Source organism: Barbatula barbatula (assembly GCF_947034865.1).
Source record: "Barbatula barbatula genome assembly, chromosome: 18".
NCBI lineage: Eukaryota > Metazoa > Chordata > Actinopteri > Cypriniformes > Nemacheilidae > Barbatula > Barbatula barbatula.
The window spans coordinates 2,549,022-2,837,379 of NC_136781.1; the positions used below are offsets into that span (position 1 = coordinate 2,549,022).

Here is a 288,358-nt window from a genome sequence, read left to right on the forward strand (position 1 = left end):
GTCAATTATGGGGACTTGGTTACAAATGTGCCTTCAAATATCTCCAGAAGAAACTCATACAGGTTTGACATGAGGATGAGTAAATAACGGAAGAATTTTCTTGTTTTGGTGAACTATGTCTTTAATACAAGGTACCCGAGACATGACCTGATAGAGTGGCTCCACCTGGTTGTTTTAGGTGGAACTGCAGTAGGCTGATCTCTTGACTTCCTGTTTGGTATTAAAGGAAGTAGAGCAAATTATCTCCCACATCCTGTGTTAAAACACTGGGAAGAGATGCAAACATTTTACTCCTCCAACCACTGAACTGCTGAGGGTCAAAAAACAAACTTGACAAAACAGAACAGGAGCTGACCACTTTCAAATACAATTTATTAAAAATACCAACATTTATCATTCAGCCAAACACACCGTGACTCTAGAAAATATATGTAAAGGGCATATTTGAATGGAAGACAGCTAATACCACAAACGACACAATCACTGAAATTTTCAATAAAACATTGTGCGTTGGAGCTCTGACCATGTCCAAAGTTTTAAAGCACATTTCAAGGAATATGCGTTACGTTAAGAGGCAAAAAGGCGTAAAACCTCACCATGGTTGTACAGCATCTGTCATTACAGTATGCTTGTTTATGCACTTCCCCGGTCTGAAATAGACGAATTAACATCAGGTAGGTAAGAGAATTACAGCAACTTTGGCAAGAACCGGAGCGTGTGCGCTCTCACTCTGGGATTTTTTGGCCTGCTGCACTTCTCTTCTTAATGATCAGTGGTCCGACATTATCACCAGTTTCCTCATTATGTTTGCTGTGTGCGCCATCACAGTAGGGAAACTGCCCAGTAAAAAAATAAGTAGATATAAATCACAAGTAGATTCGTATACATCTATAAGCAGCATTTGAATTGGCAATAACATTGCAAAGACGAAAAACCTGGTTTGAAGTTAACAATGCTAAATGCATGCTTGGTACTTTGGAAACTCAAGCGTGTCTATACATATTCACTTTCATTAATTGTTAATAAACTATTTAAAAAGAAATAAATCCATGTTTTCCATATTAGAAAGGAAGTTACATGGATTTAGAGACATAAACTCTGCACTTCTATTTATTGTAAATTTAAAAGCAGACTTTTTAGACATCAGCCGTGCACACTGACCACTCATAAATATTCAACATGTAATATCAAATTCCCACAATGCAATGCTTTCACTCACCTTCTTGGACCTCCAGCATCTGCAGTAGACGACCTTGTTTCCGATGTCTTCGACGTCGAAGCTGTGCACTATTTTGGGGCTGTCTTTGTTGATGGTCTGGTTGATTCTGCTCTTGGGATCGCTCTGCCCGCTGAAGTTGCGTGTCAGCATGTACATACTCACAACCGCGGCCACTGTAACAGGAACGATGGTGATCAGCTGATCTGCAAACGCACATACCAGGAGGCGCTTGTGTTTGAGTGGACGCGTCGCATGCTATAACTATCCCTTTCATGATTAAAAAAACCACATGCACTTTGAAAATTGCGTTCTCTACATGTTTGTACATATTCATTTTCTAGGTGTCAACTAAACTCTGTGTGTGACAATCAATGCACACTTTTACACAAATTGCTATTTTCAAGAAAGTCGAGTGTGTGAAAAAGTTAACAAGGCCACTCAGGCGGGTACACTCAGATGAAAACATTCATTCATGCGTAAATATGAATATCTTGTTTCAACAACTCCAGCCATCTTCATTTGTTGATGGTGTGATGCTCAGTAGGTAGGGCAGTCTGGTGGAATTGTGCATATTGTCTGCCTCCTCTAACATGGCGGGACGGTTCCGAATTATTCACATGCGAGTACTTAGTTCCCTTGTTTGTTGAAATACCAATCGTAATAAATAGACTGCTAAAATGTATTTATATTTTATTAGCTATTTTTAAACTATTCACATTTCAAGAAATAACACGTGCATTTTTATGGTCTGAAAACTATGCCATTACTGTATCTCAGCATTACTGAACATGGTTTTTAATTCAGACTCAAATCTTTTAAAGATGAAAAAGACATCTGATCAATGATCATATTGCTAATGTTTATTTTAAATCTGTGCAACTGTTGACAGAATTTTAATGTCACCCATTTTACATGCTAAAATAAATACAAACAAATCGAAGCCATGCTGCTGATAACAGAAACAACATGTATGCGCATATTACAATTACAACAACTTTTAAAACATAGACTTTTAGAACAAATCAACTTTAGTTAAGGTAACTTGTAACATGTAAATTGATATCTGTAAACCAACAAGCCCAGGACATTCAAACAAATGATATGCACTGATATATATATATATCAATTTAATTTGAAACAAATACACATCCAGTATTACTTCATCGTCTTCTTTATGTCTCTAATCTCATGTATCATCCATGACAACAACCCTATAGTTGAGGATAGCTCGTTCTGAGAGAAAGCACGGATTGTTTTAACACCGGGCTAAACATATTGTGACATATGTCCACACTAAAACTTTGCTTACAGTACACTTGTGTCAGCCACGTGTTTCCTGTGTTATGAAAAGAATCAATCGTTTCGTTATTTGACGCCTAAAACTTATAACAACGTTTAAGCAGATGATAAAACAGCACACCTACTAACGTGTAACTTAAAGGCATTATTAAAACGCCAATCTTGAATACAATGCACTGCTCGACTAACTTATAGTGTTACTCGCATCGAGCACAGACACGTACTGATTATTTACGGTGTTACCACAAAAGCAGCCATACATCGGCATCGGAAAAATACAAAATATGATTTACCTTTTGAAACCCTTAAACCCGGAATGAATCCCGGTTTAGTGGACGCAGTAAAAAGAGCTGTAAACAGGGATGACATGATCGCAGAACTTCAAGTTGTTTTGAATAAGGACACTACAAGGTCTGAATGGGCGCTGAACGGACGCTCAGAGCGACGTCATTACACTGCGGAACTCATGTGCGCGGTGGCGTCACTGAGGAGCTGACCAATGGCTGGAGAGCGTAGTGCTCGGTCGCGTGTTAAATCGCTTCCTACACCCTCGTTCCCTACATTATTCGAAAAGAAAACGAGTGGACAATCTGTCATTACTGTGGATTGTACACTCGTTACGGTAGTGCATCATGGGATTGAATGAGTGCACTAAATATTATCCACTTTTATTTCGGGATTTTACACATGGAATTACATTTATTATATAGTGTACTACTGTTATACAAGGGTATGGTATGTTTCGCACAGGGCCCAAGATCGGATACTGGATCCATAACTGGATTGTCAAATTCGGTTGGTTTGGTTATGTAGTCCTGTTTTTTGCGTATTACGTCAGTCGTTATGTATGCAAAAATATTGCAATATAATTTATTAATAGCATAAATATCAGATTGACAAAACAACACTGAAATTTCCAGAAAATTCTAAGCATTTGCTAAATTATTAGCTTGAGGCGGTCACAATAAATCTGAATTTATATGGCTACTTTAATAAATTCGTGCTAAACTGTTGAAGGATAAAATAGTTGCTATTGCAATTATTTACTATGCCTCTATAAAACATGCCCTGTTTGAAAATGACCTGTGCATTTAGCAATTCTGAATGTCATGACTTGATACTTGTAACTGTTAAGAGTAAGAGTTCTGCACAGTGACAGAGTAGCTGTTTTGTTGCACAGATTTATCCTTGTGTGAATGAAAAGCCTGCATATTTCAGACCATTTTATATTAAAGAGCTAATAAAGTCACTAAGTCTAAAAGCATGAGACAAAGTTCTTCACGTTCGGTGAGCCATCAACAGTTTAGACAAAGCAACGTAGACACAAAGTTCAGACTTTAGTCATCATTTTATTACACAGTTTTAATCAACACACGAAGCTCAACGAGCCTGTCAGGAAATTAAATATACAGAAGTTTGTCTGTGAGGAGTTTGTGTCCTCTCACCCATGGACCCAATTGAGTCTGGCTGAACCATGTTAGCATCTAATTTAACAAGAGCAGGAAAATGAAAAAAAACCCAACTCAATTTAGGGGTTACAAGGGTGGGTTGGGGTAGAGAGAGAAAAAAAAAACATGTATTTGAGACTGCTTTAAATAACTGGTCCAAAACCCTCCATAATGGTGAATGTTTGTGAAGTTGGTCATGACCAAGGAAAGGGGCAGAGACATTCTTTGTAATGGCAAATGGAAACAAAATATATATATATATATTCATAGTTTTCGAGTCCTTTGGAATAATCCAGAAGAGAGGACAGGAGGTCCGTTTTCCTTTAATTACCTGCTATGATTTTAAAAGAATTCCTTACAGATTTTATACAAAAAGATAGCCAGCATACCCCTCCCTTCTCTGCAAAAAAATAAAAATCCTGATCCAATGTACAGTTGGAAGCACAGGAAACAAAAATAAAGTAATCTGTAAAGTAAACATCCCTCTATTTCCAGATTATGACAAATGCAGGGAGGAAAAAAATAAAGCCCTCCCATCCCAGTTTTTAAAAACAAGGAATGCTTTTAGAGCGATAAACATTTTCAACAGCAAAATTGATACAAACTGATCCCAAGCAGCGGACACGTCGCTATAGCAACGGAGAAAGTAAAGCAGGAGATGTGAAGAATTGAATTTGGGAAAGGAGGGGCTACAGTTGAAGTTTTCAGTATGTACACCATGGATGCCAGGGGAAATAAGAGTAGGGGGAGGTGCTCTGGTGAGGGGAGGCGTGGCTTAAAGAAAGCACTCCAATGGAAACCAACAAGATTTGTTTTTCTTCAGCTTTTTTCTTTTAAACTTTCAAATCTCCCCTAACCTTACGATGGAGAGGTGTATTTCTCCCACCATGATTCTAACTCCAAAACTACATTGCATACTTTTGTGTCCATTCCCGAGCTATTCTGTTGTACCTGTAAAGAGAAGAAAAATACGGTCACAAGATTACAGGACTAATACCTACACACACCGTCTGGCCAAAAGCTACAAAAAAACTGTCATTATCGCACACAACTTTGCTTGGATAAAGGAAAACACTGGAGGCTCTTTTGGAGCTGCTAAACTGATATTTACATTACAAGCAAAAATCATTTTCACTTTTTTTTGAAAAATTAAATCCAATGTTTTGGACTGATGGCCACTCGTTTAGCTATGGGATGAAATATGATCTGATTCAGTCCGTGTGGTCCATATCTGGTATATCTACATCTGTTGCTATAGTAACAATGCAAATGTCAAAACACCATTATGTTACTTATACAACAAAGCAGTAGTTATGAGATATCATGATGCCATCTACCTGAACAAAGCCTAGAATACTCTAAAGTTTAGCTGCAGTTGAAGTAAACAAAATCACAAAATAGGGCTATAAGAGCATTAGTGCATAAATAACACATCCCGAGGGCAGAGGCATTGTAAGGGACGTCGGAAAGGGTAAACAAACAATGTAAGCAATTTTATGCATATTAATAAGTGAAAAGCCTACAGGGACAAAATGCTTGAACAAACACCTCGCCCTTATAAACACAGTGTGCTGTACTATTCTAGTGCACTAGAGGACACTCACTTTTCCCTGTCAGTCTTGTAAATGCGGGCAATCTCAGGTACTAAGGGGTCGTCCGGATTGGGGTCACACAGCAGGGAGCAGATGGACAGGAGAACTGCAGGGCAACAGACAAAAAGTTAGAAACCAAAATGAAAAGAGAGGTACTTTGTAACTCACTCTTTAACACAGTCATCTGGAGTTTATAAGGTTAACTGTGTAATTTCAGCTGCACCAAAAAGAACGCTGGCTCTGCCAATGGAGAGAAGGTCTGAAACTATATATGGAGATACAGAGTGAACAAACTTCCCCTAAAAGCCTAAACCTTCAACACAAGAAGCTTAATTGAACATGAAAAGCATTTCATTAATAACGTAGCTTATACGTGAAAACATATTATTACGCGAGTAGAATACGCGGGACAGAATTTGCCTTCATCTGCATGCATTTGCATAGACGCACATTAACATGCAGTAAATTCTTAAATCTTCCATTTATGCTTAAAATAACATTTTCAGTTTTCTCTAGTCACTCTTGTGCTAATCTGGGGAATATTACAATATGATTTACAGGTGGTTTCAAACGTTTATTCTATTTGTAACTAAAGCAGTTTACTAGAAACAGTTTGACACAATGAATAAAAACAGCAGCTCTAGACATGCTGCTCAGGTGTTAAAGCTCATTTTAATATCAATAACCAACATAATTCCAAGAGTATCACTGCAGTTTCAAGCTACTAGAAAGCTTTGTATTTAAATGCAAGACTCTACTTAAAATACAGTAGTTCGGTCTTAAACATTCCTATAGAACAATATGCAGGCATAGATTTTTCCTTAATTTGCTGGATGAAGAAACCATGCTGAGATGCTTACCTTTGGAGATGGTAAGTGCGGGTGACCATTGTGACCTCAGAATATCAAGACAGATGCTGCCATTGCTGTTGATATTTGGGTGATAGATTCTTGTGGTAAATGCAACCTTAGAAAGACACAACAACAAACAAGTTAGACCGGAAACCAGCGATCTGATAAAATGACAATAGTATTCAAAATGATGCTCCGATTTCTGAAACATCTAATCTAACAAAACAATCTGAATGCATGCTAGAAGTAAAACCATTTCCTTGTGTCATGCGCAAAGGTGAAAGGAAAGTATTCAAACTGACAAATAATTAACTAACACCTGAGCATAACTAAAAAACACCTTAGAACCTGAGCTTTTGTCAAACAGGCGTGGACATTACTGACCTTTGGGGGTTTGAAGGGGTAATCTGTGGGAAAGTGTATGGTCAAGAAAAACACTCCACCCTGGTAAGGACTATCATTCTGTAAAACAAACGTTTCATAAATTATGTCCATGCAAACAAATATTTAAAGCAAAATATGGCCCATTTAAATAGTCATAGATATTTCAACACTATGGTTCAAAACAAAACCTGAAGTAATATAAATTTACAGATACTAATTTAGAAGGACAGGTAAAGAAATGAATAATCCTGAACACACGCTGACCAACTAATTCAACTAACATTGCTCCAATGGGGGAATAAAATACTTACGGGTCCCATTATTGTTGCCTGCCAGTGAAACACTGAAAAACAAGGTACAAATAGAAACACCATTGTTAGAGAGCCAATGTCAGTAACATCAGGTGTCATTCATAAAGGTCACATCAAAACCCACATATATTTCAATAAATGTATTCAAATTTGCCTGATTATTCGCCTACTCTTTACGTGATATTATCTGTACACCAGCAGATTAAATTAGCAAATCTTAAAAAAGCCTATTGTGCAAATTCAGAATCATTCAAGTGTGCAATGGGGATTACAGTATAAAATATGATGAAGCAAATTCTAGTACAATTATGTTTTCATACTCCAGTCAAGTCCCTGAGGCTCTAAGTGGGTCAAATAGTCTTTTACATATGATTCAGGATTTAATAAAGTGGCCGTCCTTTGAGGGAAGCTATATGCACTTCTATTTGTTCAAATCGGCTCAAACAACAGTCTTTCTGTGACTAAACCTCCCAGTAAATATTTATGAGCACCAAAGACCACATCATGTGGTTAACAATGAAAACAATCAGGAAGGAAAACAACACTCATGACAATTTGTGATTGAGGATAGGATTCAAGTCCCACCAAAAGAGCCTAAATGTGAATGTTGTATTCTATTGAGAATAACCTACATTTAGGTAGGACCTACATTCTACACGATCATGTGTTAAATGATAATCACAATTATTTTGCCCATATTCACGATTAAAAAACATTTATTTTGTCAGTTCAGAACTTTTTGTATACTAGTCCAATACTTTAGAGGCAATGAATATGTTATAATCTGCTGCCATTGAACTTCTTTAACACCATATTTCAAAGCATGCGACAAATCATCTAAACACTCCACCACCAAAAAAAATAAATTTTAAGCCCTTGGGAATGAAGCCTCGCTTCATTTTTTACTTGTTTGTTTTATAAATCATTACTTTTGGTCACACTTCATGTTTGTCTGTGAGTTTTGCAAAAAAGTAGAAATGCAGTGAATGATTTTTGTGTTTTTTAATTTTCTGTTAAGTGGCAGTTTAAAAGATACAAGCTTTGCAATGATTTTCTGACCTTATCGGGAGTTTTGTGCTTGCTTTTAAAACATTAATATCACAACGATTATGCTTAATTAATTGAGGGAAGCATAAATAGATATCACTATTAAAGTACAGCCCCTAACATTTAATATACAGTAGATGATTGTGGTACACTATGTGATGGTTTCCCGTACAGGGTTTAGGCTAGTCCTAGGCCAAAATAAATGTTAGTGCTGTCTAAACTAAAACAAACTTGCACAGCTCACATCTAAAAATAATCTAGTGCCTTTGTTTTGTCTCAGAATGCAGATCAGTAATGCTTTTTGTAAGGCATGATTTGTACAAACTGCTTTAATGTCCTAATTTAACTAAGGTCCTAATCTTTATTTAACCTAATCCTAGTCCGAGAAACCACCCCTCAATGTTTCAGCCCACCAAAACATGCATCGTCAGAGAAAAGTCCAATGGTCAGTCTTTTACAAGGCTATAGAATTATGCCAATATAATTTTGGAGATCTCAACTAAATTAGCATTTTTCCTATTCCGTGTTCCCTTAATAGGTAGAAAGGGTGTTATAATGCAACCCTTACACAAAATGACAGAACCAACAAAAGAAACTAGAAACAAAGTGCATTATTTGGGTCAAATGAGTCGCTTACTGTCATCCCCTACTGGGCCCGCTGAACACTGAGCAGGTGGGTCACGGCCCAAATCATGTAGCTCCTGTAAAACACAGAGAACCTGTTTGTCAAATGTCAAAAAAGCTAACACGTAAATCTTTGCATCACCTGCCTGACATACCTTCACACCTGCGCTTGTCTGAACGAGCCGCCGTGCGCACGGTGAAGACACGAAATGAAACTGACACTGAAAACTAAACCTAATATCTGCCATTTGACCAATTAACAGTAAAATATATCAAACTACCGAAATGTGTGAGTAACTTAAAAATAAACGGAGATTAATATCAAAACAGAAACATTATCGTATACTTACAGCTGATGTAATGACCCGAGAGGTTATCACAGCTTATGTAACTGCGTTTTTCAGGTTACTCTGTCTGTTCTACTAAACCATGTGGATCGTAAACCTTTCTTATATCAAGGTGAACACAAAAACACTTTAATGTGCTTATGATATGTACGCTTTGGACCACGTTTTAATACAGCCAATTTGCTAGCGCCATGAGCACAACTCGTACATAAATAAGCACAGAATGTGCGAGTTCGGGTTTTAAAACATGACATGTGGATTTACAGGTCGTGTAGTTACACACTGGTAAAAACAAGCTGGTTAAAATGATAAACACGCTAAAACAGATGCTGATATAACATGAAACTGGAGAAAACGCATCATTGCAGCGGCAACCCGATGGGCCAGATGCCTCTCCCCGAGCGGCTAGCAGCCCGTTATTTGAACCCAAACCCCAAATGACATAAAATATTAAGTAATAACAACCGGCCCCAAAACATTCTACTACAAAACGATTAGTCTGTGGGATTGTGAATGGTAGACACCATCGTTATCTGCGGTTCCCAAACGGGCCTCTAGCATCAGCGGTTACCAGGAGTTAGCATGCTAACACGTTATCACGAGCTGACGATAATCAACCAATGGTCACGTTTAAACGCATCTCCATTTGGAAATACGTATTTAATTTGATTCGAGACAAAATCGTTGAAATATAAAGAGGATAACGATAACGAATGTGCTTCAATATCAACCACACACAGCTCGACGATGGGGCGCTAGCTTCCGTGCTAACCGCTTACCCGGGCCGAACCATCGAACCGGAGCGCTTTCAAACACTTGTCATCGTACCAACGGCACAGTTTACGCGTTTTACTTGTCGATAACATCCCGTGTATTAACTTTTAGGCGTAAATGAGGGAGGATGGTACGGTTACAGTGCGGAATTAGGCCCTGGCAGCCGTCACTTCCTTCTCCTTACCTTGTGGATTCTTTTGAGAGCCATTGTTGTGCTGTTAGTGCTGTCAAAAACACACAAAACCCGTTTTATATTCGATTAAAACGGCGTTTCTTCAATTTAAACTCGACAAACCCCTCGGGAGTCGTAATATGGACGCCTTGGGGTGATAGTTCAATCGGTGTTGCGTGTGTGACGGAGCCGGTTGGTGTAATTTGAAGGCGAAACTGAAAGGTGGTGCTGGAAGCGGTTCGGTCCTTCCTCCTGCAGCAGCAGCGGCGGCAGCGAGCAGCTACCGCATCACGCACACTGCGCTGTTCTAATCAGATCCTTCCGCCAATGGACGCAGTCGCCGAGGACAGATTCCGCGCCGACGCCAGTTGCTCGACTGCGCTACAGAGAATAGCGAAACTGATGCAACGGCAAAGCCAAAATGGCGACTCCGCCGGAAACACTTTAACGCTTTTGAGCCCAAATGAATCCTGTGGTTAAACGCTTCCATTTCGAGCAGAAAACGATCAGTTTATGTATAGGACGGAGAGAATTAAACACTGTAGAGTTGGTTGAGACTTGTTTATTTTAAGTGGTGCTCATACGACCCCTGTCCACGTTTATAGGATGAGTACAGTACGACTTTTAACATTTTTTCATGACTGTAAATACTGTAACGTTAGGTCAGAGGAAGTTTTGCCAATGCGGATGGATATTTTACAAACAAATGTTTGTATCGCGGTACGACACGAGAGTATCGTCCATATAGACGATGTTAAATTAATTTGTGTGTATAAATTAATTTCATCTATATGTGTTAGGCTATTAACCGTAAAAAGTATTTATTACGGTCTATAAATTCCCTATAGTTAATAATACAACCGAATACTGCAGTGATTGATACTTCAATTTACTGGTAAAAACTAAAGTATTTTTGTTTGGGGAGTTTCTGAATTCACCTTGACTATCAAATCATTTAATTCAGTTGAAATATATGTGATGCATTTTCATTATTTTTATATCACTTGAAATCGGTCGCATTTATAATATCCGATTGTAGAAACAATTAATACAATATATTTATAGGAATGCTTTTGTCTGATCCTCACATAATCCCGATTACACAAATCCAAAAGGATCAAACTATCTGCCTATATTACCAAAATATTATGATACTTTTATCTGGCAAACAGGTCTGTGCCTCCATTCAGACAATCACACAATTGTTCAAAAAGACAGGGGATTTATTCGGTTGCTGAATGATCATACTATTCATTCATAAAATCACAGATTATGAATATGACATGACAATAAGGGATTTAGTGCAACAATACAGGTTTAGAACAAATGCAATGTCAATAATATCCACCAGACAGTGTATTTTAAAACACAATTAAGGCATGTAGCAAGCACACAGAATAGCAAGAACTGATTTGTTTAAGCACCCAAAACAGAACTTCTAACACGTACATTTACATTTACATAGGAATTGAAATTCTTCGCCGTGCAGCGTTAAAAAGACTGACATCAAGAAAGCAGCAACAGGGCCAGGGTGCGCGCTGGCTTTCTAATCTCGCACGCAGGGAAACCCCGAAACAGCCTCCGCGTGATGGCGGTATGAGGCAGTCCCTGCATGCCTGAGCGTGGGAGTTCCTGCCTTCGCCATATCGGGGTGGTGCTGCAACGCACCGAGGATACCCTGAACCGTGCAGAAGTCTCCCAGCCCCCTCCTGTCTCTCCATCAATCCATCTCTCTATCCATCCGCCCCCTCACGGCAACAGGCAGAGTCCAGCATCCCCTTCACAGTTTCTCCGGATCTGCTGCGCCACATCTTACCCCCTGATCGACGGTGGACGAAGGAGAGACGCACCAAGTGATGCTGCTTCTGCAGCTCGCGAATCCCGCACCACCGAAGACCGTACACACACCCGTTAGGAGTAGGCGCACTTTCCTCGTTATCTGCAACAGCCCATGAAGATGTCCAACGCAGACATCATGGGTTTAAACCCCGCCGACCGCTTAATCAAATGTAAGTGTATTGGGTTTATCGTGCGAGCGTAATGATGCTTATCTGTGCATGTTATCTCATCACTTCTACGGTTTTATGTGATTCGTGACAATTCGGTTTCTATTATGGTCGCTTGCCTTATATTGTTTGGGTGATAAGCTATAATAAAGAGGATGTTTTTTTGTGTGTCGTTAGATTTTTATTTGAGCTAACGTCATGCACTATTGATTGATCAAAGATCACCGCATATGTTTGCATCCCCTCCCCCCCAAAAACCCTCTTTCGCTTATTACATTTGCAACCTAGTAAGGCTTCCTATATTGTCAGTGATGCTGATGCAGGCGAGGCGCATCTCTAGAGCGTTTCGGAGGCGGCGCGCGCCTGCTGGTGGATGCATGAACTGTTATACAGTGCCAGGTTGCCCGAGAGAGGGACAGGGGAGGAGAACAAGAGAGAGAGAGAGAGAGACTTACATCTCGTTCCAATGAAATATTTTTGGCAGTTTAAGGATGACAGCGAAAGGACGACTTAAAGGTAGCGTGACTTTTGCATCTGTGCGTTATTGCATGCATTTAGGCGTACATCGAACTATACGCATCTTTCCAATGTCAGTGCGCGCGCCTGTTTTGTAGCTACCGGCGCTCGGATAACGAGATGATCTCGCGAGTTACCGTATCGATTTTGCGTCTAATGATGTGAAATGTGCAATGCCGTAAGACCTAACACGAGTGCGCATTTGTCAAGGGGGCAAATTGCGCCGGGATGCTCGTTTAATGTACGAACACGGACATCTTTGCTTAGATGGCCTATGAGGGTATTTTAGCATGTCATTCTAAAGCAGTTGATCGATTCTGTTGCACACAAGGATACATACTGTGGCTAAATACTGTTCCCAAAAACAGGTCGAATTAAGTGCATTGCAGCTCTATATACAAAACCTATTTCATGGGAATGATGATGCATAAATATGATGATGCAAACATATTCTATACCCATCACAACTACCCCTGTGCATGTTTTCAAGTACCATTTTATGCAAGATGAGCTACATATAATCAAGACCGGCTTCTGATGGTGCTGATGTTGCTGCCATATCCTTGGGCAGGCCATACAGTAAGGATGGGGTTTATTTGATGTGTATGTGGATGCATAGTGTGGGCGTTTAATTAGAGTTCTGTGCGGATGTAGACAGAGAAGCTGTCTGTGATCATGTGAGGAACGGTGGAATTGTGTTTGGATTATGAAAGACAATAGAATTGGGGGTATTTTGGTTTACTGTAGTGTATAGAGTGAGAGTGCTTTTTTTTAATTCTGTCATTATTTACTCGCCCCCAGATCGTTCCAAACCTGTATGAATCTCTTTGCTCTGCTAAACACAAAGAAAGATATTTTGAAGAATGTCAATAATCAAACGGATCTCATCCCCCATTTACTGCCATAGTAGGGAAAATAAATACTATAGGAGTCCATGGGGGGTGAGATCTGTTTGGTGTCAAGCATTCTTCCAAATATATTTCTCTGTGTTCAGCAGAACAAACATTTATATGTTTGATGTGAGTAAATGATGACAGAATAAATTTTTTGGGTGAACTATTCCTCTTACGAGGAATCTCTTTTCTGGTGTGCAAGGAACGATCCCCCGAAACTGTTGCTGCCTGTAATTATTTAGCAACATATGCCATTTTGCATTAAATAATCATTATGGCATATGTGATTTTAACTGTAAGGTAGCCTGGGTAACAAGCTTTAGGCATGGTCTGTTCATGTGAGAATGCAACCAGATATAACCAAGTCGGTGTTCAAGGAAAGCAGCAAGTGTACAGGTGATACAGGTTGATCCAGTGTAAATACCCAACTCTTGAAATACTATGGTAATATCATGTTTTGGTAATCAGATGGTATATACATGGTTTGATGGTACTGAAAGGTGCTTCTTTAACATTGTAGAATTACCATGGTACCTGCTAAAAACATGGTTCATGATAGCAATATTCATAAATGCTGTAGTATTTATTTACACAAAACTTCAAGTTACTTCATAAATACATTGTAGTATTTCAACGGTACAAATTGCCAAAATATAGCAATACCACGGTAGTTTTAAGTAGAAGTGATTAAATCCCTATGGAAAAATAACCATGGTTTTATTATAGTAAGGTGTGTTAACCATGTTTAACTATGTGGTGAGGCCTAAGTATGTAATTTGTGGTTACTATGGTTTTACTACAATTAAACCAAAAACCTGGTTACAATAGATAAACCAGGGTTAATTTCATAAGTGATGTATTGTTTTAAAAATGATTATAATTTCCCCCTGCAATTTACTTTAAAGAATACCATGGTACCATGTACAAAAAGACATGTTAATACTACGGTACTTTCTGCTCTCTTGTTGTTTGTAAAGAAAGGTAGTGTTTAGAGAAAGTCATTGTAAGATAATTAAACTCAAGCATAGATTGACTAACTAGCTGTATTTCTTGAGATGCTTTTGATCACTAACACTGGATATTATGTGCTGCATTCACTATTAGACCGAATGCAACTCATCGCCATCTGTCTCCCCGAGGAACGTAGTAATGCGACGGTAATGACCAGGTTCTTCTAATTGCATCACAGTGTATTTTTTATGATTGTAACTAATGTTTCCCCGGCCCCAAAGAATGGAGCAGTTTTAATACAAGAATATGCTGTTCGCACGCACAGGCAATCATGCATTCAAACGCACTCAGAGAGAGGCAAAGCACAGAAGAAACGACTTCACAGATCGACATTTTCTCCAGATTATGTGTCTGTGTTAATTCATGCATGCCTCCTGCCGAGCGCCAACACACTACATGAACGGGATGTTAAGGCCCGAAGGAGACTGGGAGTGTTGACATGATCCTGCCAATAAATGAAACGAGGGGAGGTGAAAAAAAAAAGAGGGGGAATGTGTGAAGGGTGTGGAGGATGAGAAGTGGGAGAGATGGGGAATCAGGCACTTGACAGCAGATAGATGGATGGATGTGCATGCGGATGTTTCCAGCATCCTCTATCACATCCGGTAATGCTTACTGGATACTGTGCAGTGTGGACTAAATATTGCCTATAATATTTTTATATAGTATGAATAGTATGTGAAACAGGTTGCTCGAAAATGGAAATCTATATTATTTACCGGTACTCACCCCCATGTCATTATAAAACCTGTATGTCTTTATTCTGCAGAACAAAAAATATGTTTTGAAGTTGGTATGAATAAACATGAATAAATAATATTTCCGTGTGAGCTATAATTTTAAGCAACGATACATTTTGGAAATAGTGTTATACTGCATTATGGTCACATGACCTCATGTTTGCTTTCAAAATTGCTCTTGCGGTACTTTGATGTCATCTGCCTGTCGGATCTTGCAGCCGCCGCATCAAGTCGAACAAGCCTTATATGTGTCACATGGTGTCACATGACCTCATTACGTGTGTCACATGTTGTCACACGACCTCATTACATGTGTCTGTTATGCTGTAATCAAGTCCTTCTGGGACGTTCTTACGAATGAGAATGTCATATGTTACACATATGTTCGTAATTAAATTTGGTTGGAATATTGGGTTATTTCATATTTCTATTTAAATAGCTTTGTCACTATTCTTCATCAATGCTACGACTTAGTCAACATTCACAATTATAACTTATGGTTATAAACCAACTTCAAATTTCTTTATTAGGATTTTTCATCTGACACACTAAAGTCGTAGTTTAAAGGTGCAATGTTTCGGAGGATCTACTATGGCTTCAAAGGTTTATAAAACCTTACATAACGATGCGTTATGTTTTTATTATCTCAGAATGATCTACTGTATTTCTATCTACTTACACCACGTGTCCCCTTACATGGACTTGGCTATGTTGTTTCTACAGTAGCCCTAACTGGACAAACTGCTCTACAGAGCTCGTTTTGTAAATACGTTATCCGCTTCGGCAAAGAAACGAAAACGCGACATAATCTCCACATTGCTCCAAAAATATGCAGAAATAATGAATGGTTGAAGTACTTTTGTGAACAGAACCAGGAGTACCGCTGTCCCAATAAACAGATACTGAGATAATCAACTATATTGCCCACCCAACTTATGCAATGGAGAGAGAGGCTATGTCACATCACAAAGTGACTGTAGGAATATGTAAAAACTGTTTCCTCCCACACAGAGGCACAAACACACAGCATGTTACAGGTCACCGGACACGTTGACTTAGGCACACATTCACCAATACATGCATATGTATGTAACTGAGAACACTAACAGGCTTGGCCACATTCACACCCCACAGTTTGGGTTTCTCTCTCATACACACACATATACAGATGCTGTAGGATGCAAACCACAGTCATCTTAGCTCTGAGCACGACCTGAGGCTAAAATCAATTGTAAGTCCTTCGCAGGTTGATTTTCCTGTAATATTGTAAACACAGGGGCTCTAGGACGCTATCCTTGTTTGTTTGAGCATGCCAACCAACATTACAACATTGCATCAACCGAGGGCATGAGTTTGGGGTGGTACTGTGTGCCTGCCTGACAACCTTTTAAACTTTATTAAAACGTGTTTCTTGGTAAGCAATTACTCCGTGAATGAATCACCATTCTCGTTTTTAGACATTTGTGTCCATGTTGTATTATTTGTGAGATTTTTATGCGTAGTGGCATTTAATGTCTCGCCAAAGGATGAAGTGCTTTTAGCAACTTGTAAGCACCGCAGTTTTTTATATAGGATAAAGCTTTAAAGAATCAAGAGTGGGTTATAACTGGTGTTGTTTAATGTCATTGAATAAAACGTGAAAACATTTAGAGGGCTTGTTACTGACCATGTATTACCATGTATTTAAATTTATTATGAACGATTGAATTTTTTCTTATAAATGATATTTATTAATGTGCAATTTCATAGGGATGTAACAATATCAAAATCTCACTGTACGATAATACCTCCATATAAATTCATGGTACGATATTTGTCGCACTATTAAAAATATCAAATTATGTCTTGGAAATGTGTCATAAGCATCCTTGTTTCTTTATCCTCTAATCATTAATGTTGTTTAGAGGTATGAGATGAGTTATAGTATGAGGTGTGTCAAATGACCTAAACATTTTTATTAAATAAAATAATTGCACCAGATTGCCAAAGTTAATATCTATAATTTTTTTTACCAACCTCAATGTTTGGCCTGGAAGACCTATCGTTTCATACATTCATGTGACCGTGATAATATTGACACAATTTTGCTATTGCGATATATAACACGATATCAATAATATTGTTACATCCCTAACATAAGATTAAAGGAACCCCCCTTGAAACTTGCATTGAGCTCTTGATCCACTCTGGGATGAAACATACTTTTAATAATCCGGTTCATTCTTGATGGTTCTTGACCATTTTGTCTTCGATTTCATTGACTGTTAACTCAATTTAGGACCTGGATGAATATTTCACGCTGTGTCATAGCATCATGCAAAGTACAGAAAGTGTAATGGTGTAAAAAGTACCGTGCTGCCACATGCAGATACCTGTCCACAGATCTGGTTCAAAACTGTGTAAAGGTGAAAGTGAGAAAGAAGTGTGGATGAGCAAGATTGAAAGAGAGGGAGAGACTAAATTTAGCCTCTTTAACATAAATACTCGGGTGTGAGTTTGGAGCGCAGAGGACACGGTAAAATGGTGCAGAGCGACGACCTAATGAGGACGCGGAAAACCAGGAACATTTATGTGATCTAGAAATCTAGTAGATGGTACCGCTGACATCTCTGATGTGGGGTTTTATCGCTCACTTCTGACCTGTCAATCATCCCGACTGACTCTGCTGATTGGTTCGTTTGTCAGCGTGAAGGCTCGCCTCCTCTCTGCATACGTGTGTGCAGATGTCGCCTTCTTGCGTGAAGTGTGCATTAATTGCACAACTTCAAACGGCGCTTGTTTAAATCCCTCTGTCAAAAGCGGGTGATGCCTGGTTACCTTTTGCTAATCTGGGTCACACGCTCTCACTTTTGTTTTCCCCTATTTAGTTCAATCCCGTTCTTTATTTTTACTTAATTTGAGGAATTCTGGGATTGCTTGTAAAAGGGGCGACTATAATTTGACACTTGCCACATAGCACCATGCAGAAAAATGTATTTTATCGCTTTTGTGGCCCCAGGGTGCTTAAACTGGTCTTTCTTTCTTATAGTCGTGTGATCACTGGATGGTGTTTTGTCAACAGTTTAATTACAGGATGTTGCATGTTGCATTGGAGAACAGCATCGTGGGTGTTCGACTGACTTTGGTTTCATTTGTTGTTCGACACCAATCACACCATACGTTAAAAAAATGGTAATAAGCTCATTATATATGTTGTATGGTACAGTGAGTTCACTAATAGATCAGATTGTACGTCGAAACTCAGGAATGTAATCCTCTATAGATCAGACTTCAGTTACTTTTGAATCACAGGTCAAGAAGTCCAAGATGCTATTTCAGGAAAGCTAGGATAAACGTAAATGTAAGCTATTTAGATTTTATGATTTCATAATTTTGGTTTGTACTGATTTTATAGCGGAAAGTGTTAGTATGAAACAATTCGTAGAAGTTGACAGCAGATTGCAATAGCGCCCCCTGTATGGGAATGCAACGCATGCTTCTGTTAAAGGGACAGTTGACCAAAAAATGTAAATTCTGTCTATAATTTCTGACCCTTATGTTGTTCCATGTCTCTTTCTTGTGTGGAACACAAAAGGAGATATTTTGAGAAATGTCTCGGTGGTTTTGTGTCCATATAATGGAAGTCAATGTTGTACTTTCAGTCATACGGCTCCGAGTGAGCAGTTCTTGGTCACTTTAAGGTGTAAAAAGCCTCTGAGCTATCCGGCTATGGAGACCGTTGCATGAGGGTCTCTGTAATGTGCGAGTCGAGGTGAGGGCAGAAGTAATTGATCAGGGAGGAAAGGGTAAGATGGAAAAGAGGGATTGACTGAGAGCTTTACCACAGCTGTGACCTGAATGAATCCCTCCCCTCGTACCTCTTGGGTCCGGGAACAAGTGCGAGCCTGTGAGCGCCCTACTTTCCCAAAGTATGATTCTAGGCCATTATCTGTGTTACCAGTGGTGGGGCTTCGGCAGGCTCAACGGATCCGCAGAACAATCCTTTTCATCGCCTGTAAATGTGTGAAGGGAGGGTGGGCCGGGCGTTTTGTAAGTGTTACTCTGAGAGGGGAGTATCACACAGTTAAATTAAGGTGTGAAGGAGAGAAAGCGAAAAGAGACAGAAACGCTAAGATAAACCGTTGCACATGTGAGTGTGGTTGAAACCAAAAGCAAATATCCTATTCTTGCTTAGGTAGTCAATGACAATTGGACATAATGCTTCCCATATACAAGAAACTCAAACAGGCAAAATGTCAAATCTTATGATATAGTCCGTCATGGAGAGGTTTGGATGTAAACCAAGCCAATATTTTTAAAGTGCTTTTCAATTGAATGTTATGTTGCAAAAAATGAAATAGATTTTACATTTGTGACTCTGGACATTTGTGACCCTGTTTTATAGGTCAATTTTTCAAAATTGAGATTTTTACATAATCTGAAAGCTTTCTATTGATGTGTGGTTTGTTCCTTGTCTACTAGAGAAGACCGTAGAAATATTTAGCTATTGCTTTGTATTCAATGAGCGTGTCAATACCAGACAGCGCTAAATTTTTTATGAAGGCAAAATAATAGATTTTTTCAGAAACAATAAAGCCATGTGATACATTGCGTTACAGAGTCGTTTTCCCTGCTTTATTTCAATATGCTCATCAATTTGTGAATATTTTTATGTCCTCACATGAATATCTCATTCAAACTCTAAAATATAGAAAGTACTTTTTCAAAATATAAAATATAGACCACTTAGCAAGATGTAAACACTGGTCCAGAATCACTTCCAGTTTCAGTTATTTATTTACATAATTCAATCTTAAACATATCTGTTTAACATTTTAAATCGCTTATACATGTTCTGTTGGATGTATTTTGTTCAAACGTTTGTGTAGTGTTAGAGCCTTTGTGAATAATTTATTAAAAAAGGTTATTAAAGGGTATGATGCATTATAATTGTTCACAATGGTTGTTGTAAGACATTAAATGTTGTTTCAAAGAATTAAAACCAAATGAAAATGCAAAGCGTAACAATGAATTGACAAGTGTTGTAATGTATTAACTCTAGTTACAATTATTCATAAGACATTACAGTGTATTATAAGGTGCAAGACAAGGCATAATTCATATATATAATATTAAAACTACTTTTATTATGCATTATACTTAAATATGCTTTAAGTAAAGCATTACCGTAAGTTTTTCTGGACCAGTGCTGAATTAGCATTGTTCACCATATCCTGAGAGGTCTATATAATTATGACAATATAAAGTTCATAATGCTCAGTTTAAACAGATTTTAAATTTATGGGAAGTTATCTCATATTGTATATATCCTTGTAAATTGTGTGAATGTTCATATGTATGTGCATTTGTATTTATGTGTGTGCATGTAACTGAGAAAGGCAAAGTGTGTGTGTTAGTCATGTGTTGATTTGGAAAGTGTCTTGGCATCTGTCTCAGCAGCTGGAGGGTATAACACACACACACACACACACACACACACACATTCACACACAGCTCGGTTATCATGACCTTACACTGACGCTGTCTGTCCTGTCCTGACCCTCTTCATCACAAACACTCAAACGTTGGTCAGTTAGCTTGACCTTACACTGTCCCGACCCATCACACAAACACAGACATCCAGTCTGTAAAACAACAATGAGAAATTTAAATCGGAATATAAAGAAAAGATGCAAACAGTATTTTATAGATGGTTTCAGCGATAACAACGTAAACAAAGGTAATGTGGGGCAGACTGAACTTCCGTTAGACCTCCACAAGGAATCAATAGCTTTTGCCTAGATTTTGAGTAATTTAATACAATTGTACAACACCATACAAAGTACTGTTGACGAGAGAGGACCGAGCCCGGACATATGTTAAGTTTGTGTTTATGTTTTGTGGTCGGCAGTCTACCGTGAGGTGGCTGCCGGTCCTTTACTTCTGTGTTATTGTTTATTTGATTTGATTAAAGTTTGTTAAATGTTTGCCGGTTCCCGCCTCCTTCCTTCCCTTTTATGGATCTTCATTACAATCTTCATTTGTGTTCTGCAGAAGAAAGTCATACAGGTTTAAAATGACATGAATGCGAAAAAAATCATTTAGCATTTTGATATCCCTTTAAATGTGCTCCAAGCCAGCGTTTTCCAAATGCACCGAGATAGCACAATCCATCTGGCTTACGTCTATTTGACGTCTGCAAGACATCTGCAGTACATAGTTTGCTCATCTGCAATACGTCTCTGAGACGTCTGAACCTCTGTAATACGTCTGCTAAAGATCTGGAAAACATCTGCTAAACATCTGAGAAAGAGCTGTTGTTCATCCATTCTAAATCATAAACATCTTACAGACATCTTCTGGATGTCTATATGACGTCTGACAGCAGACATATCCGAGACGTATTGCAGATGAGCAAACTATATGTTGTAGATGTCTTGCAGATGTAAATGCAGACGTCAAATAGACGTAAGCCAGATGTATGTGTGATATCTGGGCATTCATGAAAATAAACGTTGAATGTTTCTACCTTTGAGAAAATGATGACTGATCAAAAACAGCAACCAGTCACAGAACTTAAAACACAAGTTGTGTAAACTGCTCGTGTGTGTGTTTGTTGTTTAAGTGTGTAAAGTGTGTGGGGTGGTCGAGTTTCCCATCTTGTAACAGCAGTGTTATATTTAGCTCACATTGTGTTGTGCGGCAGCATTCTTATCAATGATTCATGGAGTTTCTTTGCATTGTTGTGGTTTATTATCCGACACGTGTCAAGTTTTTATCCTGCGTGTTTCTTTGCACAAAATCCTTTGCGAAAAGATGAGTGTGTGTGTTTATTGACATGGGAAGGCGTGTGTAGCCCGTCGCTGTATGACTGTGTCCAAGACAACAGTAATTATGCTCATGTTTACAATGAGTCCTGCGTGCATTATGCTTATTCAGAAGAAATGTATGTCTGTACTGTATGTGTGTGCTGCTATTAGGTGCCCAGAGGAAATGTTTACATGTATACCTTCATCCAAAGGGACATTTAAAGGGATAGTTCACCCAAAAATGAAAATTCTGTTATCGATTACTCACCCTCGAGTTACATTTCTTTGTTCTGTCAAACGCTTGGAAAGACATTTGGAAGAATGTCAGTAACAGATCTCATCTTCCATTCACTACACTAGCAGGAAAAATAAATACTATGGGAGTGAATGGGAGATGAGATCTGTTTGGTTACTGACATTCATACTGACATATGGTATCTTCCTTTATGGTTTGTAGAACAAATACATTTATACACATTTGTAAAAACTCGAGCGTAAGTAAACGATGACAGAATTTTGAAACTATCCCTTTAAAAACATATATTTTTCTGTTATTTACTGTATGCATTGCGTGCAAATGGCATGGTATTATTAAAGGAACAGTTCGCCCCAAAATAAAATTCTGTCATAATTTACTCACCCTCGAGTTGTTTCAAATCTGTACACATTTAGTCTTTTTTTGGGGTAAACTTTCTTTAAGGATGTGTACTGTGCATTGGTCGGTTTACTGTATGCGTTGCCTGAGAATCAAAACCCATGACCTTGGTATTATTAACACCATGCACAACCAATGGATCTACTTTTATTTACGAATGTTTTTTCTCACTATTTACCCTTTAACTTAATTCTGTGAAATGTTACGCCCTTAAGTTTCTTTAGAGAAAAAAAAAAATAAGGCAAATGGTTGACATGAAGTTGTAGTTTAGAGCTGTTATGGCGGATAACAGGGCTCAGATCATTTAGTATTGCAACAATGTGATGAGAAATGTGTTTGTATCTATAACCATTAAGACTTTGACATGTTAATCACATTGATGTGTAGGAGAAGCGAGTAAGAACATTATGAGATGCATAGAAAGAGAGCGGTTGTGTTGGTACAGGTTTAGAAAAAACGTCTCAGTATATTATTTGTTATTGCATTTATGTCTTTATGTAGCAGTATGGGTGTATTATTGAAATGCGGTTTGCAGCAAAGATCTCTTACATAACACTTTTTCCTCAGGCAAATACACAGCACTGACACACACGCAGCTGACTTCACAAGCATGCAGGCACGTGAGCAACATTTACTTATGCTCATAAAAAGAAATATGTACAACTCAGTAGAAAAGCTTAACCTTCATAACATTTTTTGCAAAAAATGCAATAATTTTAAGCACGTATTACCAATTTTGGGTTGTCACACTTACCAAAATGTACAAAAAATTTTAATGGAATAATTTTGTTTTTTCATCATAGTTTACTCATCCTCACGTCATCCTCATGACTTTCTTCTGCAAAACACAAAAAAATATATTCTGTAGACCGTAGGTAACCGAACCCCATTGACTTTCATTGTATAGACAAAAAAAAACACTAAGACATTTCTCAAATATCTTCGTTGTGTTCCACAGACCAAAGAAAGAAAGAGCTCAGTTAACTCTCGTGAGCAATGTAAGAGCCATTACAGTCGTGCGAGTGTGAAATGTGGAAGTGATGAAAAGTGGAGATGTTTTTTGTCTGAAGGGTCTTCAGCATGTCTGTGTAGCTCAAATGCTTCAAAAAAATATATATTTTGAAAACGCATCTTTGGATGTAGAAATGGGTTAGCATGTGGGCTGCTATGACTCAGTGTGTGTGTGTGTGATGCGCTTCACTGGTGGAATGCCAACCTTTGGCTGCTGTTGCCCGGTAACACTTTGCCACAATTTCTGTCTCATTTCACCTTTTTGAGACTTTTTTCAGCGTTCTGTTCTCTAATTTTTTACTCTTCCTCTCACTCTGTCGCTCTCTCTTTAATCAATATAACCAATATCAGCATTGTTTTATTGAGTTTGCTTGCATGTATGAAACTCAAAATAAAAATAAATTCTGTATACTCGTTTGAATAGACCATATCAACATCTGGCACAAAAGGATTTGTAAGATCCTCAGCCATTTATTTTCCAGCGAGTGTTTTTATTTGAATTAATGTAGAGTGTCACACTTTTGAGGTGGATTGTGGGATTGATGCAGAGAAAGCGACATGCATGCCCATGAGCGACATTAGGCGTATTTCTTTTGCTGCAATCCAAACATACACTTATTGATTTTTTTGTGTAAGCTCACAATGCGGACAAGGTGTGATGGCATTTGTGTTTCGAATTAGCGCTTTACACCTTTTACAACCTGTGTATCTCTCTGCATTCTGCACTGCACAGTAATGATCATTGTTTTATTTGCTCTCTCTCTCTGCAGCGGTGCCATTTCCGCTGAGCCACAGGTTAAACATGCGGGAGGTGTTCGACTGCGAGGGGAAGCCTCGCGTGGACCTGCTGAAGGCTCACCTCACTAAAGAGGGCCGTGTGGAGGAACCCGTCGCCCTGCGCATCATTAATGAGGGCGCCGCCATACTGCGCCAGGAGAAAACAATGCTGGACATAGAGGCTCCGGTCACAGGTTACTGTCGGATACTTATGTTTTTATAGCATTGAATTGTTTTTGTTTTCCTAATCTTAAAGCTTGCAACTCATCAAAAATGTATTTAATATAAGGAGCTGAGATGAAAGGGCTCTGTTCAAAAACCTATTTAGCTGGCTATCTAGACAACAGTGTCTGTTGAAACAGCGATGTAAAAGACTGACAGCATGACAAGACATATGAAAACTGTGATAAAAATCCAGGTTATTACATAACTGGTTAATAAGATTATAAAGTATTTTTAACTTTTCCTAAATACGTGTACAAATATTACTGTTGTACTGCTTAAAAGTGAATATGTACTTGTTTTCTTTGCAGTTTTTGAGGTCTAAAAATACAGAACATCTTTTCTGTTATTTCCACCTGATTTTTATTTTCTGCAAATATATGCAAATAGAAACAATATTTGTATTTGAAATGTGCCAGAAATATTGGTAGTAGTTCACAGAATGAAACGTAAATAATAATTTGACCTAAACAAAATTTACAAAAACTGATTTTATAATAGTCTTTCTAAAGGCTGTTGATTTTATAGTCTACAAAACTACTAGCTGTCTTCCATAATGTGTGCCTTCCTTCTCTGCCATGATAGCGACGATGGCTCCCACCGTCTCCATTTATAATTTTACCTATAGACGTATCTTCAATTTAGTTTTTTTCACGGCTGTTTATGCAGTAAACATTAATGTAGACATAGATATGTCTGCATACTAATGTATATGATATCAGGCAAAGGTTAAAAGAAAAAACGAAATGTTGAAGTATTCCTCTTTAACCCTGTGGGCTGAGGAGAGAATTAATGACATCATTAGCAGAGGCCATTAGTAAAGACCACCCGAACCCACCCTATATCTTTAATTTCCCATGAGTCAATGTGTCAAGCAGCTTGATGTTACCTATAAGAAAGATACTGCTCCTCAGCCATAAAAATGCCATAATTGAACAGACAGAGAACCCGTCCATGGGTACCTTTCCCCGCTCTCGGCGCCCTCACACCTGAGACCGAACCTCTGCTCCACCCCATCCTTCCCAGCATGCATTTCTGAAGCCTCATCAGCTGGTGGCCTTGTGACTTTCACACACAGAAGTCATTAAACATTAATGGCTCTCTGGTTAACCGATTTAATTCCCTGGAAGCCATTATCGAGAAATAGCTTTGTGGGACCTCGTGACCTTTAACCTTTTGACCTCCCATCAGGCGCACACGCTCAGATGAGAAGGGCTTCCATTAGAAATCGTCATTCGATATTCATCATCATTCACTTCATCATCAGCGCCACGTCCATTTCTTTTGCTCTTTTTGTCTGGATTGTTGGAAACAAGCTGTATATAAGTGCATGTAGACAGATCTTTAATGTTAATATAGAAGTTTAATTTGTTTAATTTATTATTTAAGAAATCGGTTTACATTGTTTTTTTTTCATAAAGTAAGCATGTGGACTGATGCTTAAGTCTTTTCTTTCATTACAGTGTGTGGGGACATCCACGGGCAGTTCTTTGACCTGATGAAGTTATTTGAGGTTGGCGGATCTCCTGCGACAACTAGATATCTGTTCCTAGGGGACTACGTGGACCGAGGGTACTTCAGTATTGAGGTTAGTGCTCACTTTCTAGGGTTCTTTCATTGAATAAGTCAAAAGCCTTTCTGCTTTACTATCAGTTTCTAGACTGTTATTCCCTTCTTGATCTGTGACGGCATCTCTGTCTCTCTTACTACAGTGTGTCCTGTACCTCTGGTCATTGAAAACCCTCTACCCAAAGACTCTGTTTCTACTGCGGGGAAACCATGAATGTAGACATTTGACTGAATACTTCACTTTTAAACAAGAATGTGAGTTCTGTCCTCATCCTCTCAAACTCCTCTCTTCATCACTATACATCTATACATACAACAGGGTTGCAGATATATATTACAAATAGATTTCTTATAAACACAACTTAAAACTTCTCTCGTGTCTTCTCATCTCCTGCTCTTTTCTCCTCTCATGCAGGTCTTTTTCTAGAGCAGTCTCCTGTCAAACAGAGAGAGAGAGAGAGAGATGCATAAAAAGATCAAGAAAGAGAGATAGAGCGTATGATTAGCAGAAAATTAATTTGCCTGTTAATGTCGGGCCCAGAGAGCCCGCGTGTGTGATTTCCCCAATGAGAGGAGTGAGCAGGAGTGGGTGCCCTGCTTAACCATCTGCTGACAGACTTATACACAAAACTTTACCACGGCATAGTGTAAAACATACACTTTTGTTTAAAATGAACCTAAACCTATACTATGTCATTCGAATGTCATCGAATTGTATACCCAGATGTGCATGAGAAATTGTGAAGACTTTTCATGCAGTTCTTTTCCTACGAACCAGTTTTTAAAGGGATTACGTCTAACTCTAAATAGTCAAACAAACGCCAAAAGTACCAAAGCAAGTAGTGCACAATACAAACACAAACAAACGTGATTGATTCTTTAATGCCTGATTATTGATAGCCAAAGGTCAGGTTAATCTACTGTCATTAATGTGCGTGTAAAATAGACAAGAGAGAGAGAGAGAGAGCAGGATGATGTCGTGATATGACTGAACAGATTGGTAGATTTGGAGCAGTTAGATTGTGACAGCTTAATGTACAAATTACAATCATACCGAGGAAGAAAGCCTTCTAAAAAAGCTCACTTCATTTTCAAAGTGTGTTAAAACAAGGGAGGGATCGCATCTGTTCTAGAAAGAGTACACAGCCATCATCTCCACTTCTCACTGTTCATCCCAGTCAGTTTTTATCTTTGTCATACTTTTCAGCGAAAATATAAATGTAATCGTAACGAGACAAGGTAACAGAAAAGCGGAATCGCATTAAATATTAAGGCTTGTAAAGTTTGTTCTTCTTAAGGTTAATGCTTGGGAAAAGTAAAAACAATCTGGCAACATTTGAAGTCAAATCAACGATTTATTTGATTTATGGATTCATATTTTCTGAAATAGAGATGCACAAAATCTTTATTAAATAACGTTATTATTCATGTATGTTGCTTAAAGGATGTTCAAATATTTTTAATACATCTTTTTGCGGTGCGCTCTCTCGCAGATCAAATAAAATGCTCCGAGCAGGTGCGTGATATCCGTGTCTTTGTCTTTCAGGTAAAATCAAATACTCGGAGCAGGTGTACGACGCCTGCATGGATGCGTTTGACTGTCTGCCTCTGGCTGCACTGATGAATCAGCAGTTTTTGTGTGTTCACGGCGGCTTGTCTCCAGAGATCCACACGTTAGACGACATCAAGAGGGTGAGAGATATTATTACTTTTTGTAGATTTCTGTACATATCGAAACTGTCCTTCTGAAACCTTGGACGTCCAGATTCGCTGTATTTTAGGAAAAACACTCTACTTTTGAAATGATTAAATACTGTGTTGTCAAAGTTGACAAGCACTTTTTAATACTTTTTATTGGTTAGACATTTGCACCCAGTGACAAACATAAATGCTGACTAATAATAATGATTTATGCAAAAATCACAAAATATGGAGAAATGAGGTTTCAGAAGGAAAGCAGCAATATGGATCATTTTGTGTAACTCGTTGTGTTGTATTCTGTCTTTTCAATAGTCTACCAAGTACTTGCACAGTGCTTATGAAAATAAATGACTTTGACTATAAAAAAGTCAAAGCTGGATTATTGTGGAATTAGTGTTTTAAATCTCATAAAACATACTTTTTTTAAGGTAGCTTTAGTACAAATGTGTTTGTTTTGTTTTACTTCTGTATTCTGTGTTTTAATGTATTTTTTTATTCTTGTAAAGCGGCTTGAGATGCAATATTAAATCGGCACTTATAGAATATAGAAATTTAGTTTTTTTAATTAATATTGTTATTATAAGCCCTTTTAAACTGGGTCAATGTTATCTCGGGTTAGTTTACCCCTTCCTAATAATATTAGCAAAATACAGTATTCACGCTGTATACAGTATAAAGTCGGTTTTAACCTTATTTTCAGAAGTGTGCATTGTAACAAATGTTGCATATTTATAACTCTCTGTGAGTGCACCTTCGAACGTGGTTGTAAAAAAAAACCCGGGTGTGAAAAGGCCAAATGTCTTTTCAGTGCGTATAAAGGTCCAAGGTGTAATGATTTAAAGGCATATATATAATCTGCTTCATAAAAGAATGCTTTTAATGGATTTGATATGTTTTGTATAATAGCGTGTGGTTCTTGTTCCTCTGGCCTTCCTACTGTGCTAGGCTTTAATGAACTAGTTTGATGCGCTTATGTATTTTGTTGCCTATGTTGTTATATTTGCTTCCAATGTTTCCTCATCTGTAAGTCGCTTTGGATAAAAGCGTCTGCTAAATGACTAAATGTAAATGTAGATGGCCTTACTGAGCAATCGTTGGATATTTCACGTTTTAGCTTTAAGACTGGGCTCTGTCAACAGACGCTTGACTGATCCTCTATAAATCCCCCCTTATGCTTCTCATTTATTTTCTACAACAGTCCTCCGGCAAAGCACAAACACAGACAAGTCTTTTAAATTATTATTTACTTTCTGTCTGTCTGTCAGTTGGACAGGTTTAAAGAACCCCCAGCATTTGGCCCCATGTGCGATCTGTTGTGGTCCGATCCGTTGGAGGACTTTGGGAATGAAAAGAGCCAAGACTACTTTACCCACAACTCTGTCCGTGGATGCTCTTACTTCTACAGGTAAACAACACCTTAATGTTAACCTTTAGATTCGAGAAGACAGATTTCAAGGATGCTAAATGAAAAACGGAGCTGTATATTTATACAAAGGTAACCTTGTGGTCATTCTGGGATGGTGAGATGCGCAGGACGCGGAGGATTTTAAATAACATTGGCAAAACCCAAAGATTAGAAAGATTTTAAATCGGATGACTTACAGTATACATCTTCATTGTCTCTCATAGAAATATGTGCGATTACATTGAGACTCTCCCGCATCGCAGATGTTTCTCCTAAAAATGTTTGAGAGACTCGATACGTAAACCCCACACAACCGAGACATCTGCAGGAATCTTCAGATGAAACTCCGGCAGCGTACGGATCGAGAAAGCGCAGTGAGAATTTAATTGGAATTGTAAAGCAGTCCAAAGTGACCAGCTTCAACACAACACAAAATCCCCACAGCCTCATGGGAATCTGCACTCTGCCGTTTCCATGACAACTGGCTACTACTGCCAGATCCGCTGAGATATGAAGATACGGAGACAAACCTGAGAAACGGGAAAGAGAAATGATGAAGCAAGAAAAAGGAGACACAATAGAGAGTGCATGGAGGAAAAGGAGCGAAAGTTGTAGAGTTTGGAGAAGGAATAGAAGCTCATTTGTGATCGAACTGGAACAAACGTTGAGGAGGCTGTGAATGAGAGCATGAGGTGTGAATATTTCCCACAATGCTCTCTGGTTTTCACATCTTATGAAGGCGTCTAAAATCAATGAAACCTTGTGTTTGTGCACGATGCTTTAAGCCTCTCATAGGCTCATCCTTTTCAATATCCCAGTGTAAAAATAATGTCTTGCCGTATTTACATCACCTGTTTTGTTCAACACCAAGCGAGAAAATCAACCTACTCAGTTTTTCTTGTTAACACTTAATATATTTCAGCTATAGGTTCAACCTGTATCTTTCACCTATCTGTATTCACTTGCCCATTTTGCAGGTGATGTATGGTGGTTTGATTAAAACAAATCTCAAATCAACAGGAAAACTTTATCGTGGACAGACGTATAATGCTAACAATTGAACACAATGTGTGCTATGTCATATTGCATATTGTTTAGCTATATTTATGATTAATGCTTTTTGTATCAATAACTGCCATAATTGAGAAGTATTAGGAACAAATTTATAATGTTTTATGTGCTAAGAAATAAATATTTTAAAACATGTAAAAATACATCCAGGATGCATACATTGATCCTTAAAATGATAGTCATTTATAAATTCACACATCGTCAAGTCATCATTCATTCGCCCTCTTTTCATTTCTAACCTGCATGACTTTCTTCCTTCCGCAGAAGACAAAAGAAGATATTTTTGAGAAATTTGGTCAACCGGCATCCATTCACTTGCATTGGTCTTGCGCACATACAAAAGAAGTGAATGGGTGCCGGCGCTGTTTGGATACCAGCTTTGTTTAGAAAAGCTTTTGTGTTCTCAAATGAAGTCATACAGGTTCGAAAAGACAAGAGAGCAAGTAAACAATGACAGAATTTTAATTTTTGGGTGAACTATCACATTTAAAAAGACGTTTCCCATAATAATAAATAAGACTCCAAATACAGCTTGTACACAACACAGTACAGGAACAGAATTGTTGAGCTCTCATTTACTGTATCCGATGTTATCCTCAGCAAAATATATTTTTTTATTGTGGCCCTTCACATTTACACCACTGCTGCCCCCTGGTGGCTCGTAGTTGAAAGGCAATAATACATACAGTACACTTCTAGTGCACTAAATTCTGTGTTTACAATCTTAACACCAATTTTCTCTACAGTACAGAATAATCTGCATAAATCATGTTAAATGTAGTTTTAAACGTATAATAAGCGAAAAAGCTTTATGAGCGTTTCATCACATTGTTTGTTAATTGTTTACAGCTATCCAGCTGTGTGCGAGTTTCTACAGACCAACAACTTACTGTCGGTCATCAGGGCACATGAAGCTCAGGATGCTGGGTAAGGACAGTACACAAATCATCACATGTGATCGTACGCACACAGACAGACAGACAGACAGACAGTGTGTATTCACAGATTGACTAGTGAAGGTTTATATTGATGCTGTTCAGATGCAGAGAGATCTGAAGATGAATTCTCCATAGTTTATAGACAGTATACTTTAATCTTTGATCTTACTGTACATTCCCCCCCACATACGTTCACCTCAGCCAGTGTCCTTCTATCTGTTTTATTATCTCATGCACATGTAAACACAGACATGTACAAATACACATACATTATCTCCAACATTACAAATGATGGTTAAACGGAGTTGTGAATGTGTGGCAAACAAATCTATATTTACGTCATAGTAGTCAATGCACTTCAATAAACCACGATATTAATGCTATAGTCCTTAACAGTCAACAGTACTCCACAACTATGAACAATACTACTACATTTCCAAAAATAACTTGTTGTGCGAGGCAAATTGACATTCGTCACAATAAATAATGAATTTATTATGAATTGTCTGAAGTTGGTCAGGATTATAAGTGCATATGTTTGAGAAATGACAATAATTAAAAATAATAATAATATAAACTACCGGCTTCAACCAGACTATCACTTACCAGACAGTCTTTAGTTTGTCAGATTGGCCACACGCATTTATTTCCCAGCATGCACTGACACGATTTAAGTCATCTTTTGTAACTTTGATAGTCTTTCTCTATTTTCCTCCTCTCTCTCTCAGTTACCGTATGTACAGAAAGAGTCAGAGCACAGGATTTCCCTCTCTCATCACCATCTTTTCTGCTCCAAATTACCTGGACGTTTACAACAATAAAGGTCTGAATTCAGTTTTACTCTCTGTGAACACACTACACAAAGTACAGCACACGCAACTTAGATATAGAATACAGAATCATACAAATCTTTTCCTATTTTACATCACGATGCTTCATTTATAAGAAAGAATCCAATAAAGTCAATACAAGGCTTATTTTAATGTATGCAAATCAATATTTATTATGTTGTCATGAAATATAAACCTGATATGTTCTGGACAGGCTTGTGAAAACAGCCGGGCGAATCCAGCGTCATGGATGTGACATAAAAACGCTCAGGGAATGTATTTTTTACCAATAAACTGAACCCTTGTTGATAAGTTTAAACATCATAGATGTCTATGCACATGTTTTCTATTTAAAAAAGGGAAATAAACATGGATGTGACAAAAAATGAACAAGGTTTTTGGGAGATGACAAACTTTGTAGGATTTCTGAATTATAATGCACAAAAATATAGAAGAGATGCCTCAAAATTGTTTATTTTATTTTCCATCTGCCCACATTGGAATATTTACCGTAATGGATGTGACAATCCTAAAAACGGTACTTCACTGACTATCAAAAACCAAGCACTTAAAATTAAACAAACGATTTAAAAACTTGAAGAGAGACCTGGGTCATATAGCGTGCATGTGTGGAGAGCGAACGATACACACTTGATGCTTATGTAAATGTGTTTGTTTGCCTGTCCACAGCGGCTGTGCTTAAATATGAAAACAACGTGATGAACATACGACAGTTCAACTGCTCCCCACACCCGTACTGGCTGCCCAACTTCATGGACGTCTTCACCTGGTCTCTTCCTTTTGTTGGAGAGAAAGGTGGGATCCAAGAATGTGTTCTCGACATTGATGTATGGGAGACATTTTTTGTGTTCACACAAATTCCTTACACTCCATTCGAAATATTCTGGGTGTGTACAAAAAACATACCATTGTCTTAAAGTGCTTACAACATGATGTAATGGAACAGCATTTCATCTTCAGTGCCTCAACAGGTAAAACCAGAACGAGGTCAAAAAGAAATAGCAAATGGTTGATCACTAGAAGTACTTTCATAGAGATTAAAAGATTAAATTCAGCAGATATTAAAATCACATTTATTTTTGCTGTTGTTGTGAAAGTAATTGTTACAAATGTAAATGTTAAGATCTTTTTTAAACCTTTCACCCCTTCACAGTGACAGAGATGCTGGTGAATGTTCTCAGCATCTGCTCAGACGATGAGCTCATGAATGACGGAGAAGAGATCTTTGATGGTGAGGACCACCATTGCTTATGCTTTTAAAAACATTCCCATTTCAGGTCAAAACTGAAATTATTATTATAGATTTTCTTACGGTTTGTGCACACTATGCCCAAGTTACTCGAAAGTATATAAAGAATGGTACAGTAGAAACTATTCACAGTGAGTACGATACTGAATATTCTCTAAATAAACCTTTGATAGGTGAAGTCTGTTCTAAATGTGTTTTTCTCAGCTAACGCAGCAGCCGCCCGTAAGGAAGTTATCAGGAACAAGATTCGTGCCATCGGCAAAATGGCTAAAATGTTCTCAGTCTTGCGGTGAGTCTATAAGGGATTGAACAAAAACACAATACAAGCAAATCAAAAAATTGTGTGCTGCTTTTAATCAGGAATCACAATTATTTTAACATTTTTTAATAGCAGCGAAGCAGCTTTGCGTCATCGGACACATGCACTGGAAAATGACTTCCGATCTGTTTTTGGTTATAATATAACAATTTATGTTTTATTTATTTTATAAATTCATATTTATATTTTTTGTAAATTAATAGTATTAAATTTAATGAAAACTACTCAACAGTTATTGATTCTTCGCGGAGGTGTATCAGAAGTTAAGTTTGGGCCGTAACATTTTTAGTTTTTACGTTGTTGCTGCAGATACAGTCTATAGAATAACTGATATCAATGCCATTTTTTCGTACATTTCAATTTAAGATTTGAAGAGTCTTGGCAGTTCTAACTGTGAAAATAACTGTTTGTGGATTTGTATTATATTGTAAATTATATTGTCCTGTTAAGCCTGTGTGTATCAGGTTTTCACTACATGTATATGAGCGATTCAAAGCGTGAAAATGATTCAGTCCGTAATCATAATCAGTTTCTAAATAAGAATGCCTTTCTAACAATTTAGACGTTTTCATCCTGAGTTATTTATGAGAGGACAATGTACTAAAAAACCCACTAACGCTTTCGGTCCACGGGTAGTGGTCTAGCTTTTGTAAATCTAGTAACTTGTTTGTTTTATTGCTCCTGTATGACATATCTGTCACGAAACAGGTAAGGGAAGAACCCAAGCGCAGGCAGCAATACGGGGTAATACAGATTTTAATAATAAAACAGAAAACAAAAACCCACGAGGGGGTAAAATACATGGGATAATAAAGACAGTAAAAACCAGGACCAAAAAACTCAAGGCGGGTAACCAGCCGTAACAAAAAGGATGCTAACGCTGGGACACAACGTAGGGACAAATCCTCAATCAAGCAGGTACCACGATGTACGAGAGGTACGAGAACAAACGAGCACAGGACAGAGAATACAAGGGCATGAAATAGGGAGACGAACAAAGGATATTTAACAATAGGCAGGTGTGGGTAATAAAACACTGAAGGGAAGATAACAAGGAACGAGAGGGCAGGGCCATAGACGAGACATGAGAAAGCACATGACAGCTCACCTTCTCACACAACACCCTAGGCTATGCCATTACTCCACTGCAAGAACAAGAATAAACATGACATGATGGTGGAATCATGACAATATCGCTTATTGCTCCCTGAGCTCTCTGTAAGTCGCTTTGCGTCTGCTAAATGTACTTATATTATACATATTTTGCTAAAACTGAGCTATTTAATCAATAGATGACATGTTGTAAACAAGACATGCCATTTAGCTTACATGCATATGGCCCCTTAAATTGGAATATACGATATTAACAATTCCAAAACCACAATTTTGACCAAAATACCATAGAAAGCATGAAGGTTTACTCTAATTGTTTCAACAGAGAGGAAAGTGAGAATGTGTTAACCCTGAAAGGACTGACCCCAACCGGCATGCTGCCCAGCGGTGTCCTGTCTGGAGGAAAGCAGACCTTACAGAGCGGTGAGTTACAAAAGCAAACATCTATCAATTATAAAATGAACCATGGTTTTACTATAGTAAAAGTGGAGTACACTGTCATCAATCTACATACAAATTTAATGAAGCTTTTTAACTTATGTTTTTGAGTTAAAACAAATGAGCTTTAAGATTGTATTCAACTGACTTCTAGTTGTATTTTTACAGTTGTACCACAAATCTTTACCACAGTTTTACCACAAATAGCCTACTAGTTAACCTATGGTTATTGTAGTGAGATTGGTTGGTTACTAAAGTAAAACCATGGTCAATTTTCCAAAGGGTGTCGCTTTCCCATCTCATTCTCGTTTTCTTTCTTGTCACTTTGACTTTCAGACTGAATCTCAGATACAGTTTTGTTGACCTCTCTTTTTAGTCTGTTACTCTGTTTAGTCTTCATTATTATCGCTAATAAACCATCTGAAACGTGAAGGTGAACACTAACCTGCCCCAGGTGCCGCTAACGCTAACCACTAACGGCCCGCGGCGGCTACTCTGCAGCTAATGCTCCGTGTATGACGGTCACAATAAACCCCCCATCCATCCTTCCTCTCTCTCTGTCTGTCTGTCCCCGACTCTTCAGCTACCATTGAAGCCATTGAAGCCATTGAGCCGGATGAGGACACAGAAGGTAAACACTGACCGGCCTCTCAGTCTACGCTACGCAGAGGTTTCATAGCGACCGCCGTAACACGCTAGCTAGCATTACAGTGCAGACTAGCTAACTGAGCGTGTGGACGCTATGACTGGTCAGGGATTGTGTATTGCACACACACGGTCACACACGTAAAGAAACACACGTGTTTGTCTAGATATCAGACTAGCATGTTTGCTACAAAATATTCCCCAAATTTTTGTCACGATCAATTGAGAAATAGGTGATGGAAATCACACGATACAACACACACATTACATTTACATTTAGTCATTTAGCATACGCTTTTATCCAAAGCGACTTACAAAGGGTTCAGGGAGAATTATGCGATATGTCATAATAGAGTAATAGTACATTAGGTGCTAATACAAAGTTACTAGTTTCATCAATAGCTAGACCACTACCTGTTGAGAGAACAGGTTTATTTCCACACATAGACGTGTAGACACAAGTTTGCACAGACACACACACGCTTGTGTCTTCATGCTTATGCAAATGCTGGACTCTGCCCTGCTGTTTCCTCCCGTTTACGAGCGGGACGCATTCTTACGTACCCAATCAGCAAGGTTACAGAATGACTCAGCAGACGGCATGAATCTGGGCCGTGGGTGGTCGGGAGGGGGCACGCGTCCCCCCCACCCGTCTCTCCCAGTTGACCCGGTATTCTTACAGCACCACGCCCAAACACTGATCACCCCAGCTATCACTCTGGGTTTGGTCTTTCACGACCACGTGATCTGCGGGATCATGTGACCTCTGAAAAACGGGTTTGTTCAATGATGCTCAAAGTTTACGGTTTAAAAAAGTTGAATTGAACTTAATGGAAAAAACTGAGTTGAAGAGTTTCTGTAACTTCCAAGGGGTAAATGTTTGAAGCAAAAACGATTGTATGTGGTCGGAGAACAAACCCAACAGAGGATCTCACATCATCTCTGACTGTGATATGAAGCACGATGTTTCCATCAGAATGAGTCGGAGGTTATTCAAATCTTTTATATCTACATTAGCAGTCGTGCAGGTAACAGGTTGGATGAGTTTGTTTTCTAATGGAAACATTGACTGTGCCGTTGGTCCATGTGAGATTTGTGATGTGTGTGTGTTGTGGATTTGTGAAGTGTTGTGTGTAAATAGGGAAATCGTTTTGGCCATGTCACATTTTAACAAAATCACACGAAAAAGAAACTCCGTCGTTTTCCTTTTTTGATGTTAGATCATTTTATATTTGAGATATATTTTTATACATGTGGCCTACTTTTATAGTCACACTTATTGTTTTTGCTACTGTTATTGTGGATTTTGTTGTTGTTATTATAATTTATACTTTATTCCTTAAAGTCTAAGAAAAATAGCATTTTGAATTGTGCAGCTTCAATTTGTTTTAAGTTTCAAAATGTTGGGATTGTGGTAAAATATGACATGGACACGTCCTGGACAGCTTTTGTGAAATTTCCGACACGTGTGTATGTGTCCTATGAAGTGACATGGCAAAACATTTAGAAATAGAAACTAACAATGAACATAAATCTCTTTTATGCTCCTTTAAATGACAAATATGAATAGTATAAAATGATATATTGTTCCTAGATTTTTTCCTGTCACACCATAGAACACACGGAAGGGTTTTGGATTCTGATATCTCTCTCGTTTTTCTCTCAGCCATCCGTGGCTTTTCTCCGCAGCACAAGATCACCAGTTTCGCGGAGGCGAAGGGTCTGGACCGCATAAACGAGCGCATGCCCCCCCGCAGAGATGTGGTGAACAGCGTGGGCCTCTCCATGGGCAAGATGAACATGGCCGAATCCAATGGCACGGATGACAACAGCAATATCCAGTGATTCATCTTCTCCCCCACATCTCTCCCTCGCTCGTCCCTACCCCTTCTCCCATAATGCAATTCTCTTCTCTATAATTTTTACTGCTGCCGTCTGTGTAGCAGATGGATTATGTGATATATTTAGACAGAACTCCCTGCTTGACGCTCAGTGGCCTCAACAACAGACGAGACGGACGGAACGGCCGCATCGCTTTTCGTGAAGAGGATTGTCGAGAGTTGCATGATGGGACGTGTAGTTTTATGGATATGGGGCTATGAACACTGGAAAAGTTTGTCTGAAGAAACGTTGATTTATGCGTGTTTGCATTTTTGTGTGTGTGGGTGCGTCGGAGATGTGTGTTATATAATCATATGATATGTAGGTTTTCACAAATACTTGTTTTTTTCTGGTCTAAAACACGAGGCTATTGCTCTGTTTATTGTAAATCAGAGGAGCGTATGTTTCCATTCTTGAGTGTATGTGAGGAGCTTATAATAATTTAATTTACAATTTTCCTGCCGTTCTGTTTTGCAACTAGTAGTCGATATATAGCATACGGGGAACGTAATATTCAACAAAATCACTTCACACAGGTTATTACTACGAACAATCCGCAAATAACTGAAATTTTCTCGTAACGCCCATCGTGCGTTTCAGTTTCGTGCTCGCTGCGTCGTGTAAATGCGCTGTTGTCACGTCGTGCTGCGGTTGCTATGGCAGTACTATACTCCTCGTGTCCCCGGAGTCTGACACCTCCTCGCCTCCTCAACACTCCCGATCAGAGCCGGGGGAGATTTCAGTCTGCCGCGTGTGAGAAACCTGAGGGGTTACGTTAGGCCATCGTGGATGCAACAGGTGGTTTCAAACAGGTCCACCAGACTGAACAGGTTTCCAGCTACGAATAACCCATGGGAGTTTATTTTGTATATAAATGGCGTATATTTTTAAGGATCGTTTTGTTATCACTTATGTTCATTTTTATTCATTTAAGTATTTATGGTTTGTTTGTTTTCTGTTCGTTTCCATCGCTGTACAGTTAATTCGGCTCAGATGAGGTGTTATACCTTGTGTTTGTACGTTTCTTTATCGATGTACAGAACTTATCTGGTAGTATGAAGGAACGTATAATTCTGTGAAAAGACATCCGGGCTGCTAGAGCATGACTGCATGGTTATTTCAAAATGTAAATCCAATAAGGACACACCTAAACGTGTCTCGCGTTTTTAAGGAGAAGTATATTCCGTTCATTATTCTATACAATATTCTGGTTAACGTTAATTATGATTATGATTAAGAGTTCTGCTGGTTTAATCCACTTCGCTTCATCCTCTTTTGGGTTTCTCGTTGTGCTTTTCTTTATAACTAATGACAATGTTTATGGGTTATTTGTGCTTCTATATCTTGTATTTTTCTCTGAAGCTTCATTTTGATCATCATGATTTTCTGGTCTACAGTACGGACAGTGTGAGCATGCCCTATGGGACAAATCTCTTTTTTTACTCTTGAATAAAATATGCATGAACCTTTCGGAAGTTCCAGTTTTATTGAACTTGCATTTCCCAAAACACAGTTTCCTATTCGGGGGACATCATCGATTAGTAGGAAAAACTCAAAAACAACCAGCAGGTGCAAACGCCGCGTCCTGCTTACTGATCACGAACCAACACCCACTTTGCAGGCTACATGTTAATCTCACGCCCGGAAAAATGTCACATCCACCAATCCATTATTATCTCTACAGATCATGTTTGCTTTCAAGTGTTAATATTGTCTACAGAAATACATCTCAAAGGTGTTTGATCTTGTATCAGGGTGATTTTTATCTTTTTAAAAGTGGATTGAATGCTTTGGGTATGGAGCCAGATTGTAATGACTTTGAAGGGCTCACAAAAAGATTTCGTCAACTGACGCATTGTATTGTAGGAAAACACTTAAATCAAATGTCTTTAAAAGTGAAACTCATAACGTCTTCAAACACTAGGTGTGGGAACCGAGTCTCCACCTCCTTCCTGGACAAACCCAAAATCTTTCTCTATTGCCACGCCCATAATACCACAAAGACTGTACTTTTGTGTAAAACTACTAACTTTACAACAGGGATGCTCAATTGAATATCAGCATTACAGTTGCATTAACCGGCTCTTATTAAAAAGCAATTAAAACATCTATAACATGCATTTCTAAAATAAGGTTTTCTCACTTTCCAATGTAGCTAATTTGGTAAGCAAATGTATAGTGGCGGCCAAACGTCTGATATATATTATATTATATCTCATCTTTCAGTTTGATTTGAGTATTAACTTATTTTTAATAATAGTTTACATTTATAGGCGTTTAGGGGCTCAGGATTGGGATCCATTGTTTCTGTATATGTATACATACTGCATATGTATGATATATCATGTGTATGCTCTAGTCTGTCACCTCCTCTTTGCTCTACAAATTAAGTTTCGATATGTACAACTGAAGCGTGGATCAAAGCTACACAACATGTAGATTTTAAAGAAACTTTTTTATCTGGAAATGTGATTCAAGTAATGAAAGTGGAACTGAATTGTGTTAAACCAAGAAAGAAAGTATAGGTGGGGAGAGATGAGTGACGAGAGAGAGAGAGAGAGAGAGAGAGAGAGAGAGAGAGAGAGAGAGAGAGACAGAAGACTTTGTGTTACTATCATTCGTCACCAAAGCTGATTTAAGGTAAGACAACATCTCTCACCGTCTCATCATTTGATTTTTTTACTTCCAGCAGTTGACTGAACTCTATTCAAACCAATACAGTAAATGTTTTTTTAGTTATTCTAACTCTATGACTGAATATACAGTGGCTTGTGAAAGGAGAGGATAGAACACAGCTGTTGTGTGCTGCCATATATTATCTTTGTGATGTTTTGCATACGTATTTAAGTTTGTACTTTCTATGGCCACATTTGGATAAACACTGTAAAGTGGTGTGAAGCTAATGCGCTTACACACACACACCTGAAGTAGTTTTTTATCCTGTTGTGGTTTGTATTGTTAAAATGTGTTTTCACAGCTGGATTTCCAGTTAAAACGTTTGCCACAGTGAAAGACATTCAATACTGTCAAAGCTGCATTTTGGTAAACCATAGGATGTGACGTCATCCGGTAACATTGAAAACATGCTCTGGCGCAGACAAACTGGAATTACTACAAAACTGAAACCCACTTTATGAAAACCTTTATGAATGCATAAAGAAAAATACAGTAAATTGTATTTATATCTATATATCTAACTCCTTCCAACCACATCTCTCAACCTTCAAAAAACGAGTTAAAACCCATCTCTTCTGTGAATACTTGACAAACAAATAAAAAAAAGACACTAACCCTCCCTCTTTTCTCAAGAGGTTGTGGTCAAGCTTTTGTTGAAACTAGTAGCTTTGTATTAGCACCTATTGTACCATTGCTCTTGTATGACATATCGCTTATTGCTCCCTGAACTCTTTGTAAATCACTTTGGATAAAAGCGGAATATATCCTGAGCCATAAATATTGATCCCACAAGAAACCTTAGGTGTGCTGTAAGTGAATACAACTATTTAGAGTCAAATGTGCATATACATGTCATATTTATTGATGAATGGAGGACATCATCCACGGTATTACTGTAGTTATACAGCTAGTTGCCAGTAACTTACTGTAGATTTATATTTATCTAATTTGTTGGCAACTGTTTGTTCAACGAAGTCTGTATCTTTACAGACAAAATCAATGAAATAACAGCATCTAGGAGATCATTTATCTTTAAACAAACTGTTGCCAGTAAAATATAATGTAAACCTACAGTAAGTTGCTGGCATACTGCTGCCAGTAATACTGTAAGAATATTTTTACCGTGCATGTTATCATCTGAATCTTTCCTCTCTACACAATGAATATAATGTGTTCAGATGGCGACAGTGATGAGAGAGGACGATCTCGTCCCCAGAAAGAGGAGCAGACTGCCTGTGGTGTGTGCGTTCGTTCTGGGGGTTATAGCGCTGGGATTTTCTTTTCTGCTGGACTGTGATCGATTTACTGAGAGAGTAGGACTGATAGCTTTCTGTATCATGCTGGAAAAATCTCTTTTTAGCATGTGCTTGTTTGCAGAGGAGTGGATCTTCCATTTAAAGCAACGGTTAGAAACCAGTTCTGTATGTCTCTACCTTATACGTTTGTACTTTTGTACTGTATGTCCTACAGTATGTGTGTAAATAACACTTTACAATAAGGTTCAATGCATGAACAGTGATGTTACAATGAGACCAATGAGATTTGTTAAATGTTACCAAATGTAACCTTATTGTAAAGTGTTATTGTTAAATATTCTTTACATAATTGACATATTTTTCATATTGAATTATTTTTGTCCTTATGAAAATGTAAAAGATCTCCAATCCTTTTCTGTTCTTATGCAGGTATCGTGGTCAAATAATGCGGACCGTTGAGGCATGCTTTAATCGGCATCTCTTAATATTAATGTTTTTCATTCCCGTACTGTTAATGCGGGGTGACGTTTCATTATCTAGTGAGCAACTGAGCACCATAAGCCTTACATGTGCCGTTTACATGTTCTCTAAAAGCCTGTTGGACCTGGTAAGATTTATCTTGATCAAGGAATGACCATACACACTGAATTGTCTAAAGAAATGATCCAAACAGCCTACACGTCTCCTTTAAAATAGTGTCATTCTTACAAACGGTGATGAACACACAGAGAACTAGTCACAGATCAAATTCACATGCTCCTCTAAATGAATGTGTGTAATCTCAATAATGTTATTTACTATATGGGGTTATTTTTGGTTTAGTTCCAATCGATTTGCAAAATGTCTTTTATACAGAAAACTAAGTTTGTCCCAGTGCAAGAACTTTTTTTGTGCCTAAAATCGCTTTCCAAGTATCGATTCGGATCAAATAAACCGAACAATGTACATTACTGATAAGTCCTAGTTAAGTCCCTTCCTAGTTCTCTTTATCTATATTAGTTTTTTTCTGGCAGGGTCCTGCTCCTGTGGAGATCTCAGAAATCTGTGAAGTAAGGAAAATGAATGTGGCACATGGCTTGGCCTGGTCATTCTACACTGGCTACCTCAGATTTGTGCTTCCAGGTACGTCCACTTGCATTCAACAAGAGCCATTACTTATAACCACTAGGGGTCAGTGCAGACACTACTTTAAACTCAAATTCATCAAACTATTATCTATTATTATTATAACCGGATGGAAGAGTAAAGCCGGAGAACACAGGAAATTAATTAAACAGCATATCAAATTATTCTTATTTGAAAATATAAAAAAGCCCTAAAACGTTATGTGTTAAGGTGTATTGTTAGGTGTAGGGGCTAGATAATAACACTAGGTCAGTGTTAAAAAACAATATAAGTCTGTGGCAATTAGTCCCCATAAAGACATCAAATGAAACCTTTGTGTGGGGGTGACAAACTATACAGTTTGTACAAGTCACTATGTATAAAACTACAAAACATGGACACAACATGTATGAACTGTAACTTTAAATTATAAGTGACTTGCAGTTTGGCAAATCACAGCTTCTGTGTAGTTTTGCCGGGATGTTGTTGCAGAGATAATCCTCTCCTTCCATTTTATTCTCACTTCTGCGTTCTATCATCTGCAGATCTAGGAGGGAAAGTGCGCACCTCCACAATGATGAACCTAAGCTCTCATCGCCTCCATATTCTTCTGCCCCTCAATGCTGCAGCCCCAAATAAACCAGAAGATGAAGACGACCACGTGGTCTTTCATGAGAACCTTCCAGAACTAAAGCTAAACAGAGCAGGGGTGCGACAACGCAGCTACAAGAACAGCGTCTACAAAATCACGGGCCAGAATAATGAGGTTTGTGTGACAGATAAGAAATGTTATCTTAACACACACACAATGATAGCAACAAAGCATAAAGATACAATTTCCAATAGAAAGCTTATTTTCTTCCACTAAGATCTCAAAAAGTATTATATAGATGCATACTTCCACTAGATTAAGTAGTTCACTAAGTAGTACACAGCAGGCACCACTGGCATAACAACCTACTTATTATTATTTGGGACATCATGTTTAGTTTTACATGCAGGTCAATGGGCAGCCGAAACCAAATCATTAAACTTTAGAAACATGCACTGCCTCTGAAATACTAAATACTAGATGGCTTACCTTCCTTTCTGCTTCGATTCCTAGACATATTATTGTGTTTTGGAATATGCCACACCACTACAGACACTGTATCAGATGTCTCAGGACAGAAATGCAGGATTCGGAGAAAGGGAACGAAAAGATCAAGTCTTGCTCTTCTACAGAACCCTCAGCCAAATTCTGGAAAATGACACCGAGTGCCGAAATCATTTCCGTCTTGTATTGATCAACGGTGAGCTTGATCACCAAAGGGATTCACATGAGAGGATTTAAAATCTCAATAAACACAAATTTCCTGTAACAGGAAGTTATATGGGACATACCAAACTATATAAATAACATATAATGAATATTACACACCTAGTTCATATTTTTAGTTGCACTCAGCTTTTCAGCTACCATACATATTGTGTTGTACCAATTTGTACCAACATGTTTTTTCACTGTTAATCTCAAGTAGTTTTTGGTTAAATATATCTGGTTAATATTCAGTATTTATGATATTGGTAGTATGGTATATGATTTTTCAAACCCGTTTCGCAGATGAGCACACTGGTGAGTCCCATTACCTCTCCAGAGAGATCATTCAGCACCTGAATCAACAGCAAGGAGAGATCAACATGAATCCAGTCCAAGAGAATCTGGCTCATTCTCTTCCAGAAGAGTTTCCAGATTTTCATGGTGCAGCTGCAGAAGATCAGATGAGCAGCGTTCCGACCCTCATGTTCAGTGTCCCCGGACCATTGAGATCAGAGCCGGTAGAAACTACTGACGATTACGGCCAATAAAGTGCTAGGAAAGAGACTCCTGTGGAGTCACGATTTAGGATTTATGAAAAATAAAAGTTATTTTTTTATAACTTTTGTGTTATAAAACACGCGTGTGTCTACTGGTTTCTTAATTTGTTGGGTTCAGTTTTGATTTATTTAACAAACTTTAAAAATGTATATTAGTTTGAATAGTTTGTCCTGTTTTGTTCACCTGCACTTTCTAATTTTTATAAATGATTGACAAATAGGAAACTTCAGCAGAAATGTTCTTAAGTCCTAATTCTAAGTTTCACAGGTCAGTTATGTCCAATCACGGCCTGTGGGGACAAACACATGAGATCAGTGGATATACTGCTACCTTGCTTTTTTTGCATATGCATTTAACAGACACAGGGGAAGGAAGGAAGCAGTAGATCAAAGAGTCTTGAGAACTAAGACAACAAAAAGCAAAGCACTGAGACATTTTGGCCTTTACATTCATGCCCTGCTTCTTCTATTGCAATGGAAAGAGCTTGTTTTTGTCTCGAAAAAGCTTGAGTGTGAGTCAACACTTACGATACTTATGAATACATTTGACATTGAATTTACCGAATTGAGACTTCAAAATTGAGACCTATTAAACTGGTGGTCAGACATGAATTTGTTGGTCAGGATTCGAACTCTGCTTGACCCACATCAGCCCAAGCCTGTGTGAAATATAATAAAGTTGAAATATGGAAAGAGGTCGCAGAGAGAAAGTTCCTAAATATCTGATGATATTGACTTAAAACGACTTAAAGGTCCAGTGTATGAAATTTAGCGGCATCTAGCGGTGAGGTTGCGATCCGCAATCAACTGCTCCCTTTCGTCCATCAAAGGTGTCTGTACCTTTTCATTTCTTTGCCGAAGGAGATAAAGTATAAACGAAACCTGCTGTATACAGATCGTCCATTTAGGGGCTACTGTTGAACAAACATCATCATTCTACGGTAATAAAAACAAGACACTTCATAGAGTGACTTATTACACCTCTAAAGACACAGTGATGTATATAAACTGCATTTCCGCCAATGGATCCTCCAAAAAATAACACACTGACAGCACCTTTAAAAAGTTGTTAAAAGTACAAAAAACTCTTCAGTCAGGAGATGGAAGAATCTTAGTATATTCTTTTTTATTATAATTTACTTTTTTATATAATAGGCCTATTTTCCAGCCCTGTGGCAGAACAATTACATTGAGAATGAGAGAAACAGGTTAAAACAAGTTATGATGACCGACACACAAGTGATTTATAAAACTGAGGAACAAGATTCGACATGAATCACGACAAACAACTGCATTACAAACACATAAAGTTAAAAGAGTTTCTAGCTATTTGTCAGTATTTGTATATGATAGTTAATGCCAAAGGTTCCTAAAGTTTATTTTCAGAAACAAACCGGTCCAGCGGGTTTCTCGATCTGATGCAATGGTTAGTAATACATTCAAATATATTTAAAAAGAGCTAACAATATATTTAAAAGAGAAAAAAAGTGTCAATAAGTGTTTTTAAAAATGCTTTAAAAAATGAATACAGTTCCACAGTAGCATGCCATGAATCGGATATAAAGCTGACCGAGATGAGTTAATATTACACTTATCCCTGTGCTTAGTACATAACTCTGTTTATTAAAAGAAAAAACTACAAATCTTTTTTATATTTCTACAAATAAAATAGTTTTTTTAAACCTGCATACAAAATCACACCTTAAAAACCATGAACGATATAATAGCTAATCACATTATTGAAGCAGGCAAAAATGAATAATATCAATGATACTTATTACAAGACATATTCAGAGTTTCTCTGTGTTATTCACGCACAATGCTCGACTTCCTCATGTGGTCATTCATCAATATATACAAGCTTTGTGGTGAATTTACTTCCTTTTCCTTTCCAATCTCCTAATTTTCATCAGAACTCTAAACCAGTTCCTTATTTCAGTATTGTGAGATAATTCTACACTTCTGGGTACTGCAGGAGTGCCCTTTGACATCACGGCTGTGCCCTGAGTTTGCTAATAACAGAGAACAAAAGTGAGATCACAGCGAAAAGTCCCACAACATGACTCAGAGCCGGACAGACACAGCGCAGAGAAGTTGATGATTTATTATGCTTTGAGGGAACGTGTGTTAAGTCACGTCCTGTAGACACAGCCAGCGTATTCGAAATCAGACGGAATAGACTCTTAAAATATTTCTCAGGTACTGTCACAAAACAACTAAATGAAACCCATCCCATTTGAAATCATCAAATAGTGACCTTGAAGCTCTTTGTTCACACATTCGGCTCTTACGGAGATGTTTCATTGGGTGTTAAACAGGATTTGTTTACTCTTTCTGGTCATGTGAGTCTCACCTGTAAATAGTCATATCTCATCATCACATCTCACAATGTCTCAGTCACCTTCTAGAAGCGACTACGTGTACAGTACATTGTTCTGTTCTCTTCCTAATGTCAGGAAAACAAATGTCACTTTGTATCAAGTATAAACACGGGATGAATCTTAATATTTATTCGTCTCTGTTTTGTAGCATAATGTTTAATTTTGAATGACATACTGCTTATTTCTATCTTAATTCTTTGCTAAATGACTAAATGTAAGTGTAATGTTAATTATAAGAGACAGTAAACGTTTATATCCATTTTATGTTAAACAAAAGTGAAAAACAAGACTTTATAACCTCATATCGATTCACTCAACTTAATGGAAGGTATAACAACTGTATTAAACGTGACAAAGAAATGCTTTCTAGTGCATTAGCAGAAAAATGTTGTTAACGCAAACCTTAGGTACATTGCATATACTCGGATCGAACCGGTCTGATCTCACATCCGATGGGTTTGCGTCATACGGCCCTTGCCCGAGAGCCCCGCCCACAAACTTCAGCTGATGCAACCCAGACATATAAATACAGACCGGGATGAGAGACGACACACTTCATTCTCTCGCATTCATGGAAGGATCAACGAAACTCTTTGTGGAAGAGGTGGGCGAGCTCTCGGGGGAAACGGTGAAATGGTCTACACGCAAGCTCTGGTGTTCGGTAACGGGATGGCCGGCAGGTCCGAGCAGGAACACTTAGTGCACAGTTTGAGATTTCTTCGGGACATGGGGTCAGATAAAGAGAAATTAAGCCACTGCGGCGGACTCATGAAAGCACAAAGCTCATCTAGTAAGTATATTTTGGGATGATCTATTTATACTGCGGAACCAACGGGAGGCAGATTTGAGATCTGGGGTCGGGTTATCTTTTAAATGTTGTCATTTGAAATGTTTTTAACTTTAAGATAATTCAAATATGTGTTCCTCCCAGATTGGTCAATAAACGGCAGGTTCCCGTTGTGACAACTTGCCCCGTCTTATGTTATTCCAACATCGTGACGATAATTGTTGAATGCATAGAGTCTCCATTACAAATATCAGCTTTTAAGCAGTAAAACCATTACGAGAAAGATGAATTTCATTGGGATTTAATGTTGTTTTAGTGGTTCCTTTCACCAGACCTATAATTGGAGTTTCTACATTAAGATCAAAACCAGTATCACATACATATACAAGTCCCACAACCATTCGATTAATATTCCTGTTGCAGTTTCTATTTTTAGCAGGGCATGTCAAATTCAGATCAGGTGATGACACGTGACTATATGATAATAGAATAAGCCTAGACGCATCAAAACTGCTGATGCTCATGTCAAGTCCGCCTCTGATCAGCTGACCGTGACGCATTCTTCGCTTTTACTTACTCAGGTCTTGGATCCCAGTGCAGTTTGGAAGAGGAAACAGCCGAGGACGGGTCTCTGCCTCAGCTCGAAATCTCCAAGCGCATTGAAAAGTGCCTGTTTGATGCTAAGAAGGCGAGTTTGCGGTGCCAGGAGCTGCGTCTGCCCAGGCGCATGACCGAGCGCGTCGCTGGAGACATCCTGCGCGCATCGGTGGATGAGCCATGCGGGATCCGCGGCGCTTTAATACACCTGTGTATCGAAAACAAGGGCGCACTACAGAAGCTGGGCACCGTGACGCCCGATGAGAGTCTGACGCCCACATTCGAGCTGACGGTCATCATGCGGCCCGATGTGGATGGATGGCCGCCCCTCAAGATCCTGTTCGGCGGAGGGAAAGTTCTCAGCCTGAGACGCGGATACCGGCTGGTGAAACGGAAGCTTTACTCGTCCGCCACTCCTGTTGTACTTGAATTTGATTAAGTCTATCCAACCTTTCCACAAATCGTGTTCAGTGTTCAAACTTTAAGTTATTGGAAAGTGGTTTTGCATGTGCACATCGTTTCTTATCAACCGAATTCAATTTTATGGCACATTTCGAAACAACCGAGTTGGTGGTTCACAGTAGAAATGATACAAAAGACTACACATACTGACACTATTGTTACAAACTGCACACAAAATGTTTACACTATTTTATTTCAGAATGCACTAAATGCCTTTAAAAGTTGTCTTGTGTATCTTATAGCTTTCATGAAACTTTATTGCGTAATGCACGTTTAACATATCATTGGCTGAATTTACACAATTCGCTGGTTATGTGAAACTTATGCGAAATGTTAATGACCTCAAAAAGTTACTAAAACATGTCAAACACTTCAATCTGTGAAAGACACTACTGTCACCCGTTCAACTGATGCTCCTTAACTTTAAAGGTTGTGTTAGTACTTAAGTTTGGATTTTGCAGTGTTGTTTGCACAGATGTTCAGAGACACAGGGCGGTTCATGTATGAATCACTCTGATGCTGTACATTGATGTCATTGTGAATTGTTATTAGTGTTTTCGTGAAAATGAAAGGGACAAGCTGGTATTGTCTTCCAAGAACACAACTGAAACTACTTGTACGTTTTTAAAGTACCGCACGAGTTTAATAAAGAATACTTAAAGAACTCATACAATGTTTATTTGCATACTTATGTTTTAATAAATCAATTCACAACACATTATACAAAAACACTGTACACCGACCCTCTTCAAAACTATATGTTCTTTCTAAACGCACAGGTGTCTTAATTTTCACTTGAAGCTTTGCAGACGATAAAAACCCAGTCTAATATGAAAGGATCAATATACGTTTTTCTCCAGACAGAAAACAAAAGAAATAGAGCCCAAAATAACAGCTTTCATTTCTATTGCTCGTTTCTGTTGCTCAGTGTTTATTTGCTACCAACACAGCACAAAGGGTTTCGATAAGGCGACGGATATCTTTGTCTTAAAATGGCTTGTAGAGGAGTGACATTCCAACCATCCACCGGTCATGATGCGAATACATTCCACATAAACATTAAGAGGCCAGTAAGTTAACAACAGTTAAACTAATGAACTCCTCCAAGCTTAAATGAAAGTGCCGGAGAAGTCAGTCCGACCCGTCCTGTGGGTCTTCTACCAGACCTGGTTTTCAGGTGGACTGAAGATTACTACAAATGTCTAAGAACAGGGTTTTCTGTGACCGTTGAAGTTTGACTGTTGTCAAGCCCTTAAAGTCTCTCATCGTGGAGGTAAAATGTCCCTTGTGTCTAGTGTCTGTTTATCTGCATCTTTAAAGACAGCTGATTCGCTAAATCAAACCTCAAGTAACTAAACGTAACCAGAACATCTTGAAGAAATGGGGAATTTAAACCCGGTTCACTTTCTCTCATAGCTGCAGTGAAATTCTTAGTTCACTTTTTCATCTTCATATCTGCCTCTATGGCGCTGCGGCGCCCTCTGGTGCCTCCATCCTGAAAGAGTAGAAGAGCAATGAGCCAATCAAAACACATCTTGTCATCTACTGCCCTAACACACCAGACCATCAGTTCTGAAAACTATAACCTGATGTATGTGTTTGCTATTAAGCAGGAGGTTATCACAATATCTGATTTTCATTACATGATTATCATGACATGGCCAAAAGATTTCACTATAGAGGGTATGCATTGACGTTCCCCACGTGAACACGCCGGAACACCCCTCCTTACTTTACAGACAAATAAGGAAAAATTATGTATGTAAACTAACCCTCTTTCTTTCTCTCAACAGGTAGTGGTCAAGCTTGTTGAAACTAGTAACCTTGTATTAGCACCTATTGTACTTTTGCTCTTGTATGACATATAGCTTGTTGCTCCCTGAACTCTTTGTAAGTCGCTTTGGATAAAAGCATCTGCTAAACGACTAAAAGTAAATGTAAAGGAATCAGGTGTTCCTGGACACCGAAATGTTGCACGGAATTGCGTTTTCTTGATATTGTAAGCAGTCATTCGGCTTAGTGTTTTTGGCGTTCAGGTGGTAAAGTGACGTCACGTCCATCCCCTCTATAACAATAATAGCATGAAATCTATTGAAAGTTTTTACAGATGAACTTGACTGATCATTTAATTTATTTTGGATTTGATCTTTTTTTGGCCATGAAGTATGGGCATATCGTGTCTCTTAATGCAAAATTTTAAATGGATGTTATACCACCACCAACTATGTTGAAGTGACAACCAGATACTGGGTCTAAATGATATACAATGTCATAAATGTACAAGTAAAACAATATCAATAATCACAGTTATTCATATCTCTTATCAATTGTTGTTAAAGGAATAGTTCAGCCAAAAATGAAAAGTTAGGAACTAAGCTGTTATGGGTCACCATTGACTCTTATAGTGGGATAAGAGTCTGCTATGGGAGTCAAAGTGACTCAAAATGGCTTAGTTACAAACTTTCATTAAAATATCTTCATTTGTGTTCACCACAACGACAAAAAATATACAGGTAGTATACAGGTTTGTTACAACTGGAGGGTGAGCAAATATTGACAAAACGTTCATTTTGGGGTGAACTATTCCTTTATTACTGGTATTTCCTGACACCCTTACTTGACAAGCGCAGCCATAAGAAGTTATCAAAAGTGCTCAAAAAGATTATGAGCTAGAAAAGAACAGGTAAAGCACAACAACAGTGAAAGAGCACAAGATTTCGTTATTGTTAATAAGATCAAGTGTGGTAATAGTAAACCGAAGTCAACAAAACTGGCATTATTTAGCATATTTGATTATATTGGAGATCATTAAAAACACAAGACGTTAAGTAAAGCAAAACATTCAATAGAACGATCGGGAAGTAAACAGCCAAACAACTTACGATAACCGTTGTAAATTCATAATGGAGTTTAACCTTTTGCTGGAGCCAATCAGTGTTTGTGTATCGTTGTGTTTGTGTTTGTGTTTGGTAAGAGGGGACAGGAAACATCTTCAGCCTGGATACTTACAAAAAGAGAGAGAAGAAAAGCAGGAGATGCCATGGAGAGGCTGTCCTGTAGGACAAACAGCAAAGTGAGGAAAAGAGAAACCTAAACATACGTTTAGCATTTAACATCTAACCTATGAAAACCCACAGGCTGAGCGAAAGCAAAGCAGACAGGAACAGTTAACTAACCAAAAGACACGCCGGGGTTGGGCGGTGTGATTCTTACATCCCAGTCAGTTGATATGACAAAGTTATTTGTGTTAAAAAATACAAATATTATATATAATTAATATATAATATAATTATAATATACCAACCCTACATCAGAGATACATCGTCATACGACACAAAAAGACAGAAGTCTTCTCTACAAACAGATGAGAAAGAGGGTTTTAAACATAGGGAAGCAAGGAAAACAGTGAAGGAATGAAAGAGGATTGTGGGATGGACCGAGTTGTGTGTGTTAACCGGATGAAGAAATGATACGTTCATCCGTTTCCATGACGACTGCAGCACTCCAGCATAAACTCAAAGTATGGTGATGACAAAATTACTGTCCATTCATTTGAATGATCTGAGACACGTTTCGTTCGGTTCGGTGTGAAAAAAATCACAACTCACCTCTTAACAAAACCATGCAAACATAAAACAACAATGAGACTACAAGACTATGACTTAACTTTGGTCTGGTGTGCGATTTACAATCATACAGCTACAGATACACACAGAGAAACAGGCTGTTCATCCCAACACGTACACACATCACACAGCCAGCAGGTTTGCACGTTTATGACCTGTTTCCCAATAAGATTTATAGCGAGAATGCTTCACGCACCACGTGAAATCCCGTAACAGTGCGTGTTAATATCATTAATATAATTGTGTTTGTACGTACATCTCACCTGTAACACCCCGGATTCTCACCTCTACGTGCGTGTTTGTGTGTGTACATCACTGACCTTCTCATTTGTGTCTTGTTTGGAGTTGCTCCTTTTGCTTCTCGCTGATGGTTCTGGCTCTAAATGTGGGTCTTTGTGTGCAGGACTCAGGGTCTACATACGAGACTGTGTGTTAGTGCACATTACGCTAGCCCTATGGTCAGGGATTTCAGCAGAATACGTGAGTGTGTGTAGGGGACAAAAATCGTTTTGGAGTTTCAGTGTACAATAGGTGTATGTAAACAAGCTGTGTATTCATCTGACGAAACCTGTCAAGAACACGTCTGTGCCATACTTCACCCCGAAATCAAAAGAAAACTAGCGAAGTCTTTGCATGACAATTAAGCACGACTAAGCGTTACTTAAAACAGAAAATGTTTTCAAACTTCACTTTTTCCTCTATATGTTTCTGTTTGGAAAATAAAACTGCAGGTATCCTCACATAGTTCATCTTTACATGGGTTAAAGTCAAACTAAGTTAGAAATCCTTATCACTCGACAAATCATCAACTAGCTTCAATTATTAAACGGATAGTTCACCCAAAAACCTCATCATTTATTCAACCTCAGGATGTTTCAAACCTGTTTCAATGACTTTGTTCTGTTGAACACAAAATTAGATATTTTGACGTTCTAGGGCAACAGTTAATGATGTTCCAGAACTGAAAATGACTAACATCCTTCAAAATATCTGTCTCTGTGTTCATCAGAACAAAGTCATTTATAAAGGTTTGAAACATCCGGAGGTTGACAGAATCTTTTATTTTTGGGTTAACTGTTAATGTGAATGAGATTATTGTCCCATTACAGTAATGAAAATAAGTGGGAAATCTCTTGATTTTCTTATATGAGGGTGAAATACAACCCAGACTTTTCTCAGTCAGAGTCACCCGACAGAAGCAGCGAGCGAATCAGTTCTGAACTAGCATTTCTGACTTCCTAACCGCCACAAGATTTGGATGTTGAAACTTTTTCCTGCACTGCTGCAGTTTTGGATTTTAAATAAAACTTTGCCCAAGGGCTCTTGTGCTGAACCGACAACTTCAGCCCTGTCCTCCCATTACGAAGCAGAAAAATCAATTCGTGAACATAACCTTTGTGCATCACAACAACGACATACGCGGAGGTCTATAGCCAAAAGACATTAGAAGTCCTCGATTATTTTTGCTGATGCCCCATCCAGGCCATTTTCTGCTTGTGACTGCTTATATTAAGTTGTCTCTTCGATCTCATTTGGACTTCGAGCTGTAGATGCTGGCTGGACGGTATCACCAGAAAATATATGAGGCTTGCAGATTCATCCAAGGGGGCGTTTTTGTACTATCCAAATCTGACTTTGGGCTCTCTTGTCATGAGATGTTTCACTGTCCACTACACTTCACTTCAGATGTCCACGGACTTACTGTCCTAAGAGAGTGTTATATGGTTCTTCATGTCTACATATGGTCTTCACTTTACCTACAAATCTTTCTGCTTTGCTGTTTCTAAACTTTCCTTTTAGAGATTTTAACGATGTGTGTGATATTGTGTTGTACCTCCAGCCTTGGTACCAGGGTTTTGGGTCCACTCGATAGCGCTGGGTTTGTGTGTAAGCGTGTGTGTGATTGTACATGTGCATCTCTAACCTTCTCGTTCGGGTCTTGTTTGCGATTTGCCTCCCTCCCGCGAAGACTCTTGGTGCCGATGCCCGATTCAGACGTCTGCATGATCAGCTGCGTGGCCAAGAACTGCTGGATCTGCTCGAGAACGTCTCTCTGCATTTCCAGGGCCATGTGGTACACGTCGTGATCCGAGCTGTTGTACATCACAGCGTTCTGGAACATCAGCATGATGTCACGCTGGAACTCCGCAGTCGTACGGATCTGGCCTGACTCAATGTTTTTCTTGATAGCGGACAGATCCATGGGTCTGAAGGAGAAGGAATAACAGATATATTATGAGCCAAATCCACAAACACAGAATTATATGTGTCATATCTGTGGCAGTCTCAGTTGGGTACCTATGTACAATGCTGTGATAACCGGGGGCGATGTCATCGGAGACCGGCTGCAGAAATACACTTGCATACCTGGTTAAAACAATGTAAAGATTAAAATACACACACAAACCCTTTCTGGAGGACCATGGTTATCATACAACATCAACTGAGGTATATAAATACCAATAGATTCAAACGGTTACCTGTGATTGGCTGCTGCCCGCCACACCAGCATGATGGCCTTCTTCCAGATCTTCTGGGCTTGCAGTGCTTCTTGATCTTCACTGCACATGGAACTGAGAGAGAATTCAAGACCCCTTTAACTGGCTTGAAAAGACTTAAAATGATAAGTAACCCAGAAGTGAAAATTCTTCCATCATTTACTGACCCTCATGTCAAACCTGTATGACTTTCTTTAGCAAAACACAAACGAAGATATTTTGAAAAACGTTGGTAACCAAACAACATTGACTTCCAATGTTGGACCCAAAACCACGGAGACATTTCTCAATATATCTACTTTTGGGCTCCACAGAAAACAGTCATATACAGGTTTTACATGACATGAGGGTCAATAAATGATGACACATTTTAACACAGACTCACAATTGCGAAGATGCAGGACTGCTGGCTGTGGAGTCCGCTGTAGTGTAGCGCTGAGAGTGACTGCCGTATCCATCTTCACTCTCACTGGCAGGAGGATCCACCTCTGAGAGATACGGCCCCTCTCCATCTCCGTCTGCACATTCCTTCATCTCCATCCCTTCATCCACATCTACTTCGCTGCCTCCATCCTCTTCCTTCACCTCCTACGGCACATCCGAGAGAACAAGACATCAATCACAAAGAAACTCAAACAGATGAGTTCACAGTGCCAAGAGAAAGATTAGCCAATGAGTTTAAGGCAAGATGACGCAGCAGAACTAGATGCAGATGTGTGATACAGAAGACTTCTGAACTATTTAAGCTGGGTATTGGATAGCTGCTGTGTTAATACTCATACCTTTGAATCTTTCACTGATGCCGAACTGTCCTCTGAATCCAAACAGGGTGTGGTGGTCTCTGGCTGAACCCAATCCTCCCCCTCGCACTTCACAGCTGGACTCGGGGTTCTGTTCTCCTCCGGTGCCTCCTCTATCCCACCTTCCCCTTCTGCGTCCGTCTCCTCCTCCATCTTTACCTCAAGGTCCTGGCTCTGCTCTTCATCAGGGGCGGCGGTCACAACGGAGTCCTCAGTCACCCCATTGGCCACCTCTGTTTTTTCTGTTTCTTCAACCAGAACCTCCATTTCTCCTTGCACACCCACAGGGTCTGGAACAGTCTCCGGGATCACAGGAGCGGCGCTCTCCTGGATGTTTGGCTCTGTTTCAGCTGCCTTAAAAGTCTGGGACTCCCAGGGGCTGGTAAGCGAGTGGCCTCCGACCGCTGGGTCTTCGCAGAGAGAGAGAGCAGCTTCTACCGCAGCGGCGTCCAGAGCTTCTACAGGGTCATCCACCTGAGACATATACATTTGTTTATATTAGTAATATTATTATTATAAAAGATTTGCCAACAGAATGGAGGAGCTTTTAAATTATAAAAAGGTGATGTCTTTAAACATATTATCTTGATATATAAATGCATTTATGATCTTTCTGAAAAAAAATTCATTAACCGTTAATGTCTATGCTGTTACCAGCTGTCTTAAATCGTCTCTGTATACCTTCTCTTCTATTATAGCGATGATGTCTCCCACCGTCTCCAGGTCGAGTTCATGAGCCATGTATGACACAGACACCACTGTGTCCTCATCTGCCAGCTCGGCCTCTTTCTCCTCAACCTCCACCGCCGTGGACGAGCTTGCCATCACGGCCTCCGCTCCAGAACCTTCAGCCACAGCTGTTGTCCCTACAAATACATATTCAACTTTCACTAAAACTAATTTATTTCTTTAAAGTCCTCTAAAGATGAAGTGCTGAGTTCTTTTAAAAAGAGAAACGCTAAGGTCGGCTTTAACTGGAGAAAAGAACCAAACCCTTGACACATCTTGTCACACAAACATGAAACATATAAGGCTACACCGTCCTACAGAATGAATTCTGAGGAGAGTAAATCATAGATAGAGACCTGCGTTGGGCACAGAGAGGTGCTCTGGAGCTGGGGGGACAACCGTAGGGGGCTTAGGGGGGTCAGCGCTGACAGGCTGCGGTGCTGAGGTGGAGCTCTCCAACAGACGAGATAACGTAGGAACATCTGACACAAAGACACACACACATGTATAGCGATACAAACGCGCACACACACTGAAGCACAGAGCTACGTACACTTCGCTGTAACTACACAGTCATAACTACAAACAGCATGCATGTCTAATAGTCAGAAACAGGACGCAAAACAAAAGAGAGCTTAAGCAAATCGAAAACTAAAAATGTTTCAAGTAAAAAAAAAACATGTGTTTACCGGCTGCGATGTCCTGATTGGTCGGCACTGTAGCAACTGCAGTCGCAACCGTGTGAAGGTCAACTCCATGAGATCCATTACTCAAACCCGTGGTGACCTCTCCTTCAACAACCTGACCAAAAGATCAACACGCACACATTCTTCAATTGAAAGAAGCTTTGTATAAAAACATCTGCTAAATGAATAAATGTGTATAAATATGTATGACATATATATCTTTGGCTTACCAGTCTTGAGCTGGGTGCAATGAGATTGCCCTTTTTCAGCAGTTCGGACAGCAGCGGGGAAGGAGGTGGGGTAGCTTTTGGGTTCAGGTGCTTCTTCTGTGGGGAGTCATCGACTAGAGCGCCCAGAGCTGACTCTTTCGGTCCCGGGGCTGTGACCTCTGACACAGGCATGAAGGCAGGCACCCCCTGAGTCTGAACCAAACACAGCAAACACTTAAGATAAAGTGAGGGGTATGTTTAAAGGTTCGTGAAGAGTGGGGTGGTGAACTGACCATGGGATTGACACAAGGCTCATCTGTCATTGGTTGCGGTGTGTCCGCCTGCGGGATGTCCATGCTTGGGGAACTAGCACCGAGAGGAGAGCGTACCGTTACGCTGGGAAGTCTCTTTGGTGTGTTTTTAGCTGCCTGGCGAACTGAAAAAGGAGAAATAAAATATTAGATATTGATCACGCCAATTAAACCAGAGATAAGCCCGTAATAATAAAATACATTAAAGTATTTACAAAATAACTGCAGTAATATAGCAATAATAAAGAAATGTTTATATCATATTTCGATATTTGTATAACATATAAATAACATGTTACATAGAGAATATTCATTTGAAATAACTATTTGTTTTGTTGAGCTTTTTGTTCTGATGGGAAAGTGAATCCCTCACCCTGATAGGCTGCTTCAGTCGCCCGCTTCTTTTGCTCCGCCTCCTCCTCTTCCTGCTTCTTCTTTCTGACAAGCATGAAAACACACGATAACAAATGACAAACACATTGCGATATTTACAAACCGGAGCCCAATAACTCTCTGTCAGCCGTTTGAATCTGTTTTTAATAACTAGCTTGAATTTTGTTTAATATTAACCAGTAAAGTTTTTAATAATTATTATTATAAGGGATGCACAAATACCGGTATCGGGCCCGATACCAAGATCATGTACTCGTAAAAATGCTCCGATACCAAAGACAGATACATCATGTGACATAATTGACAGAAATTTGTGTTTGAGGTGGAGTTATTTGTAATTATGGAGCTATTCTATTTGTATCAGTCTCACTGTGTTGTGAAAAGTTACAGCCATCGGTATCGTTGAGTACCAGAAAAAAAACATCGGGACTTTTAAAATTGGTATTGGTGCATCCTTAATAATTATACAACAGTTTGGTCTGATTCTCAAATTAGATTAGCTGAAAAGAGCGGTGATATACAGTCTAACAACATTGCAACTAGAGACAATTTTGAGAAGAAACATCTCACAGCTCCATCTCCGTCCACAGCTCCTCCAGTTTAGAGTCCATATGACCTGTCTGGATCAAATCCACCTCTTTCTTTAATTTTCTGCAGAGACCAAAGACATTTAACACAAAATGTATTACATGTTTAATTAACTATTATATGAAAATAACATTAAAATGTATGTACAATACATATAATTATTAACTGGTTTCTAAACTCAATTTGAAATGATTGTTTTCAAGGCTGCAATCCTTAACTTTTTTGGTTAAAAATAAAAAGAAATGAATGATTTAGTCAATACATAGACAGATCAGTGTTCAAAACGATTGTCTTATCTCATCCCGATTCACAACGGTAAGGGTATAATAATTGTTTATAATTTCCTCGTTGCGTCATTACATCACGTCCGTAAACATAAAGGGTTTTATCACGTGTGTGCAGTGCAGCAGCGCTGATGTGGGTGAGTGTTGTTCATTCAGTCGTTTAGAGTCGTGTGTTTAAACTATAATCTGGGGTATATCAAATATCAAAAGAAATGTATACGTGTTACGAACAACTTGAGGGTGAGTAATTCATGACAGAATTGAAATTTTTAGTGTTCCTTCTGCAATCTTGACATGCCGCACACTCTCAATGAATTAACTCATTTGAGAAGATGAGAGAAAGATCGTTGAAATACTTCTCCATGATTGCCATCATAACACTTTTAACATTTATAATCTGATCTCTAGAGATCCATTTGTCAGCTGTTGACTCTGATTGCATGTTTATATCATATAGTGTATTACACAGCCAATTGTCATTTTTAAAATAGGCCTATTGCATGCGTACTAGCCTAGAAAATAAATAATAACTGTCTAATAATCTGTTGATATCTTCAGTGTATTGTAGGTAACTTCAGGTAACAATTCTCTAAACCGTTCATATTATAATAATAAAACTATGATGAGCATTTACATTACGAAACTTTTAAATCCGATCTATGATCCGAACCGTGAGTTTTGTGATCCGTTGCACCACTATATATTAGTGATGTTTTTCATCGATTCACGTTGTTTCTGTGAGAGGTCAATGAGCACAGAGGTCGGATTCATCCAAAACACAACCCAAATAATGAAAATAACTCTGCATATAACTGCCATTTTATGTTTCTTCAAGCTGAGATGTCAACAAAGGAGGCCAAACTTCCTGACTGCCACTTGACGTATAACTATACTATGCATTAATCCCAATGAATATGATATCATTGAAACTGCATGCACAATTACACAATTTAAGAATGCAATTTAAAGTGGTTTTAGATGTATTCAAGCATGTGTGCGTTTAAACTAAATAACCATCTCACACCTGTAAGCTTACAATTACAGATGTGGCACAGAAATACCGATGGAGTTGTACCTGTATTTCTCCTGTGTGTCTTTGATCAGTCTCTTGAGTTCTTCGATTCTCTCGGCTGTCAGACGACGGACGATCACGTCCTCAATGGTCTCGACCACCTCACCTTTCTCGCCACGTTTACGTCTACAGGTAACACCAACATTCACAAATATGCTGCTGCTACTACTGTATGTTAAACATTACTGATGGTGATTTATGAAAGCGAGAGATGGAAAGACTTACTTTGGGGCTTCTGTGGTTTCAAGCAGCTCAGAATACTGCGAGGCACAATGCTGTAGAGATCACAGAGAGGTCGGAATGGCATCACTCGGCAAATCACTGACACTAATGTGAATTATCTTCACAGAAGAGAACTCTGACACTTACATGAATCACCTCCATAACACATCACTCAGACTAATGACTACTGATGGTAATTATGTATTACCTTCTGGGAGAACCAGTCTGGGGGTCGTCTGGACTCTGAGAAGGGTTTGATGGCTCGGCTAACAGAAACCCTGATAAACAGACATCAAAAACTGTATTCAATAGGGCTGGGGAAAAGTATTGATTCTTCGATTTAAATCAATCTTCAATTTGAAGGGTAACTCAGACGAAAAATGAAATTTCTGCCATTGATGAATACCCTCAAGTAGTTTAACATCTGTAGGACTGTTTGGAGGAGCCAGATAGCTTCCGAACTACCTTATTGTCGTTTTTGGGGAAAATGGAGGTCATACAGATGTTAAACTACTTGAGGGTGAGTAATTCATGGCGGAGATACCCTTTAATGCAAGTGCTTCAGAGAATACTATCTGAATTTCGCTTCTTGTCCCGAGGGAGGCGCCATTATTCAATGTTATATGTCTTAAACCTGTTTCAAGTTGTTCATGAATTCACTGTTGCACACATTTACAATGTTTTAATTTTTACAACATTTACAATGTTTATGTTTGGTTACACAAAGTAAAAGTTAATCAAAACAATTGTGTGGGCTGTACTATTAACGTGAATGTGTATTTCATTAATTTATCTGAGTAGGGGGGTTTAGTTACCAGCCTATATTAGATTAGATTTAACTTTATTGTCATTACAAATGTGGTTTAGGTCTAACCAGAAGTGAAATAAGTAAGTGCAGGATATACAGTTAGAATAAATACAGAATACAACATTGAGAAAAATATTAAACAGTGGGCATTGACTATAAAAATATTTTACAGTAGGTATATACTATGAACAATATATACTGATGACTATATACTATGAGCATTAACACTATGAACATAAATGTACATAGTTTATATATATTTAAATATGGATTCCATGTCTGCGAAAGTAATATTTTGAATGAATAGCTAATCGGAATTGAATCGAAACCATATAAATACGAATCTAATGCCATATTCAATAGTAACTTACAGGGTTTTCATAGAATTAGTAAACAATGACTGTATATAATACAAAACCTCTCTTTACAATGATAAATTAACAAACACACATTGCTTAAATCATTCGATCACGTGCAATAACAGTTGTTATATTTGTTTCAATTACATGACCCACATGAAAGAATTCTGCAGTATACATGAATAATATAGGTTTTGTTTTTGAACCTTACAATAATAAATATTATTATTTCATCTGTTCACTATTTATTTTAACAAAAAACATTGCATTGCACGTGTCATTTTAATAACATATTACACTATACTACAATAATAATTTTCATGTATTCGACAAAAAATAGAAATGATTATATATTAAACATTATGATTAAACGGTCAAATAAGCAGGTTGATTAAAATATTAAATTGTGCTTGTAACAATAAAGGAAATTATAAATATAGAAATGATACACCACAATATGTTTATTTTCAATGATATTACATATATGAAACCGATATTCTTCGGTTACTAACAATGAGTGTTAAATCCGTGTACAGAGCGCGCCCCCGTGTGTCCACGTCGGGGGATTAGCTCAGATGGTAGAGCGCTCGCTTAGCATGCGAGAGGTAGCGGGATCGATGCCCGCATCCTCCAACTATTACATTTTTTTTCCAAATCTTTAACACACCGCAGTTTATTATTCAACTAAATATAGGTCAACCTCATATAAGACGTAAAACAGCTAAACGTATATACATGAATCCGTGGGGTTAAATAATTCCCTATAGCATATTCGGAGTATTACTGAAAAGAGGCTATCTTTCCATACATTGATTATGTCAAATGTTGTAAACTAACTGTTCTAGGACTATTAACGTTTACATATATATATATATATATATATATATTTATAACGTTTTATTTTATGTGTATTTACCAGTTTTGATCTCCACTTCTCATCACAGAAGAGGCGAGACAGAGTTTCTCCCGAATGGACCAGGGTTCCGTCGGGCCCAAAGAAAGCATCTTGTGTTCTGCAGGGACGGTTGAATATTGTTATAATACACATAATCTGTGCACCACATCTGTTATTTTACACGTTTAACGTGTGCGGTGGAAATGTTGCAAACAGAAATCGCTCATCGTGCGTCTCTCCGGGGACGTAACGTTATTTAAAACAAAATGAACCATCAAAGTCTTTATATTTTACCTACGCCCCTAAAAAGGACATTTTCTACAAGACTAGAGGAAAATGTGTCTTGACAACGTAAACACTCATTGTTATCATGTTAGCGGACTAACGTTAGCATAAAGCAAACCACTCACCCCGGCGTTATCAAAAGCGACAGCTTGTCAATTCGCGTACGGAAAAAATGCTTCAGAGTAAGATATTATAATTGTTTCTATTCTGGGCTGTGTGGTTAATCTGGTAAAGAAATAAAATAATACTTACTTCCCACACCAGTCGACATTTTCGCCGCTGTAGAATGAGGCCGCGAGACTTGTTCTCTTCACTTCCGCCGGTATCATAATGATGAGACACCTGCGTAAGCGCCAATTAAAACTCTTTCTGATGCAGGTCAGACGTATTGGGGGATTAGCTCAGATGGTAGAGCGCTCGCTTAGCATGCGAGAGGTAGCGGGATCGATGCCCGCATCCTCCAACTGTTTTTGTTATTTCAACCCTCTTAAATTGAAGTTATTACGGAACAGATTGTATATTTTCTCTCATGTAAGCCGTTTTCTCAAATTTCTCAAATGTGTTTTTTTAAATTGTATTATGTAATACAATACCTAAAAAAATGCATCAGTTCGTAAGAGAATAGAAGAAAATATTTAAAGTGAGTGAAATATAAAAAATACTAACTGGTTCAAATTCTCAGAACATCACAAACTATTACAGCAAGAATTGCATTTACCTTGTGTGCGACTGGCGTAATTAGTCAATTTAACAGTGTGGTTTACGATTAGACCAGTAGGGGGAGACAACACAACGTAAAATGCTAAAAGCAAGCCTCACTGAAACATTTTATTATGCTTTCCTGTAATAACACTTTTAAAGAAAGTAGCTATAATACTTTGCTAACGTTTCGTTCACCATTCTTTGGTTGCCAAACATCAAAACAGTTGAACTTTATATGATTGATTCCAGATCACAACTAAGTAGAGATCATCCTTAATAAAAAAATGTAAATATGTAAAATAAGTATGATACCTGTCATGCGTATTAAGCAATACCCGGCAGCAAGTTTTTACATTTTAATCTGCATTGTAATTAAAAAATCATTGCGTTGTAAAATGTGACCCCGGGATACCAGCGAGCAGCCATGCTGGGGATTTTTGGTCAGGATATGCTATAATATTACAACATGAGCAACATAGTCAGCAGAAATGCCCAGAATTGCGCAAACTTCAAAATGTGTTTAAAAACTCAACAAGAGATGTAGTCATATAGAAAATATCCATATTCTTAACTCAAGACACAGAATAGCAAATACTGCAAAAATCTAACCATAAAAATCATATTTTCATAATCATATAGTGAAATCTCACTATTCATATTTGATTACATATGTTAATACAACTGCCTATTGAAAAGATATAGGCAGCTGAAGGCCACGGACGTGCTTTTATAAAATACATTGACTTCCTTATTTTACGAACGCCTGTTGTGACGTAGATAGCTCAAGGTTTTGAGTGTTACGTTTTCAAGCCCATGGCGCAGCACGTCCTGGAATATGAATGCACCCGACAAAGATTGCAATGGCGATTAACGCCAGTAATGTCTAATAAATATGATCCCCGTACACATCCGAGCTGTGTGATGTTATTCGTCAGCAGTATCGGACCATGCTGCATTTCTAAGCACTCCACCGACGAAATCGCACCAATCCGTGTTCTACAGCAAATATTAATGAACGCATCGGCATAATACGGTGTCCTCGGGCGTCTCCACGGTTATAATACCATTCACTTGAATCAATATCTCTGTTGCATTTAATTTATGAGCTCATCTTATTCTGCGAACGGCTGACAAACGCCCGAGGCGCAGGGGATGTGAGGTGAATATGAGAGGGTAAGTGCTTGATTTTGTTGGGGGGTACCTCACTGATGTAAATGCTGTAATCTCACAGTGATGTCGGCCAGACGGGAATGCACACCGGGCCGCTCAGCCTTGTGGTGTGGGCTGAACCTCGTGATCACATCTCCTGCCCGTGGGGGGTTCGGGAAAGAGCTACATAACAGCAGCTGTTGCTGAGAGAGAGAGAGGTCAACGCGAGACGAGTGACAGATAAAGAAATGGGATGTTGGAGACCAACAGCTCAGAGGCCTATAAACTGAGGACCTGTTTTCAAGCTAATAAAACTACGGTTGAATATTGACCCGTTTTCCCCTTTCCGCGGACTAAGAGCAATGAATTCTACTTTCAAGCTGTCTCTCTCATGCACCTACTGCTAAGATAAAGCGACCTGATTATAAAATGAAAACGTTTATAGTTGACCGTTCTAGTTCAACAGTCAATATTGAAATGTCTAAAGTTATTATCTATTTAATACAAATGGGGATAGGAAGGGAAAACGCAGATAATTAACTGTTACCTTAGCAGCCACACACCCATCAATCTCGAACTTTCAAGGTCAAAAATCCAGAAGAAAGGTTGCATCTGATTGGATAAAGGGAAGATCCTTAAATATCACAACATTTGCTAATTCAGATTCAACGATCTTTTTCGAAATTTGTGTTATGTACATGTTTATTTAGTTTTGAATCTGCAAACGTAATTTGTAAATAAACATATGTTTACAACCGTGTGAATGGCCATTACGGACCGTTTCATCGGTCGCACGTGCCTGGCCGGAAGTTAACTTCCGGGTCTAGGTTTGATTATAATACATAACAATTTATTTAATATTAATATGAATAATGTAATAGTTTTAATGTCATTTAATACAATTCATATATAGGTCTACCGGGAGTTAGGTTTGGGCCACATACCGTTTGTTATGTGTCATTGTCCTGTGTGGATGTTAAAATAATACAATTACATTAAATCAATGTAGGACTATTAACATGCTATGAAATGGAACTAAATTAAATAACAATAATGTCCTCGTAAATAATTATTGCATGGATCTAATGCAGTATACCAAAGAGAAGATCATAACTGGGACTATGTAAATGCGGTCTGTAATTGTCTTCTATTCAACGAGTTTCTCTCTTGTAAGATAAAGATGAAATGGAAATTATACACAGAGTAATGATAAAATGTTTAAACTGGCATATGAAATATTGAACACGTTGCAGGCGCACAGTTAAAACCGAGAGATTTCTGAAGAAGGACTGTAAGGGAGTGGTCAGCTAAGAGAGTGGTTAGTTTGAGATGAGACGTGGTGATTTAGTTTAGTCCTGCTGTGTTATTAATACGAGCATCAGGCCATTAATGCGTTATGCTTTATAACTCTCTCTCTCCCTCTCTCGCTCGGATCATCTAGGCCGTCTTTCTTGCTCAGCGAGTCCATTAAGCACAGAAAGCTGAAACGCTGTATGGGTTGATGATAGCTTCTCTCTCAGCCTCTGGCCCTCTTCACTCCATCAACTTCTTTTTCTTTCCCTCTCTCTCTTTCATGTTTCTACATTTTCTGTCTTTGCTGTCATAAACCCGACCCCTTTTTGTGAAGAGAGGGAGTGTGTGTGTTCTTCGTGTGTCCTCTGGGCCGAATTCTGTTGGTATTCCTGGCTGAAATCAGGGCATGCATTATGACGGCCTCGGTTGGCTCATTAGGGCAGAATCCACCTGAGCCCCAGAATGACTCCCTCTCACACAAAACACAAACAGTGTTAAAGCCGGATTGCTCTTCATTGGTAGTAATTGGTAAAGCAGGCTTCACTATAAGAATTGCTTTATTATCAGAGTTAGACATAAGGATTAAAACTTTAGCGTGTATATTATCATTTGTGCTGCCATTCGCAGCTTCTCTAGAAACTGTACTCACAAATCTACTTACATTCTCCTGTAGTCTCTTTAAAGTTTTCCAGGTGTACCACTGTTGGCTCTTCTATCCTCTCATCTTCCTCTGTACAGTCCCTTGCAGCTCGTCCTCCTCTTTTTATCTTCTATTTTTTTAGATCTAAAATTCCAAAAGCATTCGTACGGATGGATCAATAGCATGCAGTTATAATGTCAAAATAGAGTACCGCAAAGATGACATCATTTTATATGCAAAACCCAGAAGCAAGTTCAGGTTCAAAACGGCGATTGCTAACAAGTTGCTGAAAGTCATCTACATTCTTTGGCATCATCCCGTTTGACGTCATCGTGCATATAAATCTCACAAATAATGTAACATGGACACAAATCTCTAAAAACACGGATGGGGATTCATTCATGGAGTAATTGCTTATCATGGAACACAATTTTAATCAAGTTTGTAAAAGTTGTCGGAGGCTTGGTGGGGGTGACGTTGATATCGAGCGATCGTTGTGTAGTCTGTTCATAGCCTTCCTCCGCCGATTGTATTTAGCCTTCAAAAGTAGCAAATGGTGTGTAGCTTGATAGACAAAACGTGTAAACATCATAAACCTTTGTTAATCGCAGAGCTTATTTTTTGCAATCTTTCAAAAGTCTATGGGAAAAATGCATAGGTTTTCTGTCAAAGGAACCAGTTCAGCGCTAACTTTGGGGTTAGCCTATAAAAATACGTCATCCCGCAGGTTTTTTATTGTACTTTATTTATTACACTGGTAATAGATAAGTCAGAGATAGATAGTATATTTGGAATTACATTACCATACTACTCATATGTATACTGTGTACTTTTTATATGTAGGCTATTGAATACACAGAAGATGATCTACTGTTGACAATTTACACAACATACAGCCTTTTATAACGTCTCCCACAATGCAAAATAATGTGACCACAATGTAAGAAATCATTGACGTATATATCACAAACAACAAGGAACGAGTTACGCACAAAAATACAAAGACATAGTCATAGCAATGCTTGCCTAAAAAAAGAAGCCAGTATATAGTGCGGTATATACGCTTACAGCCACAGAGACATTCTTTCCAACCAGGTGGCGAATCTCTGTCCTCACCTTCCCCTCCTGCCTCCTCTCGAGGGGATTCTATGATGTCATGTCTGTGTGTCACCCCTCTGCCCAGCCCCCCTCCCTAGGGACATTAGCCAATTTGCCAAAGTGCCTGAATGACACCCACCCCGACACCCTCTCCCTCACACTCGACCTTTGACCTTGCCATTATCTGTGCAGTGTCACAGCACAGCGTGACACCCCACTGAGGCAATGGGCCCACACGCGCTTGTAACTGCTACAAATCACCATCGCACCCTTTCAATGTGTGTGTGTGTGTGTGTGAGGTGTGTAAAAAATAGGGGGAGTTATGTAGTTTTGTGTGCGTGCGTTCAATTCTGATATATGGAACACGGGTGCTCAGGCATTGTGTGTGAGCGTCTGACTAATGTTGTGCACATATGTGTGTGGGGTGTAAAAGAGATTTAACCTCAGTCAGCAGGGAGTTCGCCATCTGAGAATTGTTCTCTGCGATGATAAGCCATTTTGCGCACACATACATACACCCTAACACACACACACACAAACTGCCCATTGTAACTCACTGTACAGATGGACGTAACAGAGTTTAAGAGTGACACACACACACATATAGTGACGCCATCCAGAGCCTTCAGCTGGTGATAAATCATGTTACTGTTCCACACTCCATCACACGAGAGAGAGCGAGAGACAAGCTGGAGCTAGAAAAAAGGGGAGATGTCACTGTGTAGTCCATCACCTTTTTGCAAAAGGGACCAAAAGATAGAAAAATTGAGTGAAACATTCAGGAAGGGAGACAGAAAGAAGAAACACCTTCCACCGGTTCTTGGTAAAGACAGTTGTGCAATCTTGTGAATGTCATAATTGAAAGCCGTTTAAAAAAAACAGATCGAAATTCTCGTTCATTCTTTTGCACCTGAGTGTTTCCTGAAAATACTCACGTTGCACTGCTCCGCAGGAACACCGTATCATTTGACAAATCCTTAAGATAAATAAAGGGTTTGGAGAGAGGACGTGGCTGGAGAACAGAGGAAAAAACACAAAAAAACTAAAGAAAACTATGACCGTGATGTTTTTAGTCGGTGGCTTTTGGTTGTTTATATTAAGAGTAACACTAATGGCCAGGACGGAGGCGAGTTTATTACAGAATTACAATACAGTTAGTATTTAACGGGTGGTTCACCCAAAAATGAAATTTCTGTCATCATTTACGCACCTTTAGATTGTTCTAAACCTGTATACATTTCTTTGTTCTGTTGAACACTCAGAAGATATTTGGAAGAATGTCACTGACCAAAAAGATCTCATCCCCATTAACTGCCATAGTAGGGGAAATGAGTACTATGGGAGTCAATAGGGGATGAGATATGTTTGGTTACCGACATTCTTCCAAGTATCTTCCTTTTAGGAATTTAGACGGGTTTGAACAATCTGAGAATGAGTAAATGATGACGGAAACATTTTCTGGGGGTGGAGAAACCCCTTTAAACAGCTTCTGGTAGCTGTAGTTTATTGGCTTTGAACTTGTAGCAGGTACAGAGACCCTAAAGAATTGAACTTTGTAAAAATTTGCACAGTGGATTTAAATATGTTAAACGTGTTGAAATGTATTTCAGCTACATTCTATCAAAACTACATTATACATTTGGAAATTTTTGAAAATGAGATGGCTATCAAAAAGTGTAAGAATTTCGCAATTTTTTAACCTTGTTACATCAATAACACACCTATAAATAAAACATTTTTTGTAATATAAAGGGATAGTTGATCAAAAATGAAAATTCTTTCATCATTTACATACCCTCGTGTCATTCCTAACCCGGTAGCTATGGCTTTCTTCTGCAGAACACAAACGAAGATATTTTGAGAAAGACTGGAGAAAACGTTCCTTTCACTTTCATTCCAAGAACACCAACCACTACTCAAAATTTCTCAAAATATCTTTGTGTTTCACAGAAAAAAGAGAAATATACATGAATGACAAGAGAGTGAATAAACGATGAAAGCATTACTATTTTTTGATGACATTAAAAAAGCATTGCAGTTTATCTCTGCGGAAGTGAAAATGATCATAAAGCTGTCATACACTTTGAGAAGACTTGGCATATGGCACAAGTCATACTGACCTACTATTTTTCTGCAGCTGGTGGTTATTATGACTCTGATTGCATAATTATTCAGAAATATTTTTTAACATTGTGTTGAATGGGGAAAACAACATACATGCATGTTTGTGACAGCGTAAGGATAATAATGACACAATTGAACTACATTACAAACGAACACTCAGGGGCCAGGGTTTACACAAATCTGTGAATGACGATGCCATTCTAATTCTGAGGTAATGTGGGGATACATTTGTGGAATTCAAAGACCAATGCATAAAACAAGACCTTGAGGTTTGACCCTGGAATGCCACCGAGTGAGTGGCATGACCTTTGACCCTGTGCCAAATAGATCCCTTTCCTGATTGGATGGTGGTGGGGAGAGAGTGTCTAGAGGTCACTGGGTTTTTGTGGCTAAGTGCTTACGAGGGAAAAAGGGAGAAGAAGATAAATGGTGTTTTGTTCTACAATAAAAAATAGAGGGAAAGTCTAAAGCGGCGTTGAAGCGCTGCGGTTGTTTTCTCTCATAATTCTTTAATGACATCATAATGTGCGCAATGATATCGTAATGAACAAAGCCGCCCAGTTTAGAATGTTGCTATTCGGGGTGTCACTCATTCTTCTTCATCGCTGACTCTTTCACATCCTCCCTGCTGTTTCTTTCTCTTCACTTTCCATGTCCTGAGTCAGGCTCAGGAGACAGTAAAGAAAAATGTGTGTGTGTGTGTGTTTGTAGGTCGGCTGACGGCTGATTGGATTAGAGAGGGATGCGTTTGTAATCGGGGGTATTATCTCCGTCCGTCTTGTGCATTAGGGAGCATTAGTTCTCCTGGGATGGGGGGTTGGGAGGTACCGCCGGGGGGGTTCTGTAAATCGTACCTGCCCTCCCGCTATCTGTCTCCCTCCGTCCGCCCCCGGGGGACCTGCAGATAGCGCCCATTACTGTCAGCCTCGCCTGCCTCTAATTGGTTCAGATAGGAGCCCGTTGCAGCTGAGGGAGGGGTTTTAGATTCGATTAAGAGTTTTGATATGCCGTTTCTAAATTTTTAATGACCTGTAACTGAAAAACAATGCAGCGCATTAAATGCAGCAGATGACTGAGTGGAAACGTTACCCAGCAGATAAGTGAGTCGGGGAGGACTGGACGCGCAGCGCGGTTATGGCCCCCTGGTGAAAATTATGAGCATTTTAAGAGAAATTTTATGATTGTATTGGGAATTTGCTGAACTCGTAGGCTGTGTTTAGAATCCAGTGAGCTGCCTTGATGTCTAGTGCAACTCTGCACGCTCCACAAATATCACATCTTATTCTAAAGTACACATCAACACAACAGTTAATCTAACACTGTGTCTACACCGGACACGACAGGTGCGACGAACAAACTTCAACAGATTTATAACATGTTGTTGAGGAAAGAATGTTATTTTTCTAATAAAGACAACAATACATAACAACCCAGTAAAGAGTAAAATAGTCACTTTTTTAACTTCATTAATTATTATAAATGAATGTTAGATTAATCATTATATTAGTTATTATTAGTATTATTAAATAAGAAAAGTATTAAATAATTATAATTAACATTTTATTGAAGATCTTAAACACTCATCGAATTTACCCAAATCCAGATTATTTTACATAATTTTGCATCCCCATGCTATTGTTGATATTGTAAACTAAAGTGAAACCTTATTAAAACACCATCATATTTTTGAGCTATGAAAGAGCAACAAAATCGTCCTCTGGGTAGCATTAGAAGCATAAGTGCATCCAAAGCTGTAGACTTGAAGTCTATGACTCACAGACTGGAATATAAAGTCTGTTTCTCTGTAATTCTACCTTTAAACCTAGAAGCTCACTGTACTTCAACACTCAATGACTAATACCGCTGTTTACTCTGAGCTTAGAGCGTCAGCTACAGCCAGTCATGAGAAGGAACCTACAGCACAGAAAAGAGAGAGAGAAAACAAGATGAGTTAACAAGAACACAGAGTCTTTATAAAAGCCGTTTATAGAGCGATATTTGTTCCAGTTTAAAAAATGAAATAATATTCAGTCGATGTCGTGTGAAGCGTCTCGCAGTGTTTCTCTTTTCCCAGCAGACCCGGATTTTATTTATTTAACAAAGTGCTGTCTGTGTATCACAAAGCCAATACGCTAACAATGCGCAAAAGCATCTTTTCAATAATTCACTTCTTCCGAACCATCTTAAACTACTGTTTTTCCATCTCACGCTCTCTCACTCTTGGGTAAACACGTTCGCTTGTGTTTATGTGTTTTGGCAGGGACTTTTAGCCAGGGTTTGTGTTTGGATGCATCTCACTGTATGTGTGTAAATGATGAGTGTGTCTGCGTTTATGTAGGGTGACATGTCATAATACAGTTGATACTCAGGCTATTAACTTGTTGACACTTTGGGGTCAGTTTGACAGAGGCCTAATGCTCAGTGTGACAAAGTGGAACCTCTTCATTATCCTCAATGTAATGGTCTCATCGCTGAGGGCTTTCTTCTGCTCTCTCCCTCTCTTGCTTTCCCCTTATTCTTAATTTGCAGCCTGGTTCAATTCAGCAGCATTCAACTTATTTCCCACACCTATATCCTTCCTCTCTCTCATCCCTCATTCATGTCTGGTTGTCTTGCTCAGCATCCTCTGGTGCTCCTCTAGCCTTCATTATTCACTCTTTCTCCTCCTGCTCATCACTTTATCTCTCTCTTTCACCCTCATGTTCTCTGTCGCTCTTGCACATTTATTCTATTCCATTCGAGATCTCTCCCCACACACTATTTCTCGCCCAAATCAAGGAACTAAGGATTATATTTTTCATGAAGACAATGAGGCCTATTTAAAGGAGTTGCATTATGACAGTTAAGCACAGCAGAGTTGTTACTATGACAAGAATGTAATTGTCATTACTGTTATGCAGAAATCACTTATTTTTAGTTTATGCTAATTTAAATGTACAAAAGCTTTGCTTTAAAACAATTACCCATGCAAGGGATTGTTTGTTTGCTGTGGGAAACTTTTTCAAAACCTTTTTAAATGATTTTAGTCATATAAAACATACAAATATGCTTTTTTAACATTACGGAAGTAGGAATTGTTGTCATTTCACCTCACAGAAATTCTTAGGGGTTCCATTTTTTTAGGCAAGATATCATTTTTTACTTTGATTTTGGGCTGAAACGTGATCTAAACATGTTCATGAGACTCATCAATCTCTCTCTCTCTGTCTCTGCCTGTGTCAGATTTTGACCCGCCCCCGTTTCCACCTTCTTTTCCTTTTCAATTTGTATTCCTCCTCTCCACCTCCCTTCTCTCCCCTAATTCTGTCTTCCTCCCCTCCCTCTCCTTTTACACTTTATTACTTTCTTCGATTATCCTCTCGTCTCTTCCCCACTCAATACTTTCATTTCATGCTCCTCTCCTCTAATCTTTCACCCAATTGCTCCATCGTTTGCTCTTGTCTTCCTGTTTTCTCTGTTTTAAGAGGGTGTCCTTTGCCTCTCTCTCTCCCCCGCTGTGTCTCAGGTTTTCTCACCTCATTCTTGTTTTCTCTCTCCGTCTTCAGTCAGCTGAAGAGTTTCATTGTGTTCACCTTGACAGACCTTTCAGGTTAATTTCACAAATAATAGAAATTACATATTTGCATAAAGACAATGCAAGATGAGGTGTGCAAGACTTTTTGCATTGTCACAGTAATGGATTGTAACGCCATACAGAACTCGTTTCATTTCTGTTTTATAAGGTCGTTTTCAAACATTGGTCAGCAAACACGTAGTCCCACCTCAATCACATTGGTTGAGCTTTATAGGGAACCGTAGAGATGTACGTATTTTTGTATGCTAACCTCGCAACCGAGTTAGCATTTTATGTGTTTTTGGTAAATCGCCTTAAATAAGGTCTGTGTAAACAAAACCTCAAAATATTTTCATGTTTTATTCTATGACGTAGAACACACCAATTATAACCCACTTGTGATTTTTTAAGCCTTATTGTGTCTTTACAACGGTGGCTGCTAACAAGTTGTTAAAAGCGACTACTTCCTTTGGCGTCATTGCGCATTTAAAGCTCACAAATAATGCAACATTGGCACAAATCTCTAGAAACGTAGATGTGGATTCCTTCACGGAGTAGTTACTAACCAGGGAACACATTTTTATTCAAGTTTGAAAGAGTTTTCGGAGGCTTGGTTGTGGTGACGTTGATTTCGTGCAACCATAGTAGTGTAGTCTGTTTACAGCATCATGTTAGCTTTTTACTTCTGTCGGTATTTCAGCTTCAAAAGTAACAAATGTTGTGTTCATTTGTAAAGATAATCTTGATAGACAAAACTTGTAAACATCATAAACCTTTGTTAATCCTATTTTTTGTGATTCTCTCAAATAGCACATACTAAGAAACAAATGTATAGTATAAAGCAATGTAAGTCTCTTTGGATAAAAGCGTCTGCCAAAGGCATAAATGTAAATGTAAACAATGTCTTGATAGCCACGTGTCTCTGCTTATTATGCTGTGACAGAAGAAAGTCTTTAAACATGAAAATGATGTATACACTTTATAAATTACATTTCATACAACAAATGTATACTAGAGATAGAGTTTTAATCGTTTTTATCACCAGGTTTTTGAATCTCTACAAATTTAAGATAGCAACAGTGTCAACATCACAATTAAAATGATAAGATACAGAGGAAAAATATAATTGCGATCACATTGAGAGCCATTTATGAACGATAAAATGCTGACAGCCAATCAAAATCCATTAGAATGCAAATGGCTCGTACATTGAAAATATGAAACTGCAGCTTGAAAGTTTAGAATAAACAATGCTATTGTGATGGACGAAAATATTTTTCTTTCATAATTATTCGACTTGGTGTGAACTGGCCTTTACAGTATAGTGACGATATTTTAATGCAACAATGCAAAATCCCATTTTTCTTTGCTTTTGTATCAAAATATCACCCTGACGTTTCCTAGTCTTTGTTTTATTCTTCCGATCAGCCTCCAATGTTTCTGTTTCACCACAGTCAACTCTGTTCCCCAGTGGAATAACTGCGCTCATTCTACTGAACTGACCGGGAAAAGCTTTTAACTTAGGAAACCTTTTCACATGTCACCACATGCGCCATAAAGAAAAAAACGATGGCAGAAACAATTGAAAACATGCTGTCTTAGCAGAACTAATACACTCTCTCGTGAACACACACACACAAACACACACACACTCACTTGATCTCTTTTCATCTACGCTCCATCATTCTGTCATAGCATCCCTCCATCTCTGCAGGAGTGTATTTGCTGATGCCTGCAGACGTAATTTACTACGCCTCGTTCCCACACGCCGACTGACTCACAACTTACTCACTGTGAACTTACCTTCCTAAACGCCTCTCCCTCTGTGTGTGCGTAAAGGGAATTACATGTTTCATTCTTGCATTTGTCTACATGCTTGTGGAAGAGATGTTCAGGGGTTGCTCTTTGTAATAGAGATCTCATTTATGTTTAAATTCATCGAAATGTGAGTTTTGTGGCTTGTTAGTCTGTGTGATAGGTTTCAGACTTAATACTTTAATGGTTTACTTCAACAGAGCAGATAGAAAATGCACTACTTTTGCACTGTAAGAAAAGTCACAGATGAGATCTCAGTTATTTCTCCTTGACATCTTTGAGTGCAAATGAAGAGCGAATAGAAGTCTCCTGCGTCTCAGATATTTGTCCTCAGATGAGATCTCAACGGCGCCTCAAACTGATATCAGATTTGTCAATTCTGCGATCAAAAGTCGATCTTATTGTAGCTCTACATATGAACGCAAATATTTCTCCTCAAACGTACCCAAATCCAGATGCTTTCACCCCTACAATCCACATTTATTTTACTTTGTGTATTTCTATTTTGGTTTCTCCTGATCACCTTTAGGAGAATCATCTCTAAGTTGATACTTAAATGAAACAAAATTAAGAACTCCATCAAATCTCCTGAGATATGAAAGAGCAACATCTGAGCAATCACATTTTCCTCTGGGTTGATTTTCTCCAATACGATTCTCTCCAGAATGGGAAGGTAACAATCCTTATTCGACATTGTTTACCTTGACGTGATAACTAACAAAGAAAACAAGCCTCAGCTGACACCAGAACACCAGTTTCATACTGTCGATCATCTTGCAGGTCAGATGTAAGTCATTACCAATCAATGTCCTACAGTACCAACATGACAAAATCCCTGACACGACAGATGCCGCGAGTCGTTTCTTTTCTCTTAATTAGTCCCTCATTAGCTAATGGACAATTAAAACACTCCGTGCAACTGACAGCGTTTCAATCTGAACACACGAACGGCTCTATCTGTGCTCTGATAATTAATGCTATTGTTTCTGTCATGTTTACAGCAGCGGACAACAGCAGTAATTGGGCGGCGCGTGCGGGATGCAGAACAAGCGCACGCTAGCTGAAAATCCCATCCCAGAATGCTGCATTGGCAAGATGGGCTGAAGCAGTGCCAAAGTCATAATGAGATCTGTCACAGCCATACAAATGAACAGGTGACAGAAAAAGACACGAGTATGAGATATGGCAGCGGTATAGGCTTCGGAAATCTCTCTCGCTCTTTCCCGCTCTCTCTTGTGCACACATTTTAACACACTTCCAATCTGCGAGTGTCCCTTTCGACAGATGTGACCACAGAATGGTGACATATGGTTGGCGCTATACGGCGGCCATAACCGCAGATAGGCGGAGTATCAAATCTCCATCTCTTCTTGTTTTATCTTGTTGGTATTTGCGTGGTGAAGGATCTGATCTGTGTCTGATCCTGACGGTGTAACTTTTTCTCTCAATCGGGGATTCGCAACTGGTGGCCGCATTTCATAGCAAGACAAAACAATGATCATATAGTTGCGTGTAGTCAAAGGAAACTTCTAAAAAGGAAACCTATTTGGTGAAACAAGGTATCAAATGCTAAATTAAATGCCGCCCAGGTATTTTTACTTATTTGTTTGTTTGACAAACACAATATGTTTTGTGTGGTGAATTATTGGCTAAACGCATAAAACTATTTCATTTCGCCTGACATTTATGCATTTGGCAGACAATTTTATCCAAAGTGTATGCAAAGTACATTTATATCAGCGTTCGTGGTCAACTTTATCAATTGAACTACACAAACACATTTAGAAATCAAACAAGCAATCTATTGATACATCTATTGATACATAACTTTTTATCTAGAAAGAACCTTTGAAAATACACAATTTTGGCTGTGTTGGGTGACCATTCGAGCAAATGTAAATTTTGTATCCTGAAGCTCTAATTAGAACGTCACGGGGCGAAAGCCACCGGCAGTCGAATGATGTTTCCTGTTGTGCTCTTGATTGATGGCTACTGGCTGATGTTCTCTTTGGGGTACACATCCATCACTGCCGTGAGTTTTTTTACCGCAGGGCCATGAGACTGTCACCCGTCCTGATCTATACATTTACGACTCGTGCAGGCAGGACGACCAGACAGACCGTCACATGATGTATTAGCACCGCTGAGTCCCGGGAGGTGACGTGACTTCGGCTACACAGCCGTCGGAGCTGCTAGGGGGTAGGAGGGGTTCGGGATGAGAGAGCGGGTAGGTAATTGGTTAATGATGGTGTCACTCAACCCACTGGCATGGTACGGCGAAGTCACGTGATTATATATTCCTGATGGATGAGGCCATCTGGGCCTCTGTACCTGTTGTTTGAGCATATGTGTGTGATATACCCAGGGACTGGCGAAAGAGCACATACTCCTGTGTGAAAGAAAAATAATCTTGTTAAAGGAATAGTTTACACAAAAATCATGACAATTTAGATGTAATGTACGTGATTTCCTTTCTTCAGTCGACCACAAATGAAGATTTACTTATAAAGATATATGTCACTATATAAATAGGTCCCAAAAGGTTGAAGCTCTAAAAAAGCGCATACATCCATCATAAAAGTCATCCAAACAAATCCAGTAGATTATTAAATGTCTTCTGAAGCAAAATGATAGATGTGTTTAAGAAATCAATTAATATTTTGAGCTTTGGGTGAATTATCACTTTAATATCTTGATCTCACCATAAAAGTGGCAATGTATAGTTTACAAAACTAAAACGGTTTAAACATTTCTGTTAATTGAGATCAAATAAAACATCAGCCTAAAGGCTAAATATTATTTGCAAACCTTGAAAACCATTTAAAAACTAAAAATGAAAATACGTTTTAGTTGAGGCACTAAAATTATTATGAGAAATAAATAAAAATAGAAAAATATGAAATTAAAATAAATGAAAACTAAACTAAAACTTAAATGGACATAAATTGAACATATAGAGCAATAGTAAGTAATAATAAATAAATGATTTAAGAAATAAATGTCAAAAGCACAATTGCATAAGAATAATACGGGGAAAAACATGAAATACACAAAAAAAAGGAAATAACGCAAGAACTAAGAAAAAAAACCTATAACTCTGAAAAGTAGTGTTGTTGCTGTTTAGTATTTTTGTTGTTCAGTATATAAAAGAGGCCCGATTGCTAAAACAATCTTTAATGAAACCATTAAGAAACTGGAACCGCTCGTTGGAAAAAAATCCAAACCAGAATCCTATCTTAATGTTAATGCTGGTTTGCAGAACACATGATGTGCGTTTTGGGAAGTGTCATGAAGTGATGCGCCTGGTAATGCGTGTAAAGGTAATGGCCGTAAGCGCAGCGTTCTGCGTTCTGAAGAGCACATTTGGTAATGTCAGGCAGATAATGTATGAAGTGTCAGAGAGGATGATTTGCTCCCATCTCATCCCTCCATACAGCATACGGCCATTATTGATTTAGATTAAACCCTCATCCTTTCTGCTTATTAAAATATTGATTATGGAACAAAGAGCAGAGTGCAGGCAATGGGGGAAGTCCAAAGTGAAACTGCGTTAGCGAGAGCGAGAGATTTTGTATGTGTGTATAACCTCTTTGTCAGCTCTATTTTTGTTGTTGAACAATGAAATGACAAAACGACGCTTATTAAAACGCTGTTATTAATTATACTGCGAGAGCTAAACAGACGGAGTTGACAATGATAAACCATGTAGCCTTTCAGTGTGTGTTTGAGTCTAGAAGAGAGACGGAGACACGTTTAAGTGAGGTGGTGTGAAAATATGTGTGACAGTGTAATTGTGTGTTTATGGAGTTCATTTTTACACACATTTACATTTAGTCATTTAGCAGATGCTTTTATCCAAAGTGACTTACAAAGAGTTCGGGGAGCAATAAGCGATATGTCATAAAAGAGCAATAGGACAGTAGGTGCTAATACAAAATTACTAGTTTCAACAAAAGCCAGACCACTACCTGTTGAGAGAAGATTGTTAGTGTACTTTTATTTGTCTGTCAAGTATTCGTCGAAGAGGTGTGTTTTAAGTCGTTTTTTGAAGGTTGTGAGAGATGTGGTTGACCGGACATGCATGGGGAAGAATGTTCCACCAGGAAGGAGTTGTGAAGGAGAATGAGCTGGAAAGTGATTTAATGCCCTTCAGAGAAGGCATTACAAGACGCCGCTGGTTTGCTGAACGCAGGGTTCTTGATGGGGTGTAGGAGTGTAGTAGGGTGTGAAAGTATGCCGGCTCAGATCCAGTGATAGTCCTGTATGCAAACATCAGTGACTTGAATCTGATCCGGGCTTCAACCAGTAGCCAGTGGAGAGAGACGAAAAAGGGTGTCACATGAGCCCTCTTGGGCTGTTGGAAGACGAGGCGTGATGCTGCGTTTTGAACCAGCTGAAGGGGTTTGATAGCCTTTGCAGGAAGACCAGCAAGGAGAGCATTGCAGTAGTCCAACCTTGAGGTCACTACGGCCTGGTAAAGGAGATTTGGCTTAGGGGTAGGGTCAAGTTTAGGGAATAGAATGTACAGTTTATACAGTATAAAAGTAATTATGTATATGAACAAAATGTATAAAAACAAAAATGGTGTGTGTGTGTGTTCAGCCAGGAACAGAAGAATCTATTGTGCTATAACCTCTGAGACCTCTGTTGTCGCGGTATAGTCCTCCAGAGACCACACTGCTCCCTGTTTACCCCTGTGGTCTCTCTTTATCACTCTCTCTCTCACACACACACACACACACACACAATCTCACACTAGTTTTATCTTACAAAAACCTTTCACAGCATGATGCCGGTCAGAATATGTCTCTGCAGAACAAAACCACGCACAAACTATTCTTCTATCTTTTATTCTGTCCATTCAGCCTTATCAAGCGCGCAACATCTCTCTCTCTCTCTCTCTCTCTCTCAATCTCTCGCTTTCATTTCATGTCTCCAGACGTTCCCAGAATGCATCAGCTCCTCTCTGCTGGGTGACAGCAGAATGCAGCCATTGAAGGGATTTCAGAGGGCGAAACACTGAAAATGTGGTGTATTTATCTCTGTCTCTCACGCGTAAGCTTTCTTTTGGACTTGTGTACCTTCTGGTGATGTCATCAGCGATGGGTACACTCGGTCTTGTAACTCCCGTTGGGAGGTGTGTGAGTGGGGTAATGAGGTTTGGGTTTGCGCATATATGTGGGTGTGTGTGTGTGTGTGTTTGTGTGTGAGAGAGAGAGAGAGAGAGAGAGAAAGAGAGAGAGAAATGTTGATATGAATGAGTTTTTTTTGCCAGTGTATAAGAAAGGGTTTGTGAAAGTGTGTGTGTGTGTGTGTGTGCAAAGTTTGACTATATTTGTGAGGCCCAAATGTTTAACATGTCCCCATAAATAGAAATAGTAAGACGTTTAATGTTTTCACTTTTTGAAATGTTGTTGAAACGTAAAATGTTGGTTACGTGTTAGGTAAGCTGTGTGTGTGTGTGTGTGTGTGTGTGTACTAGGATGTGTTTGTGGTTAGACAGGTGTGTAATAGCTGGATGAAAGCATCATGTCACACACCTTTACACACACAGCTGACCTCTCAGACAGAGAAAGAGAGAGCGGGCAGTCGGGCGAGAGACACAGACAGTTGTAAACGCATCAGATGGAGTTGTAAGAGGGTGGAGCAGATGCGCAGATAGAGAGATGCTCTTAGTAGAATTGTTATTTTAGATTGATGTGGTAAATAAATAAAGTGTTTCATCGCTCTCTCTCCCTCTCCATCCAACCGATGAGGGGAATCAATCTCCCCCCTAGTGTAATGAAATAACCTCTCCCATCATCGCACACATGCACACGCACGCACACATCCAGCTCTTTTGGTTCAAGTTCAATCTGATTATGGTCTGTCTAAATATTTTGCTCCTCAGAGATATGATATGATATGAAGATGTCTGTCCTGAGGGACGAGAGAGGGAGAGAGATAATGAAGTAGGGAGGAATAATGACGCTCGGCGAGTGATAAAAACAGACTCAACACTTCCCCTGGGGAGCACACATACATACATACTGGCTTTTTATCTCAAACACAAACATTATTGTCACAGCCCTCACAGCGATGATTGTTTAAATTCTCACTTGGACACACACACACACACACACTTTTACTTTGGGGTAAAGGCCTTGTTGTTGTGGAGATGATGAGACTAGTTAATGAGCTAAAGAGAGTTTGGATGGGGGCTAAGCAATCATTGGTCAACACACACAAACACACAAAACTCCTCAAAGACTTCACAACTTTTATGTCTGTGGCAAATGTTAAAAAGGGTTCATTATCACTAAATCACCAAATAAATCACAAACATTTTTTTACGTATACTAATGAGTACAATTACAGATTTTTATAATAAAGATAATCATTTTACATTTATTATCAAACCGGAACCATTTAAAATGGTACAGGTAGTGACTAAAATATTTAAAGTACAAGACACATAGTGAGCCGTTATAACAACCAAACATTCACTTTACATATACAGTTGACATTGGAGAAATTAAAAAAAATTATATATAATTTTCTGTGGCTGAAATATGAATCTCTGATACAGTATCCTTAAGTGAATGGTATTTTTAACACATTAATATCAGTTTTATGTTTGTTAATTTAAGAAGACAAAATTATAGTAAAAATATGAGATGAGTATGAGATCAAAACTTATAATAACACATAATTTGTTTCTAAACACTTCAAATACTAAAGAAAAGTTAGCCACTGTCGCACATTTTTAGTCCGTTGCCAATTCATAGATTAAAAACACTAAAATATCTTAATTTAACATTTTAATCACATTCTTAATGTTTAAATGACTGAAATATGTATTAAATTTTGCATGTTGAAAATCTCTACACCCATATACAAAAATGCTTGAATAACAAAGACCTTGCGGGAAATTAAGCAAAAGTTTGTATCATTTCATGTTATTGGCATATGTTGATCCTCTTGTGTTTTGGCCAGGATTGAACATTCCTATTAATTTTAACAATTTTGTTTTTCAATGGCCTATAAACACGTTGTGAATGAACTAGAAACAACTTTGGGAGAAGCAATATCATTCAGTTCTTTCAATCTTATCACAAGCACAAATAAGCAGCTGCTTACCTATAACACCTGTCACGTCATCCTCCACACCAACATCATGTGTCGGTGGCTCATAAAAGGTCGCTTGCATACTGTGGTTTGTCAGATTTTACAGTTGGTCTGGGCAGATTTTCAGAAATCTCAGCCCTACAGGAAAACCAAACGCACACACACACACATCATTAATTTCTCTCATTAAGCCTCATTGTATTAAATGAGAGCTTTAGTGTCAATCCTCCTGCTGTGTTTGAATGGCCCTTTACAGACACTCAAAACATCACAATAAAACTCTCATTCATAATCATAGAAGCATAAACTTCACATAGAAACTGACTCAGACCTTCAATGTACAAATTCAGAGAGACATGAAACTGACGTCAGTTGTGCAGTACCTGCCACCTGCCTGGCTCTCGCATCGTAATGCACTCATTCATCTCTGCCCGTCCCTCTTCTGTGTCCGTATTTAAGGAGGCCGCTAATGACCAGCACCTGTCTGGCAGTCTCTCCCTCAGTCCTGACCTGAGATCAGTCAACAAAACCAGAGCCAACAACCAAGAGCCGTTATAAACGGATCTCGGATCACTCTGTGCTATTTTTCAGGTTTGGTGGCAGGCGGCATATGGGCACGGGTTTATTTTCCAGCTGATTAAGTCTCTTTCAGAGGTGCGGGAATGTGATTGAATGGAAATGGTTTGGAATAAAAGGCGGTGTTTTGTTGAGGACGGTTGTACTCGGGTTTGGCGTGGAGTTCACAGCGCTGACAGCGGCCGAGGGGAGGCTTTCTTTTCAGAGGATAAAGGGATAGCCGCTGTTGTGCTAGATGAGAGACCAGCAGCAAGACAAGCTGAAGCTGGGCTGTGTGAACAAGTTTAGTGCTGATGTGTATTTCACTGTGGGAGAGTGTGTTAGGTTTTGGAAAGCTTTGTGTCACATGTTCAGAATGAATACAACATATTGTGCTGTAGGTGTGCCCAGAACCTACGTTCTTCAAAATATCTTCTTTTGTGTTCAACAGAACAAAGACATTTTTCCTATTATATAGGGACATAACAATATTATCCATATCGTGTTTTTGCAATCGCAAAATTGTCTCAATATTATCATGTTCACACATGACTCTATGAATCAACAGGTCTTCCGGGCCTAACATATTGAATGTTCGAAAAAAAAAAATATGTAACCTTTGGCAAAGTCCATCTGGTGCAATTTATTTATTTTATAATGATGTTTAGGTCATTTGACACATCTCATACTGTAACTCATCTCATACCTCTAAGCAACAGGTATGATTAGAGGATAAAGAAAAGAGGATGCTTATGGCACGTTTCCAAGTCGTCATGCGTCATTTTAGATAATGCAATATCGCACCCTGGGCGTTACACTGTGGTATTATCGCACAGTGAGATTTTGATATTGTTTCATCACTAGTAGTCAACGGTGGCCAAGTTTGGTTACAATCATTCTTCCAAACATCAGTCTCTGTGTTCATTTACTCCCAAGTTGTTCCAAACTATTTCGTTGATGACAGAATTTTCATTTTGGGTGTACTGTTCCTTTAAATAGGTTTCGATCATTTATTTATCCATAAAACCTTAATGGGAGATTTATTCACTATTTGCTGATGCAGTTCATATTCAGTGATATTTTATTTTAAGGGGACCTGATATTAAGTTTGGTTGACGTGCCATTTCCAAGATTCAAATCCCGCTCCTGGGCGAAGACCTGTTACTCTAACACATTCAGACGGAACACACCTGTGGATGCGCCACACACACAAACACTCAAGACCGCAAGCATGCGACAACCATTTTGTGCTGCTACATCTTGTTCCTCTCCTCTATCTTCTGCTGCGGTGTATACTTGCCGTCGCCTCGCAGACAAAATGTCCTATAAAACGGAGCAATTTGTGTGCGTTAGATGCGTTTAATGTTTATTTTATTGTCCTGAGGGAAAAATTACATTTGAAGAGTAAAAAAAGAACAAAACCAAGTGATGTGTGCTAGAAATTTAATTAGGCTGAATCTGTGTGCATTGTGGGACAGTGTGTGTGTGTGTGTGTGTGAGAGAGAGACGCTTGTATAATGGTTAGATCAGAGACAGAGACAGCGATTCAATTACTGAGGCCTGTTCTCACTCACACCCCCTGGCGATACACCAGCTCTCATTTAAACACACACACACATACACACACATTACTCATTACACATTACTCACAGCTCTGTAATATCGCAGGAAAGTAATATATAGCTCGCTGTACGACAGCATAAGAAAATAAAACAAACAGAGAAAGCGCACAAATAATCTTAAGAGATCAATCGTCAGAGCCCGGCGGAACCGAGCGGATGATCGGTGTATTGGAAAGCAATCTGTGGGCTTTTTGTAATTATGATTATTTATATAAGCCTTTAGCTCCGGTATTGTGCCTGACACCAGATGAATATGACAATCGATCGCGTGGATTCGGGGCACACATTTCTCCCAGCCTACGTTTCTACTCTTCTTCTTTCTCGGGCGCTTGCTTTTTCTTTAAAGAAAACACAACCGAACACATCACGGCTAATCACAACAAATAAAGACAATTATTCAAATACACGAAGAGCATGGAGGTGAAAAACGAAAGAGGATTGTAGAGGTCAAATAATCTTTGGGTAAAAATGATGAGCTCATGTTGAGACCTCAAATAATATTGACTTTTGATTCCAGACTTGACAAATCTGAGTTCGGTTTGAGATCTCTTCTGAAACTCATTCTTTTGATATTTTTGACTCTTACATATCTGAGACACAGAAGACTTTGATCTCCATTTAATCTCATCCATGTCTAGGAGAAATAATTGAGATATTCACCCAGGCTGCAGTTAGAAAGCTCAAATGCTTTCGTGTTCGTTTTGATCATTCACGTCACACCTGAACCTGTCAAACTCACTCATCTTGATCTCCTCGCTCTCTCTTTCTCTTTTCTAACTCTCGCTCTGTTACATATTTTATCCACCGGTACCGCACGAAATCTCAGCCGCAGGGATGTTCCAAAGCAACGTGTAGGCAAACCCCGTCAAATCTCTAAAAATCCATACAGAATCTCTCGCTCTGTCCAAGGACATCACACGTGCGCACACACGCCATCAGGTGCTGTTTATCAATCTGTAGGTCTGACAGCAACTACACCTCCATCTCCGGCTGTCAGCTCCAAACTCCTCATCCACTGATGGAGGGAGAAACAGAGGAAACAACTGAGGAAGAAAAAGAAAAGAAGACGATGAAGTCAGACAGTAGCTAAAGGTCATCGGCGCTTGGTGTTGGTCAACGTCACAGGTGTCCGGACTCTCACCAGCCATTTAAGAGTTTTTTTTAATTGCTCTTTCCTTTCTCTGGAGAATTAAAGGAGGTGTTGTTTTCTATCAACTGTATCTCACGTCTTCAAATTGTTCTACATTTAATCTCACTGCTGAGAGAAACAAAGTGATTTTTCTTTCCTAAGAAACATTTAATGAGTTGTAGGACCCGTAAGAACGAGAAGTCACAGATAACATCTCTTTGACATCATTTATTTCTCCTAGAAATGAATGAGAGTAAATAGAGCAAATGAAAATTTGAGCTCAAGTGTCCCGAGGAAAAGAGGCATCAATCTTACAAATGTCTCCATTAGAGATTCAGAAGAGATCTCAACAATGTCTCGAACTGAGCTCAGATTTGTCAAGTCTGCAATCAAAGGTCAATGTTATTGAAGATCTTGAAGATATTGAAAAAAAAACTAACCTCTTTCTCTCAACAGGTAGTGGTCTGGCTTTTGTTGAAACTAGTAACTTTGCATCAGCACCTATCGTACTATTGCTCATTTATGACTTATTGCTCCCTGAACTATTCTTAAGTCGCTTTGGATAAAAGCGTCTGCTAAATGACTAAATGTAAATCTCAGGTAAACTCAAACAAACAAATTTACCCAAATACAATTGTACCTCTACAATCTACATTCATTTAAAACCGTAACATGGATTTTAACAATAGTTTCATTTGTTTGCTGCTTTATTTCTCCGAAGCAATGTTAAGAGAAACATCTAAGACTAAGTTGATCCTTAAATGCAACAACTCGATAAAACCTCCTGAGTTTAACAAGAGCAACATCTGAGCAAAAACATTTTTCTCTGAGGAAAGACAGAATTGATTTAAAGAGAGAACAAGAAACACAAGAAGATGAGAAATGGACAGTTTTTCTGTTCAGATGAGAGAAGAAGTTGGAAGTGTAGATAAGAGAGAATGATGAGGTGGAAGCAAGACCTTGAGAAAGAGAGAACAGCGAGAGAGAGAGAGAGAGACAGAGAGAGACAGAGAGATGCATATATTATTTACCTGTGTAAAAACACACTGAGAGATTTGCTGTACGTTAGCTACTCTTAGTATCGACCTCTAACCCCTGCGGTCTACATCAGGATGACTTACTGGAACAGCCACGCACTCGGTGGGGTGTGAAAGCGTGTGTGGGGGGGTGAAAGTGTGTGATGTGGCAGCGTGTCAAGGGTGCGAGCCATAAGAAAAACAGCTGATGTTTGTTAGTGCGTGTGGGAGAGAGTTTGCTATAGCAACTATATGAATGTTGGCTCTTAAGCCTAAATGTTAAGTGCTGCCTTTTCTATGTTGCTTTGGATAAAAATGCCTGCTACATGAATAAATATAAAGAATTGTGAATCTGGTGAAATGTACCTAGCTCACATTTGAGTGACTTTCTTTCTTTTGCAGAACACAAAAGAAGATATTTCAAAGAATGTCGGTAACTGAAACCCATCGGTCCCCATTGACTTGCATTGGTTTTGTGTTCATATAATTTTTTTTTTTTGGTCACCGACATTTTCCAAAATATCTTTTGTGTTCTGCAAAAGAAAGAAAGTCAAACAGTTTTGAAATGACGAGAGAGTAAATGATGAAAGAATTTAAAATTTTTTCGGTGAAGCGTCCCTATAAGATAATTCGACAGTATCAAACAAAAAATATTTTATTAGTGTTCGAGGTTAATAAATGTTAATAATCATGACGATGACAAAATCATGTTTTTTTGCTATATATATTTTCAAAATGTAATTTTGTGGTACAGACATGTCTGTGAGAGTCAACCAGGTTCTCCTCTGACAGAGGGTTTGAGAATCTCGCGTGATGTGTGTGCCCACAATTTCACGGATAAAATATCAGTCCGGGTTTCATCTCTCTCATGATCAAGGTTATATGGACAAAAGTGACAACAGGAGACAGATAGGGAGAGAATTTGATGGAGAATCCCAAAACATGAGATGAGAAGGATAATGTGTTTTATTCAGACCCTCCTGATTGACACTCCATTTACCTCTATGGGTACTTCAGAACAGCGAGCGTCCGCTTCCTGATTGTTTTTCACAGGGGTCGGTATCTAAGGAAAGCCTTGTTCTGATATTTTTCTCCCGCTTCTATCTTCTATCTATCACTGAAACTTTGGCAGAGCCCTGGAGATTGACTCCTGTTGTGTCAGAGTGAAAAGCGTGTTCTTGACAAAGCTCATCATTCCGGCCTGGAATTATATGAGTCTAGAACACAGTTTCATTCCGCCATTCACTCTTTTAAAAGATTACGTTGAAAATGGTTTTCTATTTGAAAGATTTCAAACTGTCCAGCATTGTGAAAGTGGCAAGAAAAATAAGTGGGAATCAAGCTTAGCAACTTTCAAAAGGCAATTCTCTGAACAACAAAGAATCTAACAGATCATTTTACACAACCTCTCTTAAAGGAACAGTTCACTTCATTTAATCCTCCTATAAGTTGTTCCATATCTGTAGGCCTATACATTCTTTTGTTCTGATGAACACTTGAATACTTGTTGCCAACTGTTCTTGGCCACCATTGACTAACAAAGTAGGAAAAATTGCTTTAGAAATGTCTTCGTTCTGCTGAATATCAGGAACAACTGGAGAGTATTACAGAATTTTTATTTTTGAGTGAACTGTTCCTTTAAGGGAAGTCAAATCCATGCCCAAAACTCTAAAATTCTCAAACAAACAAACAAACAAAAGTTTCTCCAAGCAAATAGAGATCTTTGGTTCAATCTCCTGCTTCTCATAGAGAAAATGACACAGTAACCTCCATTTGTCTCCTTGTTTCAGATCTATCAGACTTTGCTAGGATTTAAAAGAGGTCAACGTCTTAATTCTTAAATCAGAGATTACTAATGAAATTCTCCTGAGAATGAATGATCCATTTCAGAAGAAACATCTTTAAAAAACTTGATTTCTAAACCACGGGAACCCCAGACAGTCGTCCGAGCCATGGAGGAGCAACATCTGAGCAATACCGAACCCTATTATTGAATCTATCCTAAATGTCTTAGTCGCTCTATCAGCTGCAGTGATGATGCCACTGCAACCAAAAATGTACTAACAAGACTTTAAAGAGAAAGGCCCACATTTAATGATACAATCAAATGCCCACAGGAAAATATAACAAGGAAAGAAAAAATGTGACTAAAGTCGTGTCAGAAGTCTGTGAGAACTTGAACAAAGAGGTTTTGAAGCCCCCCTCTCTCTCTCTCTCTCTCTCTCTCGCTTTCCCCATGAGAAAAAGCCTCCTTCCATCCTCCTGTCAACCTTCCAGATTGTTCTCTTTTCTCTGCAGAGATCTTTCCCTCAATCCTGCACAAACCAGTGTTGAGTTGCACTCAGCACCTGTTGGGGGTTGAAAGCATGTGGGATTAGAATGTTCGCAGCTAACAAGTTCAAGGACTATATTACTGTGACCAGAGAACGAGCAGGACGCCGTCGCAGTCACAATACCAGGTGTAGATGTGTGATAGAGACGGAGAAGGAAAGCGGCTGGTTTTTTATACACCAAGTGTTTACTACATGCCTACACTATGCAGTTGATATCTGGATCACTTTAAGGAACAGTGCACCCCAAATCATAATATTTATTTATAATTACCCTTATCAAACTTATGAAATGATTCATTTAACTTGCATGACCCGAATCGTTAAATGCAGATTTTAAATACTTAAAGGAATAGTTGACCTTTAAAAAGAAAATTTTGTTGTTTTGCTCTTGTCACTTCAAACCTGTTTGACTTTCTTTCGTCTGCAGAAAAATGCCAATTGCCTATGGTATGGACACAAAACCAATGAAGGTCAATGGGGACCAACGGTTTTATGTTACCAACATTATGTTCTTTAGTGTTCTGCAGACGAACAAGTTTAGCATAGTGTAGTATATAGTAGAGATGAACCCTTATTAAATTTTCGGATAGCTGTATATTCAGAGGGATATCTACCGATGCCGATTCTAAAGATTAAATGAATATTTCTCAACTTTCTGAATGATATTAATTCACATAATTAATATTGAACATCAAACTGTTGATGTTTCTTACCATTTTCTACACACAGAGTATAAATTCATTGCGTTTTCTGAACATTGGTTGTTGGTTGCTATTGGCCAATAGCTGAAAGTATGTAAAATTGCTTTTATCGACCGATACCAATTAATGGCCGATATATTTGTGCATCTATAGCATAAACTTATACTATAAGTTATACTTTAAGTTTATGATGTCATAATTGAAATCCAACAGGCTATTTAAGAGTTTTATGTCTCCGTTTAACATTTTTAGAGTATAAGTTGTATACTCAAAAAATAGTTGGTTGTTTTAAACCAACTGTAAATGTTTTTTGCCAGTAACTTACTGTAGATTTGTACCTTACAGTAGATTTATATTTATCTAATTTATGGGCAACAGTTTGTTCAAAGATAAATGAATATCAAATATTGACAAGTCTGAATCTTTTCCGGAAAAAAATAACAGCCGCATGCAGAGCATTCTGGGTAACAGAAAAATCCACATAAACCTTTTTCATTTTTTTTCTAAATTTGGTTCCCAGAATGCTTTGCATGAGGCTGTCATTTTATAGTTTTTTCCTGTAAGTATAAAGACTTGTTAATGTTTAATGATCATTTGTCTTTGAACAAACTGTTGCCAGTAAATTACATAATGCAATTTACAATAAGTTACTGGCCAACTGCTGCCAGTTATATTGTATTTTCTAAAGAATCTTTTACAGTGCATGGTTGGGTCAAATATGGATAAATCAAACTGTTGGTTTAAACTACCCCAAAGCATTCTAGGAACCAAACCAACATTTTATGAGTATTTTGAAATAAAAATGAATTACTATAATACATGTGCATCAAATGCATCAAATAACACATCGTTGTGTTTACATTTGATATACATGTTTTACATTTAAACAAATGTAAATTGTGCCAGTGTAACAGAAAAATGAGAAAATGACTGACAGCTTTAAATTCCTTTCTCTTGCATTAAAAAAAATATAAATGTCAATGCCAGATAGCCATGTACTGTAGATTTGGGTGCTCAAACATTGACAACGAGTTTAGGCTTTTAACCATTAAGATCTCCCGAAGTCCACTTCCCAGGGTCACTGTCGAGCAATTGGATCTATACCTAACTGGAGAGACAAAGGTGACCTCTCTGACGGGAAACAAACACAGAGGATGAAAGTAAAAGCCATAGATCCGATGTCATCTTGAATTAATGACAAGGAAAGAGTGCGAAAAATGAGTGGAAACGGAGTGATGGATGGAGACACAGCGAGATAGAAAGCGCAGATACGCGCCGGGTCCTACAGATGGACGAGGAGATGGGAAGAAATAAGCAGGAAGAGAAAAAAAGGGGAGAAAATTAAAGAGGGAGAGAAAACAGCAAGACAGGATTTAGCACCCGAGGTGATGAGAGAGAGAGACGCGCTCTGGAAAAAGAGAGACAGAGAGAGTGTCCAGACGAGCGTGACGGTGGAGCAGGTGTATTAAACATGCTGATGCTTTTAAAACAGACAACAGACTATAAATTACTGCAGTGCCCGTTATTGGTGCAGCACGCGAGCAGTGAAGTATAGAAAAGACTTCAGTTACCACCCCACACCCATACTAATGCTGCGAGAGAGAGAACAAGAGTAATTAAACTACAGAAAGAAGGAGTGGAGAAAAGTGCCGTTCAGGTGGTGATGATGATGAGAGAGAGAAAGAGAGAGAGAGAGAGAGAGAGAGAGAGAGGTGGTGGGGGGTATGTGGTGGGGTGATAAAGAAGTAATGAAGGGGACCGAATGTGAGTGTGCAAACGGAAGGAGCTTAGTGCTCATTAAAAACACAGGCCCCATTAGAGAGCAAACTACCCATTTGAAGACACACACATACACACCAACTCAGGAAAAAGTGAGAGGCTGAGAGAAAAAGAGACTGACTGGATAACAGGACATTGTCACGTAGTTTGTTACAATGTTTTTACATTCACAAGCTCTCTGTATAAATCACAGATTCGTCTGTTCTGCGTTTGTCTTACATTGTCCTCCGGAATCACATCATTTCATCCCATGACGTGTTGCATCTGGTCATCGCCTGTTGAGGTCGTCTACAATGGGAAGATCTGGGGTTTTAGATCTCGAAGTTTACCTGAAAATAAATAGAAATCGAGTATTGAGGAATGTTTTAATAGATGAGATTCTAGAAAATGTCCCGTCACCAAAACCCCCTGTCTCAGCAAGTAGCATATCTGGGTTCACTGTTAACAAACCTAATTAAAAAAAAAGATTTTTGCAAATCGCTCTGAGAGTAACTTTTGACCAATGAGAATTTTACAGGGACGTGTCCAGTTTCGGAAACATTTTCATTTTTGCTGCTGGATTTCGAATGCTCTGCAAAAAAACACATCCGATTTTCCTTAAAACGTTCCATCAGAAATTGTTCTTTTGTTGGCACCATAGGGAATCTTTGCTAACGGTGTAACAAAGTAAGATATAGGCTATTTTTATTGCTTTAACAATCCTGTTGGAAATCCTCATCGAAATTCAGTATCCAGCGCTTTAACGAATAAGAAAGAGAGACAGAGAGAGAGAGAGTATTGTTGTTCTGTTATCTCTTAATCAGATGTAGAAAGAACAGCAGAAACAGACGGAGCCACATAGAGACACAGACCGACTGCTGAGCTACTGCAGTAATGAAATAAAGATGTTCTGGAATGATGCCTGGCGCTCCGGACTCCGACGGAGATCTTCACAGAACAAGCCACTCGCACTCTGGAACCAAAGTTCTTTTTACAGCAACACCGTCCACTCGGTTTCCATCTTGGTCATTCTGCCAGGCAGCTGTTGTCTGGTCGTGCAAGCGCCGGAGAGACGGGAGTTAGTTGGCACATTGTTTTGCTTCATTTCTGGTGGAACAAACATGAAGACAAGCAAATGAAAGCTCAAGATGTTGGGTATAAAACAGGCACAATCGCTTTTTTTTAATCATGACAAAAATTCTTGGCGCAGGTTGTGTGTGGATGGTTGGCACAGAGTTAAAAGGCAAAAGACAGATTAAATTGTTCATTTTTTATGGACTTTGCCTCTCTATCGCCATCTCTGTCCGAAACAGCATTGCAGGTTATTTTATGTACTTATCTTTATATCATTGAAATAAAATGATATATATTTTCTTATATATATATTATAAATCATTACCGCTTGTGAATAAGGGTAAGGTAATGTGACAGTTTTTAACATTGTTTTTCACTTAATGACACGTTACCTATTTTTATTTACAATGAACTCAATTCCAACTTGAAATCTGTATGCCAAGCATATTTTTAATCAAATGTCAAATCACGATAGAGGACACAAATATAAGGACACAAATATACACATATGATCTCTCCAGCTGAACAGGGTTATACAAAAAACTAAGATAAAATACCACGCTGAGCCATTTACCCTCAACAGGAGAATCAAATGGATTCTGTCTGTGTCTACAGGCTTTTAATCGAAGAAAGACTCCAGCTTTCATCTCATTGTGCTCGGTGAAACGGTTCATTTTGACCCCTGTCAAGAGAAAAACTCTGCATCATTTCCATTGTGTGTGACTCAATTAGGGGTTTTAATACAGAAAGTACCATAAAAAAGTACATTATGACACGCTTCAGTACACAGTATTGATAACACAACTCTCTGGCTCTCTCGGCAGCGCAGCGCTCTGTGTTTTCCGTGACAACCTATCAGTGTACTCAAATCTATGAGCCATGGAAATGCACGGCCGCCTCCAGCCCCGCTCGCAAAAACCATGACTCAACAATCCTGAGATTTCAACCCACCCATAAACATCTGCCCAAGAGATGGCCACCACTCCAGAACGAGGTAAAGCCTTGCTCACAGGCTCCGGCTAATGCCACGCTGTGCAAAAACTGATATGTGGATGCTAATTTCATGGGGCAGGAAAAACGAAAATGGATTTCCACTGTAAGCAATTAGCCAGGTAAACATCTGAGATACTCACCTGAGGCAGGTGATTGAATGACTCCCAGCATGAGTTTTAGGAGACTGGCTGACCTTTTGAACCTGAAGTATTTTCATGGATGTGGAACTAATCTGAGTCGATTTCTTACATAAGCTTGTGCCAATTTGTCAGCAAGTCATTTCTTTAACCGCCACAATGTTCCGGTTTCAGCATTTTCTAAATGCATCCACGTGTTGAGAGAATGAAGCCACATCTCCTGGAAAAAATGAAGAAAATCCCACATCCAAGCAAAATAATGAGAACTGGGTTCTTTTTGTACAGATGGAGTTTTTCCAGAATGGCAAAAACGTTTGTTTGAAACCAAGAGCAAATGTCAATTCTAATTAAAACCTGTTGACTTGGATGAGAAAATAGTATGACATGTTTTTCTATATAATGAAAATGAATGAACATCTAGGTACTTGCACAGAATTAGCATGAAAACACCAACATTCAGATGTATCAGTAGGCCTACTTATACTGTAATTTATAGTAAATACAAATATTTTATTTCTTGCATACAATAGTGGCCAAAAGTGATGTCCAACTTTGAAAATGTACATATTTGCTCTTTATTCAAATGTATTAATGAAGAATATTAAAGATTTGTAATGTACTGTAAACTAAAGTTTAGCTTTGTTTACCAAGCCTTTTAGTAATAAGGAGAAGAGTCACCCAAAAACAACACTTCTGTCATCCTTTACTCGCCATCTAGTCATTTTAAACCGGTATGACTTTTTTTCTTCTCCACAAAAGAAGAAATGTTGAAGAATGTTGGTATAACCAAAAACCATTGGTCCCAAATCAAAGCAATGGGGACTAACTGTTTTTGTTTACCAACATTCTTTAAAATATCTTCTTTATGTTCCGCAGAAGCAGCTTTGAAAGGACAAGAGGGTGAGTAAATGACGACGGAATATTAGTTTTTTGACTCCTTACTACGAAGAGGCTTTGTAAACGTTTACACACAACAAATGACAAAGCAAGGTTGTGGGTTCGACCCCTGGTGATTGCAGATACCTATGTAACATGTATAGGATAATGCTATGTAAGTCGCTTTGGATAAAAGCGTCTGCCAAATGCCTAAATGTAAATGAGCAAATCTTATTGAATCAAACCCAGGTGAATGATTACTGTAAGATATTAATAACTGATGAAATTATAGTCAATTTGGTCAATATGCTTTATTTCTCTATCCACATATTACAATAAAACCCATATTCCTGGTTGTTTGCCTTTTTTAATCAAATAAATAACTAACAGTCAAATTTTCTCCATTTTATTTACATTTACATTTACGCATTTGGCAGACGCTTTCATCCAAAGCGACTTACTTTGCATTGTATTATACATTTGATTGTGACCTCTTATTCTGATCATTTAACCTCTAGGGTCATGAAAAGCATACATTGCATTTCCTCTTGGGTTACTGTTTTAATTGGGAGTGCGCATGTGAGCAGTGATTGGTCAATTAATTGTATAAGTGGGCAATGATTGGCCAGATTACTGTAGAGGTAGCCGGTTACTGTGCTAAAGGCAGATATTTCATAGTAACTGTTTAAATGCATGCGGGGGTCCTGGTGTCCCCCCGGACCCTGTACTGTGTCTCTAAAAGTGAATCAGCCTGCAGTCTGAAGTCAGAATTGATAACATAATGTCAAATTTTGCCCTATTGTCTCCCGCAACATTAGCAACATAAATGTTTAATACAAACCCAAACAATGTCTGTGCTTAAGCCCTTAAATGAATCAGTGCGTCCCCTCCATTAACAGATTAAAAGCTTTACATTGTTTCCCTCTGGTCTCCATATCCACCTCTATCTCTCCTCCATTCTCTCTTTCTAACTGCACAGAGTGGAGCAGAATAAAGGTTCCCAAGGGACCACGGCTGGTTAGATAGAGGATCTCAGTAAGGGAGACAGGGAAAGCTTCTATTATATTCTGTTTTAAAGCATGGTACCGTGTGTCTTAAACCTTTAAATAAGCTCTGTATTTATCTGCTTCAATTACAAGAGATTAGAAATTCAGAACTTTCAGTCTATAATCTGTACATTAGTGTGGATTATAAAGCGAGCTCTTCTTACTTTAGATATATATACATAGATGCCTCATTAGTTTCTATGGGCTTCCATATGCAAGCCCAACATTCTGTAACGGTTAAACCCAGTCCGTGAACAATCGAGAGCAAGCTGTCCGTCGGCAATCTTATACGCATGTATGGATATCAAATGTTACGTGCTGTTGTGTAGACACAACATTGTAATTGCTAAGCTAACACAATATTAAAGTTGCCACAGTTTAAATCCTGTAATATTGAGTAAATGCATAAAATACACAAACCAACTATATCAACCAAAAATGTATAAATTGTTATATTATAACCATAGACAGACCGGAAGTTAACTTTGGGCCAGTATGTTTTGTGGTTGCATTTATTTGCAGAAAATAGGATGCAAAAGATGCAATGTCCTGAAAAGATGAAAACACGATAATGTTTTTACATGCATCTTAGCCTGATTTCTTTTTCAACTTTTATGCATTTTTGCATTCTTTCAGTCTGTCACATTGCTGTCATTCCTCAGGTTTGTGTTGTTGAAATTCAACCAACATGGGCTGAAATTGCCACAACACAGAAATGCTTATTAAAACTGAACTGGAAAACTGGAGGGATCTCTTCATGTTTCAATATGAAACTGGTAATAGAAGAAATACAGTACAAACAATGGTTAATAACAATACTGTGCGTGTGCCTTCTAACCTGCACGGTGGCTATTTTTGAAAAACAAAATGATGTAATGAAACAGAAGGACTTGTCTATGTTACAACACTTTCCAAGTTCCTCTTGAGTATTGAAGTGATCCAATAGGGTTGAGAGAGAAAGAGAGAAAGAAACTTTTGTGTGACTGCTGATTTAGGCGAATGCCTTATTAAATGATAAAACTATCAAACCTGCCTTCTGGCTAAAGACAGAGACACCACACAATTATAGAGAGAACGTCTGAGGAGGATCTCACAAACCCCTGGACAGAGACAAATCTTTAGCAACACAAAACCCAAACATTGATGTCGATGTCGCAGTCACTTCGGAGAATTATGATTTCGTAGAGCTCTGCGGAGGGCAAGAGTGCGTTAACAGGGCTTGTGTGTTTCTTCCAGCCAGCAGAAATGCATTCTGGGAGGAGAACGCTAGAGATCGCAGACTGTGTGATTGAACTCGGTGGGACAGAGAGAAATCTGATTAATAAATAAACGCTTTCTCAATGGCTGCCATATGCCGGAAAGACTTCTCCAACACCCCGGCTGTCTTTATCAGACGCGACGATGCCCTGATTAACCCAGATGCAATTAGAACAATGACACACCCCAGGGGGGGTCAACAACTACTCACACACCCAAACTGAAAACACCCAAACAAACACACATTGCATTCAGTCTTGACTTTAATTATGAGAGAGTACTGTATGCTTATAAATCAGAGCTCGTACAGTATATGCAAAATATTTAAAAGACCCAGAGGAAAGTTTTAATTATTACTTTTTGATCTGTCATAATTCTAAGTAAATTAAAGATGTAATGCATTTACAGTTTCACATTTCAACTTTGTCGCAGATGTTTCTCGGATGCATATCTCTCATCTTCAACGACATCAATGAGATTAAATGGAAACTTAACGGAAACGGGTCTTAAGTCTCTCTGTTATTTCTCCAAAACAGGACTCTCACAAATGTCTCCATTAGAGTTTCAAAAGAGATCTCATCACAGAAGAGATCTCACCAATGTCTCAAACTCAGCTCAGATTTGTCTGCAAAAAAATTATTGAAGATCTTAATATGAACGCAAACATTTCCACTCAATTTACCCAAACCTAGATTATTTTACCTCCACAATCTACATGTACTTTACACGTCCTTTCTCCAGTCGTTTCATTTTTATTTGTTCCAAACTATTTTAGAAGAAACGCACGGTATGAGACGAAGTTAAAACACAACAAAGAACTCCATAAAATCTCCTGAGTTATGAAAGAGCAACATCTGAGCAATAAAAAGTTCCTCTGGGAAGTCAAACTAGCCTTCTGCAAGTCTCCAAGATATTGTAGAAAAGGCTCAGGTCTTTCCTCAAATATAAGTTTAAGTGATTTTATTTACGCACTTTATCATCCTCCACCATCACACGGTTTCATATTTAGAATTTGTAATGTAGCAATACTAATAGCAAAGTTTGCATTGGCCAGATAAGAAAAGTTTTTCTCAATTCCATCAACCGGACCGGAGTCAACAAGACTTGATTTGATTTCAATTTAATCTCGTTGAAGTCTTTGAGAAACATTACAGATATACAATTTTATATTTTTCACACACACTCGTTCTCCAGAGACAGAAAAGATTGAATCCAGACGGGCACAGTTGTTTTCAGTTTAGTTTATTTCAGATGGTACATTATCATGGGTCACAAAAACGGTGAATTCTCACTTTTATACAGATGAGCAGAGGGGAAGAAACCGGTGGAGGACCGGAATAGTACAACAGGTCTGAAAAGCGACCCCGTGGGCAGTAATTGAGGAAGAATTTTTGAGGTGTGTTCGTACGGACGGGGCGTCAAAGGCAAATCCAACATTGCAATGAGAGACATGCTCGTATCACATCAAACCCAGCAGAACCACTCAACCGAAAAAAAAATTGTTGGCAAGTAATTTCATACATGATATAAAACCCCCCGCTTTTGTGTTCTTTTGTACTATTTTCCCACTTGATGGCCCTTGATGTACATCACACGATAACTTTAACGATGACTCTGCATTTGGAGCAGCAAGTGAAATCCGTTAAGCTGCGTTCAGACCGCTATGAGGTCGTTGATAGGCATTCCTTGCTTTGGTGGTCCTAGAAACATTTACAAAAAAATGCTGAAGTGCACTTTACAGTAAACTGTAGTGAGCAGTAAACTATTTTACTACGTTTTGTAATTGTATACTGTAGTAGCCTGTAGTTTTTACTATAGTAAATAGGTGTATATATACTCTTATATTCTAGTACATTTTGTACTAGTTTATTATAGTAAATCTGAATTATACTGCAGTATTTTTACTTTTAACTTATGTTGAAATTCTAGTGTAGACGTCCCTTCAAACAGCCGAAAGCATGAGTTAGTGAAATTGTTTAATAAATGAACATAAGGAGCAAGATTTCTAATTCTGTGTATATCTGTAAAGTTCCACGAGTGGGCCTGCAAACGCTCAGATAGACTATGGGCAGAGTGTTCAATGTAGATAGTTTCATTCAAATTAACTCTGGAAACAGACAACGCAAATCCGTCAAGTCATTAATAAAAGTAAAAATACAGCGTTATCCAAAAAAAGATAAGTGCCCTCCATAAAAGAGGATTAAATACAGATACTATTTTGGGCATCTTCATTAGAAAAACATTAGCGGCGGTGATTATTTTCATGCAATTGATGGTGCATTGTGGGGTGAAACGGTGGCACAGTCCACTGGCCTCATAATGCAGAGCCAGAGGAGAGAGAGAGAGAATCAACATCAGTACCACTAAAATGAGTTTCAGAACGGGCGCCTGCAGCCTCCAAATAAATCAGTGTCCGCATACTATAATAATAAAGCTATGAGCCTACAGGGTAAACTCTCTCTCTCTCTCTCTGGTTTTACCCTCTTTCAGCTCTCTCTCCAGCTCTCACCGGGGTGCTTTTTCTCTAACCCACTCTCTCCTCCTCTCTTCTATCCGTTTATCCCTTATTGTGTGTTTATCTCTTTTCCGTTCCCCTGCTCCCTGCGATGCAGCGCTCGACGCGGAGGATCCGCCACGATGGGTTTCTCCTGTGTACACAGGCACAGATGGGCGAGGAGGAAATGTTAGACTCACAAGAAATCTGCGTACGGGCCAAAACGTGGTTGTAATGCAGCACACGCGAATAAAGTCAAACAACACAAACTGCTACGGCTAATTTGGTGTGGGCCGCGTCTCTAACGCTCCGTTCCAAAGCCGTGTGTGCCTACACGGGCAGCTGCTTACTTGGAGAGCAGACAAAAATAAATCCGGTTGGAGAATCCGGTTTAAACTGGCATGGCCGTGAAAATGAATTATTAAAATATAGTATTTTGTTTTCACAATCATGGTATTATTGAACAGTTTCTATCTTCTCAGGGTTGCACCCAAGAAGAGGCATCTTAAAAGGCAGCGTACCCGCGTCTGAAGTGATGCCTTAAAATTCAGTCTAGGAAGGCAGCTCATTAGGTTTTCGAACAGAACTTTCTCTCTCGAACTTTGCCGCAACTTGCATTTATTTAACGCATGGCTTGTTTATTTCTTTCTCTAATGTGAAATACTGACACCCCTGCCGCCTTCCCCTACTCTGATGTCACTCATCCGACGCCTCCCTCTGTTACGGCTGGGCGGACGACACTGGCCCCAGATAACAATTAAAAAATAACAACAGCCATCATAAAGGCCGCCCGCGATCTCGACAGGCGCATCAATCCCGACGCGCCTGCGTTTCTTCTCTTAATTAACCCTACTGATTGAGCGGGCGCGCTGTGGGCCTCGCTGACCTTGCGCTGGAGGAGATGATGTCGAAAAGCACAACGTCTGTTCAATCAGGCCGTTCCTCCGCATAATAGATCCGTTCGGAATCTGATTATTAAATCGTGTTGGTGTAATCTAAGGTGCTCCGCGTGAATGCCGGATGAGATATGAGCACTTTAGCTGAGTTTTAATTTCTTCCGGAGAGGAAGAGGGGGGTGGCGGACATCTTGAGTACAGTCCTCACGCTGTAAGGCTTGGCTTGATTGCTCGGTCCGAACCCTCCTTCTCCGGCCCCCGCAGGCTGTACTTTTGGCTCAGAATCACGGTAGATTTGCGTTATCAACACGAGGGCCGCTGAGAGTTTTAATGGCAGCTGTTTACCACTGTAGCAAGACAACAACTCGGGGGAAAAGATGGCAGTTTTGCCATGTTTTTAAAATATTTGTCCCTTCGGATTTACATAGAAGCTTCATTCGCATCACATTCTTAAGTCTGGCATGAATATATATGGAGAATGTGTGCTGCCGTCCAAAAGCAATTTATTCAGAGACAAGCAGCTATTAGAAATACATAATTTTGTCATAAGTGTGATCGGGAACATGCAAAAACCTCAGTGATTCACTTTTTCAATGAGATGGATTGCGTTACACCGGAATCACATTAACGGTCACCGTTAACCGGTTTGCTGGCGTGCACGCATGTTTTAAATAAATCTTTCACACAAACCAGATGAAACCAATTCTGATGTCAAGTAAACTCACATCTACCCTAAACTCTCTATTGTGAAAGTTCTTTACATGATTTTGGGGTAAACTATAATCCTTTAGTCATGTTATTTGAAATATTGAAAACCGCAAACAGCACAGTTCATATAACTTCTCATTTTGTGCCTCACAACAAATAAAAATTCATGAGGGTCAATTACACAAATGAGATTTTTGGGTGAACTACCCCTCAAAGAAAACTCTTAAAGAGACAGATGTGGTAAAGACTAGAAGGGATACAGCTACCTCCACTGGGCATGCGCCAGTATCTTCAACATCGCATAATTTATCACTGAACAAAAGTTACTTACTGTTTCTTTATTGTAATGTTAGGTTTAGGATTGGGGTAGGTGTAGGCATTAGCTAATGTAATTTATTGTAATTTTATGGCGAGAGTTTGCATCACTTCCGGCCGTAGTTGTATCCCTTCTGGCCACAACGCAGAGATGCTCTCTCGCTTCCTTAAACATACATAAGAAAAAAATCAAGAGACAGAGCGAGAGAGCAAAAGAAACAAGATTGGAAAAAGCCTCAGTGTCAGCAAAAGATTTATAAGGTACAGAAAAAGCATGTGAATCCAGACTGTATGGGTTTTTTTTGCTTGAGGGTTTGACGCTCCGTGTTCTCTTCTCTTGATCTCTTTTCCTATTTCTTTCCCATCACAAATAATTCTTCGGCGTGAACACGCAACAAGATAAACAGTGTGTTGTAAGCCATTATCTCTGTGAAAGTAAAACAACAGACTCGGAGAGAGGTAGCAGGCGACATGAAAATGACTGCCTGTTCATCCCCCCGGGATCTAACACCAGACCGGACTCCGACACCTGCTGTGCGGCGATAAATTTATTTATTTCGTTTGTTTATTTCCCCCTTTATTACTCATGTTGTTTTTTTCTGTCGAAGGACGTGTTTTTTTATTTACGCCCCTGGTTAGAGTGCACAGTCTGTGCCGAGTCCAAAAAATGAATGCACATCGCAGACAGAGCAATAAATGAAAAGCGCTTGCATCCTGGGCAGGCACGGCGTGTGTGTGGGTGATTAGGTGTGTGACCGGACTTGAGAGACATGGGGGGGTGAAATGCGATAGATTTAGGAATCGTGCTCGACACGGTTAGTCGACAGGCGAATCAAACTTGCACGTCCACATACACACATACATTTCGTCTCAGCAACAATAAACACAGCGGGTTTCTGAATGCAACTGAACGCAGGTAATGCGATGCTGCAGCACACGCACATTTAGAGAAAGCCAAGTAGCAAGTATCGAACAGCCGGAGTTTTCCGTCCATATCTGTAGCATTATATGATACATCGCGTGATCAAATCGGTCATCATCTGCTACAGTCAGTCTGATGAGTCGTAATTCGAATGACTCAGGGAATCCGATTTAAAAAAGCGATTCCCTATTGAACAAGCAGCTACAACTATAGCGGAGCCTCTTCCCCAGGAGAAAAATAATGAATGACAGACAGAAAGAAGGACAGAAGGAGTTTTCCCCTCGCTTCGCTCTCTCCAGCGCTCTGATGTGACGTTCCACTCGTCTCTCGATAACAGGTCTTAGAGTCTGATGTGAAAGTTTGTGTCGGCGTGCGTGTGAGAAGGTGTGCGAGCGTTGGTTTCTACCCCCAGCTGAGGGCAATCAGCAGCAGAACCGCGAACAGGAAGTGAGGCTCGGAGAGGGTGGCGGCTCGGCTGTGGACCCTCCCCGCTTCGGAGCCCAAATTAGTGACTGTCACCTTCTCCGAGAAGGGAGGGATGATGTTGAAGCCTCCTGCTCCGGTTTCGTTCTCATCTTCCTCTTCTTCCTCTTCTTCCTCTTCGCTTTCCACCACCTCCTGGAAAATGAGAGGGAGAGAGCGTTAGAGAAAAACATGGACCCGAAACGTCACAAATCGAGAGGTGTTAAAAGGGGATGAGTGTCATTGCTGTGCAATCGGTGTCAGGAGAGGGAATTGAGAAAATGATGTTTATTTGCAAGGGATAGTTCACTCAAAAATGAAAAATCTGTGATTTATTTTTGCCCTTAATCCTGTATATGACTCAGTGGAACACAAAAGTAGATATTTTGAGGAATGTCTCTGGTTTTGTGTTCATTCAATGGAAGTCACTGGGGGCCAGTGTTGTTTGGTTCTTTAAAATATCTTCTTTTGTGTTCTGCAGATGAAAGAAAGTCAAGTGGAGTGAATAAATTATCAACGAATTTTCCTTTTTAGGTGAACTATGCCTTTAAGTCACTAAACGCTGCCCCCAAAGTACCCAGAAAACTCATCAAGAGGAACGGAGAGATTGTAAAGGATTATAAACGAATGATAAAAAGGCAAAAGAAAAAGTACAGAGAGACAGACAGACGGGTTGGAATATATTAATATTAATGAAGTTTGACTGACGCGACGCTGCATGCAAACACCTTTCGCTAATCCGTTCAGAGAGAGACACACATCAACAGAGACAGATGAGGAAAGACGTGGACTTTTGGAGAAGAGAGATTTGGTGTAGGAACGAAATAAATGACAACAGAAAACTGAATTGAATCCTTTTTGTCTGCAGGCCTAGATTATCTCTAAGCCGAATGCTGTGGTCTGTGTGTTCTGAGAACAGAGGATGTGAACGTCGTCCAAAGCGAGGACGCACAAACGCACGACACAGATCAGAGCCGTGTTTTTTGATAGAGTCGGTATGTGCGCGGATGCTGGGGGATTATTTGGTTCGCTTTTATGTGGGCAGCAAACAGACCATCCATTTTACAATAGATAGTCAAGTAAAGGTTGCTATCACGTACGGTGCCAGTCTCTGAATCCTTTAAAGCTTATTGGTTATAGAAATAAAGAAATTGACTCAAAGAAGAAGAAATGACTAGAGAGATATTGTGCAGTTTCACCGAGGTCAAACTTTGCTGTTAAACCCCTCCTGGTAGACGCCATAACTGCACCATTACAAAAAAGTTTCTTGCTGGCTATTCAGTTATAAAGCCTAGTCCAACTAAATAAAAAGGCTTGCAAGTGATATATTAGTCAAAAAATAATCATTAGAATCAATTATTAGATTAAACATAGATAAACATTTGAATAATCATTCTATGTTAAACTATATTATAGGCTTCTAAATGCACAACCTACTAAAACTCTTTATATTTATAATAGGTTATTTATAAAATAATTACTCATTCATTTAGTATTTATTTGCTTAGAAAATATTATGTTAATAAATAAATATTATATATATATATACACTGTATCATATTAAATTATATGTTGTTGTTTTTTCAATGGACCACATTTTTGAAGGGACTGTAATAGCGTGAAATTTGAAATATATTTCAAAATATAATAACAAAATAAAATATTTAAATAATGTTTCTAAGGTCCGATCAGGGAATTCCTGAGGCTTCCATAGTGTTCAGTCACGTGACGTATATGGCTCAGGTAATTGGCTCAAATCTAAACAGAGTACACGAAAAAGTGTCCATGAACTAAATATGTCTGCACGTACGTCACGTTCATCTGGGCTTGAATGCACCAGCTGGCCGACCATTGAAATGAGAATGCTGACGGACAGTCTTCTGCAGGTGTCGCTGGATAATACAGTACAGGAGAACCTGCGAGTCACTCTTTGCCAAGCGTATGGTAACGCCTTCAAAGCACAGAAACCACGGAAACCACAGGATTGACAGGAAATTAAAGATGTCATTATGTAACGCTGCCTCCTAAGGCTCATGGAGTCAGTTAAAGTTTGGCAGTCGGCCATAATGAAAGACAAATAAGGCTGACACCCTCATTCCAAAGCACAATATAATCTGACTAAAGGAAGAGCAAATCGATATAGATCTAATTCCCTCCCATGATTGTGGTCTTGAAGGCCTGTGGGTTCTGTGATTATTTCTGATTGAATTGAAGGTGGCAGTTGAGGCGGCTTGATTCCGACCGTACAGTCCGTTTGCTGTTTGTTTACCGTCATGGTGTGGTCTGAAAAACACGTCTATGACTTAAAGTCAAAAAGCTGTAATGTCAAAGACTTAAATAAGGTCATGTTCATTGGGGACAAATGGTCACGGCCTTAAAAATCCATTGATTGAATGAAAACTAGTTCGTCACCTTCAGGATGAGATGCTGTGACAAATAACCCGTCTACCGTTCCGAAAATTGCAACGCAGTTAAATCTTAACAAATGAATTAAGTTTTATGAGCATCCCACACGCTTAAAGCCTCTGTACTCTGTACAAACGTTCAGCCACGCATCAAGTCATTCTGTTCAGGTCCCGAAACGCATCAGTATGCTTAAAGCGGCAGGACTGCGGGTCTGTTCGGTCCGTCAACTCTGGGTGCACACGGACGAGCCGCCTGAACCCCATTTTTACAAGATGAAGAAATTAGCCACAAGGCCAAACTCGTGGGATGTTCGTTCGTGAAATTAAGGCTACGACCGCGACCAGAATCAGAATTAGATTTGTTGGAGGCGGAGTTTAACATCTACACATTCTCATATACACTTTAGAAACAAAGAAATGAAAAAGTAGAGTAAATGGGTCTTTCCGTTCAAAGCATTGTATTGGAGAGATACAGTTGGGTGGTTTTTGTGATGGGGAATGCGTTTAGTACTCACGATTTCAGGTTCAGGCAGCAGGTTGATGTTCAGATCGTCACGCTTGACCTGGGGGGAGGGGCGAGCTGGAGGAAGGGGTGTGCCCTCCACTGGACGGGGGGTGGAGCTTCCCATGCTATCTATTGCATTACCTGTCAGCAAAGAGGCGGGGTTTAATTCGTTTAATTAATTAGTTTTTACAAGCATGTCATTTTGCAGCTTTTATAGTCCTTTTCGGCTGTTGCCTGCTGATGTATTTCTATCTTGACCAAATTGTTAAATACACAATAAAATGTCTTATTTTGGGTAATGTACAAATTTCTAGAGCATTTAGAGGAATGATGGCCAAAGAAATAGTTACGGATTCAGTTATTTTTACATGCAAATATAAGTTGAATTATGGGCAGACATATTTTACCGGCATCTATAGTTTATGCTTTTTATCATTACTATTGAGTCACTTGTCACACGTGTTTGAAAATATTCGTGCAATGCGAAGAATTAAAAAGTGGTTGTCAAACACATAAAAAATGTTTTGTGTTTTTTATTTCCTAAAAGGAGCAGTTTTGGAGATAATTTTTTTTAATTAAAAATAACAATAAAATAAAATAGCTTCACCCATTTCAGCCTGGGTTTTTAATGCCCAAGATACTTCCCCCCCTTCTAAAATATGTTTTTAAAGGTATGTGTATTTAATAAACAATGAGCATCTCGACATATGTTGACCACGTAAGCAACCCATTTTACTTCCATATTCTGACATAATCCTATTTCATGACAAAAATAAATAAATAAAGCAAGACTTTGATGTAGCCCTTAGGAAACACTTTGGTGTCTTCATGTATTAACAAAGTAAATTTGGTGTGATCTGTAAATGACATTCTGTCTTCAGTACTCACGCAAGCAGATGTTACTGTTGAACATATGCAGGATACGCAGACAGTCCTGCCACTGGTTTCCACTGCCTTCACAATTACACCACTGCGACACCTCTGTACTGCTGTTACTCACGTAGTTTGGAGTCATGATGGTGCCTGCAGAGGAAAGAATGAAAAAAAACAGGAGATGAGAGAGAGAGAGAAGAATCGAAAGAGTCAGAGAAAGAGACACTGTGCCAATTAGCCTAAACCCCATCTGTGAGAAACTCCATCCAGTGTAGTCGGTCCCCCCCACCCCGTTTTAATTACACAGCCCCAGGTCTGTTCTGTTACCTCAATGTAAGTGCCACACTTGCTTAAAGGAACAGCTTTACATTAAAGCGGTATCCTTTTGTGTTCCAGTTAAAAGCCAACACCCCATAGAGGTTTGGAGTAAATAACGACAGAATGTTCGCATTTGGATGAACTAATGCTTTTAAGTAAAACCCGCAACATGAACTGGATCCCCAAACGCCGACCGGCTGCCCCTTGTACCATTTGCCGTTTGCGCACTCAGTCTTTCAATAAGAGATGGCCGCATTAAAAATGCAATATTATTTAAGTACGGATCATGCAGTGACATATCGATTTGTCCGTTCTGAACTCTTCATTAAGTCCGTGTCCATTTCTTAAGGTCGTCTGAGGTGCAGTCTCACCGATGAGTCCAGCGTAGGCCTTGAGACACACGGCTCCACTCTCCCGGAGACAGCCGGAGGGCGAAAGAGAGGACGGTTGACAGTTTTGCTGGAAATCAGCCAATCTCGACCTGACAAATTTAAATACGGACACGTGAGGATTAGAACAGGTGTACGTCATATTCTGACTGATGAAATAAACACATGAGTGTTCGATCTTGATTTAAATGAATTTTCTCTTGTATTTTGAGTTTGACCAATGGGTGTTCTTCTACCTGCAGTGTAACTATTTTTGTTAAGTGTCTTTGTTATTGGTCTATTGATGCAAATACAATCATTTGGAGACACACAGCCGCAGAAAAAAATTCATTGTTAATTATCATTATTGTTTCATTCTGTAAACTACTAACAATATTTCTCCCAAATTTCAAATAAATATCTTGTATCTATTTGCATTTATTTGCAGAAAATACAAATTGGAGAAACAGGTCAAAATACCAGGATGATGCTATGTATGTTTTCAGACCTCAAAAGTAAATATGAACATGTTTTCTTTGCAGTATTTAAGCAATACAGCGGTAATATTTGTACATGCATTTAGGAAAAGTTCAAAATTATGTTTTTTATGTGATCACCTCAAGTTTTATCACAGTCATCCTACAGCAAGGTGAAAGACTGACTATCACTCCTGAGGTTTGATTTTGTTGAAATTCAAGAGACACTTAACTTAAAATGAGCACGATACATCTAGATATTTCTTAAGCTTTACATCTGTTAAAAAAGCATTAGGACTGCATTCGAAAAACAAAGTGTCAAAGTTTATAGTAACACAAAGGTCGGTGTTCTCAAAACCTTTTTCTTTAAATTCAGAGTAGATGACATCTAATCATATTAAATATGACCTGTTGTGCTTTTTGACATCCTACTCAGCATGTTGTATTGCTCTTAATGATGCTTAGATAAGCAAAACTGCCAGTAACATCTGTTTCTCAAAAGAGATTAAAGGGAAGTGCTTCAAAGAGGAGAGCGGAAAATACAGTTTGATGGTATGCTGTTAGATCGTGAGGCGTATCAAAGGGTTGTGTCAGGATGAAGATGTGGAAGACCTAGGACTGTCAATTAACAGTCTTAATTCAGTGCAATTCTTTACATTAAAAAGATGACCCCTGACCTGACAAAGGGTCTCGAGACAACATGTTCAAAGTTTAAACCTGTTTATAACTTGAAACCATGAGCCATGTGTTTAAATGGGCGTGTCAAGACATCCGTCTGCATGTGCAGGTGGAACACCGCAACCTTTTCTTCCGAAAAAATACTTTGTAATTACTTTCAGACTAGCATCTGCTTAATACCGCGCAAGCAAACGCATGTCTTACCTGCAGAGGTTGTCTTTGAGGCAGTAGCTCTCCAGATGGAGGCAGTTGGGCTGTCCATCTCTCTCCTCGTAGGAGCAGGATGGGACGATGGTTTTTCTCCTCCTCTCGCCGCACAGAGTGTCCGAGCAGGGGCAAAATAGGACGCCGAAGCTGTACTCCTCCGGCACGCGCTCCAGGAAGCGCCGCAGAGCTCGATGGCACTTGTGCCTGTTACAGTGATTTGATCCCGGAATGATTTTAGTGCATGCTAGCGCATACTCGGAGCGAAGGGAACCACACTTCTCAAACAAGCCACAGTCCTGAGCGGCTTTCAGGCACTGGTTCTGATCGGCCAGAGGAAGAGAGGACACTAAAGAAGAGAGAGAATGAGAACGTCAGGTCAAGGGTCTCAAATAAAGGTCCAATTTGTTATAATTAATAAAGAATTATGATAAAGCTTGTCGAGGCACAAATCATTCAGTCGGGTATATGATATGACACGCCTGAGAAACCCAACTACATTTCCCATCATTCTCTGTAGAAGTGACAATACATCAGACATGTATGTAGTGGGGTGACCAGCTGTCCCGGTTTGTTTTGTCCCGCACGTCACATATTGTCCCACATTTTCATCAGTCTCTTGGTTTTAAGTCACATTAAGAAACACGTTATTTAACCTGAAACGCACATGAGATGCTTGTTTGCACCATTGTTTATTTAAAATGCAGTAAAAAACGCAAAAGCAGCAACCCGGCGCAGTCTAGTGTGTCCAGGGAGCTCATACAAACGCAACTATGTTTTAAAGCCTGACTTTTATCCAATGCATGAGAAGAAGGCAGTGATTTCAGTCATCAAGAGGCTGTGATGTCTGTCAGTAGATCTTGTGGCGATCCTCCCATGTCAACTTGACGAATAAAACTCACTAAAACTTAGTAAACTGTGTTGCTTTGAAACTGTGTTTAGCCTATAGGTTGTGGTTAGCGTATTAAAATAAAATAAAAATTTAAAATCATAAATGTATTATTTAACGATTATACATTTAAAAAGAGAAACTCTTTTTCATTATTTGTTTGTTCTTTATTCCTTTAGTTTTCTCTTTGGAGAAGATCTTCAGTGTTTACAATTCCACGTCCGATCTTTGCAAGTGAACCTTAAATTGAAATCGCCATTAAAATAGTTTTGTTTTATAACATTTTATCCATGCCTTAATTATGTTGTAGTTGGAATGGACTTAATAAGTTGTTTTATGAGTTAAAGAATGATATATAAATGCTTTTATTCCCTTGTGGTCACCCTAGTGTATAGACCACTTTGCAAGATGTAAACACTGGTCCAGAGGCACATCGGGTTTCATTTCAAATGTTTGTTTTATTTTGAAATCCTACATACATAAGTAGATCTTAAAAATATTTGTTTAACATTTGGATTTGGTTCTGTTGGTTGGATTTTGCTCAAACGTGTAAACAGGAAGTTGTGTACTTCATCCGAAGTGGTCTATATTACAAACCTCATGTGCATTAGACGCTCATCGTTTTGCATTGATGCTATAGAAAGATAAATTATGCACTAAACAATTTCATATTTCTTTATCAAATTCACTTGAATTGTATCATAACAACAACTCGTAAATGATTTTTTTAATTTAAGAAAAAAAACTCACATTGCATTGAGGGGGAAAATAATACTCTAAACTATTTAAACAAAATAGTCACAATCCTCATTGTACTTTAATGAAAAATAATGTGGAAATTATAATGTGGTCTGAAATTTTGCAGTATTGCAAACAATTTTAAACATTCCAAAAAGTTGAATGTTCATAACCAGAGTTACTGTATACCCTCCATCTCTGACTGCATGTTTATACATTTTCTTCATGCACATTGTCTATCTTTAATATCCTTATATTCTTCAAATGAAAATTCCGTCATCATTTACTCACCCTCTTGTCATTTCAAACCTTTATGGCTTTCTTCTGCAAAAAACAAAAGAAGATATTTTGAAGAAAGTTGTAATCGAACAGCACTGCACCCCATTCACTTCTTTTGTATGGACACATAACCAGTGCAAGTCAATGGACATAACCACTGCAAGTCAATGGGGTCCAGTTACCAACATTTTTCTAAATATCTTCTTTGGTGTTCTTCAGAAGAAAGAAAGTCATCCAGGTTTGAAATGACAAAAGCGTGACAGAAATGTAATTTTTGAGTGAACTGTCCCTTTATATTTCAAAATAAATGACATACTTTAAAATATATAACCTATACAAATAATTATACATATTATTATAAATCATCAGCATATGGTGTATTGAGACTTTAAATAACACGACACATATACAAACCTACACCGAATTAAAAAGCTCTATCTGAGACAAACAAAATTTCCCCACTTTTTTCATTTTTCATCCCCCGTCGAAGTTAATAAATTACCTCCATCTTCATGGGAAATCTGCCCTAATTTTCAAAACCAGCTTTAAAAAACACAGCACTTGGACCACAATAATAAAGTTAAATAAATCAACAGAAGGTAGTATTTGGACACCTTCCTGTTGTGAACTATTAGTGTAATGCATTCATAGTTATTGATGAACTATATGTTGAAGGAAACTGACCTCACACAGTCCATTAAAAATGACCTTGAGGCCTTGTGGTTAAAAGCAATTGTAAAAAATGGCTCAGAAAAGTCGAGTCACTTGTAAGAAAAGCTCCGGCAGCATTTGTTTGCACTGCCTCTTGGTTTGATATTTCGTTCTTCGATGCCCTTGTACGTTCATGCATTTTTTAGTGGCCAAATACTTTTAAAGGCCGTTGTACAAGCCAGCGTGTTGTGCCGCTCTCTTATTTCACACAGATACAACAAAGTCAAACGCGCCAGCATACAGCGATGCATTCATCACGGTGCAGTCAGCTGTGACGGATCTTATTCGGTCATATCACTGATCTGAGTGCAGTACCTGAAACTATCGCAGCCAGTTTTGATGTTTCCGTGTTTCTCACAAGTTCCAGTTCAATGTCTTCATACGGGGACGTCTCAATGTCATCAAAACCTGTGACACACACACACACACACACACGAGCGTATACAGTATATACAGTTAGATGCCGAATTGTTCCAGACTAATGAAGCTCACCAAACTGCACCATTACCTTTTCATTACGGCTAATTGACGGCACTGCAGATAATCACATTACAGGGATTATATGATATTACGTGATATTTTATGATAATGATTCATCCGTAGCAATGCCACACAGTTCAGACTGTAATAAGAGCACAGTGTTTGTACATTGGCTAATGTGTCAGTTCACAGTTTTAGGGGTCTGGATCAAAGAGAAGTGTTAAAATAGATAGTCTATTTGTAAGATACTACCCTGGGGACCCTGTGTGCCTAGAGTCTTCAAACACACACACACAAATACGCTTTAATGTATTGTCGCTGCCCTTCTGAAACCTCTGATGTGCAAATTCTATGTTTTTCGGAAAATGGAAAAAAACACTGTACGTTGGGACATTAACGGATTCACTGCATTGTAAATCACTTTGGATAAGAGCCAAATGCAAAAATGTAGGCGAGGTGGGCATGAAGAAATTGGGGGGGAAATACATTTGTATGGATTAATGTAATTCTTCTGATAAGTGACTTATCCGTGCACCTAGTTATTTTTTTAAATACACGCACCCTCATAATCTTTCATCAAAAACGTTAACCTCCTCTCCCCCAAAAACAACCTCTTTTCACTTCCGGTCACGAGGAATGGCTCCATGAGGGCGCGGCTCCAATGACTGACTGGCCGTTTCTCAATTCCAAGAACGCAAAGAGCGGTCTTGCGATGCAGCCTCGGAAGAACGAACTTGGATGGACTTCAAGCCCGCGAGGCTGAATTCGATGCATCCTTGAGATCGGGAACACATCCGTTTACTTCCATGTGTTCTCTGTTGTTGCGTTCTTGAGTATTGGAACCGGAGACTGATGGATGTTGAGGTTGTAGAGCGAGAACATGAGTACACGAAACCGCATAATGTGAAACGGCCCCTGATTGCAAAAGGTATCATTATCAGTTTCTCAGATGAATTCTTGAAAGAAAAGCCTACGTTTTCAACCAAGTTCCAAAGAGCACCAGGAGATATGAAAGTTACACCCCAATAGCGATCTTTGCATACTTGCTTTTTCATAAAAATGACGTTTTCTAGGACATTGTACACATACACAAAAATGCAGAATTCTTCTCATCTGGTTTACACATGCGTCACATTTTAGTCTACAGAGGCACGCATCAAGTGCACCACACTCACAATTAACCGCCTGATATTCTGCATGAGACATTTTGCATTTGCGCCGAACACTTGACATTTCAATTGCGAGCGTTTCAAAAGCATTTATTTCTGAGCCTGTGGATCAGGCCGGCCCCGCGGGCCTCTCGGGGCTCTCCGGCCCCTGCGCCGCACTCAGACGCATGATGAGTTCTGTGCTCAGAGATGGCCGGGATTACTCAGCGTTTACAACAGCTCTTGATTAGCTGCTGCGGGAAAGCGGTTTCATAACATTTCATATTAATAAACCATTTGGATGGGAATATAGACGCAGAAACGATTAATTATGCAGCCGTGTCTTGATGATCCCTGTGACGTCACGCAAACTGACGCGCAACCAGAAGCGCTCCGAGCAAACCGCGGTTCCTGCGTGCATTTATCGCTCTTGCCGAGCGTAGTGAACAGATGAAGGAACGGCCAAGATTAATCAAGATAGGGCTGTCAGCGAGCCAGTCGTTTGTTTAGAATCTGACTGGGTTTGTGCCGGCCTGCCAGTTTGTACACATTACTGAGCAGTCATTAAACGCCATACTGAGTAAATCTAAATCCACTGGTAGCTCACTCAACACTCTCATTAAGACATTTTGGCATGTCCTGAAAGAACATAACAAACGGCATCCGCTGAGATTCACGAGTTCAGTATTTATGAATTACGCCGGAACAAAGGCAGTCATTTCCGAAATGATTTAACTGAATTCTTTATCCACGAGTCTCTTGAGCTACGCTTCAGTTTTTCGGCTTTGCTTTTCTTTTTACCTGTCTGCTCTTTTATCTTGATATTAAACAGTTTGAGAAGCGCTGGACATTTAACCGGTTTTGTCATCGAGTTGGGAATCTTAAAGAAACATGAAATGACATTCACAATTCTTTTAAGTTTCATAATGTGATGTATTTTCGAGGATAACCGATAACACGCTGGGAAATAAAGTCTGGTATTTGATTTATCTGTTGAGATTTAATTGGCGGTTCTTTTATGTTTTTCTTAACAAGATTTAAAAAAATCTTTTTGTAAGTTTAATAAAGATTTTTGAAAAATAAAGTGCACAGATGAACCGTCTTGAAAGAAAAATGTCATTTTATGTTGAACCACACTTTCTCATATAATCTAAACTATTTCTAAGTGAAACTGGCTATTCATTCACCTACGGTATTTTTGTTCATTATCTGTTTGTTGCACAATGTGTTTTCTGTACAGCTGCTTTGAAACAATGAAAAACAATTTGCAATTGCAAACAAATTGGCATTTTCCGCAATAATAAAAACTTAACATGAAGGACAGGATTGAGATGATTCTGAGTACATTTGAGTGCATCGTAAAAAGTGTGTGTGTTGCCTCTTATTAGCAGTCACCCAAAAAGGAAAGTAATTTCAGAGGTGGAGAAACACTGCACAAAATTATAAAAAACCTCCACTTTATGAAGGACATTTATTATGGAAGCAAAAAGGATCATTTCTCTGTCACATCGTCTTTAAATACACACACACCCTGATGTCCCAAATAAGGAAAAACACAGGACCTTCCCAGCAGTTCACTCTATTCATCAAAGACAAATTAAACTGGGACAGTACATGACGCAGTAAACAAGTGAGTTTTATAAAGCATTAGCGCAAGGTAAACACTTACCCTGTGGAAAACGGATGGTCCAGTAAACGCTCAGGCACTGCTGCTCCATGCGTGACCCCCGCTGGCACTTGCATTCTTGCAGGGGCTGATAGTGCATGAGGCTGTTCTGTGCATCAACGCAGGACTGCCGCGTATCCAGGGTCAAGGGGGCCACCGCCTCCTCATCCACGCAGTATTCCAAGTGACGAAACGGCCTTTTACACTCTGGGTTCTGCATACATTTCTGCACAGCAGCTATGCAGTCCAAAGTCTCCGGGAACACCGGCACCACAAAGAGAAATGAACCTGGGGAATAAAAATTTAAATGATAAATATTCGTTTGTTAATGATGCACCTGCTTTAAAGAAAAGACAGTCTGGATAGTTCACCCAAAAATGAAGATTCTGTCATCATTAACGCAGCCTCGGGTTGTTCCAAACCTGTAGAAATATCTTTGTTCGACTAAACACAAAGTAAAATATTAAGAAATATTCCAGTAATAAAAACAGATCTCATCCCCCATTTACTGCCATAGTAGAAAAAGAAATACTATGAGAGTCAAGGGTGATGAGATCTGTTTGGTACTGATATTCTTCCAAATATCTTCTTTTGGGTTTAGCATGATGAAACGTATACGTATTGGAACAACCTGAGGGTGAGTAAATGATGACAGAATTTTGGGATAAACTAACCTTTCAAGTTTTGGGATCGTTTTAACAATCTGCAGGATAATTTTAAACAACACTACACGGTTATGGGTAGCGGAGCAGTCACATATTTACTGAAATATATATATATAAATATATATATATATATATTAACATAATATATAATTCAATACATTTATAAATTAATAAACACGAACTGGACAGGCCAGTTGCATGCAACACCGTGCCTTCCAATTCAGCCAAAATCTGCAGAGCTTTCCCCAGGCGAAGGCCTGGTTATGAGCGACAAGTTACAATTTGAATATTTCATCTGTTTGACAGTAACACATTAGAGTTATAATATCCATAGACAACACACACAGACAAACCATTCAGACTCTGAGAGCAGAAAAAACGAACATCAAAGTCCCTCGACTTACACTCAAGGGCAAAATTAATAATGTGTAAAATAATGCGTGAGAGACCTTTCCTCTGAAGGGTATTTCTTGGCCAGCTATCGCAGGACGACAGATAGCTCAAGCGAGCGCAAAATCTGATTCACAAAGTTCATACATCAAGGCGAAGTTTCAACCCTGGTTTCTCGACACCGGGTACTTTGTGCGCCGTCACCGCTCTTGAGCCCAATCCTGACAGACGTCACCAGCTCCAGAGACCCCCGATGGCAGCCGCAGCGACCTGAGGGGGAACTGTGACAGGACTGTGTAATTTCAAAAGCTGCGATTTCTCGGTTTTTCATTAGGCAGCAACAGAAAAGCCCCTGCAACCCTGTAAGAGCATGATACATGTGTTTTTCTTTCTTGAGTTTCACTTCTCTGACCCCCATCCCCCCGGTATCTCTCTCTCAACAGAGGTGGGCAGAATAATTGCACAAGGCCTCATTTTAAAGCTTGTGTTGATTGAGAACTCATGGCTGTGGCAGCCCGACTAAATGCTGTCCTTTGCTTTGCCATACAACAAAATGGCACCTCCATTCAAAGCTTGTGAAAAGATGATCCATGCATGAAAGTCTTCCACAGCAGCTAAAGTTAAACCGACACTTAACCCTCTGATCAAGCGCGCTGTTGACAAACGCTAGATGGTTTGGTCTTTAACAATGATACAGTGTGTCAAATGGATGCACACTGCATTTTCTATTTGTTTTAATTATCGTGGCTGTCCTTCTAAAATTCGTATGTTCAAATTTGCTGTTTTCCAGGAAATGGAAAAACTTTTTCAATGATTGAAAAGTTGACAAGCACTTTTAAATACTTTTTTTGGTTATATATTTGCAAAACCCAGTGACAAATTATAATGATTTACATACATCACGAAATATGGAGATACAAGGTTTCAAAAGGACAGCAGCGTTATGGAATCATATTAATAATAAGTAATGTCTTACTGTTACTTTTACTATTAATAAATAAAACTGTTACATTTATTACATTTCTTGATGCTTTTATGGAAAATGTGTTTATTTAGAGTCCATCAAAATAAGAATTTTCTTCTTACAAATTAAACTGAATTACTAAACTTAAAATCAATAATAGCTGAATTCAGAGATTTAAGCAAAAAGTGGAAGGAAGGTGAAAGAGGTAAAGAGAAAGAGAGAAAGAGAGAAAGAAAGACAGACAGACAGACAGAGAGAGAGAACGACATAATGACAGACAGCAGACACCTCACACAATAGGAAACAGTCGCAGTATGGAAGCTGATGGCAATCAAACACATGCTGGCCGGGTATTACGATCTATGTGTGTGCGCACTAAAATCACATTTAGCAAGTGAAAGTGACACACACACACACACCTACACGCACCTTAAGGCTTTAAGTCTCATGCATTCACTGAGAGGAAGACCGAGGCTTCAGGAGAGTGACAAAAACAAAGACGTGTGGTAAAGAGAGACAGACAGGGAAAGTGCGTGTGGACGATCATGTACTGTAAATCTAACCATCCTTGAGCGACTGTATTTATGGGCTGCGACAGTAAACTGGCTCCGGCTGTCGATATGTGTGGATCTAACATGATTAACTAATCAATGTGTACAGCGGTCTGAGCCTCTGTGGTAACCCAAGCACCACTATATCAAAAAAAGACCACACAGCCCCGACCACAACAAATCTGCACAATCCATTAGATAGATGACAGCATCAGGGCCCAAACAAAGCATTCTGACAAAAGTGAAAACAATCAGCCCCTCGAAGTCCATTAAAACTGTTGTGTTTTGCCAGCACTGATGGCTGATGAATGACTGTGTAAAATGTGAATGAAAACAAATAGACGTCTGACAATAAACACGATGTTGTTTGCAGCCTTTCAGCACACACTGTTATTTTCTGCAATGAGGGTTTTGTCAAATGTGGGTCACGGCGCCTTATCTATTCACTGCGGTGACACGTCACATCAAAGCATGGCGGCGGTATTAAAAGAACCGGGTCGGATGGGCCTGAATGATTGACAGTGAGGAGAAACGGAAGACAATCCGAGAGCCCCGGAGGAGAGATAGTTCACCGCAGGGACGTGATGCTGAGACGGCCCTCCTGACTAAATCACTGCACTCAGCGCCTTTAATGAAAATTGGCTACAACATCATCATAAAAGCCATGTGTGAAAGGAGCTCGGTTTAGACACACACACACACTCGGGCCATCACTGATTCTGTCGCTTGGCTTGAATCTTTCAGTTGAGGCGAGAGAGTCCAACACCATCTGCCTCACCGTGTTTGCCTTTCCAAATCCTGGTTATCAACAAAACGCACACATACCCAGAAGCCTAAAGATCAACTCGTATCGTCATATAAGAAGAAAACATGACCGTGGGGGGCGGAGTGCATTTGTGAGTTGTTAACTGGAGCGGTTTACTAAACTTGTGCCATTTCTCGTCGATTTGCTAAAAATGGCCGTGTAATTAGGCTGTCCCTGGGTATGTCCTTGGCAAGCTTTGACAGGAATGCATCCGAGTCCATTACAGTATTTTTTTAAAGCAGAATCATGCAATTAGTAGATATGCTGACAAAGCCCTTGTCTGTGTTTCACCTGTGTGTGTATAAATGCATTGACTCATTGTGCGTTTTTTGGGGGGGGGGAGAAACTCATTTGGGTAAAAGCAAAATAAGGAAAACGCATTAGCCACGTTTTACAAGGACCCGCGCATCTGTCAATGGGGAAATGAGTCGAAGCTGCCCAAATCGAGAGTTGCGCATGCGTACCTGCGCGTGTCGACTTTTGTCAAACACACCTGGGCGCGCGCACACCTGCCTAAGGCCAATGTGATCCGTCAGTCTGAGTGCTCGTGTATTTGTAAACATCATCTAACAGTCGGTAACGCTTCTATCTCAGGTTCCCTTTTAAAATCTTTATGCAAATGCGTTGAATGTGAAACTACAAAATTAAATCTTTTTCCACTTGATCGCCGTCAGGGGGTTTCAAGCGGCTGATATACGACGCGACCCCCGGGGATACGCACAGCACGAGCGAGCGCATCAAATCTGCAATCATTAACACAGCTAATAAATAAACCTGTCGATCAGCGCGCGCATTACAGCGTGTTCTCGTGGCACCGGGGTGCGAGAAACAGCACTCACGATGATGAATGCCGCGCGTGCCATACGCCACAAAAACACTCGCACAAAGACTTGCGATATTGCATCGTGTCGTCCCAGGTGTGAAAAGAAAGTAAAAGCCCTCACATGTTAGTTGCCGTGCAACGAAAGCACAGCAGATCTGCCCTTTACGAACTCGCGAGTCTAATCTGTCTGAGTGCGTGTGAATGAAAGAGCGCGCGTGCGTTTGTGTGTGATCTTGGCGTCACATAATTAGGAAAATATTGACTGTGACAGATGTCTCATAACATGCTGTGATTTGCCGACGGAATTATATTTTTAGACCTGGCTCCTGTGATGTCTGGGATCTTAAAACTATTATTCATTTGTGATTCGCGCGTAAAATGTAATATAACCAGCTGTTGTAATCAAATATGCCTATAGGTATAGTTGTCATAAAAGTAGGCTATCACATATCAATGAATTTGAATCAAATCGTGTTAAAAGATACATTTCATCATAAGAAAATAACAGAAGCGACGAATGAAGTATAGCTACTATTCTAAAAAAGCCTGTTAAGAAAGCTTACATTTATTTTAATTCTAACATGATAAATAATTTCTGCTATTTTAAGGCCCAATTTAAGTTGGCTGAAATAACAACTGTTTTCATGTAAAATCGGTTAAATGTTCACTTTTGATTTCGAAGCATTAGAAAGTGATTTAACTGAACATAAATGATGAACCCATGACTATTAAGTTTCATTGTTTCAACCACATGGCACATCGGTTCCCCTAAAACCGGTGATGGGCAACACGCCTAAATATCATCGAGCTCATGTTGCGCATAAATTGGAAACGTGGAAATACAATTTATTTAAACACTTTTGTACTAACGAGGTGTATTTACCTACAATGTGCGTGTTTTTCATTACTGTTAATCAGTACTTACTAAATAGACTGTAAGACGAACACTGTAATGTAAAGTGTGACCCTAATGTGTCAATGTAAGTCATGCAGACGGTTTCTCAGACGTACCCTTAATGAAGAACAGATTTAGAAATAGTCCCAGAAGAATCATCTCGGCTGCTGCTGAAGGCGCTCGATTGAGCGATGATGCGGCTCTGTTATCTCGGGGAAGCGCGTGTGGATCCCCGGAATCGGTCCGTCTCGACCCCTCAGTCCGTCACTCCGCCGCCCACTACATCCATACACGGGGACCACCGTCCGACAGAGTCTCACGGAGAGAAATCTCCAAAATTGTGCGTCCGATAATCAGATTCCAACTAAAAGCTGGCGCAAGACGGTTTCTATTGCGTAAAAAGTGTCCGAAGAGCGGATCCTTGGTTAATAAAACAAGCAACAATACCATTTAATACTGTCATACGCACAAGCACCAGATGTCCTATATACTCACGATCTGTCTTTCTTAAACGATAATCCGTAATCAGACAACTACGAGCATGACAGACGCGTAAAGAAGGTGCGCACTGGATGTGCCAATGCGCGCATTTAATCGCGTAAATGTAAAGTATGAGAGCGCTAGATCGAGCACAGACGCGTGATTGCGAGCTGTCCCACAGCACTATGTGTTCAATCCTGTCCTCAAACTCAGCGGCCAATTTTACATGCATCTGCCCGCCTGTGATTGGCTCCGGCATTCTCTTGCGCATCCATGCAAAATCCCTGACCAGCCTGACCAACACGCACATAAACATAAAGGTTCCAGTTAAAAGCAAAACGGAGAGATGCCATATAGGAGAACATTTTTAATCTCCACACGGACTGTTCTGTAGCAATAAAAGAGCATAGTAATTTTATATCAAATTAAAATGGGGAAAATGGGGATTTAACAACTATAACAACTTTGATTTCTAGGGGTTCTTTCTAACTGAACCAGTCATAATAAATAGTATATTAAACATTAATAACAACAGTTAATCAAGATGCCACATAAGGGTAGTGCAACAGGCAAATGGTAATATCCAAGATTTCATCATGAGGGTTCACAGGGTATTTAGTTTCGGTGTGTTTACAAAACCCCATATTGAGAAATCCCAAATGAACGGCTAGTCATCCAAACATTGGATAGTGTGAACAGAAGACTGTTCGAACTTTAGACTCTGAAGTTTTGTTGGCAGGACAACACAGGGATGACAAAGCTGTACGCTTGTTCCAATTTCAGATATGCAATTGAAACTTTAATGAGAATTTGATTTGTCCAAGGGGCCCTACGTGGTCCAACAACTGGTGCTATAATCATGAAGCTTATGTAGATACACATTCTGCTGATTACTGCAGTGGTCATCCGCATGCATGTGCGTGTACGCTGGTGGTTTGCTGGACAGACAATCGTACCCGTTTAACTAATCAGAGTAAATGTCATACAGAGCCGTTGGCCTGATGATGTCACAGTTGTGGAGTCGTTACATTGAGTGCTTCCATCTGGCGGGGCTTTGTAGGGGCCGGACAGCCACACTTTGCTTTTTCGGTGCACACTCTCGTTTTCAGCCATTCTGGCAACTCTTTGTGCCCTCTTCGAATGCAAGATGCAATTTCATCACCTTTTTTCAAACAGGCAGAGGTCAAGGTTATTTAAAATAAGCCGAAAGCATAAAATTAAGATAAAACATCAAGACATTTCAGTATTTGGTTATTTGTAAAAAAAAATCTAGGGAGGGGCCTTTAAATATTTCTGTGGACAATGGGGGGCCTTCAAAATCAAACTAAAGTGATGCCTCCCCATGCCCCCTTTCAAGTTTGTAGTTGCCAAGGTGATATTATGTGGTTGCTAAGGTGTGCCGAGAAGTTTATAGTATGCATCTATGGGGTTGCTGGTATGGTACTTGCCACAAAAAAATGTTCTTCTATATTCTGGTCCCTCGACATAGCTCTGTCATGTCCCTCATTTGAACCTCGTTTAATCAAAAATGGCCCCACGCAATTCCACTCAGTTTTACGCGTTTCTTGTATACGATTGCAATCTTTCCTCGTGCATCCCAAATGCATTTTCCATTCGTCTCTCTCTCTCTCTCTCTCTCTCTCTCTCTCTCTCTTGATTTCTCCACTCCGTTCATCGCTCGCTCACCTCTTCATTGCTTTACGATGACTGTGACCTTTTCCTGTGGCACTCCACTATCAGACTCTTATCTCACTGCTGGTGCAACCAAGCGGTCATCCATGAGGTCACTTCACAGAAGTGGACATTAGCGATAATGTACTTCCAGTGACTCAGGTGTCACATAAGCAAAGGCGCGCGCGCGCACACACGCACTTCGCCCGGCACACAATGATCCGCTCTGTGCGCGCTTGACGGAGACGTGGACGTTGGAACAAATTAAAATGTCCGTAGGTGGAAGGAATATTTGCTTGATGAGAGAGAGGGGAAAAAGAGACAATATCTTTTCTTCAGAGTATTACAAACGCGCGCGCGCACACACAATTTCTCAATCCCATTCGGTTTGTACGCTTGTTAGTTCCACTTGAAATGGCAAATGACAAACAATCAGAGGCAGTGAGGCGATGGCTTACCAGCTCACAGAACCAGCCAAAACAAAACAAACAAGGCAATTACTGCAATTCACACTACACCAGTTCTCCATGTTAAACACACGCACACACATATAAATAGAAAGGCCTTTGCAATCATAAACATTATTCCCATCCTTCGCCCTCTATTTTTGACGCAAACGCATATGAATACGCGCGCGCGCGCAGCGATGGGGATATACGGTGGAGACTAAATCCACTGAATAAAATATTTGCTCTTCTCCAAGGTTACTCCGATTTCTCCTGACAAGTTATGAAGAGAAGACCAAGTTGTAGAAAATCTCCGAACTGATTTTTTATACATCACTGGCTCTGTAAGGCTTTGATGACCTAAGGCCAAAAGAGGAAGTTGGCAGATGTGTTTAGTTTACATCTCCCTATCACACACAGAACAACTTTATGCAGCTGTGCCACTCAAATATGCACACACCACATACACAACACGTGAACTACGTTTCTGGAATATCATAGAGATGGGGGATAAGTAACTACACAGCAACCACTCAGAGAACCCTAACAACCAGAAAGGCACTTACAACATGAGCATCAGGTAAATGAGTTAAAATGGGCAATTACTACGTTGATATACATATATATATAGAGATATATATACACACACACACTCAAAGAAATTATTAAAATGTCCATATTTTACACAACTTTTTATCTAACAAACATTATATCAGCCCAAGCTTAACTTCTGGTAGACCTCCGTAATCAATCAATAGCCGTCGAGTAGTTTTAATCTAATGAAATGCAATAAATATACAATAACATATTTATATAAAATAAATTGTATATAGCCTACCAAACACAGACTGCAAGATACGAAAACTTCAGGTCAGGCGCATGTGTCCAGACTGACAGACAGATATTGTCTAAATGCATTTAGTAATTTATGACATTTTACTTTCTAAGTCTCTTTCTGAATCAATGGTTTAATTTAAGCCTTTGGATGAGCAGAAAATTATACAAATGAATAAAACAACACTGAACAAACTTATATAACAAATGAATTAACTGTAGAGTGTGAACAGAGATTCACGTTCAAAGAATTTTTGTTATAGTCATGTTTGTTGTCTGCACATATGATACGGTGGCTGTGAAATGTTTTTTGTTTGTTTACATCCAGAGTGTGCAAGAGACAAGAACATCAGAAGCGAACAATATGCTGCACATTGGGCACAAATAAAAACACTGTATGTCTTGGAGAAAGTGGCACGACTTGACCTCCGTTTACATTTATCTGACCACAGCGGTGTGGCTAAAATCCTTTGTGAGTTTCTAGCCCAAATCTTGCATTCTCTATAGATGTATAGACCCGTTTTGAGATTGGTTGTTAAGGCGTTGCTATTCAGTTGCCAAGGTGTTCCGAGCGGTTGTTTGCACATTGCTATGCAATTGTTAAAAGGTTGCTGAAGTGTTTTGGTTTGATGCCAGGTGGTTACTTACAAGCCAAAGTCAAAAGGGTTGGATTTTTCTGCCTGGCAAAAATAACAAGTCACATAGAAAAATAATAGCATACCTCGCCTCAGATTTAAATATCATGCCCAAAGAACGCCCACTGTTAATTCAGTTGAAGAACATGGCACTTTGATGCGAGGAGATTTCTCCACTTGAACTTCTTGTTCTCGGTCCAAGTTCTCCACTTCCTTTGGAAAGGCCTTCACACCATTGTCTGGTATCACACCTATCATAGCAGAGCGAGAGAGAGAGAGAGAGAGAGAGAGAGAGAGAGAGAGAGAGAGAGAGAGAGAGAGAGGAGGGGTGAGGTGGAGGAAGAACAAACATGTCCTTTTCAGATAGACTCTAGTACTAATATTGACCCGCACGCTTCAGAAAACACAGACGCACAGCACTGCAACAGTAATGAAAGCACGACAAAAGGGCCATCGACACGTTTTATCAGCAACCTGAATTAGCAACGTCTGTTCACCTTGATTGTTAGTGTTCATATCTCTCTCTCTCACACACACACACACACACACACGGTCACACACAATCAGCCAGCAAATACGAGCATGTGCTATAAAAACAGACTCATACGCACAGCAGGTAGAAATACACCTACCAATACAAACAGATACACAAATGATTCTGATACACCCTAAACATAACATACTGTAATGAGGAAAGACATACCCGATCATATGAGATGTAACAGATGTGCTCCTTTCGTTTGTTTTAATATTCAGTTGAGAAATCTCTATAGTAAACCATGAATGTCAACATGTTTCATTTTTAAAAACGGATGCTGCGCAGTAACTAAAGTTTCGGCGCGAGGTATCATTTCAGTCCTGTGTATCAAGTTTAACACCCTGAACCTTGACTAAAAGCAATAATAACAGTGATGCTTGCTTTAGCTTTCTTTCTGTTGAGAGAGTTTTAGCAGGACTGCACTCACAGACACGAGACAGACGTTTTATTTTTAGGGTTAAAACATCAGGGAGCCTCTGAGCTACGAGCAAGCTGTTCCACCCTGTAAAGCGCTGCTGTCGACTGTTTATTGTGCTGCTGATAGGCTTTTAAGAAATGATAGCTGTTGTCTTCCTGCACTTAAGATGGAAGTTGTTTTATTAGCTCAAGAATGAATGAAGAATAAATAGCAACAGATAAAAGAAAACGAATTGAGTACAGAAATCTGTTGAGCTACAGTCTGATATTCAAATGTACTACTGTTTGAGAGATATGGTGCTAAAAATATTTAAGCTAGGCCAGTTATTCAAATCTAAAGTTTAAACACAACTTATATTATATTTTCACGATGCAGAATAATTGTGAAGTAAACTATCAAAAATACTGTAGCTTCTTAAAAGTGGCCACACTTTGCTAAGATTTCAGCTTTGCACACTTTGGTTTTAAATTGGCAACACAAAAATGTAAGAAAGCAATTTCAAGCATTTAAGTGTACACCTGAAGGTCTATAGTTTTTTTAGGGACCGAAATATATATATATATATATATTCATTCAACAAATACATAACGTAAATTCAGCAAAATCTAAACACTTGTAGTGCGTCACATCATCCACCGTGCAAACTGTTGATGTTCAAACCATCAACTACCGTAAAACCATATATTGCTTGACCCATACTCTTAAATCCCAAAGGAAGATCAAAGTTCATTGAAACGCCCTTAAAGTTAGCGTGTGTGAGTGTTTACAGCGAAGTGACAGAACTGAGGATATGAGATTTGACATTGGACAGATTGTGTATCCTCCGGTGAGCCCCTTGGGATACAGAGTGGCTGGGATGAGCCCCTTTCCGAGGTGGGATGGGTGGGGTATGAGTGCGTGTTTCAGGGCAAACTCACAGATGTGTGTGACAACCCCACGGCAACGGAACTGCTGTCGCTATGCACCAAACATCAGCACCTGGGAAACATCAGCGGGATTGGAGATATTTTTATATTAAGATGTAAAAGGTTAGAAACTAATTAGACAGGAGGCTCAATAAACGAGAAACACAACTTAATTATGCTCATGATCGACAAATTAAATCACACAGGTACATGTGCACCACCTTCAATCCCAACGTTGGATAAAACCATCATTACATAAAACCATCAATACACACGATTCACAAAACCAATTTATGAATATAATATGCATCCGCACATACAGTAGCTGACCATCTAAATCAAACTGAGTGTAAAACATATTTATCATCATGACTGTAGCGTATGTGACAATGTGACGTGACCTTCTTTTCATTAGGAGGCGTTGATGTGTGTGCACTTCCTTGCAAACAAATGGTAATTACACTACAGCAAAAGATACGTCGCACATCTCACAGCCCGGAAATTGAACGATGCAAAATATGAAAGGTGCAAAGAGAAAAGATGCCAATTGATAATTCAAACTGATAATTAAAAACCGTTGGTGGAGGCAACTGAAGGCAGACGAGATCTAGTCCAGCAAAAACGTCAGAGCTGTTGAAAACTAAGCTTTTCATCTAGCACAGCATCATACACTCACAAACTAAGTACCTGCACTCTGAAAAGGTGTTAATTTAAAGTCTGATCATTTTTACGACATTCTGCAGATTTACATTTTAAAGGGATATTAACGTCAAGAAAAAATGTCCCCTGTTTTACTCGCCCTCAAGGAATCCTGACTGAATATGACTTTCCTCTTGAAGAATAATACAGTCGGAGTCATAATACCACGTATAGTTTTTCTTCTAAGCGGTAGAATGGGTGTGGCTGGGGGGCAATTTTTTGAAGCTCCAAAAAGCGCATCCATCGTTTAAAGAACTGCTCAACACGGTTCTGTGGTCTTAAAGGTCTTCTGAAGTGAATCGATGTGTTATTTTAAGAGAAATGTTCATATTGACAACCTTTTTAATGCTCTCGTGGCTGACAGGGACCAAAGCCTTCTTTTTGAACCAGAGGCACGGTTGGAGCTCCAAAGAATTGCCCCACCATTCACTCCCATTCTACAGCTTGGAAGTAAAAGGATACATGGTATTATAACTCCAAATTCATTATCATTCAAGAAGAAAACCATATTCAGTCGGGATGCCTTGAGTAAAGCATGGGGAAAATTTTTTCTTGGCTGAAGTATCCCTTTAACATCCTAAACCAGAGCTGCATGACGTGTGGTCTCTGAACACTTTCAACATCGATCAAAATGAGATAATAATCCATATTAAAGACAATGTTTCACACTCACAAAGACATTTGTTTTGAACAAAATATCACGGATATGCTCTGTTTTAGAGCATTTATTTTAAAATACACGTTTTAACAAGAACAGCCTTTAAAGTGTAGTCATCGGTGAAGTAGACAGAATATCTTGATATGATTATTTATTCGCACTTAACAAAAACAACAAAACATAAATCTCAAACAGCTTCACTCAGTAGAAAGCTTAATAGGAAAAAAGGTCACGACCTCTTTCAACTTTACCCAAGCAGTACGCCTCACATTTAATGTATTGCTACAAAATTATGCAACAATAAATACTTTTAAAAGCTGCTCACAAACTTCTAAAGAAGAAAATTTAACTTTTAAACGACACGAAACAAGCTTTAAAACCATCAGCATTTTGTAAAGTCAGATCTAGGTCGTTGATCAAGTAATCAAAAGCAAGACTGCCATCTGTTGGCGAAGAGCAGAACCTCACTAGTTATCAAGCTAAACTTTTTAAGAAACACAAACTTCCGAAAAGAGGAGTAAGATTGATGATTCCGTTTTCATACTTTGTAATATACAATGTGTTATTACAAAAAGACAATTATAACTTAAAATCCAAGTTCAGTTTTTGAAGGCCTGCTATGATGGTTTAGCATCACTTCTGTTTGTTCGTCCCAATCATGGTCCTGAAATGTGAGATCTTTCCTCCGAATCCGCCCACTCCTCTCAAAAGTGTCCAATAGTCCTCTCTACAGGAATCATCTGTTACATCTTAATGACCTTTACGTGACTCCTTCCCTAAATGTACAGGTGCGCCGTTTTATCATCATACGCAGGCAACACGATGGAAGGAGAACAGCTACAGGTGAACGATATGCGCCAAATGTATTTGACAAACGACATTTATAAACCCAGATTATTTATAAACACACTAGTCGCAAAACATCAAAGCGTGTTTGTCAAAACTTTCCGCTTTGAAGTGTTCGTTCGAGCCTGGAAGACTTTCCTCGCGTGTTTGATGTTATTGAGTTTAATGTATGCGTCTGCGTTAACAGGCTTTGCACGCATTACATCACTCGACTGCGTGTTTATTGTTTGCAGGTTTTGAACCCGTGGAGACTGAAGTCTTTGGAGGAATGGATGCAAAAGACCTCCGTCACCTTAACACAGGTCAATGGTCAGAGGAAATATGGTGGTCCCCCTCTGGGTGGGTACTTTGGTTTTCTGTCATCGTGTTTCTGATAATAAAACGCAAACGTTCAAGCTCATCACGCGGGACTAAAGTAAAATCACACGGAATCACTTATAATATCGTATTTCCTCCTGTGGCATCGATTGAAGTTTAAGCAGGTGATGTGTGTTTGAGACCAGTAAGCATGAATCGTCCTGTTGCCAAAAGAGTAACTTGGCACATGTGAGTGACAAACAACCATCTATGAACTCGACTGGTGCAGCCACGCGCTTGATGTGATTTATTATAGGCCACGCATCATCATTGGTGCAAGTTTTGGTTATCGGGTCGATTGATTTAACCTTCTTTGCAAAGGAGTCAAATTCAACTAATTGATGCAAATGGTTTTCCAATGATGGCAGATTGGCAGCAGGTGATTGTGTTTGGTACTTTCGCTAACTGCTCGTCTTCCTTCAGAGAATGTTTTCAGGGATAGATTGGTATCTAAACGCCGCCAAATCGAGAACAAACACGTACCTCTGGAGTGGATGGAGATGCTCCATTCCGTCCTGGCGCGCCCCCACCTGTTATCAGACACATTACAATCGGATCATGCAGACTCGGATCTAATGAGCTAATTGGGGGTTCAAACCTGTCCTGGAGCACCCATGGTTCCGCCTGACGCACCTGATCCAACTCAATAGCTTATTAGTGGAGACTTCAAAAAACGTGTCAGATAAGATATCTATATATATATATTTGTAGGACTACTGACTGCTTAGGAAATTATGAACCAAATTCTAATACAGAAAATAAAATTGCTAAAGAGGAGGAACAAGAAACAATAGAAAAACATTGTTTGTGCCAACAGAAGTTGCAATTAATCAAATACATGCGATCAAATTTGGTAGAATTGTTGAATGCGAGCCAATTTATTTTATTAGATATTTATTACATTTTTGGTTTATATGAAGTGATGTAAAAGTATAAAATGCCAAAATCAAGTTGATTTGGTTATCTAGAGAACACATGTTTTATGTTTTTGATCCAGTACCTTGTGCTTCATTCATATGGAGCTGTCTAGATTATTTCTCATTTATAGGAACACCAAAAAAAGAAAATTCTGTCTTCATTTATCCTCAAGCTGCTCCTGATCTGTTCAAATATATTTGTATAGATATTTGGAAGAATGCTTGTAACCAAACAGTTCTTGGCCACCATTGATCACCTTATTTTTCCTACTTTGGTAGTCATTGGTGGCCAAGAACTGTTTGATTACAGGCATTCTTCTAAATATATTTCTCTGTATTTATCACAACAATGTAATGTTTACAGATTTGAAACAACTTCAGGGGCATGAAAGCCATTTTGGGTGAGCTGTCGCTTTAACTCTTCTCTTCCATCAGGCTGGTCTGGTCCTGCTCCAGGTCCGGGCTGCGAGGTCTTCATCAGTCAGATACCACGTGACGTCTACGAAGACCGCCTGATCCCGCTCTTCCAAAGCATCGGCACTCTGTATGAGTTCCGTCTCATGATGAACTTCAGCGGCCAGAACCGTGGCTTCGCCTACGCCAAGTACGGCGACCAGGTGACTGCCTTAAGTGCCGTTATGACCCTCAACCAATACCGCCTAGCGGAAGGGGCTCGACTGACCGTGCGCAGGAGCACGGAGAAGAGACAGCTGCGCCTCGGGGACCTGCCGGCTAACGTGAGCGAGCCAGAACTGCTCATGGTGCTTCGGATGTTCTCAGAGGGCGTGGATGATGTCATGCTGAAAGTGGGCGGGCCTAAAGGGAGAGAGGTGGTGGCTATAGTCCAATACTCCTCCCACTATGCTGCATCCATGGCTAAGAAAATATTGGTGCAAGGTATGCTGGGATATATCATGTGGGAGACTTTATACATTTATTTTTTACTAAATTAAAGTTATTTTCTCTTAAAAAAAAGCAGAGTGCATTTCACAAAACAATTTTTAATTTGAAGACATTTTCATTGATTTTTTGTTTTCCCCAAAATAAGAAATGCTGTATTTTATAAAAATTGTTTCATATTCATAGTTATTTTATCTCTTGTCAGCATTCAAGAAGCAGTACGCCATTTGCATCACTGTAAGATGGTTGTCTCACTCCACAAAATCCAAGCATGTCGAGGAAGCCAAACCAGACAAAGGCACTCTTACCCCACCTGGTCTAAAACCCCTCCCCAAACCCTTTATCACCTCACCCCACCTGAAACCCCCACCGTCCCTTCATAACGTCCCGACCCACATCGCCCCCCAGCCCTTCATTCGGGCGGTAGGCCGTCCTACCACCCAACCTGGAGATGGGCTGGTACCTCAAGACGCCGTGTCTCAGCTGCAGTGGCTCTGCGAGATGAACAAACTCGGAGCTCCGCGGTACGAAACACGTTTTCATCACACCGGGCCCGACGGCTTCCTCTACTTCGCCTATAAAGTCTTGATCCCAGCGCTTCCCATTCCCCTGTACGGTTGTGTCCAGATCCTGCCGGGCACCAGCGCTCATGCCATGAAGGGGGAAATTCACCGGGCCACCGCCGAGCATGTGCTGAAAACCATATGCAAGGCATCAAACCGGCGAGGTTTCTAATGTTCAGGCTGCGTTATCAGTTTCGTGTTCAGTATTACAGTTTTGAAGGCATGTAATGTTGAGGTTCCAGTTAAAAAAAAATGAGTGGAATTTTGTAAAGAGGAATTTTAGTTAACTGCGTAAGCAGGCGGTGAATTCATGTTTTTCAGAACAGAATTTAGTGGTATGAAAGAAGTTTGAAGTTTTTTTTCTCTTTGCTATGTTTTATAATATTTTAACTAAGTAATATTAATAATTTGTATGTTGTTTTCCAGTCCACCCTATCACATTTGGATGACTTTGCATGTTTTCACAGTTTATTATTATGAAAGTTTTTGAGTTTACTTGTTTGTTTTGCACTGGTTTTGACTTTGCATGGTGTGCTATGTGTTTCCTTGTTTGATGGGCTGTACTGGCTAGAAATGACTTTTGTACAGTAAATAAGTTCCAAGAAATTATACTTGTCCTTGCTCTTTCTTTGCCTATACTGTTTTCATTCAAGTTTCACAAGTTGTTTTTTTTAGACACACACATATATTTATATTAGTACAATATAATAATGCAGTATAATAGACAGTATTTCATATCCATAAGACTATGTACTGTTACTGTTGCATCAAGTACTAAACTTCAAAATGTATGTGACCCTGGACAACAAAATATCGATTTTTACATAAAGCTGTGAAAAAAGCTTTCTATTGATGTATAAATTGTATTTTGGCCAAATACTGCCAAACAAACATTTAAAACTCTGTGTGCAAAAAATCTAAATGATGACAAAATCGCCTTTTAAGTTGTCCAAATGAAGTCCTTAGCATAGCATAATACTCACAAAAATTTAGTTTTTATATATTTACGGTAGGAAATTTACTAAATATCTTGATGGAACATGATCTTTTCTTAATATCCTAATGATTATTGGCATAAAAGAAAAAAATCGATAAGTCTGACCAATACATTTTGTTGTTGGCTTTTGCCTACTAAGGTATTACCTTTCCAAGTGATAAGAGGCATGAACTTCATCTCGCAGGCAATAAAGCAAACAAAAATGACCATAAACCTACATTAGTGGAAGGACCCAAGCAATATTTAGATGAGAATATCTAATATTTGGCCTAGTTTGGAATCGCATACCAAGCAACTTCACTTTGATGCACTAACGCTACAATAGTGATTCTTTCACTAGCAAGTACTCACAGTCAAGCATTACTGACATCATTTAAAGGCTTAATGAATGACACAAGACGGCATTGAAAGGTTTTTGTGTTACTCATTTATTGAGATCTGATTTAATCCAAGATGGTTTTAAAAGAACAAGCAACGAGTTAAACCCGACTCCTCCATGTACATGTTTAACTGACAGATGGGTGGTAAACAGGTCCGCCCTCCATCTTCACGGTGACCGTTTCGAAGACTACGAGGTCCGTGTTTTGATCTCATCAAGCAGATTGACTCTGGGCACGTCCACCTGCAGGAGACCAGAGAAAACCATCACTTAATTCTTCAGTTTTACAAAGAGATTTGACTAGTTATGACATACTATACAAAAACTGTCAGAGGAATGACAAGGGACGTTTGAACATATGTATATACTGTTTGTGCATGTGTTATTTACTGTATGTCCTATTGAAATGTAATGGACACAGTCATAGACGCGAGTCCAAACCCACCTCTTCTCGGGTGGCGACGTTGCGCAGTTTGACGACTCCGTCTTTGAGTTCCTGCTCTCCTAAAATAGCCACAAGTGGAATTCCAGTTTCCTCACAGTGTTGCAGCTGACTCAACAGCTTTGGGTTTTTCTTGTATAAAACTTCAGCCTGTAACACAAACACACAGCACTGAATCAAACTGTACCACAAAAACTGGCCAAAGATTTTAATTTTATTGTGCTCGCATTGATCTCACGCACCTTTATTCCTGCATTCCAAAGCTCGGCGGTCAGCTTGAGTCGTTCTTCCAGAAGATTCTTCTGCGCCGAGGCAACCAGCACTTGTGTTTCAGTGGTTCTGACTTTCTCTGAAGACACCTGGAAGAGACAGACCACAACATGATATGTTTGTATATCCAAATGCTTCTACTGTAGTGCATGAATGGTTTTGAACGAAAACATACAATTCTGTTTGCACGCTTTATCATCAAGCATAAAAAACAACAACTGCATTTGCATCTCTCACCTCGGCCTTCTGCTCCATGATAGAGAAGATCCTCTCGATTCCAATGCTGACACCCACACATGGCACTTTTCTGCCCTTGGGGTCAAACATGCCCACCAGACCGTCGTATCGTCCTCCGCCAGCTACGCTGCCCACGCTTACGCCTGCCTCATCGCCCGCCACCGCACCATTCTGCTCCGCCGCCGTGGATGCTGATGCCGCGAAGGTCTGTGACAGAGTCGCCTCATAAATTACACCAGTGTAATAGTCCAGACCTCGAGCCAAGCTGAGATCGAACACAACCTAGAGAGAGAGAGATTTAAAAATTAATGGCGTCAAACGGAAAGAACAAGTTGTGCTTCGTTAAAGACGTCACAGATGCGAAACAGTGAATGGCAGTAATAACAAAGATGAAATTATAATCTCTATTTAGTGAAATGGAAAAACACTGTCGTAAATTTTATAGTGTGTGCATTTCTTCTTTAACGGGTCATAAAAAAAGTATTAAACGTTCAAAGTTAATACGAATTTTTGTTTTAGCAAGCTTCCCTGCTGGATATTCGGCTTCTGTCCCGCCTTTAAATGAACAGAGGAAAAAGGTGTTGGATGAGTCACTAAATACTCAGATCTTCACTGACGTTTCTGTGTCATATAAGATAATGTAAACTGGTCTCCTCTTTGTCACAGTACAATAAAATGATGCTTTCCTCAGGAAATGCTGTGTTCTGATCGGCTGCATTTTTAAACGTTCTTGTGAAACATACTTGAGCTCTGCCTTTGACCTCACCTTGTCTGTGACCTGGAAGAGTTCCAGGTAGCTGAAGAGCTGCTTCATATCTGTGAGCCCAGCGCAGGCCTGTTTGCTCTTTGAGAGTCGGGGGTCCTGAAGCAGTCGCTCGGCCAGATCCCGCCCACCTAGAGGTCACACATTATTATGTAGACATACTGACCCAAGATCAGTATGCTGTGGATTTAAGGGTTCATATGGCGTGAATACACGTTTTTCTGTCTTTGGTGTGTTATAAGTGGCCCATGCATGTATTAGACATGTAAAATTGCTAAAATGTAAGTATCGGAACATAATATGCATTCTATCTGAAAGCGAATGCTTACCCAGACCTGCCTGAAACGCCTCGTGTAACCACACCAACACGTAATTTTGTGGTATGACTTGACTAAGACCGCCCAAATGTTTACGCAAGTAAGGTGAGCGTACTTGTTAATCTCATTGTATGCCGCAGCCATGTCGTGGAGACGCTGTGTGTTTAGTTGCGAAAAGAAAGCCTCTTTGTTTTCCCTTACAAAAGATGAGACAACTAAAAACGAATGGTTACATTTTATTTACAATACTGTTCCAGAACAGTACAATCCAAATGTTCAAGTGTGTACAGTGCATTTCACAGATGATCGCTTCATTTTATGCAGTGTGTTATGTTGCCGTGTTGGAAAGTAAGCAGTCTTCCAAGTTGTAAGTCAGAAGGTAAATGAATAAAGTTATTGGCTTGTAAAAAAGGGGGAGTTGACTCAGAATCACGCAAACGAGACCTGACCTAGTCCGAGTCTCTAACCGCTGTGTATCTATGTCACTAGAAATAGTCTTCTCCTATATTTTGCTGGGACTGCCTAGAAAACTTCACTCTCCTCCCCCGTTCGTGATGCGTGTGCATCATGTCTAGAACCTGTGTTCTACGTTGTGAAACTTATTCAAACTACCAAAGGAAGAACTTCTGAGGAAACAATGGTTACAGTTCCTTTTTCAAACGACACCAAAGGAGTATAACCCCTCCTGGTCGCGCGTCATTTCACCGAAGATTGCTTCAATAATCTTGACACGTTCCCTGCACTGATATGTTAAGCGACTGTCCTTGAAAGAGGGGCCAATACCTACTTTATTTGGAACCGTTATCACAAGAATAAGAATAACTGCCTATTTTAACTTCATAATAGTGTTTTCACACCTTGTATGTACATACAATTGTTGTTGGACACTCACTATACTATATACTATACTATAAACCACAGTAGGACCTTAAAAATACAATGTTCCGTACTCTTTAAGGTTCACTGTCTCTTGTATGAGCTACTTGGACATACTAGAATGCATACTATCCATCCGGGTTGCTGCATTTGACACAGCGCTATTAAATAGTTAAATAAACAATGGCGTAAACATGTGTAAAAAAGCGTCTCATGTGCACGAACGTGTTTCTTAATGTGACATCTAAAAACCAACCGACTGATGAAAATGCGGGACATTTTCTCAATATGCCACGTGCGGGATCTAGTGATGAAAATGCTACAACGGCTTGTACCGTTCAGGCAAATGACTTTGTTTTAATAAAAGTTGTCTAAAGTTTACTCACCTTGCATGCTCACAAACAGCCCGATCTGATTGGCCACATCCTCCGAAAGGCCCTTTTCATTTACCATTTCGTTTTTTACATCTTCCCAGGCCATCTGCAAACAAACGTACAAAGAGCAACGGAAAAACAATATGCACATCCTGTTGGATAAATCAGATCAGCATACTTTTCATTGCATTAAAAACAACTGTGATTTCTCTCTAATACGAAGGCATTCTTATCTGCTGAATTAATAAAAGTAAACATCATTCAAGTCTCTCACCTTGTCCAGTTTGTCTACTGTAGAGCAGATTGTGCGGAACTTCTCATCAGGAACACCACACACAGCGAACATCCCGTCTAGAATGCGTCTGTCATTCACCTAAAATATATATACACATAAAAAATAATCACGGCTGTTATGTCACACTGATAAACATAGATGATGAATGAACACAACATTACCCACTTTTATGCGAATCTTTGTCAGATACTAACCTTGATACGAAAATCTCCTAGATCTAATTCGCTCAGGATCTCATAGACGATCTTAAGACACTCTGCATCAGGGATCATCGCGTCATACTGACCTGCAATGTCGAAATCCTGCAGCAACACAAAACAAAGTCTTTCAATTCAGATTCTTACGTGTAGGATATTACTGAGGAGGGATGGAATCGGGAAAACAGCCCTGGATTACCAACACGAGCACCAATGGTTGTAAGTCACTTTTGACAAAAACATTTCCTGGAATATTTTTTTCATTCAGTAAATCAGTTTGCCACACAGGTTCAAGAATCTGAAGGTACTTACACACTGGAAGAACTCTCTGTATCTGCCGCGGGTCATGGCTGGGTTGTCTCTGCGGTACACTTTGGCGATGTGGTAGCGTTTGATGTTGGAGATCTTGTTCATTGCGAGATAGCGAGCAAATGGGACCTGAGGGGAAGAGTCAAGGAAGAAAGTGCATACAGCGAGACAGAGATTTCGACGTAAAGAAAACACATCCCTGATGTTGTCAAGGATACAGTGAGGTCATATCTCAGGGACAGAAGTTCCCCGCCCTGGTCCTTTAGATCGTAGATGAGTTTGGAGTCCTCTCCGTACTTCCCTGTTAAAGTTTCCTACACAGTCACAAAAATCAGTGTCATCTCTTGTAGTCTTCCACTGCTGAGAAATGTTGATGTAATGAACTAGTGTAGAAATGTGATAAACTCGTGAACCTTTAGTTCAAAGACGGGTGTATCAATGGTTTCTGCACCATGACGTTTGAAGCAGCTGATGATGGTGTTGAAAACCTTCTCTCTTATAGCCATTTGTTTTGGGTTATAGTCCCTGGTCCCCTATGGAATAAGAGGGAAGGGGAGAAAAAAAGGTATTTTTGGGGTAATGCAGACATGTGCCTTCACTAAACAAACTTGTATGTTTGAAATGTCCCAAATATTAGTCATTTTTGGCTCTACCTTGGCTGTTTTGAGAACAAACGTGTGTTTGCCCTCATCTCCACCCAGCTGAGCTTTGAGCTCCAACAGTTTGGCAATTTCTTCATCGATCTAAAACCCAACAACAACATGACGATTAAAATTTCACTTTAAAAGTGCAATTATAAAAATGTCATTCTGATCATGTCAGAATGCAGAAAAGGCGTAATGGTACGTACCTAATTTGCTTTGTATGTTTAACAATTATAGGAACATATTAGTAAATGAAACCTTTTTTTTTACCTTTGATAAAGACATTCCAAATGAGCAGCGTGTAGATCGCAGAAGCATGGTGGTGCGACGGCCCATCAGTCCGGCACACATGCGCATGGAGATCAACCCCAGAGTGTTCATTATACAACCGGAGTCCAAACCCAGCACACACAACAGTTCACACAGTCAGCAAAACCACAGGGTCGCCCACAGAATCACAGCAGAATCGGCCGCCGATCGCATCCCACGGACAGTAGCAGTATTTCAGGCGTGCAGTGACGGGAGGTGGAGGATGAGGGTGGTAGCCGTGGCAACAAGCAGGAAGAACAGGAGAAAAGTGATGAGCAACCCTGTCACTACGGTCCCACAGCAATGAGGAAGCAAAACATGAGAAAGAATCAACCAGCATTCCCTGCTGGATATCTCACTGTGTACATGCTTTTATCACACGACCACACCTCTTGTAGTTCCAAGCCAGATCAGGACTTGTGATAACTGTATGGCATTGCATGGGAAATCAGAAACATATTTAAACTACTTGGCCTACATTTGAGAAGATTCTGATATGAAGTGTGGTTATGTGGATTGATAATGTCATATTTCACTTATATAGGGAAATGAGATAAACCTGTGACCTGCTATAATCTACACTGTAAACATAATGAGACGGTGGTTGTTTCTTACGTAGAATTATAATAATACATATTATAATGAATAATACATCTAGTAAATATGCCATTTCCGATTATGAATCATTTTGGAAATGTTTTATGGTTATTAAAGTTATTATGGTGATGACAGATATTCATACCAGCAGACTAGTATCTATCTATCCATCCATCCATCCATCCATACTGTACAGGCAGTATTGATTTCCGTCATGACTGACAGATTGCATCAGATGGCTAACAGTTAGCATGTCTACTGTAAAATTATGAAACGTTTAATAATGTCACTTTAATCATTTCGATCTACTCAAACAGACCACCGGTGATCTAAGTCATATGCAAATACTGATATCATCAACATTTCTGATGTGAAAGAAACAACGTGCGCACATATTCACAACGCGTTCCCTTCACTGTGCTTTAAAACAATGGCAGGAGAGCTCAAACCGACCTGATCTTTACTCGCTTTCTCCGATTTCAGTTTTCTGACGACCTCTCCCTGTACTTTAATCGCCTCCTGGAGCTGTGCTTTGTCGGCCATGATTCTCGAGCGTAGCCGATGAGGAGCCGACTGAACTGTAGCTGCTGCCGGGCGCACGCGTTACACGTCACGGGATGAGGTGAACGTTTGGCTTTTCTCCATTTTGGGGGGTATTTGGTGTTGTTGGTTGAGCTTTTGGTTAGACTCTTTGGTTATATTATTATTGTTGGTGTTGTTGTTATTATATATAATTGTAATAATGTTGTTGTATTGTGTTTATGAAGCGACTCGTGCATGAATCAGCATGAATCCAGCAGGTGGCAGTAAAGAGTTTTTCCTGCTTAAAATGACCCGAGCAGCCGCCGAAGAAGCAGCAGTCATATGTCACGATGAAGGTGTGGTCTGAATTATAAACAAGTGCACATTAATGTAGGCCGGATTACTGAAAACTGAGCGACAAACAACTCGATCGAAAGGTAAAAGCGGGTAGTAATACACATTTATAAGGGAGATGAGATTTATGTTGTGTAATGGACTGAATTATTACACGGTGAGCGTTAGCCTTAGCATTCACAGCGCCTAGCATCAGCTGTCAAATTATAACTGGGTCGTTTTGTTTGTTTCAAAAAATGTCAGTAAACATAAATATTTTTTTAAAGTTTGATGTGTTAGCATTGTTCATACTGTATGTGTGTTTTCGGATGTCATCGTCGTTGCCATCGTCTTGTATTAATATAATGTCTTAAGATGATGATTAGCTGTGACGTCCTGGTTGTTGCATGAAAAACAAATAACCATGTTTTTATGAAAAGTTTAGTAATCGTGGCAAATACCACACTGTAGATTAACTATAGTTACTGTAGTAAAACCATGGTTCATTTTGGTATGCAATTAGTTAAATGAATACGTAGACATCAAAATGAGAGAAATGAAATAAAAAGGAACAGCAGTGCATGCTGTGATGTTTCCCTGTTGCTCCAGTTCAGTTCACATGTTGTGAATTGTTTGTGCTGATCAGGTGGTCTGTTTGCTGGCATCATGAGTCCGGCCCAATGGGATCTTCCTCCGGAGTTGTGCTGCAGGCCGATGGCCTTTGTGGCCCTAACAGGCCTGGACGTGACTTATAATGCTGTCCATAGAGCCATATGGGATGCCTTCTGTATCAACCGTAGGGCAGACAGAGTTCCCATCTCTTTCAAAGTTCTACCAGGAGACCATGAATATCCAAAGTGCAGAACCAAGGTAAAACCAAAGAGTTGTTAAGTCTTTCTAACCATACACCACCATATGGCATTAGAATAAACATATTCGACTAAAGATCTATAGAGAAAAAGTTCTTTAAAGAAACGGATGTTGCATCACGTTGTCTGTAGTATGTGATGGCCATTGTCTTTACAATTCAATTTTACTCCAAAACGTCGGGTCGCTAAATTTCTCTCTTGTGATGTCAGAGAACATCCTATGAGTGGTACATCCCTAAAGGGATTCTGAAAACGGGCTGGATGAACAAACATCTGAACCTGGTGCCTGCTTTGGTCGTGCTGTTCTATGAGTTGGACTGGGACGATCCTCAGTGGAAGGAAAAGCAGTCTGAATGTGCAACCAAAGTAGAAATCGTCAGGTATAATAACTTAAAAAAGCAGTCATGCCTTCTAGTTCTGTGGATTAAAAACAACACGTTTTTTAATTATGTCTGGTTTCTTTTTCAAAAATTTCCCCACAGAACAAGTTTACAAGGAAGAAACACCAAGGTTGCGGTCGTTTTAATTCAGAAGAAGACTCCTCTCCCTCCAGGTAACACACAAAAATAAATCAGTATTTCTCATTCTCCAGTTTGATCCATTACGTAGATACTGTTGAGTAAAGTTTAGTTGTGTATCTCAGGTGAAGACCTCGTGGCCTCCGAGAGAGCTTCTTCTCTCTGTGGTGCTTGTGATCTTTCTGGAAAGTCCCTGTTTGTCCTGCCCCATACCGATCACCTGGTGGGATACATTATCAGGTTAGAGTCACGAATGAGAATGTAGTTATTGTAAAGATGACAAACTGATGCATATTCTCCCATACTGTTCAACCAAAATGAACTTTTCATGTAGTTTAAATGACAAAGTTTCTAAGAGTATTAACAATTTCAATAATTCATATCAATGTGATCAGCGTGCATCTTATAGTTTTGTGGGTTGTGTTGTGTGTTTGTATGTCTGCAGGCTGGAAAATGCTTTCTATGATCATGCACAGACCTATTATTATAATGAGATCAGAAGAGTGAAATCTCACAAGGAGTTTCTCAACAAAACAACACACCAGGTACAGTAACTGCCCCTAACCGAACTCTTAAAGCAAAAAGATATTTCTGAGGCAAAACAAAATGTCCCCATGTTTTACTCACCCTCAAGGTTCTTGAAGAATAATGCAGTGGGAGCTATAATACCACGTATCATTTGACTTCCAATTGGTAGAATGTGGGGCAAATTTTTTAAGCTCCAAAAAGAGCATCCATTGATCAAAGAACTGCTCAACACGGCTCGGTGGTCTTAACAAAGGTCTTCTGAAGCAAATTGATGAGAAATATTCAAATTGACTGCGCTATTAACGTTAATGTTTAGCTTCCTTTATCCCTTGGCTGCGCGTGAACCAGAGGCTTGTTTTTCCAGCAAATGACGTTGATGGTATCCTATCGGATCGAAACAAAAAATTGCGGAACTTACACCGGAACTAACACTGGACGTGACGTGTCACGAGAAAAGATATTAGAAACGTATAATAGCCCATTATAATTTTGAATTTTGTCCACACTGGATGCGGCGAAGTCAGGTTTACGTGCAACCGAGGGAGAACGGAAGCTAGATCATATTCAGTCAGGATGCCTTGAGTGTGAGTCAAACATGCTGAAATGTTGTTTTGCCTAAGAAATATCCCTTTAAAAGCTGGATCTTTATTTAGAAAACATTGAACACACTGCTGCATAAAGAAGAAAACTTTCAATGCATTCAGCATTTTTTAATTTCTGTAAAAATGCGCTGACTCTTCCAGGACCATTGAGTCCAGTTGAGTTATCTGGGATATGAACTCCATGACCCTGGTCCAGTTGATATTCAGACTGTGTCGTACAGCTGGATTATGACGTGTATTTCTTGAATGTTTTGATTCTAGTTGCTGTTTGTCAGGCACCAGTTTAAAATGGGTTTCTTCAGCGAACTAAAGCAAGATACACAAAATGCCCTCAAGTAAGTGTTGTTATATCTGTATGTCAGCATAAGTCAAACTTTTGTGGGTCAATACATACAAAAATGCAGTTTAAACAATGTACATTATATTTAAGTCAAATGTCACACAGACGATTGCCTATAAAACCGAGATGACCCTTTTTTCCATCATAATGTAATGCGAACTGTAAATAAAAATAGGGTGATGGAAACATGGCTACTATCTCCAGATCTTATTTTCTCAAAAATTTACAAAACATAAGAATGCAGGCATGTGACTTCTTATTTGTTATTAACCATTTAGATTTAAGATAACATTTATACCGTGCTGGTGCCGTGATCTGTTCTGCGCTTTGTTTAACAGATATTACAGGACTGCATACAGCCTCGTCCATGAACTAAGAGCTCATGAAACAAACATGCTGGAGATCAAGACCATGGCTGGATTCATCAACTACAAGGTCTGTTTTGTCATTTTCTGTTATGTCAGAGTGTTGTGGGTATTATTGTGGGCATTGTCTGTTCTTTTATTTATAGGTCAAAAATGATGTAATTGCTCAGAAATTGCACCTCATTATACCTGCACACTATGAGGTTCATAGACCTGGGGTTATACATTTGTAAAAGAACGATGCTCGCCTTGTAAAACACCACTTAAAGTCTGTGTAAAGGCAGATTAAAGCATGTGTTCTGAGTTTGTCACACAACAGAAAAGTGTGTTATTAACCACCCAGACAAATTTGAATGGAAAAAAACATCCAAGTAAATAAAAAAAAAGTACCAGACCCGGCGCCGCGAGCATGCGCAGTGATACTCCTTCCGTTCACGTTATTCCCTCCTTCCATTCGCGTCTGCATTACTGTTTGCTTGTTATTTGGCATGAAATTTGCTTAGTTAGACAGAGTAAGAGCGTGAGAGAGTGTGAAAGCTCGTGATTGAGCAGATCACTGATGCTAGGGGCTCTAGCGATAGATGCATGCTCCAATACTCTACTGCGTCATCGACCCACCGTTTCTTGAACAGAGAATTGGTGAAAAACCGTTTAACGGTTCGATCCACACTTCCGAGTCTAATGTGTGTATGTATATATATATGTGTGTCTCTATAATGTGTTTTGAAACAATTCTCAGATTTGTTTTTACACAGACTTTAAGAAGTAGTGTGTCAAAACGTAGTGTATTCATCACACAGGAAACTGGACAGGAGTGTGTTTCCTGTTTTTATTATCTTTTAAATAGCACAGTCATATTCAGTTGTATTTCATGAGAGCGGAAATCTCACGGTGGGCATCTCTTGCAGATCTGCAGGCTGTGCTTTCAGCACAACACCCCGCTGGACGCAATCGCTCAGTTCCGCAAACACATCGACCTGTGCAAGAAGAAGATCGGCAGCGCTGAGCTGGCGTTTGAGCACACCGCCTGGATGTCCAAACAGTAAGGCTGAACCCTGCCATATCTGAACTTTCATTTCATTTTCTTGGACAACAACCTATATTTGTGAGCTACATTTGTTGCTTTGCCTTTCTGTTACCAGCTCTGTTTAAGGCAAAAAGAAAAGAAATGCAGGATACTTTATGTATTTATCTGGAGTTCAAATGATGTGAAACTGATATTTGCCGCGAAGTCATAACTCTCTTCGCTATGCTGTTGTCATGACTTTCGATGTGCTTCTTGTTTTTCATTTGTTTGTTTTTCAGGAGTAAATACAATGACCTGATTCATTCTTCCCCCCCCATCCCCATATCTCTTTCTTCATAGGTTCCAGTCATTCGGTGATCTGTTCGATGAGGCTATTAAACTGGGCCTCACAGCCATCCAGACCCAGAACCCAGGCTTCTACTACCAGCAGGCTGCTTACTATGCACAGGAGCGCAAACAGCAAGCAGCGCAGCTCTGTGGTCATGAGGTACGGCTGTCTGCCGTTCAATTACAGTTTATTCTAAAGTAACATGCTATTTCATTCATTCTGACTTCTTTACACTGTTAAAAGTGTTGGCTTCTCATGCTTCACATGGTCAACTTGTTAAGAAACGAGTTGGACCTATGGTTTAGTATTTCTGTGCTCGATGCACTCCAACTTGTTTCGGAAAGTTTTGTATAGATCTGGGACCCTGTTTTGTAACAGGGATCCTATTCCATTTATTGGCCATCCTCCCGGAAAGCACGCCCATGCATCATCCACCAAGCGAAAGACCATGCGCTAGTGAGAGAGAAAGAGCTCGTGTCAGGCCCAGCAATGCCGCTTCTCTCGGCTGACAGAAGTTTAGCTGTGTCTGTTTGCTCGCTGCATTACGGTGATGAATGTTATATAAACGGTGGATATAACGGCGGGTTTGAAGATAGTTTGAAACTAATGGATGGTGCGGTCCCAGCACTAAAAGAAGCCGGACGTGAACTGTAGTGTTTAGATATGATTTGTTACTGCATAATAGAATTAATTAAAATAGAAGTTTAATGGGTTTCATAAAGTACAAGTTGATTTTATAAATCAAATTTTTTATTAACTAGATGTACTTACTCTAGGGTTAGGCTGAGGGTGTGGTTTAGGGTTAGTTACATGTAATTTATAGTAATACTATAGTAAATACATGTAATGTGTAACAAGGGCACCATTTTAAAAAAGTAATAATGACTCAACTTCCTTGAGTAATGTGAAATCTTCCTCTGGTTCTTCTCCAGCCGGGTGTGACTTACCCTGCAACCGACCCACTGGAGACCACCACTGGAGCTCTGGACTTCTATGGGCAGAGACCCTGGCGCCAGGGACATCAGAGTAAGAGAATCTCAGTCACCCTCTCTGCTTGAATTAATATGTGAATTTTAAGACACCTTCCAATTCTTAGTACTTAACAGTGTGTAAGATTTTGCATTTATTAATCTTTCTTTGGATTTTGGGGCAAGCCCCAGAAATGAGCCGATTTGTTTTAAAGCTTTGAAGGGTGTAATCTCCCCCATGGGTTGTGAAGCTGACCCATTGACCTTTGACCTTTAGGCATTGATCCCCCTGACTCTGAGAAGGAGAAACAAGGCATCCTCGCTCTTCAAATCAAAGAGAGAGACGTTCTCCATTCGGTGGGACTTTTTGAACATACTACATCATTCCTAATCATTTTAAACATACAATAAATAATAAATAGCTGTGTCTCTGACTGGTGGTTTAGTTGAGTTATGAGTGATGTGTTTTTATGTCAGGAGCTGATCATCGCACTCCTGAGTAACGCTGTGGCTCAGTTTAAGAAGTACAAGTGTCCTAGAATGAAGAGCCATCTCAGTGAGCGATACACACATGAACTCTTCTTTTCATTATTTTAATGAGGAAACATGTGCCGATCAAAGCCTATTTCTCTCTCTGTCTCTCTCTACGCAGTGGTTCAGATGGGAGAAGAGTACTACCATGCCAAAGACTACACCAAAGCATTAAAGTGAGTTAAACCGGTTCTATCAGTTTCCTCAAACGTTTCAGTAAATGTTTATTAAGAATTCAAACGAAGTTAAATAATCTCTCGTTGTTTGTGTTTACATTTATACAGCAGTTGTATAACAGTCTGTATTTGCAGTACGCTGGATATTAAACAATAGAAATCTATGGTGTGTTCCCATTGAAATAGCAAAGTGAACATGTGTGTTTGTTCTGCAGACTGTTGGATTATGTGATGTGTGACTACCGTACAGAGCGCTGGTGGTCTCTGCTCACCTCTATACTGTGCACAGCTCTGAAGTGCTCATACCTCATGGGTCAAGTTAAAGACTACATAACCTACTCCATGGAGCTGGTGGGCAGGGGTACGTCACATGTATTTATTTGGCAGATGCTTTATCCAAAGCGACTTACAAATGAGTGAGGATGCATGTAAAAGTCTCTGTTATTAACGTGTGCGTGTGTGTGTGTGTTTAGCCTCTGTCCTCCCTGAAGAGCAGAAGTCCAGGATTGAGAAAAATCTGATTAAAGTGCTCATGGTATGTAAGCAATTCCCTCCTGATTTTCATTAGAGCTTGACATGTCGTTCGTTCAGTCTTTGGCGAACCCGTTAGCTTCCCCGAAATGAAGCAACTGACCTTACTTGTGTTACTAGAATAGGAAACGTTAAAATATACAACGTATATACGAGACGTAACACATTAGTTAAAGTATTTAATTGACCTGTGTTTGCGCTGGCCCACAATGAAACGCAGTTTTATCATTTATATGTTTATCTTTTTATGTTTATTTATATGTTCGTTTCCTCAAACTTTTTTACACCTCATTAAATTTTTATTATGATACAATTTTACCATCATAATGCATACAGACTGATCTTAACAGAAAGTTAAAAATAAAATAATTTTTATTTAAAATAAATTAGTTTTACTCACTTTGAAACAAGATGGTAAGTGAATGATCCAGTTTGTAATATGCTTCTTTCATTCAATAAACACCTAAATTATGTTTTTATGACAGTCTAAAGCATGTTTATCATTCTGATAATTCGTCTTTAAATTATGGGATTTGTTTTAGTCATGGTTAAAGTTTTCTTGTCAAATGAAAATAACAAGTAAAAGTAGATCCTACATATTTCACGGATTGTCAGAATGAAGTCCCTGAGCCTGAACCAGACTGTGACCCGGCCTCTGTGAAGGCCGCTCAGTCTCTGTGGAGCGACCGCGTCTCTCTGTCCGGCAGTAATGAGTTCACAATTGAGGTCCTGGACAACGTGCCCTTTGGTGAGCGCTCAGATTCATTTTTATGAATATATGATATCGATAAATATTTAGAACACAAACAGCATTTGTGGTTCCTGACCTTGACATTTGTTAACATAGATTAAAATCGGATTAAGGAAACAGTGCAGTAAAGCGATTTGTCAATAGGAGGCAATCAAAATATGACATTCAAGTTTTGCTAAAATACGTAACAGGTAAAAAAGGCTACAAATACAAATTTGTAAACTTGACAATCACAAATTTGAGGGTGTACACGTGCTACATTTTACTTGATACAGAATAGTGCGATTTTTCTCATATAAAGTGTGTACTGTAATTATACTGTATTGTTAAGTAGTATAAAGCCCACTATATGATTCTAGGATGCACAATAACCTGTGCTCCTATTGATATTATCCTAAGATTATGACTTGTGTGTCATCTGTTTTGCTACTGAATGTATACTGATGGATAAATGTGTGCAATTTGAGTTTGCATCTTATATAATGTGTTTGTGTTTTTTCTGAACGAGAACATGGTTAAAGCTTTGCAAAATGAGGACATTTTTGTGTGGAGTTTGTACAAGTTGTGGTAGTGGTTTTCTTGCAACATCTTAAGCCATGCAATATTAGTTTGTTCAAACAAATAAGGATCCAGACTCGAAGCAAGCAAAGAATCAGCTGTAAAGACGTGTGTAACTGTGCGTGTGTGCACAAGTGAATGTTTGTTATAATTTGAGGTTTTGTGTATTTTGGTGCATTTTGTATGTTCGCTAAGTTGGCTTTTTCGAATTTTGAGAATTTTCTTTGCCGTCCTCTCTCAGTTCAGTGCAAAGCCAAGTTCCTGTCCCCCAGTTTCCACATAGATGAACCCGTCCAGCTGCAGGTCTATGTGAGAGCTGACTGCCCTCATCCTGTGCGCTTCTCAAAGCTCTGTGTCCACCTCAGCAACCAGGTACAGCACACCTGACACTCAAGCACGCACACGCGCTTCTCATGACATCATCACTGACCCACCGTTTGCATTGCAGGAATATAATCAGTTTTGTTTGCTCGAGGATGCTTCAAAAGGGAAAGATATTCTCGAACTTTCCACCCAGGAGAACATGTGTCTCGTTCCCGGCAAAACCCGCAAATACTGCTTCAAATTCGTAGCCAAAACGGAAGATGTTGGAAAGAAGATAGAGGTAAGAAACCGTATATACATAAATAAAAATGTTGTAATTATTACACTGGTGTCACGTGTTGTATGCTTATATTTTCTTGTTCAAATGTCTCAGATCACGGCTGTGGGACTCATGTTTGGCAGAGAGACGGGCCGTTACGTGTATCTAAACTGGCGAGGCGGCTGGGGGGATGCGGCCTCCTCCCATGAGGCTTTGCAGGCGTCCCGCTCCTTTAAGAGAACAACACGCTTCCCAGAGCAGCAGGTGGATTGGGACACAGTGTCCGTACAGTCCAGCACGATGTAGGTTAAACCCAAACTCCACATTTGACAGGATCTAGCATGTAACTGTCAGTCAAAAGATTGAAAGGAACCTTCCCATCATGCCCTGCAGGATCATCTCCAGAGTGCCCAGGATCTCCGTACAGCTGACCCACGAGCCGCCAGCGTTAACAAATGAGATGTACTGCATGACTGTCACCATCCAATCAGAGGAGGACACCGTAGCCAAAGACATAAAGCTCACCGCTGGCCTCAAACCAGGTAGGAATTGAAAAAATCGACAAGCCACTGTGGGCAAACCTTATTTAAAAAAAAAAAACAATGTTTGCTTGACAGTGTGTGCATTTTGTCATCAGGTCAGGATGCTAATCTCACACAGACGACCCAAATCACACTAAACGGCTCAGAGGTTTGTGACGACTCTCACCCCGCCCTGCTTCCAGACATTCCTATCGGAGACCTGCAGCCCGGCCAGAAGGTATGGCGTCCCGTCACAGACGTGTGTGATTAAACGAGGAGATCAGGACGCTTACAAATGCTGCATTGACCAATCAGATTAAAGTATTCAATGTGTGTGTGTTGCATTGTGTATCAGCTCGTGAAGCACCTCTATATGCGCTGCGTGGGCACTGGATCCAGAATATTCCTCTTTCACGTGGCCTATTCTGTAGGTGCCACGGTGGAAGGCAAGGACATCACCTGCAAGTGTCACAAAGTATGTAACAGCTAGAGTCGTGCCACCTTAAAGGGATTTAATTTTTGAAATTTCCTTTAACTTCTAACATTTGTCATAATTGTTGCATAGTTACAGAGTTCATTCACTAAGTTGCCTTTGACTTGTAGGATGAAACCGTTACCGTGGAAACTGTTGTTCCCTTTGAAGTGGCCATGAAGTTCGTGTCCAGTAAGGTGAGAGTATCCACATGAATGAATACTTATATTTGAGCGTCTGTAGTGCAGAAGCTCAGATTTGTGTATGTTTGTGTTAACCTTAAGTTTGAGCATTTGGAACGTGTGTACGTGGACGTTCCGTTCCTGCTGATGATGGACATTTTAAGCGCGTCTCCGTGGCCTATAGAGCTGGTGAACAGTGATGTGCAGCTGGTCTCCAGTATGACTGCTATCGATCAGCTCCAGAGTCAAGTAGAAGGAGGTGCTTCTTTCTGTCTTTGTCATTAGTTTTTTATTTCAATACCATTTATCTTTCGGAAGTCAAGGTGATTGAAATGATTGTGCTAATGTGAGTGATTGTGTCGTGTGGTCAGTGACACTGCAGACCGGCGAATGTGCCAGCGAGTGTGTCCTGCTCAAGTGTCCTCCGGTTCAGAACGGCACCAGCACCGTGGCCTCTGGACAGTACAGCATCTCCTGGAAGAGGTGACGTTCTCAACCCCACATGAGCGAGATTAACTTAATGTTATTTGTGGTGTATTTTTAATAAACAAAGGGGTTTACTATAGTACTTTCTGTTGCTTCTCCAAACGTAAGGCAAATGAATGATGAACAATGAAGCCATAAGAGAACGTTGTAATGTTTTGGTTTTAGGAAGTCAACGCTTTCTGAGACATCAGTGGTTAAAACAATCATCATCCTCCCACATGTGATGGTGGAGAACATCCCTTTGTATGTACACGCAGGTCAGTCTGATGTTTTATCCTCAAGATTAAATCAGGCTGTCTTGAGTTCTTTCATTTCACTTGTTCTCATTCATTTATTCTGTTCCTCTTTCTCCAGAGTTGCCATCATACGGTCGTGTGCGTGAGTCTTTACCTGTCAGGTATCATCTGGAGAACCGGACCGGGCTGGTTCAGGATGTGGAGATCAGTGTGGAGCCCAGTGACGCGTTCATGTTCAGTGGACTTAAACAGGTCCCAATTTTAGTTTCTGAATACTCTAAAGCAAATCTAGTCTGTATAAACAATTTTCAACAAACTCAAGCAATCGCCTTGACCTTTATGCGGAAAAAAATAACACAAAAGTATCATCTGTCTGTAGGTGCGCATGAGGATTTTACCAGGGGCCGAGCAGGAGATGTTGTATAATTTCTATCCTCTGATGGCCGGATATCAGGTTCTCCCACAGCTTAACATCAACCTGTTACGCTTTCCAAACATTTCCAGTCAAGTGCTCAGACGCTTTCTGCCCTCACGCACCTTTGTCAAGGTAATGGCCGTAAGAATCTTTTGAATAAGCATTTTTAGTGTGTCAGTCATAATTTGATCATGAAAAATCATTTTGTTTCAACATTCAACATATTGACTGATTATTTAAAATATAGTTTCTTAACATTAACATTGAGAATAGCTACAATGAGAGTTTTGTCTCGTAACTGCTAAAATAACATCTAAAATTGAAAGGCATGATGTCTGTTATGATTTGTTAGCCTCAGGGCAGAAATGGAGATACTTCGATAGAAGCTGCGTGAAGAAGAGGCCGACACATCTCCCAACTCTGAAGCGGTGGCATTGCGACCCTTGGTGACGAAGGCTGAACATTCCTTTGTGAACATGTGTTTACATGTGATATGATCTTATGCATTAAATATTACGGATTTTAGATGCTAATTCGTTGTAGTGGAGTGATTGTTGTTTGCAAGATTGTCGCAAAAAAGGCTCAGAGGATGCCCTGCTTCTGTGTTAAAACTAAACTGATTTCACCACTGTTTTACCGTCTAACCTGTTCATGATCATGACTTTGTGACTTAAACACGCTTGATAATGCTTCAACTGTTCAACTATCACACTAGCTGTTGAAAGATATTAAATGGATTGTAGTGAAGTTGTTGATTATTGTGGTTAGTTGTTTGGACTTGTTTTAAAGAGGTGCGCTGTGATTGGACAAGTTTGGTTCTTACACTATACTGCATAACCAAACATTTTGCCCCACTGTAAGCTTTTACACCTGATAATACAATGTTGTTTTTAAAAGTATAAAAGACATCTGTAACCATAAGATAGATGGCATCTAGTTGGTTAAATGCAATGAGCAGGACCTAAAGAGTTTATTATCTCTTACATAACACACCACTCAGAACAAATATGACTGAATAAAACAGATGGTCCAGGTAATAATGTGAACAGGCAACAGGTGTGTTTGATCAGTCAAGATTTGGAGGAGGACGGCCTCATGTGGTGACAGGCGGAAATGGCAGTGTGAAGTTACATCACGTTCCATTGTATTGCACAGTGTGTACCTGATAATATTCACAAGATAGTTTGTGTGCTTATATAATGTTAACACAATTGTAAACATATGGCATGCATGCATAATTTTAAAACACAACGGAAGTGTACAGTATAACACAAATAGCCTAAATAAACATGGATCAGGCAGGTGATAATTGATCTGTGCATCTTCCACACTAGTCTATTATAGTCAGATATAAATATATTGAATATATATTGAACTAAGGTGGCTTAAAAAAAGAATCACACTACAAATCATTGTTTTGGCCCCACCATAGTAAGAAGTGTGCTGTTGTCAATCCTGTTGGGTGTTGAATTCCTATCACAGAATAAGGTCTGATTTTGCTTTCTTGGTGATAAGTCCCTTTGTTTTCTTTATATGGGTCTTATACTCTACGCCAAATGAAGGTGTGGATGTTTCTGGGCACTTAGCTCTGTCAGAATGACACACAACACTCTTGGCTTTCACGTCAGATTTCCTTACATAAACCCAAGTGAACTCATTCTCCTCTTAATATGTGTGTAAATCTGTTTAACCCTTTTAGATCATTTTCAATGTGCTAAAGTAACCATGCTTTATGACATTAATAATGTCAAGAATAAAATGCTAATGGCCCTATTTTAAATCATTCTTATATATTTAATGCGTTCCTTTAATATTTGGTGTAATGTAACCCAGACATATTTATGAGAAGCGGATTTTCAATTTCTTAAGCGATTATACATAAACAACACAAAATGAAAATATCTGTGGGTTAACTTTTGATGAATACTATATGATGAATTAATAATAATTGTCTTTACCGTCACTGAAACCAATATAAATTGTTGTGGAGTCAGCAGTCAGGTTTCACATCCCCCTGCAGGTTAATAACAAGCTCTTCATACTGAAGCATTACATTACACATCACCTGCAGCTATTATGACACAGAAGAAGCGAACAGCACAGCAGAGACGTGTTTACATGTCTGAGCCTGAGACAAACCTTCAAACTGACATCTCTAAATCATCTAGCTGTAATATATAGCCTATCGTATATGTGTTTGTAACCTGTGAGATGGCTCATTCCGGTCTAGCTGCTGTAATTGCTAGTATGGATGTTTTTTTAATACTGTGATGTGATGGGATAAAATGTTGGGAAACCACCTCAGTTAAACAAACAGTAATGTTGAGACACAATAGAACACAAATGGTGTCACAGTTGTGTGTATTAGTGTGGTGTATAGGTCAATCTGTTAGAGCATTATGAATCATTTAAAGAAATATCCTGGTTTTCTGAATGAACACTATAATGGAGATACCTTTAGAACAAATATTAGATTAGATTAGATTAGATTAGATTAGATTAGATTAGATTAGATTAGATTAGATTAGATTAGATTAGATTAGATTAGATTAGATTCAACTTTATTGTCATTACACATATACAAGTACAGTGTAACGAAATGTGGTTTAGGTCTAACCAGAAGTGCAACTAGCAAGTGCAGGATATACAGTGAATAAATACAGAATACAATATTAGAAAAATACTATACAGTAAGCATGGACTAAGAAAATACTTTACAGTAGGTATGTTCTGAGAATTTGACAGTAGATTTGTACTTTGAACAATATATTGAGCTGGCTATATACTAAGAGCAGAAATGTACAGGTGGCTATGAGCAGATCATAATTTAGACTAAACAGCAAGTGCATACATTATAGACAATAGCTATTACAATTGCAGTACAATAGATGAGTCGCTTTGTATGAGATAACACTTTGGTGTAGATTTCTAACCTATAAAAACTATACATTTAACATTTTTAACTAAACAAAAATGTTTGGATTACTCATTGGATTGGGGTAAAATGTGTACTATAGGACCAAAACTAACATTGACAAGCGAGCTTGTGGCCGGATACTTCCACTGCATTGGAAAACTGTAATTAAATGGAAAATAAACTCCATTTAAAATGTAAAACTTCACTGAGAGTTATTTCAAAGAAATTCTGTGACTTTCCCTTATATTAACAGAAGATATTTTTGCAGAATATATTGTGTGGAAAAAGGTTTGGCTGATACCTAATCAGTATTTAATAACAAACAAAGTTAAGGAGGTATCATTCAAATTAAAACATAATATATACCCCGTAAAACATGACTTTATTAAGTTTAAACGTGATATTGATGTTAATTGCACCTTTTGTGACAGTTGCCTTGAAACTGTGGTTCACTTATTCTGGCACTGCCCATTTACAAGACCATTTTGGCAAAATGTATGTGATCTTATCACAAGAAACATCGATGACCAATTTATGTTGTTTTGGAAACATATTTTATTTGGTCTTTGGGAGAACGGTAGAATCAAGCATAGTCAGGTTTATTTCATTTAATTTTATTCTTTTAATGGCAAAAATGTATGTTCACAAATGTAAATGTTCCTGTAAAAATCCCTGTTTTACTTCATTCAAGAAAGAAACTGAGCTCTATATTCATTCACTCTATGAAGCATAAAGCAATTAAAACATTGAAAATTTGTAAATGCTTTAATATTTTCATGTAAATTAACGATAGCCCCCAAATGTGCAAATCTTTATTATACGTATGTTGTACTTCATTGTATACAATAAATATGATCATTGTATCCTTAGTGGATGTGTCTGAGAGTGATACAAGGTATACATCTTGCTTTTGGAAACATTGGACCCGAGGACTGTATATTTTTTTATAAATGATACCCCATCGGTCTCACTCCCATATGTTGTTGTATTGTTTTGTATTTTTGTATTGTTTTGTACTGTATTTATATATATATATATATATATATATATATATATATATATATATATATATATATATATATATCCGTACTGTGTCGTCTCTATGGACCTTTGTGTCTTGAATAAAAAGTTGATCGATTGATATACAAGAATGTTTGTAAAGAATTATTTTTGTTGTTAATAAAAAATAAAACACTTCAGTGAGTCCATCTCGGTGTCGAGCGTGATGTGAACGCGCGCTTCCTTCGCCGTTAGGACAGGACAACAACAAAATACTCTTACATAAAATAATAAGAAATAATCTTCAGGTGGAAACACAAAACAATTTTATTAGGAGGACCTGTTAACAAATTCACCCTAAAAGAAATACTGACTACTAAACTCAACCTGCAACATCACACTTGAAGTGAGTAATTGTGTTCAATATCTCTTTTTCGTCGATAGAGGGCGCCACGTGCTACGTACGGGAGCTTCAAGGTAACAACCTGCTTCACACACGGTCGGTAAATCACACAGCCATCTCACGCGCCGGCCTGCAACCGCATCTCGACAAGAAAAAAACACGAGCAAACGCAATCCTCCCATTTTCATCCTGCGGACATTTCAATCCCGGCACCTTCGAATAATGATCACGGCATCCCGCATCTCCGCCGGAAGAGGATTCGGTTGTTTTCGCGGCGCTCGCGCCGATGTCTCCGGTGAAGGTGAGGAATGGATAATATGCGGCGAGAATAACGTGATCGTCGCTCCGTCAACATCTGGATTTTTACCTTAAAATGTCATCCAGCATCCATCCGGGCCTTTCGTTCTCAACGACGATAATGACATTTACCTCATATGTATCACCGTAATGCTCATTTTATTACAATAATTACATCACCTCACACAGACAGGTCAAATGAACTAACGCGCAAAAGCTCTTTTGTCTGGTCGCGGGTGCGCGCACTCGCTTGATCCGATCGATCGATCGATCAATCAATCAATCGCCTTATTTGCGCGTCGACGCGCGTGGAATGCGTTGAGTCTGACACGGGCATCTTCGCGAGGATCGATGGAGCCGTTCCTGCAGATCGCACCGCACTCGCTGGCCATCGTGCTGTCGCGCGTCGTGGCGGAGGACGCGCCCGGGGTGACGGAGAGCGAGGAGCCGCCGCACCATCACACCGGCTACGAGATATTCGCCGACTTTAAGTCACTGAACATGAAGTATTTCTGGAATAAGATGGTGGCGGATGCCATAGCCGAGGTCTTTTTCCTGGGCTGGATAGATGAACATGTGTTATTGATCCAGGGGAAGGAGGATCACCTGGAGGTGTTGAGAGAGGCTTGGATGAGGAGGTCCCTCAAAACCTCCGCAGGGCTTTGACATCAAATACCTCGGTGAGAATCGTTCATATGTTCTCAGTGCTAGCGATGCGCATTATGAATGCTAATCTGAATCTCTTTAACTAATAATGTACCATGGTAGTGCAATGGACATGATGAATGTAGAATTTGACGTGCAAAAGTTGGAGATTCATGATAATTCTTTGACAATTCACTGTTTTATTTATAGCAAACATAGTGTGTTTGTAGGGAAATACTATGGTCTCAATACAAGGTCATTTAAGGGAATACAAATGTAAATACAATAGGAATAAAATTTCTAAATTTCTCTTAAGGAGTTATTTGTGACCCTTGTTGTGTTGTAGTGTAATTGACACATGTAGTAATGTCATTTTTTTTAAATGTCATTGTGGTTTTGTGTGGTATCCTTTGTCGTACAATCTGATGTTATTGTCTTATACATTATTGGCCCTATAAATGTATTAGAGCTCACATGGTCCTGGAAAACCTAGTATTTTTTAAAAACGCCCAGGCCTTTTGTAAATGTACATTTTAGTTATATATAGCTGGTTGCAAATGGTTCTTTATGAGAGAAATGTGTTATATATAAGATGGTCCTCTACTGGAATCTATACCATTTCAGTGTTAAAAAAACTTGTAAGTTGAATGGCGGACTGTGCTGTGTCATTTATACATTTCTAGGAAACATGGGCGGCTTGTGACAGTGATGTCATCATGTGACGGGCACTTAAATCAATATTTCTATTCAATCTCTCTCTCTCTCTCTCTCTCTCTCTCTCTCTCTCTCTCTCTCTCTCTCTCGCTCTTTCTCTCTCTCTCTCTCTCTCTTCTCGCTCTTTCTCTCTCTCTCTATCTCTCTCTCTCTTCTCTCTCTCTCTCTCTCTCTTCTCTCTCTCTCTCTCTCTCGCTCTTTCTCTCTCTATCTCTCTCTATCTCTCTCTCTCTCTCTCTCTCTCTCTCTCTCTCTCTCTCTCTCTCTCTCCCTCTCTCTCCCTTCAGTTGTAAGATATTGGGAAATTTGATCACCTGTAACCTAAAACCTTCCTGAGATTGTGAAAGTAGAAGATGCATGTGGGTTGGTTTGGTTCTTAAAGGTCTTTTGTTTAGCATGGGGGTCAATGTTCTCTTTTTCTACGTTCTCGGTTTGTGGAGTAGATTTTGTGTAGTTTAACGTACGTGTTTTGTTGTCTAAAAACACTAGTGAATTGGAGTTTTTGTAGTTCTGTAACAGATTGACACAAGTCTGTCTTCACCTCTTCATCAGGGACCATCAATGTTCAGCTCCGTTATTCAGGTTAATTGGTGCAGAAAGCTACTGTCCCATATTCAGACCCATGGACACACGAGAACAGCAGCGTTCTTTATCCGAGCGCAGCCATTACTGCCACTGCTGTTCAGTAGTATTATGGGGATGGCTTTGTGTATTGAGGATTCTGGCTGTAGGCATCTCTCTCTCTCGCTCGCTGTCTCTCTCTCTCTCTCTCTCTCTCTCTCGCAGTTCTTTGCTCCTGGAGCTGTGCTGTATTTCTTCTCTGTAGTTGTATGTGTCTGTTTGTGTTGACATGTCTTGCAGAATTGCTGTTAGAAATATCATCCATTGATAGACACAAAAAATTCAATTTTGAAGGGCACATTTTTGAGTCATATAAGTGTTTTGTTTAGAGGTGTTTGATAAGGCCAGCATCACTATTGCGGTTGCGTATTTTAAGAAACCAATAACCATAACTTATAAATATTTGCATTGTGTATGTATTCCTAGTACTTCTCTAAGGCAGTGGTTTTCAAACCATGGGTCGCGACCCTCGGCTGGGTCGCGCAAATAAAAAAATGGGTCGCCAGGATGAAAACATTTTTATTTTTTTATTTTTTTTTTTATTTTAGAATAAAATTAATTTTTACTAAAATAATAAATTCAATTTTATTATACAGGAATAACGATAAAATACACTGAAAATACACTTAAAATTATTTAAATACAGGCAAAATAAGTCCATAAATCTAACACGGTGTCACCGGACCCTCTTAAATTGTGCGCAGTGTAGTTGACGCAGCCATTTTTCTGAGATGATGCAAATAGTTATTATCAATAGCATCAGCGTGACATTAGTAGCAAGTCTTTATGCTAAACATGAGCAAGTCAAGGCCAAAAAATACCATTTATGATTTTTTTAAAAGTAAAAGAGGGCCTGAGACCGAGACCTTTTCAAATGAAGGAGCTGAAAATGCCGTCAGCCGTCCATCCTTGTCTCCTGAAGCACAGCTCAGCACGAAAGACAGCGAGGGCGATGCACAGGAACAGCATAGCAGTTATGTCCCAGCGAAGAAAAAGCAGAAATCTGCAGCAAGGCCATATAAAGATGACTTCTTAAAGTTCGGATTTGTCAACTGTTCTGACGCATACCATGCTGCAATACCAATGTGTGTAATTTGCGGGGAAAAGTTAGCAAATGAAAGTTTAAAGCCAGCGAAGATGGAAAGACATTTAAGTACGCGCCATGCCGAGCTGGCGGACAAACCATTGACTTTTTTTCAGAGGAAGGCTCAAGAAATTCAGTCGTCAGCTCAGGTACTCAGCAGAAGCATAACTCACAATCACAAATTGCACCTGGCATCGTACAAAGTTGCATATCGTATTGCCAAAGAAAAAGCGCCACACACAATTGCAGAGAGATTAATATTGCCTGCTGCAATAGACATCGTTAATACAGTTCTGGATGAAAAGGCATCTGAAAAGCTAAAACTAATTCCTCTCAGTGACAATACGGTGTCACGACGAATTTGGGATATTGCCCAAAATTTGGAAAACCAGCTTATAGCAAGACTAAAGTCAGCAAAATATTTTGCTATTCAGCTGGACGAAAGCACGGATGTTTCATCAAGTGCTATGTTACTGGTTTATGTCCGTTACATTTGGCAAGGTGAATTAATTGAAGATCTTTTGTGCTGCCTAACGTTAACTTCGAGCACGTCAGGAGCTTGTATTTTTGAAGAGTTAAATGCCTTCATGACTAAATGCGGACTGGATTGGGCTAACTGCAAAGGCATCACCAGCGACGGCGCAGCCAACATGACTGGCAAAAATAGCGGAGTTGTCAGAAGAATTAAGGATGCAGCAGGACAGAACATTGTTTGGAATCATTGTTTTATTCATCGCGAAGCTTTAGCATCAAAAGGAATCCCACCGGAACTTGAAGTAGTGATGAAAGACATTATTAAAGTTGTGAACTTTATTAAAGGCAGTGCCCTTAATAGCCGACTTTTCGAGGCCTTGTGTACTGAAATGGGAGCCGAGCACAAACATTTACTCTTTCATACAGATGTGAGATGGTTGTCAAAGGGAAGGGCGATTTCCCGAGTGTACGAGTTGAGGGATGAAATACATGCTTTTCTTACTGAGAAGCTCTCACCTCTCGCAAACAAATTTCGTGATGAGAAATGGCTTTTAACCCTGTCTTATTTTGCCGACATATTTTCTGTTCTAAACGAACTGAACCTTAATTTGCAAGGACGGGAGGACAACATTTTCAGACACTGCGAACAAATTCAGGCTTTCCAAAAATCACTCGAACTCTGGCAGCTGCGACTCAAAACTGCAAGCTACTATATGTTTCCAACAATGATGAGGCACATTGAAGAAAATGATGTTTGCAAGAAATTGGTCACTAGTCTGACACGTCTCATTCAGTCACATCTGGATGCACTGATGGGTAGCTTCTGTCGCTACTTCCCCAAGGAGAAGTTTTGTGAATTAAAAGACAAGGAGTGGGTGAAAAATCCCTTTGACTTTGAAACTCCAGAATCAATCGCTAAACTGAATTTAACCTCCGAAGAAGAATCAGAAATGCTTCATCTTACTTGTGACAGCACGTTGAAGACTCGTCACAAAACGGTAAAATTGTCTTCGTTCTGGATCGGCCTTTCCACGGAGTATCCAATGCTGAGCAAAGCAAGCATTTTATTGCTACTACCCTTCACAACCACATATATGTGTGAAACTGGATTTTCAGTTTTGACCAAAATGAAGACGAGACAGCGAAACAAACTGAATGCTTCGCCGGACATGCGTGTTGCCCTTTCGTCTTGTGAACCAGCTTGGGAACAGATTGTGCAGAATAAGCAGGCCCACCCTTCTCATTAAGTAAGTTTTATAAACACATAGACACGCGCACATACTCATTATTTACCCCGGTCTCGCTCCGTAGGCTAATATATATGTGTAGCTATTATGTGTAAGCGCGTTTCTTTATACGTATACATATAAGAAATGCGCGCACAGGTAATTATATATTATATAATGTATATGGTGGGTCGCCAAATCTTTTTTGATTTTTTTTAGGGTCGCTCTTTAAAAAGTTTGAAAACCACTGCTCTAAGGTATTAAAAAATCTATACTAAAGACCTGGACATGGCTCTTGACTTGGGCCTGTAAGCAACATGTACCGCTAAGAACACCATAGCAATGCTCAAGCAACACTACATAACACCATATCACAAAAGTCTAAAAGCACCATTGCAACATTTAGTACACCTTAGCAACTGCTTGTAACATTGTAGCCTAGTTGCAGACATGGAAAGCGTAGCATTTCTTTATAAAATGTGAAAATTAAGTTTTTCTTTTACACTTTAAACTTGGCAAACTGATCTGCATCAAGCCTTGAGGGGGTAAAGTGTCCATCAGGGTTCTTTTCAGCGCACCAATGTCTGATGGCGTACTTCTTTAGCTCTGATAATGTTAGGGTATGCATTGAAGTTATGCTGATTATGCACTTTAAAATCTGCGTCCTTAAATCAGAAAACTTTCCAAATTGTACCGTGACTCAGTTTGGCATGTCCTAACAACAGAGCCTTGAAGAGAGTGCAAGAATGACACATTTCTCATTTGCCCATTGGGCTGAATGGCGGTTTTGTGGTCGTTTACCTGGGTGCATTTTTCTTCTCATGCCTCACAGGTGTGTGTCTGTGCAGGCCGGCTCTCAAGGTGGGAGGGAAAGGCCATGCACCCAGACTGCTCATGAATCTTACTGCAGTCTCAGATTATACAGAGCACTGATCCACAACCTATTTACTGAACTGAAATCTTAGGCCTGGCAATTATAAGAGAAACTAGACACCCCATGAAATGTAGGAGAGCATATTGGTGCTATACATTGAAATGTGATCGACACTTTATCAATGGAGTGCCTTTATTTATATGGGCTGCACTTTAGCGTTGAGATATACAATTCTCTCTCTCTCTCTCTCTCTCTCTCTCTCTCTCTCTCTCTCTCTCTCTCTCTAACCTATTCTGGGATGTTTCAACCAAAAATGCTAGCGTGTTGTTGAAATATAAACATTTTCTGGGTTAATTATACTCAACGGCTGGGTTTGTTCCTTTTAGATCCAATATTGGGGTCAAACGTAAAGTTTGTTTTATTATGATGTTATTGTCTTGATAGTTATGCACATTTTCCCTATGAATTCTTAATTGTAGGTCCAGATTTTTTGTCTTGGTTTTCAGTCCAAATCAGTTTTTCTCAATAGCTTATTTATCCTTACTTATTCCTGATGGTATAGCTGATAAGTACTATGCAGTCTCTCCACCCACAAAACGAATGTCACTTCTATTAAAACCACCTACTTTTAATAAGCAATATATGCATGAAGGGTGATGACGTACTACCTCTAAAATCAACCCACTAAGCCATCCGCTCTCTTAGCACTGAGGTAATTTGCCTCCAAGCAATAACGATATGTTTACTAAAAATAACATTGAAATTTTAGCGAACGAACAGAACTACAGCTGAGTAGTGGTGCAAAGGATCACAAAACTCACGGTTCGGATCATTTGACTGCTAAAATGATTTTACTCCATGATGAACAAACTGACAGTTTGGTCACATGCCAAAGTGCACGATCCATACCGATCAACACCAATCCGTTTCACCCCTACAGCGGACTGATCAAGCCTTGAGTAAGTGCAAAAGTTTACTTAGTTTTTTATATTTGTTGATGTAGCTTGAACAGTATAGCTTGAAGACTTCCCCTTTTGGGTTGTCAATGTGTGATGTGTCCTTGGATCATTTGACTCACGTCGTTGACTGAAATCCGAGGTGCATCTTGAGTGAAAACGTCATTGTTCCCTATGAACACCACGTGCGCCGGATGTAACTGATCTGACTGAGACAAAACACAGAAGTGATCATGCGTAGTCTACAAGACAATACGTTAATGTAAACCACGGCTGTGACATAAACTTAAAGCTTGTGGATGCCGACTTTGTTTCAACAGAAAAGTTTAAACATAAATGTGTCATTGTGGCGGTGACTGTTTGATATGAGTCGTTGTAGAGACAAAGGACAGTCACAAGGCTGAAAGATGCCAGAGTGCTGTTGTGTCGGCCATGGTCGCCCCAGCGGTGAGGTCATCATGATCTCATCCACTTAAGACAGATCAGCATGAGTTTAGCTTAGCAAAGCATTCATGTCATTGTGCACAGCTCCCCCTGATGGTGCAGTACTGATAAGATTGGTCAAGCGCTTTGCCCACTAATCTAAATCCTCCTTGCTTATAGCAAACTAACACATCCTATGATGGCAAATGTGGTAATGACTGGAGATTTACCTAAGAGGCTTCATGTATGGATGAAGTGATTCTTGCTTGCTGTTGGCTTGCGTATGAATGTATTTGGATGATGGAGATTGTCTTAACTGTAAAACCACACAAATCAAAATTGTTAAGTTGGTTTTGGAGAATTTGTAAATTTCCGACCTTTCAGGGCTGCGTTCCCCAAAAGCATCGTAAGCCTACGTTGATCGGAGTTAAATTGGTGACAATGGTTCTAAGATCAACTTAAGGTTACGAAGCTTTTGGGAAACGAAGCCCAGGTATTTTAAAGCAAGTATACAAAAAATAAACATTAAATACAAAAAATCACCTTATTTAGAGTTCACCAAAAACATCTGCCATTTATTTACCCTCATGTCATGTGAGACCAGTATATGTGGAACGCAAAAGAAGTCTTTTTTGTGGTTTTGTGTTCATACAATGGAGGTCAATTGGGGCCAAGTGTTTTTTGGTTACTGACATTCTTCAAAATACCTTCTTTTGTGTTCTACAATACAATTACATATATTTATAAACAGCAGAAAATCCCCCTTTGGTGGATTTAGTTATTCTAGGTGTTATCAAAAGTCCTGAGTTTTGAGATCTTAGAGAGCGTGATGGGTTGTAGTGTGATAGAAGCTCTGTTAGGTAGGTAGGGGCTAAACCCTTTAAGGCTTTATAAGTGATTAAAAGAACTTTAAAGTCAATACGATACTTAATGGGTAGCCAGTGAAGGGTTGATAACATTGGGGTTATGTGATGGTATTTTCTGGACCTATACCAATAGGACCAATAAAGTACAATACAGGTTTGGAATGACATGATCATGATCAAAGAATGTGCATTTTTTGGTGAGCTAACCCCCTTTAATATATCTTTTTTATATTATCTTGTAGAACAAATCAGAACTTCAAAGGAAATAAGTGCCAGAAATATTTAGATTAAATATTTACACAATCACAATCCAGACTAACGTATTTTCATTGAATATCCTGTTAATTCAGAAATGCATTGAATTACATGAAGAATTTGTGATGAAATAGGTCTCAAGTTGACTTTAATCCTAGCTGCTGTAGTACACCTCATCTGTCTCCACTAGAGGACAGAGTTTCGTTGCTCTTCAGTACCAGCGGTTTCAATAGAGAACTTGTTTTGTAAAGCTTGAACACCAGACGTCAAACTATCAATCCAGTAAATAACATTTAAAAGAATGTGATATGTATTTGGAATTTAATAATGCCACAATACTTCTTTGGTTCACAGTTTAAGCGCCTATTTTTGAAAAAGGTTGCGTTTTTGTTGGCAGATGTCTTCTTTAGATGCTTTAATCTCAATAAAAGACTTAATCCGAAGTGCCAAGAACAACACACATTTGCCGGTGGCTTTAATGTTTTTTACACAGCTGTCAGAAGGGACTTTTTTAGAGATTCACAGTCAAGAATCATTTACTGCATTATCAGTGTTAGATTTGTTCAGTCATGTTTGTTCATTCAGGCCTACAGCAAAACCTCTGGACTTTGACTGTATTTAATTACGTTTGGTTGATTTCAGGCCCTGCGTGTGTGCACACAGTTTTGTAGGTTTTTACATTCATTTTAACGTCGCTGTCAATTGATTAATGTCATTGAAAATCAATAACCATCCAGTGTGACCCAAATGAAACGGCAGATGTGAATATAGAGGAATCCACGCTGTGGTTATATTTGGTGTCTGTTTGTTAAAACACTGAGTAGCATCTTATTTGCAGGTGATGGTCCTTCATCCAGAGGGAAACGTCATTCAGGCATTCTGAAGTGAGTGCAGACACAGTTGGATCGTCAGGCTGAAATGCCTAGTGGAGTTGTGTATCATCCGCATAGCAGTGATAGGAAAAGCCATGTTTCCGAATGACAGAAGTCTATGGGGAACATGATATTTGTGACATCATCACGTGATGTCAGACCATATATAACAAGCATTATAGGAGACTGATGTGTAAAGTGTTGATAGTTTGCTTTTCTTTACCATTCTTAAGCTAAATCATTGTTGGACGTGGCGTCATGCTGTGGTTTGGATTTATTCTGCTATGCACAACATGAATCAAATTCAAGTGTGTTTGGCCATAACATGTATCTAATATCACCCCATGTTTTGAATGTCCCAAACTAGTTGAATGACTTTTAGAAAACTTAACATAACACATAAAAAGAGCTTTAAAATCGTCACAGTTTTCACCATTTTGCTGCTTTTAATATCGCCAGCATAAACCACTGCCATTGTTTGATATATCGCCCAGTCCTGAAAACTCATCTTTTCATCACAGTGCCACTCCGATGGCTTTCATTGGGTTCTTATGTCATCTGGAAGACATCCTGGGATCATTCCGTTAACTCCAGATCCGGGGACACCGGCCAAATGATGCCGGAACTCAATCTGAGGTCTTTTCTCACATAAGAAAAACAAAACCGCCGCTAAAAAAACCCTCTAAAATTCTTGGCTCTGCTTTCTTTGTTTTCATTTGCCTTGTGACCTAGAGTTATGCATGGGCGGCTCAGTCGGCTCTTGGCACTGGACTTTACGCATTCGCCCGCTCTCATTTTCTCTCTCTGTCTTTTGCTTTTCTTGAAGTCCAGGGTGGTCTCCGAATTAACTCACAGATTTAGATGCTGGTCAGAACAAAAGCTTTGCATAGTGTTTTATCATGAATTTTTTATATTTTTTTTAAAGATGTGTGAGTGGCTGTCGTGACCTGGCGTTAGGGTGCTTTGGGTGATTGCCTGGGCATTACTATGATGTTGCTGGGGTGTTCTGGGTGGTCAAGTCTTTGTAAAACAAAATTAAGCAGTTTCTCTGAAAAATCTACAAAAGGTTCATACATGTCGATGTAATTCTGCTCGAGTGATGTGTCTACGGAAATCATTTCTCCAGTGAGCGAACACTTAATCATCAGATTTTCATTTCTTCAATCCTTTTGTGCATCTTGGAAAATGATGATTATACAGTGATGACTATCACAACAATGACAGAATCTGTAGCCAGGATTTTCACCCTCATTAGATCAAATAATGTATATGAGAAGCTTTCCAGTTTGTTGAAACACACCACAGCCACAGACGCAAACATGAAAGCGTGTTATTCTAGCTGATTACAACAGCCGTTTTCCTCAGGACCATTTGCTCCCATTATCCTCTGTCACATGTGTAAGGAGTTAAAGGAACAGTTCACTTAAAAAAGATTTAGTATTTTCTTACTAAATTTCCAGTTCTTATTTATTTTCTGTGAAGGGCAATAGTAGATTTTTCTTAGTAGGAATGAAAATGAATTTATAATCTAAGGGGCCGTTTACACGAGACCGTTTTTAAGTGAAAGCGCAAAACAATTTATGCGATTTGGCTGTCCGTTTACATGGAAACGGCGTTTAAGGGGACTGATAACGCAAACTTCACTGTGAATGAGGAGAAATGCAGCGCTCTGTATTATGGTCTCTTTAGCGACGGAGGTCCGCCTTCCAATAAACCGTCAATCAACCATCACTCTTTACAAAGAATAGTCGTAATACAGCGTTTTAGTCATTTTTGCAGATCTGCGTAAACGTGGATTGTTTTAATAACGTTGTCGTGTGTACGTGAAACTTTTCAAAGCCGCAAAAGAAAAACTTATCCGTTTTTCATCGTGTAAACTTGGCCTAAGTAACAAAAACATTTCTGTAAAAAGTGTTTGATCTTTGGTATTTTGCGCAATCTAACATTGTATAGAAATTAGCTACTTTTATGTTTCACAGAAGAAAAAAATTATTTGTGTAAATAACTTTTTCTTCATTTATTGAACTGTAATGAAGAAGTTGACGTCTCAGCCGTCGTGCAGCCCATTTTAGGCTATATAGAACATTTTCTCTCATTTAAATGATTTCACATGTCCAAACCGTATTATCATAAAACCAGCCTGTGTTATTTTAAATCTGGCATTTATTTTCTTTTAATTTTATTCTATTCTGCCATTACAGTGTGTTATCCAAACTACACACAGCTGAGGTGAGATCGCCTTATTTCGACATGTCTGCTGTGAGTTACAACAAAGCTGGGACCCCTAAATCAACCCTGGATAGGAGTCTGGCCACGGACCCTGGGAATAAATTACTTGAATATTATATTGCTTAAATAATGATGAAGTTTCCTCGACGGGCAGCAGGCCAGTGCCCATATGCTACACTGCTGTGGAAACAGACAGACACACAGTGAAAGTGTTAGAGATCTCAAAATATTGATGACCATATGTCGGAGAGTCTGACTGTCGGTTTGAGAAAGAGGCAGAAGCGAAGACGTTTATGAATCCTTGGACACTGTTCATATTGGCCTTGCCGAACTCGGTATGGCGTTCTCATTAGGATATCGGCGATAAAACTTTCGGCACTGTTCTCACTGCTAAACCCCGAAAAGGCTTGGCGAGCAAAGTTACGAAGCCCGTAGAGAGACGCGATGTCTATAACTGCCAACCGAGTGCTTAACTCGTGCTGGTACCATGGAGAAGGTTTGGACTGAAGTCCTTGACAATGGGACCATGAAAGTAGAGCTCAGTATGTTTGAAGCCAGAATACATTGATTCTGCCTTGCACAAAGATGTTACGGTCATCTCTCGGTTATAAAATGGTCAGACTCATTCCCGGGCGCTTTGAAGAGCAGAGGGGTTTCCCTTTAATTGCACGGTTTTATAATAATAATAAAGTTCTCATGATGGATTCTGTTTGAAACGGCTTCTCCGAGCTCCCTAATGAAGCGACGCGGGGCGAGCGGGCGTTCAGTCTGTCCGACTGAAGCTGGCGTTAGTGTGCAGCCGACCTAGTTGCATAAATTCAGCAGCGCCTCTGAGCCAGAGTTCGAACTGAGTTCATCTCCACTTTTACAGCTATTGATCTTACTATCTGATCAGATGTCCTATTTTCGTTTCTCTGTATTTTTGTATGACCGTTTGGAAGGGATGGTTCACCCTAAAATGAAAATTCTTTCATCATTTACTCACCCTCGTGTTATTCCAAACCTCTATGATTTTCTTTCATCTGCAGACATTTTGAAGAACATTGGTAACCAAACAATACGTCCTAATGTGAGCAGCGGGGCTCTACACCTTGACTTAATATAGGGCCATGTATATTGGATTATAGAGTTGAGGGCCATGTCAAATTTGTGTTTACGGGAGGGAAAGGGTCGTAGGGACATCAAGGGTCATTGCGTGGGCTTAAATGTTCTGTATTTATATATCAAAGCACGACATGGACCTCAACATTTTTCAGTGTTTAATATAACATCCACAATGCATAACTTTCTCTTCTGTCCGTGCATTTAGAGGAAATATGATGCAAAACCAGCTCATTCTAGAGTGATCAAGGAGTTGATATCAGCAGCACATGAGCATTTGAAACCCTGAATTCCTGTGTTTATGTTCAGTACTCTTTTGTTTTTGCGCTAGCCTTAGCAATGCATGACGGTCCATGGGTTAGCCAGTTGAAACCGTGGTCTTTAACGGATGACAGTATGAGAAACACTATTTTTAGGGGTCAGCAATAGGTTGGAAATGGTCATAAGAGAGCTAACTTTGACCAACCTTGGAAAAAATGCTCTTTATATCTAGAATATGTTTAAAACTTTCTACTCAGGGATTTGTGCTTAAAACTGCCTTGTAAAACTAGTACACTGCTACTAGGCCAGCAGTAGTTCATTTGCTTTGAAACATTATTTCACATGACATGTACAGGACACAGATCAGTCTGCAGTCCCTCGAGATCCATGGAAATACTGCGATGATGAAAATGTTGAGCTCAGGTATCTAATGAGCGTTGAGGTTACTCATGTATGGTTTTGAGTTTTGGATTGAAGCCATTGAGTTGTGGTTTGGCAGAGGTCATTCGGCACTGGATATTTATTTCGTGGAGGGCCATAATTGCGTGCTGTGTGCTGAAATTAGGCTGTGGAAGAGAGTGTCCAGAGGACTGGCCTCATTGGCAGCAGTTTGTTACTGGCGCTTTATTCTTAGGTCATACTCACGGAGTGGATTCTAGAGTAAATTTAGCATTCTGCACACAATCTTAAAAGATTTCTTTACAAAACTATATTCAATATTTCTTTTAATTCGTTATCAATAATTAACGAAATCAATAATTTTTCACCTTTTCTGTGAAAATTTGAAATTACATTTGGTTACCCATACATTGCATTTCCTTGGGCGGTCCGCCCAGGTATATTAATGGCCGCCCAAGCTTATTTGGCGTCTCATTTTGTAATTTTTTATTCATCCGTGTAGGGCTGCAACAACGAATCGATAAAAATCGATTATTAAAAATGTTGGCAACGAATTTCATTATCGATTCGTTGTATCGCGCGACTAAAACGCGCGCCACATGTTTGAGTGGCGTGAGCGTGGCGTTTCTGTTGCGTGTCAGCTCTGTGGCGGCTGCGTCGTGTTTTCTGTATCTTTGCACACCAGCACCGTGCCTGACGCGGCGCTGGCGCGCTGCTGCTGCTAAAGGTGACATAGAGGGAGGCCGCCGACAGACAAGGGTCTTGTATTCACGACAAGTTTAAACTTTTTTCACATAACCTACACCTTCCAAAATCCGAAAAATGAGTAAGTAGTCTGTCTGTTTATTTAAATAACATTTCCAAATGTTTTGTAGCTTTATTACCTGATGTTGGACCGTCACTCAGATGACACACTAGACTACGTTGTTATTGTAGTGTGTCATATTTTCTTCCATTTTTAATCACATTGTTAAGAGCGTAAAAAACAAAAATAATTCAGTCACCAATACATTTTGGGGTTTAATACGAACCACAATTCGTATTAAGATGATTCTCAGATATGTTATTAAAGATGTAACGTAATCAATTGATGCACGAGTTTACTTTATGCAATATGTGTTTAAGATGGACATAAATTAATATTCCCATTCAATGCAATGTATCTTTTCATTGGATATAGCCTAAGCATTTTCTTGGAGGAAGATTTTATGGAAAAAAGTAGTTAATTGGAGTATTCATTTGCAACATTTTAGTAATAATATCTCATACTTAATAGGAATATTAATGTATAATTTATTTCAATATTCACTTGTTGTTTCTCCAAAAATGCATTATAAACATGATTTAAGTCCTGATGTTTTCTACAGTGGACATGTAAACCCCGTAACGTGTAGATGTTGGTTTAATGAAATTCAATTTGAAAATACGTTCAAATAAATGATGATTAGCTTTCAAACATCAAAATGGCATTCATTAATATGTATTCGTGTACAAAATTACATATAAACATCTTTTCCTATTCTATTTTGCCTGGAAACGCTTCCAACACGCTTGCGTGTCTCGTGAAAAATAGGCGTCGATTCAATTCCTAGCATGCACGCGTTTTCCGTGCGGCTCGTCTCACGCAGGCAGTGTGCAAGCTCTAACCTGTTAACATGGGAGCCGATTTAAAAACGGTCACGCCAGGCTTCTGAGACGCTCACGCCACGCATCTAGTGTGTCACAGGACTAAAAAAAGTTGATCGCGCCGCGCAGCATAGCGGAGAAAAAATAAATTAAAAAGGCAGAGCGGAGGTAGAGGAAAGACCATCAGAGAGACCCGAAAAAATTCCAGAAAAAAACAGCAAACCAATGAGAGGCTTCTTGATGGGAAATGCATCATGTAAACCACAGCCAGCTGTAATAATAATATAATAAGTAATAATAAAGCTTTTGAAATATGTTTTGCAATGTCAGTTCTATTTTTCAATAAAGGGTTGAAAATGAATGCTTTTAAAAATTTGTATCCGATTCATCGATTAATCGAACAAATAATCGACAGATTAATCGATTATTAAAATAATCGTTAGTTGCAGCTCTACATCCGTGATAATGACTGTATCTGTGATTGATCAACTAGTGGATAAACAGCGCTGAAACCAGGCCTTAGTCTTTTAAATGAGCAAGAAGAGACTGATTTCAGAACTGGTACTAGCACAGTTATTGCTCATTGGTTAAACAACACATGATACATATTACATGTGGCCTCCAACATCTTAAGAACATGCACCTCTTCTGATCAATGGTAACCACCAAATTGAAAAATATAGCCGGATACCTACACTCTGCACACAACCGATGTCTTGTAGTGCCCTCCCAAGTAGGGAATAAATATATCCCATGTACCTTCTCTGGATCTGTTCCACATTCAAGGAATGATCTGCCCATTGCTTCAAGATCAGCTGATTCTGCAGCCATCTTTAAGAATCGGCTGAAAACACATCTCTTCCGTCAGCACCTGACCAATTAGTTCAGACTTCTATCCCTTTTCTACTCTTTCTATCCTTAAAAAATAAATATATCTACACTCACCTAAAGGAGTATTAGGAACACCATACTAATACTGTGTTTTACGCCCTTTCGCCTTCAGAACTGCCTTAATTCTACGTGGCATTGTTTCAACAAGGTGCTGAAAGCATTCTCTCGAAATGTTGGCCCATATTGACAGGATAGCATCTTGCAGTTGATGGAGACTTGTGGGATGCACATCCAGGGCACAGAATCTCGTTCCACCACATCCCAAAGATGCTCTATTGGGTTGAGATCCGGTGACTGTGGGGGCCATTTTTGTACAGTGAACTCATAGCCATGTTCAAGAAACCAATTTGAAATTATTAGAGCTTTGTGACATTATCCTGCTGGAAGTAGCCATCAGAGCATGGGTACATGGTGGTCATAAAGGGATGGACATGGTCAGAAACAATGCTCAGGTAGGCCGTGGCATTTAAACGATGCCCAATTGGCACTAAGGGGCCTAAAGTGTGCCAAGAAAACATCCCCCACACCATTACACCACCACCACCAGCCTGCACAGTGGTAACAAGGCATGATGGATCCATGTTCTCATTCGGTTTACGCCAAATTCTGACTCTACCATCTGAATGTCTCAACAAAAATCGAGACTCATCAGACCAGGCAACATTTTTCCAGTCTTCAACTGTACAATTTTGGTGAGTTCGTGCAAATGTTTGAATCTTTTTCCTATTTCTGGTGGAGATGAGTGGTACCCGGTGGGGTCTTCTTCTGTTGTAGCCCATCCGCCTCAATGTTGTACCCACCCCTAATTGCATTGAAGCAACTGCCATGTGATTGGTTGATTAGATAATTGCATTAATGAGATATTGAACAGGTGTTCCTAATAATCCTTTAGGTGAGTGTATATATGATATTACAGATATTAAGCTTTGTATACCGTGGTGGTCTATATGATACCAGTTTTACTGCGCTTATGATTTTTGTTGTCCTTATGTTATGCCAATTGCTTCCTTGCTTTAACAGATAAACAGTCTGTGGATCATGAGAATATTTAATCTATAGTATGTCAAGATCCATTACTCCATTACTAAATGAAGTGCAGACAGCAAACGATGATAATGCAAACTATCTAAAATGGACCCATGTACACAAACATTGCAGGTTAGATACATTAATGCATTTGGCTGACGCTTTATCCAAAGCAAGTATGTGTGTAGAGTTTCTTGATGAATTGTGAAGGACCACCGATAGCATTCTAGGTTTATCAGGTTTGTGTTGGGATTGTGGGATTGTTGCAGGTGTAAAGCGGTGAGAACAGTTAGAAAACGTTAAACTTAAATGCTGGGCAGAAAGCCAAGATTGTGACGGTCTGTAATAAGTTAGGAGCTCGTAAACATGGCAGGCCGTAAAGATTATAGTGGATTCAGGGCTTAAATCACATCATTCCATTTTACGGTTTTGTACTGAAATTGCAAATAAGATCTGCATGTTTCATAGAAATGTTTTAATTCACGCTGTATAAATACTTCGGAAATTATGTTTTTGCATTTTTCCAATGCATAATGCAGATTTTATCAGAATGTATCAAACGCAATCATGAACCACTAACACAACCTCTCTTGCTGTAGACCTCCATCGCCGCAGACCTCAGGCATTTTGTTTGGTATTGAACAGATTTCTTTCTTCACCCGTGGACGTGTGCTGTTGGGCATTAGAAACTACCAAACCGCTTTACAAAACACTTTACTAAGGACCTGAGGAGTTGAATCAGGTGACATGAATCAGAATAAACAATCGATTGGTAGCAGAATTTTTTACATTGTGGCTCAAGGCCTGTGGTACATTTTATGTGCGTTATTCTGCATGTTTGGGCTTGTGTCAAAATAACAGCCTTCAGGAAAAAAAAGAAGTTGAGCCTAAGAAAGAGTTGTCCAATTGTTTTATTAAGATTTTTAGAGTGATTTGTGGAATTTTTGGAGGTTGAACCGCCTAAACACAGGCAAGCACAGCTGTTGAGCGCTTTCTGACACTCTGTAATGGAGGCGTGTTTAGGATTGTTTGGCATGGGAGTATCAGTTTGCTTTTTGCGGTACGGACAACAGAGTGGTTGGGAGACGGATCTTGTGGTGATATTGAAGAAAAAGCATGGTGTGAGAGAGAAAACACAGTTGGGTTAGAAAGGATGGGGGTGCAGGGGTGGTAATTCACAACACGTTTTTCTCAGACATGGGGGGTCTGACATGACATGGAGTAGACTGACAAGTGTGTATACACAATATGCAAGTTATAGTTTATTTCTATATTTTTGTTTCTGTATATGTTTATAAAACTTGTCGATTTTCAATCTATTGTCAAGGAATGTAGGGAACTGCTTGCAAGAATACTTTACATTTTAACTGTTTGTATATATAATGACTTAAGGTTTTCTTAACTCTCAAGAAGTTATTTTAAAAGTTTTCTCAAGTAATTTTTAAGACGCCAACCCCTCCATCCCATGGGTCGTTCTACGGCAGGCTGCGTTTCGCTTCATTGACACCCTCCAGGGGTCATGCTGTCAGCTTTCTCTGGAAGGAGAGGCGTGTACTCCGTGGGCCTTCATTTGCATTCCTGTCATCACTGGCGGTCCTGACATAACACAGCCTGAAATATGACCAACAGCAGACCAGAATAACATGAACTCGGACCCATAAAGCTGGCACTTGAGCGTGGCCCGAATATAACCGTGCCAAGCCTGGACGTGAAAAGCATCACCGCGGCCCGAACCGGCCGTGGAGAAAGAGAGGAATTAATCCTTATGTATGAAATGGCTGCATATGCTTTTCCAGTTTGGAAACCGCAAAATAATTCAGCATGCTGCTTGTTTACAGAATGTTAAACCAGCAAATCTAAAACATGCATTTATATATTTGTCAGATGCTTTAACCAAAGTCATACATTCTTTCAATACAGGTGTTCCCGGGGTATCTAACCTGCGATATTGGCTAGGGAAATGTTCTCCCAAAGCTTCAGTGGTTTGATAGATTTCGTACCTTTAAACTTTTGTGAAAGTTGTTAACAGCATTTTCCAAGACTCCTGCAAAGCTCTCCGTGATTTGTTAGGAGCTCTGTAACCCAACACTGCAAAACATCAGCGCTCATCCAAACCATTTCCCAAACACAAACGAGTTTGAATGGCTTTCCTTTTGGAATAACATTTTAGATTGAATCGTATAAGATATTAGTATTATTATTTGTAATTTCAATTGTCATATCATATATTTTCTTGTGGTTGTTTCATCTCGCGGCGTCCTCTTTTGTTTTCTTTCATAAAGATTATTTTATACTTGGTCAAAGATTAGGCCAGGTTGTTTGCACATAGTTTTGGCCATAGACTGTTGATCATAATAAAGGGGTGACCTTTATCCTCTGGCTTATTGGAAAGGCATTAGTTTCTCGCTGTTCAGTTGGCTGGGCACAGAGGACCGTCCTCTCTCTGATTAATGATCTGCCCCGAGGAGCTGAGCGAGATGAAGAGAAGCCTAGTTAAATACAACTCACTAAAAAACTACAACTAGAGCCAAATAATACTGGAACAAATGACACGTGGTGCTTTTAGTAGCTCCTGTATTAATGGTCATTTGTACGTCTAAAGAACTCGGGAGCAAGTATGTTTAAGTATCAATTTCTTAGAAAAATATCTAGGTAGACAAATAAGGATATTGTTGAGATACAGTTTGAGAATAGAGCTGTAAAATGAATGTATCTTATAGCTCAAATAAGGAAGTCATATTGAACTCTCTTTGCACGGTATCTTTTTGGTTTAAACACAGTTTAACTCAATTTAAGAGGCCTCTGTATACCAAACGGTTGAACATTGTTTTGGCAACTCTATGCTAAGGGCATGGGTTCGGTCCCAGGAAATGTCTGGAATAATAACAATGTATACTCCAAATGCACTGTTAACCACTTGGGATAAAGGTATCTGCCAAATGCATGCAGTTTTTGCAATTAAATATTTTGTAAAATAATTGTTAAACCTTTTTTCTTATATGCTAACTCTGTAAAATACTAAAACAAATCCATACATATTTACAACAGGGAAGCAATATGACAGACAATATTTAGTCTGTTAGTGAGATTTATGGTAAAAAAGAGGAAATAATCCATTTGCCTTATTGTCAAATAAATTATTTCTTATTTAGTCTGGGGTGAATACGTCATTTTTATCAGCAGACAAAGTATAACGTTTTTTAAAGGATTTCTGTGGTCTCCATATTCCTCAGTGTCACTTACAAAATAAATACAATGTGCTTATGAAAGAGAGAGAGTATCTGTCGCATTGTCTCTCTCTCGCGCTGCCATCGGTTGATTGGCTACGTTAACAAACATCGGCGCAATTGCGCTCCTGTCAGCAGAGGAAGACGGTGAGGACAGCACAGCTGAGCGAGAGAGAAAAGAGAGCGAGCGTTTGAAGGAGGGAGAACTCCATTCACCATCCCGCACTGCTCACCGAACCCCCATTCCCACTTAGGCTGCCGTGCGGCGAACGCTATGAATGCGTTCCAGAGGAATTTTCCTGCAGCTGGTGCTTCGACCGCCACGAGTGAGTGGGAATTGAATTGAAAGTGGGCGAATGACTCTGCCTGACGGGAGGAGGGATTTCAGAAGGAAAAAAACAAACGAGAGGGAAATATATTCTTTGGAGCAGCACAGGGAGTTTGGATAGCAGTGCAGGCTGTAGCTCTTTTGTCATGTGCTCCCTGTTGATAAGAGACACGTCTCTCCTCGCACGCTTTTGGCTACGATGGGTTGACTGACTCGGGAGCTTGCGTGTGTAAATACAGGGATGCGGTATCATTGGCTGGGCAGGTTGCCAGACTGCTAGAGCGATCGCCCTGAAGGTTTTCTTGCGAGAAGCGCACCCTGACTGGATCAACGAGTCTAGAGACGGACAGCTCCTCCATAAGCATTAGCGTGTGTAGACGAAAGTGAGGAGGTGTGTTGTGGTGTTCCTCAGCTCTGCATGAGTGCCGTCCAGATGTGAAATTGTATGCATTAATGTTTATCTTTGTCCCACAAGTGATGAAGGCATCAGAGATCCGCTCAGATTTGTTCACACGGTCCTCTCTCCCAGCACACTCCTGCAGAACATCAGGACGTCTCCGTCAGTTGTTTTTCTGGTTTTGTAGGATTTGAATCTGAGAGGAGGGGGCACTTGGATCTTCTGTACTTGATTTCTGCATGGTTAACAGACCCCTGCCCTGCACACGACAAGAGCGTCTTCTACTTGCCCTCCTCCGTGGTTCTTCGCTTTTCAAACTCTCATTTGTTTTTGGAGGGATCTTTTGTCTGTGGTTCAGCACTAGTGGACTGAAGCTCAGCTGAATTGATCTTTTGTCTGAATCTAGGGTTCTTCTCACGGTGCAAAAACCCTTCACCCCACCGCTCTGACCCCTCCGCATCCCCCTCCTATATCTCTCCCCAGCGCGTCTCATCGCCCCCCTTTACTCCCACGCACCTCCTCGTCTTCCATCCACATGTCGCTGAAATCGCAGAGCATGTGAGCATATGTGCCTCACTTTGCACGTGAAGCCAGAAAGTATACACCAGGATTAGGAAGGTGATGCATCGGTGCATGCATCTGCGACCCACGGATCGGACTAACAGAAGAGAGTGGTGAAACGGTGACATGTCCGAATCGTAATCGCGTTGGTGATATCGCAGGTGTTGCGTGCGCTGCGTTTTTCCGGGCTCACGATGAAAAAAACACGCAGTACCACACTCCAGAGGGCATGGCCCAGTTCTGAGTTCTCGGACCGGGCTTCGGAGCGCAACCGGTCACGGAGCGAGAAAGACTACAGACTACATAAACACTACCCTAAACAGTTCTTCTCTTACACCCCCAGAGGATTCATGATAACAGGTCAGTCTGAACAAGTGAAGCCTTATTAGTTTGTGATTTTTAAGCCCGACTGTATTTTTTCATCAATCTAATCCCACTCGTTCTGTTTCCGAGCTCGTGCAGAAATTGTAGTGAAGCGGTGATTTTTAATCCAGCCGTTGAGATGATTATGTCTGTTGTAAGAGATGCAGGTCATCTATATGATGATTATGTCTGTTGTAAGAGATGCAGGTCATCTATTTTTAGTTTTCACTCAACACTTTCTGAACATTGTGTTGCGTGAGCGCAGGCTGGGTGTTGTTGGGTCTGGAGCTCGTGCAAAGTAGCCACTCCACTTTTTAAGGACAGTGATAAACAAGACTAGATTTGGAATCCATTTGAGAGTTTAATGTCCTGCACAAATCATGCTTGAGTCTGGATGTGTATTATTTTAAAGCTTATTATTCATAGTTCCATTTAAAATAAATACTTGAATGCTGGAACCAAATGATGTTTTGTGACATGTGGTTAACATGCATACAGTGAGTTTATAGTAAGCCGTAAAAAAAATTAAGAATTGAAATATGTTACCACATATGCAAATATGCTTTGTTTGTCTAGTATTATTTTTAACATTATACGTTATAATATTAATCTGTTTAAAATCATCAATGAAACTATTCTGGAACCTACATTTTTCAAAGAAATTGGTTTCATAACTAGGATTGTGACATTTGTCATGATTCTCATGCCTATTGTTTAATATGCAGAGACCAATGTTTAATATGCAGTATCACAATTAAGCTATGTTTATCACGTGGGCTCCGACCGTGATAGTTTATGAATCTTGACTGGTAACATCTCATATTTTGATGTGTTCATTAAGGTTTGCTGTTTGGTGTCATTATACAACATCACTGCAGACAGATTCCAGACCTAAACTCGAGTCCTGAAACAGCAGTGCACTCCCATTAAAATATACTCTTATTACCTCTATGCCAGATCCCCCATTACTGCTGCCCTCCTCCATGTTAACAAGAGATTTAAGAGGCGGCGAGTGTGGATACCTCCTATCCCTATTCCGTTAGCTTAAGTCTGTGAATAGACCTTCTTGCTCGCACAGTGTTGCTAACAATAGGAACCCTGAAGTTAGTATCTGGAACCCAGTAATATTAGTTGGTGAATCGTGGTCCGTTTAGGGGATGTATGTAAAAATGCGCAGAGAAGTTTAGACTGAGTTTACTGATTTGTGAATAATTTTTGAATGGAAGCTGAATTGAAGAATTGAAAAATTGAAGTGGGGGTCAGAGGTTAAAAGAATGTCATTGTGTGGAGCAAGTGGTATTGAGATTCAACGTGTGGGGCTGTGAAGCCGGGTTTAATTCTGCTTCATTAACTAGCGGCGTTCTGATGTAAAGTTTGGCAAAATAGTGGACTGTCTCATCTTAATAAATAATCATATTGTGACCCGAAAGTTGACTGTACTGTACAGTTCTTTGAAACACTTTATCTTCATCGAAGCAGATGTCAAGGTTTACAAAGTATGCAAGACTGATGTTTTGCAAAGACTGTTAGTTTTTGTTAAGAGATGAAGTCTTTTGTTAGTTTATGTTCAAGTGGCCTTCTCTGGTTTTCCACGGTTTCTGAAATCCCAAGGAGTCTTCGAAACATTATCCTTTTGACCTGTGCAATATATTCCAAATCATCTAAATCCCAATGATAGTTTTACGTGAAGGACAGACTGAAAAAATATGCTTTTAATCTCTGAAAATCGTGCACTCTGACGTACCTGCCAGATCCAATTTGTTTCTTTTGGTTTTGTAGATTTCTCACACAACATTCATTTTTGGGTGACCTTTTCCGGTTTTGGGGCTGTTTCACATTCCCCCGAGGCTCTAAGAAACACTATTTGACTGATATCGGTTAGAACCTGGAGAAAAAAAATGACTCCAAATTCTTGACATGGCTTAGAGATATTTTTAGGGTGGTGGCGCTCTGCCGGTTGAGTAAGCTTATGGATTGCACAAACCGCCTGACTTCTATTCTGCCTTCTTGCTGGGGAGTGTTGATTGGGGACGGGAAGGTAAAAACTAAGGGTCGACCTTGTGCTTTTCTCGAATAACATTACACCGCTACACTTCCCCTCGCATGTATCCATGTGTATCCATGCAGGTCCGTAGGAAAACCGCCATGTGCTGCATCCGTGCAAATGGGAACCCAATAGGATCGGCGGACAAGGTTGACAACTTACAGCTGTGGTTGGAAGGATTTGTAGGGATTTAGATTTTCTTTGCAATTGTTTTGACTGGCTCCTCTAGGCCGGTCGTATTTTTAGCCTCTCATCGCCAGTTTAGCGTATTCCCAGACAAGAAAAGTTTTATAACAATTATAAGGATTTTTGGTCATGGGTGACTTAGGAGAGAGATTTACTGGTATCTTATCTGGCTATCAGTCAACACAAAATGACCCAGACTGGCTACAGGGGGCTTTTGGAGGAGTTCCCAGCGTCATTAGCAGGAAAATGTGTGTTCAGGAGAGCCTGCGTTAGTTTCAAATTTGCGGCGGTAGGTTATATATTTTTGGCATTCTGGTGTGCAACAATTGAGATTAATGATCATCTTGTCTAGTAGCCTAAAATGGAAACTTTGAATGTGATTTGAACCCCCAAACGTCTTGCAGGAAACCTGTTGAGGCTTCACGGCAGCTCAGGGATTGTGGTGGGATTCACCAGAATAATGACAAAATCCCTTGTTGTCGGATCGATTCAGTCAAACTATTTCTTACTAAACTTACAAGCCATAATATTTTCAAGATTATCTACGTTACGTCACCTTAAACTTTTATTCCAGTTACATTAAAAATAAGACCCAGATTTTGTGGAACATGTGGTATTGGGTCCGTTGGGTTTACCATATCTGGAGTACAATGATTGTAATCAGTTTATTCTAAATGAACTAAATGCCCCGATCTGATATGTTTTCATCTTGAAAGGCTCCTTCAGTCTGCAATCAGACATTTTGTGTCAGTTTATAGTGATTATTTGGGATCTGACTGCATCAGAAGCAGACTCGGCATGGTATCGCATTAAAGCTCTGAAATGCATAACAGCTGGTCCTACAGATCTAGCGAGTAATAGTTGGTTATTATTTAGAATGGGGCAGGATTGGATGTCTGAACCATGTGACTGTTTTTGACCAATTAGCTTATCGGCTTCTCCAGCTCTGTTTTTCACACGGATGAAAATAATTTCTGGACCATGCATGTGTTTGTCGTGTTTTATTTAGTTAAGATGCATTGAATGTTAATGGTTTTTAATAAAAATGTATTATAAAATAATTTCATAAAGTAATAAAAATAACTTCTATGAGCTGTAAAATATGAATAGGCTATTGTTTGTGAATTGAAGTGTGGCAGCTGCTTGTTATTTTTATGCGAGCATGTCGAGACACGATGTTCCCTAAACCATTACACATCATTTTATGTATAGTAACGCACACCGAAGCAATTTGCAAGCGTTGTGTCATAAAATCGTTTATTAATATTTGTTCCAACATTTTCTTTGTTCCATGTTTTGTTATAATAGGTAAACGTCCCCTGCATATCTGGTCATGGGCATGTATGTAATACACACTCAATACAATAATATATCGTTTTCAAATAAAATACGGAAATGTCGGCCACCTTATGAAATGGAGAAGACCTTTTTGCAATAGGCCCTCTACGCAAAACAATATATTATTCTATATATGAGCTCTCAGTAAATTAAATTATATATATATATATATTTGACAATGTATAGAATACAACATGTATATATTACAAAATATTGTGGAATTTCCACTTTTCATACACTTAAAAATATGACCGTTTGCTTCCAAAACATGGAAACACATTATTTCGCTTCTGTCTTTCTGAAACCTCTTATCTCCATATTTTGTGATTTATTTTTGAATAAATCATTATTGCTAGTCAACCTTTATGTTTGTCACTGCATTTTACAAATATCTAATCAATAAAAGGTATTAAAAATAACTTGTTTTTATTTTTTTAAATTTAGCATATACAAGGTTTCAGAAGGAGAGCAACGATTTTATATATTTCATAATATTTTCCAATATATTCCCATATATTTTTGCTTCGTAAGGTTTGTCTCTCTTATGTGCTCTTTGACATCTCTGGTCATATGCGTTTCATTACCGTCTCAGCAGACATCAGATATTATGAAACCGTTGTTTTATTGTGAATTATTGTGGGTTTGTTGAGAAAATGGTCCACTGTGTTCCCACTGGGGGGCTTTGGGGACACTGTTATTTACCACAAGCTGTTTTGATTCTTGGAGTGTGTTTGAGTTTGATTGTTATTTGTGAATGCTTTGCGCTTGTCTCTTGGTGCTCGATGCTCCTCTCTTCCAGATTCATGCAGAGACACTTTGGATGCAGTGAAAAGAAAGACTTTTCTAGACGCCTGATTGGATGGGAACGCTGAAGTATTGGCAGGCCGCTCGGAGATGCCATGTACTCACCATACAAACGCACAAACACTTGAATACACACTGTTACACACCATGTTTTCATCGTCCATGATTTATTTGGATTCTAGAGATTTCGTTCTCATGAGTCTCTCTTTGCTTGTTTCAAAATGATACCATCATTGTATATTTCCAGAGATGGCGACTTAAAACTTTGACAAATAAAATGCATGATGTGTTAGATAAGCTCAACTTGCATTCATATGCTAGCATACTATAATAGATCTCTGAAATACAAAATAGGAAGGAAATGTGAAATATAGACAATATGTAACTATTTTATTATGGTTTTAGATATTTTGCCCAGAAATCTTTCAATATCTAAGAATTTTGGTGACACAACTTTGCAAGTAGTGACTGTTTCTATGAACCACATGGCATTTCTTAATCACGTGAAACTTTCACATATGCTCTTGATCAAGAATCACTCCTGGAAATTGTCAAAACAGAATTATTGGAGCCGTTTTGAGTTCAAGCGGAAGGTTAGTTGGAAAACTATTCAACAGCTTGTTTTGATAATCTACTGTTATGACGTCGGTTTAACAGAGAGCACAGATCAATATTGTCAAACGCTGTAGATACATCCAGTAAAAATCTTTTTCTCATCTGTTCCTTCCTTTACTGACACTATGTAAACTGCGAGATCTCAGTTGACCCAACCCTTTTGACCTCTCGAGCGATGAAATAAATCGACCGTAGGCATTTTCTTATGACTTTCTTTGGTTCTGTCTGTTCTTGCAGAAGTGGCAGAGGCTGTAAACCTTGATGTTTTCAAAGACGACTTAAGTCTGTCAATGTACTTTCTTTTAAATGTTGGCTTTGTTTTCCTTTAGTTCTAGGGAGCTCCTTTCATCTTTTGATTCATCAAACCTACTTTGAAACGGAGCTCAAATCATAAAGTGCATATTGAATGAGGAGAATACATGCAGGGCGAGGTTGTCATCACCTACATTTAAAGACGGCCCTGCAGCTTCTTCCAACAATCCTAATATAAAAGCTTTGGACTTCAAACGTACCCCGAATTCTTTGTGGGTTTTCCCAGCTGTGAAAAGGGTGGCATACATTCCAGAGTATATCATGTTTGTTGTCATTTGCAGGCCTCTTGCCGTAAGACTAAATGAATGTTGCAGTTCAGCGCTGATGCTGGTAAGATGATGCTTCGACAATGAAGTCAAATAGAGTTTTCACATGACGTACTTTAGATTCTGAGCTGCGCTGGCCCACAGTGAGCCTTGTGTTATGAGGTCATAATGCATATGGAGTCTGAATAGTTTACTGAAGGACTCAATTTCACATTGAAGGACATTTAGTGCAGATGTTTTCACTGATTTGTTGGCCCTGTCTGGAGATGGAGAGTGCCCTGAGGAAAATGTTATTGCTCCGAGGTTGTTCTTTGGAAGTTTAACAGATTATATGGATTTCTCAGCTGTGTTTCAATTGAATCAACTCAGTCTCAAATGTTAATTCTAAAAACAAACCAATTTGTAAAGTACATTAAGAGTATAGATCTGTAAAATGAATAAAGATTGTTTTGGTGAAGTGATCTGGAGAACCCAATTAAATGGGTTGAGAAATGTTTGACATATTCAATAATATTGACTTCCGAGTGCAGAATCTGAGCTCCGTTCTCTTCTGAAACTCAAATTTCAGACATTATAAATATCTGAGACTAATGGAAAATAAATAATTCCTTAGCTCTCATTGATGTCTAGGAGAAATAATTGAGATGTTTTTTCTATCTTACAGGTGGTTTGATGTGCCCTCTTAGTTTTTCAGGGGTCGTTTTATGCGTGTGAAACCTGCTCTTTGTGAAAATGTCTCTGCAGTTTCTCAGTTTCCCTTGAGAGCTGTTGAGGTGAACAAGTCACAGTACTAATTGGCAGTGTGCGTTTCTGCTCCTGCGTTCAACTGTATGCGGTGGCGGGTTGCATAAAAAATGCAACATGTTATTTGCATTAAGGAATGGTTTTGGTACCATTCTAGTAACTGCTCTTGACATATCCACATATACAGTATATATATGTATATGAGCACATCATCTCCTTTCACGTTGGCTCCCACACATCGAGTGTGGCATAAAGGATGCAGCAGTGCATGCTGGGATACAGGATGAACCCGTTAACCCACCGCTACCCCACGGCTGCCTGATGCAACAATGCCCCCTGTGGAGAAACACACACACAGTCTGGATTTTAAAGCTGTCTCACTGTCTGACCAACACAGACACATTTCAGACAGAGTTATTTAATAAAAAAACAAATTGCAGCAGGTTGAAGACATGCATCTATATTCACCTCATGTATTTAGTTTGAAATGGATAGACCTTGCAAGAGCAAAAATAGATCTTGGAAGAAATATAAATGTATTTTAATTGTGTCGACATTTTTCATGTTGAAATATTGAAGATGTTCGTTTTGTCAGTGTCACAGGGTGATTTGTTGCGGGTGATATTGTTCCATAAAAAAGCATAAATAGATATCCAGTGGTGATCTGATCTGGTTTATGTGGGGTGGTTAGAGCTCGGTTGTGTGTGCGTTTGTGTATTCGTATCCCTCCGACACACTGTAGAAGACGTGTTAAATTATGAATGGAAACTTGCAACTGCTGTGCATTTGTGCATTTATGAATGCAGAACATGAAGTTGTGTGTTTATTATAGTGTCCCAAATGCATGTGTGTAAAACTAAACATGCAATATAAATATGCAACTTTACTTTGGTTCATTTTCTTGCCAACTTTAATTATCAAAGACACACTGAAGCCCAAAATTCCCAGCAGAGATTAGTGTGTTTTTTATTCCAGAGCGACAGGACTCAACTTCTCAGTTCCGACCGACGTGAACATGCTGAATCCGATCCGACTGTTGTTTATTATTTGTATGACCTTCAATACGTTAAACCTGATGGGTTATACAGATTTTTGAGTGAGATTTACATGCATAGATTCTAGATTCTTTTGACAGGTGCCGGGTAAAGCTCATGTATGTTCCTTTCTGCAGCAACCAGCCTCATTTTGTCTTAATACACATTTTGTAAAACGCTTATATTTTCTGTTGGTTGCATGCATTTTAAGTTTGAAATGTAAATTTTTATCGAATTTTTAGAACTGAATTATAAAGTTCCTGAATGCCTACACAAGCGCTTATGAACAAGATCAGGATGCTACCGCCTCATTGACCACGTTTACATGGACATCGGTAATCTAAATATTTGCTTTATTCTAAGTAAGCTAATATTACGATTAAGGTGTTTACATGAGTTACTTTAATAATTTACCTTTCATGTTCCTGTTTTACGTGTTACACTACATAGTTCGATTAAGGCATACGTCATTACGTCCCTAAGCGACGCCGTTCGACGTTCTCTCCATAATTTCATGTATCAACAAACAGTTCGTCTTCACCATGGTACCACACACAGTTTTTGTTGTCACATTTACTTTCTAGAATTGGCATCTTTCTTGTTTCTGTAAAATAGGAGTACTCCACCTGTCTTAATTCGATTTGTGTTTACCACGATTATGAGTTTAGACGGATTAAGCTATTTAAAAAGCTGTTTACATGGTCCATTCTTAATCAGAGTATTGTCTTAATCGTGTTAATATTGGATTATTGTTGTCCATGTAAACCCCGGTCCATATTGATTTCGTCTTTTGTTCAGGGTCATTCGTCATATAAAAGCACTTTTAATACAGGCATTATGTGATCAGTTTTACGACAGTAGCCAAGCATACACCCTTCACACTCATAAAAACACACACACGCCTCTCTTAAGTATCTGCACAACCGCAGTGGAGTCATGTGTCATACCCCCAGGGTCACACAACACAACGTTATAGTGATGTCACCCTGGCAGGCACCTGAGAGTGTTAGCACGCTAGAGAGAGAGATGTGCTGTCTTCACGATGTTTCTGTGATGAAAACACACATTTATGTGAGCTCCGCAGTTTGAACTTGACCGCTTGCGGGTTCGGTAAGCAAATTGTGTGTGTAGATGTTCGTGTGTGTTAAAATCTAGAGTCTGCTTTCGATTTCTGGTAATACGCTCATAAATAATGAAACGTCATTCACACCACGTTTTGCTTCCATAATGTGATGTATTTGAAACCGAGGGCATTCAGCAAGGAACAAATGTGGATATTTGGAGGGCAAGATGTTGAAAAATGAGGGCGTGTGGTGAAGTCATTTCATTTCAATTATTTTCTAGACTGTAAATGTATAATATTTAGACAGAAAATGTTGCTTTTGCGTTACAATGTTACATTTCAGTCCCCTAATAATGTTTGCAGTGTTTCCTGTTTGTTCGCATTTGTTTGTTTAATGTTGCTATAGCAATATGTGTGTCAATGGGCATGATTTGAATGACAAAGCGGGTGTTGGACTGCTTTGCTACGCTGCTGAGAATTGCCAATACGTGTAGGATCGTTCATATCCAAACCTTTACTCGGCAAAACGACGATCATACGAGTTAAAAAATACAGTGGGGCGTATTTCTACGTTTTCAGCTCAAGTTGCATCATGGTCGTGTGGTCTTTTGAGGGTGCGTGGAAAGCGGTCATGTTTTAAGCGGGCAGACGCTTGCTTTTGATGTGTCCGTCTGAGCGGAGTCATGAATCCAAGAATTCATCTTTCTTCATTTTTTATGTAGGTGGATGTGTTTGGGATAGTGAAATGTTCTGTTTTCTTGAAGACTACATCTTATTCGTTTAAGTTTTGCCATGATTGAATTCAGGCAGATCCACGAGGTATAAACATGCTGGCACATGAATATGATTGGCAGTGTAATAAAATGCAGTCTCACATCTTTGGGATGTTTTGATCAGCGCAATTTAGTCAGATCCATGCCACTAAAGGGGGAATTTCCTTAAATGTTAATGCTTTGCATGTCTCAGCTCATTGCTTACCACCATCTAGTGTTAAACCTTTGGCAGGTTGGTGTTTAAACTTGAAACTTGAAGATAAATGTAAATAAATAAAGATCTCATTATCAGAACTTAATTTGAAAGCATTAGTACATTTTCATAACTTGCTTACATTATAACTATGGTGAGCATTCAATAGAGCTGTAATAAATAAAATTAAATCAGATTAAATCAATTGTACACCGTGTCTACAGTGGAGGCGACATGCACCGCGCGCCGCATCCAGTATGAACACAATTTTTTATTATTATGGCCAATTGGTTCTAATGCGATTCTTGTCACGTCGCGCCGGTTACTTGTTCCCTTACTTCAAGTTCATTTTATTGAGTGTACTTAAACAAAGTTCAGGTTTACTTTGTTGTACTAGTAAACTTGTAAGTGTACTTTTTCAATTCTGCTTGGGACCATTTGGTCCACTCTTTAGTTAATAAAGACGATACTAAAAGTGTAACAGTAGTAAAGTTTTGAGTTCTTAACTAGATTGAAAATGGTACATAAAGTATATATTTTAAAAAACTTTATTTTTAGTTATGAAATCCATTAGATTTTTCCTAAATTCCGCTTTTTTGTTTTTCCGGATTCTGTGTTTTCCGTCTTTTACTATACAATAGTGAGCAATATATTTGCCTACATCAAAAATACTTCAGTAAACTATAGTTTTCACTTATAAACTATATTAAAAACCTACGTGTTTTGCTGTGTTCATGTGGGAAAGTGACTTCACATACATACTCTTTATATATTCGCCAGATTCTGTGCCATTTTGTGTTATACGGCTAATTGAGTTTTTTTTGTTAGGATTTCACGATTCCTTCTGGGTTTTCTGCATCGCAGAAATCATAGGGCACTATATTAGCACACATTAATGAGCTTGTTTTTGTAAGGATTAGCATAAGACTTGTGTAACAGAATTACAGGACACACATATTCCTTTCACTTAAACTTTGTCAATTCTATTTGTCTAATATAAGTATTTTTAGTGCATCTGATAAACAACTGCCCTTTTATTTATTACCACACTTCAGTTATAAATAAGATTGAAATTATTTTATGTGCAAGGTTGGTGTTTTAAGGCTGCAGACAGTTTGACATAATGGAGAAGTCATGCTTTTCTGTTGTTGTGATATCTTATTGACATTCTGTCAGGAAGCAAGACCGTGTCAACTGTGGTGTTCTTCCCTTGTGTGTTTGTGTTTACAATAGAGCATGCTTTTATTTTCGTACAGGTCATTGATTGCACTGTTATCTGTTATTATTTGTCTTTATTTAAAGGACCAAATTGCCTAATTTGGTTAATGAGTCAGGACTTTGAGAAAAGTGGCGAGGCTGTATCAGATGAATAGAGTATTTCCATTTAAAGTCTTGTTCTATGAGACCAGGCCCCTAAAGAGATTCAGAGCTGACAGTTTGTGGGTTTGTGTGTTACTTTCTTTGGCTCAAATGTTTGGCAAGGCTTGAGTAACCTATGAATCACAATTGCACACTGACGTTTTATCGTAACGTTGGCTGAAGTTTACACTTTTATTATAAGGTATGTGTTCGCATTTTCTGACAAACATGTGCGACGTGCTTGGATATGCGAAAGCCTTGCCGATTGATTCTTTCTGAAAGTCAGAAACAGATCATGTATTTTAAGGCATCATGTCCCGTTCTCCAGCACCGACGTATTCAGCTGTCCTCTAGAATTGAGTTCCATTGTAAAGGGATTTAAAGGATTGCTGCAAAGATTTTACAATCAAAACCCCATTTAACAATCATCAATTTGTAAAAATGCCATTTATTTTCCATTTCTCACTAAATATATTATAGTACTCTACTGATTGCATTGGGCTTTATCATAATGTATTGACTCACTGTGTGATTAACTCTTTTCTTACTCAAGCCTGGGAAACTGATTTCATTATAGGGGCCAACAGCATGAGACAGCAAATCCTCTGTGTCTAAACCCATTGTGATCGCCCATGTGTCCTTCCTCTTAAGAAGCCACCCCTCCTCCCATCTCACCCCCCCCTCCATTCTTACCAGCACCCCTCCTAACAGGTCCCATGACGATACACGCTCGGAAGTGTGCACATGGTAGTGACATTGGATTTGAGCATATGGGCGTCAGTGTTGTGCGATGTCACGCGTGACAGCGTTCTGTAGGGTAAATATGGTGTGCGAAGTAAACGACCTCTTTGTGTGATTTTCTTAAACAAAATGTTAAATGCTCTCTCATTTGTATGTTGCCTTGAATGAAAGTGTCTGCGAAACGAGTAAACGTACATTTCAAATTGGTTCCCAACAATACAGTTTGTCATACAACCGCATTAAACCTGATCATCTGTAAATGATACGGGGAAAAGAGTTAAAGCCATTATGAAAATAACCCTTATGCAAACGCTTATGAAAATGAATCATGGTTTACTATAAATTAAACCCAAGATACTTAAGTCAAATCGTGGTAGTCACAAATCAACCACGGTTTTACTACAGTAACCATATTATTTAAAAAACACGATAGTTTCACTTTAACTACAGTAAACCGTTGTTAATTTTCATTAGGGAGAGAAAATGTACTCATGGAACAGGCACCATCTACAACAGGGATGCGTTGCCATAACAACCATTTCCAAAAAGCCCCGCCCACAAGACTGTGTCAGTGGGCATTCCTGCGATTGAGTGTTGTAAGGACAGCCCCCCCACCCCAATGTGATTGGTCACACCTCCCCTCTCTTTGTGTGGACCAGTGCATGCTGGGTAAGACCCTAGAGTGAATGCTCATTTGTCTGTGCTCGGCTCTCGCAAGGATCCCGCTTGGATTTTAGGAGCTGGAGCTGCAGGGAAATAGCCAAGGTAGAGCACCATCTTCTTCTCTTTCAGCGAGGCCGCGCGCATGTGTCGTGCATGCCGCAATTAGTCTGCGCGCCGTAGTGTTGTCAGAATGAATCACAAAAGAGGGGGTGGGGTTGATCGGGAGGTGTTTGGACAAAGAGCCCAAGCTGTGGGGGGTTTGTTTACTACTACGGCGGCATGCGCGAGGGTGTCTCGTGCGTACCATCCTCCTCTCTTATCTTATTCCAGCGGCAGCCCCCTTCGATAGTGCATGTGTATTTTTCTGTCTCTGTTTTCTGGCTTTTTCTGGGAACTGGCATTTGGTTAACATGCGTGCGCATCACTCGTGCCGATCGCTGCAGCTGTTGCGGAGGGATCAGATAAAGACGGGAGACTCGAGACCCTTCAGCACTTGTGTCTCCCCCTGTCAGCCATCAGGCGAGCCCCCTGCTCGGGGCCTACTGTTAGGGGGAGGGGTGTTAGACAAATGGAGCAGGATGGGTTGAAAATGTCTGCCTAGTTTTTCTTTTGGGGGGTGGTAAAGCTGACAGCAACATCACATGTTTTCCATTTTGTTACTGATAATGCTGCTCTTTGTTGGTGGCGTGTGAGGTCACTTCCTGTGTTCCTAGTTGTCTTTGGAAGTCTCCACAGGTCACTTGGCATGCTTTTCTACAAGGTGTGTGGAGGTATAGTGTGATGCTTCTGAGTAATGTGGTGGTACCATGGTATCGGATGATAGTACCGTAGTACTGTAAGGTCTACTAATGAACTTAATGGTAATATTGACATGACATCATGGAGTTGGAGTTGTGTCCAAAAACATTATCGTGGTACATTTTCGTATTTATTATTGAGAATCATCTCGTACTGCAATTGTTACATGTTGTTATTTATTTAATTTAAGTGGCTAATTGTTGTGATACATTATTATTATTATCATTATTTAGACTTATTGTTATATTATATATACAAATTTAAAAAGGCATTTTATAAAGAAAACGTAAAGATAAAGTAATGATGAACTATGAGATCTCCTTCAGCGTTGAAAGCTTTCCGAATACTTTTCCTTTTTATTCAGTTTTTTTATCATTTTTACAATTATCGTCTATTCACACTCGTGTCATTCTAACTCTCTATGACTTATATTCTTGTGCAGAACACAAATGAAGATATTATAAAGAACACTACAGACAACACTGACCCCTCATTGACCTTCCGTTGTATGGACACAAAACTACCGAGACATTTCACTAAATATCTTCTTTTGTGTTCTGCAAAAAAAGTCACATACAGTTTATGTAGAGATATGTACACATCTACTTACCAAATTAATAAAGTCCTTTTCTGGGTCAGTGGACAGTTAAAACAGTCATTTGTTTTAAAACTAGCCACGTTTGACCGATCAGAAGGAAGTATCCTAAAGTGTCATGTAATAGAAACCTGAGTTTCATTCTGAACACAAATGACAGGCTGTGTCAGATGTTTGAGTTTCATTGTAATGCGCAGAGCCGGTGGCATCCTGCTGTCGAATGTTATCAGCACCATCGGTCATCAGAGAGATCAAAGCCTTGAAGATTCGTCCAGGAAGCAGAACACAGCACCTCCTCTTTGTCCTCCATCACTGCCGGTATTGTGTAATGAAACTCATTTTCTGGAATAAGACCTAGTTTAAGCCAAAGTAAATGCACCGTGTTGTGGAGATTTGGGTCATTCAGGACTTTTCTGGGAATTTTATTTAGAGAAGGGACTGAGAGTAGAGCTGTCTAGTGCTCCATTTTCGAAAACATAGATGTAGAATTTAAATATTGTCTTGTGGGTGCATTTGCTGTCCAGTGTGACATACAGTCAGTGTTTGGTATTGACAGGCGATGATTTAAAGGGATAGTTCATCCAAAAATAGACATTCTGTCATCATTTATTCACCCTCATGTTGTTCAAAACATGTTTTTGACTCTTTCTTCTGTGGAAAACAAAAGACATTTTGTCCGTACAGTAGACATCAAGGAGGTTCATGTTGTTTGGTTATCAACGTTCTTATAAATATCTTCCTTTTGTGTTTGTTTTGTGTCCATACATTAGACGTGAATGTGTGGCAGTTCTTTTCAGTTACCAACATTCTTCAAAGCATCTTCCTTTTGTGTTCTGCGAAAGGAAGAAAGTCATACAGGTCTGAAATAACAAGACGGTGAGTGCCAAATGATGACCGGATTTTAGTTTTTGGGTGAACTATTACTTAAAGACACAATTACAGTTGTAAGTCAGTTTGGTCAAATTAGGCCACATAAATAAATATGCTGGAATATTGTAGTAAATCTCTTTAAGTGTGTTTTTAGAAGAAATTAGTATGATGCCTCTTCTGGTGATGACGTGATGTTTGGACCCGAGTCTGTTTACTCGCCGGTATCTGTGGTCCTGTAACCCGGTCACATATGACCGCAGTTTTGGAGGTTTGATGTATTTCTTCTGGAAGGGATAGAGGAACGGTTCTGTCAGTGTCTTGACAGGAGAGGTTTTCTGTCGTAAAACATCTCACAGGGGAAATGTGGGTCGTACATGACCGAGTGAGTATGCACAGGGTTAGGAGACTGACACATATCTGTGAGTTTAGAGTTCGGTGTTGAGTTTAAAGTTGAATTGTGGGTGATGCTGAGAAGCACAAGTTAAAACACCTGGTGGAGTAAGCTTCCAATCTGCGGGGGGAAATTACCTTGCCAAAAATGCATTGCTGTTAAAGAGATAGTTTACCCAAAAATGGAAATTCTATCATTATTTATTTGTATGTTTTGATAGGTGTCATCATAAATCCAGACAGATCACTTATTTACCCTTAGGTCGTATTTTCTCCAATAATCGTGTACTAAAGTAGCTATTTCTTGTGCTTTATGCCTGTCAAGGGATTGCTTTAGAACCTCAAACCGTACAATTATTGTTTTTTGTCCTCTTAATCTCTTGTACACCTGGGTTTTGTCATCTGAACCTCCTGGACAGTGTTCTAGTAATGGCACCCGGCTTATGGCATCAGGCCAAGCTGTAAATGTAACTCTCATGTGTATCTCTACTCGTGTTGTTGTGTCATGTACGATCGGGTTTCTGCATGTACAGCCCCGATCGCCTCCACCCGGTGACATCAGACAGATCCTCGGTCAGTGTTTCATCTTTATCAGTCGTACCACCCAGAGCACGACGGGTTATCGCTTTCCACCCAGGAGACCAAATCTCCTTGTGCACTTCTCACATGTGTGTTTTGTTCTAATCAGCTTACCCTTGTTCTTCACCGGCCAGGAAGATGCATTAACAATGTGTGCCTGACTGTCCTCGCTTTGCCTACCAGATAAGCTTGATTTGGATCCGTAGAGCCAAGGGTCTGTGCTGAGCTACTTACCCCACTGCCAGGGCCTGTTGGCTGGGTGTGCTGCCTCCTTCGGGTGCCACTTTCAGAGTGTTTCCTGGGCAGCTGAGCTCCAGATTTTCTGGGCTATTTTTGGGTGAGATCGTTGAGCGAGTTGTGCAGAATGTGGGTCAGTTTGAAGCGTTAAGTTGGTAGCTATGAATGATGGGTTTTATTTTATACAGCCACAGGTGAACTTCTTTTATTTAATAATGGTAATGTGTTGGGAAAACACTTTTGGACAAAATCAACGATTTGAGATAGGAAATGTAGTTTTGCTTGTACTGTCGGAGAGGTTTGGTCAAGGTCCAAAAGTATTGTTTGTGTTGTACTGTAAGTGCAAGGTTTTAAAGTCATTGAGTCATTTAATTGTTATCCTTGGAAATGTATGTTTTTTTTTTATTTTGAATGTATATTTGCGAACCCTGTAAAACTTGCTATACACACGTTTTCCTTCAATAGGAGAGTTCACACAAAAATGAAAGTCTCCTCTAGACTTTATACAAACCTGTATACCTTTCTTTGTTAAGTTGAACACGGAGAAAGATATTTGGAAAAATGCTTGTAACCTAACAGTTTTTGGAACCCATTGACTACCATAGTAGGAAAATTTACAATTGTAGTCACCTTTGACCTTTATCTTCCTGCAGGTGATGTGTCTCCTATCAGTATGTCTCCCATCAGCCAATCCCAGTTCATCCCACTGGGAGAAATCCTGTGCCTGGCCATTTCTGCCATGAACTCCGCCCGGAAGACTGTCACTCAAGACACTCTCATCGAGCATTTAGCAACATGTTTCCCAGGTAATGCGCTCGGACAATGACAACACACAACATCTACGATTGTCATAAAAATGGCACAGTGCAAAAAATCTTAATCATTTGAACAACGGACTTTATTTTGTGGTGACCGTAAATTTGTCCAATGTTGTATGCTGGCTTCATTTTTGAAATTCTGTCATCATTTACTCAATTTCAAATCTGTATACATTTTATTGTTACGCTTTACACAAAAGAAGATATTTGGAAAATGTTTGTGATGTAACAGTTCTGGGGCAACATTGACCAAATTAAATTTGCCAGGGCCCCCTGCTAGTCTAGTGCCCCGGGCACGTGCCAGGTATGCCCTCGCGTTTATCCGTCCCTGCCCAGAACTGTTTGGTTTCCCGCATGCTTCAAAATACCTTATTTTGTATTCAACAGAACAAGAAAATGTATTCAGATTTGAAATTGAAATGAGCGTGAATGCATGAATGATGACAGAATTGACGTTTTTGGGTGAACTATCCCTTTAAGATGCTCTGAGCATGATGCTGAGCAAAAGAGAGTCTTGTGAGGTTGTTGCTATAGTATCAGTAGTGAACCGTGAGGTTGTCATAGGGTCATGACCTCACCCTTTCAGCTTTCTCTCTGAACACTGGATTTACCCAGCAATATTTGCTCATCTGTCCAGTCAACTTTCAACCGAATCATTTTGGCAGGATCAAGAGGGCAGGTCAGAATCTCCAGCTTTCTTTTGACAGGTTTGCGAGTGTATTTACCTGATGATCACGGCAAAAGAGTAGCTTTATGTTAGCATGCTTATTCTGCCTTCGGACTGCAAAATACATATATGGTATGCGTATATTTAATTTAGTTAATGTGAATGTTTTTAAATGGGTCATATGGCACAAATAACTGTTTTGCTGCGTCTTTGGTGTGTTATAAGTGGCCAATGCATGTATTAGACACGTACAATTGCAAAAAGTATTGGAAAAAATATACATACTATCTGAAAGCAAATGCTCACCCAGACCTGCCTGAATGCCTTGTGTAACCACACCCCCACAAATCTACGTCAGTTCGTGATATGATTTGACTAAGACCGCCCAAAAGTTATAGTTAGGTGGGCGGACCTGTCAGTACAATTTCTTTGGAACCTGATGTTCCAAATATGGTAAGAGGCGTTACATTTCATCACACGCTCACAGTATTCCACCAATCGCTACGTACTGGTTAACTGGCCAATCATAGCACAAAAAATCAGCGAGATACAAACATGCACGCAATATTGAAAATACAGCTTTTTTGAACCTTAAATTGTGTGTACACATTGAATTTGATCTAAAACAAACGATAATATTTGTTTAAGCCGTGTCCAATGACTCTTTTAAAACCAAGAGAAAGTGACATCTTAAGCTCGTTGTAAGAGAAGTTAATGTCTGAGATAAACCAGAGGTTGTTTTTCTCGATTGAATTAGACGGTCGCTTAAGAACGTCAAAGAGTGTTTGTAAGGATGAATTAGGATTGCACCTCATTGACAAGGAAACGAAGCAGGCAACCATGATGTAAGTTCAGGCAACCTTTCTCCATACCAGTGTACTAAAGACATCTAATGGCCCCGCTACAAAAAGCCGGCTTGAGCCGGCATGCTTTTCCATACTGAGATTACTTTATGCTGCTTAGGTTTGGTGGACACTTTTGTTTTGTGCTGGTCTAGCTGGTGGAGCAGAATGCTCTTTCTGGTGAAGATAATAATCTTGGATGGACCATCTGAATACCATCCCAGAATATAACTTAAGAAGGTGATATCTACAAGTGATGAAGAAACGGTAAAACAATATCTTAACTTTGGATGTTCTCACAAATATCTTCTCCAGTTGCGTTTAGGCTGGAGAGTTCAATAGCACAGACAGGGACATATATTGGATAATACACCCCTGAAACATGGCCGTTTGATCGGGGTGTTGCGTCACACCAGGCCGGTTTTGAGGACTTCATGATGTAATGCGGGGTAATGGCAGCAGAGCTCTAAAGCAAGTCAAGCAGACAGAGAGGCCAGCCACCACTGAACATTGGCTATATGATGCATTATACACATTTGTGTCATATCAAACATGGCCGAATGTCAGTGTGGTTATATAATGTGCGGTTGAAGTAATGGACTTAGTTGACACATAACACATAAAGTTTAAACACACATTTACGTGTAAGGGTATGTTTAACAGGCCATTTCTTTTGTTCTTTATCGTATGATAGATTCTGAGTAGTCACAATGATTTTACTGACACTACATTTTATTGTTTTGCACCACAAATACAAAAATTGTTGGCTTTCTAAACATGGATTTCAGTCTTTAACATGGTCTTAATCAAAAGATTTCAAGGTTATATTTTCACTGAATGTTTTTCACATTATTTGTTATGGTTTCATGTTGAAAACAGTAAATCGACAATAAATGACTTAAACATCTGCTGTGCCTCTGTTTAAGATCTGATAAATGTCTTAGAAAAGACAGTTATACATACATCTTAAATCATAAACATCTTACAAGCATCTTCTAGATGTCTATATGACTTCTGATAGGAGACATCTCAGAGACACATTACAAATGAGCAAAGAATAATAAAAATATATGACTTACAGATGTAAATGCAGACATAAAATAGACATTTCCCAGATGTATGTGTGCTATCCGGTTACATACAGTACATACTTACAGGTTTCTTTATTATTATGAGTTCATAAAACCTAATGTACAATAATCTGTTCATCATTCATTTTATATTTAATTAAATTAATTTTTTTATAAAAATTGTGTCACTTCTCAAAAGCTCTAAATATATCTAATATTTTAGATCTTATATTTTACATTTTACAGCATTCGCTGTTGTAAACACTGCGATTTGCCAGTTAATAAAATTGTTGCAAAATGTGTATAATAAAAAAGTGTAATATTATTTATAACGTGTGGTCTTTCAATGGTCTATTGTGTAGTTGTTATGTTGATCATGTTAAGATTGTGTAATTCCGTGTCATTCATTTGACTAGTTTTGCTAAAGTAAACCTGATCCTCTTGTCTCTCTAACAGGTGTCCCCACTCCGAGTATGGAGATTCTGCGGCACACACTCAACATGCTGGTCCGAGAGCGAAAGATCTACCCCACCCCAGAGGGTTATTTCATTGTCACCCAGCAGACATACTTCATCACGCCCTCCCTCATTAGGACTAACAGCAAGTGGTACCACCTGGACGAGAGGATACCGGACCGCATGCAACAGCAACCCTGTGCCTCCCCTCATTCGGGTACCATGACCCCCTCCACGCCCGGATGCGTCCGGGAACGATCTCACCACAAGAACCACAGCGACTCCTACAACAACACTCACCGGGAGGACATGCCCGTCACACATACCTCAACCTTACAGAGAAGGTCTAAGGAGCATAAAGAGCAATCTCCTGTGTCTCCTCCCCCTCAGCAGTCAACGGAGAAGAGTAAAAGTACACTTAGCTTTCCATTCAAAACAGAGACGAACAGTAAACAAAGTAAAGACGGAACAAGCAGCAGCAGTGGGGAGAAGCAGTCCAAGAAATTTGGGCTGAAGCTCTTTAGGCTCAGCTTTAAGAAGGACAAGACGAAACATCTAGCCACGTTCTCCGCCCAGTTCCCACCTGAGGAGTGGCCGCTGCGTGACGAGGAGACGCCCAACACGGTTCCCAGAGAGGTGGAGATGGAGATCATACGTCGCATAAACCCAGATCTGACTGTGGAGAACTTGGCTCGCCACACGGCCGTCATGAAGCGGCTGGAGGAGGAGAAAGCACAAAGGAACCGAGCAAACGCCTCGGCCCAGCAGAGCGCCCGCAACAAGCGGAGTCGCAGTCATCGCAAGACCCAGCAGTGCAAGACCTCACGTTCACATAGCAAAACACGAGTGTCCAGGGGCGACCCTTCTGAAGGATCTAATCTGGACATATCCTACGACAGGGACTACAAATTCTACAGTTCCTCATTGGTGCGTTCTCCACGTGAAACCATGATGTCCATGGAGCGGAATAGGGGGAAGTATTTGGTACACAGCAACCCCAATATTGTGGAGTCTCATTTCACCACCGCACCAGAATGGGATGTTTCCGGAGAATTGGCAAAGCGGAGGACAGAGATGCCGTTCCCGGAACCCTCCAGGGCACAGTCCCATTCTAAAGTTCATCGAAGTCACAGTCACACGCAAGAGAGGAAGTCACGACACGAGAGGTCGGACAAGGCCAAAGAGAGGTCCCGCTCCATGGACAACTCTAAAGGACCGCTCGGCGGTCAATTCTTGGGTCCTCCGGAAGACTTTGAGTGCAGTCCCGATGACAGAAGTCGGTATTATACTGATGACGGTACTTTAAGGGCATCTGCAAAGACAACCCACTATTCCCGTATCATGCTCTCTGCTGCTAGATTACATTCTGATGTTTGTGTGCCTGACATGGGGAGAGGAACTACGGAGGACGCCGTGCTTTACAGGACGCTGGAGAAGAGTAAAAGCAGGGATAGTCTTCCTGCTTACAACGACTTGATGTCTTGCTCTCCCAAAATGCCCGTGGGCGATTATTTCCAGTGCACTGCGGCGAATGAAGTCTCTCTTTCTGCCCCATCTTCTTTACAGCCCCATCTTTCCAGCCATGACTATACAGACAGCGTCTGGAAGGGGATCTCATCGGGCCGAACGACTCCTCACTTAACCCCTCACCTAACCCCTCATCTTACCCCGTCGCACCCTATGGAATATCAAGAGGAAAACGCAATGGGACCAAGTAGTATTCCCATAGCGATAACAAGCCAGACTCCCGAGCCGATCCCCAACGGACGATTGTCGCGCCAACACAATCCAGACTCAGGTGACTTGGACAACATGCCGGAGGTTTACAGTCAGGAGACGTTATTCAAACCCCCGGAATACGTGGAGAGCAGCTTCTCCAGGCCGGGTACGATACGTCGGTCTCCTCACACAAAGTCAACCGAGGTGCTAGAGACTCAAGAGCACTTTGACAAACCCCTACCGCTGACCGTGCCACCTTCTTCTGGTCAGGAACAGGCGTCGTGCGCGGAAACCACCTTCGACTACTACAATGTGTCGGATGATGACTCGGAGGAGACGAGTCATAAGAACAGGGTGCAGGAGAAGGTAATGGAAGAGGGAGGAACCATGCAGTGGCTGTTGGATCGGGAGAAGGAGAGGGATCTGCAGCGCAAATTCGAAAAGAACCTCACCTTCTTGAGCCCCAAGGAAGGCGAGGGCAACAGCAGCCAAAAAGCTGTTCATTCAACACGATTGGACAGTATGGACTCCAGCAGTGTGACTGTGGATAGTGGATTTAATTCGCCACGGTAAGGCACTCAGGGCCACTTTAAGGGTTTACGTGTTTTGTTGGTGAAATGGTGGGCATGCTATTCTATGAATAGACATGCAGTATTATCCTTGTTTTTAACCTAAAACAGGACTTTTTTTGCTTTTATAGGATTCTGTAGAGTTTAATTCCAATTCATGCAAACGTAATTATTTTACGCAGCGGTAGCGAATGAGATAAAAGGGATACTTCAACCAAAAATGAATATTCTGTCATCATTTACTCACCTTCGTGTTGTTCCAAATCTGTATAAATGTCTTTGCTCTGATGAACACAGAGAAAGATATTTGGACAAATCCTTATAACCAAACAGATTTTCCTATGTAGGAAAAATGATCATAATTTTTTTGTTCTGTTGAACACCAAAGAAGACATTTTGAAAAATGTTGGACATCAAACAGTTCTGGGGCACTTTTGAGTAACGCTGTATTTTTTCCTGCTATGTTAGTCAATGGGGGGCAAAATCTGTCTGGTTATAAGCATTCTTCCAAATATCTTTCTCTGTGTTCATCAGAACAAAGACATTTTATACAGATTTGGAACGACTCGAAGGTGAGTAAATGATGACAGAATTTTCATTTTTGGTTGAAGTATCCCTTTAAGGCCAGAAACATACACTATAAAAGCATTTCAAGTGCAATGTCCCATTCTTACATTGCCATGCCAGTAACAAACCTAAAAAAGCAATAGTTACTTTCAAATGTCGGTGCCATTAAAACAAACATGATATTTCCTTCTATACCCAAGGACAGCACAATTATCTTTGCACAGTTGCTTTGCCATAACAATGATTGTTGTGCAAACTTATGGTTTACATGGAAGCCCGCTATAGCTACAAATCCACCAAATTGAATTAGTTTTTTTATTGGCATGAAATCTAGAAGCATTTGAGTTCACATTAGTTTGACTACACTTGTGTAGAGTATGTTTCAGGTCTAATACGGCTTTGAATAATGTTTACTAAAATGAAAAATCAGTCATTGTTTATTCACCCTTGTGTCAATCCAAACCTATATGACTTTATTGTGTCAAACCCTAAGAAAGATGGATGTTGAGGAAGAACGTTGCGTTTCACACAAGAAAGAGTCGTATGCAGGTTTTAAATGACACGAGGGTAAATAAATAAGATCATTTTTAGTTTTGGGTGAACTATCCGAATACACTTTAGGTCAACCACTACCAATTTCAACTGCAATATTTGAAAGGGTTTACACCATTTTTATTGAATTTGTGTTTGCATATTATGTTTATATTTTATCTGTTCATTTTGTCAGAATGAACGTCATGTTTTTATAAATGCTGCGTTGTTGCATCATGTGTTCTTAACTAAGCTCCAGCGGGTTGAGCATAACAATATAAAACACATAAGCACACTTGAGTCACTGTTGATATGTGACATATGAGGCCTTAACAGAAATCATTCATTTGGACTTGTTGCCTTGAGCACATGATGAAACTTGTGCAGTTTTAAGTTGTACCCTGTCCTTGCACCCTGACCTTTGTCCGGATGTCTTCCCAATGTCTGAAACCTCTCATATTGAAAGACTGTAGACTAAAGACTGTAGACGTCTTCATGTTCACAGTGCAATAATATTGACTCAGAAACAGAGAAGTTGGATTTAAACCTGTTTTGCAGGAGATAGACATAGAAAAGACTTACAATTCCACTTTAGAAAATCCAGCATGCATTGAATCTGACCTGTTGTTGAAATTCATGAAGTGCATTTTCTGAATGTGTTTAGGAAAACATGTGATTGGATGAAGAAAAAACAAGCACTGTATTTGTTGCTCGGGTCAGCCAGCGAGGCTTCAGGCCAAACAGGTTGATGAGATATTTCAAACATTTGAGGAAACAAAATGTTCCCCATGTTTTTGTTTTAAAATTGTGAATGTTTGTTTTTTCCCCCAATTAAATTGTTTTTCATACAGTGGTTCAGTTGCAGTATTCGTGTGTATGTGTGTTTGTGAATTTATTTCCTGTTTTCATTTTACCCTCTTCCATGTGGTAACAAGTCACTGTCAAAACATGATCGAAAGAAAATTAAAGCTCAAAGTGTCACGCTTTTAACTAGCAGTATATTAAACAACGTATGTGTTTTTTACATATGGTCAAACTAAGGCAAATATTGTTTTTGGACCTTTAAATAATTGATAACTCAATGGTTGGGTTTGTCCCTTTTTTGACTCATCGCATTTGTTTACAGTATAATAATAATAAACAATAGTAATAAAATGTGAAGATTGAAACGGCAGAAGTCAATGAATCTCTGAAAGAGGTTAAATTATACATAGAGAAATACGACAACTTTCATCTTCGAGGGAATAAAGAAACGAATCCTCACCTAAAATTGCACAACGTTATATAATGTTTTCAGAAAAGTTTAATGAATTTTAGTTCGAGCTGAATGGATTTGTTACAGAAGATTCAGATTGACAAGTCGACTATGAGTCATCTGTTGTTGTTCTCTGATTTTATTTACTCCCACAAATCTATTCAGTTCTACATTCACCCTTTCAAATGTGTGCAGTCACATTTAATATGGAATTCATAACATATGAAGCTGTTTTTAACACAGCCAGTGTAAATAAACCTGTCACGATGATCTGTAGACAAGTGCCAAAATCCATCCATAACCCCTAATATATATAAATGTTGTTTCTTCATGTTTGTATTCCTTGTCACGTGTACTTAAATGTTATTCCCAACCTAACCACATAACTTTAAAGCCATTTTTGTGCTCTTGTTTTTCCTGCTCTTTCTGTTCCTTATGTTTCTCTTGATGCTAATAAGACATCCTTATAGGTAGTTGTAATGTTAAAGGGATGGTTCAAGCTGAAAAGAAACTTCCGTCTATGTTTTTTTTTACGCTTACTCTGGGATCACACCAAACGTGAATTAAGCGCTACATACAAAGTCAATGCAAACACACGTCAATCTTGTCTTCCACGAAGGTTGAGAAGATTTGTCAGATCGCGTCACTCGCGTGAAAATAACAAACGTTTTCAGGGAGTAGTAAAGAGCATGGAACGCGACTTGTTCACTTTTGGTGTGAGCCCAGCAATATTGTTTTGAGTTAAACTTATCTTTTGTTACATAATGAGAATCTGTGGGGTCTGGGTTTGCCAAGTTATAAAATGACTAAATTAAAACGCACTAAAAGTGGTCCACGTAACTTTAAAGCCATTTTTAAAGTGCCCCCCTGAAGTCATAAAATACAATGTTTTTATGATGCTTTTTCATGCAGAATATTCCTTTTTGGGTGAACGGTCCCTTTAAAACCTAGACAATGCACATCTTTGTCTCTTTTTAACCTGTGACTGATTGAGTTTTCTTCATAACACTTCTCCTTCTATTTCTCTCTTTCCTTGTCCTTCTGTACTGCTTCAGCACACGGGAAAGTCTCGCTTCAAACACGTCAAGTAATGTGGAAAATAGCAGACGCCAGAATCTGGCTTTGAGTCCGGGACACATTGGCACCAAAAGACCCCCGCCGCCCTACCAGGCCCCCGGCTTCCGTACCGTTCGTGAGCAGCCCGCCACTCGCACTGAGAAACAGGCCTCCATCACCAGCGTGTAGTGACGGAACCTGCGGGGGGCGCCACCTGTTAATCTGTTATTCTTCATCGGGACTGTTACAATCTGACAGGCAGGACCTTACGAGTAAATGTGAAGACTATTTCAGCTGTATTTTCAAATACAGAAACACCGTTCGTCATGATTCACTGGGGGTATCTTGTAGTTTTTTGTTTTGTTTAAGATATTTGTAACAACAAATATCGCTGCACACATACAGGTCACTCCATTAGGACGACATTTGAGGGGATCTACGATCATGTTTGGGATGAAATCCTCAATCAAACACATTTGTTGGTCCTTTATAGCTTAGCGTATCCACTACGGGTTTTATTGGTCTTCTGATCCAAACTAGCTGCATTGCCTCTGCCTATTCGTTCATTTCTGCCGAGCATCATTCTGTAATCTCAGGTCCCTTCTGACTTGCCGTGTCATATTTGCTGGTCATGGTTTTCTATGTTATTGGCGGCAATCCTGAAAATCGGAACAAACTATAGGCCTACTCTTCTGTTTCAATCGTTTGAACATAACCTTGTGTCCTGTCCACCGTTGTGGGTTACTTCTGTAGTTTAAAACACCACCATGGCATTATTTGTTTAAAAAAAATGAGATACTACTGGTGCTTTCTCATCGAATGGACCGATATGTAAAGTATGAATCCATTTTTGTCGATTTTCTATTTTAACCAGGTGCTTTCTAATACAGAACGAAATGACACACATTGCTACCTCCACAATCTGTACAGTCGTAGAGGGACACAAGAGATTTCCATCCCGCATCTCAGATCTCTGCTGTATTAGACATACACTATCAGCTTGCAAACTGTGAATGTACTGCTACTGCTTCTCAATCACACCGAGACCATCAAAGCGTTAGTAAGTTGCCGTTCTCATTGTAATAGAGAGACTGTGTAGAGTTTGGAATCTTATAGGACCATGTAGAAGGGCATATCTCTGATGTGTCCGGCCATTAGTTTTTTATTGTTATTATTTCCATCATATTCTTACAGTTCTTTTATTTTAATATCAATTCATGATAAAAAAGAATTAGATCAATATTATACAGATTTTTGATACATGGGAGAAAACATGTTTTACAGTTTGATGTATTTTTAGTTAAATGCATTTGGATACTTAACGTATTAAAACAATGATCACCCCCTATAGCCACTAAATCTGATCTTTCCCATTGAAATGAATTGACTGCATTTCTTTTATCTACATTTTTTCTGAAAATTTTTACAGTATTTTACTTTATTTTATTACATTTATGTTGAACAGATTTATCGGTAACACTTTGCAATAAGGTGCTATTAGTTAACAGTAGTAAAGGCATTAGTTAACATTGAACAATATAGTTTTTCAGCATTTATTAATCCTTGTTAATGTTAGTTCTTGTCAATACTGTTAATAAATTAATAAATTAATATTAATAAATGCTATAGAAGTATTGTTAGCGTTACATGCTAGCTAATGCATCAACTAATTGTTAACAAATGGCACCTTTTATCAAACAACCAAGCAATTGTTTGGTATATAAACTATTTTCAGTTCTGTAGCTTGTTTTGTCCCAGTACTCAAAAACTGTTAAATACATTTAAAATAAGTTTTTAAATTATAATCTCTCTAAAATGTGAAATAAGGTTTCACTGTTCCATTTAGTAAACATCTGTCATCATTTATCTCTGAGCAGGAGTCCAGTCATAACTCGAAAATGGATTCTAAAGGACAGCAAAGTGTCACGTTATTAAATAAAAAGGCATAACTACAGGCAGAATTACCTTGTAATACCATTTTTGCACTAATGCCTGTTCTCTAGTGACTGTAAAAGGAAAAAAAAGGAAAAAAATCATCCCAACGGATGTGCTGTTTATACTGAACATATTTCATACGAAATACTGATAGTCCATGCAATGTCTTCCCTAAACATGATGGATTTCTTATGGTTCTCAATAACATTGTTCCTTTTTGTGACATCGCGTCATTCTGTAAGAGATGGCTATCTGTCAAGCTGAGTATAAAAATCTACGAGGGGAATTTTTTGGTAAAGTCTATAATATTTCAAACATTCCCCAGCTGTGTAGTCGTGCTGTTAAATGTTTTAGTGTACTAAATCCCTTGCTTAGGGATTGTGTAACTTTTTAAGACAATAAAATAACATGTTTAAAGTAACCGTCTGATATCCGTTGTGTCTGGTGTGATGTAAATCCCAGAGCTTTTTGTTATTATTAACAGTGTAATACCACATATTACCACTGGAAGATTGCCACACAATTTCATTACAAAATGATTTCTTGATATTTTTCTGTAGCTTTATGTTAGAAGAACCCATGTGTGTATTATTTTGTTTGTTTCTATAGAAAAATGTTAATTATTTTGTCTGACAATTGAGCCGCACAGGGAATCCACCATTTGGCAAGAGCTACACAAGTTATTACTTAAACTAGTTTAGCATAATGTTATTAATGTATTTGAGAATATGTAGCGTTTTCACGTCGTTGTCTAGGTGGGTTTCCCTGGCATTTGAAAGATTTACAATCCAGTTTCGAACCAAACATAAGACTATTTCCATGTCTGACTATTATGTGAGGAACACAAGATGATCGAAAACTGTCAAAAACAAACAACAATTTGAGGTTTACTATAGTCGCCACAAAAATAGCATTATGGGCAGTGGCTTAGTTTCATAAGACTTTGCAGGGCCTATTTAAATACATTTTGCCCACTTATTCAACTATGTATTCTTACATTTATGCATTTAGCAGATGCAAAGCAATTTATATTAAGATATATTATATATGTGTGTTCACTGGGATTCAACCCATAATATTTGCTCTCCTTATGCAATGCTCTTCTAAATGATCTACAGAAGCCCGAGTTTAGTTTAGTTTATTCAGCAGTTTTGATAATGCAGGAGAGAAATACAACTAGTTTGAACAGCACAACATGGCATTTAAAAATTATTTCTACCACAAAATAGACTTGAAGCTTTTCAACTCCATTATTCTTAAATTCGCATTGAGTGTCAGTAATATTTTTCCATGCAATGTTCAAAAATGAGGAAGAAGTGCAGTCAAAAGAAGTCCTACACATAACGCAATCATAGTGTGTAATCTCTGGTTTTCAAGACTCGATAACATTCAGTAAAATGCACTCAAGAGATTCAAATCAGCCATTTAAAACCTATTCAGATGGTAAACATGACACAATCTCAATGCCTTTTAAAATCAACAATAAATATTAAAACATGGAATGAACTGATCTGAGTAAAACACAAAGTAACTAAACCAACTAATCACAATAACATTGCTGTAAATAGAAGTGTTAAGCTGTTGTTAGTAACATGGGAAACGTGTGTGGTGTTATCTCGTCCCTCTTTGCTATCTGCTGTTTCCATAACATCACCACTCATATGGGATATGAGATAAAGCATTCAAACATGCTAATCCAGCTTTTCCTGGTCAAATCAAACTTTTACAGAAAACTGATCATGGATCAGCCAGTAACAGCTCAAGTCAGTTATATTCAACATGCATGTAGCTGAGAGAGGATGAATAATGAGTGTTATGACCTACTTCAGAAATACTTCACATATTTAAGGTTCTGAATACTATGAGCTTTAACGGATCGAATATATGCAAAGTGTTTGTGTGTGTGTGTGTGTGTCTGTGTGTGTGTCTAATTCACAATCGCAGATGAGCACATCTTGTTGATCCCGCAAAGTCTGGATCCTCTGTACAGGTAATAGTAACCCTATTAGAGAGAAAAAGATATATATTTTATTATGCATTCACAATTTTGTATATATTATTTGGTATAAATGTATATTTATTTGGTATTATTGTTTATTTTTAATTATGGCTGTCAAAAGATTAATCACGATAAATTGCATCCAGAATAAAAGTTTGTGTTTACATTATATGTCTGTGTAATATTGCATATTGATTTTCTATTTATAAAAACATACACAAACATGCATTTATAGAAAGGTATAGAAGTTAACAAACATTGATCTATAATTTAAATTATTGGTAAATATAAATAAATTCATGTAAATGTTTTCTAAATACGTATATATGTGTATCTGTTTACAAATACAAAATTGATATGTAGTACAGTACACAGACAAATATTATGTAAACACAAAATTTATTCTGAATGCGATTCATTGTTTGACAGGCCTAATTCTCATGTAATGTCTCAACCATTTTTTACGCCAAAGTAAAGCAACTTGTTATTTTAAGAATGCAAGCAAAGTTCGGTTGAGTTTCTTACCTGTTCTCCGTAGTCCTCTCCCCAGCTGTTTTTGATGGCCCAGTATGGAATGCCGTTTCCTGCATAGACAAGCACATAAACAATGTACCAAAAACTTTCCCACAAATGGCTCTATTGACATATTCTGCCTAGCTGCAATAACAGTTTTTTCCGTAAAGGACAGAGCAAGTGCTGAGCTTAACATTACAACGATCTCGTAGTTAGATGTAAACGAAACTCACGTTCTCCATATCCAGTAAGCAGCACAGCGTGGTCAATCATCCAGGGGTTACAGAAGATCTTAAGAGGGTGAGACACACCCTTATGGTAGAACTGGAACATAAATAAATAACAAATTATGTTTTAAAAGTGCAACCCGGTAAAGAGCATATATCTAATATGTTAGTTAGACTAAAGTTAAGATATTCAGGCTATGGTCTCCCTAAGACATACAGAAAGAATAATATTTATACATCATTATATTTATAGATATGTAACATGAGCAAATGTATACATACAGACAATCTATTTTTGTAATGATGTGATGGCTGCATTACCTGCATGGCAAAGGCATTGAGAGCAGCAGACACTGGACCATTTTCAGCCAACCACGCAGCAATCTCTGTATGACAAAGACATTTTATATTAGCAGAATGTTTAAAACCAAAATCACAGCCAAGTTCAACTTCCATCTCGCGTTAACTCTAGATCAGGTACATATTACCATTCTCAAAGTTATTGTGCTTTAGATTTATCTTTTAATATTTATGTTTATTTAAAGACGTTTGCTCTCTCGTATCCGTCTCTCTCACCCTTCTCATCATTGGGAAGTTCGACCGAGCTGTTGATGTAAGCGGCCACCTTCCCTGTAGAGAAGTCACAGTTCTGTTTGTGTCCTGTATAGGTGTAGTCTGTCTCAGTCTCAATACCTCCTAAATGTGTACGAGAGAAAAGTTTGTTTATAAAGCACAGATTGTAAAAATTCTCTTGTAGAAAATCTGTTTTGTCTCACCGAGCTTCTCGATGGCTTCATAAGCATTGGATGGTAGGCCACCTCCACAAGCCTGGTCCAGCTGATCGCAGTCCACTAGTTCTATAAAAATGAAAAATGAATTTGAGATGAATTTGGTTATAAGTTGCGCGATGTATTGAGTTCATTGAGTTAATATTTACCCTGCTCAGAGAGAGACAGTAGCTGGCCTGACTTCTTGAACCATTGACCCTCAATGTTTCCTGTCACAGAGAATGCCCAACAAGAGCCACACATGCCCTGCAACAGAAAGTCAAATAAGTTTGCTTTTAACCAGCTTGCTAAATCATTTTTAACTGATTCATTTCAAATGATTCGAGCTCTCGTACCTGATTTTTCACAGGACTGACAGCTCCATGATCCCTCCAGTCCCAGGTCTCAGGAGCGGCTCTGCTGGCTGGACTCGCCGGCTTCATTTGCTTCTTTAAAGTCCACTGGCTCAGCATTGGGTTGAGGTACATCATTCTGAACTCATCCTCTAAACAGACAGTAGATGGAAATGAACTGATATGTTAATGATAATAATAAAAATGTACGTGTAGTTCAATCTTATCAGTTTCTCATTGACCTGCTATTTTTCCTTATTACTCAGCCTATCCGTCTCTATAATAACCAATGAAAATCAAGAAATCCATACGCATACCTGTGAGGTCACTGAACTTGGTGACCCCGTACTCCGCTGACCCCTGTTCCAGAGACTGCAGCGTCTGCACGGTTTTCATATTTTCCTGGAAAATGCGCAGGCGCTTCTCTGCCTCTGAAGGTGAAATGAAACAATACTTACGACTACAGTGATGTGAAAGTGTGACCTTATTTCATACAAATAATTCATGTTAAAATACGGTACTGACCCTCTTGAGAACTGTACGTTCGGTTGTATTTGATCATAAAGCTTTTGAACTCGGTCAAAAGCTCCACAGATTCCTGAATAAGAAAAAAGTGCATCAGAAAATGCTTAGATATTGTATTGCTTAATTATTTCGTTTAGATATATAAACATATTTCACACTAAACCATACCTTTGTAGGTTTGCCACGAGTCAAGGGTACAGCTGCAACCTTTTTGAGCTCCATGGAAACTAAGAAATGAACAATATGAAGGTAACTACATTCATTCTGGCCAAATACTGTAATGTGCACGAAAGAATGATTGTGCATCTATTGTTTATACTGAACTGCATAAACAGATATATATATAGTAAACTGATCTTTAACGCTGTGTGTCTGATATTTGTCCTGTTACTGACCAGCCGGCTGACATTTCTGTTTGAGCAGTGTGGATTTGTTTTCCCAGGGAATGTCCCAAACCTCGAACAAACACACTTCAGTCTGAGGAGAGATTGAAATCTATTAGCATTTATATTAAACAAATCATTCAAATGTGGAAAACATACAAACACTGAGACGGCCACATTAGGATAGTGACCTGTGGTTACTGTCTTATTAGGTAATTTGAAATCACAAGATCACTATCTCATGAGTTTTGGCTTATATGTTTATTTCTGTTTACTCGGGTCAATTAAATGAATTCAGATCAACCTTGAAAGTAAATCTGTTACAGTACAGATGAACTGTCACTGTTTTGTAAGAACTTTTGAGCATTGAGCAATGTTTAATGTGGATGACGGATTAAACCACTTGGATCTGTTTGTACTGCTCACCTTCTGTTTTAGTGGCTCTGGGAAAAGATCGCAGGTCTTTATAGCGCTCTGTACTGAAGACTTCTTACACTGTGTGCTTCCAATCTCCACCATAATACTGTACCTCACACCCTTCACCAGCTGTGGAATAATAGGTAGACGGCAACTTAATTTACAGTTTATACAGAAATCTTATATAAAACAATTCTCAAACAATGACACTTTTGCTTGACATTTAAAATAGATGTTATTTTATTTATTTCACAGATTTCCTTAGAAACATCAGTACGTGGTCAAGTTTGCGCAGCTTCTCTTTCATTGCTGTGATTGATTTCTGCGCAAAAATGGTGCAGCGTTGAGCTGAACGAATCGGCCGGGCGCTGTTATGTATACGGGGCCTCTACACACGCGCTCTGCCCTTGTTTACATCCGATCACATGAACTGCGTTTAAAAACCCTTATAATTAAAATCACGTCCAATGCAGATCAAGTAGAATAAAAACAAGACAATCAAATAAAGCATTAAATAACAATTACTATACAAATTTGATTTTTAATCGGTTAAACATTTAAATACATTTAAAATGTTTCATTTATTCTCAACGTTACCTGTTTGCTGGCTGATATGATTTTACTGACACGGCGTAAGTGCATAGCGTTGGAGGCCATATTATATCGTTCTTCAGCAAACTCGATTGCTTTTAAAACCCCCGGGTCCGATTCGGACAGACGGACTGGGGATCCCGGCGCTCCGAAAACCGGGCGATCTGGTCCATCATCTAAACCCAAAACCAAACCGACCAAAACACAGCATGCGATAACGGAGCGACAGCGGTTATTATATGTGTTCATGTTGTCGAACTCTCTGGTCAGAACACACGACGTTAAATCGGATCTTTGTTTTCGGACCGTGAGCCTTTAAGCCCGCAGTGTTTTGTTGATGCAGAGGGCGAATTCTCAGTCTGCGAGACGCACAAAGATGGAAGTTAAAAGGCATGCGCATGACATCAAGCACCGCGAGAGCAATTCAAAAGCGCCTCGGGGAACCGGCTCTCGCGATACTTTGAAGTCATACGCCGATCAAACTGCGCAGTGCCGCATGAAGTCTAGCGCGCAGAATGTGCGCCGCACAATGGCGCTCCAGTAGAGGGTGCAAAGTTTATCTGGCATAGAAAACTATGTCGGAATGACTTAGTTTCTCATTATTGGAGATACTAAGTCATTATTATGAGTTACTAAGTCGGAATGTCGACTTAGTTTCTCATTATTTTGAGATACTAAGTCATTATTATGAGTTACTAAGTCGGAATGTCGACTTAGTTTCTCATTATTTTGAGATACTAAGTCATTATTATGATTTACTAAGTCGGAATTTCGACTTAGTTTCTCATTACTGTGAGATACTAAGTCATTATTATGAGTTACTAAGTCGGAATTTCGACTTAGTTTCTCATGACTGTGAGATACTAAGTCATTATTATGAGTTACTAAGTTGGAATTTCGACTTAGTATCTCATTATTTTGAGATACTAAGTCATTATTATGAGTTACTAAGTCGGAATTTCGACTTAGTTTCTCATTGCTGTGAGATACTAAGTCATTATTATGAGTTACTAAGTCGGAATGTCGACTTAGTTTCTCATTATTTTGAGATACTAAGTCATTATTATGAGTTACTAAGTCGGAATTTCGACTTAGTTTCTCATTACTGTGAGATACTAAGTCATTAGTATGAGTTACTAAGTCGGAATGTCAACTTAGTTTCTCATTATTTTGAGATACTAAGTCATTATTATGAGTTACTAAGTTGGAATTTCGACTTAGTATCTCAAAATAATAAGAAACTAAGTTATTATTATGAGTTACTAATTAAAAAGAAAATTCCCAGCCCTGGCGGAAACGTGCTTCCATACTTTTTTGCTGTCTTCAATTCAAGTAATTGGATTTATATTTCATTTTATTGAATCGTTTTTTATTGATAAAATGTTCCTATCCACCCATATGCGTTTTAACACAGTGTAATTAATTCAGACAAATCAGCACAGAGACTCGGTATATAAACACCGCTAGGTGGCGTTACATGTCTCAGGAACGTAACACACGTTGGCTTTACTGACCCCTGCTGGCCCTACAAATAAACACGCTCACAAATGGCTGCTGCGCTTAATACGTTTACGTGTGCCGAGAGAGGATATTAAGTTTAAGTGTAAGTATACAGCTTTCACACATTTAAATGATAGTTAAATGCCTGTTAAAAGTGGTGAGAATTACACGTTATGATCGGTACATCGTGATACAGATCAAACACTTCACCTAAATCACTGCGTCAAGAATGGACTGTAGACCTCGAGAAAGAGGAACAAGAGGAAGAGGAGGAAGAGGAGGGCGAGGACACCGAGGCGAAGAGGTACATGATGAATATTATGTTTATGACGCCTGTAATGCACATTGATAATCATTTGGTAGTTGTTACATTATGTCATTGGATATCTTATGATTATCAGACTTTAGGTAAAAGTGAATATTTGTAACTTAAGATATGACATAATGTTCTTTTACCTGATCATTATTTTTAAATATCTATTACTCTTCACTAGGTTGTTTTGCACACCTTGGAGTGTAGATTATTTATATAATTGATCAATACTTAATATAGTTATTTAATTATTTTCAAGTCATATAAAGTATGCTTAATAATCATGATGTATGCATCAAAGTGGCTCAAATACCCAGTAATGGGCATGCATAGATATGCTATGAATTTATTTTATGTATTGTGCGTCTCTTAGAGCAGGGATGTGAGGTTCTCTAAATCTCTGACATATCTGTTACGTCATGGTGCCAATAAGATGGGCCTTCGTATGCACTCGGGTAAGACATGATAGCGACTAACAGTGTGTATTTTTAATACAGGGCAAATTATTAATGGATCTACTCCTCGGCTCAACGTGGATTTAACCATGATGATGTTAAATCTTTATTTTCATCTAATGTCCTTGTCTGCAGATGGCTTTGTGTATGTGGAGGATATTCTAGCTCATCAGCAGTTCCGCTCATTTTCATTGGAGGACGTGCAGCGAGTGGTGGCCGAAGATGACAAGAAGCGATACAAGCTTCAAAAACACCCCGATGACGGACGTGTTCAGATACGAGCCAATCAGGGTCACTCTTTGCAGGTCAGTATAGTCGGGGGTCAATTTGTATTGCTTATTAATTGTAGAGCTTATTATTTATGTATTAAATTAACTTATTCCAGGCTGCATATCTTTCAGGTGGCAGATCTGGAGTTGAAACAGGTGACACCTTATGATTTGAACTTTCCAAAAGTGGCTGTGCACTGCACATACATGAAACACTGGCCCTCTATACAGAGCCAGGGTCTCAGCCGAATGAGCAGAACTCACATACACATGCTACCTGGGCTATGTGGGGAGGGCAGAGTCATCAGTGGTGAGATAAACAAACATACGGATTAGGGCATTTTCATTTTGTATGAGTCATAATATCTGTTTTATTACTTTGTTTATACAAAATTTCACTTCTCGTTACTGTTTATGGCTATCAATGTTTGTATTTATATGTCATGCTGACACATTTATTACTGCTTTTCTTTTTCAGGTATGAGACCGAAGTGTGAAATGGCTGTGTACGTTAATGTCCCAAAAGCTATGGCAGGTATTGATAAAACATTTAAAGTCTATTTTAAGATTATGCAGTTTGTGCTCCGGATGATCACTCACTCATCTGTTTGGCGTTTAGATGGGATACAGTTCTTCTGGTCAGAGAATGGGGTTCTGTTGACTCCTGGAGATGGTGGAGGGATTTTAGCACCCTGCTACTTCTCTAGGGCACAACAACTCAAACCCAAAGGTGAGTGACCTCCACTCCTTAAACTCATATTTACTCTTTAAATATTTACATATTTCTTTGTAATTATATAAAATCAGACAATGAATGAATAATTTAGCAATATGCGTCTAATTTACAGTACAGTAAATGCATTCGGATTCTGCATTTTGAGCCGGGATGAAAATATAAAGTTTATGCATTCAATCTGACTTTGTAGATTAAAATGCACTCAGTTTAAAAAAAAAAACAATTTAAATTGTTGTCACCGAATTTGCCCAAAATATCAGATAGAACCTTATAACTCGCATGTGACAAAACGAGGAATATTTGAATTATGAGCGCAAGTAAAGAATAATGTTTTGTTTTTCAGTTTGTGAAATTGAGCTGCATTAGCTTTTGGAGAGGATTTCTGTCTGGCGTCACTACTAAAATATGGACACTTGCAGATCTACTTGACATGAAGGCGTGAAACGTAGTGGGAATCAATATTTAAGCATTTATACAGCAGGACTGCATATGGTTTGATGTTTTGGGACATTTTTATTATATATATAGGGAAATGATTATTATAAGGTCAACAAGTTGTCTTATGTTTTGAACACAAATTGCAGAGTGACCTCTTAAACCTGTTTTATTTGTGGGGCAGTTTCTGCCCACTGCATATTTGTCAGAAAATAGAGTATCTAAATCCACTGGAGAGCTGGAGATAGAGCGCTCTGTCTCATGTTTCTACTGGGGGATTTTCAGCAAGCATATTTATGTATAGTGGGCCAGACGAGAACAAATAACATCCAGTGGTCTTATTTTTACTGCATTTTCAATGTTTAGATTTTTTAAGTGGAATTTGTCCGCTTAAATCACACACAGTCTGTAGAAGTGCCCAACATGTACATTAAAACAAATGTAATATTTAACCTCACTTTAAGTCCATAAATGATAAAAAAAATGTCTGATGAATTTCTGAATTTTCATTTCTGATGCAAATTCTGTTTTAAATGTATTTGACATATGTGGAGATGTGACATTTCCAAGAGGTCTAAGGAATTTAGTCTTAACAGTCCACCAGCTGATCAAAGATCTATTCTTGGAAGTATTGTCAAACAACTGTGGCTGTTTTGTGTTTGGATCTGTGTGAGCATTAAGTCCCTGCATTGCAGAGAATGTCAGCATTCTTTCCCTATACGATGATCAACTAGTTTGTTACCACATGAAATGAACCGCTTTGATGCTCTCAACAAAGGATGGTCGACATACAGAAGAGAGATTTATCTTTAGTTGTGATCACTAGAATAATTTGAAGATCAACAGCATGTGTCTGCGGCATATTTGTCTTTAGTCATAAATCCTTTTCGTCTCACAGCAGATAGTTTGCTTCAAGAGCTGCTGTTGCACGTGGTATTAATAATCTGATAAAAATGTGTCAATTCGGTACTAATGTAAAGACATTCATAGTGTTGTACACTTCAAGCTGTCATTTAGTGTTCTCTGCGTCTCTAGGCATCCTCTCAAAGCAAAGTTTCCCCTGATAGCAGGGGTCTAAATTTAGGGAGGCCCTATGACTGTCTTGGCCTAAAGTGTCAGATTCCATCCCCAGCGTCCGTCTCTGCTAGTGCAGCACCTGCTGCTAGCTGTGATACCCTATTAAGTTCGGCAGAGTCGTGTACCTTTGCCCAAGCATGATTTAAAAAGCTCCAGGTCGGGTTCAATTAATCTTTTTACGCGTCTCTTTTTTATCAAGTGGTGATCATTCATCTCTGATATAGACAGGCTCTGCGTTGATGCTACAGGAGTCGGAGTGTTTTTTGGGGGGGTTTTGGCTTAGCTGAGGGGCTGGACCTATCTGTGCTCTGAGTGGCCCTGTTCGATGAAGGATCAGTTTGGAACTTGGAAACCTGGACCCCCCTGTTGGAGCCTCATTCACAGCGAATGGACTCCTGTGAATGTGCTCTGGAAAGGCTTGCATGCTATTCCATTCAAACCGATCAAACGGAAAACAGCAGAGAAAAGCAAGTATTTATCTGGATATGATTTTTTCTTTGTAATGAATAAATGTCTTATTAGATGGTGTGTTGTGATGAACTGTGAGTTATGCATGTGTATTTTAGCACGCCTCACTGTATAGTAGTTCTAATAAATGTAATGGCACATGTGAATATTCATATAGCAAATTGGTTTTGTTTTTGCGATAAGTCTCAATGAGTCGCAACGCTTCAAAAAGTTTAATATTTATTTAATACGATTTTTAAATAAGAATACATAATACACAATAATACATTTTTATATTTATCACCTATGAGTGAACAGTGGTTCAATGGAAAGAAACACATTTATTATTCACAAAATTGACTCGAAAATGTACTTGATTTTGAAATGAAGCAAACCAAACACTAACATTAAGAAATATCATATTTTTCTTCAGAAACATGAACAATCTAATGACACTTCTTGTTACAGGTCTGGAAACATTCACCTGTTCAACTGCTGAATGACAAGTTGGTAAACCGCTCAAGAATCATATCCCAATGCCTGTGGTATCTGGAGAGAAGAAATGGACCGCTGGGTTCTAGAAGGCGACGACTACTCATTCCTTCGTAGCGCACCCCGCACATTCAACCTGCAAAATCTTGATGCACCGAATCACGTGGAGATCTTCGACATAACTACAATACCCAGCCATCGTAGTGCCATATCTGAAACCACCTGCTTGTGTGATATTTTTGGAGATGATTCAGAATCCCCATCGCTTTCCAGTAACCCGTCCTCTACCACATTTCTTCCGAAGGAAACGGAACAGACTTTACCAGTGGACGATGCCAATGATTCTTCAGGCTCTTATCACACAGCCAGTGGATCTGACTCGGGTGATACCACTGAAGTCACTTATGCCACCCCTTCCCCAGAAAATATAAAGGATGTTTACACATGTGATACAAATTCATCACCTATTGATTCGACCATCTTTTCAGACTCCAAAAATAGACCTCTTCATTGCACACCGCCTCCAACCCATGTAAATAGTGATGACCTTTCACATGCAGAGAACTGGGATGAACCCCAAGTGTCGGTGAGCACCAGCCTTGTGAATGAAACTGAAAAAATGAATGTGTCTGAACCACAGGATTTGAATTCAGCTACAAGGCTGATGGCTTCAGAAAATGAATTTGTGGAGGACAGAGAACCCGCCTTTAATGAGAAAAAAGTGAATACAACAACTGAACATACAAACACAAGCCCGATTTTATATAATGTAGTTTCTTCTGAAAACACAGAAGGTAAGAACAATCATATTTCACAACATAAAGATTTTCTTTCACATCCAATGGGTAGTAATAGTAGATCTCCTTCAGAACTGTACAACACTCCTCCAATGGAACATTACTGTAGCCCAATTGCCCACATGTTTACTTCATCTCCAAACAGAGATATTAATTTCACACCTGAGATCAAGGTGACATCTTCCCCCTCCCCTGTAAGCAGAGATATTAGTTGCACACCTGTTTCCTCCGGTCAATCTTCACCTGCCCTCCTGAATTTCGGTTCAGGTCAAGCGAAGAACACACTGGAGTTTCAAGACTTGAAGGACACATGTGGCACAACTTCTCTATCCACACTTACCACCGATGATAACTTGGAAATGATGCCTACTGCAACACGAGATTCTGTGTGTTCCAAAAATGCCAGAGAGACGCCAACATCATCTGAGATCAGCGACATCTGCTCCTCTACCGATGTCCTTGCATCTGCTCATTCACCAGAACTAGTAATCATTCACTCTCCTCTGGGTTATACCATCAGTCCATCACCTACAAATGACAGAATGGTTTATTCAACTGAACCCGAAGCCTTAACACCTCTCTCCTCTGAAATTGATCATCATGAAATCTGCTCAGCACCAACTCACTCACCAGAACCAGTAATACTTAATTCACCACAGAGTTATTTCAACAACCTATATCCAATAAATGAGAGCGAGGTTTATTCAACTGAACCTGGAGCCTCACCATCTCCACATGAGATTGATCGCCATCAAATATGCTCAGCTCGAGCTCACTCACCAAAAGTAGAAATAAACCACTCACCTCAGAGTTATACCGACAACCCATCTCCAATAAGTGAAAGAGGGGTTTATTCAACTGAACCTGAAGCCTCACCATCTCCACATAATATTGATCGCTATGAAATCTGTTCAGCTCCAGCTCACTCACCACAACCAGTAATAAACCACTCACCTCAGAGTTATACCAACAACCCATCTCCAATAAGTGAAAGAGGGGTTTATTCAACTGAACCTGAAGCCTCACCATCTCCACATAATATTGATCGCTATGAAATCTGTTCAGCTCCAGCTCACTCACCACAACCAGTAATAAACCACTCACCTCAGAGTTATACCAACAACCCATCTCCAATAAGTGAAAGAGGGGTTTATTCAACTGAACCTGAAGCCTCACAATCTCCACATGAGATTGATCGGCATGAAATCTGTTTAGCTCAAGCTCACTCACCACAACCAGTAATAAACCACTCACCTCATAGTTATACCAGCAACCCATCTCCAATACGGAAGAGAGAAGTTTATTCAACTGAACCTGAAGCCTCACCATCTCCACATGAGATTGATCGGCATGAAATCTGTTTAGCTCCAGCTCACTCTCCAGAACCAGTAATAAACCACTCACCTCATAGTTATACCAGCAACCCATCTCCAATACGGAAGAGAGAAGTTTATTCAACTGAACCTGAAGCCTCACCATCTCCACATGAGATTGATCGGCATGAAATCTGTTTAGCTCCAGCTCACTCTCCAGAACCAGTAATAAACCACTCACCTCATAGTTATACCAGCAACCCATCTCCAATACGGAAGAGAGAAGTTTATTCAACTGAACCTGAAGCCTCACCATCTCCACATGAGATTGATCGGCATGAAATCTGTTTAGCTCCAGCTCACTCTCCAGAACCAGTAATAAACCACTCACCTCATAGTTTTACCAGCAACCCATCTCCAATACGGAAGAGAGAAGTTTATTCAACTGAACCTGAAGCCTCACCATCTCCACATGAGATTGATCGGCATGAAATCTGTTTAGCTCCAGCTCACTCTCCAGAACCAGTAATAAACCACTCACCTCATAGTTTTACCAGCAACCCATCTTCAATACGGAAGAGAGAAGTTTATTCAACTGAACCTGAAGCCTCACCATCTCCACATGAGATTGATCGGCATGAAATCTGTTTAGCTCCAGCTCACTCACCACAACCAGTAATAAACCACTCACCTCATAGTTATACCAGCAACCCATCTCCAATACGGAAGAGAGAAGTTCATTCAACTGAACCTGAAGCCTCACCATCTCCACATGAGATTGATCGGCATGAAATCTGTTTAGCTCCAGCTCACTCACCACAACCAGTAATAATCTGCTCACCTCAGAGTTATACCAACATTGATTACAGTGATATCTGCTCTTCACCTGACCACTCCATTCCGGATCATTCACCAGAACCAGAAACAAATCACTTAACCATGGATTATACTATTAGCCAATCACCTATGAATGAAAGAAAGGTATATTCAACTGATTGTGATAATCTACCACCCTCACCTGCCATCACAAGAACTGACTATGCACTGACGCCAGCGTACAGTAGAGGTTCCACACCTGAGATAAGAAGCATAACCTCCACTCCAAAGAGTAGACAAAACTACCTTACACCAGAATCTTCTTCACCAACCCCCTCACTTGAACTGAGATCAGTCACATACTCACCTGAAATCAGGACATTGCCAAATAGTGTTTTGCCACAAAATACAAACTCTACCACCATTGAGGGCTTTACAAGCAGTGATGTTTCATTAGCTGAGATTTTACCACCTGAAGTAGATAAAACTGTCTGTGGCAACTGTTCTGAAACGTCTAACTCTCTTTTTGGAGAAGATGCCTCTGTCTCACCTGTCTCAAGTAAGGTTTTGTCAACACCAGGCAGCATATCAAGAGCCTCATCAAATGCTTCAGATCACAACAGAGATACCGCATTATGCGCTGATCTTCAACCATCAGCCCTGGAATCATCCACTTCTCTTGAACAGATAGAAAATCAGCCTTCGCCCATAATCTGTGAGAGAATGAATTCTTCTCCATGCCCAATCGAAAAAAGACATTTTATTGATCTTGCTCGGACAGAAACCTTTGAACAAACTACAACAGTCCTGGATGAATGTAGAAATGCCACACCACAGGTTCTCAGCCAAATGCCTATCTTGCAAGATCCACACACAAGCACAAAATCAGCAGTGGGAATGGAAAAAGTGCAGGACTTTGTCAGTAATGACACGGATTTAAAAACAGAATCTGTTGAAATTAAACAAAGTCATTTAGATGTTTATTATAACAGTGAAACAGAAATGTTAAAGAATGATACTGAAAGTACTAACATGAAGTTAAACCAACTGCCTGTGTCACTAAGTGGAAGCCCACAAGCGATCTGTAAGGATAATGTGGGAGAATATGACAGGCATCCGTGCAGAGAGAAGGAGGAGAGTGGAAAGAGGGGGGGAGAAGGGGTGGAGACTATGGGAGAGGGTAGTTACAGAGGGGAACAGGTTGAGCTGTCATTCAGTTCCAGGAATAGAAAAGGGCCTGTAGGCCACAGCCCAGCTCTCTCAAGTCGAGACCCAAAGTCGGGAATTCAAGCTCGCTGTTATTTTGAGTCGCACCCAACGGCTCCGCAGCAACAGAGTAAGCTACGAGCACAGGGCTCACAACAAGAGAACAAGAGTGGCGCCAGGAGGCTCCGGTCATCCATCCAGGGTAAATTCAGCAGTGCAGGCTTTCTTGCTCCAGAGTGTCTTGGTGAGACCTCCAGCATGGGAAGTGAGTTTGATGAAGCAGACAATGAAGTGAAGTGGTTTACAGATCTGGCCTTCACAAGCCTCTCTAGCCCTCAGGTGGATTATTTGGATGTGTACAATTCAAGCCACAGGTCATCTACAAATGTGTCACAGCCATCTACGAATGTGGACAGCCCTGGTGCTGTTGCCTGGATGAACTACGCAGACTTGCGTGGCTCAACGTTACATGAACATAATGAGTTGTTGCATAGCTCCTCTTATGTACCACATGACAGCCTGGACCTGGCCAAACGCTTTGAGATGGGGAGTTTTGAGTGTGTGGATGTAGCGTTAGAGACGAAGGAAGAGTCAAGCAGAAAAAAGAGGACGGTACCCAAAAGACAGATCCAGCTGCTGAGGCGGAACACAGATGAGTCAAAGCCTACACAAAACACAAAACATTTTTTGGATTCACAATCCACCCCTAGACTCTCAAAAGACACCTTTGTTCGTCAACATAGCACACCAGTCTTCGTGCAAAAGGAGATGTCCAGGGAGGAGCCAGCTTCACCTCAGATTGACAGGAAAAGAACAATGCAGAAGTCTTTGTCTTTAGATGATGCCTCCCCTAAGACCCAAATGGCCTCCTGCATTATCAAGAGCGTACTGTCAAAGAAAATGCAAGATGCACAAAAAGAACCTTTAGGAGATTTTAGTCCTACTGGATATAAAAACAGGCGTCCTGGTATCAGTCCCAGCTCCTTTGATGGAGTACAAAGTAACACGGAGAAGTGTAGCTTAAGCTCTAGCCAACACTCGGAATGTACTTTTTCATCTGAAGAATTTGCTTCCAAAGAGGAGAGAAGTCCCCAGCCCCAACATAAGAAATGTGCTCCAAAAGTTCCTCCTAAACCAACTTTTAGACCTGCATTCATGCATACTGGTGAAGCGCAGCTAACAAGAGAAGAAACTAGGCACAAGTTGGTTTATCCTTTTGAAGACAAAGCATTTGTGAAACCAAATGGCAAGAATGATATGAAGGAGGGAAGAGGTGATTACAATAGAGACACAAGTGCTGCTGTTGCCACTCAAACAGTAACCATGCAGCGAAGAATGACAAGCAGAGACACAGAGCGGCACATGACACAAGAAAACAGAAGACGACATGGTGGTAAGAGCGTTTTTATGTCAAAAACCCCAGAAATAACTCTTAAACCTTCCACGATCAAAGACAAAAAGAAGTCTGCTATGAAAGTTTCGCTATCTCCTGATATAGAACGTTCCAGAGAAATGTGTGAATATCCGTCAATGGAAAAATCTGCAGAAGATGTGGAATTGGATGTTACAAACACAAAAGATGATGACAAAACAAAATCTGTAATACATAAAGTTAGGGATGTAAGGAAATTGGTTAAAAACACCTACAACCTGTCTTTCAAAGCATCAAACTCAACCTCCGCTGCAGAAGATGCACCTATTCAAGAGAAAAGAGAGAAGCCACCACAAGCTCCAGCCCTGCAAATTGAATGTAAAGCCATCAGTTGGAAGGACAAGCAAACAGACAGTAAAGCAATCCACTGGCAAGGTGGAACACAGGCTGTTGACATATCAAAAATATTACAACCACGGCTGGCCGCAGAGATGAGCAGAGATACTGACATCACTGAAATAAAATCTAAATCCTCTTTGCCAATTATACGGTCTAAAGGTTCCCAGTGTACAACCTTTGGTGGATTAAATGAACCTGATAAAATTACTGAGAGATCTTCCGGTCACTGTAATATGAGTGCCATGCAAGCGATGCCCCCTAGACCCCCTAGTAAGGACAGAGATGTTTCTGCATTACTGGTTCTCCAAGATGGCACATCCAAAATTCAGAACACCTTTGAATCTACAATCGCTGACTCTAATCACATAAAAGCAAAAAACAGCAGTCATTCTGTGTCCATGCTACTGAAAGAGAAAGGAATGCAGGCTGACATAGGAGTGTGTGATGTTATAACTGTTGGTGCGAGAGCTACAGCTAAACATGTGAATAGGCTTGAGGTTCCTTTACAGGCTTGTTTATCAGAAGCTCAAGCAAGCTCAAGCTTGGGCAATGCAGCACTTGACAACAATTCTTCAAAGACAACCCAGTGTCAAAATAGCCCACAGTTAAAACCAAAGGAGCAAAGTGAGAGTGCCAAGGTAACGCTAGCAAAGGAATCCCTGTTGCAACCCAGAAAGGAAGAGGACAAGACAGAAATATCTGCAACCACAACTTTGACACAAATTGCAACTAATCTGACATCTTGCAAGCCAGTGTTGAGGTCTATTTCAACTAATGTAAAAAACAACGCCATGCCAGCAACTGGATCAAAAGAGATTGAGTTACCCATACAAGTGAGGTCAATATCCAGTGAGAGACTTAAGCCATTTGTACAACCAAAACCCAGCTATAAACAGTCATTGGCAGAAACCAAGTCAAGTGACCCACTTAAACCAGATACACAGACAACATGTGTTGTTCAACAGCAAACCAAATTATCGAATGAACTGAAGAAAAATGGCGTGTATAATGATCAGCTGAATGAGGTCTCATCAAACAATACGAAAACACTGGCTGTATCAAGCTACAAACCACCACCCATCCCAGTAACAACAACTCCAAGTACAGTTCAGAAATCCATAACATTTGCCAGAAAGGATCAACCACAGGCTTCAGCCTTCTTACAAGCAACCAGTTCTTCCCAGCAAATGACCACATCATTCATTCAAGACCATTCAATCTTAGCTAGTTCTTTTGCCTCCAACCCTTCCAACAAACCCACTGGTTCACAGACTCACAGCCACACACAACCTGTGACAAGACCATCATCTAATAACCGATTTCACACAGAAGACTATCGCTTCTATGCTTCGGATGACCCTCCCAGCTACGATGAGCGAGAGAGTTTCAGCCCAGTACGGGTGTCTGATTTGCCCCAACAAAGGGGATATCATCCAAGCACTAAACAATCAGCATGTTCTTGCACACAAACATCACACCCACAAGGCCAGACACCACCAGCTTCCCCAAGCCAAGTTCTCCGCTGTCCAGGAGCTCCTCCACAGGCTCAGGTTAGACCTCACCAGTGCAGGCCAGACGGCCAGGCCCTAAATTACTCACCGGTCTCTACCAACTCCTCAGCTCCCCATGCCTCAGCTTTGGTTCAGCCTTTGCACCACCCACGAGCCTGCCCTGTCCCAAACACACAATCCTACAGTGATGAGCAACTGCCAGCTTCCAGGCCACGCCGCTCTCCACAGGTCGTAGGTCCTGCATCCTATCATGAGTATGCTCTTTCAGCTAACATGCCTCAGTTGTTTAATCCTCAGGAATTACCACCATCCTTTGGTCATGACTATGGACATGATGGACCAGTTGGAGCAAGTGTACTGTATCCAGAAAATACGAGTGGGATCAGCTGTGGCCAAGCTCCTCGTCGTGTCCTCCTCGATCCAGACACTGGTAAATACTTCTATGTTGAGGTACCAATGCAGCCGCTCAGAAAAATGCTGTTTGATCCTGAATTGGGGCAGTATGTAGAAGTTCTCATACCGCAGCAGGCGATGTCCCACTCTGGACTGTATCCCCCAGCTGCACCACCATACTCCTCTCTGCAAAATCCAGGGTTGTATGCACCACAGTACCTACCGTATGCAGTGCCGTCTTACCCGTCAATTCCCAGCGGAGCACAGCAAGTGCGCCATCCAGAAGTGCATCCCGTCCCCACCACACTTCACCAGACGTCCTTAAGGTATGGAAGCCCTGCGAGCCAGTTGCCAAAAAATGATACAAAAGGCCACTCATCTCTAGATCAAAGCTATTTAGAGAGCATGTATTACATTCCCACTGGAATCAACGCAAGCCCAAATTCTACCCCTTCAGACTGTTATCACAAGCCATCTTCAAATTTGCCTCCTGGAGGAAGAAGGGTATAAAACGTGTGGTCTGTTTACACTTTGAATCAGTTCTATATTTTGGTTTATAAAAATACAATATTTATTGTCAAACGTTGTAATTCGTCAATTGGAAGATGAATGATGCAGAATTAATGTAATTTTTCTTTTGCTGTTATTAAAAAAACATATAAAAGAAGGCCCCAGAACTCATTATTGATATGTCATATACAACGCTTGTCATTCTCATGTTCTTTAACATTTAACTCAAACCCTTCACTTTCCTCTTATGGATAGCATTTGCAGTGGTAGTTCTTGTCTTCCAAAGGATGTCAAGCTTCAGTCAAAAAGGTCTTTATTGCAAACTCTTAAAAGTTACAAGTATTAGATTTATAAAGGGATTTATTTTGTTGCAGCATTTTCAATTTGCTTCTTGAATGAACTATGCCATGTTTTTAGCCTTTGATGTGTACTGGCATGTCAATGAAGGCTGCTTTTTTGGGTAGATGTGGCTGAAAAAGTTCCTCCAGGGTTTATCAGGACTGCATATGTTTTCTATCAACAGAAGATTGTCATGTACTGTTTTTTACACACAGATGCACTCAATTAAAGGTAATTGTGTACCAAACCCCCACGTCTGTGTTTCTTTCATTGTGTGATGCACGTAAGCTCTATGTGCTAAATTAAACACAAAGCTAAAAAGTTAACATTTACAGGTGTATGTTACGTTTGCAATTGCTGTGATATCTAAAGGATGTTTTATTAAAGAGAATTGTTTAAAATTTGGTAATATGGTAAAATCTCCCCTGGCAGGATCTCGTCTGGGCCACTGTGTACGTCTCAGGCTGACATCTAGTGGACAGATTCTAACAATATTTTACATCTCATCACATTTTACACGTGCATTGGCAGATTTGAAAGATTTTATGAGAGAGCTGAGAAAATAATGATCCCTAAATATAAAATAATGATCCCTAAATAATCAAATCATTGTGTGACATGAGCTCAATTACAATTGTTGAAGTTTGCAGACAGTTCCACTAAATCAAATGAAAGCAAGTTTCAGAACTATGTGATCATTTATTTCACCAAGACATTTTTGGTATGAACTTGGGTGTTTAGCTTCCCTGACAGCATGACATCATGGACCACCATGGTCTTGGCTGTGTCTTTACACTATGTGGAAATGTTTTAACTTATTCAGGCAAACGTTTCAATCGTCTCCCTTACTGCAGCCGCACCCATAGATGACTGCATTTGATTTCCTGTCTGATCATCAGATTGTAAAACATTGAGCTCTGTCTGTCTTTCTGTGTGTGGGCGGGCAGCTCTCTGGGGGTCAAACTCTGTTGGTGGGGTGTCTGTCTGAAAACACAAATTCTGATCTGTTGATGACGTCAGATGGGATTGTCTGAGCAGAGCAGGGTGGAAATAAAAATCAGACTTTGGAGCATTAACCTTTACCATAAACATCTATCCTGTCTGCTATGTTACGTGTTTAAAGGAATAGTTCACCTTCAACAATCTGCCATTAATTTACTCACCTCTTGTCATTTCAAACCTGTGCGATTTTCTTTCATCTGCAAAACACAAAAGAAGATATTTTGAAAAATGTTTCTGACCAAAAACCGGTGGTCCCCGTTTACTTATATGGACACAAAACCAACAGGGGACAAATTTTCTTGTGACATTTTTAAAAATATCTTCTTTTTACGTCTACAGAAGAAAATACTGGAAGGATTGACCCCTTAAACAAGGGACACTTATCCCAAAAACCTTTGTGTTGTTCAAAATCTTTTCAAATGTATTTATTCTGATGAACACAGAGAAAGATATTTGTAAGAATGCAGATTTTGCCGCCATTGACTACCATAGTAGGAAAAATACAATTGCAGTCAAAAGTGCCCCTGAACCCTTTGTTGTCATACATTCTTCAAAATGTCTTCTTTTGTGTTCAACAGTTGTATTGCAACAACACCCTTAAGCATGACACCTTACCCCAGGTGGCTGCATTCGGAGTTTTCCCTGAATTATCATAGTCACTTTGGACAATTATGAAACAAAACCACAAGGAAATGTCGTCTTACAGATACAGAGTCGCCCTTCTAAAGTGAGTAAATGTTATTGCTACACAACTGCTCATTACTCATATACAGGTTAACAGTTCGGAAGCATTAACTCTTCCTGCGTCGCATTCTTCTTCAAATGTGCTGACCAAATATGGGCGCATTCCTGGAGTGACATCAGCAAGGGCCACAGACATGAATGAACATGTCCCAGACTCGGATCACCTGCATGTATGATGAAACAGGTACGCAGGTCGGATTTGGAAATGTACTTCCTCTGCCCTTCCTTACGAGTCATGTCACTTAGCAACCATTGTACCAAACAGAGCTTCTGTCTGCCCTGAGGGCGGAGCCCGGACACGCTAGGGTACCAGCAGGTGGTGCAGTCCACCCTAAACACGGTTCAAAGTGCCCAACCTTTACCTGATCGCATTTCACAGGGGAGTTATTTTCTTGCATCAGGCCGTAGAAACGTGAGGTGGATGTTTTACATTTTTTCACTGATTTCGGGTTTGTAGACGTTGACCTAATTATTAACCTCAGGCCTGTTCAAATTACAAGATTTTATGGACTGTATCTGTTCAAGGGACAATTCACTCAACCAACTTAACCGTCAAGTCAATCAAAAACCTTTATATGACTCTTTCTTCTGCAAACACAAAAGAAGATATTTTGAGATATCGCCCCTTGGAATTATAATGCACAAATCTAAAAGTAGTTGGTCCCATACTCTTCTTCTGTGATAACTTTTTACATTATGTAATGTTGTCTTTACAGTGTACATTTGGGACTTTTATAGAAAACAAAAAAGTCAAATGTGTTTCCAATGGAAATCAATGTTTGGTCACCAAAGTTCTTTAAAGTATTTGGTGTGTGTTCTGCAGTAGAAAGCTAGTCATACAGGTTTGACATGAGGGCGAGTAAATGATGAAATAATGTTTAATTTTGGGTAAACTGTCCCTTTAAGTATAGTGTCAATAAATAAGGAAGCACTTATCTGTGGTTTACACTGCACAGATTCGCTTTTCTTTCCTGCTGAAGATGCCACACGTATTTGAATGTGCGACGTGATGATGTAATCGCTCAGGCACTTCTTTTGGTGTGTCTTAACCCTAGGACTCTGGATTCTGAATAAGGCCTGGCAGCCGAAAAATGGAAAGAATCTGCAGTGAGAGACCCAGAGAAAGTGTCTATGAGGCCACTGTCCTCGAGCTATCAACAGTGAGACAGAGGTGAGGGGAATGCAGTAAATGCTTTCCATTTGCCTAGTTAAATTCCCATATAACATATGGGAAAATGTGTATTTGTAGTTTTTTGTTTAAGTCATTAAGCACGCGTAACAGCCATACTGATGTGAAAAGTGAAACTCTGTTTCCATGAACACAGTTTAGTCAGGGGACTCCCCTTCCCGGCACTTCCTGGCTTATGGGTCAAGTCCTTTTCGTATCTCATGTTATTCGATTTTTATTGCATTAAGCAAAAACACAAGGTCAGACTCAGACAGACACACAATCTACGTCTGGAGAAACATCATGCGCGATCTGTTTTCATCACAGTCTGTCTTGATTTTCATGACAGAAAAATAGCAGCGTGTGTCACATCAACCGTGACTTATGGGTAGTATTATGCCTTTGAGTTTGGATCAGTAAATGCTGACCTCACCCATGATCACACTTTCCCCCGTGTGCCTCATGTGTCACCGCTTGAATGTTTGACTAAGAAAATAGTCTGGATTCTTTTGTTGTTTGTCTAAGTGAATGATTACGACCATATGGGCATTATAAAACTGATCAGAGGTTTGTACCGTCCTTTATAATCACCTTGTATTTGTTGCCATAGGTGATCAGTTTTTGACGCCCGTGTACTACAACACCCTTATCAGAAGGGTAGGCGCTAGCCGTGGAACACGTTTGTCTTTGCTATCTCTTTCCACCTCCTGCATAATAATAAACCGTTGATTCGAAACTCTGTGACTCTGTAGATAGAGGGACATTTTTGACTGTTAGCCTCAAGGAATGCTGGGAAGGTTAAATGTTAAAACTGCCTGCCCAGAGCGAAAAACAAAAGCACTTTAGAAATGTAAAGTCAAATAGCTGTGACGAAAGAATAGGCGGTGACATCACCACAACTTGTTGTTGGAGAAGTATTCGCTTTTTGTTCTGTTTGTGTTTTCTTTTTCATTTGCATTATCTCTTGGTTACTCCCTCCGTGCCTCCCTTTCTCTCTCTCTCTCTCTCTCTCTCTCTGTCGCTCTTATCACTATTTTAATCACTAAGATATCTTATGAAAACACTTTCTATGATCCATCAGGAAATACTTTTTCTTTATTGTATTAAGAGCAAACATTGGATGGCTGTGGACGGAGTAATTACTGGCATTAGTCAGTATATCCAAACAATGTTATTGCACCATTCAAGAAATACATTTCCAGTCCTTATTTATTCAACTAATTGGATTCTCCACTTACACAATTACACGTTTCATTGCTCAGTGGTTTCTTCTTATTTTAGGAGATTAAAGAGTTCTCCTTTGTTATATATTATTGATTTTGTCTCGGATCATTCTGATAATACTTTGGGGAGAAGAAGACACAAGACAATAGTCGACAGAGTTAATAAATGAATGTGGCCTCTTGCTCTTTCAAAGCTGTGGAGATTTCATACATTTTTTAAGTGTGTTTCAATGTAGTCCTTTCTTTGAGGAGAAATGCATATCGAAAGACATCAGAAAATTGTTCAAAAATAGCATGGAGGTGTTAAATGAGTAAAGATTGAAATGTTAATATTATTTGGACTTGGGATCTTCAATAATATTGACTTTTGATTGCAGACTTGACAAATCTGAGCTCAGTTTGTGACAATGTTGAGATCTCTTCTGAATCTCTAATGGAGACATTTGTGAGTTTTCTGACTCTTTTTCTCTAGAGAAATATTTACGGACAGCTTTCCATTTCCATTATGATGTATGAGTTTGATCCCATTTGTGATTTTCTTTCTTATGGGATAAGACCGGACAGATACAGTAAATGTATAAAGCATAAGGCTTCTATGATCTCCGTTAACTCTCGATTTATGTCTGGAAAAAAGAGTTAAAAGATCTCATTTACAGTTTTCCTTTTCGTGCCATTGTTTGCCCAAAACACCTCACTGCACATTTTCCTCCGATAAAACCCCAACCTTTATCCTTCTGAGAATTTACAAGAGTGGGCAACCAATACTGTGAGTCAACGTTTCAGTCAGCACGATGTGGGTAAAACAGTCTGAGAGCAACAACCTTCCACCATCATATTTAGTTCTTGCTCACGATCCTCTTACGCAAAACATGCAACCGCATAGTTTTTGTTTCCAGCGGGTTTGAGTCCAGGCTCGTGCAGCTGGCAGCTCGCTGAGTCTGCGTGTGTGTTTATGCCATTCGTATGTCGGGCTCATGACGGCTGGGTAATGCTATTCCAGTCACGATAATAAGGCAGAACCAGACTATATTTATCATGGGGGGTCTCTGGCGTCCGTGGAATCATGCAACCAATCATGAGACCACAGAGGCGCACGTAGCCCACTGTATAACTTACAAGAGTTCTGATCCCACACAGGTCTCATTTCAAATCATATACGTATACACACAGCGAACGGTTGCTCGTGTTTCCCAACAGCCCTTGAGACATTCCTGTCTTTAGAGTTTGAGGTTAAAATGTCTGATTATTTAAGTCTTTGATTGTTTGTGGGTGTTATGTGGAATGTTTACAGTCTTGTGTGTTTGTTTTTATGTGTCTGTCTGTCTGGGGTTTGTTTGTGTGTCAATGGTGGCATATTTATGTTGGCCAGGATGTTTGGTCTACAGTGCAGTTTAAACTGTGTAATTGGCTGATGACATTTTAAAGAAAGCAAAGATGGATCTTTGTAACACAGACTATTTTTGGCACCACTGACAGTACTAAACATTTAGAAAAGTACATACTAAAATATACACAGAATATATTTTTTACATTTTTATGTTTTGCTTCCAACCCTTTTTCCACAAAGGCCCCCAACCCCCCCAAATCACAATTTCTACCAAATTATATCTTTTTGAGCGTTTTTTGTTTCAGATCTTGACTTGTTGAGATACACTGTCCTAAGTTGTTTTGGGGGGTTGCAAAGGCATTGCTAAGGTATTTGTGTGATTTAGCATTTTGCCATGTAAATACAATTGGGTGTTCGAAGTAAGTTTTAGTCGTGCACTATTTTATGCCATTTATATAAATAGTGTAAGTAGTGTCATTGAAATCTCCACTTTAAGTATACCTGGCTGGATCAGTGGTTGCTTTCTTCAGATATCGTTACCTTTAATAGCGATAGTACACATCTCCTGGCTGTTTCTGTGAACGATCAGGAGATGGCAGATCTCGTATTAACAGCACTGAAGAATGACTACAATTCTTTGAACCCTGGCAGTGTTTGAAAGTTATCAAAACCTCTCACAGTCTTAACAAGGGCCCCATTAATAATACAAATGTCACTCCTCAAACCACGAGCAGTGAGCACACTAATCCTGAGAGCTGTCGCAGGCTTGCATCACCGTGGCAGGTGCTGAAATGAGATGTCATCACCCCTCACAGCTTTTAGACACCCAGACACAAACACAGTCAGGTTATAGTGACACTTCAGCAGACCGACTGACCCGATTTACTTTCACAACTGTCCCACAATCATGCATTTCAAATGTAATTTCCTCCTTTCTTTGTTTTTCAATCTCGCCAATGTAATGCGATTGTCATGTAAATGTTCAATGTGCAATTTAAGACACAACTGTTGTTATAGTGCTTATATTTTAAAATGAAAACACTGTACGCACTGTTTTTTGTGGCTTGGACAATGTAAATATACACTTACAGATACATGTACCGATTTTGCAATACGCAGAAATCCAGCCACGCATTTCGGTAGCAACACGGATTAAAAAAGATGTTGTATCACGTCACATTTTAGGTGTGGAATGATGGAATGGCTGCGTGAAGTGACATGATGGATTGTGTATGTCACACATGAATCTCTTTCCCTGCAGCCAAACTAAACTCCTGGGAGTCATTACAATGATGAGGGTATGAAAGTCTCTCTGTCACTCGGCCAGGTGTCTGCTTCTGCTTCTGCTCCTGCTGCGGCTAAATTGAGCTCTGGAAGGAACGCAGGTTCTCTGTGTTGTTCTGCTGAGTCTGTAACACAGGAACACTAGATAGAGACGTATTTTTGACATGAGCTGCTAAGTTATTTATGTCAGAAATAAAAACCTATGCAAATTATTACAAAATACTTTGATGTATTGATGCTTATTCTCTCTCTCTTTCTCTCAATTGTGATTTTGGAGAAAAGATACAATGTGACATTCTGCTCAAAGACGTGAAATGTGAATCCGGGCCCTTCTTCGGTGTACGTTTCTATCTCTTGTTTTATCGTCTGTTGGTTAAGAATAGTAGGATTTAGGGTATCAGCTGTTGAGCAAATGGCACGGGTCGGTTTATAGGTCAAAGTTTAATGAACAATTGTGATGAATGTGCTTTAAAATGACAGCTAAAGAATGGTTAAATGTTTTTCTTTGTTGCACCAAACAAAACGGAGAATCGTGACATTAAAAGTGCAAACATCATGATGATTTGGATCTCTTGATTTGGAGGATTTCACATCTTTTGTTATGTCTGACATGTCACAATTTTAAAATCTCTTACAGTAACTATGTCAATGTTTACTTGATTTATTTTTGCATTCTCTTATATTTCAGGCTCGAGCACGGCATGTTCTCTGGTTGCCATTTTTGCTTGTTTCTGAGGAGTAACCTCGCCTGTCCCGGTACCGTCAAGTCACGATATAATCCCAGAGCACTTATCTGAAAAGCGCACGTCTTGGTCAGAAAAAAAGCACCACCTTAATGATTACAGGAAGCTTTTATTGAGAGAAACCAGCAAACAACCTTTTTGTGGGGGTTTGGAAAAAATTATAGCCGTATAAAATCTGGCATCATTTTGGGCTTTAGGGAAATTTTGGACAGCATTCCAGAGTTGTGAGAGCGTCGGAGATGACAGGGAGCATCCAGCATGACTCGACAGATCCTTTAACTCCACCCAACACATCAGAGGATGATGTCTTCAAGCAAATAAAGCTAATAGAATATTTGGTCTGTTTTAGATTTCGTCTAAATGAACGTGAGGTTGGATTAATGTTTAGATCTGGCCTTGTAACCCAAAGGCTGTTGGTTCAAAAGTTGTGATTCACAAGATGCCATTGTTATACTCCATGAAAAAAAACTGTGTTTACTGTGTTATTTTCTCTAAAATACGTTCTGTAACTGGTAAACAAATACATTTTTTAAGTTTTCTCATGTCACCAAAAATTCCCTATTTTTGTTCTGCGGAATAAATTGACAGCATATGCATTTGGAGCAGCGTGAGGAATATAAAGCATTTACCAAAATTTATGTAGTTTATGGCACTACAGTATTGTAGTCTGCTAAATAACGATAAATACGCATTATGAACGTTTTTCTAACATTCCCATTACATTATGAAAACTGTATTTCTGAACATTTGAAACTTTCCGCTTACCATGAAGAATGTAGTGTTTTGACCAACATTTTTTGGACTGTTTACCAATAACGTAATGTTGATTAAAAAGCTCTTTTAAAGTTTTTTGGAGAAAGCTTTTATAGAAGAACGTCTAAGAACGTTCCCCTTGATGTGCGATGAAACCTCATATCTGCAGTTTAAACCGACATCATCACACATTTTGTGCTCTTGTCTGTAGCTGTCAGCAATGGAAAAAATAGACTGTCGAGGGACGTGCTTATTGTGTGTCGGCTCTCAATGACCAATTTTAAGAAAGGAGTTTGTTTGAAGGATATTGCTGTAAGTCATGCCATGGCGTTGTGGAATTTCACAGGCTGGATTGTCTCAAGGTCAGGAAACTCTGGGCAGTGTTGATACAGAACACGGCCCTTGCTCTTTTCAGAACGGACAGCTGCTCCTCACGACCACGGCATTCAAAGGTCTGAATTTAACATCATTGTTTTTCCACATTGTATGAGATTACAGCAAGTTATCAAAGTTTTATTTGTCTGGAGAGAGTGAGCAAAGTTCACTTGTTCTGGGCTACTAAGGGCAACAAAAACAACACAACACGACTGAACATCTGCTTCAGTATCGGTTATTAGGCGTCATCATGATAAAACAGAAGGAAACCTCGTTTTATTACAGACACCTGATTCCCAGACTGTGTTTCCAAATTATGTTTCAAGCCAAAATTACTCAAATAAAAAATAGTAATGATATTTATGAAGAAATTCATGACTTGTTTTAATACCATAGAGATTTGCTTGCATTCTGACATTTTAATAAACACATTTGTACAACTTTTTCTTAGTCTCTTTTCTGACTTTTGGGTTTAAATTAGGTCTAAATCCTCCTCTGTCACCAACAGCCAATTATTCATAGATATTAGCGGTACCATTTTTGAAGATTAAATGAATATATAAATATTTCTTAACTTTCTGAAACGTATTAATTCATATTACAAACTGGTGATGCTTCTTAACATTTCATTCCGAGCACAAATTCATAATATTTTCCTGTCCTCTTTTGATTGACAGGATATTTCCCGTGATCATCAGCATTTTGAAAAATTGCTTTTATTGTTCGATACCGATTATTGGCCAATTTATCAGAGCATCTCTAGTTTACATATGTCATGAGGTGAGGCATAAATATATCAGTCAAAGGTGAAACCAAATAAATCTCCTTCCACATTATAGCCTCTTATGTTGACACGTTCACCTTTGTACACTGATTTTCTGACACATTAACAAACCTGAGAGAGTGACTTTATTCTCTGTGCTATAAATACTTCACACCTCTTAAAGAACACAGTAGCTCTACGTTTGTGTCGGTTCAGTAAAGAACAGTCTTCAAGTCCTCGTTCAATAAAGGAAAACGTGATACATGTTTGTCAAGGGTGTATACATGGAGTTCCCAGGCTTATATCGCAGGTGACAAAACATCCGTAGTAAAGAATCTGACTATCCACAGGGGGAGTCACGAGTTAGTCAGAGCTCGGCTTTGTAATCTTAGCTCTTTCACCGGAAGGTTCACATCTGATAAGACCGTTCATGTAGGTGGCATTCCTGAACGCTTCTCAGGTATAGCCTGGAGGAAAATGTTCACATTTTTGCTCTGTAAACACAGACGGCAGCTTTCCGTTCGGCTATGGACAGCAGTTCACTGTGGTTTTTATCAATCATGCCAAACCAGAAATACAGAGAGATCCAAAAAACAGTTCACATGCCGCAGACCAGTTTTATGAGAATCATCTATTTCTTTACTATAAATATGATATATATTAAATGTACTAATATAAATAAAAAAAATAGTTGAATTGTGTCCTCAGGACAAGGTTATTTTTCATATTTTTCTATTTTTGAGTGATGGGGCAAGTTGGCACATTTAAATGTTGTCGCATTGAGAAGATTTTGAATGACTATTTATTTAATTGGTATATGTGCCTTCACATATTTGTAACTATTAACAATTTTTTCATGTGCTTTTGACGCATGTGCCTGTACAGAAATGGGCAAATACAAACATACTCTGAAATGTATTGATTGCTATTAATAGCCTCCCTATTTAGTTACTGTTTCCTTTTCTACTGCAACAGATAAAGAAGTGTAAAATGAAACAGTAACTTGGCAAGATGCCATCTCTCTCCCTCTCTCACGTTACAGTAATATGCTCTCGTCCTTTCTCAGTAAAATGAATATACTTTGTGGCGTGATTGTTATACATACAATTTTCCCTAAGCATCATAACATAACAGAACATGAAAACTGCAAAAGAAATGATGTTATAAAATAATACAAATATTTTCTCCTTTGTGGTTTATTTATTTCTCTGGGTAAAAAGCATGTGATATACAGTATACAGTGTATCATTCCCTTTCATACATGTTGATACCCATAAACGGTTAAACCAGTGACTGCCAACCATTACACATCTCATCGGAGTCTGACCTCGACTGCTTTTACACTTTTCATCAATTCTTTTTTTGAGTCATTTGTAGAAAATCCAAGTGACAGAAATCCGCCTGAAAAGAAAACATCCAAGAATAGATCTCGCAAGGAGAAGAAAGATAGCAGATAGCACGGGCGAGTGGAAAAGGGAAACAACTGTTCTCGTTCCTAAAATAGGCAGATTTAAAATGAAGCTGTGCTTTGTCAACTTGTTGACAGTGCTGAATGGTGAATGAAAGGTCAATGTTTGTGTGTCTTCAGAATAACGTTGACTTTCAGTATTATAGGCCATTGCTTATGGATGTTTTTAGCATTTACCATCAGTTTTCGACTGTCCCGTCCTTCATAACAGCCTGTTTGTTATTGCTCAGACATTGCTGTTCAATGGCTCATGAGACTTGATGGAGTTTCGGTTAAGGTTTATTGAAGTATCAGTTTAGGCTTGGATGATAAATATTCGAGGTACAAGAAACAAACAAAACCTTCCATCTGCACTCCATTTAATCTCATTGATGTCTATGAGAAACATCTGATGCTAAAGAGATAATCTGTGGTTTTAAATCTAAAGATAGGACTGAAATGATCAGAGCCATTCAAAATAAGACGGTTTCTGAACACGAAACAAGAATTGTTCACCTGAATTTGTGGGTGGTCATCTATTTTTGTTAGTTCTTCCAAAATGGATTTCAGATAAAGCCATGTTTATCTTGAAGCGGTGTTTTTACAGTGTGACTCGTAAAACATCAAACTCTTTTATCTCAAAAGTTCAAAGAAAGATGGAATTCCTGGTGATATGTCTCCTCTTCACGTGAGATCATTAAAGAGAATGGAAGCAGATAGTCGTAGTGCACATTAACCCAAAGAACAGCGTGCGCACAGATCCACCTAGTCTTGGTTGCCATGTGCAAAAGAATTGAACAAAAGCCTTTTCATAGTTTCTGTCACCATCCCATAATATCAGCCCGGCCTACACAAGGAATGTAGGGGAATGACCCATAATGTTAGCCAGAGAACAGACTCCTTTCTTTAATCTCCATTGGTTTTCTTTATGAGGCAGAGCGTGAGGGAGGACAGCACGCTACAGACTCAGCATTAGCTCAACAGATGTCTGATTTACACCCCAAAATCCACCTGCACGCTCTTTAATCACCCGCTATAATGACTGGCTGTTAAAGTCTGTCTTTGTGTTCTTGATCCTCATTCTCGATTCTGCTTTCATTACAACTTTATTAGTGCGAGAATATTTTTATGGCAAACCGTTCCTCTTGCAGGTGGTCTGGGATGTTTCCAGGGTCGTACAGTTAGTGAATGTTACATGTAGTGATTCTTTTGTTCAAGTTGAAATCAAAATGTACGCTATTTACTTTTTGTCTATATTAATAAATGGACAAAAAGATGCCGCGAGTGATAGATGTACAGTTCAGCCAAAGGGTTGTATGTTTGTTATGGTCAACCTTTGGCTAGAATTTCGCTCGAATTTAAAGGGATAATGCACCTAAAAAAAAAATTCTGTCATCGTTTACTAACCTTCTGTTTGTTCCAAACCTGTATAAATGTCTTTGTTTTGCTGAGCACAAACACGTTTATACAGGTTTGGAACGATCTGAGGGTGAGCAAATGACGACAGAATTTTTTAAGTGCATTATAAAATATCAAAAGGACAAAACAATATATTGCAAAAATTACACTAGACCTTGATGCTGTACAAATATCCATCACGTCTATTGAGAACGGCAGTTTGCAAATGGCTTTAGATGAAAGTCGGTCACAGACACGAGGAGATATTTTCGTGGGTCAAGCCGGCGAATAACACTTGGGTCCAGAATCTGAATATAACGCTTGGCCCTTTCACATGTCTATGTTTAGAGTATTTATGATGCAGAGATCAACGCTGCAGACAGACCCTCATCATTTGTCTAGTAATAGAGTAACTTCTATTACTGCTTTGTCTAATGTTTATGTATGTGTTTTATATAGCAGCGTAAAGAAACAGCTCACCCAAAAATAAATAATTTACTCACCCTCCAAATTTATATCAATCTCTTTGTTCTGATGAACAAAGTTTGCAACCAAACTAAGCCATCATTGACTAACATAGTAGGAAAAATGACCGTGGTAGTTAAAAGTGCCTCCGTTTGCTGTCCTACATTCTTCAAAATATCGTCTTTTGTGCTCAACAGAACAAACAAATGTATAAAGCAATTTTCCCACTATAGCAGTCAATGGTGGTCAAGAACTGTTTGGTTACAAGCATTCTTCCAAATATCTTTCTTTGTGTTCATCACAACAAATACATTTACTCAGATTTCTAACATCATGAGGTTGAGTAAATAAAGAAAGACTTTTCATTTTTGGGTGAACTGTTCTTTAAAATGTTAATCTAGATGGCTGAGCAAAATGATGCGGTCATACAAGTGCAAAAGCATTAGTAAAGCATTTACGAATCAGAGTTTTATTGAGTTTATTAAGTTTATTGAGGTTGAGCCAAACTTGTAAAAGCCTACGTCATCTCTACCACCTGCACATGTATTGTCCCCCGGGCCACTCATCTGCCCGTAAGCCTCAGAAAACACAACAGGGGGTTGAGAGAGGAAGAGATTCCATATGGAGACACAAAGGCTGGGCGCTCTGACTCACTCTTACACATTCACCAGAGGAAACGACTGAGTAATCATTGCTTTTAAATGATCGGACGGGTGGAAGCGTCAATTTTGAATCTGTTTAAGAAGTGCAGAGCAAACCGAATGACGGCTTTTAAGTTTGAGCCAGGCTTGTTGAAGGATTGCCAAAACCCTGCGATGTGACATCAGAGTCAATGACTGCAAGATCTGGGGTTGTGGTTGAAACACTGTATCCGCTTATTGCAAAAATTGGAGGTTGAGGGTTACAGGACTGGCGAAGATTTGGGACTCGCTGTAGTAGTTGGATTGCTTAAACAGATGTTAAAAAGAGAGATTAGTTTATCAGGAACTCCATATTTGGCCGCTGGTAACATTTCCAAAAACGTGAAGAAATAGCATCTCAGTTTGAAGGTTTTTTGAAGAATGTTTGCAACCACACAACACTGACAGTCATTGACTTCCATTATATGGACACAAAACCACTGAGACGTTTCTCAAAATATCTTCTTTTGTGTTCCGCATGAAGAGCGACATGAGTGTAAATAAATGATGACAGAATTTTTATTTTTGGGTGAACTGTCCCTTTAAGATAGTTTGAAAGTCTGGTCAGGACATTAGCATCCAAAATATCACGCCAGCTATCTGGTGGCGAGTATTGCAGGTTTTTTTACAGGATTGAATGCGGCTAAACGAGTCTGCAGATATTTCTCATGCTAATAGGATGCATCACCGCTTTAAAAAGGATCTTGTGAACTCTTTGTTGTAAAGCAGAGCTTTAAAAGAAAAACAGTGAGCTCCAAATACGAAAAGTCCCCTCTTAGCATTCCACGGCCCTGAACGCACCTCCCACCTCTGTGGCCTGCACTTCACAAACCAAACACACAAGCAAATGCATCAACAGGATCTGCGGTTGTTACTGTAAACAGTTTTGAATTTCGTTTATTTTAAAGATGCTCTTTTAAATTTTACTAAGCAACCCTCGTGTCATTTGGAACCTGTATGACACAGAAAGACAACATCTTAACAAAACAGTGGCAGTACCCACCTTTTCTATTGTGTGGATGGAGACAAAACCAACACCGGAATTTGTTTTATATTTCTGTCAATAACGGGTGTTTCCCCTGTAAAATTACATGTTTTAGCTATTTTTCTTGTAAATTTGCTGCTCTTTCTTTGTAATTTTACATTAAAAAACATTAAAAAAGATTTTTTTTACATATAACGTGGAAAATCTGTAAAAATTAACAGAATTCTGAAATTATGTAAAATCACAGGTTTTTGTTACAGTGAATGCAAGTCAGTGGGGACGGCTTGTTCGATTACCACCATGCTTCAAAATATCCTCTTTTGTGATCTGCAGAAGGAAGAACAGATTAACAACAACAAGAGAGTGAGTAAATGATGACAGAAGTTTTTTTGTTGAGTGAATTATCCCTTTAAAGAAGTAATCCAAGTCATATATAGGGAACAGAATATCATAGAGACGTAAGGGTGGGCCAATAAGAAACCACCTAGCAACAAGACAAAATATGGGTGGTTCTGGCAACCAGTTTCTTTAATAACTGTAATTCCCTAATCTGTTGTTTGAAGATATAAATAAAAGCTTGTTTATGGTGGATATTGTAAGGCTATATGGTTGAGAAATTTTCAGATAAATACAGACACGTGGCAGCTAGGTGTAATATTGGCAGATGTTCACAACATGACCATACATTATTAATCTCGGAATATTCTAGCGCATATAAAGAAAGTTTTTGACAATTCTAGTTAATTCTCAGTGACTCTGATTTATTTACAATGAACAAAAGGCCCTGCAAAATCATGGAGGACATTTTGCCAAAAAACCAAGGGAAGTTAAGTGCGATCCTCCCCAACCGTCGGATTAGGGAGGCTACGGCCTCTTGTTCAAATATGTGAGTCAAGTGCAACACATCCCTCCCTTCTGGCTGAATTCTGCAACGTGGTTAATAAAAGGCAACGCACAACGCAAGTCACAGCCCTGGTACACCATCAGATTCCCTAACGTTTATTGTTAGCATCCACTGCCATTGAATGTGTTTGTGCAGGAGCTACAGTGAAAACATTACATGGCTTCATAGTCATTTTGAATCTTCCCAGCTCCTCTCCGGCACGGCGTTATCAGACCCTCACATCTGACATATAATCCTACTCGGACCCTCCGGAGCTTCTAAATAGACGGGTGAGAATTTAAAAACGTGATAAAGATACACAAGTGTCTGTCCAGTGCTATGAGGTCAAGGCGGAGGAATCCGATGGCGGATCATGAGGGACATGATCGCAAGAGGGAAGACTACTGACTTTGTGAATACATGAGAGCGAGTTCAAGTTATTTATGAAGCGTAGTCATCCGAGACAACCGTAAACAATAAATTATTAACCATAATTAAAAACGATTCTTTTTATAGTGAAATGTGCACAAATGTATAAAAGCATGAAAGATACATGCGTGCAAGACCCAAATGACAGTAGGTATATAATGTGAATTTCAAAAAGTGAATGTTTAAAGGGATAGTTCATATAAAAATGGAAAGTCTGTCATCTTTTATTTACCCTCATGTTGTTCAAAGTTTCACAAATTTATATTTTTATTTTTGGGTGAACTATCCCTTTAAATGCTTGGTTACATACCTGTATAGTAGCCGAATAATATTAAAATCATGGAACATATTTGACTTTATAAAAAATAGGATTTCACAAAATTATAGAATTTTGAATAAAGGACTCATTTAGTGATGAGAAATGTGCACATGACATTTGTATTGGGACAAAAAGCACAATAAAGTTTATTTTCTCCACCAATTTCAATGGTTTATGATCTACATAGAACACAAACGTATATTTGGTGAATTTTGAGAAGTCATGCTCATCACACGGATTTAAAAATGTAACAAATGAGAAAAAAATCCCACTCTTACATGAAAAAAAAGACCTGACTCATTTCTATACCCAGCAATGCCATAGAACTGTGAAGACAGTTGTTGCAAATGCAAACCGGTTTTCCCCTTTTTAGCTACGTTCTTATGAGGAAAAATGAGTTGGCGAAATTCTGAAAGCGTTCACACGAGCCCTCATCTCCTAGATTGTCCTGGTGCTGTAAATAATGAAAGATTGTTTCACTCCTCTCCATCAGGCAGCTTTAGTGTTGAATCACAATGACTCTGTCATCACCTCATCCATCAAAGCTTGTATTTCACCAGCGGAGTGATACTGCATCCGGCCTTACGGCAGCTGATCTGCTACGGTGCCAGCGAGCTACTAATACACCACAATACACTGATTCAGGTGATCGGGCACAAACCAGCTCCCGAGACACGCACAAGTTCACCACAACAAACTCGGCTTAACACTGAATGATGTGACGGTAGCAAAAACAAACCATTAACTGGCTTCAAACACAAGCCGGTGGCCTGATGAGATTTCCAAATGTCAAAATGCGCACTTCCATTTTTGACTGGAAATGATCCATTGTTACAGTTTGAACAAGCAGGAAACACCTTTCTCAACAAATAGGCTTTGAGAAAGGCAGGTTTTTACTGGCAAACAATATATTATGTTGCTCAACTGAGTCATCTTTCACAAACTCTTAACGTCTTAATGTCATAGTGTTTACTGGATAATAATCATGCAAATTTTATTAAATGCTCCAGTAGCTGAACCGGTTGAGGGGTTAATACAGTACTTTAAATGCACTGTCGCTTTGGATAAAAGTGATTTCTTTGGGCAAATGGAAAATCGCCCTACTGTGCTCTGCCCAGAATCTTGATCTGTAAGCTCAACATACTGGGAGGGCGTGACCCAAACCCATATGTCCAGTTCACCAAAGTCCACATGTACAGTATTCCCACCAGATGTTTGACTTAGGTTGGATCGCTCGTAAAGCACATGGACTGTGAGAATGATGTCATCTCTAAAAGAAGACTGAACGCCACCCAGCGTGTGATGAGCTACTCGTATCCTCTGCCTGTTCGGTCAACTGACCACATCGTATCCGATTACAGAACGCTGAGTAAACAACGTACACAAGTATAAAACAATAACGTTTCATATCAGTTTGTGGCAAAGACGTCTTGCCAAACATTAATGGAGAGCTAAGACGAAAAATATAAGCAAATAAGCAATTGATTAAAGTGACAGTTCACCCAAAACTTAAAATTCTGTCATTATTTATTTACCCTCATGTCATTCAAAACATGTATGAGTGGAGCCCAAAAGATATTTTGAGAAATGTCTCCGTAGTTTTGTGTCCACACAATGGAAGTCAATGGCGTCAAATGTCGTTTGGTTGAACAAACGTTCTTCAAAATATCTTCATTTGTGTGCTGCAGAAAAAAGAAAGTCACACAGGTTGAGAAGACTTGAAAGTTAATAAATGACTTGAATCTGAAGTTTAAATGCATTTTTATTTACACAGGTGGTTCGCTGCGGAAATTGAAAGTTTTAAAGAGTCGAGGTCAAAGGTTACAGAACCAACAAAAGATCTAAGACCAACTTCAAACGTGTTGAACGGAAATGAGCTCCGTGGTCTGGGTTCCTCTTTTAAGTCTGTTTTTATGGATCAAGTTCTGTCTTCATTTACATTGTGTGCGATAAAATGGAAGTTTGAATACTGTGGGAGTGGCTGGCACAAGTATTGCACTTTCTGTCGAGGAAGTGCAATTTCAATGATGATGCAAGAATGTAATACCAGTAATGCGTGTTCGTTTGTATATAAAACCGCATTTATTGTAGATATGAACATGGCCACAGTGGAGATGTTCAGGATACAGGTGCAGTTTGCATGAAAGAAACTCCTCGGGAGGCAGACTAGACAAATGTTTTTCTTCTGATGTCAAAACTAAGACTGTATCCATGTTGTTATTCCAGTCCCCAAAATGGAAAACCAGTCTTAACTGCTCTCACAAGGAAATGACTCATCACATCATGTAATAATCTTCCTCCTTAGATGCACACCGAGCATTCACACCACAACTGACAGAACTATAGATTGGGCTTTTATATCAAAAAGATTTATTTTCAATTTCATTTGCGGTTTGAGCATTTTAAAATACTACATATCAGAAAACAACGGGATTCTTAAAAAAAGGAAACAAAAAGCAGACTGCTCAAACAAGACTAATTTTGTGTTTAGGACATTAAATTCACATTTCAGAATTTTCACACTGTTTTACTGGCTAAACAATTAATATTTTTCTCTCTATTATAAACCAAAGAAAAATAGACCTTGAAATATGACTTAACATTTGCTGGAAATACATTCTAACACCGTCCTGGAGATTAAAATAATAATAGAAATATTGCAAAATATCTTCATTTAAACGCATCAAATATATCAATTACTTGCACATATTTATACTATTATTTTGATTTTCAGTCTAATAATGTTCCATACTCTTGAATATTACTTTTTTAATAAATAAAGTTTTACATACACATAAAACACAACAAACAGAGACTTTCAAACATAACGGCAGTGCATTAGGACTGGACTTCATTCGAATCCAAATAAATATGTTAATATATACATAAATAAATAAATTAAAGCATTGCCAGACGACTAAACGGTTCACAAGACAACAAAAATGCTTATAAGAATACTTATTTCCGGCGAGATTCACGTCGCCTCCAATAACCCTGGGCAGTTCATTTTTATGAATCGAACTATAATGTCCGGCCAGCTCGGAGCCTCTTCCAGAACCATGCGTTCTGCCAGGGTTCCAGTCTCTGGCAGGTTTTGAGCTAGAGATCAGGCTTCGCATAGAAGTGCTTTGACTCCTTCCAAACAAGCGGCATCACTCAACCCGGTTCTCCAGCATGCTGCGTGTTCCTCACAACATCAACTTTGCCACTTTATTTTGAGGTAGAATTGCACAGTCACCCTGGAATTAAAAAGGAGGACAAATGTCAAGCCACTTGATAAACCACTCTAGATGAGTTTATGGGACAATTGTGAGACGTTATCCACTTACAGCTCTCTCTTAGTGATGAGGGGTAGCTCCCAGTTTGATTTTCTCCTCGTTTTCTACATTATAAGCTCCTCGCTTGTGAAACCTATAGGTGATGAGATAAAGGTCTTAGTCTACTGCCCCAAAACAACATCTAACAGTAGAAGCTTACAGAAAAAAAGACGAAAACCTACCTGAGAGCTAGCATTAGTCCAATGATGGTGAGACAGAGAGAAGAAAGAACAACGGCCACCACTGCCAGCGCCGTCGTGCGGTTGTACGTGCTCGCTTCGGTCCTAACTTCCATGTAGAAACTGTGACATCTCTCCCCAGTGTAGCCCGGGTCACATCTGGAGAAAAGTGGTAAGGTCACACGGTCAGTACAAACGTAAAACAGCCAAATGCAATGCACATAAACTATAACAAAACTTCACGTGACAAACGGCTCAAACGTACATGCACGAAGGTCCTTTTATGTCCCTCAGGTACTTGCAAGTTCCATAGATACAAAAGTCTTTGTATTTTTGTAGACACGGATTTCTCTTCTTTCCTTTTCCCTTTCCTTTTGCTTTCTTCCTTCCTAAACCCTTCCTCCTCGAGCCGTCAAGTCTTTCTGCATTCAACACCGCACTCGGATCTTTCGGCTTGCTCGAGAACGCAACTGTTTGGGTGAAAAAGAAAAATTATTCATAAGGTAACGGATACTGCGTGTACTTTCAGTAAAAATCACAACAAGAATGCTTGGGTTTTCAAATTAAATCCTTAGTTACCCAAAGGAATATTATAATCCCCAGAAATCTCGTCTTCCTCTTCGTAATCATAGTAATACTCATCATCTTCCTCCTCATATCCCACTTGCTTTGGTCCCTCAGAAGATCTCCCTTCGTTCGATACCTCCAGAATCTCTATCACAGCTGTCTGCGCAGGACTCTCGCTCTCAAACCTCTCGATGGACGCACCGCTCACCCATGTGACAGCCGCTGAAAAGAAAAGAGTCATTTGCTCTTAAAATTCAATGTTATGGACTGGATCATTGTAGTTTAACTTGTCTTGAGCACATGTTCATGCTGTTTTTACAAGAATGAATGAAGTAAGTTCTGGTTCCACGTTGAAGGTAACCAAAGAGATGTATAAAATACTTAATATGATGTTATTTGGCTGACACACATACATAGAAGCATGTTTTACAACTAATAATAGATTGTCAGCATTACCGAATACCCCTAGAGGGTGCTGGGATACTTCATTTACAAAACGTGTGCATGCACAGACGCTGAGCTAACAAATGAACTCATGGGTCAAAAATAAATATATCCCAGAATATTCCTAAAACACCGAGTGACATTGTGTGTCAACCGAGAATAGATTCTCGAGGCAAAATAAAAGTTTAGATTGTTTCGGAGGGAGGGAAACTTTTTTTGTTTAAAAATATACAAATGAAACATACGCACGGATTATTAGCCCATAAATATGATCAACAATTGTAAATGTACATTCATATAAAGAGAGCTGTGAGACCACGACAGTCATAAATACTCACCAAGGGCAACGACGAACAGACACAAAATGATCGAAAACTTCATATTTTCACTTCTGGTTTGACTAAAATCGATGCGTCTGTTAAAAATAAAATCCCCAGTCAGGTTAATTCCTTTAATGTCCACAACAGGTTGATACAGCGAGAGTTTCTTTGACTTTGAACGCGTCTGCCACGTTAGAAGGTTAAAAAATCAGCGGCGTTTCAGTCACCCTGGTTTAAATACGACCTTGACCACGCCCACTGCCGCATCACAGATTCGTGTCACTTAGTTTTTAATGAGTTGCGAATGTGTTTATTTTTTCATATATTTCGTTAAGTTACTGTGCAACATTATTATTATTATTATTATTTATTTATTTATTTTTATTACATATTTGTTTATGTTGATGTTGTCTGTAAATGTATACTTCTTTATATTTACCCTTGGGAATAGAACAAAATGGTAATAATCTTTTCTGAATGGGATTTTTAAAACACGTGTACCGAGGCACTTTTCAACTTTTCTTTGGAGAGCTTAAAGTTTGACGGGTAACAACACTATACGATCATTTATAATCATTTATTTGTATAACTTTTGTCAATTCTCCAGAGATAGAAAATTATTAAGGAAATTATTTTAGTCAAAGTCAAAAGTTTGACTTATGTGTTTATTAAGGAGGCTTCGCAAAAGTAGCCGTCAGCACAAACTCACACCCCCTATAGGCAAATGTATAGTGCCATGCAATGTAAGGCGTTACGGATAAAAGCATCTGCCAAATGCATAAAGAATATTAAAAAAACATTTTGACTAAAATTATACAAAACAGAAATTTGAAGTCTGCACACCGAAAATGATGTAATCATCGAATCATGGCAAAATGTTTATACATCGACTTATCAAAATAATGAACTTTTTACAGAATTCATCTCTAGTCGAAATTGTTAACAGTACACTTCAGATGTAATAGTGTTGAGACTGAATGGTTGAGACCTGACCTCACACACATATATATATATATATATATATATATATATATATATATATATATATATATATATATATATATATATATATATATATATATATATATATATATATATATACACACACACACACACACATATATATATATATATATATATATATATATATAATATCAACAAGTCTCAGTCCTAAGAACAACTTTGATCAGACTTTGATTCCCTAGATTTAGCTGGAACACATTGAACACAGCCCTTAAAATAATAAACGGGGGACATCTAGTGGAGACATTGCACAGGGATTCAACGCAGATAAAATCTGCTAGAAATAAACCCATAAAATATTAAAATGACTTCTAGCTGAAAAAACAGATGTCTTTGTCTTGTGTCTCTTTCACGTGTTTTACTTTCATATTTTTATTTTCATCTTTTGCTTGAACGCTTGCTTTTGTATGGGCGTCCATCGTCAATCGATTAACCGACGCGCATCCTCGAGTTCGATTGCTCCGGTCTGCAGTCACGTGTTTTGACAGGAAACATGGCGGACGAGGACGCGAACGCGAAAGTTGTGAGCGAAGACTCTCGTGCGAAAGAAGAAGGACCAGAGCCAACGGGACCGGGGCAAGATGAAGCGGTCAACGGTACCGAGGAGGTACGGAGGGACAAGCCGGCGGACAGCTCGTGGTCGGCGCCGATCTTTTCGTTTGCTCGTAAAGCGTCGGAGACGCTGAGCAGTGTAAACAACTACAGCGCTGGCACACAACAACACACCTCTGATCACATCAAACCAGCAGGTATGACACGTGCTCAACATGCTGATATTCGAGGAAAGAAATACAAATATCATAATTTAGCAACAGCGTTGATAAACGGTACTATTTTTGTGGGGATGTGCCAGTAAGACACTGTTTATCTCTTTTATAGCCATATGATGCTATTAAAACGACCCATTATCTTACAGAACCAATGGGAATGCTTGATTTTTTGTGAAAGGACGCTGTTTGGACTAATTCCTTGTCTTTTTGATCACCAGTGTAGAGCTGTGCCTGACCAGAGTGTGAATGTCCCATCTGCCACTGTGCGGAAGACACTTTTTTTCAATAATGTCACTTCTCCTTTTATGGTTTATGTGATGTAAAGCAAAGCACTGCGTTGTGTTTTCCCTCATTCATGAGGATATGAAGAACGTGCACCTGCTTCCTGATTCTACAAATATACATTCTCCTGCAGGAACTTCCGCTTCCGTTCACGTTCCGTTTTGTTATTGTATGGTATTGTAATGGATAACTCGCTTTGTTTGGCTTTTGCACTGAGTGTATTCGAGTTCACATTGGCCTTATGACCGTCGCAGGAAGCGTTCGCAGGTGTGTTACTGTAGCCATTTGTGATGGCTGTTTGGATCTGTTCAGGTATGAAGGATCCCATGGCAGTGGAGAGGTCAAACCTCCTCAGCATGATGAAGCTCAGCATTAAGGTTCTCATCCAGTCTTCCCTCAGTCTCGGACGGACGCTCGATTCGGATTATCCACCCCTGCAGCAGTTCTTTGTGGTTCTGGAGCACTGCCTTAAACATGGTTTGAAAGGTGCGAGTTAATGTGGATACGACACTGGCCGTAATTCATTTATGGGTGTATAACCTAATTGTTCCTGATTTTTCCTCCTGGCAGCAAGGAAATCTTTCATTGGTCAGAATAAGTCTATCTGGGCTCCACTGGAGTTGATAGAGAAGCTTTGCCCGGAGTCAGCTGACATCGCCACTAGTGTGCGGGATATGCCCGGACTCAAGTAAGCGTCTCTTGAACGTAACGTCGTATTTGAAGCAGAGAGCAGAATTGTTTTTGTATATTTATGAGGTTTTCTGTTTGGTTTTAGGACAGGACTCGGACGAGCTCGAGCGTGGATGCATTTGGCCCTCATGCAGAAAAAAATCGCAGACTACATGAAAGTTCTTATAAATAGGCGAGACCTTCTTGGGTGAGAGGGCGTCCTTTCATTTTTAGGATGTACACATAGAATTATGTGTAGTTGTGTGCTGAAGTAATTTTTCTCTTTTTTTCTCTTAGAGAGTTTTATGAGGAAGGCTCTCTTATCCTGGAAGAGGAAGGTGTCGTGATTGTGGGCATGCTGGTGGGTCTCAATGTGATCGATGCCAATCTGTGTGTGAAAGGAGAAGATCTGGATTCTCAGGTGACGTGTGCCATCATGGAAACTTTGACAGCAGTGCGACAGGCTGTGAATAACAATGTCTTCTCATTGAAACAGGTGTGTGTCATTGATTTCTCATTGTACCTGAAAGATCCACAAGTCACTGAGGCCAAACAAGAGTGAGTAAAGACTGACCGATCTTTATGACGTATGGATTATTATGACCATTATTATGATTTGTGGTCATTTGGTTAATAATAAATCAAATAAACTGCTTTTTTTTTTTGAAGTTTTCAAATCAAATAAGAATCATTGAAGCATAAATCGCTTAGCCGGCAAATTTTAGGAATTGTATTACACAAGTAATCAGATATTCATTACAGCTAATGAAAATATTATAATGTTTCTTTTTTTTTCACTCTTACGGCAAACAGTGACACAAAAATGACAGCCATCCTTGACCAGAAACATTACATTGAAGAGCTGAACCGCCATCTCAGCTGCACGGTGACGGATCTACAGGCTAAGATGGACTCGCTGGAGAAGACCAACTGCAAACTCATTGAGGAGGTCAGGATCTTCAAATTCAATCTGCTTGGATTTTGTTAGGACAATAGATCAATGTCGTTTGATGTGACGTGATGTTGGTGTCTCTGTTCAGATCACAGCGGCCACAGACAGAATCAACGCTCTACGTGAGGAGCAGGAACAGCTTAGAGAGGAAAATGCGAATATTCTCCAGAACAGTCAGAGGAAAGAGGAGGTTAGATCTTGACACTTTCACGTTTGTTTCCCCCTTGCAACATTTTGTAGAAAAAGCTAAAGAATCAAGACACATTGAGATGTAGTTCCTCATACTTTGGTTTAGTGAGATCAAAGCTTTGAATGTGTTGGAGTGTTCTAGAGGTGAAGGAATTGTGTTTGAATTGGAAGAGGATGAGATCTCTTTAATGTCTCAATTATTTCTCCAACACCACGAGATCGAATGAAAAGCAAACTTTTGCATGTCTGCGTCTCGGATATTTCTCCGGAGAAAAAGATACAGAGATCTCACAAATATCTCCATTAGAGTTTCAGAAGAGATCTCAACATTGTCTCAGATTTGTCAAGTCTGCAGTCAAAAGATTTCAATATAAAGTCAAACATTTCTCATCAAATTGACTCAAATTTGACCTCTCAGTCATTCATAATTGTCTCATTTGCTTCTATTTTCATTTCTGAGCAAATAAATTGCTAAAATACCTACAGCACAACTAAGCGCTATGAAAGAGCAACCTGAGCAATACAAATGTCTGTTTTAAGGTGTCTCTTCAGGACAGTCAGGTGGAGTTGGAAACATACCGGCAGACGCGGCAGGGTTTGGATGAAATGTACAATGTCGTTTGGAAGCAGTACAAGGAGGAGAAACGAATCCGGCAGGTGAGACTGAACACCAACCGACGTAACAACAATGACTGCATTCTGTGGAACCAATCGCAAAAACTGCCTGCACACTTTGACCCATCAGGAGCTGCAGAAGGAGCTGGAACTACAGGTAGGTCTGAAGCAGGAAATGGACGTGGCCATGAAGCTTCTGGAAAAGGACACACATGAGAAACTGGACACGCTGGTCGCACTGCGACAACAGCTGGATCAGGTCAAGAATCTCAATTTACAGATGTTCAACAAGGCACAGGTACTGCACTCTGTTGTCTTTAAAGCATGCAACTTTTTATAGGTTTACATGGAACCAGTTTAAACACATTAAATCTGGTTGAACCAATCAGGAGTCGGACCGAGTGTCCCAGAAAAAAGAGGAGGAGATGCTACAACTTGAAAAGAAGATGAATCAGATGGAGGCGGTCATGAAAGAACTGGAGCAGAGGTGATAAATTCATACCTCATGGTAAAGATGATATGTGGCCTTGGAAGCACATATATTACTTTTTTTAATGCCAAAAATCATTAGGATTTAAGTAAAGATCATGTTCCATGAAGATATTTTAGTTTTTTTGCACCCTCAGATTCCAGAGTTTTAAATAGTTGTATCGTCCTAACTTTCAGCTGATGTAAAAATCTCAATTGTGAGAAATTGACCCACATATTTTGTCCAGGGTCACATATGTATGTGGTAGTCACTCAATAAAATGTCACAGTTTACTTTATAAAAAATCTTAAATGTTTAAACAAGTGGCTGACTTTTAGCATGTTTTATAGTAAAAGCCACAAAGCTTCAATTTTGATTTCACATGGGCTCCAAATCTTATGCAAATCCCCTCTGTGTCCTTCCTCTACAGGCTGCAAAATTCAGAAAATGTGCACAAAAACACAGATGAAAGCCAAAGCGAGCTGAAAGCAGAAATGAAAGGGAAAGTAAACGCCCTGCAGAAGCGTCTCGCTGACCTGGACACGCTCAGGTTAGCTGTGGTCTCCATAAGCACTTTTCACCGTGATAATTCCTCCCTTATCTGCTCTACGAGGCTTTACAGCTGGTGTTCTTTTTCCCGGCAGGGCGGGACTGGAGTCAGAGCTGAGCAATGAGAAGGAACAGCGACAGAAGCTGCAGAAAGAGCTGCAGAGAGAACAGGACAACAGCGCAGAGCTGCGCACTCAGCTGCAGCAGCTGCAAGGCCTGCAGATGGTGCGATACACAGTTTAGAGGCAGAACACAACTGAACAAGAACGAATTTGTTGATTTGAAGTTTATCAGGTAGAAGTTTGATCTTCGTCTTTATGCAGGAACTGCTTGAACTTCGTAAGGAGAAGAAACAGCTTCAGCAGCTCTGTGAGGAGCAGGAAAAGGCCCTGCAGGAGATGGGCCTTCATCTTAGCCAGTAAGGGCTTCCCTACTTCATCATCATAGTCTCCAAACCTGCAGTACTATCATATCACATTTCACATTGAAATCCTGCTTTTAGGTCCAAACTAAAGATGGAAGACTTTAAAGAAGTCAACAAGGCCTTGAAGGTACAAGAGCATTTAAGGAGTTCATTTCAAATCAGCCAAATATTTTTGTTGCCTGTCTAAACAACATTTGTTTTTCATTATTCTTTTTAATGAACAGTTTGAAGGGAGAGGGAATTCAATGTATAGACTGTTGAGTCACATAGAGTCCCTGTAGATTATTTCTGATGACAAGCAAAAGAAATAACAAGTAAATTACATCAGCTAGCAAATTCAAAGTATGTCTAGCCAGTATTATTTTGGGTTACCAGTTGAAGAACCGTTACGTGGCTAAACTTAAATGCGACAAAGTTAGACGACCCATCGAACAAATTGTTTATTTAATAAATTAATATAGACTGAAATTTTGAATTTTATAAATTAAATATAAATAGTTATATTATAAACAAACACAGACCTGAAGTTACCTTCAGGCCAGACGTGTGCATTCCATGAAACCGTCAATTAAATGCCACGAATAAATATTTACTGAGTTAATGAAATTTATAATTTGCTCCTAAAATCTGGAGCCAAACTGCAGGTGTGAATAACTGCTTGAAAATCATAATTTTTATGCCGATATTTTAAGACATGGCATAATTTCTTTGTTGCATTACATGACAGTTAAGAAAGTCCTATCCTTAATATGAGTATTGTGATTGACAGATTTTGGTTTTCTGGATGTTTTTTAGGGTCATGCCTGGCTAAAGGACGACGAAGCCACACAGTGTAAACAATGCGAGAAAGAGTTTTCGATCTCCCGGAGGAAAGTAAGTACCGTTTTACTCAAGCGCTGTGCAATTGATCGGAACAGTCGATTTTGGCTTCCAACAATTTAAAAACAAAGTCAGACGATTATTGTGCAGTGCTGCGTTTTGCAAGGATCTACAGCAGTGCTTATTTTGATTTGTTTTGTTTTGGGAAAGTCAATGAGTAACACTGTAAAAAACTCAATATTGGCTAAATTAATTGTGATAAATTGTTACTCTGTGACTCTCGTTCTCTTTTGCAGCACCATTGCAGGAACTGTGGAGACATCTACTGCAACAGTTGCTCCAGTAATGAGCTCGCCCTGCCCTCGTACCCCAAACCGGTCCGCGTCTGTGACGTCTGTCATTCTCTTCTGCTCCAGCGGAGCACCATCGGCTCCTGACGACACTCACATCCGCTGATCGTGTGCGTGTGGAACTACAGATTTGTTTTGGTAGTTTATGATTAACACTAACGGTTATGCGTTAACTATCCCGTGGCATATTTGGCTTGTTTGATTGAAACCTTGATGTCAAATCGTAGCCCACGCAGAGTTTTTTGCAGGATGATTCTAGGCCATAACAACAGTAACATTAGAATGAATTATTGTATTTTTATTGATAGTCTCCATTTTAGGGAGAGAACTAACACATCTGAGCCTTTCAAGCGTTCGCCTTTGGTGGATGCAGAGGATTTATACGCTATGCTTTTTTGATCTCTTGTTGAAATATTGTCAATATTTGTAATCTTTTGTAAATTCTGATAAGGGAGTAATGAAGTCCAATGCATGTGTTTTGCGTGATTGTTTAAGGAGACTCAATGCAATTATGCCAATATTTTATCTGTTTGTTTTCAGTTTATGTGTGTACTATAAAGATTGGATCCACAAGTCGTGCATGTCAAACTTGTAACAAACAACACCAGCTTACGAGGGAGCAGCGCTCTCATTGGTCAAAAAAGGGGGACCAGTTACTACATAATATCAGTAAAATAATCTGAAGTTTTTGGGAAATAAATTCAACTAAGAAAATCTTTTAGACAACCATTATTTTATCAATTAATCATGTGTTAATCACAAGATCGTGATTGATAACGTTACAATAAGGTTTTGTGTGTTAACATTACCTAACATAAACTCAAAATTACCAATACTTTGTTCATTTTAATTTTCAAACACATTTTGACAATCAAAAATTGTGACTGTTAACATTAGTGAACTAACATTAATATTGTATTACATAAACGAAGATGAATAAATGCTGAAAACGATATTGCTCATTGTTAGTTAATACTTTTGTTAATGTTAACAAAAACAGCCTCATTGTTAAGCATGTTATGTTGTATGTTGGTAAAAAAATGTATGGGATTAACTGTATGCAAAACTGAAGAGCAAATAGATATTTTCCATTTTTCTTAGTTCACTAAAACTAATCAAAGATAACTTTTTATGTGACTTTTTACACTCGGAATACAAAAAGTATATTTTAGATTGTATGACAAGTTCCTATGTTGTGTAAGTGAGAATGCTTTATTTGTCTCCTGTTTATAAAGCTGTAATGAAGTTTAGAAATCCTGGAAATTTGATAGAATTTTACATGATTTAATAAACACTGCCTCAAAGTATTAATTCACCTGTAAAAAAATCAAGGAATCAGACATGTGTTCACTCTGTGTACTTCACTCAAAACACAGGTTTGGTACAATGCTGGCAAACAACTGTGTCATGCTTCTAAATGAAATCCCAATCATTTCCAACCCAATTTTGAAATCGTACTTTAAAATAATACAAAAAAATCATATTTTCCTTAACTATCAACCACAATGAAGCTTTGAGTGCATGCAAAACACCTTTGATGGAGAGGGAAGTTTGAGATATGACATGCTACAATCACTGTGCAAAGACGTCAACGTGTACCTAAGGCTTTGATAAGGTTGGCCCACAGTGTCCCCCTTTTAAAAAAAACAATCATCTCTTCACTATAAAAACAGATTAACAGGCACCTCTCCAGTGTGCAACATGGATAAACATTTTCTCTTAAACATAAATTAATAAATCTCAATACAAAAATAAAAGGAAACAGAGCAAAAGAAGCTTGCTTGTGCACAATACAAAGAACAGCAAACACAGCCATCTTCGAAGAAAGGGAACATAGAACGACAAGAAAACCAAATGAAAGGACACCAGTTTGCCACAGCTATGAAGCAGCCCATCATCCAAAAGCTACATCCCCCACCCTCCTCCCATTCCGCTGTTGAGGCCATTCATCCCCATCGATCCGCGGCTGCCTCCGCCATAGTAACTGCTGCCCATTCCGGCCTGATTACCTGACAGGAGGGAGAAATACACATTTTAGGACCAGGGAGTTCTGAAAGAAGCTTGAACTATGACAGTGATATGTCAAATCCTACACTACTTGGACCCCTAAAATAATTACATTGCCCTTTTACAGAATATGTGGTGCTCAATGACATAATCATGAATTAACTAAGGTTTACTGTTGGCTGTTATGACTTTGATCGATAATGTTTTATGTTGTATCTATAATATTTGCAATCTGGAACAACCATTCTCTGAAAGCAAGTCCATTTATTGTAAATATGCCCAGACAGCCCAACTTAGTTTTTAAACCGTGACTACATTCCCAACACAGCATTCATACCTCATTGCTTAAATATAGCTTGTTGTTCTATGTAGTCTTCAAAAGAAAAACAGATCAATTAATGTCTTATAAATCATACATCTCATAATCATACATGTAACTGAACCTACAACGTTACAATAAACTCTTCAATCCCATTACCTCCGCCTCTAATGAGATATTTTAAACCCAAGTTATAAAACCTCAGAACTGCATATTAGTGTCAAATGGTACAAATGTATTATTATATTCGAGGTATTACAACAAAGATACTATGTTAAGGTCAATGTAAGACAAGCTTTATTAAAAATGATATTAATTGGTATTGAAGTACTGTATTTACCTGATCGGCTACAACAGGATAACACGAAAGGATTTTAATCTGGCATTACAAACAGCTACCCCTAGGGGTCCAAGGGCGATAGGATTTGGCATGGCACCGGCTAGCAGACCTACGGAAGAGCTGACACTCACTGTAGTCGCTGTAACCGCCCATGCCACTCTGGTTACCATAACCACCGCTGTAGCCAGAGCTCATCTGCTGGCTGCTGTGTCCGTAAGACGACTGGTTTCCTGAACATCAACAGTAGTGCATTATTATGCATTATAGCTGCTGACCACATTCACTCAATATGCGTTTCTAATGTCACACGGAGTGAGAAGGATGTCTTACCCATTCCGCCCATCATCTGACCTCCATATCCTCCACCTCCGCTCCCTGATGTTGAGTTTAGGAACAGCTCCACGTAACGGTGCTCTGCACGACAATGACAAGTGTCAATCAGATAGGAAAGCTTGGGGTAAACGTACGCTACCTTGTTGGTGTTTGCAGGCAATATAGTGTTGATATTTCTTGAATATTCTTTAAAGGACAGTGTAGCAAAAACTGGAAATTCTGTTCACATTTATGCCCAACACTTGCATGACTTTCTCGAGTTGAACACAAATGCAAAAATGGCTGGCGACCTGACAGCAATAGACACTGCCTTTTGTTACAAATTGGTTTCAACACTAAGGAATGAGTAAACAATGACAGAATCTTTTCGGGGCGACCTCTGACTTACGCATGTTGGCTTTGTCTTTGGACATGGCTGCCACGGCGTCCTCATGGGTAGCAAACTCTACATCCGCCTCGCCCGTTACTCGCCCATCAGGGCCGATCTCCAAATGAACGCGCACCGGGTTCAGTGGAGAGAAGAACTAGAAAAATCGAGACTGATGATTAACAGACAAAAAACATTCGGACTACGCGAAGAGGATGCTGATCATATAAAAAATATTTGTTTCACATTGACCCACATTGTATATGTCAGTTTCAGTGGCCCTGTATGGAAGGCCTCTCATATGCACGCAGTGACCCGTCGTGCTCTGAAAGGACGATCCTCCGTCTCCATATCGGCCATCTCAGAACAAAAACAAGGTAAACAATCATTCTGTCTGATAAGCTTTGCACTGTTTACTTGATTTAACTGCAAACCGTTTTATCTATAGAGGAGGTTGATAGTCATGATGAAGACAGCAAAATTCAAAGATTTATCTACACAGGAACAATGTCAAGTCATTATAGTTTGTGTTGTGCGTTGTTTAAAAGTGGCTTTGTTTTACAAACAATGATGTCTTAAATCATTCACTGAGCAGGACAAAGGCCACTGTATCAAAGATAAAAAAATCTTTGATCAACCTTATTTTCAGTCAATTCTTATATTTTATTACGTGTTGCTGCGGTGAGCACAAGGCTTGTTTTAACACATTTGTGCTAAAATGAATCGGTCAACAATCAAATACTTAAGATAACTTTGTTTACTTGCCGATACCTCAACAAATGTTCTTTTTTCGAAGACGTTTTATTTAGCTCGACCATAAACGTTCTTACCTCCCCCGTATCCTCCACGTCTCATTCTTTCAAAGGAGACTCCTCGGCCCGTGCTGTTGTAGCCACGGCCGCCGCCCCCAGGCCTGTCATAGGGACCCGGTCTCTGCATGCCCATGACCTTCCGCTGCGGCTCATAGTGTGTGCGTACCTCCGCACGGCTGCTCTTGAAGATCTCTATATACCTAAGAATATACACCCAGAGTGATGGCACCAGGTCCTAGGAGCAGTATTAATAAGGCCTGTCCAAACTGGTTTATGAAATAGACGCACTTATACAGAATCCGTCTGGGCACAAAATTACTCTCAGCGTTTCGGAAAAAAGGACACAGATAGACACAAAAGATTTAACCCTTATATTGAAATTCATTCAACCCTTTATTACGAGGAACTTTTCTTATGGTCACCCAAAAGCTGGCGTTTTTCTGACTCTGGTTTTGTTGGACTGCCTCACTTGTGGAAAGGAATAAAGAGCAAAGCACTTTCGCCTGTTAGGTCGTAACTTAGCATTACCTGTTGGACTGGATCCTCGTGATTTGAAGTCTTCAGAACGAAAGAGAAACAGAGAGATTCCTTCTGCATTACTTTTAGTGCTGAGTGCCCATTTGACAAGGTTCTAGCCAATGAAAAGACAGCTTGTTTTTAATCATCTTTATGAGTTTCAAGTCCAGAAACTGTCTGACCAATAACCAAATAAAAGAAACAGTACCTATTTTTACAATTCTGTTTGATACAGCAGTCCCTATCTAAGAAAATTCCTGAACAAAAAGAAACGAAAGTATTCGTTAGTAGCCAATGGAAAAGGATGTTTGCAGCTCATTCGGCGAAACACGTGACAATCCAGATGAGCTTTAAAGTGATAGTTCAACCAAAAATAAATCACTCACCCTTCTGTCATTTCATAACCTGTATGACTTTCTTTCTTCCTTCCGCAGAACACATAGACAATATTTTTTAAATGTTGTTAACTGGACCCCATTCACTTGCATTGGTTTTGTGTCCACACAATACAAATGAATGAGGTCCAGAGCTGTTCGTTTCCCAAAATATCTTATATAAGAAAGTCATAAAGGTAAATGATGACAGAATTTTCCTCTTTGGGTGGAGCATCACTTTAAGTGTGGAACTTTACCACATTACATTTAGCTATCTCCACCAAGTTGATTTCTTCTTTAAGTCAACCGATTCTCAATGGTTCACTCAGCACTAATAAAAGAGCACAATACGGCCTGCAGAGAAATTCTGAGGCTACTTTTCTTGTAGATGTTTAGATCAAAAAAGTAATCCGGCATATGTCTCACTATTGGTTGATGTTGAGTCATGTGTGGCCATTCTGCAATGGATGATTTTGTGAGGGGAACACCATAAGAAAAGCAATGTATCCAGGCAACCAACCAGCCATCCCCACCTGTGCCCTATTCTTTCCTTGTGTTTCTTTAGAGCCTTTTCGGCTATATCCTGTGAAGCAAACTGCACGAAGGCCTCCCCCGTACTCCTCCCCTGGAAGTCCACCGGCAATGTTATCCCATTTGGCACGATTTCCAACCCTTCAACCCAAGGACAGATAACCCCAGTGGGGGACAAATTAAATCACAAGCCCATTAACAAGACTTCTCTATAATTCTCTATGGGTTTCTCTTTAGTCACATGTCAACATAAACATGGGGCCTTGCAATACAAAGTATTCTCAAGTTAAAGAGGAAAGAAAAAAGGGTCACTTAAATCCTTTTGGCCATTTGTCTTAACCCTCTGTAGCCCCAGTAAATGCATCATAAATGATTTGCCTGTCTTTAGTGTGCAAAAATGCAATAGAAACTAAATAATGACATTACATTATTGTTTATTAGCTGGGATGGATGAAGTGAATATAGAAAGGGACCCCATGCTGGTGGTCCTGGTGGTTTTGTTTTGTTCTCAATTTGGTCCATCTATCTGTGATTGAAATGCTTAAAGCTTCTTTCAGAAAAGCTAAGTTTGCAAGAAATGGTCCAGTAAGCTAACTAATACATATCTGACATGTTGTAACAATTTGAGGACGGGACGATTCAAACTACTCAATTGACATACCGCCAAAAAACTGGACTATTTCCTCCTTGCTGCATCCGAAGGGCAGACCTCGAAGCCTAACCAGGCCATCTCCTCCCGTGTCTGGGCAATTGGGTCCGGTGTGCTTTAAAACCCAGTCCATCTCCACACTATTGGATTTGAATACTACAGCCGCATATGAATGTATTAGTGTGAGGTGACTTCAAGAACGTCTGTGACAAAGGCAACACCAGCTGCTTACCTTCTACATAACGGTGCCCCATGGTTTCACGGTCTTTCTTTATAGCAATTTTAAGATCTTCTTCCGATTCAAACTCAACAAATGCCTCTCCGCTCGGTCGTCCTTCTCTTGTATATGTGAAATGTACGCTTGTCCCGTTGTTCGCGATTTTGCACTCTGTGATCAAATTAAAAGAGTATTTCTATGTAAGGATGGTTGAAGAAAATACAGAAACATTTGTGCAGTTTTTCTTTACCTGAGAAAAATCTGTGCACTTCATCTACAGAGCAAGACCACGGAAGTCCTCGGACTCGGACCACAAGCCCCTCTCCATCCGCCATAATGGAAATGATCCTGCTCAATAGGTAAAGCAATTATTATTAAATATGTTTATAAAACGTTATTATTAAAAAACGTTATATAAGGATTAGATATATATTAATATGTTGTTTTATTCAATTCTCAAATGTTGTATTTCAGACAAGTCATCTGCTGACAGCACCCAATTGACATCATGGTTGAGCAACTCAGACACAACAGAAAAACGCAAAGCTAACAAAACCTACAGTTTTAAGATCCAGACGTAATATCAATAAAATACACTGTGTTTTTGACACAAACAACATACAAAAATGTATAAATACTTTTAATATCCATTGATCAGCTTAGTCTAAAAGCAAAATACACCGAGACGAAACAAACCGTGCCCCCGTTAACACGAAAAATGGCTCTTTACAAAAATAAATAGGTACATTTAACCAAAGAACATTTTTTATGTACGAAAATAAAATTGAAACTGTTAACTTAGCTTAGCGAGCTTTCTGAACCACATACCTTCTGATTAACACCCTTGGAGAGGCTTCGTTTACTCAACAGAAGCACGGCAACGTAATTTATCAGCCCCTAAACAAATGTAATGTACCGATAGTGCTCACTTAATCTTAGAAATGTTTACAGTATGTGTCTACTTATAAAAAAACGTCAAGAAGGAGACGCGAGTCTGAACATGAACGAGAAGCAGCTCGTTGATAATATGAGGCGGTTACAGATACGCTGAGGCGTTGCTGCCCCCTGCAGTTTCGGGTGTGACACTGCAACACTAAAATGAATCACGCCCTTAATTTAACACGTGGTGTGATGTTAAATATTGTGCGCGTTATCTAAAACACACCAACAAATGAAAACGTTTACGCTTATTTAACATTATGGAATAATAACATTTATTATTTGCGCAACGTTATGTTAAAGCGGCTTGCGATTTATCTGTATAGTGCACTATTTAAGTGTGCGTAAATGTGTCTATTTTTACACCGTGTCATTTGCGCCTGATGCTCTCCTGTAATTCCCCTCGTGCATTACATCATCCATCTTTCTTATATGTCATTTCATAAACTAATTGGAAGTGGCGCAGTTTAAACTAAAATAAAACTACGGAAGCAAAACTACAAAAAAACAAACCACTACTCCACGGATACGAAACGCACTCCTTTTGCAAAGATCTGGCAACCCTGTATGTTACGCTGGCCTGTTTTTGTTGTTGCTCAAGTCTCGTTTATCACATGATGCGAGTCACGTAGTCTGTACTGTTGTTAAATACCCCCTCACCCTAGTTTCTCTCCACCACTGCGCCTCCAGCCCTGGGTGTAGAAGTCTCACTTCTTCTGGTATCGCTAGACTGGCACTGCTTGTTAACTTGTAAAAATAACTTTGCATTATTGCGTACAAAGAGTCTGAACAGGTGCTGGACAGAAGGAGCATCGCCGAGACCTTGCGTCGGTTTATTTAGTAGTGAAGAGAGCATTTCGACCACGATGTCTGCCAACACGGAGCAAAGCAAGAGCTGCCCCATTCCCACGCGTGTCCTGCACCTCAAAGACTGGTCTCAACTACCGGACTGCTACAGTCAAACCCCTGGAGGGACTCTCTTCTCCACCACGCCAGGAGGTGAGATTGTAGAGTATATTTGATTTGGAGGAATGCGGATCTATTTATGATTGATGCATTGTAAAGGATGTGAAGCTTTGCAACATTGTATAAACATTAAAACAGCAATTGATGTTTTGTCATTTATTTCTTATATGCACCACGCGTGCGTTCCCAACTGTGTCTTTGGCTATCACTGGCGCTCCATTACGCACGTGCGTCCACCGTAAAGTTGACAAACATTGGACGATTTTAGACATTGTGCACTTTATCCCCACTCTATTTTGTCACCCACTGTACAGTTAGATCACATACGTGTTAACCCAGCGAATTTAACCCTGAAAAGCGCAGTTGATGTGTTCTTTCCAGCGCGTTACGCATGGATCGCGCAATATCACATTCCAGTTGCCACAAGCAAGCGTCAGTTATGCGCACAAAGTCTCAAACAGTTTCGACGATATAATCTAACTGACTGATGTTGTTATCTGGTTTTACGATTAACTGCCAAACGAGTACAAAACAATGCATCTAATCTCGTGAAAAACAAACGCTCGACCCAGTTCATGAAGGGCTGGCCCCTCGCATATTTTCAAGCTCTTTTGTCCGACTCTTGACAATCTCTCGCATGTGGCTGTAACTGTAGCGCCTTGCAGAGGAAAGGCCATTCTTAGAAACACCCCTCCTCCTACACAGCTGCTGTGGATTTCAGGAATAACAGCCGAGATGGGTTCATTGGGTCCACTCGGTGTGGAAACTCAAATATAACTCTGGGAATCTCATGAACTGTGGCGAGAACATTGTGGAAAATGTTGTACGTTTCAAAACGCTGCAGTTAAAGTGTGCGAAACATGCATTCTTCAACTGCGAACAAATGAAAAGTGGTCTTCCTCCTGAAATGGAGGGGCTGGTATCCACGCATTACCCTGACCAGAGCGACCCACAGTTCTGACTGCTGTGCTGTATATCCAACCACTGTCACCATCTCAGTCCACACCCTTGACCACCCCCCACCCCCTTTGTCCGGAACACATTGAACTAAATAGCAGAGGTTGCATAACATGTTTTTCAGTCACTGGTAGAGCTTCAACAGGAGCACAGATAGCACTAACTTCTGCGCAGGTCAAACTTCGGAGATCACATTCAGTTAATACATCAAAGTAATTCATTCGTATGACTAACCCCAATTTTACGACGTTAGCTACAAATATTCTGTTGGTTATATTTTTCTAGCTTCAACTTGCATTTGTAAACATTTTGTTTGGGGGAAGCATTTGTCTGTTTTTCTGTGCTAAAACTCCTGTTCAATTGTTAGTACAAACTGTTCTACAATTGTTTATGTCACCTGCAGCCTACAATGTAAATATGTTTTTGTGAGCATGTGATTGGCTACATAACACATGTCCCACCCCTCCTCCAGGAACTCGGATCATTTACGACAGAAAGTTCCTCCTCGACTGTAGAAACTCTCCTATCGCCCGGACCCCACCCTGCTGTTTGCCCCAGATTCCTGGGGTAACCATTCCTTCACAACATCCCATGTCCAAACTTCAAGATCTCAAAGAGGAACTGGAGGAGGAAAAGGATCTGGGAGGTAAAAATTTGTGTTTTCTCAAAACTACAACTACTGCTATTTGCCTTTCATAACAATGCAGCTTCTTGGAAACAGGCTTATGTTTTTCCCTTTTTTAGCTGATGAAAGCCAGTTCGAGATGGACATTTGAATCATTCATCTACCTCCTGTGGAGAATTTCTCTATGTGCTGGGACGTTACTGGCACGATCAGCAGATGTCACATATTTACTAGATTACAGGGCTTTTTAAAGAGCTAAACACCTAAAGAGTGTTTTATTCTTTTGTTTGAAAGTATTTGATATCAGTTTACCAGAAACAAAGTGGTGGTTGTTTATCAGTGGCGTTGTTTTGAAATCTCTTTATTGTACATATGGTACTTTCTACTTTTTTTAAAATAAGACAATGTAGCTTTACACATGGGACAAAACCATGGCAAAAACTCTTCCTTTTGAGCAATAAATGAGCAAACATGATTGTTTATTGGTAAGGGTCGACTTAAAGGCAAATGAATGTCTGTAGCAGGAGATGGCGTTTCACCTCGAATCACATCAGAAGATAAATGTACCAGCATGTGCCCTCAGGGTTTCCCTGGTGTTTCAATTGCCTGGATTTCCTCAGGTTTTATTATTTTGATTAAAATAAATGACACACTTAAATGTTGATGTGTTTTTTTTGTTTTGTCAACACTGTGCTGGAGTATTGAATGTCATTGTAAGAATTTAGAGGCATCTCCACCCCTCCCCTTTACATTTACATGTAGCAGACGTTTTTATCCAAAGTGACTTACAGATGAGGTAAACAATGGAAGCAATTGGGACAACAAAAAGCATAAAAATTAGTCATTTAGCAGACGTTTTTATCCAAAGCGACTTACAAAGAGTTCAGGGAGCAATAGCATAAGTGCAATCCAAAAGCACTAAGGCGCCTGACAAATAATTAAAAGGTCATGTTCTTGCTAAATTGCTAACAAAAAAGATAACAGATCTATGAAACGCCCCCTTTAAAGGGATAGAGAATCCAAAAATGATCAATCTGTCATCATTTACTCACCCTGCATACATTTCTTCGTTTCAATGAACACAGAGAAAGATATTTTGAAGAATGTTAGCAATTTTCAATTCTGGGACATCATCCACTACCATAGTAGGACTTCTTTTTGTTCTGTTGCACACATGAGAAATGATTCTGAAGAATTTAGGAAAACAAAGAGTTCTCGGGCACCTTTGACTTCCATTTAATTCTTCCTAGCTGATATTCACCCCTCACATAGCAGCAAGTACGACTCGAACTTGCAGGCATGTGCTCTACAATATCAGGAAAATCAGGCCGTTCCTGTCTGAGCATCTGCCCCTCAGCTGCTAGTCCAAGCTATGGTCATATCAAGACCTGACTACGGCAATGCTCTACTGGCCGGCCTTCCAACCAAAGCCCTTGCAAATGATCTAGAATGCTGCTACACGTCTAGTTTTCAATCACCCTAAAAGCACCCATGTAACACCCTGATTTCACTTCACTGTTAGTGTTAATGTAGCACTTAGGCCTAGGCAATTCATACTGCATTGGTCTATGACTAAATTTGAAAACGAATAAATTAAAGTTATCCACAGAAATGTTTGTCTCAGTCCTGTAAGTTCAGAAGCCCATGTAGACACACATATAGTAAAATAAACCATTGCATAACTGTCACGTTGTGAACTGGGGACTTTTTAGTTTGAGGGAAATGGAAACATCTAAAGATTTCTACTTAGGAAAAGGACATGTTCAACAGTAGTATTGCTACATATGACACTGAAGACCTGATGCGCATATCGAGCAGGCAGAGCAATTTCCAATGAAGCACCGTTTCGAGGCGTCCATTGTTTTCACTGAATCATGTGGTCAATGACAAATGAAGCCTCACTTTCTCATAAGTGTTTCGGTTTGCATGTCAAATCCCTACCTTACTTTATTGGTCCTATCTGGCACAGTCTGGTTGGTTGGTTGAACTGTAAGGAGAGTGTAGTTTGGAAGACAAAGATAATATTAAATAAATCAATATTCTATTTACAACAGGTAAGGTGTTTGGTGTGTGATAAGGAGCTTCACTATTCAAATAATACTTCCTCCATGCTCAGACACTTTAGAGCTCTGCATGAGACTGCGCCTGACACCAATCCTGTACACACACAAGTGCGTTATCATAATTTCACTTTGACATTTACATGTGACTTGTATTTGTCATCGAAAATGCCCTTCCCTTCAGGTTCTCGAAAGCAGATGATTGATGAGGCACTGGTAAATATGATCATCAAAGACTCTCAGGCGTTTTCACTGGTGGAGGATGAAGGCTTCAGGGGTCTCATCCATGCTCTGGATCGTACCTATGTTGTGCCAAGCAGGCAGGTGTGTAGAAAAGTCCAATTTAACTATTTACACTGGATAATATTTAAAAAAATAACCTTTCTTTTACATTTATTTTATTGTTGCACATTTAGACCTTGAAGAAAATGGTGGACTCAAAATATGAGGAAGCCAAGATCAAGGCAAAGGCTGAAATGGAAAATATCAAGGCTGTGTCTTTAACTTCAGATATGTGGACATCACTTAACACGGACGCTTACTTGGCCATAACCTGCCACTACATTGATGGGGATGATAAACTCAACACTGTCTTGTTGGGGGTGGAGAGGTTTCCTGATAATCCCACAGCTGAAAATATCGCCCTCATACAAAATAAATATATGGAGGAGTGGGAAATCAAGGCAAAGGTCAAATGCCTTGTCACAGATGCTGCAGCAAATATGATTGCTTGTGCAAAGATTCTACAAGTGAGGCACACAATCTGCATTGCGCATGCACTTAATTTAATGGTTAAAAAATCGTTCGATCAAGTTTCTACCCTCTGTGACATCCGCACCAAGGCAAAGAAAATTGTCAGCTATTTCAGATCCAGCTCCATTGCCAAAGAGAAGCTGAACCAGATACAGCAAGACATGCGCAGACCTGCCCTTAAACTTATCAATGAAGTGGAAACACGGTGGAACAGCACTTTTCTGATGCTTCAACGCCTTTATGGAGAAAGGCAAGCTGTGGGGGCATCCTTAGCCTCTCTCAGAACAGACATCAGTCCAATCGATCCACAGGAGTATGAAGCGATAGATGAAGTCCTCCGTGTGCTCTCACCTTTCCAGCAGGCTACGGTAGAACTGTCTAGGGAGAAACATGTCTCAGGGTCAAAAGTCATTCCGCTGATGAAAATGATACACCATTGTTTACATGGAGAACAAATCAGGTATTTATTTGTATTTATTCAGCAGTTAAAACGTTCATATTAATGTTCATATTGCAAATGTGACCAAGCCATTTTAAATTGATAAGGTTGACCATGGATCATTCAAAACAACTGACAGAAAACCTGACCGGACGCCTGAGAGAACATATATGGAATATAGAGTCTATGAGTGTAATGACCATGGCAACCTTGCTGGACCCAAGGTTTAAAACCTTTGGGTTCCTCAATCAAAATAAAATGACTGAAGCTGTTAGAAGGCTAAAAGAGGAGTGTGCCACCATCATCAGAATCCAAGAAGAAACCCCATCAACGCCAAGCACTGATTCAACACAAACATCATCTCAACAGGCTGCAACTACAAGTATATATCGTTTTTATTATTTTGGAAAAAAAACTTTGATGAATATTTCATGACATAAATATAATGATGCATATAAATTTCCTGCCATATTTACATTTTGTCCTTCAAATTGTTCAGGTGGAAACCTGTGGCACCCGCTAGATTGTGCTGTGGACCAAAGTAAAAAGACCCGCAATGCCACAGCTGATGCAGTAATAGAGGTTGATCGATACCTAAAGGAAAATAACATACCCAGAACCTATGATCCACTTAAATACTGGAAAGAACAAAAACATGCGTTTCCCCATCTATACCTGATGGCACTGCAGTTCCTGTGTACACCCGCCTCCTCTGTACCTAGTGAGAGAGTGTTTTCAAAGGCAGGGGAGGTATTGTGCAAGAGGAGAAATAGGCTCGGCCCTAACACTGTCAAAAAAATATTATTTCTCAATAAAAACCAGTAAATAGTCTTTTATGGGCCCACATTCTTCACCCAGTTACACAGGCACATTTTACAACCGCATAATCTGTGAATTAGGCTGACATTACGTTTATAAAGTCTTTTATATAAGATACAGGCAATGTTATAACACATTACAGATAGTCAATTACATGTCATACAAGTACTTTAGTTAAAATAATTCTACATTTTCTCACTTACTCTGGGGACCCGCAACACGCTAAACAATGTAACACATTGACTAATATTGACTTTTATATTAACAGGAATTACGTTAATAATTAATATTATCAGCATATTTGTATTTGTACACTACAGAGTACAATTACATCAATGATGCCGGTGTTACATCCACTGAGGCTTCATCCCAGACGACTGCTGTACATTTTATGATCCACTAGATGGCGCTGTAATCGATACTCCAACACTTCGAATATTTTCTCGATCCAGTTAGAAAAAGGCTTCATTTCGACATCCCTATTCAACAGTGCGAGGCTGTTTCTTTATTATTTCTTACTATAGTTTCGTTGGGACATACTTTCGCACGAGACAGTTGTAATCCCGATTCACTACAGAGACGAAAAATACAAATTCAGGATACGAGCCAGTCACGTGATTGTGTCTATAAACGTAGCTTCGGACGTCACTGATCACATGGTTATATCCAAAACAATCAAAATCCGGTACAGTGCGTCACTATAAAATGCTTCGTTTTTCTGATTACGCTTCGAAGCCTCGGTGTCCCGTCATCTTCGGTCTGAAAATGAGCGACGCATGGCTGTTCCATCACAGCGAGGCTAAACCTTTACTCATTCGGTTCCCATGTGGTGGAATTAACTGCCAGCCTCCAACCGAACTTCAGCATCCTACGAAAAACAACCCAAAACATGCTTGTTCCGCATTTATTTGACTAACCAATAACTGTCTACGTCTTGTCTAATAAAAATAGTTTATTATCTTCCTTGCTGACTCCAGTTTTAATCCGCCTAAAAAGCATGGCATTGTAAAATAAACAAACATTACAGTTTAGCGTGTTGACAAAATGTTATGCGCTCCCAACCTTTGGATAAAAGCGTCTGCCGAATGATCAAATTACGTAAACGTATGCCATGTGTATGGGATCAGTTACCCGCCACAAGTATTGTGGTCATGGTTTGAAAAATAATGAGCGTAAATAAAAAAATTGAAAACACGTGTAAAATAATAGCGCAAAAAACTAAAAAACAAATGCAAACAACAAACAACGCAGTCACGGATCGAAAAGTAATAAGCGTGAATCCAAAATGTTAACAAGTTTACAATAGTTCTGCATAAAACTTGAAACATGAATTCAACATTTTCCAAATCACAAACAAAATCAGGTTTCGCTCATATTAATTTTTTTGTCCGTGCTTACGGTCTTTTCCCCTTTGCTCTCGTTTCCACTTTCTGCGCTTGGTTTTCTAAATGCTGCAGTTCAAGTTTCATGGTAATTAGGGCGGGCTTCGGCGCCACCATTGGTCCACTAGTTCTAGATTGACAGCTCCTCCTCTAGCCAATCAGTCAACGAGGGTGTTGACGTCACCCCAAACGCGACTCGCTCGCGGCATACCTCTGAAGATGGATTATATCCGTCAGCTGCAAATCGCGGACAACCACAGGTAATTAAACATCATTATATCATTACTGAGTGTCAGATACACTTCTTATATCTGTAATGAGTTCGCTCTGCCAGGCTTGTTGTGTCCAGTTAGCTGGGTTTAGTCAGCGGTACTATAGTTTACAGTTACTCTTATTAAATTATTTAAGATTGTTGTGTATTTAGAAATAATGACTGTATTGGTGTAAATGTGTGATGTCATAGCTCATGAGAATGATAATACCACGTATATCTTAATTTAGACGAGCACATCATGCAGCGTCTTTGTATTAGCACCTATTTTATTATTGCTCCTGTATGACATATCGCTAATTGCTCCCTACCTCTGGATAAAAGCATCTTCTAAATGTAAATGTCTTCTCACAGAAGTGCATTAATTCAGTAATAAGTGCTAATTGAACGTATTGTTACCAGGGAACAGATTTGTTTCGGTAATTTTTCTCGGATGCAAGGAATTACATCAAACAGCATGATATTACACTTGTGTGTAACTAGGAAACAGTTACAACATTTATTTCTTTTATCCTATGACCTTTAGGAGCAAGACAGCGCTTGAGGACTCATTGGGGAGCAAAACACTGGAGTAACAGTCCATCATGTGGATGAGTGTATGCCGTCAGCTCAGTTCAGAACTAATAAGCAAATCTCAGATATTTATTTAGTGTTAAATTTCGTGACACAGCCTGTTGATACTTGAATCTTAAAGCCCCAGGCTATAATTGTTATAAGTTCTGTCATTTAACACCATTATAAATGTGATTATGCTTAAAATAAAAAAATAAAAACTGTATACACAAATTTTTGTATACTCCATTTCTCCATAATATATTAGGAAGTGATGTTTAAATTAACACCTTTTGCCTGAAAATAAAATAAAAGCAGTCACTTTCAGAAGGCTTTATTTAAATAATGCAAAAAACTTACAGTAGTGGTTATAACAAAGAGTGACCAATAATAATGGAAAATGAAATTTTAGGAAATTTCAGCACGACAGCAATGATATCTATATTAAATCAAAAGTAACTCAAAAGCTAAATAAAATGGAAAAAATTATATAATGCAAATATAACAGTCTTTAAGAGAGTGAGGTGAGACAACCAAGTCTACTACTTAAAAAAAAAGCAAACAGTGTATAATTTAGCAAACATTTAGTATATAATACAATATAGAAACATTAATAAATGAAAGACAAGTATTAAATCGGCAAGATAATTGTCTTTTGGTGGTTCTAAATTTCACAGTCCAATAAATGCTTGTAAAATTTTCTCAACTTTATCGGTTAGCTTTCTGAAACTCTTGGTCATGACATAACAACATTGATCAGAGTTCAAGTTTAGTAAGCAGCTTGTTTTTACTGAAATTTATTGATTCGCTTTAGATGAAATTCACAGATCCACTGCACTCAATAAATGCTAAAATAGCGTTTGAGTTAGCGAATTTTAAATATAGTATACAATGCAAAGCCCAGCTCTACGTTTCTTGATGTTAATATAATTAAAAGTAGCTCATGATCTTCCTCTTTACCAAAGTTGTGGAACTCTCTCTTGCACTGATTTCAGGAGAAATGTGGCTGAGGATGTTGTCAACATCTTTCTGGAAAAAATGCAAGTCGACAGAATTATAAACTGCTGTTAAAAAAACATTGCTGGTAAAGAAATGTAACTTACTGTGTTGTTTCTTGCAGAGATCCTTTCCATAATCGTGTCCAGCAATCCATACAGGCCACGCACTGATGCAACTCAGAATGTTGCATAGGGAATAACTGCTTTGTAAATAATTTTAGCACAAGGTTGCAACGTAAAATAAAATGGGTCTATTTATGAAAGCATTGCAATAACATTTATTTAGTATTTAAAGGACAGTTAACCTGGATAATGTTTATTAATGATAGATGGTTATCAGCCAAAATTTCTCAACAGTAGTCAACTAATGTAAACTTCACCCGTTAGAAAAGATGCTAATGTTACATGACGTGCAAATCTAAAAGATATGCATGGTATTATCATTCTCATGAGCTAGCAACATCACGCATTTACACCAATTCAGTCTTTTTCTAAATATACAGCCAATAATCTTAAATAACTCAATAGAATAACTAAACGATAGTACCGCTGACTAAACCCAGCTGGGCACATGTCAATTTAACGGACTTATGGTCGAATCGGACAACAAGCCTGGCAGAGCGAACTCATTACAGATATAAGAAGTGTATCTGACACTCAGTAATGATATAATGATGTTTAATTACCTGTGGTTGTCCGCGATTTGCAGCTGACGGATATAATCCATCTTCAGAGGTATGCCGCGAGCGAGTCGCGTTTGGGGTGACGTCAACACCCTCGTTGACTGATTGGCTAGAGGAGGAGCTGTCAATCTAGAACTAGTGGACCAATGGTGGCGCCGAAGCCCGCCCTAATTACCATGAAACTTGAACTGCAGCATTTAGAAAACCAAGCGCAGAAAGTGGAAACGAGAGCAAAGGGGAAAAGACCGTAAGCACGGACAAAAAAATTAATATGAGCGAAACCTGATTTTGTTTGTGATTTGGAAAATGTTGAATTCATGTTTCAAGTTTTATGCAGAACTATTGTAAACTTGTTAACATTTTGGATTCACGCTTATTACTTTTCGATCCGTGACTGCGTTGTTTGTTGTTTGCATTTGTTTTTTAGTTTTTTGCGCTATTATTTTACACGTGTTTTCAATTTTTTTATTTACGCTCATTATTTTTCAAACCATGACCACAATACTTGTGGCGGGTAACTGATCCCATACATGTGGTATATTTTCCGAAAGGGTATACTGACCTCTTTAAAAATTAGGCTGGAGAACAGTCCCTTTACCAAAATATTAAAGATATTGCTGGATGTTTGTCTTTCACCATAAAAGCTTTGGCTACAGTAAAAAACTCTATTAACTGCATCTACTCATCTATTGCACTGTAACTTCAACAACTGCATGGACTCATATACTGCACTGTACCTTTAATAACAGCATAACTCACCCACTGCACTGTAACTTCAACAACTGCATGGACTCATATACTGCACCGTACCTTTAATAACAGCATAACTCACCCACTGCACTGTAACTTCAACAACTGCATTGACTCATATACTGCACCGTACCTTTAATAGCTGCATAACTCATCCACTGCACTGTAACTTCAACAACTGCATGGACTCATATACTGCACCGTACCTCTAATAACAGCATAACTCACCCACTGCACTGTAACTTCAACAACTGCATGGACTCATATACTGCACCGTACCTTTAATAACAGCATAACTCATCCACTGCACTGTAACTTCAACAACTGCATTGACTCATATACTGCACCGTACCTTTAATAGCTGCATAACTCATCCACTGCACTGTAACTTCAACAACTGCACGGACTCATATACTGCACCGTACCTTTAATAACAGCATAACTCATCCACTGCACTGTAACTTCAACAACTGCATGGACTCATATACTGCACTGTACCTTTAATAGCTGCATAACTCATCCACTGCACTGTAACTTCAACAGCTGCATGGACTCATATACTGCACTGTACCTTTAATAGCTGCATAACTCATCCACTGCACTGTAACTTCAACAACTGCATTGACTCATATACTGCACCGTACCTTTAATAACAGCATAACTCACCCACTGCACTGTAACTTCAACAACTGCATTGACTCATATACTGCACCGTACCTTTAATAACAGCATAACTCATCCACTGCACTGTAACTTCAACAACTGCATGGACTCATATACTGCACCGTACCTTTAATAACAGCATAACTCATCCACTGCACTGTAACTTCAACAACTGCACGGACTCATATACTGCACCGTACCTTTAATAACAGCATAACTCATCCACTGCACTGTAACTTCAACAACTGCATGGACTCATATACTGCACTGTACCTTTAATAGCTGCATAACTCACCCACTGCACTGTAACTTCAACAACTGCATGGACTCATATACTGCACCGTACCTCTAATAACAGCATAACTCATCCACTGCACTGTAACTTCAACAACTGCATTGACTCATATACTGCACCGTACCTCTAATAGCAGCATAACTCACCCACTGCACTGTAACTTCAACAACTGCATTGACTCATATACTGCACCGTACCTTTAATAACAGCATAACTCATCCACTGCACTGTAACTTCAACAACTGCATGGACTCATATACTGCACTGTACCTTTAATAGCTGCATAACTCACCCACTGCACTGTAACTTCAACAACTGCATGGACTCATATACTGCACCGTACCTCTAATAACAGCATAACTCATCCACTGCACTGTAACTTCAACAACTGCATTGACTCATATACTGCACCGTACCTTTAATAACAGCATAACTCATCCACTGCACTGTAACTTCAACAACTGCATGGACTCATATACTGCACCGTACCTCTAATAACAGCATAACTCATCCACTGCACTGTAACTTCAACAACTGCATGGACTCATATACTGCACCGTACCTCTAATAACAGCATAACTCATCCACTGCACTGTAACTTCAACAACTGCATTGACTCATATACTGCACCGTACCTTTAATAACAGCATAACTCACCCACTGCACTGTAACTTCAACAACTGCATGGACTCATATACTGCACTGTACCTTTAATAGCTGCATAACTCATCCACTGCACTGTAACTTCAACAACTGCATTGACTCATATACTGCACCGTACCTTTAATAGCTGCATAACTCACCCACTGCACTGTAACTTCAACAACTGCATTGACTCCGTACCTTTAATAACAGCATAACTCCCCCACTGCACTGTAACTTCAACAACTGCATTGACTCATATACTGCACCGTACCTTTAATAACAGCATAACTCCCCCACTGCACTGTAACTTCAACAACTGCACGGACTCATATACTGCACCGTACCTCTAATAACAGCATAACTCACCCACTGCACTGTAACTTCAACAACTGCATGGACTCATATACTGCACCGTACCTCTAATAACAGCATAACTCACCCACTGCACTGTAACTTCAACAACTGCATTGACTCATATACTGCACCGTACCTCTAATAACAGCATAACTCACCCACTGCACTGTAACTTCAACAACTGCACGGACTCATATACTGCACCGTACCTTTAATAACAGCATAACTCATCCACTGCACTGTAACTTCAACAACTGCATGGACTCATATACTGCACCGTACCTTTAATAACAGCATAACTCATCCACTGCACTGTAACTTCAACAACTGCATTGACTCATATACTGCACCGTACCTCTAATAACAGCATAACTCACCCACTGCACTGTAACTTCAACAACTGCACGGACTCATATACTGCACCGTACCTTTAATAACAGCATAACTCACCCACTGCACTGTAACTTCAACAACTGCATGGACTCATATACTGCACTGTACCTTTAATAGCTGCATAACTCATCCACTGCACTGTAACTTCAACAACTGCACGGACTCATATACTGCACCGTACCTCTAATAACAGCATAACTCACCCACTGCACTGTAACTTCAACAACTGCATGGACTCATATACTGCACCGTACCTCTAATAACAGCATAACTCACCCACTGCACTGTAACTTCAACAACTGCACGGACTCATATACTGCACCGTACCTTTAATAACAGCATAACTCACCCACTGCACTGTAACTTCAACAACTGCATTGACTCATATACTGCACTGTACCTTTAATAACAGCATAACTCACCCACTGCACTGTAACTTCAACAACTGCATTGACTCATATACTGCACCGTACCTTTAATAACAGCATAACTCATCCACTGCACTGTAACTTCAACAACTGCATGGACTCATATACTGCACCGTACCTTTAATAACAGCATAACTCATCCACTGCACTGTAACTTCAACAACTGCATTGACTCATATACTGCACCGTACCTCTAATAACAGCATAACTCACCCACTGCACTGTAACTTCAACAACTGCACGGACTCATATACTGCACCGTACCTTCAATAGCTGCATAACTCATCCACTGCACTGTAACTTCAACAACTGCACGGACTCATATACTGCACCGTACCTCTAATAACAGCATAACTCACCCACTGCACTGTAACTTCAACAACTGCATGGACTCATATACTGCACCGTACCTTTAATAACAGCATAACTCATCCACTGCACTGTAACTTCAACAACTGCATTGACTCATATACTGCACCGTACCTCTAATAACAGCATAACTCACCCACTGCACTGTAACTTCAACAACTGCACGGACTCATATACTGCACCGTACCTTTAATAGCTGCATAACTCATCCACTGCACTGTAACTTCAACAACTGCACGGACTCATATACTGCACCGTACCTCTAATAACAGCATAACTCACCCACTGCACTGTAACTTCAACAACTGCACGGACTCATATACTGCACCGTACCTTTAATAACAGTATAACTCATCCACTGCACTGTAACTTCAACAACTGCATGGACTCATATACTGCACCGTACCTCTAATAGCAGCATAACTCACCCACTGCACTGTAACTTCAACAACTGCATTGACTCATATACTGCACCGTACCTTTAATAACAGCATAACTCATCCACTGCACTGTAACTTCAACAACTGCATGGACTCATATACTGCACTGTACCTTTAATAGCTGCATAACTCACCCACTGCACTGTAACTTCAACAACTGCATGGACTCATATACTGCACCGTACCTCTAATAACAGCATAACTCATCCACTGCACTGTAACTTCAACAACTGCATTGACTCATATACTGCACCGTACCTTTAATAACAGCATAACTCATCCACTGCACTGTAACTTCAACAACTGCATGGACTCATATACTGCACCGTACCTCTAATAACAGCATAACTCATCCACTGCACTGTAACTTCAACAACTGCATGGACTCATATACTGCACCGTACCTCTAATAACAGCATAACTCATCCACTGCACTGTAACTTCAACAACTGCATTGACTCATATACTGCACCGTACCTTTAATAACAGCATAACTCACCCACTGCACTGTAACTTCAACAACTGCATGGACTCATATACTGCACTGTACCTTTAATAGCTGCATAACTCATCCACTGCACTGTAACTTCAACAACTGCATTGACTCATATACTGCACCGTACCTTTAATAGCTGCATAACTCACCCACTGCACTGTAACTTCAACAACTGCATTGACTCCGTACCTTTAATAACAGCATAACTCCCCCACTGCACTGTAACTTCAACAACTGCATTGACTCATATACTGCACCGTACCTTTAATAACAGCATAACTCCCCCACTGCACTGTAACTTCAACAACTGCACGGACTCATATACTGCACCGTACCTCTAATAACAGCATAACTCACCCACTGCACTGTAACTTCAACAACTGCATGGACTCATATACTGCACCGTACCTCTAATAACAGCATAACTCACCCACTGCACTGTAACTTCAACAACTGCATTGACTCATATACTGCACCGTACCTCTAATAACAGCATAACTCACCCACTGCACTGTAACTTCAACAACTGCACGGACTCATATACTGCACCGTACCTTTAATAACAGCATAACTCATCCACTGCACTGTAACTTCAACAACTGCATGGACTCATATACTGCACCGTACCTTTAATAACAGCATAACTCATCCACTGCACTGTAACTTCAACAACTGCATTGACTCATATACTGCACCGTACCTCTAATAACAGCATAACTCACCCACTGCACTGTAACTTCAACAACTGCACGGACTCATATACTGCACCGTACCTTTAATAACAGCATAACTCACCCACTGCACTGTAACTTCAACAACTGCATGGACTCATATACTGCACTGTACCTTTAATAGCTGCATAACTCATCCACTGCACTGTAACTTCAACAACTGCACGGACTCATATACTGCACCGTACCTCTAATAACAGCATAACTCACCCACTGCACTGTAACTTCAACAACTGCATGGACTCATATACTGCACCGTACCTCTAATAACAGCATAACTCACCCACTGCACTGTAACTTCAACAACTGCACGGACTCATATACTGCACCGTACCTTTAATAACAGCATAACTCACCCACTGCACTGTAACTTCAACAACTGCATTGACTCATATACTGCACTGTACCTTTAATAACAGTAGGGCTGCAACAACGAATCGATAAAATCGATAAAAATCGATTATTAAAAATGTTGGCAACGAATTTCATTATCGATTCGTTGTATCGCGCGACTATAACGCGCGCCACATGTTTGAGTGGCGTGAGCGTGGCGTTTCTGTTGCGTGTCAGCTCTGTGGCGGCTGCGTCGTGTTTTGTGTATCTTTGCACACCAGCACCGTGCCTGACGCGGCGCTGGCGCGCTGCTGCTGCTATAGGTGACATAGAGGGAGGCCGCCGACAGACAAGGGTCTTGTATTCACGACAAGTTTAAACTTTTTTCACATAACCTACACCTTCCAAAATCCGAAAAATGAGTAAGTAGGCTGTCTGTTTATTTAAATAACATTTCCAAATGTTTTGTAGCTTTATTACCTGATGTTGGACCGTCACTCAGATGACACACTAGACTACGTTGTTATTGTAGTGTGTCATATTTTTTTCCTTTTTTAATCACATTGTTAAGAGCATAAAAAACAAAAATAATTCAGTCACCAATACTTTTTGGGGTTTAATACGAACCACAATTCGTATTAAGATGATTCTCAGATATGTTATTAAAGATGTAACGTAATCAATTGATGCACGAGTTTACTTTATGCAATATGTGTTTAAGATGGACATAAATTAATATTCCCATTCAATGCAATGTATCTTTTCATTGGATAGCCTAAGCATTTTCTTGGAGGAAGATTTTATGGAAAAAGGTAGTTAATTGGAGTATTCATTTGCAACATTTTAGTAATAATATCTCATACTTAATAGGAATATTAATGTATAATTTATTTCAATATTCACTTGTTGTTTCTCCAAAAATGCATTATAAACATGATTTAAGTCCTGATGTTTTCTACAGTGGACATGTAAACCCCGTAACGTGTAGATGTTGGTTTAATGAAATTCAATTTGAAAATACGTTCAAATAAATGATGATTAGCTTTCAAACATCAAAATGGCATTCATTAATATGTATTCGTGTACAAAATTACATATAAACATCTTTTCCTATTCTATTTTGCCTGGAAACGCTTCCAACACGCTTGCGTGTCTCGTGAAAAATAGGCGTCGATTCAATTCCTAGCATGCACGCGTTTTCCGTGCGGCTCGTCTCACGCAGGCAGTGTGCAAGCTCTAACCTGTTAACATGGGAGCCGATTTAAAAACGGTCATGCCAGGCTTCTGAGACGCTCACGCCACGCATCTAGTGTGTCACAGGACTAAAAAAAGTTGATCGCGCCGCGCAGCATAGCGGAGAAAAAATAAATTAAAAAAGCAGAGCGGAGGTAGAGGAAAGACCATCAGAGAGACCCGAAAAAATTCCAGAAAAAAACAGCAAACCATGAGAGGCTTCTTGATGGGAAATGCATCATGTAAACCACAGCAAGCTGTAATAATAATATAATAAGTAATAATAAAGCTTTTGAAATATGTTTTGCAATGTCAGTTCTATTTTTCAATAAAGGGTTGAAAATGAATGCTTTTAAAAATTTGTATCCGATTCATCGATTAATCGAACAAATAATCGACAGATTCATCGATTATTAAAATAATCGTTAGTTGCAGCTCTAAATAACAGCATAACTCACCCACTGCACTGTAACTTCAACAACTGCATTGACTCATATACTGCACCGTACCTTTAATAACAGCATAACTCATCCACTGCACTGTAACTTCAACAACTGCATGGACTCATATACTGCACCGTACCTTTAATAACAGCATAACTCATCCACTGCACTGTAACTTCAACAACTGCATTGACTCATATACTGCACCGTACCTCTAATAACAGCATAACTCACCCACTGCACTGTAACTTCAACAACTGCACGGACTCATATACTGCACCGTACCTTCAATAGCTGCATAACTCATCCACTGCACTGTAACTTCAACAACTGCACGGACTCATATACTGCACCGTACCTCTAATAACAGCATAACTCACCCACTGCACTGTAACTTCAACAACTGCATGGACTCATATACTGCACCGTACCTTTAATAACAGCATAACTCATCCACTGCACTGTAACTTCAACAACTGCATTGACTCATATACTGCACCGTACCTCTAATAACAGCATAACTCACCCACTGCACTGTAACTTCAACAACTGCACGGACTCATATACTGCACCGTACCTTTAATAGCTGCATAACTCATCCACTGCACTGTAACTTCAACAACTGCACGGACTCATATACTGCACCGTACCTCTAATAACAGCATAACTCACCCACTGCACTGTAACTTCAACAACTGCACGGACTCATATACTGCACCGTACCTTTAATAACAGTATAACTCATCCACTGCACTGTAACTTCAACAACTGCATGGACTCATATACTGCACCGTACCTTTAATAACAGCATAACTCATCCACTGCACTGTAACTTCAACAACTGCATTGACTCATATACTGCACCGTACCTTTAATAACAGTATAACTCATCCACTGCACTGTTACTTCAACAACTGCATGGACTCATATACTGCACCGTACCTCTAATAACAGCATAACTCATCCACTGCACTGTAACTTCAACAACTGCATTGACTCATATACTGCACCGTACCTCTAATAACAGTATAACTCACCCACTGCACTGTAACTTCAACAACTGCATGGACTCATATACTGCACCGTACCTCTAATAACAGCATAACTCACCCACTGCACTGTAACTTCAACAACTGCATTGACTCATATACTGCACCGTACCTTTAATAACAGCATAACTCATCCACTGCACTGTAACTTCAACAACTGCATGGACTCATATACTGCACCGTACCTTTAATAACAGTATAACTCATCCACTGCACTGTAACTTCAACAACTGCATGGACTCATATACTGCACCGTACCTTTAATAACAGCATAACTCATCCACTGCACTGTAACTTCAACAACTGCATTGACTCATATACTGCACCGTACCTTTAATAACAGCATAACTCATCCACTGCACTGTAACTTCAACAACTGCATGGACTCATATACTGCACCGTACCTTTAATAGCAGCATAACTCATCCACTGCACTGTAACTTCAACAACTGCATTGACTCATATACTGCACCGTACCTCTAATAGCAGCATAACTCACCCACTGCACTGTAACTTCAACAACTGCATTGACTCATATACTGCACCGTACCTCTAATAGCAGCATAACTCACCCACTGCACTGTAACTTCAACAACTGCATTGACTACTATACTGCACCGTACCTCTAATAACAGCATAACTCACCCACTGCACTGTAACTTCAACAACTGCATTGACTCATATACTGCACCGTACCTCTAATAGCAGCATAACTCACCCACTGCACTGTAACTTCAACAACTGCATTGACTACTATACTGCACCGTACCTCTAATAACAGCATAACTCATCCACTGCACTGTAACTTCAACAACTGCATTAACTCATCTATTGCACTGCAACTTTAATACATAATGTCTATAATTTATGTACACTTTAGCACTTGCACTATTGTTTAGTCTAAATTATTAGCTGTTCATAGCCACCTGTACATTAATGTCCGTAGTATATAGCCTTCTGTATATACTGTATATATAGCCTTCTGTATATATACTGTGTATATTGTACATACCTACTGTCAAATTATCATAGAACATACCTACTGTCAAATATTTTCATAATATTGTATTCTGTATTTATTCACTGTATCTCCTGCACTTGCTAATCACACTTCTGGTTAGACCTAAACCACATTTAGTTACACTGTACTTGTATATGTGTATGACAATAAAGTTAAATCTAATCTAACTTGCACAAGTTATAAACAATATTTTTGTAGTGCACAGCAGGAGGTTTAGAAGAACAACTCCATCATAGAAATCATTTTGAACAACGCTGCTGCTTTTACTATTTGAGGTCCAACAAAGCACAGCACTTCTACCACAAGTTAAATTTGGAACAAGATAACATACATGACCTTTGGGCGGTGTTCCAGCACAAATATTACTGTCTGCTTTGGATGTAGACTGTAAATAGCCCAGAACAATTGACCTTTAATGTTATTATCACACGAATACAGGTGTAAATTCTGACTATACCCCTTGGTAGTCCAGCAGTGACCTAGTTCTCTGAAACATTATACACAATGTTAGTGCTAGCAAACTTTCTGTTGGAACTAAAGAGAATCGATTTGTTAAAGCTAATGTTGTTGTCGCCGTGTAGGTTCAGAATCACACTACATTACACAAACGCACTCACAGGTAGCAATTCCATTGAAAACAAAACATACAACAGACATCTTAAAAATCGTGTTTATTTCTTGAAATTTGTCTAAGACACTGGAGGAATGCATTTCCAGTGTTTTAAGAATCATGTTACAGTCACCTGTGTATGTTTTGAGGTAATAGTTTAATTACTATTAAAGCCACTTTTAAATATCTAAGACAGGAGAAATTTTCCTTAAAAGTAGTAGAGGAACAAACAAAAATTCAAATTTCTTAAGAACTTGTCACTAACAGATTTTAAAGGACAAGCTTACAATCTTAAAAAAACATCCTTTCATCTCACCTTTAAGCCATGCAATTTTGCAACACATAGTACGGGTGACAAAGAGAAAAAAATATAATCTAAAAACACCAAAGGGAAAAATTAACCAAACCTTTTATTTTGAAAGCAGTTTGAGAGCTCTGAGCCTAGATGTGGTACACAGCCAAGATGTAAAATACAACCATACAATACATTAGATTCAAAAGGTACCAAAAAGTACAGTAAAAAAATAACACTTCCATCTCTGGAAATGTAAAAAGGACAAAAAAAAATTATAAAACAAAAGTGAAGTGACATTTGCTCCCCCCAGTTCTTTGTTTTCTGTACAAAATGAAGCAGAAGTCCAGATTCTGCCAACTTCCAAAAGTAAAAGACCCCAATGCTCACTGCGACCAGACCGCTGGTTCCGGTTCTGTAGTTTTACGACCTTTCAAACAAACACAGAAAAAAGTCGAGATTTAGTTGCTTAAATCCACACACATACAGCATTATATAAAATGAAATGAAGAAATGGGGCCTAGCACATAACTACAACCCTACTGAATCAGTGTTTGACAGAATTCTAAAGATTTCAGTCCTAGTCTCAAATGGACGATCTGACTGCCTTATAACTAAATGGGTAAATGGAGATGAATTGCATTTCAAAGCATGGTAAGTGACAACCAAATTAACCTTACCATGAAACGGTGGGAAGAAAAATGCATACCTGCACTACACAAGATCAGTATGGCTTGTAGCTACTCTGGTGAGCCCCACGTCTCGGAGTTTTTCCATAGCTTGTATTTCCCTGGTCTATGGGGGTAAGAGAGAAGCAGAAAAAGGAATTTATATTGCCCCTGTATTCACAAGAACCCAATGGGGGGGGGAGCTGGGGAACGGGGTGTGGGGATGATCCCATGGACAATCAGTGCTTACGGTAGTCGTATCCGCTGCCGTATCCGCCGTAGTAGCCCGCAGAGTAGTCGTAGTTGCCATAGCCGCCATAACCCTGCTGCCCACCATAGCCGTAACCTTGGTTACCGTAGCCTTGGTTCCAGTAGTTATTGTAGCCCTGATTCCAATTTTGACCTTGGCCTACAAAACGAAAACATGATTCATTATTTTAAACAAAATTGATATCTAGCTTTGTGAAACTGAAGCTATTCGCCATAGAGGCTCAACACAAGCGGAGTCATTACAAGGGATAAGATTTACTACATCCGAGATTAGTTAAATCTCTCAGAGATGGATTAAAAACCACCAAAGCACACGCCACACGGAATATAAGAGCATATCCGGTCATTTGGAATCGTTTGATAGTAGAACCTCAACCGATAAATGAATCTTATGTAGACAGAGAAATCCTAGTGGAAAACATTCAAACAAAAACGTGTGAAGCAGAACTGACCTCCACGACCCCTTCCTCTGCCTCCAAAGCGACCCCCATACTGCTGTTGCTGGTACACCTCCTTAGGTTGCGCGATCTTAATCTCACACTGTCACAAAGAGAAAAAACACAGGATTGAGTAACACAACTTTAATGAATCAGACACAATGTATCATATCGTACAACCTAAAAATAGTAGATTTCATCTACGAGTTCATTCAAGGTGAAGGTGAAAACTCACAAGGCCTTCTTTTCCGCTTGGGTCCTTGGTTCCACTGACGTTGTGAAATTTCTTTTCGAGAATCTTCTTGATGGGTTCTTCTTCCTTAAACGTAATGAAGACAAATCCTCTCCTTTTATTCGTCTTTGGGTCCATTGGAAGCTCAATAGTCTCGATCTGAGGCAAAAAAATTATTATTAAAACACAGAACAGCTGGAGAAAGAAATACAAATGTACCCATCAATGCCAACTGATCTCACACTTCAGCAGTGCTACCTTTCTAAAGAATATAAAAACAAGAAGTTAAAATACCTCGCCAAATGCATCAAAATACTCCCGAATCCTTTCTTCTGTAGTTTCAGGGTTCAAACCGCCGACAAAGATCTTCTTCACTGGTTCTTTTTTCATCGCCATTGCTTTCTTAGGGTCGATCTGCCTTCCGTCTAATCTGTGTTCTTTTTGTTCTAAAACCTGATGGAGGAATAAAAACTCAACTTTCAGCTCGCCACCACAGAACCAAGAACCTTATGGGTCTATACCTCCGTAGTCTATAAGCTTACCTTATCTACACTAGCTGATTCTTTGAAAAGAATAAACCCGAATCCCCTTGATCGTCCAGTGTTTGGGTCCATTTTGATAGTGCAGTCCGTCACCTCTCCAAATTTGGAGAAGTAGTCTTTAAGATCCTTTTTACTAGTGTCCCAGCTGAGTCCCCCCACAAACATTTTCCTAAGAAAAAGCAGAACACACCAGTTACGACCAGGAGGGGGCGTGGTAGCTCACATTACACGATATCCTTTTATTTCCATTTTACATCTAATACATCACATCTATAAATATAATTGTACATGCATCAACGCCTTCCCGGTTTGCGTCACATGCACGAGTTGCACAAACCTTCCATCCAACAAACACATTTAACGTAACAGTGAGAAATAATTTTAAGAGCCAAATTCATGCTCAATTGACTAACGTTACAGCACCCATCCCCCTTCGAGCGACACATGGCGCCAACAAAGCCAGAAAAGAACAAAGGGTTTTACGTCCGAGCATTTAAAACAATATTTCATCTAACATACCCCGCATCTTCTTCTCCTTTGCTTGCATCGATCTGCCCGCCGTCCGTGGCACCATTTTGTGGGTCTTCGTCGTTCCCCGTTTCGTCGTCGGCGGCGGCGTCTTCCTGCGCCTCGGCCTCTGGGTCTCCGTTGCCCTCCTCATACTGCTCGGCTCCGTTTAAATCCTCTTCGCCTTCGTGGCCGTTCTCAGACATCTCCATATATTGGTTTTCGACTTCTGACATGGTGGTAGTTAATGTGAAAATCTAAAACTGCAGAGAGCACGAGATGGTTAGGAAGGGGAGCGCCTTATGTAACGCGATAGGCAGTGCACATGTCCACCATTTTGAACAGCGGCAGTGGCGTTCTCATACGCCACAAGAATGTAAACACGCTAACGTTAAATGTGTAGCGTTACGAAACCGACCGTTCGCTTTAACTATCATATAGAAATTAGATCCGCGTTTGCAGCGATTTTTGATATGTCGTTACGTGCGGCTAAGCACAAAGCTCGTGCGTTGCTCGGCAGTAGCCCATGCCGCTTCTTTTCTCTTGCGTAATTCGTCGATACATTTACAGCATTACACCCTCCAAACAACATTTCCCATTTCATAAACGCAAGCGCGATTAAATTCACAAACATACGTTAGCGTATACATTATTTGATTGTAAATACTTTACCGTAAAAGCCGCAAGTTGTCTTGAAAATACTCCGTGCAACGCTTTCTCCGGTATGGGCCCTTCCTTATTGCGCCGACCAGCGGTTGGTTTTATATTACTGGATGGAAGATAAAGGAATTTTAGTATGGGGGCATTTGATTGGGTATCTTGAAATGACTATCATCCCCGCGGCCAATCAAACGCATCATTCACACGGCACAGAAATCCTCCCCCAAACGCGCTTCTTCTGAACATTCGTGTCGAGTGGGGGAAGAACTCTTTGTTCCTGTTCGGTTTACAAACAAGTTGCGAATAAAATATGAAATTATGTTTTAAAAGCCGCCGGAACAGAGGAGAACATGTGAGAAACAGACGTTTGTGGTTGGACTTAACACAATTAAAGATCGCAACCGCAATGGGTCTTTGCATTATTTGAATTCTTACGTTTGTTTTGTTGGGGGAAATGTAAACGTACCTCATGTCAGTCGGTTATTTATTTTAAAAATCAGTTGCGTGTGTTTGTCTGAATCAGATTGGTGTGATGATTCAAAACTGTGATTTAATATGAAGAATAAACTGATATTATGCAACGGGCCTGATGTTAGTAGGGTTGTAATAATCTTACAGTTCTGTCTTGTGTTTTAAATGAACACTAAATGTAATGTTCGTATGAATACGACAAATAAGTATAAAGAGAAAGTGTTTATAAAACTTAGGTGGTTTATTTTATAATGAAGTTCAGACGATATAAAAATATATGAGCAAATTACAAAGTAATACATGCATACAGTCAATCTTGTTGGTAAATCATGCTGCCTCCTTTAATTCCATTTTAACACATATTTTGGGTTTATAAGGGTTGTTTTCCATTAACCAGTCAGCAAGCCAGGTCTGTACAGTAGAAAAAGAATGCAGTTCAAAAAGCATTAGTAAATAATACCTGAAATCAAACCAAATAAAGAACATGTGCATAATTTTTTGAAGAGCTTCAGTATATTGCAATAGAGAATGTGAAGATATGTTGTGTTGAATGTTGCGCCGTCTTGGGAGGATTGCTGTTAGTGTGTTCAATGCAGTGTTTTGTTTTTACTGTTTGATTAGGAAATATATCTATGGTAGGTCAATCTTGCTGTGTTAAAAACTGCTATAGCATAACACAGAGTCGTTCAGAAAAAGCCTCTGGTTCTTTCGATTTCTCTCTATATCTAACAAAACATGTAACGGTACATATCAAAACAAGAATAGTAGTGGAGTATGATCCTCCCAAGATGGCGGCGCCACCACCAAGCATCCGATAACTTTTTAAAACTATAATAATGTGTAATTTCTGCGGTACTCTATACAAGGGCTGCACGAATAATCATATTTTAATCGTGATAACAATTTATGCTCCCCACAATTAATTGAGCATAATCGTTTTGATATTCATGTTTTAAAAGCAAGCACAAAACTCCCGATAAGGTCACAATATCATCGCAAGGTTTGTCTCTTTTATAACTGCCACTTTACAGGAAATACAAAACACACAATTTTTTTACATTTAGTCATTTAGCAGACGCTTTTATCCAAAGCGGCCTACAAAGAGATCATGGAGCAATAAGCGATATGTCACGGGAGCAATAATACAATAGGTGCTAAAACAAAGTTACTAGTTTCATCAAAAGCTAGACCACTACCTGTTGAGAGAAAGAGAGAGGGTTAGTGTAATTTGTTTTCATTTGTCTGTCAAGTATTTACAGAAGAGATTGGGTTTTAAGTAGTTTTTTGAAGGTTGTGAGAGATGTGGTTGACCGGACCGACTTAGGAAGAATGTTCCACCAGAAAGGAGAATGAGTGATTTACTGCCTTCATGAGAAGGCAATACAAGACACCGCTCATTTGCTTTTCTACTATTTTAATACTTTTTTACAAACCCCACAGACAAACGTGAAGTAATCATGATTATAATTTGTTAACTGTTTGGCTTATTTTAAAAAGAATTACACTTACAAAAGGATCCGCGGGTTTCTTCTTGCACAGCTCTGTCAGTCCATTGAGAAGTGTTGGGTTGACATACCGGCTTAGGTAGTCTTTTGCAGCCTCTCCCATAGGAATGGGTTCGATCACAGCTTAAATAAAAAAAGTTCATTTGATCAGATTTATTATATGCATAGATGTCAATTACATGGAGGAGAATCACGGATTCACGTGGGGATGGACGGATTAAATTCTACTCACAGTTGGGAAACATGAACCTGATTTCTCTCTCAGCAACAGAGAAAGAGTCGCTGCCATGTACAGCATTTCGAAGGTCACATGTGCCAAATCTCGCTCTCAGACTGATGACGACAGTCAACATGTTCAGGGAGAAAAAAACGGTGTTACATGAACATAATTACATGGATTGTATAGGAAAATGTTAGTTTTTAAAACCAGACAAGATTGTAAATGTTAAACAATCTAAATAACAGAATCAGGGTTAAGATTTAGGGGTTATTTAAGATAAATCATAAAAATGGTGTACTGTGTTTAAAATGTAACTTTAAACTGCTGTTTGTTATATCAAATCATTTGCATGAAGAGATTTAAAGGGATTTATCCGTATAAAATGTCTTTCATTACCAGTCAGGCTGTGTCTCTCTAGCTTTTATGCTGTTGACTGGTCCCATTATAGCTTTCCAGGTGGCAATAGCCTGATGCCTGGCCAGTGCTAAAGCAACAACTGATCCAGAGCTCATGAACACAGTCAAATGGGGAAAAAACAGCTTGCCATAATGTTCAGCATAGAAGTCACTGCATTGCTCTGGACTCAGCTGAAGCTTTCTTTTCTGTTACAGGAGAAACAAAAAAAATAAAAATAAACACTAAGAATTCAATTATTTGGCAAGGTACAAATCTTTTGCCTTGTCGCTATGCATCTAATATTAGAAAATAAATGCCATTAGTGTCTGCTGATCTGAGCCAAGCATTGACTTAAGACCCCAGCACAGTTGTGGCTTTTAAGATAATCACATACAAATAGTTTTTAAAATAAATGTCTTGACATGTTAATGGAAAACATTATTTGTGATTTGAATGTATTCACACAAGTATCCTATAGGCTACATTTTAGCCCAAGTGCCGCTAACACAGTGCAAAGAATGACATTCATTTAATCTAGTTGCCTATAAACGTTTACCTCCAGAATCGTGAATCCAGATTTAAGAATGATGTCCTCAATTTCATCAGCTTTATGGACTGCATCTGGTTTGATTAAAGCTAAAGTTCTTTCCACGAAGATACGAGGTGCAGGCATCTGTTTCTGGGGACTATCGCTGTCCAGCATGTTTTATAGCTTACGTTTTAACGTCTGGACCAGGCAGCCACAAATGCTTTTCTCAAATGAGTTTAAGAAATAACACAAAAACAGTTCGTTTCAACGTAAAATATTGTTTATGTCTTTCAAATCGAGCCTGCAGCCCTTGCAGGTTTCTGTTGCCCTGGTTGCTAGGATACCATTAATGACAAAGCATATAGACTTCAGCGCCATCTTGTGGCTTTATGAGCAGTTGCAAGTGTCTTTGAATCATGAGGCTTCAACTCCATTAGTTTGAAGCACTTTATTAAAAACAAAAGCCATTTTTCGTCTTTAAAATATTTTATTCAGACATTATAAAAAGCTTCTATCTGGTTCCAATGGTCACTTGCCACACTCGGATCAGGTTGTCAGTGTAGCCAGCAAAGAGAGTCTGTGATAAAAAAAGATACAGAAATCATTAACAAGCAATGTTTTTCATCCTAAATTGATTTAATGCATCTTGCTCTCCCCCTCATATTTGCAGGACTGACATCATGAGATTTCAGATTATAAAGTGATTGGGTATAATCAACGGGGGCTTTTTGATCTAGATAACCAAGATGAAATCTATTTGAAGAGTAAAGCTCATTGAAGGTGGATGGAAACTTACCTGTCCATCAGCTGACCAGGCCAGAGATGTGCACTGAGGTGGCTCAGCCTTGCTGTTGGTAGTGATAATGTCCTGCCTCAATTCATCGACTACGATCTTGCCCTCCAGATCCTGTTGAGGGAATACAGTCAGCACGGTTTCAACAGTACAAGTATGTGTGACGGTTTAAATGTCAAGTTCTCAGAAACAGCCTCTTTTATCATCATGGGAATATACAGAAGGCGTTTGAGTTTCGTCACTGAACCTTGTGCCTTAATCTTATTAATGTTACATGTGGGATGCACACACAAGTTTTGCATATAAACATTCTGTGGGCATACATATTAGTCTTGCTATCCCGCACCTTGAATGTCAAGTAAATGTTGATGTATGTAAACTTACCCAGATTTTGATGCTGGGTCCGGTGGCGGCACAGAGCCAGTAGCGGTTGGGGCTGAAGCAAAGGGCATTGATGACGTCTCCCCCATCCAGGGTGTAGAGGTGCTTGCCCTCGTTCAGGTCCCACAGCATGGCCTGCCCATCCTGTATGGTAGGTACAACAACAAACTTCAGTTAGAAAAACGTAATACATCTTAAGATATAAAATATTTCGAGGAACAATGAGATCAGAAAACGATCTCTATCATCACATAGATACAGATAGCATTTAAAGTTTCATCATCTCTTCAACAACGACCCTGTCACGTGACTCACGTCAACACTAAAGAACAGAATTATTACTCTACCTTTCCACCAGAAGCGCACAGAGATCCATCCGGAGACACGGCCACTGTGTTCAGGAATCCAGTGTGGCCAATGTGATTTGTTTTCAGTTTGCAATTTGCAAGATTCCACACCTACAACAAGACAAACACGAGTCAAACTCAAGATAAAACAACTCAAAACGATTCATGCTTTTATCCTCTACCCATCATAATTGCAGAACTTGTCATCAGAGCCCAGGAGCTCATAAAACATGTGATACATTATAATCACTGGGTAAAGTTATTACATCATACTAAACGCGATCTAATATGAGGCACGTGTGCACCGTTCCTGTAGCAGCTGGTATAATACTGATTAAATGCACACCTCACAATAGAAAGAAATTGTTCGCTAATGCATTATTTACATGTTTAAAAATCTCACCTTGACCATTTTGTCCCAGCCGCACGACACAATGATGGGGTTACTGCTGTTTGGGGAAAAGCGCACACATGACACCCATTCACTGTGGCTGTCATCCTGCAGAAATGAGTCAAATACAAGAAGCTTCGGAATGGCAAACTATTCTAGAAGTGAATTGAAAGTTGTTTACAAGCTTTCCAAAAGTTCCCCACAAAAGGGACCACGGCATTCCTACATTTCTGCTGAAATAATGATGGTGCGCTACCTGGATGGTGTACTTGCAGACTCCCAGTGTGTTCCACAGCTTGATGGTCTTGTCTCTGGCTCCAGACACAATCTGACGGTTGTCAGCCGAGAAAGCCACGCTCAGAACATCTTTGGTGTGTCCGACAAAACGGCGGGTTGTAGTGCCACTGAGTGAGACAATATGAATCGATTCACCAACAGGTTTGGTTACAAAAGCTATATAGTTTTGGAGCCTTTTAAAATACAGAAGCACGTTCGCTGGGTCAAAATGGCATTTAAGTTCAGAAACAGCCTCTTTATCATCACAGTGACACAGATTGCATTTAAGTTTCATCACTACTTCGACCACAACGTTTGCAAGTTATGCTGTGAACGGTGCATCGTAAAAGCACAAATATCACCCTTGAAACTCACGTTGTCAGATCCCACAGGCGGAGGGTGCCGTCCCAGGATCCAGACAGGGCAAACTGACCATCAGATGAGATGACAACATCACTCACAAAGTGAGAGTGACCCTTCAGTGCACGCTGGGGGATGCCATAGTTGGTCTCATCACGGGTCAGCTTCCACATGATGACGGTCTTGTCTGCAAAGTAGACAACATACGATTTTTAGCTCTGACATGTACGCTCTTAGTTAGACAATACACTTATGCAGCATTGTAATATTTTGACAACTGATATCGTTTTACCTCTATATGACACGTGGTACACACCACAGGCTGTAATTCAACAGTACGTTTCATGGCGTACAACCAGGCCTATATTATCATGCACAAAACCGGGTTGGGTTTTCATTTATACTCTAATCTAACGTACTCGTGTCTCCGGATGCTCGTGAGGATCCAGCGCGGCTCTACGGTCACTTACCCCGGGACGCGGACAAAATCATGTCGGGAAACTGGGGTGTGGTGGCAATTTGGGTGACCCATCCGCTGTGACCCTTCAGGGTACCCCTTACTGTCATCTGCTCGGTCATTTTGGTGCACCCAAGAATCACCTATAAAGGTGGATGGCGTTGGATTTGATCGGAGGGCCGAGT

At 39.4% G+C, this 288,358-nt stretch overlaps 20 protein-coding genes across 35 annotated transcripts in view; 9 read left to right on the forward strand and 11 right to left on the reverse strand.

Moving 5' to 3' along the window:
- Nucleotides 1-355: 355 nt before the first annotated feature.
- LOC306907753 (CDGSH iron-sulfur domain-containing protein 1) lies at nt 356-2,973 on the reverse strand. Its single transcript, XM_079480117.1, has 4 exons — nt 2,812-2,973; nt 1,220-1,392; nt 730-836; nt 356-650 (listed from the first exon to the last, which is right to left on the reverse strand). Exons 1-4 carry the CDS (start codon nt 2,885-2,887, stop codon nt 593-595), a joined length of 414 nt encoding a protein of 137 aa, XP_079336243.1. The 5' UTR covers nt 2,888-2,973; the 3' UTR covers nt 356-592.
- Nucleotides 2,974-3,847: 874 nt separating this feature from the next.
- On the reverse strand, nt 3,848-10,497 carry ube2d2 (ubiquitin-conjugating enzyme E2D 2). Its single transcript, XM_079479560.1, has 7 exons — nt 10,081-10,497; nt 8,789-8,852; nt 7,105-7,136; nt 6,794-6,871; nt 6,419-6,524; nt 5,571-5,664; nt 3,848-4,917 (listed from the first exon to the last, which is right to left on the reverse strand). Exons 1-7 carry the CDS (start codon nt 10,102-10,104, stop codon nt 4,872-4,874), a joined length of 444 nt encoding a protein of 147 aa, XP_079335686.1. The 5' UTR covers nt 10,105-10,497; the 3' UTR covers nt 3,848-4,871.
- Nucleotides 10,498-11,711: 1,214 nt separating this feature from the next.
- On the forward strand, nt 11,712-39,340 carry ppp3cb (protein phosphatase 3, catalytic subunit, beta isozyme). 4 transcript variants are annotated; one of them, XM_079479722.1, is made up of 14 exons: nt 11,712-12,077; nt 24,459-24,659; nt 26,151-26,275; nt 26,400-26,511; nt 27,803-27,948; nt 29,223-29,362; nt 31,283-31,360; nt 32,100-32,194; nt 32,892-33,017; nt 33,376-33,453; nt 33,676-33,760; nt 35,229-35,326; nt 35,925-35,972; nt 37,653-39,337. In XM_079479722.1, the coding sequence occupies exons 1-14, from the start codon at nt 12,020-12,022 to the stop codon at nt 37,829-37,831; spliced, it is 1,569 nt and encodes a 522-aa protein (XP_079335848.1). In that variant the 5' UTR covers nt 11,712-12,019; the 3' UTR covers nt 37,832-39,337. The 4 variants fall into 4 exon arrangements, with proteins under 4 accessions (XP_079335848.1, XP_079335850.1, XP_079335851.1 ...); XM_079479723.1 differs by lacking the exon at nt 11,712-12,077 and adding an exon at nt 12,477-12,590; XM_079479724.1 differs by lacking the exon at nt 35,925-35,972 and having other exon boundaries at nt 37,653-39,340.
- Nucleotides 39,341-40,243: 903 nt separating this feature from the next.
- On the forward strand, nt 40,244-44,834 carry sting1 (stimulator of interferon response cGAMP interactor 1). The gene is made up of 7 exons (XM_079479370.1): nt 40,244-40,507; nt 41,722-41,948; nt 42,229-42,406; nt 42,813-42,921; nt 43,449-43,669; nt 44,009-44,195; nt 44,507-44,834. Exons 2-7 carry the CDS (start codon nt 41,722-41,724, stop codon nt 44,749-44,751), a joined length of 1,167 nt encoding a protein of 388 aa, XP_079335496.1. The 5' UTR covers nt 40,244-40,507; the 3' UTR covers nt 44,752-44,834.
- A 2,863-nt stretch (nt 44,835-47,697) lies between these two features.
- On the forward strand, nt 47,698-49,711 carry LOC306907695 (DNA damage-inducible transcript 4-like protein). Its single transcript, XM_079480003.1, has 2 exons — nt 47,698-47,931; nt 48,510-49,711. Exons 1-2 carry the CDS (start codon nt 47,775-47,777, stop codon nt 48,962-48,964), a joined length of 612 nt encoding a protein of 203 aa, XP_079336129.1. The 5' UTR covers nt 47,698-47,774; the 3' UTR covers nt 48,965-49,711.
- Nucleotides 49,650-63,055, reverse strand: brd8b (bromodomain containing 8b). Of its 5 annotated transcripts, none has more exons than XM_079479995.1 (19): nt 63,005-63,055; nt 62,489-62,585; nt 60,614-60,683; nt 60,409-60,458; nt 60,187-60,309; nt 58,810-58,890; nt 58,220-58,284; nt 57,829-57,971; nt 57,557-57,748; nt 57,330-57,441; nt 56,997-57,122; nt 56,593-56,777; nt 55,894-56,385; nt 55,497-55,699; nt 55,094-55,186; nt 54,912-54,980; nt 54,538-54,820; nt 52,934-53,026; nt 49,650-50,482 (listed from the first exon to the last, which is right to left on the reverse strand). In XM_079479995.1, the coding sequence occupies exons 1-19, from the start codon at nt 63,021-63,023 to the stop codon at nt 50,423-50,425; spliced, it is 2,556 nt and encodes an 851-aa protein (XP_079336121.1). In that variant the 5' UTR covers nt 63,024-63,055; the 3' UTR covers nt 49,650-50,422. The 5 variants fall into 5 exon arrangements, with proteins under 5 accessions (XP_079336121.1, XP_079336122.1, XP_079336123.1 ...); XM_079479996.1 differs by lacking the exon at nt 63,005-63,055 and adding an exon at nt 62,878-62,967; XM_079479997.1 differs by lacking the exon at nt 52,934-53,026.
- A 37,552-nt stretch (nt 63,056-100,607) lies between these two features.
- On the reverse strand, nt 100,608-128,476 carry gfra3 (GDNF family receptor alpha 3). Of its 3 annotated transcripts, none has more exons than XM_079479924.1 (9): nt 128,329-128,411; nt 123,511-123,675; nt 114,269-114,553; nt 111,287-111,379; nt 108,355-108,703; nt 107,000-107,109; nt 106,326-106,460; nt 105,448-105,578; nt 100,608-102,683 (listed from the first exon to the last, which is right to left on the reverse strand). In XM_079479924.1, exons 3-9 carry the CDS (start codon nt 114,483-114,485, stop codon nt 102,468-102,470), a joined length of 1,251 nt encoding a protein of 416 aa, XP_079336050.1. In that variant the 5' UTR covers nt 114,486-114,553; nt 123,511-123,675; nt 128,329-128,411; the 3' UTR covers nt 100,608-102,467. The 3 variants fall into 3 exon arrangements, with proteins under 3 accessions (XP_079336050.1, XP_079336049.1, XP_079336051.1); XM_079479923.1 differs by lacking the exons at nt 123,511-123,675; nt 128,329-128,411 and adding exons at nt 119,475-119,746; nt 119,854-120,037; XM_079479925.1 differs by lacking the exon at nt 123,511-123,675 and having other exon boundaries at nt 128,329-128,476.
- On the forward strand, nt 127,374-131,060 carry dnd1 (DND microRNA-mediated repression inhibitor 1). The gene is made up of 4 exons (XM_079479926.1): nt 127,374-127,485; nt 127,722-127,827; nt 129,198-129,659; nt 129,868-131,060. Exons 1-4 carry the CDS (start codon nt 127,423-127,425, stop codon nt 130,395-130,397), a joined length of 1,161 nt encoding a protein of 386 aa, XP_079336052.1. The 5' UTR covers nt 127,374-127,422; the 3' UTR covers nt 130,398-131,060.
- Nucleotides 131,061-131,617: 557 nt separating this feature from the next.
- On the reverse strand, nt 131,618-138,659 carry hars (histidyl-tRNA synthetase). Of its 2 annotated transcripts, XM_079480161.1 has the most exons (14): nt 137,685-138,071; nt 136,596-136,921; nt 136,335-136,424; nt 136,095-136,214; nt 135,900-135,995; nt 135,685-135,810; nt 135,370-135,477; nt 135,155-135,253; nt 134,893-134,986; nt 133,317-133,444; nt 132,551-132,832; nt 132,286-132,402; nt 132,047-132,193; nt 131,628-131,844 (listed from the first exon to the last, which is right to left on the reverse strand). In XM_079480161.1, exons 2-14 carry the CDS (start codon nt 136,704-136,706, stop codon nt 131,791-131,793), a joined length of 1,572 nt encoding a protein of 523 aa, XP_079336287.1. In that variant the 5' UTR covers nt 136,707-136,921; nt 137,685-138,071; the 3' UTR covers nt 131,628-131,790. The 2 variants fall into 2 exon arrangements, with proteins under 2 accessions (XP_079336288.1, XP_079336287.1); XM_079480162.1 differs by lacking the exon at nt 136,596-136,921 and having other exon boundaries at nt 131,618-131,844; nt 137,685-138,659.
- Nucleotides 137,837-150,855, forward strand: trappc11 (trafficking protein particle complex subunit 11). Its single transcript, XM_079480160.1, has 31 exons — nt 137,837-137,912; nt 137,999-138,190; nt 138,733-138,956; nt 139,166-139,335; nt 139,438-139,508; nt 139,599-139,713; nt 139,919-140,018; nt 140,865-140,938; nt 141,282-141,378; nt 142,217-142,350; nt 142,675-142,822; nt 143,596-143,689; nt 143,909-143,988; nt 144,109-144,187; nt 144,284-144,338; nt 144,554-144,699; nt 144,812-144,873; nt 145,485-145,617; nt 146,420-146,550; nt 146,627-146,782; nt 146,876-147,063; nt 147,155-147,303; nt 147,399-147,520; nt 147,638-147,757; nt 147,886-147,951; nt 148,039-148,195; nt 148,308-148,419; nt 148,588-148,679; nt 148,777-148,910; nt 149,038-149,205; nt 149,426-150,855. Exons 3-31 carry the CDS (start codon nt 138,753-138,755, stop codon nt 149,465-149,467), a joined length of 3,399 nt encoding a protein of 1,132 aa, XP_079336286.1. The 5' UTR covers nt 137,837-137,912; nt 137,999-138,190; nt 138,733-138,752; the 3' UTR covers nt 149,468-150,855.
- Nucleotides 150,856-154,040: 3,185 nt separating this feature from the next.
- stox2b (storkhead box 2b) lies at nt 154,041-200,450 on the forward strand (the record flags this gene model as incomplete). The annotated part of the gene is given in 5 exon segments (XM_079480627.1): nt 154,041-154,334; nt 154,336-154,369; nt 191,366-191,518; nt 194,566-196,852; nt 200,261-200,450. Coding segments are annotated over 5 exon segments (2,958 nt in total).
- A 2,868-nt stretch (nt 200,451-203,318) lies between these two features.
- Nucleotides 203,319-208,505, reverse strand: ctsf (cathepsin F). The gene is made up of 14 exons (XM_079479748.1): nt 207,978-208,505; nt 207,390-207,509; nt 206,976-207,057; nt 206,749-206,807; nt 206,581-206,653; nt 206,373-206,486; nt 206,059-206,207; nt 205,873-205,969; nt 205,712-205,792; nt 205,512-205,631; nt 205,257-205,321; nt 204,942-205,032; nt 204,721-204,779; nt 203,319-204,198 (listed from the first exon to the last, which is right to left on the reverse strand). The coding sequence occupies exons 1-14, from the start codon at nt 208,218-208,220 to the stop codon at nt 204,124-204,126; spliced, it is 1,428 nt and encodes a 475-aa protein (XP_079335874.1). The 5' UTR covers nt 208,221-208,505; the 3' UTR covers nt 203,319-204,123.
- A 950-nt stretch (nt 208,506-209,455) lies between these two features.
- On the forward strand, nt 209,456-212,172 carry trpt1 (tRNA phosphotransferase 1). Its single transcript, XM_079479749.1, has 8 exons — nt 209,456-209,574; nt 209,668-209,775; nt 210,158-210,239; nt 210,375-210,544; nt 210,641-210,818; nt 210,987-211,043; nt 211,128-211,238; nt 211,588-212,172. Exons 2-8 carry the CDS (start codon nt 209,701-209,703, stop codon nt 211,608-211,610), a joined length of 696 nt encoding a protein of 231 aa, XP_079335875.1. The 5' UTR covers nt 209,456-209,574; nt 209,668-209,700; the 3' UTR covers nt 211,611-212,172.
- Nucleotides 212,173-240,405: 28,233 nt separating this feature from the next.
- hbegfa (heparin-binding EGF-like growth factor a) lies at nt 240,406-243,434 on the reverse strand. The gene is made up of 6 exons (XM_079480531.1): nt 243,185-243,434; nt 242,415-242,624; nt 242,101-242,305; nt 241,839-241,994; nt 241,669-241,750; nt 240,406-241,578 (listed from the first exon to the last, which is right to left on the reverse strand). Exons 1-5 carry the CDS (start codon nt 243,225-243,227, stop codon nt 241,678-241,680), a joined length of 687 nt encoding a protein of 228 aa, XP_079336657.1. The 5' UTR covers nt 243,228-243,434; the 3' UTR covers nt 240,406-241,578; nt 241,669-241,677.
- Nucleotides 243,435-244,596: 1,162 nt separating this feature from the next.
- rufy1 (RUN and FYVE domain containing 1) lies at nt 244,597-251,597 on the forward strand. 2 transcript variants are annotated; one of them, XR_013787894.1, is made up of 18 exons: nt 244,631-244,938; nt 245,554-245,727; nt 245,812-245,929; nt 246,017-246,118; nt 246,208-246,331; nt 246,407-246,468; nt 246,724-246,859; nt 246,951-247,052; nt 247,592-247,708; nt 247,797-247,964; nt 248,056-248,153; nt 248,566-248,685; nt 248,780-248,909; nt 249,008-249,102; nt 249,187-249,235; nt 249,904-249,981; nt 250,224-250,415; nt 250,818-250,921. XR_013787894.1 is itself a non-coding variant. In XM_079479163.1 (17 exons), the coding sequence occupies exons 1-17, from the start codon at nt 244,683-244,685 to the stop codon at nt 250,362-250,364; spliced, it is 2,070 nt and encodes a 689-aa protein (XP_079335289.1). In that variant the 5' UTR covers nt 244,597-244,682; the 3' UTR covers nt 250,365-251,597. The 2 variants fall into 2 exon arrangements, 1 of the variants encoding a protein (XP_079335289.1); XM_079479163.1 differs by having other exon boundaries at nt 244,597-244,938; nt 250,224-251,597.
- Nucleotides 251,448-257,854, reverse strand: hnrnph1 (heterogeneous nuclear ribonucleoprotein H1). 3 transcript variants are annotated; one of them, XR_013787895.1, is made up of 12 exons: nt 257,571-257,831; nt 256,993-257,090; nt 256,758-256,913; nt 256,538-256,681; nt 255,879-256,017; nt 254,474-254,655; nt 253,900-254,003; nt 253,665-253,800; nt 253,274-253,357; nt 252,944-253,173; nt 252,622-252,657; nt 251,473-252,286 (listed from the first exon to the last, which is right to left on the reverse strand). XR_013787895.1 is itself a non-coding variant. In XM_079479164.1 (11 exons), exons 2-11 carry the CDS (start codon nt 257,075-257,077, stop codon nt 252,183-252,185), a joined length of 1,233 nt encoding a protein of 410 aa, XP_079335290.1. In that variant the 5' UTR covers nt 257,078-257,090; nt 257,571-257,853; the 3' UTR covers nt 251,448-252,182. The 3 variants fall into 3 exon arrangements, 2 of the variants coding, with proteins under 2 accessions (XP_079335290.1, XP_079335291.1); XM_079479164.1 differs by lacking the exon at nt 252,622-252,657 and having other exon boundaries at nt 251,448-252,286; nt 253,075-253,173; nt 257,571-257,853; XM_079479165.1 differs by lacking the exon at nt 252,622-252,657 and having other exon boundaries at nt 251,470-252,286; nt 257,571-257,854.
- A 9-nt stretch (nt 257,855-257,863) lies between these two features.
- eif4ebp3l (eukaryotic translation initiation factor 4E binding protein 3, like) lies at nt 257,864-260,891 on the forward strand. The gene is made up of 3 exons (XM_079479166.1): nt 257,864-258,680; nt 260,077-260,250; nt 260,349-260,891. The coding sequence occupies exons 1-3, from the start codon at nt 258,548-258,550 to the stop codon at nt 260,378-260,380; spliced, it is 339 nt and encodes a 112-aa protein (XP_079335292.1). The 5' UTR covers nt 257,864-258,547; the 3' UTR covers nt 260,381-260,891.
- Nucleotides 260,892-278,075: 17,184 nt separating this feature from the next.
- On the reverse strand, nt 278,076-283,005 carry hnrnpaba (heterogeneous nuclear ribonucleoprotein A/Ba). Of its 2 annotated transcripts, XM_079480053.1 has the most exons (9): nt 282,060-282,256; nt 281,400-281,650; nt 280,881-281,049; nt 280,633-280,791; nt 280,342-280,497; nt 280,122-280,209; nt 279,650-279,808; nt 279,441-279,526; nt 278,076-279,161 (listed from the first exon to the last, which is right to left on the reverse strand). In XM_079480053.1, the coding sequence occupies exons 2-8, from the start codon at nt 281,621-281,623 to the stop codon at nt 279,456-279,458; spliced, it is 1,026 nt and encodes a 341-aa protein (XP_079336179.1). In that variant the 5' UTR covers nt 281,624-281,650; nt 282,060-282,256; the 3' UTR covers nt 278,076-279,161; nt 279,441-279,455. The 2 variants fall into 2 exon arrangements, with proteins under 2 accessions (XP_079336179.1, XP_079336180.1); XM_079480054.1 differs by lacking the exon at nt 279,441-279,526 and having other exon boundaries at nt 278,443-279,161; nt 282,060-283,005.
- Nucleotides 282,846-285,318, reverse strand: nme5 (NME/NM23 family member 5; the record flags this gene model as incomplete). Its single annotated transcript, XM_079479446.1, has 5 exons — nt 285,196-285,318; nt 284,640-284,845; nt 284,256-284,356; nt 284,028-284,146; nt 282,846-282,929 (listed from the first exon to the last, which is right to left on the reverse strand). The coding sequence occupies exons 1-5, from the start codon at nt 285,310-285,312 to the stop codon at nt 282,846-282,848; spliced, it is 627 nt and encodes a 208-aa protein (XP_079335572.1). The 5' UTR covers nt 285,313-285,318.
- Nucleotides 285,319-285,603: 285 nt separating this feature from the next.
- The window catches only part of rack1 (receptor for activated C kinase 1), a 2,832-nt gene continuing 77 nt past the window's right edge, over nt 285,604-288,358 (reverse strand). The window contains exons 1-8 of one of the 2 annotated variants that reach the window (XM_079480169.1): nt 288,187-288,358; nt 287,732-287,903; nt 287,337-287,484; nt 287,093-287,188; nt 286,690-286,800; nt 286,346-286,486; nt 285,965-286,075; nt 285,604-285,745 (exon numbers count right to left, since the gene is read on the reverse strand). The exon at nt 288,187-288,358 is cut by the window's right edge and continues 77 nt beyond it. In XM_079480169.1, coding sequence (XP_079336295.1) covers nt 285,680-285,745; nt 285,965-286,075; nt 286,346-286,486; nt 286,690-286,800; nt 287,093-287,188; nt 287,337-287,484; nt 287,732-287,903; nt 288,187-288,295 — 954 coding nt within the window. In that variant the 5' untranslated portion in view covers nt 288,296-288,358 and the 3' untranslated portion in view covers nt 285,604-285,679. Of the gene's footprint in view, nt 285,746-285,964; nt 286,076-286,345; nt 286,487-286,689; nt 286,801-287,092; nt 287,189-287,336; nt 287,485-287,731; nt 287,904-288,008 lie in introns of both variants that reach the window. The other variant, XM_079480170.1, reaches the window with a different exon arrangement.

Coding starts and splice junctions, on each gene's coding strand:
- LOC306907753 (XM_079480117.1), bottom strand. CDS start 2,887: ATGTCATCCCTGTTTACAGCTCTTTTTACTGCGTCCACTAAACCGGGA. Junction 1,393..2,811: donor GGGTTTAAGGGTTTCAAAAG/GTAAATCATATT, acceptor TTCCTGTTACAG/TGGCCGCGGTTGTGAGTATG. Junction 651..729: donor GCAGGCCAAAAAATCCCAGA/GTGAGAGCGCAC, acceptor CGTCTATTTCAG/ACCGGGGAAGTGCATAAACA.
- ube2d2 (XM_079479560.1), bottom strand. CDS start 10,104: ATGGCTCTCAAAAGAATCCACAAG. Junction 5,665..6,418: donor CGCACTTACCATCTCCAAAG/GTAAGCATCTCA, acceptor GTTGCCCTGCAG/TTCTCCTGTCCATCTGCTCC. Junction 4,918..5,570: donor TACAAGACTGACAGGGAAAA/GTGAGTGTCCTC, acceptor TTCTCTTTACAG/GTACAACAGAATAGCTCGGG.
- ppp3cb (XM_079479722.1), top strand. CDS start 12,020: ATGAAGATGTCCAACGCAGACATCATGGGTTTAAACCCCGCCGACCGC. Junction 24,660..26,150: donor CATAGAGGCTCCGGTCACAG/GTTACTGTCGGA, acceptor CTTTCATTACAG/TGTGTGGGGACATCCACGGG. Junction 33,761..35,228: donor AAAATGTTCTCAGTCTTGCG/GTGAGTCTATAA, acceptor TTGTTTCAACAG/AGAGGAAAGTGAGAATGTGT.
- sting1 (XM_079479370.1), top strand. CDS start 41,722: ATGGCGACAGTGATGAGAGAGGACGATCTCGTCCCCAGAAAGAGGAGC. Junction 42,407..42,812: donor CTAAAAGCCTGTTGGACCTG/GTAAGATTTATC, acceptor TTTTTCTGGCAG/GGTCCTGCTCCTGTGGAGAT. Junction 43,670..44,008: donor TCACGGGCCAGAATAATGAG/GTTTGTGTGACA, acceptor TTCGATTCCTAG/ACATATTATTGTGTTTTGGA.
- LOC306907695 (XM_079480003.1), top strand. CDS start 47,775: ATGGTCTACACGCAAGCTCTGGTGTTCGGTAACGGGATGGCCGGCAGG. Junction 47,932..48,509: donor GAAAGCACAAAGCTCATCTA/GTAAGTATATTT, acceptor TTACTTACTCAG/GTCTTGGATCCCAGTGCAGT.
- brd8b (XM_079479995.1), bottom strand. Junction 60,310..60,408: donor GAAACCACAGAAGCCCCAAA/GTAAGTCTTTCC, acceptor TGTTACCTGTAG/ACGTAAACGTGGCGAGAAAG. Junction 55,700..55,893: donor CATCAGTGAAAGATTCAAAG/GTATGAGTATTA, acceptor GATGTGCCGTAG/GAGGTGAAGGAAGAGGATGG.
- gfra3 (XM_079479923.1), bottom strand. CDS start 119,517: ATGATTCTTCTGGGACTATTTCTAAATCTGTTCTTCATTAAGG. Junction 114,554..119,474: donor AAATCTGTTCTTCATTAAGG/GTACGTCTGAGA, acceptor TTTATTCCCCAG/GTTCATTTCTCTTTGTGGTG. Junction 108,704..111,286: donor ACTGGCTGCGATAGTTTCAG/GTACTGCACTCA, acceptor TCTCTTCTTTAG/TGTCCTCTCTTCCTCTGGCC.
- dnd1 (XM_079479926.1), top strand. CDS start 127,423: ATGTACAGGTGCGCCGTTTTATCATCATACGCAGGCAACACGATGGAA. Junction 127,828..129,197: donor ATATGGTGGTCCCCCTCTGG/GTGGGTACTTTG, acceptor CTCTTCCATCAG/GCTGGTCTGGTCCTGCTCCA. Junction 129,660..129,867: donor TAAGAAAATATTGGTGCAAG/GTATGCTGGGAT, acceptor ATCTCTTGTCAG/CATTCAAGAAGCAGTACGCC.
- hars (XM_079480161.1), bottom strand. CDS start 136,706: ATGAACACTCTGGGGTTGATCTCCATGCGCATGTGTGCCGGACTGATG. Junction 136,215..136,334: donor TTGTTCTCAAAACAGCCAAG/GTAGAGCCAAAA, acceptor CTTATTCCATAG/GGGACCAGGGACTATAACCC. Junction 135,996..136,094: donor CACCCGTCTTTGAACTAAAG/GTTCACGAGTTT, acceptor GTGACTGTGTAG/GAAACTTTAACAGGGAAGTA.
- trappc11 (XM_079480160.1), top strand. CDS start 138,753: ATGAGTCCGGCCCAATGGGATCTTCCTCCGGAGTTGTGCTGCAGGCCG. Junction 141,379..142,216: donor CTGGATTCATCAACTACAAG/GTCTGTTTTGTC, acceptor CATCTCTTGCAG/ATCTGCAGGCTGTGCTTTCA. Junction 145,618..146,419: donor CCTGGACAACGTGCCCTTTG/GTGAGCGCTCAG, acceptor GTCCTCTCTCAG/TTCAGTGCAAAGCCAAGTTC.
- ctsf (XM_079479748.1), bottom strand. CDS start 208,220: ATGAACACATATAATAACCGCTGTCGCTCCGTTATCGCATGCTGTGTT. Junction 206,208..206,372: donor CAAGTTCAGTGACCTCACAG/GTATGCGTATGG, acceptor CTGTCTGTTTAG/AGGATGAGTTCAGAATGATG. Junction 205,632..205,711: donor TGAAGCCATCGAGAAGCTCG/GTGAGACAAAAC, acceptor GTACACATTTAG/GAGGTATTGAGACTGAGACA.
- trpt1 (XM_079479749.1), top strand. CDS start 209,701: ATGGACTGTAGACCTCGAGAAAGAGGAACAAGAGGAAGAGGAGGAAGA. Junction 209,776..210,157: donor GAGGACACCGAGGCGAAGAG/GTACATGATGAA, acceptor TGCGTCTCTTAG/AGCAGGGATGTGAGGTTCTC. Junction 211,044..211,127: donor TGTCCCAAAAGCTATGGCAG/GTATTGATAAAA, acceptor TTTGGCGTTTAG/ATGGGATACAGTTCTTCTGG.
- hbegfa (XM_079480531.1), bottom strand. CDS start 243,227: ATGAAGTTTTCGATCATTTTGTGTCTGTTCGTCGTTGCCCTTG. Junction 242,625..243,184: donor TCTGTTCGTCGTTGCCCTTG/GTGAGTATTTAT, acceptor TTTTCTTTTCAG/CGGCTGTCACATGGGTGAGC. Junction 241,751..241,838: donor GGACTAATGCTAGCTCTCAG/GTAGGTTTTCGT, acceptor CATCACCTATAG/GTTTCACAAGCGAGGAGCTT.
- rufy1 (XM_079479163.1), top strand. CDS start 244,683: ATGGCGGACGAGGACGCGAACGCGAAAGTTGTGAGCGAAGACTCTCGT. Junction 245,728..245,811: donor CCTTAAACATGGTTTGAAAG/GTGCGAGTTAAT, acceptor TCCTCCTGGCAG/CAAGGAAATCTTTCATTGGT. Junction 248,910..249,007: donor AGCTGCAAGGCCTGCAGATG/GTGCGATACACA, acceptor GTCTTTATGCAG/GAACTGCTTGAACTTCGTAA.
- hnrnph1 (XM_079479164.1), bottom strand. CDS start 257,077: ATGGCGGATGGAGAGGGGCTTGTGGTCCGAGTCCGAGGACTTCCGTGG. Junction 256,914..256,992: donor AGTGCACAGATTTTTCTCAG/GTAAAGAAAAAC, acceptor ATTTGATCACAG/AGTGCAAAATCGCGAACAAC. Junction 254,004..254,473: donor ACGTGGAGGATACGGGGGAG/GTAAGAACGTTT, acceptor TTTTGTTCTGAG/ATGGCCGATATGGAGACGGA.
- eif4ebp3l (XM_079479166.1), top strand. CDS start 258,548: ATGTCTGCCAACACGGAGCAAAGCAAGAGCTGCCCCATTCCCACGCGT. Junction 258,681..260,076: donor CTTCTCCACCACGCCAGGAG/GTGAGATTGTAG, acceptor CCCCTCCTCCAG/GAACTCGGATCATTTACGAC. Junction 260,251..260,348: donor GGAGGAAAAGGATCTGGGAG/GTAAAAATTTGT, acceptor TCCCTTTTTTAG/CTGATGAAAGCCAGTTCGAG.
- hnrnpaba (XM_079480053.1), bottom strand. CDS start 281,623: ATGTCAGAAGTCGAAAACCAATATATGGAGATGTCTGAGAACGGCCAC. Junction 281,050..281,399: donor AAAGGAGAAGAAGATGCGGG/GTATGTTAGATG, acceptor GCTTTTTCTTAG/GAAAATGTTTGTGGGGGGAC. Junction 279,527..279,649: donor CGGCAGCGGATACGACTACC/GTAAGCACTGAT, acceptor TTACCCCCATAG/ACCAGGGAAATACAAGCTAT.